Source organism: Larus michahellis, chromosome 1, assembly GCF_964199755.1.
Source record: "Larus michahellis chromosome 1, bLarMic1.1, whole genome shotgun sequence".
Classification (NCBI taxonomy): Eukaryota; Metazoa; Chordata; class Aves; order Charadriiformes; family Laridae; genus Larus; species Larus michahellis.
This window is the reverse complement of record NC_133896.1, coordinates 139,304,997-139,592,292: the sequence shown is the minus strand read 5'-3', so window position 1 is coordinate 139,592,292 and position 287,296 is coordinate 139,304,997. Positions and strand designations below refer to the sequence as shown.

The 287,296-nt window shown below is 46.1% G+C and overlaps 5 protein-coding genes across 12 annotated transcripts; 1 reads left to right on the top strand and 4 right to left on the bottom strand.

The window, feature by feature from the left end:
• Nucleotides 1–91,049: 91,049 nt before the first annotated feature.
• ASB9 (ankyrin repeat and SOCS box containing 9) lies at nucleotides 91,050–109,868 on the bottom strand. Its single transcript, XM_074606001.1, has 8 exons — nucleotides 109,419–109,868; nucleotides 102,096–102,175; nucleotides 100,816–100,923; nucleotides 99,746–99,896; nucleotides 99,051–99,185; nucleotides 97,481–97,672; nucleotides 93,888–94,053; nucleotides 91,050–92,646 (listed from the first exon to the last, which is right to left on the bottom strand). Exons 1-7 carry the CDS (start codon nucleotides 109,510–109,512, stop codon nucleotides 93,929–93,931), a joined length of 885 nt encoding a protein of 294 aa, XP_074462102.1. The 5' UTR covers nucleotides 109,513–109,868; the 3' UTR covers nucleotides 91,050–92,646; nucleotides 93,888–93,928.
• Nucleotides 109,869–112,319: 2,451 nt separating this feature from the next.
• Nucleotides 112,320–140,708, bottom strand: ASB11 (ankyrin repeat and SOCS box containing 11). Of its 5 annotated transcripts, none has more exons than XM_074605957.1 (7): nucleotides 140,485–140,696; nucleotides 137,353–137,432; nucleotides 134,237–134,344; nucleotides 131,109–131,259; nucleotides 130,774–130,908; nucleotides 129,671–129,862; nucleotides 112,320–113,848 (listed from the first exon to the last, which is right to left on the bottom strand). In XM_074605957.1, exons 1-7 carry the CDS (start codon nucleotides 140,660–140,662, stop codon nucleotides 113,739–113,741), a joined length of 954 nt encoding a protein of 317 aa, XP_074462058.1. In that variant the 5' UTR covers nucleotides 140,663–140,696; the 3' UTR covers nucleotides 112,320–113,738. The 5 variants fall into 5 exon arrangements, with proteins under 5 accessions (XP_074462058.1, XP_074462086.1, XP_074462047.1 ...); XM_074605985.1 differs by lacking the exon at nucleotides 140,485–140,696 and adding an exon at nucleotides 139,081–139,232; XM_074605946.1 differs by lacking the exon at nucleotides 112,320–113,848 and adding an exon at nucleotides 123,137–126,644 and having other exon boundaries at nucleotides 140,485–140,708.
• Nucleotides 140,709–144,970: 4,262 nt separating this feature from the next.
• PIGA (phosphatidylinositol glycan anchor biosynthesis class A) lies at nucleotides 144,971–154,581 on the bottom strand. Of its 3 annotated transcripts, none has more exons than XM_074605928.1 (6): nucleotides 154,515–154,581; nucleotides 153,551–154,215; nucleotides 152,722–152,854; nucleotides 151,432–151,564; nucleotides 149,820–150,026; nucleotides 144,971–148,182 (listed from the first exon to the last, which is right to left on the bottom strand). In XM_074605928.1, exons 2-6 carry the CDS (start codon nucleotides 154,200–154,202, stop codon nucleotides 147,919–147,921), a joined length of 1,389 nt encoding a protein of 462 aa, XP_074462029.1. In that variant the 5' UTR covers nucleotides 154,203–154,215; nucleotides 154,515–154,581; the 3' UTR covers nucleotides 144,971–147,918. The 3 variants fall into 3 exon arrangements, with proteins under 3 accessions (XP_074462029.1, XP_074462035.1, XP_074462021.1); XM_074605934.1 differs by having other exon boundaries at nucleotides 153,551–153,983; nucleotides 154,515–154,541; XM_074605920.1 differs by lacking the exon at nucleotides 154,515–154,581 and having other exon boundaries at nucleotides 153,551–154,500.
• A 10,660-nt stretch (nucleotides 154,582–165,241) lies between these two features.
• VEGFD (vascular endothelial growth factor D) lies at nucleotides 165,242–197,429 on the bottom strand. Of its 2 annotated transcripts, none has more exons than XM_074605907.1 (8): nucleotides 197,249–197,429; nucleotides 196,868–197,014; nucleotides 178,606–178,816; nucleotides 174,464–174,654; nucleotides 172,002–172,150; nucleotides 170,614–170,711; nucleotides 168,016–168,211; nucleotides 165,242–165,909 (listed from the first exon to the last, which is right to left on the bottom strand). In XM_074605907.1, the coding sequence occupies exons 2-8, from the start codon at nucleotides 196,955–196,957 to the stop codon at nucleotides 165,783–165,785; spliced, it is 1,062 nt and encodes a 353-aa protein (XP_074462008.1). In that variant the 5' UTR covers nucleotides 196,958–197,014; nucleotides 197,249–197,429; the 3' UTR covers nucleotides 165,242–165,782. The 2 variants fall into 2 exon arrangements, with proteins under 2 accessions (XP_074462008.1, XP_074461998.1); XM_074605897.1 differs by having other exon boundaries at nucleotides 196,868–197,034; nucleotides 197,249–197,411.
• Nucleotides 197,430–256,930: 59,501 nt separating this feature from the next.
• Nucleotides 256,931–286,510, top strand: BMX (BMX non-receptor tyrosine kinase). The gene is made up of 17 exons (XM_074572563.1): nucleotides 256,931–257,068; nucleotides 258,061–258,165; nucleotides 262,526–262,607; nucleotides 263,185–263,304; nucleotides 265,105–265,166; nucleotides 269,861–270,039; nucleotides 273,090–273,149; nucleotides 273,882–273,936; nucleotides 275,518–275,597; nucleotides 276,677–276,804; nucleotides 277,216–277,290; nucleotides 278,034–278,205; nucleotides 279,127–279,343; nucleotides 282,176–282,240; nucleotides 283,188–283,306; nucleotides 285,277–285,434; nucleotides 286,436–286,510. The coding sequence occupies exons 1-17, from the start codon at nucleotides 256,931–256,933 to the stop codon at nucleotides 286,508–286,510; spliced, it is 1,890 nt and encodes a 629-aa protein (XP_074428664.1).
• The last annotated feature ends 786 nt before the right edge of the window (nucleotides 286,511–287,296 follow it).

Below are 287,296 nucleotides of genomic sequence, written 5' to 3'. Positions count from 1 at the left end.
TGACCAGCCTCAAGCTTGGCTTCATGCTGCTGATCACAACCCTTCGAGCCTGGCAGTTCAGCTAGTTTTCAGTCCACATCACTGCCCATTTATCTGCCCTTTCTACATCTTGTCTATGAGGATGCCATGGAAGACAGTGTCAAAAGCCTTGCTAAAGTTGAGATAAACAACACCTGCAGCTCTCCTGTCATCCACCAAGTCAGTAATCTTGTTACAAAAGGTTATCAGGTTGGTCAGGCAAGGCTTCCCCTTCATAAATCTGTGGGGACTATTCCCAATCATCTTTTTGTCCTTAAATTCTGCGTTGGTCTGCAGATAGCTGCTAGCAGCTGGAAATTAAAGGCTAGAAGTGAGGGCGAGGGCTTTATTAACCTCAATCCCACTTTTGGGTGAAGATGAATTTCTTTTCAGTTGCTTTTCCTAAACATTGGTGCCCATGGTGTGCTGGCCATTGGAGTAGGGAGCAGCAAGCACCATTCCTTTGTGCTCACTCTGCTGGCTCCCAAGTATGGTACAACAGAAAGCCACCCTTTTTAAATGAGGACAAGACTTGTGAGGTAGAGGAGTGAGAATGACTGCAGAACGAGATTAGAGGAGGAAAAATCAATCAGAGAATGGTTGGAGGGAAATCCAGGCTGAAGCTGGGAGCTTGGAGGTGCCAGAGAGAGATGGAAAATCTACGGAGAGAAAGATTGGGTCTGTATGGAGATGGAAGCTGAACACAGGAAAGGTGTGGGTGGACAGGTGGGAGACTACTGACGGAGGGAGGGAGGGAGGAAGAATAAGAGGTGAGTTTGTTGATGGGGTCAAAGAGAGAAGGATTTGAGGACATGCTGGACTGCCAGGGAGGAACCCTTGATCCACGTCAATTATGAAGACATGGTGTGGCCTGAAACAGAGGCCAAACTAATAAAGTCTGCCGGGATTCTTGGTTTGCATTTCACAACGGGTTTGCATTTCTCTGGTCACTCCCAATTGCAGGGGGAAGGGAGAAACAGAGGGAGGAACAAGGGAAGAGGAGAGAGAAGGAAGAAAGGGAAAAGAGAGGTGGCAGAAGAAGATAGGAAGAAGCAGTGGTGGGAAAGGATGGGGGAAAGCCCAAAGAAGGGGGAACCTTGTTGTAAAGCAAGAGTGGGGCCAGGGCGTGCTGAGGGATGAGCTGTCCTGCAGGCAGGGGCAGAGGCCGGGAATGATGCTGTCGGCCCAGCATGTTCAGGGTGCTTCCCTGCAGGAAGAAGAGCACGGGACTGGGCTGTTGGTTCAAGCTTTATTCACCCACAGCCATTTACCCCAGGAGACATTCACCTCCCCCTGTCTCTACAGAGCCCACAGCACAATGTTCGTAGGGACTATCCTGATGTTGGCTGCTTCCTCAGAGTTCTCAGGATCAGCAAGGTCTGAGCTGCCAGGGACGAGAGTGAGGGTTCAGCATCCTTCACCAAGGGCTGGAGGGCTGCGACGGAAAGAAACAGAGCAGTGGTGAAACCCCGCAGTCTGCAGAGACCCTCCCATGCCAGCCCCGTCCATCTCTTTCTCTGGCCAGGAGGAGCAAGTGAGACCCAAGGGATCCGCTGGAAGCTGCTGCTGAGGAGTGCCCCGAACGCCCCTGACGCATTCCTCTGCCCCAAAGCCCTTCCCTGGAGCGGGGCAAGGCGTGGCAATAGCCTGCCCCTGCCCCACCAGCCCCAGCCAGCACACGGCCTCCCCTACTCACCGTTGCAGATACCCTGCAGGTTCTTCTCCTCTGGGTCCCTCAGGTGCCGCGCAACGAGCCCTAGGCACAGAGCTCCTGTCAGACCTCCCGCTCCCCAGTGCGCACCAGCAGCACAGCCCCCGGCCCCGCCAGCTCGGCCGCACGCCTTCTTGCCCCTCAGTAGGGCTGGCCCCAGGGAAGGACAGTCCCCGAGGGCGGTGGCACTGAGCAAGGCGGCCACCAAGCCCACCTGCGTGGGCAGGGGTAAGAGAGGAAGGCACAGAGCCCTCGTGTGCCCAGGCCCTGCGTGGGGCAGCTGGGGCTCTGTCAGCCACAGGGCTGATCCTTGCTGCCAGTCCAGTGGCAGGGACGGGGGACAGGCTCCGGACCGCGGAGGGACCGTGGGGGCGGTGGCTCACCGATGAACCTGATGGCCTCCTCTCTCAAGGTGGCCTGAGCATGCTTCAGGTATGGCAAGCTGTGCTGCAGGGATTCTTCAACCTTCCTCCTGTCCTGCACCAGCTGGAGAGAGAACAAGCTCTGGGAAACTGTGCAGTTCCCAGCACAAGAAAAGGAAAGGGAAGGGAAGGCACAAGAAAAGGAAAGGGAAGGGAAGGGAAGGGAAGGGAAGGGAAGGGAAGGGAAGGGAAGGGAAGGGAAGGGAAGGGAAGGGAAGGGAAGGGAAGGCGGATGCAGGCTCCAGGCTGGAGCAGGGATGGAAAGCAACAGCAGCACAGTCCACACTCCAGGCACATGGGGCATCCCTTGTCAAGCCTGGGCCCTGGGGCTTGGGGGTTGTCCTCACCAAGGCCTCTCCAATTCTCCATGTCTGTCTGGTCTGGACCAGTTGCTCGAGCTTTTTCCTCTTCAGGAATCTGGCACAGGTGAGGAGGGTTTCCTCAGAGGCCTGCAAAGTAGCAGAAGCTGGGAGATGGCACCCGAGCTCGGAGAAGGAGACCTCTCAGTCCCCTGCTATGGCAAGGCTGCGAGCTGTTGCCAGCTTGTTATGCGAAAAGGCAGCTGGGGACAGAGTCTCCAGTTTCAGCTGGGTTTAATGCCCAAAGCGCGGGCACGGGGCATCCACCATCTTGGGGATCGCACTCCACCAGCCAGCAGAATAGAGATCCGCAAGAGGCACTGAGCTGCTCCTGGGGCTGGGGGCAGAAGGATGGGTGAAGGAGGTGTGGGCCCACGGCTGCTGGTGGTGAGAGCAGCAGTGGCAGAGACACCAAGGCAGGAGGGAGCCAACAGCACCTCCCATGGGAATCCCCAAGCAGAATGCTTGGCTCCCCAGCTCCTTTACGCTGAAGCTCCGGGGGGGCAGAGCGTTGATCCTGGGCTGCGTGACCAGGATTCCTCTGACTGCATCTCTCTTCCCACCGCTCTCCCCAGCCCGGGTTGGGGAACAAGCCGGCTCTCCATTCCTTGCACCCCTCTGCCCAGAGCAAATTCACTGGCCTGGTGCAGGATGATCTTGGTGAGCAGGGCTTTCATCCCATCCTGCTTTTAGCAAGCTTCCCAAAAGACCCGGGGGGCTCTTGGGCACAGACCCTGGGGGGACAGGGTTGGGACTGGAAACCCTGGCCTCTGACACCTGCAGGGACGGCTGGGAAGCCTCTAGGGACTTCCCTGTTTGGTGGCCGTGGGCTGCTGCCCAGCCCTGCTGGGTCACGCCAGGCAGGTCTGGAAAATGGCAGTGCCGCTTCTCTGCCCCTGCTCGTGCGCGGGGTGCAGGGACCTTTCCTCTGGGCTGAATGGGGGGAGCGGGGCTGGGAGGGGACCCCAGAACCCCCTCCACCTCTGCAGCAGGAGGCTTGGGAGGAGGAGGCAGGCAGTGACGGGAGTGGGGCAGGGAAGGAGGGCAGCTCTGCCCTGTCTTCAGTGACTCGGGCCCTGAGGTTACAATGATTCCCAGAGTGCGACTGCCAGCAGCCCTCATCCCTGATGTCCAGGCCACTGCCGTGGCATCGGCACACCCTTCCGCACAGCTCTGTTCAGCTTTGAACTCTGTACCTTGGCCACACTCTCAGTCTGGTCCTTCATATGGAAGAATAGCGGCACCAGAACCCTCTGGATTTCCTCCTTCATCTGACTCTTGTCTGATCTCACCACAGTCTCCATCATTTCTCTGAAGAGGCAGATGATGAGCTCTCGCACTTGGCTGGACTTCTGGAAGGAAGGAAGGAAGGAAGGAAGGAAGGAAGGAAGGAAGGAAGGAAGGAAGGAAGGAAGGAAGGAAGGAAGGAAGGAAGGAAGGAAGGAAGGAAGGAAGGAAGGAAGGAAGGAAGGAAGGAAGGAAGGAAGGAAGGAAGATGGGGGGACTTCAGCAAGAGCCTCTCCCTGCCCAGGGTGATGGAGGACGTTCACGTGGTCGATGGGAGGGGAGATGCTGCAAGGTCGGCTTCTGCACAGAGGCGTCGGGGGCCAGATCTGCATCTGTGGCTGAAGGCCCTGGGCAATGGCTCTGGGCCATGGTCCCCATCAAAGGCCTCACGAGAGGTTTGCATTGGGCAGTGCTGTGCCTCCGAGTGCTCTCCCAGCCCTCCGGCGCTCACCACCAGCTCTGTCAGAGCGGCGGTCTCCGGGGATGGGCTGAGGCACGCGCTGCCAGCTCAGACTCGGCATCCCCGCCGCGGCGCATGGGGAGAACGTCTGGTCTTCCCTGAGAGTGCGGCTGGGGCAGCCCTGGGGGCTCAGAGCAGCTCTTGGGCTGCTGGTGCTTCGCACAGGGGTCCCAGCACCAGGGGGCTCGGGTCACCCAGAGGCGTCGAGCTGTCAAGGAGAAGCCGCGCTGGGCTGCAGAGCCCAGAGGCTGTCCCACAAGAGCCCAGGGGCATGAGGAGGGCAGCGGCTGGGCTGAAGGGCGGCTGTTCCTGCAGAGTGCCCATCCGCGGGGCTGGGGCTTCCACAGCAGCCGTACCTCGTCAGCGAGTGGCGGGAGCTTCCCCGCCAGAAGCAGAGCGAAGCTGCTGGCCTCTCTCCTCTCCATATGACGCATCAGGTTCCTGAGGACAAGCAGGGCCTGGATCTTCAAGTCTGCCTTGTGATTTTGCAGGGTGCTCAGCATGTCTTCCTGCAGGAACTGCATTTCTCTTGCCTGTGTGAAGCACGGGATTTCTTTTATGGCGAAGCGGTGGAAAACCTCCCCAGCCAAAATGCTGCGTCCACCGAGAACCAGCCTCCCGTCCGGCTTCCTGGCAGGCGCTACGGGAATGGCTGCAGCAGCCTCCTGTCTGGCGGCAGCCACGCGCGCATGGATGGGGACGAGGGAGAATGGGGGCAGGGAAGGGAGGGCAGGACAGCAAAGGCTCTGTCTCCCCTGAGCAGCCACCCCCTTTTCTGACACCCACCTCCTTACTCTCAGCCAGGCCCAAGCCACCGCATTACCCACAGCCCCAGACTGCCCACGTGGCTCCACTTGACTCTGCCTTGCTCACCATCTCGGCTTTTTCCGACAGCGTGACGATGGCTCTCAGTGCCAGCTCTTGGATCACGGGGTACGTATACCGCGAAAGAGATTGGAGGCGGAACGCGTGTTTCAGTTCCTTTGGAAGGTCATCGCAGGCCAGCAGCTGAAACGACGAGGGCAGTGAGAGGCTGGCAGAGCCTGCGGGACTCCCCGCGCTGCTCAGGGCACGGGGGCCTGACCCGGCCCATCCTGCGGCCAGCCCTGCCTCTGGATGTGCGGGTGGTTATGAGTGCTACCCCCAGCAGAAATGGGTCGGGGCCGGAGGTCCTGAAAACGGACCCCTGCTGTCCCAGCTCTGGCGACTGTCATCCCACCCTGCAGCCACGTGTGCAAAAGGGCTGGGTTCAGAAGCGTCTCAGAGAGGCACTGCTTGCCACCAGGCCTACCTCAACGTAGAATATCATGGCGACATTTATCCCGCATTCCCCCACATGGGATTGAAGAATCTCGTGCGTGTACCACAAGATCCAGGATCGATGATCAACTGGGCCCTTCCGCATCTCTCTGGCAGGGGAAAGAAAAACACCGCTGGGACTGAGCAGGGCAGGCAAAGCCTTGCTGGGATTGCACTGCCAGCCTAACCACGATACTCCAGGCCAGACACGTGTTTGTGCTCAGCCACAGCTTCTCCACAGCTTGTTCACAGCGATCTGGTCTTTCCCCAGGCAAAGAGGGCCCCTTTCCACTCTGGCTGTGCCACCACGAGCGTTGCGGCTGCAGCCTTGTGCCCTGGGGCGCTGGGGACCCTCCCTCAGCCACGAGGGATGGGGTTGCGGAGGCACTGCTGGCTGAAAGGGGCTCTCACCTGGCCAGCACACTGATTCCTTGGAGGTGGGTCTCAGTGCTGAGAAGCATGTCCCAGCCACCCTCCTCCTGGATCCTGACAACATGCTCTTGGTAGCCAGCAGCACAGAGCAGAACTTTAATGGCCTTCGCTGCAAACCTGCGTGCAGAGCAAAGCCCAGTCACACACCGGGCACGCGCCCGAGTGTAGGAATGGCAGGGGAAGGGGATGGAGCACTTGAAAGGGCTGGGTTGCTTGGCCTGATGCTGTCTGCCGGATTTCCAGAAAGCCTCCAGGGGTCTTGGGAACTCTGCAGTGTATGCGATCTGGAAGACCAGTGCCATGAGGAGCTTGGGGAAGTCTGCTGCTCCCAGTTTCTGCTGGCAGACGGGGTGCTGGGCGAACCTGCACAGGACCTTGGTTGCCTGTGGAAAACACACAGCGACAGGTCTGACGGCAAAGACACGGCTCTTGCACTGCCAAAGCCCTTGGGTTGCCCATGGGTTGTGCTCAAGCGCTGGCCCCAGCCACAGAGACTCCGATGGAGACGGCAACCCAGCTGCCAGGCCAAGGCCAAGGCCCAGCAGCCCTGGGGGCTCCGCTCCTGCTTCTGACGTGGCCATGAGGAGCCCTGAAGATGAGGAAGATCTGGGCTGGTCACTCACAGCTATGGAAGGCTCGTACATGGCCTCTGACACGATCAGGAATCCTGGTAAATGCTCCTGGATCACACTGAGCAGCTCCTCGAAGATGGTCTCGGAAGTGCTGGGCAGGGAGACCATCACCTCCCACATGGCCAGGGCAGCACTGCAAGCCAGAGCGCTCTGTTAGCAGGGCTGCCTCAGCCTGTGCGCAGGCTGTCAAACAAGGCCTCGGGGCTGCCAGGGCTGAGACCTGTCACAAGAAGGAGAGATCCACAACAGGCTCATGACCATATCCCTGGGGCACTTCTTGGTCAGCAGGAAAAGGAGTGATTCCAGGCTGTTCCGGGCTGCCTCCGTGCAGATGGCCTCCATGTTTTTGTGGATGCACTCCACGATCTTTAGTGTCTGGAATAAGTAAAGGTGAGGATGGTGCTACTACTGGAGTGCAACCATCTTCTCAGCTGCCGCTGAAAGTGGTGCCCCATCCTTCTCTGCTGGCTTGAAATAGCTTCAGGTGCCCAAGACACCAGCATTTGGGAGGGAGGGAGGGAGGGAGGGAAAATGCCAGGCTGCTTACATCCATCAGCCAGGAGGTAGGGTCTGTCATGGCCATGAAGAGCATGCTGCAGGCCACCTCCTTGTCACAGCTGCTGGAGCCTCTCATGGCCAATGCAGCCCAGGCATCTGTTGACCTTCTTTGCTGTAAGAACACATTCATTGCTGGCTGATGTTTAACTTGGTGTTAAATGACGCCCTGAGCCTTCTCCTGCAAGAGTTTTGTGTCACTTGCAAACTTGCTGAGCGTGCACTTTGCCCTGTCATCCAGATCACACTGGTATCAATCCCTGGTATACACCATTAGTGACCAGCCTCAAGCTTGGCTTCATGCTGCTGATCACAACCCTTCGAGCCTGGCAGTTCAGCTAGTTTTCAGTCCACATCACTGCCCATTTATCTGCCCTTTCTACATCTTGTCTATGAGGATGCCATGGAAGACAGTGTCAAAAGCCTTGCTAAAGTTGAGATAAACAACACCTGCAGCTCTCCTGTCATCCACCAAGTCAGTAATCTTGTTACAAAAGGTTATCAGGTTGGTCAGGCAAGGCTTCCCCTTCATAAATCTGTGGGGACTATTCCCAATCATCTTTTTGTCCTTAAATTCTGCGTTGGTCTGCAGATAGCTGCTAGCAGCTGGAAATTAAAGGCTAGAAGTGAGGGCGAGGGCTTTATTAACCTCAATCCCACTTTTGGGTGAAGATGAATTTCTTTTCAGTTGCTTTTCCTAAACATTGGTGCCCATGGTGTGCTGGCCATTGGAGTAGGGAGCAGCAAGCACCATTCCTTTGCGCTCACTCTGCTGGCTCCCAAGTATGGTACAACAGAAAGCCACCCTTTTTAAATGAGGACAAGACTTGTGAGGTAGAGGAGTGAGAATGACTGCAGAACGAGATTAGAGGAGGAAAAATCAATCAGAGAATGGTTGGAGGGAAATCCAGGCTGAAGCTGGGAGCTTGGAGGTGCCAGAGAGAGATGGAAAATCTACGGAGAGAAAGATTGGGTCTGTATGGAGATGGAAGCTGAACACAGGAAAGGTGTGGGTGGACAGGTGGGAGACTACTGACGGAGGGAGGGAGGGAGGAAGAATAAGAGATGAGTTTGTTGATGGGGTCAAAGAGAGAAGGATTTGAGGACATGCTGGACTGCCAGGGAGGAACCCTTGATCCACGTCAACTATGAAGACATGGTGTGGCCTGAAACAGAGGCCAAACTAGTAAAGTCTGCCGGGATTCTTGGTTTGCATTTCACAACGGGTTTGCATTTCTCTGGTCACTCCCAATTGCAGGGGGAAGGGAGAAACAGAGGGAGGAACAAGGGAAGAGGAGAGAGAAGGAAGAAAGGGAAAAGAGAGGTGGCAGAAGAAGATAGGAAGAAGCAGTGGTGGGGAAGGATGGGGGAAAGCCCAAAGAAGGGGGAACCTTGTTGTAAAGCAAGAGTGGGGCCAGGGCATGCTGAGGGATGAGCTGTCCTGCAGGCAGGGGCAGAGGCCGGGAATGATGCTGTCGGCCCAGCATGTTCAGGGTGCTTCCCTGCAGGAAGAAGAGCACGGGACTGGGCTGTTGGTTCAAGCTTTATTCACCCACAACCATTTACCCCAGGAGACATTCACCTCCCCCTGTCTCTACAGAGCCCACAGCACAATGTTCGTAGGGACCATCCTGATGTTGGCTGCTTCCTCAGAGTTCTCAGGATCAGCAAGGTCTGAGCTGCCAGGGACGAGAGTGAGGGTTCAGCATCCTTCACCAAGGGCTGGAGGGCTGCGACGGAAAGAAACAGAGCAGTGGTGAAACCCCGCAGCCTGCAGAGACCCTCCCATGCCAGCCCCGTCCATCTCTTTCTCTGGCCAGGAGGAGCAAGTGAGACCCAAGGGATCCACTGGAAGCTGCTGCTGAGGAGTGCCCCGAACACCCCTGACACATTCCTCTGCCCCAAAGCCCTTCCCTGGAGCGGGGCAAGGCATGGCAATAGCCTGCCCCTGCCCCACCAGCCCCAGCCAGCACACGGCCTCCCCTACTCACCGTTGCAGATACCCTGCAGGTTCTTCTCCTCTGGGTCCCTCAGGTGCCGCGCAACGAGCCCTAGGCACAGAGCTCCTGTCAGACCTCCCGCTCCCCAGTGCGCACCAGCAGCACAGCCCCCGGCCCCGCCAGCTCGGCCGCACGCCTTCTTGCCCCTCAGTAGCGCTGGCCCCGGGAAGGACAGTCCCCGAGGGCGGTGGCACTGAGCAAGGCGGCCACCAAGCCCACCTGCGTGGGCAGGGGTAAGAGAGGAAGGCACAGAGCCCTCGTGTGCCCAGGCCCTGCGTGGGGCAGCTGGGGCTCTGTCAGCCACAGGGCTGATCCTTGCTGCCAGTCCAGTGGCAGGGACGGGGGACAGGCTCCGGACCGCGGAGGGACCGTGGGGGCGGTGGCTCACCGATGAACCTGATGGCCTCCTCTCTCAAGGTGGCCTGAGCATGCTTCAGGTATGGCAAGCTGTGCTGCAGGGATTCTTCAACCTTCCTCCTGTCCTGCACCAGCTGGAGAGAGAACAAGCTCTGGGAAACTGTGCAGTTCCCAGCACAAGAAAAGGAAAGGGAAGGGAAGGCACAAGAAAAGGAAAGGGAAGGGAAGGGAAGGCGGATGCAGGCTCCAGGCTGGAGCAGGGATGGAAAGCAACAGCAGCACAGTCCACACTCCAGGCACATGGGGCATCCCTTGTCAAGCCTGGGCCCTGGGGCTTGGGGGTTGTCCTCACCAAGGCCTCTCCAATTCTCCATGTCTGTCTGGTCTGGACCAGTTGCTCGAGCTTTTTCCTCTTCAGGAATCTGGCACAGGTGAGGAGGGTTTCCTCAGAGGCCTGCAAAGTAGCAGAAGCTGGGAGATGGCACCCCAGCTCGGAGAAGGAGACCTCTCAGTCCCCTGCTATGGCAAGGCTGCGAGCTGTTGCCAGCTTGTTATGCGAAAAGGCAGCTGGGGACAGAGTCTCCAGTTTCAGCTGGGTTTAATGCCCAAAGCGCGGGCACGGGGCATCCACCATCTTGGGGATCGCACTCCACCAGCCAGCAGAATAGAGATCCGCAAGAGGCACTGAGCTGCTCCTGGGGCTGGGGGCAGAAGGATGGGTGAAGGAGGTGTGGGCCCACGGCTGCTGGTGGTGAGAGCAGCAGTGGCAGAGACACCAAGGCAGGAGGGAGCCAACAGCACCTCCCATGGGAATCCCCAAGCAGAATGCTTGGCTCCCCAGCTCCTTTACGCTGAAGCTCCGGGGGGGCAGAGCGTTGATCCTGGGCTGCGTGACCAGGATTCCTCTGACTGCATCTCTCTTCCCACCGCTCTCCCCAGCCCGGGTTGGGGAACAAGCCGGCTCTCCATTCCTTGCACCCCTCTGCCCAGAGCAAATTCACTGGCCTGGTGCAGGATGATCTTGGTGAGCAGGGCTTTCATCCCATCCTGCTTTTAGCAAGCTTCCCAAAAGACCCGGGGGGCTCTTGGGCACAGACCCTGGGGGGACAGGGTTGGGACTGGAAACCCTGGCCTCTGACACCTGCAGGGACGGCTGGGAAGCCTCTAGGGACTTGCCTGTTTGGTAGCCGTGGGCTGCTGCCCAGCCCTGCTGGGTCACGCCAGGCAGGTCTGGAAAATGGCCGTGCCGCTTCTCTGCCCCTGCTCGTGCGCGGGGTGCAGGGACCTTTCCTCTGGGCTGAATGGGGGGAGCGGGGCTGGGAGGGGACCCCAGAACCCCCTCCACCTCTACAGCAGGAGGCTTGGGAGGAGGAGGCAGGCAGTGACGGGAGTGGGGCAGGGAAGGAGGGCAGCTCTGCCCTGTCTTCAGTGACTCGGGCCCTGAGGTTACAATGATTCCCAGAGTGCGACTGCCAGCAGCCCTCATCCCTGATGTCCAGGCCACTGCCGTGGCATCGGCACACCCTTCCGCACAGCTCTGTTCAGCTTTGAACTCTGTACCTTGGCCACACTCTCAGTCTGGTCCTTCATATGGAAGAATAGCGGCACCAGAACCCTCTGGATTTCCTCCTTCATCTGACTCTTGTCTGATCTCACCACAGTCTCCATCATGTCTCTGAAGAGGCAGATGATGAGCTCTCGCACTTGGCTGGACTTCTGGAAGGAAGGAAGGAAGGAAGGAAGGAAGGAAGGAAGGAAGGAAGGAAGGAAGGAAGGAAGGAAGGAAGGAAGGAAGGAAGGAAGGAAGGAAGGAAGGAAGGAAGGAAGGAAGATGGGGGGACTTCAGCAAGAGCCTCTCCCTGCCCAGGGTGATGGAGGACGTTCACGTGGTCGATGGGAGGGGAGATGCTGCAAGGTCGGCTTCTGCACAGAGGCGTCGGGGGCCAGATCTGCATCTGTGGCTGAAGGCCCTGGGCAATGGCTCTGGGCCATGGTCCCCATCAAAGGCCTCACGAGAGGTTTGCATTGGGCAGTGCTGTGCCTCCGAGTGCTCTCCCAGCCCTCCGGCGCTCACCACCAGCTCTGTCAGAGCGGCGGTCTCCGGGGATGGGCTGAGGCACGCGCTGCCAGCTCAGACTCGGCATCCCCGCCGCGGCGCATGGGGAGAACGTCTGGTCTTCCCTGAGAGTGCGGCTGGGGCAGCCCTGGGGGCTCAGAGCAGCTCTTGGGCTGCTGGTGCTTCGCACAGGGGTCCCAGCACCAGGGGGCTCGGGTCACCCAGAGGCGTTGAGCTGTCAAGGAGAAGCCGCGCTGGGCTGCAGAGCCCAGAGGCTGTCCCACAAGAGCCCAGGGGCATGAGGAGGGCAGCGGCTGGGCTGAAGGGCGGCTGTTCCTGCAGAGTGCCCATCCGCGGGGCTGGGGCTTCCACAGCAGCCGTACCTCGTCAGCGAGTGGCGGGAGCTTCCCCGCCAGAAGCAGAGCGAAGCTGCTGGCCTCTCTCCTCTCCATATGACGCATCAGGTTCCTGAGGACAAGCAGGGCCTGGATCTTCAAGTCTGCCTTGTGATTTTGCAGGGTGCTCAGCATGTCTTCCTGCAGGAACTGCATTTCTCTTGCCTGTGTGAAGCACGGGATTTCTTTTATGGCGAAGCGGTGGAAAACCTCCCCAGCCAAAATGCTGCGTCCACCGAGAACCAGCCTCCCGTCCGGCTTCCTGGCAGGCGCTACGGGAATGGCTGCAGCAGCCTCCTGTCTGGCGGCAGCCACGCGCGCATGGATGGGGACGAGGGAGAATGGGGGCAGGGAAGGGAGGGCAGGACAGCAAAGGCTCTGTCTCCCCTGAGCAGCCACCCCCTTTTCTGACACCCACCTCCTTACTCTCAGCCAGGCCCAAGCCACCGCATTACCCACAGCCCCAGACTGCCCACGTGGCTCCACTTGACTCTGCCTTGCTCACCATCTCGGCTTTTTCCGACAGCGTGACGATGGCTCTCAGTGCCAGCTCTTGGATCACGGGGTACGTATACCGCGAAAGAGATTGGAGGCGGAACGCGTGTTTCAGTTCCTTTGGAAGGTCATCGCAGGCCAGCAGCTGAAACGACGAGGGCAGTGAGAGGCTGGCAGAGCCTGCGGGACTCCCCGCGCTGCTCAGGGCACGGGGGCCTGACCCGGCCCGTCCTGCGGCCAGCCCTGCCTCTGGATGTGCGGGTGGTTATGAGTGCTACCCCCAGCAGAAATGGGTCGGGGCCGGAGGTCCTGAAAACGGACCCCTGCTGTCCCAGCTCTGGCGACTGTCATCCCACCCTGCAGCCACGTGTGCAAAAGGGCTGGGTTCAGAAGCGTCTCAGAGAGGCACTGCTTGCCACCAGGCCTACCTCAACGTAGAATATCATGGCGACATTTATCCCGCATTCCCCCACATGGGATTGAAGAATCTCGTGCGTGTACCACAAGATCCAGGATCGATGATCAACTGGGCCCTTCCGCATCTCTCTGGCAGGGGAAAGAAAAACACCGCTGGGACTGAGCAGGGCAGGCAAAGCCTTGCTGGGATTGCACTGCCAGCCTAACCACGATACCCCAGGCCAGACACGTGTTTGTGCTCAGCCACAGCTTCTCCACAGCTTGTTCACAGCGACCTGGTCTTTGCCCAGGCAAAGAGGGCCCCTTTCCACTCTGGCTGTGCCACCACGAGCGTTGCGGCTGCAGCCTTGTGCCCTGGGGCGCTGGGGACCCTCCCTCAGCCACGAGGGATGGGGTTGCGGAGGCACTGCTGGCTGAAAGGGGCTCTCACCTGGCCAGCACACTGATTCCTTGGAGGTGGGTCTCAGTGCTGAGAAGCATGTCCCAGCCACCCTCCTCCTGGATCCTGACAACATGCTCTTGGTAGCCAGCAGCACAGAGCAGAACTTTAATGGCCTTCGCTGCAAACCTGCGTGCAGAGCAAAGCCCAGTCACACACCGGGCACGCGCCCGAGTGTAGGAATGGCAGGGGAAGGGGATGGAGCACTTGAAAGGGCTGGGTTGCTTGGCCTGATGCTGTCTGCCGGATTTCCAGAAAGCCTCCAGGGGTCTTGGGAACTCTGCAGTGTATGCGATCTGGAAGACCAGTGCCATGAGGAGCTTGGGGAAGTCTGCTGCTCCCAGTTTCTGCTGGCAGACGGGGTGCTGGGCGAACCTGCACAGGACCTTGGTTGCCTGTGGAAAACACACAGCGACAGGTCTGACGGCAAAGACACGGCTCTTGCACTGCCAAAGCCCTTGGGTTGCCCATGGGTTGTGCTCAAGCGCTGGCCCCAGCCACAGAGACTCCGATGGAGACGGCAACCCAGCTGCCAGGCCAAGGCCAAGGCCCAGCAGCCCTGGGGGCTCCGCTCCTGCTTCTGACGTGGCCATGAGGAGCCCTGAAGATGAGGAAGATCTGGGCTGGTCACTCACAGCTATGGAAGGCTCGTACATGGCCTCTGACACGATCAGGAATCCTGGTAAATGCTCCTGGATCACACTGAGCAGCTCCTCGAAGATGGTCTCGGAAGTGCTGGGCAGGGAGACCATCACCTCCCACATGGCCAGGGCAGCACTGCAAGCCAGAGCGCTCTGTTAGCAGGGCTGCCTCAGCCTGTGCGCAGGCTGTCAAACAAGGCCTCGGGGCTGCCAGGGCTGAGACCTGTCACAAGAAGGAGAGATCCACAACAGGCTCATGACCATATCCCTGGGGCACTTCTTGGTCAGCAGGAAAAGGAGTGATTCCAGGCTGTTCCGGGCTGCCTCCGTGCAGATGGCCTCCATGTTTTTGTGGATGCACTCCACGATCTTTAGTGTCTGGAATAAGTAAAGGTGAGGATGGTGCTACTACTGGAGTGCAACCATCTTCTCAGCTGCCGCTGAAAGTGGTGCCCCATCCTTCTCTGCTGGCTTGAAATAGCTTCAGGTGCCCAAGACACCAGCATTTGGGAGGGAGGGAGGGAGGGAGGGAAAATGCCAGGCTGCTTACATCCATCAGCCAGGAGGTAGGGTCTGTCATGGCCATGAAGAGCATGCTGCAGGCCACCTCCTTGTCACAGCTGCTGGAGCCTCTCATGGCCAATGCAGCCCAGGCATCTGTTGACCTTCTTTGCTGTAAGAACACATTCATTGCTGGCTGATGTTTAACTTGGTGTTAAATGACGCCCTGAGCCTTCTCCTGCAAGAGTTTTGTGTCACTTGCAAACTTGCTGAGCGTGCACTTTGCCCTGTCATCCAGATCACACTGGTATCAATCCCTGGTATACACCATTAGTGACCAGCCTCAAGCTTGGCTTCATGCTGCTGATCACAACCCTTCGAGCCTGGCAGTTCAGCTAGTTTTCAGTCCACATCACTGCCCATTTATCTGCCCTTTCTACATCTTGTCTATGAGGATGCCATGGAAGACAGTGTCAAAAGCCTTGCTAAAGTTGAGATAAACAACACCTGCAGCTCTCCTGTCATCCACCAAGTCAGTAATCTTGTTACAAAAGGTTATCAGGTTGGTCAGGCAAGGCTTCCCCTTCATAAATCTGTGGGGACTATTCCCAATCATCTTTTTGTCCTTAAATTCTGCGTTGGTCTGCAGATAGCTGCTAGCAGCTGGAAATTAAAGGCTAGAAGTGAGGGTGAGGGCTTTATTAACCTCAATCCCACTTTTGGGTGAAGATGAATTTCTTTTCAGTTGCTTTTCCTAAACATTGGTGCCCATGGTGTGCTGGCCATTGGAGTAGGGAGCAGCAAGCACCATTCCTTTGCGCTCACTCTGCTGGCTCCCAAGTATGGTACAACAGAAAGCCACCCTTTTTAAATGAGGACAAGACTTGTGAGGTAGAGGAGTGAGAATGACTGCAGAACGAGATTAGAGGAGGAAAAATCAATCAGAGAATGGTTGGAGGGAAATCCAGGCTGAAGCTGGGAGCTTGGAGGTGCCAGAGAGAGATGGAAAATCTACGGAGAGAAAGATTGGGTCTGTATGGAGATGGAAGCTGAACACAGGAAAGGTGTGGGTGGACAGGTGGGAGACTACTGACGGAGGGAGGGAGGGAGGAAGAATAAGAGATGAGTTTGTTGATGGGGTCAAAGAGAGAAGGATTTGAGGACATGCTGGACTGCCAGGGAGGAACCCTTGATCCACGTCAACTATGAAGACATGGTGTGGCCTGAAACAGAGGCCAAACTAGTAAAGTCTGCCGGGATTCTTGGTTTGCATTTCACAACGGGTTTGCATTTCTCTGGTCACTCCCAATTGCAGGGGGAAGGGAGAAACAGAGGGAGGAACAAGGGAAGAGGAGAGAGAAGGAAGAAAGGGAAAAGAGAGGTGGCAGAAGAAGATAGGAAGAAGCAGTGGTGGGGAAGGATGGGGGAAAGCCCAAAGAAGGGGGAACCTTGTTGTAAAGCAAGAGTGGGGCCAGGGCATGCTGAGGGATGAGCTGTCCTGCAGGCAGGGGCAGAGGCCGGGAATGATGCTGTCGGCCCAGCATGTTCAGGGTGCTTCCCTGCAGGAAGAAGAGCACGGGACTGGGCTGTTGGTTCAAGCTTTATTCACCCACAACCATTTACCCCAGGAGACATTCACCTCCCCCTGTCTCTACAGAGCCCACAGCACAATGTTCGTAGGGACCATCCTGATGTTGGCTGCTTCCTCAGAGTTCTCAGGATCAGCAAGGTCTGAGCTGCCAGGGACGAGAGTGAGGGTTCAGCATCCTTCACCAAGGGCTGGAGGGCTGCGACGGAAAGAAACAGAGCAGTGGTGAAACCCCGCAGCCTGCAGAGACCCTCCCATGCCAGCCCCGTCCATCTCTTTCTCTGGCCAGGAGGAGCAAGTGAGACCCAAGGGATCCACTGGAAGCTGCTGCTGAGGAGTGCCCCGAACACCCCTGACACATTCCTCTGCCCCAAAGCCCTTCCCTGGAGCGGGGCAAGGCATGGCAATAGCCTGCCCCTGCCCCACCAGCCCCAGCCAGCACACGGCCTCCCCTACTCACCGTTGCAGATACCCTGCAGGTTCTTCTCCTCTGGGTCCCTCAGGTGCCGCGCAACGAGCCCTAGGCACAGAGCTCCTGTCAGACCTCCCGCTCCCCAGTGCGCACCAGCAGCACAGCCCCCGGCCCCGCCAGCTCGGCCGCACGCCTTCTTGCCCCTCAGTAGCGCTGGCCCCGGGAAGGACAGTCCCCGAGGGCGGTGGCACTGAGCAAGGCGGCCACCAAGCCCACCTGCGTGAGCAGGGGTAAGAGAGGAAGGCACAGAGCCCTCGTGTGCCCAGGCCCTGCGTGGGGCAGCTGGGGCTCTGTCAGCCACAGGGCTGATCCTTGCTGCCAGTCCAGTGGCAGGGACGGGGGACAGGCTCCGGACCGCGGAGGGACCGTGGGGGCGGTGGCTCACCGATGAACCTGATGGCCTCCTCTCTCAAGGTGGCCTGAGCATGCTTCAGGTATGGCAAGCTGTGCTGCAGGGATTCTTCAACCTTCCTCCTGTCCTGCACCAGCTGGAGAGAGAACAAGCTCTGGGAAACTGTGCAGTTCCCAGCACAAGAAAAGGAAAGGGAAGGGAAGGCACAAGAAAAGGAAAGGGAAGGGAAGGGAAGGCGGATGCAGGCTCCAGGCTGGAGCAGGGATGGAAAGCAACAGCAGCACAGTCCACACTCCAGGCACATGGGGCATCCCTTGTCAAGCCTGGGCCCTGGGGCTTGGGGGTTGTCCTCACCAAGGCCTCTCCAATTCTCCATGTCTGTCTGGTCTGGACCAGTTGCTCGAGCTTTTTCCTCTTCAGGAATCTGGCACAGGTGAGGAGGGTTTCCTCAGAGGCCTGCAAAGTAGCAGAAGCTGGGAGATGGCACCCCAGCTCGGAGAAGGAGACCTCTCAGTCCCCTGCTATGGCAAGGCTGCGAGCTGTTGCCAGCTTGTTATGCGAAAAGGCAGCTGGGGACAGAGTCTCCAGTTTCAGCTGGGTTTAATGCCCAAAGCGCGGGCACGGGGCATCCACCATCTTGGGGATCGCACTCCACCAGCCAGCAGAATAGAGATCCGCAAGAGGCACTGAGCTGCTCCTGGGGCTGGGGGCAGAAGGATGGGTGAAGGAGGTGTGGGCCCACGGCTGCTGGTGGTGAGAGCAGCAGTGGCAGAGACACCAAGGCAGGAGGGAGCCAACAGCACCTCCCATGGGAATCCCCAAGCAGAATGCTTGGCTCCCCAGCTCCTTTATGCTGAAGCTCCGGGGGGGCAGAGCGTTGATCCTGGGCTGCGTGACCAGGATTCCTCTGACTGCATCTCTCTTCCCACCGCTCTCCCCAGCCCAGGTTGGGGAACAAGCCGGCTCTCCATTCCTTGCACCCCTCTGCCCAGAGCAAATTCACTGGCCTGGTGCAGGATGATCTTGGTGAGCAGGGCTTTCATCCCATCCTGCTTTTAGCAAGCTTCCCAAAAGACCCGGGGGGCTCTTGGGCACAGACCCTGGGGGGACAGGGTTGGGACTGGAAACCCTGGCCTCTGACACCTGCAGGGACGGCTGGGAAGCCTCTAGGGACTTGCCTGTTTGGTAGCCGTGGGCTGCTGCCCAGCCCTGCTGGGTCACGCCAGGCAGGTCTGGAAAATGGCCGTGCCGCTTCTCTGCCCCTGCTCGTGCGCGGGGTGCAGGGACCTTTCCTCTGGGCTGAATGGGGGGAGCGGGGCTGGGAGGGGACCCCAGAACCCCCTCCACCTCTACAGCAGGAGGCTTGGGAGGAGGAGGCAGGCAGTGACGGGAGTGGGGCAGGGAAGGAGGGCAGCTCTGCCCTGTCTTCAGTGACTCGGGCCCTGAGGTTACAATGATTCCCAGAGTGCGACTGCCAGCAGCCCTCATCCCTGATGTCCAGGCCACTGCCGTGGCATCGGCACACCCTTCCGCACAGCTCTGTTCAGCTTTGAACTCTGTACCTTGGCCACACTCTCAGTCTGGTCCTTCATATGGAAGAATAGCGGCACCAGAACCCTCTGGATTTCCTCCTTCATCTGACTCTTGTCTGATCTCACCACAGTCTCCATCATGTCTCTGAAGAGGCAGATGATGAGCTCTCGCACTTGGCTGGACTTCTGGAAGGAAGGAAGGAAGGAAGGAAGGAAGGAAGGAAGGAAGGAAGGAAGGAAGGAAGGAAGGAAGGAAGGAAGGAAGGAAGGAAGGAAGGAAGGAAGGAAGGAAGGAAGGAAGGAAGGAAGATGGGGGGACTTCAGCAAGAGCCTCTCCCTGCCCAGGGTGATGGAGGACGTTCACGTGGTCGATGGGAGGGGAGATGCTGCAAGGTCGGCTTCTGCACAGAGGCGTCGGGGGCCAGATCTGCATCTGTGGCTGAAGGCCCTGGGCAATGGCTCTGGGCCATGGTCCCCATCAAAGGCCTCACGAGAGGTTTGCATTGGGCAGTGCTGTGCCTCCGAGTGCTCTCCCAGCCCTCCGGCGCTCACCACCAGCTCTGTCAGAGCGGCGGTCTCCGGGGATGGGCTGAGGCACGCGCTGCCAGCTCAGACTCGGCATCCCCGCCGCGGCGCATGGGGAGAACGTCTGGTCTTCCCTGAGAGTGCGGCTGGGGCAGCCCTGGGGGCTCAGAGCAGCTCTTGGGCTGCTGGTGCTTCGCACAGGGGTCCCAGCACCAGGGGGCTCGGGTCACCCAGAGGCGTCGAGCTGTCAAGGAGAAGCCGCGCTGGGCTGCAGAGCCCAGAGGCTGTCCCACAAGAGCCCAGGGGCATGAGGAGGGCAGCGGCTGGGCTGAAGGGCGGCTGTTCCTGCAGAGTGCCCATCCGCGGGGCTGGGGCTTCCACAGCAGCCGTACCTCGTCAGCGAGTGGCGGGAGCTTCCCCGCCAGAAGCAGAGCGAAGCTGCTGGCCTCTCTCCTCTCCATATGACGCATCAGGTTCCTGAGGACAAGCAGGGCCTGGATCTTCAAGTCTGCCTTGTGATTTTGCAGGGTGCTCAGCATGTCTTCCTGCAGGAACTGCATTTCTCTTGCCTGTGTGAAGCACGGGATTTCTTTTATGGCGAAGCGGTGGAAAACCTCCCCAGCCAAAATGCTGCGTCCACCGAGAACCAGCCTCCCGTCCGGCTTCCTGGCAGGCGCTACGGGAATGGCTGCAGCAGCCTCCTGTCTGGCGGCAGCCACGCGCGCATGGATGGGGACGAGGGAGAATGGGGGCAGGGAAGGGAGGGCAGGACAGCAAAGGCTCTGTCTCCCCTGAGCAGCCACCCCCTTTTCTGACACCCACCTCCTTACTCTCAGCCAGGCCCAAGCCACCGCATTACCCACAGCCCCAGACTGCCCACGTGGCTCCACTTGACTCTGCCTTGCTCACCATCTCGGCTTTTTCCGACAGCGTGACGATGGCTCTCAGTGCCAGCTCTTGGATCACGGGGTACGTATACCGCGAAAGAGATTGGAGGCGGAACGCGTGTTTCAGTTCCTTTGGAAGGTCATCGCAGGCCAGCAGCTGAAACGACGAGGGCAGTGAGAGGCTGGCAGAGCCTGCGGGACTCCCCGCGCTGCTCAGGGCACGGGGGCCTGACCCGGCCCGTCCTGCGGCCAGCCCTGCCTCTGGATGTGCGGGTGGTTATGAGTGCTACCCCCAGCAGAAATGGGTCGGGGCCGGAGGTCCTGAAAACGGACCCCTGCTGTCCCAGCTCTGGCGACTGTCATCCCACCCTGCAGCCACGTGTGCAAAAGGGCTGGGTTCAGAAGCGTCTCAGAGAGGCACTGCTTGCCACCAGGCCTACCTCAACGTAGAATATCATGGCGACATTTATCCCGCATTCCCCCACATGGGATTGAAGAATCTCGTGCGTGTACCACAAGATCCAGGATCGATGATCAACTGGGCCCTTCCGCATCTCTCTGGCAGGGGAAAGAAAAACACCGCTGGGACTGAGCAGGGCAGGCAAAGCCTTGCTGGGATTGCACTGCCAGCCTAACCACGATACCCCAGGCCAGACACGTGTTTGTGCTCAGCCACAGCTTCTCCACAGCTTGTTCACAGCGACCTGGTCTTTCCCCAGGCAAAGAGGGCCCCTTTCCACTCTGGCTGTGCCACCACGAGCGTTGCGGCTGCAGCCTTGTGCCCTGGGGCGCTGGGGACCCTCCCTCAGCCACGAGGGATGGGGTTGCGGAGGCACTGCTGGCTGAAAGGGGCTCTCACCTGGCCAGCACACTGATTCCTTGGAGGTGGGTCTCAGTGCTGAGAAGCATGTCCCAGCCACCCTCCTCCTGGATCCTGACAACATGCTCTTGGTAGCCAGCAGCACAGAGCAGAACTTTAATGGCCTTCGCTGCAAACCTGCGTGCAGAGCAAAGCCCAGTCACACACCGGGCACGCGCCCGAGTGTAGGAATGGCAGGGGAAGGGGATGGAGCACTTGAAAGGGCTGGGTTGCTTGGCCTGATGCTGTCTGCCGGATTTCCAGAAAGCCTCCAGGGGTCTTGGGAACTCTGCAGTGTATGCGATCTGGAAGACCAGTGCCATGAGGAGCTTGGGGAAGTCTGCTGCTCCCAGTTTCTGCTGGCAGACGGGGTGCTGGGCGAACCTGCACAGGACCTTGGTTGCCTGTGGAAAACACACAGCGACAGGTCTGACGGCAAAGACACGGCTCTTGCACTGCCAAAGCCCTTGGGTTGCCCATGGGTTGTGCTCAAGCGCTGGCCCCAGCCACAGAGACTCCGATGGAGACGGCAACCCAGCTGCCAGGCCAAGGCCAAGGCCCAGCAGCCCTGGGGGCTCCGCTCCTGCTTCTGACGTGGCCATGAGGAGCCCTGAAGATGAGGAAGATCTGGGCTGGTCACTCACAGCTATGGAAGGCTCGTACATGGCCTCTGACACGATCAGGAATCCTGGTAAATGCTCCTGGATCACACTGAGCAGCTCCTCGAAGATGGTCTCGGAAGTGCTGGGCAGGGAGACCATCACCTCCCACATGGCCAGGGCAGCACTGCAAGCCAGAGCGCTCTGTTAGCAGGGCTGCCTCAGCCTGTGCGCAGGCTGTCAAACAAGGCCTCGGGGCTGCCAGGGCTGAGACCTGTCACAAGAAGGAGAGATCCACAACAGGCTCATGACCATATCCCTGGGGCACTTCTTGGTCAGCAGGAAAAGGAGTGATTCCAGGCTGTTCCGGGCTGCCTCCGTGCAGATGGCCTCCATGTTTTTGTGGATGCACTCCACGATCTTTAGTGTCTGGAATAAGTAAAGGTGAGGATGGTGCTACTACTGGAGTGCAACCATCTTCTCAGCTGCCGCTGAAAGTGGTGCCCCATCCTTCTCTGCTGGCTTGAAATAGCTTCAGGTGCCCAAGACACCAGCATTTGGGAGGGAGGGAGGGAGGGAGGGAAAATGCCAGGCTGCTTACATCCATCAGCCAGGAGGTAGGGTCTGTCATGGCCATGAAGAGCATGCTGCAGGCCACCTCCTTGTCACAGCTGCTGGAGCCTCTCATGGCCAATGCAGCCCAGGCATCTGTTGACCTTCTTTGCTGTAAGAACACATTCATTGCTGGCTGATGTTTAACTTGGTGTTAAATGACGCCCTGAGCCTTCTCCTGCAAGAGTTTTGTGTCACTTGCAAACTTGCTGAGCGTGCACTTTGCCCTGTCATCCAGATCACACTGGTATCAATCCCTGGTATACACCATTAGTGACCAGCCTCAAGCTTGGCTTCATGCTGCTGATCACAACCCTTCGAGCCTGGCAGTTCAGCTAGTTTTCAGTCCACATCACTGCCCATTTATCTGCCCTTTCTACATCTTGTCTATGAGGATGCCATGGAAGACAGTGTCAAAAGCCTTGCTAAAGTTGAGATAAACAACACCTGCAGCTCTCCTGTCATCCACCAAGTCAGTAATCTTGTTACAAAAGGTTATCAGGTTGGTCAGGCAAGGCTTCCCCTTCATAAATCTGTGGGGACTATTCCCAATCATCTTTTTGTCCTTAAATTCTGCGTTGGTCTGCAGATAGCTGCTAGCAGCTGGAAATTAAAGGCTAGAAGTGAGGGCGAGGGCTTTATTAACCTCAATCCCACTTTTGGGTGAAGATGAATTTCTTTTCAGTTGCTTTTCCTAAACATTGGTGCCCATGGTGTGCTGGCCATTGGAGTAGGGAGCAGCAAGCACCATTCCTTTGCGCTCACTCTGCTGGCTCCCAAGTATGGTACAACAGAAAGCCACCCTTTTTAAATGAGGACAAGACTTGTGAGGTAGAGGAGTGAGAATGACTGCAGAACGAGATTAGAGGAGGAAAAATCAATCAGAGAATGGTTGGAGGGAAATCCAGGCTGAAGCTGGGAGCTTGGAGGTGCCAGAGAGAGATGGAAAATCTACGGAGAGAAAGATTGGGTCTGTATGGAGATGGAAGCTGAACACAGGAAAGGTGTGGGTGGACAGGTGGGAGACTACTGACGGAGGGAGGGAGGGAGGAAGAATAAGAGATGAGTTTGTTGATGGGGTCAAAGAGAGAAGGATTTGAGGACATGCTGGACTGCCAGGGAGGAACCCTTGATCCACGTCAACTATGAAGACATGGTGTGGCCTGAAACAGAGGCCAAACTAGTAAAGTCTGCCGGGATTCTTGGTTTGCATTTCACAACGGGTTTGCATTTCTCTGGTCACTCCCAATTGCAGGGGGAAGGGAGAAACAGAGGGAGGAACAAGGGAAGAGGAGAGAGAAGGAAGAAAGGGAAAAGAGAGGTGGCAGAAGAAGATAGGAAGAAGCAGTGGTGGGGAAGGATGGGGGAAAGCCCAAAGAAGGGGGAACCTTGTTGTAAAGCAAGAGTGGGGCCAGGGCATGCTGAGGGATGAGCTGTCCTGCAGGCAGGGGCAGAGGCCGGGAATGACGCTGTCGGCCCAGCATGTTCAGGGTGCTTCCCTGCAGGAAGAAGAGCACGGGACTGGGCTGTTGGTTCAAGCTTTATTCACCCACAACCATTTACCCCAGGAGACATTCACCTCCCCCTGTCTCTACAGAGCCCACAGCACAATGTTCGTAGGGACCATCCTGATGTTGGCTGCTTCCTCAGAGTTCTCAGGATCAGCAAGGTCTGAGCTGCCAGGGACGAGAGTGAGGGTTCAGCATCCTTCACCAAGGGCTGGAGGGCTGCGACGGAAAGAAACAGAGCAGTGGTGAAACCCCGCAGCCTGCAGAGACCCTCCCATGCCAGCCCCGTCCATCTCTTTCTCTGGCCAGGAGGAGCAAGTGAGACCCAAGGGATCCACTGGAAGCTGCTGCTGAGGAGTGCCCCGAACACCCCTGACACATTCCTCTGCCCCAAAGCCCTTCCCTGGAGCGGGGCAAGGCATGGCAATAGCCTGCCCCTGCCCCACCAGCCCCAGCCAGCACACGGCCTCCCCTACTCACCGTTGCAGATACCCTGCAGGTTCTTCTCCTCTGGGTCCCTCAGGTGCCGCGCAACGAGCCCTAGGCACAGAGCTCCTGTCAGACCTCCCGCTCCCCAGTGCGCACCAGCAGCACAGCCCCCGGCCCCGCCAGCTCGGCCGCACGCCTTCTTGCCCCTCAGTAGCGCTGGCCCCGGGAAGGACAGTCCCCGAGGGCGGTGGCACTGAGCAAGGCGGCCACCAAGCCCACCTGCGTGGGCAGGGGTAAGAGAGGAAGGCACAGAGCCCTCGTGTGCCCAGGCCCTGCGTGGGGCAGCTGGGGCTCTGTCAGCCACAGGGCTGATCCTTGCTGCCAGTCCAGTGGCAGGGACGGGGGACAGGCTCCGGACCGCGGAGGGACCGTGGGGGCGGTGGCTCACCGATGAACCTGATGGCCTCCTCTCTCAAGGTGGCCTGAGCATGCTTCAGGTATGGCAAGCTGTGCTGCAGGGATTCTTCAACCTTCCTCCTGTCCTGCACCAGCTGGAGAGAGAACAAGCTCTGGGAAACTGTGCAGTTCCCAGCACAAGAAAAGGAAAGGGAAGGGAAGGCACAAGAAAAGGAAAGGGAAGGGAAGGGAAGGCGGATGCAGGCTCCAGGCTGGAGCAGGGATGGAAAGCAACAGCAGCACAGTCCACACTCCAGGCACATGGGGCATCCCTTGTCAAGCCTGGGCCCTGGGGCTTGGGGGTTGTCCTCACCAAGGCCTCTCCAATTCTCCATGTCTGTCTGGTCTGGACCAGTTGCTCGAGCTTTTTCCTCTTCAGGAATCTGGCACAGGTGAGGAGGGTTTCCTCAGAGGCCTGCAAAGTAGCAGAAGCTGGGAGATGGCACCCCAGCTCGGAGAAGGAGACCTCTCAGTCCCCTGCTATGGCAAGGCTGCGAGCTGTTGCCAGCTTGTTATGCGAAAAGGCAGCTGGGGACAGAGTCTCCAGTTTCAGCTGGGTTTAATGCCCAAAGCGCGGGCACGGGGCATCCACCATCTTGGGGATCGCACTCCACCAGCCAGCAGAATAGAGATCCGCAAGAGGCACTGAGCTGCTCCTGGGGCTGGGGGCAGAAGGATGGGTGAAGGAGGTGTGGGCCCACGGCTGCTGGTGGTGAGAGCAGCAGTGGCAGAGACACCAAGGCAGGAGGGAGCCAACAGCACCTCCCATGGGAATCCCCAAGCAGAATGCTTGGCTCCCCAGCTCCTTTACGCTGAAGCTCCGGGGGGGCAGAGCGTTGATCCTGGGCTGCGTGACCAGGATTCCTCTGACTGCATCTCTCTTCCCACCGCTCTCCCCAGCCCAGGTTGGGGAACAAGCCGGCTCTCCATTCCTTGCACCCCTCTGCCCAGAGCAAATTCACTGGCCTGGTGCAGGATGATCTTGGTGAGCAGGGCTTTCATCCCATCCTGCTTTTAGCAAGCTTCCCAAAAGACCCGGGGGGCTCTTGGGCACAGACCCTGGGGGGACAGGGTTGGGACTGGAAACCCTGGCCTCTGACACCTGCAGGGACGGCTGGGAAGCCTCTAGGGACTTGCCTGTTTGGTAGCCGTGGGCTGCTGCCCAGCCCTGCTGGGTCACGCCAGGCAGGTCTGGAAAATGGCCGTGCCGCTTCTCTGCCCCTGCTCGTGCGCGGGGTGCAGGGACCTTTCCTCTGGGCTGAATGGGGGGAGCGGGGCTGGGAGGGGACCCCAGAACCCCCTCCACCTCTACAGCAGGAGGCTTGGGAGGAGGAGGCAGGCAGTGACGGGAGTGGGGCAGGGAAGGAGGGCAGCTCTGCCCTGTCTTCAGTGACTCGGGCCCTGAGGTTACAATGATTCCCAGAGTGCGACTGCCAGCAGCCCTCATCCCTGATGTCCAGGCCACTGCCGTGGCATCGGCACACCCTTCCGCACAGCTCTGTTCAGCTTTGAACTCTGTACCTTGGCCACACTCTCAGTCTGGTCCTTCATATGGAAGAATAGCGGCACCAGAACCCTCTGGATTTCCTCCTTCATCTGACTCTTGTCTGATCTCACCACAGTCTCCATCATGTCTCTGAAGAGGCAGATGATGAGCTCTCGCACTTGGCTGGACTTCTGGAAGGAAGGAAGGAAGGAAGGAAGGAAGGAAGGAAGGAAGGAAGGAAGGAAGGAAGGAAGGAAGGAAGGAAGGAAGGAAGGAAGGAAGGAAGGAAGGAAGGAAGGAAGGAAGATGGGGGGACTTCAGCAAGAGCCTCTCCCTGCCCAGGGTGATGGAGGACGTTCACGTGGTCGATGGGAGGGGAGATGCTGCAAGGTCGGCTTCTGCACAGAGGCGTCGGGGGCCAGATCTGCATCTGTGGCTGAAGGCCCTGGGCAATGGCTCTGGGCCATGGTCCCCATCAAAGGCCTCACGAGAGGTTTGCATTGGGCAGTGCTGTGCCTCCGAGTGCTCTCCCAGCCCTCCGGCGCTCACCACCAGCTCTGTCAGAGCGGCGGTCTCCGGGGATGGGCTGAGGCACGCGCTGCCAGCTCAGACTCGGCATCCCCGCCGCGGCGCATGGGGAGAACGTCTGGTCTTCCCTGAGAGTGCGGCTGGGGCAGCCCTGGGGGCTCAGAGCAGCTCTTGGGCTGCTGGTGCTTCGCACAGGGGTCCCAGCACCAGGGGGCTCGGGTCACCCAGAGGCGTCGAGCTGTCAAGGAGAAGCCGCGCTGGGCTGCAGAGCCCAGAGGCTGTCCCACAAGAGCCCAGGGGCATGAGGAGGGCAGCGGCTGGGCTGAAGGGCGGCTGTTCCTGCAGAGTGCCCATCCGCGGGGCTGGGGCTTCCACAGCAGCCGTACCTCGTCAGCGAGTGGCGGGAGCTTCCCCGCCAGAAGCAGAGCGAAGCTGCTGGCCTCTCTCCTCTCCATATGACGCATCAGGTTCCTGAGGACAAGCAGGGCCTGGATCTTCAAGTCTGCCTTGTGATTTTGCAGGGTGCTCAGCATGTCTTCCTGCAGGAACTGCATTTCTCTTGCCTGTGTGAAGCACGGGATTTCTTTTATGGCGAAGCGGTGGAAAACCTCCCCAGCCAAAATGCTGCGTCCACCGAGAACCAGCCTCCCGTCCGGCTTCCTGGCAGGCGCTACGGGAATGGCTGCAGCAGCCTCCTGTCTGGCGGCAGCCACGCGCGCATGGATGGGGACGAGGGAGAATGGGGGCAGGGAAGGGAGGGCAGGACAGCAAAGGCTCTGTCTCCCCTGAGCAGCCACCCCCTTTTCTGACACCCACCTCCTTACTCTCAGCCAGGCCCAAGCCACCGCATTACCCACAGCCCCAGACTGCCCACGTGGCTCCACTTGACTCTGCCTTGCTCACCATCTCGGCTTTTTCCGACAGCGTGACGATGGCTCTCAGTGCCAGCTCTTGGATCACGGGGTACGTATACCGCGAAAGAGATTGGAGGCGGAACGCGTGTTTCAGTTCCTTTGGAAGGTCATCGCAGGCCAGCAGCTGAAACGACGAGGGCAGTGAGAGGCTGGCAGAGCCTGCGGGACTCCCCGCGCTGCTCAGGGCACGGGGGCCTGACCCGGCCCGTCCTGCGGCCAGCCCTGCCTCTGGATGTGCGGGTGGTTATGAGTGCTACCCCCAGCAGAAATGGGTCGGGGCCGGAGGTCCTGAAAACGGACCCCTGCTGTCCCAGCTCTGGCGACTGTCATCCCACCCTGCAGCCACGTGTGCAAAAGGGCTGGGTTCAGAAGCGTCTCAGAGAGGCACTGCTTGCCACCAGGCCTACCTCAACGTAGAATATCATGGCGACATTTATCCCGCATTCCCCCACATGGGATTGAAGAATCTCGTGCGTGTACCACAAGATCCAGGATCGATGATCAACTGGGCCCTTCCGCATCTCTCTGGCAGGGGAAAGAAAAACACCGCTGGGACTGAGCAGGGCAGGCAAAGCCTTGCTGGGATTGCACTGCCAGCCTAACCACGATACCCCAGGCCAGACACGTGTTTGTGCTCAGCCACAGCTTCTCCACAGCTTGTTCACAGCGACCTGGTCTTTCCCCAGGCAAAGAGGGCCCCTTTCCACTCTGGCTGTGCCACCACGAGCGTTGCGGCTGCAGCCTTGTGCCCTGGGGCGCTGGGGACCCTCCCTCAGCCACGAGGGATGGGGTTGCGGAGGCACTGCTGGCTGAAAGGGGCTCTCACCTGGCCAGCACACTGATTCCTTGGAGGTGGGTCTCAGTGCTGAGAAGCATGTCCCAGCCACCCTCCTCCTGGATCCTGACAACATGCTCTTGGTAGCCAGCAGCACAGAGCAGAACTTTAATGGCCTTCGCTGCAAACCTGCGTGCAGAGCAAAGCCCAGTCACACACCGGGCACGCGCCCGAGTGTAGGAATGGCAGGGGAAGGGGATGGAGCACTTGAAAGGGCTGGGTTGCTTGGCCTGATGCTGTCTGCCGGATTTCCAGAAAGCCTCCAGGGGTCTTGGGAACTCTGCAGTGTATGCGATCTGGAAGACCAGTGCCATGAGGAGCTTGGGGAAGTCTGCTGCTCCCAGTTTCTGCTGGCAGACGGGGTGCTGGGCGAACCTGCACAGGACCTTGGTTGCCTGTGGAAAACACACAGCGACAGGTCTGACGGCAAAGACACGGCTCTTGCACTGCCAAAGCCCTTGGGTTGCCCATGGGTTGTGCTCAAGCGCTGGCCCCAGCCACAGAGACTCCGATGGAGACGGCAACCCAGCTGCCAGGCCAAGGCCAAGGCCCAGCAGCCCTGGGGGCTCCGCTCCTGCTTCTGACGTGGCCATGAGGAGCCCTGAAGATGAGGAAGATCTGGGCTGGTCACTCACAGCTATGGAAGGCTCGTACATGGCCTCTGACACGATCAGGAATCCTGGTAAATGCTCCTGGATCACACTGAGCAGCTCCTCGAAGATGGTCTCGGAAGTGCTGGGCAGGGAGACCATCACCTCCCACATGGCCAGGGCAGCACTGCAAGCCAGAGCGCTCTGTTAGCAGGGCTGCCTCAGCCTGTGCGCAGGCTGTCAAACAAGGCCTCGGGGCTGCCAGGGCTGAGACCTGTCACAAGAAGGAGAGATCCACAACAGGCTCATGACCATATCCCTGGGGCACTTCTTGGTCAGCAGGAAAAGGAGTGATTCCAGGCTGTTCCGGGCTGCCTCCGTGCAGATGGCCTCCATGTTTTTGTGGATGCACTCCACGATCTTTAGTGTCTGGAATAAGTAAAGGTGAGGATGGTGCTACTACTGGAGTGCAACCATCTTCTCAGCTGCCGCTGAAAGTGGTGCCCCATCCTTCTCTGCTGGCTTGAAATAGCTTCAGGTGCCCAAGACACCAGCATTTGGGAGGGAGGGAGGGAGGGAGGGAAAATGCCAGGCTGCTTACATCCATCAGCCAGGAGGTAGGGTCTGTCATGGCCATGAAGAGCATGCTGCAGGCCACCTCCTTGTCACAGCTGCTGGAGCCTCTCATGGCCAATGCAGCCCAGGCATCTGTTGACCTTCTTTGCTGTAAGAACACATTCATTGCTGGCTGATGTTTAACTTGGTGTTAAATGACGCCCTGAGCCTTCTCCTGCAAGAGTTTTGTGTCACTTGCAAACTTGCTGAGCGTGCACTTTGCCCTGTCATCCAGATCACACTGGTATCAATCCCTGGTATACACCATTAGTGACCAGCCTCAAGCTTGGCTTCATGCTGCTGATCACAACCCTTCGAGCCTGGCAGTTCAGCTAGTTTTCAGTCCACATCACTGCCCATTTATCTGCCCTTTCTACATCTTGTCTATGAGGATGCCATGGAAGACAGTGTCAAAAGCCTTGCTAAAGTTGAGATAAACAACACCTGCAGCTCTCCTGTCATCCACCAAGTCAGTAATCTTGTTACAAAAGGTTATCAGGTTGGTCAGGCAAGGCTTCCCCTTCATAAATCTGTGGGGACTATTCCCAATCATCTTTTTGTCCTTAAATTCTGCGTTGGTCTGCAGATAGCTGCTAGCAGCTGGAAATTAAAGGCTAGAAGTGAGGGCGAGGGCTTTATTAACCTCAATCCCACTTTTGGGTGAAGATGAATTTCTTTTCAGTTGCTTTTCCTAAACATTGGTGCCCATGGTGTGCTGGCCATTGGAGTAGGGAGCAGCAAGCACCATTCCTTTGCGCTCACTCTGCTGGCTCCCAAGTATGGTACAACAGAAAGCCACCCTTTTTAAATGAGGACAAGACTTGTGAGGTAGAGGAGTGAGAATGACTGCAGAACGAGATTAGAGGAGGAAAAATCAATCAGAGAATGGTTGGAGGGAAATCCAGGCTGAAGCTGGGAGCTTGGAGGTGCCAGAGAGAGATGGAAAATCTACGGAGAGAAAGATTGGGTCTGTATGGAGATGGAAGCTGAACACAGGAAAGGTGTGGGTGGACAGGTGGGAGACTACTGACGGAGGGAGGGAGGGAGGAAGAATAAGAGATGAGTTTGTTGATGGGGTCAAAGAGAGAAGGATTTGAGGACATGCTGGACTGCCAGGGAGGAACCCTTGATCCACGTCAACTATGAAGACATGGTGTGGCCTGAAACAGAGGCCAAACTAGTAAAGTCTGCCGGGATTCTTGGTTTGCATTTCACAACGGGTTTGCATTTCTCTGGTCACTCCCAATTGCAGGGGGAAGGGAGAAACAGAGGGAGGAACAAGGGAAGAGGAGAGAGAAGGAAGAAAGGGAAAAGAGAGGTGGCAGAAGAAGATAGGAAGAAGCAGTGGTGGGGAAGGATGGGGGAAAGCCCAAAGAAGGGGGAACCTTGTTGTAAAGCAAGAGTGGGGCCAGGGCATGCTGAGGGATGAGCTGTCCTGCAGGCAGGGGCAGAGGCCGGGAATGACGCTGTCGGCCCAGCATGTTCAGGGTGCTTCCCTGCAGGAAGAAGAGCACGGGACTGGGCTGTTGGTTCAAGCTTTATTCACCCACAACCATTTACCCCAGGAGACATTCACCTCCCCCTGTCTCTACAGAGCCCACAGCACAATGTTCGTAGGGACCATCCTGATGTTGGCTGCTTCCTCAGAGTTCTCAGGATCAGCAAGGTCTGAGCTGCCAGGGACGAGAGTGAGGGTTCAGCATCCTTCACCAAGGGCTGGAGGGCTGCGACGGAAAGAAACAGAGCAGTGGTGAAACCCCGCAGCCTGCAGAGACCCTCCCATGCCAGCCCCGTCCATCTCTTTCTCTGGCCAGGAGGAGCAAGTGAGACCCAAGGGATCCACTGGAAGCTGCTGCTGAGGAGTGCCCCGAACACCCCTGACACATTCCTCTGCCCCAAAGCCCTTCCCTGGAGCGGGGCAAGGCATGGCAATAGCCTGCCCCTGCCCCACCAGCCCCAGCCAGCACACGGCCTCCCCTACTCACCGTTGCAGATACCCTGCAGGTTCTTCTCCTCTGGGTCCCTCAGGTGCCGCGCAACGAGCCCTAGGCACAGAGCTCCTGTCAGACCTCCCGCTCCCCAGTGCGCACCAGCAGCACAGCCCCCGGCCCCGCCAGCTCGGCCGCACGCCTTCTTGCCCCTCAGTAGCGCTGGCCCCGGGAAGGACAGTCCCCGAGGGCGGTGGCACTGAGCAAGGCGGCCACCAAGCCCACCTGCGTGGGCAGGGGTAAGAGAGGAAGGCACAGAGCCCTCGTGTGCCCAGGCCCTGCGTGGGGCAGCTGGGGCTCTGTCAGCCACAGGGCTGATCCTTGCTGCCAGTCCAGTGGCAGGGACGGGGGACAGGCTCCGGACCGCGGAGGGACCGTGGGGGCGGTGGCTCACCGATGAACCTGATGGCCTCCTCTCTCAAGGTGGCCTGAGCATGCTTCAGGTATGGCAAGCTGTGCTGCAGGGATTCTTCAACCTTCCTCCTGTCCTGCACCAGCTGGAGAGAGAACAAGCTCTGGGAAACTGTGCAGTTCCCAGCACAAGAAAAGGAAAGGGAAGGGAAGGCACAAGAAAAGGAAAGGGAAGGGAAGGGAAGGCGGATGCAGGCTCCAGGCTGGAGCAGGGATGGAAAGCAACAGCAGCACAGTCCACACTCCAGGCACATGGGGCATCCCTTGTCAAGCCTGGGCCCTGGGGCTTGGGGGTTGTCCTCACCAAGGCCTCTCCAATTCTCCATGTCTGTCTGGTCTGGACCAGTTGCTCGAGCTTTTTCCTCTTCAGGAATCTGGCACAGGTGAGGAGGGTTTCCTCAGAGGCCTGCAAAGTAGCAGAAGCTGGGAGATGGCACCCCAGCTCGGAGAAGGAGACCTCTCAGTCCCCTGCTATGGCAAGGCTGCGAGCTGTTGCCAGCTTGTTATGCGAAAAGGCAGCTGGGGACAGAGTCTCCAGTTTCAGCTGGGTTTAATGCCCAAAGCGCGGGCACGGGGCATCCACCATCTTGGGGATCGCACTCCACCAGCCAGCAGAATAGAGATCCGCAAGAGGCACTGAGCTGCTCCTGGGGCTGGGGGCAGAAGGATGGGTGAAGGAGGTGTGGGCCCACGGCTGCTGGTGGTGAGAGCAGCAGTGGCAGAGACACCAAGGCAGGAGGGAGCCAACAGCACCTCCCATGGGAATCCCCAAGCAGAATGCTTGGCTCCCCAGCTCCTTTACGCTGAAGCTCCGGGGGGGCAGAGCGTTGATCCTGGGCTGCGTGACCAGGATTCCTCTGACTGCATCTCTCTTCCCACCGCTCTCCCCAGCCCGGGTTGGGGAACAAGCCGGCTCTCCATTCCTTGCACCCCTCTGCCCAGAGCAAATTCACTGGCCTGGTGCAGGATGATCTTGGTGAGCAGGGCTTTCATCCCATCCTGCTTTTAGCAAGCTTCCCAAAAGACCCGGGGGGCTCTTGGGCACAGACCCTGGGGGGACAGGGTTGGGACTGGAAACCCTGGCCTCTGACACCTGCAGGGACGGCTGGGAAGCCTCTAGGGACTTGCCTGTTTGGTAGCCGTGGGCTGCTGCCCAGCCCTGCTGGGTCACGCCAGGCAGGTCTGGAAAATGGCCGTGCCGCTTCTCTGCCCCTGCTCGTGCGCGGGGTGCAGGGACCTTTCCTCTGGGCTGAATGGGGGGAGCGGGGCTGGGAGGGGACCCCAGAACCCCCTCCACCTCTGCAGCAGGAGGCTTGGGAGGAGGAGGCAGGCAGTGACGGCAGTGGGGCAGGGAAGGAGGGCAGCTCTGCCCTGTCTTCAGTGACTCGGGCCCTGAGGTTACAATGATTCCCAGAGTGCGACTGCCAGCAGCCCTCATCCCTGATGTCCAGGCCACTGCCGTGGCATCGGCACACCCTTCCGCACAGCTCTGTTCAGCTTTGAACTCTGTACCTTGGCCACACTCTCAGTCTGGTCCTTCATATGGAAGAATAGCGGCACCAGAACCCTCTGGATTTCCTCCTTCATCTGACTCTTGTCTGATCTCACCACAGTCTCCATCATGTCTCTGAAGAGGCAGATGATGAGCTCTCGCACTTGGCTGGACTTCTGGAAGGAAGGAAGGAAGGAAGGAAGGAAGGAAGGAAGGAAGGAAGGAAGGAAGGAAGGAAGGAAGGAAGGAAGGAAGGAAGGAAGGAAGGAAGGAAGGAAGGAAGGAAGGAAGGAAGGAAGATGGGGGGACTTCAGCAAGAGCCTCTCCCTGCCCAGGGTGATGGAGGACGTTCACGTGGTCGATGGGAGGGGAGATGCTGCAAGGTCGGCTTCTGCACAGAGGCGTCGGGGGCCAGATCTGCATCTGTGGCTGAAGGCCCTGGGCAATGGCTCTGGGCCATGGTCCCCATCAAAGGCCTCACGAGAGGTTTGCATTGGGCAGTGCTGTGCCTCCGAGTGCTCTCCCAGCCCTCCGGCGCTCACCACCAGCTCTGTCAGAGCGGCGGTCTCCGGGGATGGGCTGAGGCACGCGCTGCCAGCTCAGACTCGGCATCCCCGCCGCGGCGCATGGGGAGAACGTCTGGTCTTCCCTGAGAGTGCGGCTGGGGCAGCCCTGGGGGCTCAGAGCAGCTCTTGGGCTGCTGGTGCTTCGCACAGGGGTCCCAGCACCAGGGGGCTCGGGTCACCCAGAGGCGTCGAGCTGTCAAGGAGAAGCCGCGCTGGGCTGCAGAGCCCAGAGGCTGTCCCACAAGAGCCCAGGGGCATGAGGAGGGCAGCGGCTGGGCTGAAGGGCGGCTGTTCCTGCAGAGTGCCCATCCGCGGGGCTGGGGCTTCCACAGCAGCCGTACCTCGTCAGCGAGTGGCGGGAGCTTCCCCGCCAGAAGCAGAGCGAAGCTGCTGGCCTCTCTCCTCTCCATATGACGCATCAGGTTCCTGAGGACAAGCAGGGCCTGGATCTTCAAGTCTGCCTTGTGATTTTGCAGGGTGCTCAGCATGTCTTCCTGCAGGAACTGCATTTCTCTTGCCTGTGTGAAGCACGGGATTTCTTTTATGGCGAAGCGGTGGAAAACCTCCCCAGCCAAAATGCTGCGTCCACCGAGAACCAGCCTCCCGTCCGGCTTCCTGGCAGGCGCTACGGGAATGGCTGCAGCAGCCTCCTGTCTGGCGGCAGCCACGCGCGCATGGATGGGGACGAGGGAGAATGGGGGCAGGGAAGGGAGGGCAGGACAGCAAAGGCTCTGTCTCCCCTGAGCAGCCACCCCCTTTTCTGACACCCACCTCCTTACTCTCAGCCAGGCCCAAGCCACCGCATTACCCACAGCCCCAGACTGCCCACGTGGCTCCACTTGACTCTGCCTTGCTCACCATCTCGGCTTTTTCCGACAGCGTGACGATGGCTCTCAGTGCCAGCTCTTGGATCACGGGGTACGTATACCGCGAAAGAGATTGGAGGCGGAACGCGTGTTTCAGTTCCTTTGGAAGGTCATCGCAGGCCAGCAGCTGAAACGACGAGGGCAGTGAGAGGCTGGCAGAGCCTGCGGGACTCCCCGCGCTGCTCAGGGCACGGGGGCCTGACCCGGCCCGTCCTGCGGCCAGCCCTGCCTCTGGATGTGCGGGTGGTTATGAGTGCTACCCCCAGCAGAAATGGGTCGGGGCCGGAGGTCCTGAAAACGGACCCCTGCTGTCCCAGCTCTGGCGACTGTCATCCCACCCTGCAGCCACGTGTGCAAAAGGGCTGGGTTCAGAAGCGTCTCAGAGAGGCACTGCTTGCCACCAGGCCTACCTCAACGTAGAATATCATGGCGACATTTATCCCGCATTCCCCCACATGGGATTGAAGAATCTCGTGCGTGTACCACAAGATCCAGGATCGATGATCAACTGGGCCCTTCCGCATCTCTCTGGCAGGGGAAAGAAAAACACCGCTGGGACTGAGCAGGGCAGGCAAAGCCTTGCTGGGATTGCACTGCCAGCCTAACCACGATACTCCAGGCCAGACACGTGTTTGTGCTCAGCCACAGCTTCTCCACACCTTGTTCACAGCGACCTGGTCTTTCCCCAGGCAAAGAGGGCCCCTTTCCACTCTGGCTGTGCCACCACGAGCGTTGCGGCTGCAGCCTTGTGCCCTGGGGCGCTGGGGACCCTCCCTCAGCCACGAGGGATGGGGTTGCGGAGGCACTGCTGGCTGAAAGGGGCTCTCACCTGGCCAGCACACTGATTCCTTGGAGGTGGGTCTCAGTGCTGAGAAGCATGTCCCAGCCACCCTCCTCCTGGATCCTGACAACATGCTCTTGGTAGCCAGCAGCACAGAGCAGAACTTTAATGGCCTTCGCTGCAAACCTGCGTGCAGAGCAAAGCCCAGTCACACACCGGGCACGCGCCCGAGTGTAGGAATGGCAGGGGAAGGGGATGGAGCACTTGAAAGGGCTGGGTTGCTTGGCCTGATGCTGTCTGCCGGATTTCCAGAAAGCCTCCAGGGGTCTTGGGAACTCTGCAGTGTATGCGATCTGGAAGACCAGTGCCATGAGGAGCTTGGGGAAGTCTGCTGCTCCCAGTTTCTGCTGGCAGACGGGGTGCTGGGCGAACCTGCACAGGACCTTGGTTGCCTGTGGAAAACACACAGCGACAGGTCTGACGGCAAAGACACGGCTCTTGCACTGCCAAAGCCCTTGGGTTGCCCATGGGTTGTGCTCAAGCGCTGGCCCCAGCCACAGAGACTCCGATGGAGACGGCAACCCAGCTGCCAGGCCAAGGCCAAGGCCCAGCAGCCCTGGGGGCTCCGCTCCTGCTTCTGACGTGGCCATGAGGAGCCCTGAAGATGAGGAAGATCTGGGCTGGTCACTCACAGCTATGGAAGGCTCGTACATGGCCTCTGACACGATCAGGAATCCTGGTAAATGCTCCTGGATCACACTGAGCAGCTCCTCGAAGATGGTCTCGGAAGTGCTGGGCAGGGAGACCATCACCTCCCACATGGCCAGGGCAGCACTGCAAGCCAGAGCGCTCTGTTAGCAGGGCTGCCTCAGCCTGTGCGCAGGCTGTCAAACAAGGCCTCGGGGCTGCCAGGGCTGAGACCTGTCACAAGAAGGAGAGATCCACAACAGGCTCATGACCATATCCCTGGGGCACTTCTTGGTCAGCAGGAAAAGGAGTGATTCCAGGCTGTTCCGGGCTGCCTCCATGCAGATGGCCTCCATGTTTTTGTGGATGCACTCCATGATCTTTAGTGTCTGGAATAAGTAAAGGTGAGGATGGTGCTACTACTGGAGTGCAACCACCTTCTCAGCTGCCGCTGAAAGTGGTGCCCCATCCTTCTCTGCTGGCTTGAAATAGCTTCAGGTGACCAAGACACCAGCATTTGGGAGGGAGGGAGGGAGGGAGGGAAAATGCCAGGCTGCTTACATCCATCAGCCAGGAGGTAGGGTCTGTCATGGCCATGAAGAGCATGCTGCAGGCCACCTCCTTGTCACAGCTGCTGGAGCCTCTCATGGCCAATGCAGCCCAGGCATCTGTTGACCTTCTTTGCTGTAAGAACACATTCATTGCTGGCTGATGTTTAACTTGGTGTTAAATGACGCCCTGAGCCTTCTCCTGCAAGAGTTTTGTGTCACTTGCAAACTTGCTGAGCGTGCACTTTGCCCTGTCATCCAGATCACACTGGTATCAATCCCTGGTATACACCATTAGTGACCAGCCTCAAGCTTGGCTTCATGCTGCTGATCACAACCCTTCGAGCCTGGCAGTTCAGCTAGTTTTCAGTCCACATCACTGCCCATTTATCTGCCCTTTCTACATCTTGTCTATGAGGATGCCATGGAAGACAGTGTCAAAAGCCTTGCTAAAGTTGAGATAAACAACACCTGCAGCTCTCCTGTCATCCACCAAGTCAGTAATCTTGTTACAAAAGGTTATCAGGTTGGTCAGGCAAGGCTTCCCCTTCATAAATCTGTGGGGACTATTCCCAATCATCTTTTTGTCCTTAAATTCTGCGTTGGTCTGCAGATAGCTGCTAGCAGCTGGAAATTAAAGGCTAGAAGTGAGGGCGAGGGCTTTATTAACCTCAATCCCACTTTTGGGTGAAGATGAATTTCTTTTCAGTTGCTTTTCCTAAACATTGGTGCCCATGGTGTGCTGGCCATTGGAGTAGGGAGCAGCAAGCACCATTCCTTTGTGCTCACTCTGCTGGCTCCCAAGTATGGTACAACAGAAAGCCACCCTTTTTAAATGAGGACAAGACTTGTGAGGTAGAGGAGTGAGAATGACTGCAGAACGAGATTAGAGGAGGAAAAATCAATCAGAGAATGGTTGGAGGGAAATCCGGGCTGAAGCTGGGAGCTTGGAGGTGCCAGAGAGAGATGGAAAATCTACGGAGAGAAAGATTGGGTCTGTATGGAGATGGAAGTTGAACACAGGAAAGGTGTGGGTGGACAGGTGGGAGACTACTGACGGAGGGAGGGAGGGAGGAAGAATAAGAGATGAGTTTGTTGATGGGGTCAAAGAGAGAAGGATTTGAGGACATGCTGGACTGCCAGGGAGGAACCCTTGATCCACGTCAACTATGAAGACATGGTGTGGCCTGAAACAGAGGCCAAACTAGTAAAGTCTGCCGGGATTCTTGGTTTGCATTTCACAACGGGTTTGCATTTCTCTGGTCACTCCCAATTGCAGGGGGAAGGGAGAAACAGAGGGAGGAACAAGGGAAGAGGAGAGAGAAGGAAGAAAGGGAAAAGAGAGGTGGCAGAAGAAGATAGGAAGAAGCAGTGGTGGGGAAGGATGGGGGAAAGCCCAAAGAAGGGGGAACCTTGTTGTAAAGCAAGAGTGGGGCCAGGGCGTGCTGAGGGATGAGCTGTCCTGCAGGCAGGGGCAGAGGCCGGGAATGATGCTGTCGGCCCAGCATGTTCAGGGTGCTTCCCTGCAGGAAGAAGAGCACGGGACTGGGCTGTTGGTTCAAGCTTTATTCACCCACAACCATTTACCCCAGGAGACATTCACCTCCCCCTGTCTCTACAGAGCCCACAGCACAATGTTCGTAGGGACCATCCTGATGTTGGCTGCTTCCTCAGAGTTCTCAGGATCAGCAAGGTCTGAGCTGCCAGGGACGAGAGTGAGGGTTCAGCATCCTTCACCAAGGGCTGGAGGGCTGCGACGGAAAGAAACAGAGCAGTGGTGAAACCCCGCAGTCTGCAGAGACCCTCCCATGCCAGCCCTGTCCATCTCTTTCTCTGGCTAGGAGGAGCAAGTGAGACCCAAGGGATCCACTGGAAGCTGCTGCTGAGGAGTGCCCCGAACACCCCTGACACATTCCTCTGCCCCAAAGCCCTTCCCTGGAGCGGGGCAAGGCATGGCAATAGCCTGCCCCTGCCCCACCAGCCCCAGCCAGCACACGGCCTCCCCTACTCACCGTTGCAGATACCCTGCAGGTTCTTCTCCTCTGGGTCCCTCAGGTGCCGCGCAACGAGCCCTAGGCACAGAGCTCCTGTCAGACCTCCCGCTCCCCAGTGCGCACCAGCAGCACAGCCCCCGGCCCCGCCAGCTCGGCCGCACGCCTTCTTGCCCCTCAGTAGGGCTGGCCCCAGGGAAGGACAGTCCCCGAGGGCGGTGGCACTGAGCAAGGCGGCCACCAAGCCCACCTGCGTGGGCAGGGGTAAGAGAGGAAGGCACAGAGCCCTCGTGTGCCCAGGCCCTGCGTGGGGCAGCTGGGGCTCTGTCAGCCACAGGGCTGATCCTTGCTGCCAGTCCAGTGGCAGGGACGGGGGACAGGCTCCGGACCGCAGAGGGACTGTGGGGGCGGTGGCTCACCGATGAACCTGATGGCCTCCTCTCTCAAGGTGGCCTGAGCATGCTTCAGGTATGGCAAGCTGTGCTGCAGGGATTCTTCAACCTTCCTCCTGTCCTGCACCAGCTGGAGAGAGAACAAGCTCTGGGAAACTGTGCAGTTCCCAGCACAAGAAAAGGAAAGGGAAGGGAAGGCACAAGAAAAGGAAAGGGAAGGGAAGGGAAGGCGGATGCAGGCTCCAGGCTGGAGCAGGGATGGAAAGCAACAGCAGCACAGTCCACACTCCAGGCACATGGGGCATCCCTTGTCAAGCCTGGGCCCTGGGGCTTGGGGGTTGTCCTCACCAAGGCCTCTCCAATTCTCCATGTCTGTCTGGTCTGGACCAGTTGCTCGAGCTTTTTCCTCTTCAGGAATCTGGCACAGGTGAGGAGGGTTTCCTCAGAGGCCTGCAAAGTAGCAGAAGCTGGGAGATGGCACCCCAGCTTGGAGAAGGAGACCTCTCAGTCCCCTGCTATGGCAAGGCTGCGAGCTGTTGCCAGCTTGTTATGCGAAAAGGCAGCTGGGGACAGAGTCTCCAGTTTCAGCTGGGTTTAATGCCCAAAGCGCGGGCACGGGGCATCCACCATCTTGGGGATCGCACTCCACCAGCCAGCAGAATAGAGATCCGCAAGAGGCACTGAGCTGCTCCTGGGGCTGGGGGCAGAAGGATGGGTGAAGGAGGTGTGGGCCCACGGCTGCTGGTGGTGAGAGCAGCAGTGGCAGAGACACCAAGGCAGGAGGGAGCCAACAGCACCTCCCATGGGAATCCCCAAGCAGAATGCTTGGCTCCCCAGCTCCTTTACGCTGAAGCTCCGGGGGGGCAGAGCGTTGATCCTGGTCTGCGTGACCAGGATTCCTCTGACTGCATCTCTCTTCCCACCGCTCTCCCCAGCCCAGGTTGGGGAACAAGCCGGCTCTCCATTCCTTGCACCCCTCTGCCCAGAGCAAATTCACTGGCCTGGTGCAGGATGATCTTGGTGAGCAGGGCTTTCATCCCATCCTGCTTTTAGCAAGCTTCCCAAAAGACCCGGGGGGCTCTTGGGCACAGACCCTGGAGGGACAGGGTTGGGACTGGAAACCCTGGCCTCTGACACCTGCAGGGACGGCTGGGAAGCCTCTAGGGACTTCCCTGTTTGGTGGCCGTGGGCTGCTGCCCAGCCCTGCTGGGTCACGCCAGGCAGGTCTGGAAAATGTCCGTGCCGCTTCTCTGCCCCTGCTCGTGCGCGGGGTGCAGGGACCTTTCCTCTGGGCTGAATGGGGGGAGCGGGGCTGGGAGGGGACCCCAGAACCCCCTCCACCTCTGCAGCAGGAGGCTTGGGAGGAGGAGGCAGGCAGTGACGGCAGTGGGGCAGGGAAGGAGGGCAGCTCTGCCCTGTCTTCAGTGACTCGGGCCCTGAGGTTACAACCATTCCCAGAGTGCGACTGCCAGCAGCCCTCATCCCTGATGTCCAGGCCACTGCCGTGGCATCGGCACACCCTTCCGCACAGCTCTGTTCAGCTTTGAACTCTGTACCTTGGCCACACTCTCAGTCTGGTCCTTCATATGGAAGAATAGCGGCACCAGAACCCTCTGGATTTCCTCCTTCATCTGACTCTTGTCTGATCTCACCACAGTCTCCATCATGTCTCTGAAGAGGCAGATGATGAGCTCTCACACTTGGCTGGACTTCTGGAAGGAAGGAAGGAAGGAAGGAAGGAAGGAAGGAAGGAAGGAAGGAAGAGGAAGGAAGGAAGGAAGGAAGGAAGGAAGGAAGGAAGGAAGGAAGGAAGGAAGGAAGGAAGGAAGGAAGGAAGGAAGGAAGGAAGGAAGGAAGGAAGGAAGGAAAGAAGGAAGATGGGGGGACTTCAGCAAGAGCCTCTCCCTGCCCAGGGTGATGGAGGACGTTCACGTGGTCGATGGGAGGGGAGATGCTGCAAGGTCGGCTTCTGCACAGAGGCGTCGGGGGCCAGATCTGCATCTGTGGCTGAAGGCCCTGGGCAATGGCTCTGGGCCATGGTCCCCATCAAAGGCCTCACGAGAGGTTTGCATTGGGCAGTGCTGTGCCTCCGAGTGCTCTCCCAGCCCTCCGGCGCTCACCACCAGCTCTGTCAGAGCGGCGGTCTCCGGGGATGGGCTGAGGCACGCGCTGCCAGCTCAGACTCGGCATCCCCGCCGCGGCGCATGGGGAGAACGTCTGGTCTTCCCTGAGAGTGCGGCTGGGGCAGCCCTGGGGGCTCAGAGCAGCTCTTGGGCTGCTGGTGCTTCGCACAGGGGTCCCAGCACCAGGGGGCTCGGGTCACCCAGAGGCGTCGAGCTGTCAAGGAGAAGCCGCGCTGGGCTGCAGAGCCCAGAGGCTGTCCCACAAGAGCCCAGGGGCATGAGGAGGGCAGCGGCTGGGCTGAAGGGCGGCTGTTCCTGCAGAGTGCCCATCCGCGGGGCTGGGGCTTCCACAGCAGCCGTACCTCGTCAGCGCGTGGCGGGAGCTTCCCCGCCAGAAGCAGAGCGAAGCTGCTGGCCTCTCTCCTCTCCATATGACGCATCAGGTTCCTGAGGACAAGCAGGGCCTGGATCTTCAAGTCTGCCTTGTGATTTTGCAGGGTGCTCAGCATGTCTTCCTGCAGGAACTGCATTTCTCTTGCCTGTGTGAAGCACGGGATTTCTTTTATGGCGAAGCGGTGGAAAACCTCCCCAGCCAAAATGCTGCGTCCACCGAGAACCAGCCTCCCGTCCGGCTTCCTGGCAGGCGCTACGGGAATGGCTGCAGCAGCCTCCTGTCTGGCGGCAGCCACGCGCGCATGGATGGGGACGAGGGAGAATGGGGGCAGGGAAGGGAGGGCAGGACAGCAAAGGCTCTGTCTCCCCTGAGCAGCCACCCCCTTTTCTGACACCCACCTCCTTACTCTCAGCCAGGCCCAAGCCACCGCATTACCCACAGCCCCAGACTGCCCACGTGGCTCCACTTGACTCTGCCTTGCTCACCATCTCGGCTTTTTCCGACAGCGTGACGATGGCTCTCAGTGCCAGCTCTTGGATCACGGGGTACGTATACCGCGAAAGAGATTGGAGGCGGAACGCGTGTTTCAGTTCCTTTGGAAGGTCATCGCAGGCCAGCAGCTGAAACGACGAGGGCAGTGAGAGGCTGGCAGAGCCTGCGGGACTCCCCGCGCTGCTCAGGGCACGGGGGCCTGACCCGGCCCATCCTGCGGCCAGCCCTGCCTCTGGATGTGCGGGTGGTTATGAGTGCTACCCCCAGCAGAAATGGGTCGGGGCCGGAGGTCCTGAAAACGGACCCCTGCTGTCCCAGCTCTGGCGACTGTCATCCCACCCTGCAGCCACGTGTGCAAAAGGGCTGGGTTCAGAAGCGTCTCAGAGAGGCACTGCTTGCCACCAGGCCTACCTCAACGTAGAATATCATGGCGACATTTATCCCGCATTCCCCCACATGGGATTGAAGAATCTCGTGCGTGTACCACAAGATCCAGGATCGATGATCAACTGGGCCCTTCCGCATCTCTCTGGCAGGGGAAAGAAAAACACCGCTGGGACTGAGCAGGGCAGGCAAAGCCTTGCTGGGATTGCACTGCCAGCCTAACCACGATACCCCAGGCCAGACACGTGTTTGTGCTCAGCCACAGCTTCTCCACAGCTTGTTCACAGCGACCTGGTCTTTCCCCAGGCAAAGAGGGCCCCTTTCCACTCTGGCTGTGCCACCACGAGCGTTGCGGCTGCAGCCTTGTGCCCTGGGGCGCTGGGGACCCTCCCTCAGCCACGAGGGATGGGGTTGCGGAGGCACTGCTGGCTGAAAGGGGCTCTCACCTGGCCAGCACACTGATTCCTTGGAGGTGGGTCTCAGTGCTGAGAAGCATGTCCCAGCCACCCTCCTCCTGGATCCTGACAACATGCTCTTGGTAGCCAGCAGCACAGAGCAGAACTTTAATGGCCTTCGCTGCAAACCTGCGTGCAGAGCAAAGCCCAGTCACACACCGGGCACGCGCCCGAGTGTAGGAATGGCAGGGGAAGGGGATGGAGCACTTGAAAGGGCTGGGTTGCTTGGCCTGATGCTGTCTGCCGGATTTCCAGAAAGCCTCCAGGGGTCTTGGGAACTCTGCAGTGTATGCGATCTGGAAGACCAGTGCCATGAGGAGCTTGGGGAAGTCTGCTGCTCCCAGTTTCTGCTGGCAGACGGGGTGCTGGGCGAACCTGCACAGGACCTTGGTTGCCTGTGGAAAACACACAGCGACAGGTCTGACGGCAAAGACACGGCTCTTGCACTGCCAAAGCCCTTGGGTTGCCCATGGGTTGTGCTCAAGCGCTGGCCCCAGCCACAGAGACTCCGATGGAGACGGCAACCCAGCTGCCAGGCCAAGGCCAAGGCCCAGCAGCCCTGGGGGCTCCGCTCCTGCTTCTGACGTGGCCATGAGGAGCCCTGAAGATGAGGAAGATCTGGGCTGGTCACTCACAGCTATGGAAGGCTCGTACATGGCCTCTGACACGATCAGGAATCCTGGTAAATGCTCCTGGATCACACTGAGCAGCTCCTCGAAGATGGTCTCGGAAGTGCTGGGCAGGGAGACCATCACCTCCCACATGGCCAGGGCAGCACTGCAAGCCAGAGCGCTCTGTTAGCAGGGCTGCCTCAGCCTGTGCGCAGGCTGTCAAACAAGGCCTCGGGGCTGCCAGGGCTGAGACCTGTCACAAGAAGGAGAGATCCACAACAGGCTCATGACCATATCCCTGGGGCACTTCTTGGTCAGCAGGAAAAGGAGTGATTCCAGGCTGTTCCGGGCTGCCTCCGTGCAGATGGCCTCCATGTTTTTGTGGATGCACTCCACGATCTTTAGTGTCTGGAATAAGTAAAGGTGAGGATGGTGCTACTACTGGAGTGCAACCATCTTCTCAGCTGCCGCTGAAAGTGGTGCCCCATCCTTCTCTGCTGGCTTGAAATGGCTTCAGGTGCCCAAGACACCAGCATTTGGGAGGGAGGGAGGGAGGGAGGGAAAATGCCAGGCTGCTTACATCCATCAGCCAGGAGGTAGGGTCTGTCATGGCCATGAAGAGCATGCTGCAGGCCACCTCCTTGTCACAGCTGCTGGAGCCTCTCATGGCGTCAACAGCTGTGAGGACCACGTCTGTCCTCTCTGAAGGCTGGAGGTATTTTCCAAACACCTATGGGAAGAAGAAAGGGAGGGAAGACACGTCACGCCGAGTGCCCTCATTGTGCTGCTTTGCCGAGCTGTGACAGCAGCTCCGGAGAGAGATGCCTGGCAGTGCTGGCAGCATTGCCCATGGGAAAGCTGGAAGTGGGCTGCAGTCACTACAGGGCAGAGGACGAGAGCAGAGGGAGCTCAGGGGGAGGGAGGAGGCTTGGGCTGACGGGCACAGCGTGCTGGCCCTACAGAGAACCAGGGCTCGCTGGTGGCCAGGAGGACTGGAGCTGCTGCGGGGATGCTGGAGTGCAACCCTAGGATAGTCCCTTCCTGGGGACAGCAGGTGCCCTCTGTCACTAGGGAGAGCCAGGCCATGCCAGTCCTGCTGCTTCTGCGTCCCTCTGCTCACTTGAGTCCCCTGCTGATGCCGCGCACAAGAGTCCCAGCAAGGGAGGAGCTCATTACCATCGCAATGTCAATGGTGTCGCAGTGCAAAGAAAGCCAGGAGGCGCTCTCAGCTTCCCATTCCCTTTGGAGCTCGGGATGCTCTGGACTTCCTTCTGATAGCGTCCTGCCTAAAATGGGGGGAAGGAAACACAGAACAGTTGGTAGGACAGAGGATCTTTGCCAACAAGCTTACCAGCTGGGGAAAAGAGCTTTTGGCTAAGGAGGGAGTTTACAACCTACAGTCAAGGGTAGAAGTGGACAGGGGTGTAAAGCAAAGGGTGATGGGAGATGGGAATGAGAGGGACCTCAGGAATGATGGAGAAGGATTAGATGCACCTGCCTAAAAGCGTAGGTATACAAATCACAGAATCGTAGAATGGTTTGGATTGGAAGGGACCTTAAAGCCCATCTCATTCCCCTCCCTGCCTTGGGGAGGGACACCTTCCGCCAGACCAGGTTGTTCCAAGCCCCATCCAACCTGGCCTTGAACCCCTCCAGGGACGGGACAGCCACAGCTTCTCTGGGCAACCTGGGCCAGGGGCTCACCGCCCTCACAGCAAAGAACCTGGCCTTTTGCTTTGGCCTTTCTGCCCGGAAGGACCCAACTTGTTGTTGTTTCTCTTACATTTTCGCCGCAGGGTGAACTTGTAGAGGTATCGAAGAGCATCCGCAGCCTCAAAGCGGATCTTCTGGTTGTTGGTAGCACAGCACAGGAGGAGTTGTCCCACCAGTCTGCCCAGGTCCTGGAAATACTCCTCCTCTTCACCAAGGTCAGGGTTGTCAGAGACGCAGAGCTGAGGGAGGGAGGAAGCACTGCGAGCTACAGTGTGAGCGCCGGGCCAAACCCTGGGGGTTGTTACCAAAGCCTATCCCTGAGATATTATTAGGAACTGCTGTTGAAAGGCCCTACGTGTCTTCTCATGAATAGCGAGGATTCTATCCTTGACTTTGTCAGGCACGGGCTAATGAAAGAACTCCTAATCAAGGGAGGTGAGTATTGCATCATTCTCGAGGAAGTGCATCGAGCACGGGGACATTGCGGATGTCCTAATCTACACTTTTGGAGAAGTTTGGCCAACTTGGCAGGAAAGTGAAAGTTCTTAGTGTCTGAAGCTGAACTACCTTCATTATAATAGTACAAATCACGCCCGTAGGTCAAAAAGCCCCTTGCCCAGACAAAGACCCTTCCCTTGAGCGCGCGTGGGAGCTATAACTTGATGGTGTAATCGTATGGAAATTACTAACCTACCAAATATAGGTAGGAGGTACTTATATTATAATGACGTTGTAAAATGTGTATAAAAATGGTGTGGAGAGATCTGATGGGTGTGCATGAACGGGGGAGAGATCCCCCATGCAGCTGGCACTGCCAATAAACTGATGTCGGCTTTTCTAAGCTACAAACCTGGTTTGGCGCGTGAGAGTTTCGTTAGGGATTTTGGTAATGGGGTGAGCAGAGGCTGTCTGGGCCTGAGGCCCCTTACCCCTGCAGAGGAGGAGTTGACAAAAGATGCCGTCAGCCAGGCGATGGCGTTCACAGCCTCCTGACGTTCCTCTGGTCTCTGGGAGCCTGTGAAGGGCAGCAGGAGCTGCGAGAAGAAAAAGCTGATGCTGTGCCCCAGGCTCTGGCGGCTGTTCCAGGAGTGGCAGCTCTGCTCAGTGCCTGGCAGGGGTCAGAGCGTTTGCCAAGGCTTCCTGGGAACAGCAGCAAAGCCTGTCACTGGTTTGGTGTCCCTAGAGGCCCTCCAGCCTCAGGGAAGAGTCCCCGCACCAATCTGCCACCTCCAGGGAGGTCAGCAGAGCCCAGTCCCACTGCAGCCTCTGCTCCTTTCTCTGCCAGCCTCCAAAAGGGGCCTTCTGTTCCCCTCAAGGTGGAGAGGACATCAGGGCAGAAACCTCCCTGGGGGTAGTCACTGGGGAAGCTGGGATCTGATCTGGAAATGCCAGACCTGCAAGAGATTCCGCCGGTGCGAAAGGCTGAAGGACGAAATGTTGACTAGCAAATCCTTCAGCAGGTTGTCCAGAACGCTCCGGTCCTGCAAGGAAAAGAGAAGGTCACAGGGCAACTTTATGGACCCCTCTTACCCACAAGACACTGGTGTCTTTTTCTTGTTGTTGTTTTCGCCAGCTTTGCACACAGGACAGCCCTTCAGGAGGATGGGGGGAGCTGGAGGGAGAGGCGGGCACAAGACAGACGGCAGTCCCTTAGGTTTTCTGGGCTCCCCAGTTCAAGGAGGACAGGGAACTGCTGCAGAGGGTACAGCAGAGGGCTACCAAGATGACGAGGGGACTGGAACACCTCTCTTATGAAGAAAGGCTGAAGGATTTGGGTCTTTAGTCTGGAAAAAAGATGACTGAGGGGGGATCTTCTCAATGCTTCTAAATACTTAAAGGGTGGGAGTCAGGAGGATGGGGACAGGCTCTTTTCAGTGGTGCCAGTGACAGGACAAGGGGTAATGGGCACAAACTTGACCATAGGAGGGTGGCAGAGCACTGTCACAGGCTGCCCAGAGAGGTGGTGGAGTCTCCGTCTCTGGAGACATTCCAAACCCGCCTGGACGCGTTCCTGTGCAACCTGCTGTGGGTGACCTTGCACTGGCAGGGGGGTTAGACCAGATGATCTCCAGAGGTCCCTGCCAACCCCTACCGGTCTGTGATTGTGTGATTCTGTGTACCTCTCCTGAGTCTTTGAGAGAGTCCTTGCTGCTCGCCTGGATGTCCTTCTCCTCGCTTGGTGGCAGATCCAGAAGGCTGCAGGAATCAGAAGACTCGGGATCTAATAAAGCAAGGGGGGAGGGTGAGCTGAGGGAGAGGGAACAGCGATACCCTGCATCCAGCCACGCACCAGCTCCCCAGGACAAAGCCAGCCCTGGGCGCGTGGACCAAAAGAGGGGACGCACATGGCGTTTCCCCCACACTGGTCAGGCCTGGGATGTGCCCAGCAACCCACGGCCATGCAGGAGCATGGCCAGGCAGCAAAGCGCCCATCACTCACCACTCTGCAGCAACTGGACCACGCGCACCGCGTCATGGGTCGGTGGAGGGCTGTCTTCATCTTCCTTTCCTGCCCAGGCCAGCCAGGGCTGCCTGGGGGTTCTCTGCTCGGTCCTGGAGAAGGAGGAGAGGCCGTGTGGGGTGGGCATGGGGGGAGACCACGCTGCCTGGCCCCAACTCGGCACTGCCTGCGGGGAGAGCCTGTGGGGCCAACGGGGCTGTGAGGGAGCAGGGAGATGTGTGTGTGGGACAGGCTTTTCAAGGAGCAGCAAATCTCCTGGGGACGGAGGTTTGTGGGCAGCCAGTGAATATTCACGGCCCCACGGCGGGGCTGGGCAGAAGCTCCCACTGGAGAAATCCCAAAGGGCTTTCGTGATGCGGCACGTTTCCCCCCAGGGCACCCATTCAGCCCCTGCCTCTTACCCATGCTGGGGACTGGGCAATCTCTGGGAATTGCCTTGCTCCCGTGGGGACACCAGGGGGTGGCGGGGAAAAAAGTGACATCGCTCAGGGCTCCTGGTCAGCCCTGTGCTCCTGCCCTTTCCCGTTGCCGTCCTCTCGGACACCGAGGGGCTGCGGCCCACCAGCGCCAGGAATTCTTCGGCCATGTTCACCCAACCAAGCGTTCATAGAATCATAGATAGAACCGTCGAGGTTGGAAAGGACCTTTCAGATCACCAAGTCCAACTGCTGTCCCAAAGCGGGGTCATTTACCTGGTGTGCAGATGCCAATATACACACAGGGTAGGAATATTATCTATTTATTTAATTTCTGCAGAGATGGGTGCTAGGTGGTAGTCCACAAAGCTAGCACACCAGACTAAAAACTCTTCAGAATATTGATATGGTCCAAAATACAGAAATACAAGATTATAACTATTGGTTAGGACCTTAACAATTTCCATTGCTTAGTACAGTCTCTCGCTTTCCTTTAATTATGTCCTTTAATTGATGTGCGCATACTCCGGCACCGTGGCGGGGGGGGTAAATCCAATTCAATCTTCAACTGAGTTGGTGGTCGCCATCTCCCACTCCCATTTACCTTTCCCCAAATACTGCTAGTTTTTGTTGACTTCATGCCTTACCTTACACTACATCTCCAATTCTCCATCCTGCAAAACGTTATTCTGTACTAGTTTTAATGCTGGGAAAAGAAAGAAAAGTGTGGAGGAGTTGAATGGTGTTGCCTGTTCTGGGAAGAGTTTGTGCATCCCTACTCAAAAAAACCCCAACAGCATTCCCTTCAATCTCCGTGAGAAAGCTTTTCAGGGCCAGAAACGGAGGTCATAAATGCACTCATAAATCTGCTTCCAATTAGTGCAGGTGTGAAATGAAGGTGACATGCGGGTAACTGAATGTTGTGGTTGTATGGAGAAATGGAAGCAACCTGTGGACTGTGAACCAAGCTCGTTCCCCTCTGGAAGCTACCTGTACTAGCAGAATAAATCACAGAATAATTGAGGCTGGAGGGCACCCCTGGCGATCGTCAGGCCCAAACCCATGCTCAGAGCAGGGTCAACTAGAGCAGGTTGCTCAGGACTCCATCCAGTTGAGTTTTTAATGTCTCCGGGGGTGGAGACTCCACAGCTTCTCTGGGCAACCTGTGCCAGTGCCCAGTCACACCAACAGTAAGAAGCTTTTCTTATGTTGAAGTGCAGCCTCCTGTGTTTCAGTTTGTGCCCACTGCCTCTTGTCCTGTTACTGGGCACCCCTGAGAAGAGCCAGGCTCTGTCTTCTTTATTACTGCTCCATCAGGTATTTATATACATGGATAGGATCCCCCGAGCCTTCTCCTCTCCAGGTTAAGCAGACTCAGCTCTCTCAGCCTCTCCTCGTACGAGACGTATTCCAGTCCCTTAATTATCTTTGTGGTCCTGTGCTTGACTCACTGTGCTAGTGCTGGGGAGCCCAGAGCTGGACCCAGCACTCCAGGTGTGGCCTCACCAGCACTGAGCAGAGGGGAAGGGTCACCTCCCTCGACCTGCTGGCAACACTCTGCCTAATGCAGCCCAGGCATCTGTTGACCTTCTTTGCTGTAAGAACACATTCATTGCTGGCTGATGTTTAACTTGGTGTTAAATGACGCCCTGAGCCTTCTCCTGCAAGAGTTTTGTGTCACTTGCAAACTTGCTGAGCGTGCACTTTGCCCTGTCATCCAGATCACACTGGTATCAATCCCTGGTATACACCATTAGTGACCAGCCTCAAGCTTGGCTTCATGCTGCTGATCACAACCCTTCGAGCCTGGCAGTTCAGCTAGTTTTCAGTCCACATCACTGCCCATTTATCTGCCCTTTCTACATCTTGTCTATGAGGATGCCATGGAAGACAGTGTCAAAAGCCTTGCTAAAGTTGAGATAAACAACACCTGCAGCTCTCCTGTCATCCACCAAGTCAGTAATCTTGTTACAAAAGGTTATCAGGTTGGTCAGGCAAGGCTTCCCCTTCATAAATCTGTGGGGACTATTCCCAATCATCTTTTTGTCCTTAAATTCTGCGTTGGTCTGCAGATAGCTGCTAGCAGCTGGAAATTAAAGGCTAGAAGTGAGGGCGAGGGCTTTATTAACCTCAATCCCACTTTTGGGTGAAGATGAATTTCTTTTCAGTTGCTTTTCCTAAACATTGGTGCCCATGGTGTGCTGGCCATTGGAGTAGGGAGCAGCAAGCACCATTCCTTTGCGCTCACTCTGCTGGCTCCCAAGTATGGTACAACAGAAAGCCACCCTTTTTAAATGAGGACAAGACTTGTGAGGTAGAGGAGTGAGAATGACTGCAGAACGAGATTAGAGGAGGAAAAATCAATCAGAGAATGGTTGGAGGGAAATCCAGGCTGAAGCTGGGAGCTTGGAGGTGCCAGAGAGAGATGGAAAATCTACGGAGAGAAAGATTGGGTCTGTATGGAGATGGAAGCTGAACACAGGAAAGGTGTGGGTGGACAGGTGGGAGACTACTGACGGAGGGAGGGAGGGAGGAAGAATAAGAGATGAGTTTGTTGATGGGGTCAAAGAGAGAAGGATTTGAGGACATGCTGGACTGCCAGGGAGGAACCCTTGATCCACGTCAACTATGAAGACATGGTGTGGCCTGAAACAGAGGCCAAACTAGTAAAGTCTGCCGGGATTCTTGGTTTGCATTTCACAACGGGTTTGCATTTCTCTGGTCACTCCCAATTGCAGGGGGAAGGGAGAAACAGAGGGAGGAACAAGGGAAGAGGAGAGAGAAGGGAGAAAGGGAAAAGAGAGGTGGCAGAAGAAGATAGGAAGAAGCAGTGGTGGGGAAGGATGGGGGAAAGCCCAAAGAAGGGGGAACCTTGTTGTAAAGCAAGAGTGGGGCCAGGGCGTGCTGAGGGATGAGCTGTCCTGCAGGCAGGGGCAGAGGCCGGGAATGACGCTGTCGGCCCAGCATGTTCAGGGTGCTTCCCTGCAGGAAGAAGAGCACGGGACTGGGCTGTTGGTTCAAGCTTTATTCACCCACAACCATTTACCCCAGGAGACATTCACCTCCCCCTGTCTCTACAGAGCCCACAGCACAATGTTCGTAGGGACCATCCTGATGTTGGCTGCTTCCTCAGAGTTCTCAGGATCAGCAAGGTCTGAGCTGCCAGGGACGAGAGTGAGGGTTCAGCATCCTTCACCAAGGGCTGGAGGGCTGCGACGGAAAGAAACAGAGCAGTGGTGAAACCCCGCAGTCTGCAGAGACCCTCCCATGCCAGCCCCGTCCATCTCTTTCTCTGGCCAGGAGGAGCAAGTGAGACCCAAGGGATCCACTGGAAGCTGCTGCTGAGCAGTGCCCCGAACGCCCCTGACACATTCCTCTGCCCCAAAGCCCTTCCCTGGAGCGGGGCAAGGCGTGGCAATAGCCTGCCCCTGCCCCACCAGCCCCAGCCAGCACACGGCCTCCCCTACTCACCGTTGCAGATACCCTGCAGGTTCTTCTCCTCTGGGTCCCTCAGGTGCCGCGCAACGAGCCCTAGGCACAGAGCTCCTGTCAGACCTCCCGCTCCCCAGTGCGCACCAGCAGCACAGCCCCCGGCCCCGCCAGCTCGGCCGCACGCCTTCTTGCCCCTCAGTAGGGCTGGCCCCAGGGAAGGACAGTCCCCGAGGGCGGTGGCACTGAGCAAGGCGGCCACCAAGCCCACCTGCGTGGGCAGGGGTAAGAGAGGAAGGCACAGAGCCCTCGTGTGCCCAGGCCCTGCGTGGGGCAGCTGGGGCTCTGTCAGCCACAGGGCAGATCCTTGCTGCCAGTCCAGTGGCAGGGGCGGGGGACAGGCTCCGGACCGCGGAGGGACCGTGGGGGCGGTGGCTCACCGATGAACCTGATGGCCTCCTCTCTCAAGGTGGCCTGAGCATGCTTCAGGTATGGCAAGCTGTGCTGCAGGGATTCTTCAACCTTCCTCCTGTCCTGCACCAGCTGGAGAGAGAACAAGCTCTGGGAAACTGTGCAGTTCCCAGCACAAGAAAAGGAAAGGGAAGGGAAGGCACAAGAAAAGGAAAGGGAAGGGAAGGGAAGGCGGATGCAGGCTCCAGGCTGGAGCAGGGATGGAAAGCAACAGCAGCACAGTCCACACTCCAGGCACATGGGGCATCCCTTGTCAAGCCTGGGCCCTGGGGCTTGGGGGTTGTCCTCACCAAGGCCTCTCCAATTCTCCATGTCTGTCTGGTCTGGACCAGTTGCTCGAGCTTTTTCCTCTTCAGGAATCTGGCACAGGTGAGGAGGGTTTCCTCAGAGGCCTGCAAAGTAGCAGAAGCTGGGAGATGGCACCCCAGCTCGGAGAAGGAGACCTCTCAGTCCCCTGCTATGGCAAGGCTGCGAGCTGTTGCCAGCTTGTTATGCGAAAAGGCAGCTGGGGACAGAGTCTCCAGTTTCAGCTGGGTTTAATGCCCAAAGCGCGGGCACGGGGCATCCACCATCTTGGGGATCGCACTCCACCAGCCAGCAGAATAGAGATCCGCAAGAGGCACTGAGCTGCTCCTGGGGCTGGGGGCAGAAGGATGGGTGAAGGAGGTGTGGGCCCACGGCTGCTGGTGGTGAGAGCAGCAGTGGCAGAGACACCAAGGCAGGAGGGAGCCAACAGCACCTCCCATGGGAATCCCCAAGCAGAATGCTTGGCTCCCCAGCTCCTTTACGCTGAAGCTCCGGGGGGGCAGAGCGTTGATCCTGGGCTGCGTGACCAGGATTCCTCTGACTGCATCTCTCTTCCCACCGCTCTCCCCAGCCCGGGTTGGGGAACAAGCCGGCTCTCCATTCCTTGCACCCCTCTGCCCAGAGCAAATTCACTGGCCTGGTGCAGGATGATCTTGGTGAGCAGGGCTTTCATCCCATCCTGCTTTTAGCAAGCTTCCCAAAAGACCCGGGGGGCTCTTGGGCACAGACCCTGGGGGGACAGGGTTGGGACTGGAAACCCTGGCCTCTGACACCTGCAGGGACGGCTGGGAAGCCTCTAGGGACTTCCCTGTTTGGTAGCCGTGGGCTGCTGCCCAGCCCTGCTGGGTCACGCCAGGCAGGTCTGGAAAATGGCCGTGCCGCTTCTCTGCCCCTGCTCGTGCGCGGGGTGCAGGGACCTTTCCTCTGGGCTGAATGGGGGGAGCGGGGCTGGGAGGGGACCCCAGAACCCCCTCCACCTCTGCAGCAGGAGGCTTGGGAGGAGGAGGCAGGCAGTGACGGCAGTGGGGCAGGGAAGGAGGGCAGCTCTGCCCTGTCTTCAGTGACTCGGGCCCTGAGGTTACAATGATTCCCAGAGTGCGACTGCCAGCAGCCCTCATCCCTGATGTCCAGGCCACTGCCGTGGCATCGGCACACCCTTCCGCACAGCTCTGTTCAGCTTTGAACTCTGTACCTTGGCCACACTCTCAGTCTGGTCCTTCATATGGAAGAATAGCGGCACCAGAACCCTCTGGATTTCCTCCTTCATCTGACTCTTGTCTGATCTCACCACAGTCTCCATCATGTCTCTGAAGAGGCAGATGATGAGCTCTCGCACTTGGCTGGACTTCTGGAAGGAAGGAAGGAAGGAAGGAAGGAAGGAAGGAAGGAAGGAAGGAAGGAAGGAAGGAAGGAAGGAAGGAAGGAAGGAAGGAAGGAAGGAAGGAAGGAAGGAAGGAAGGAAGGAAGGAAGGAAGGAAGGAAGGAAGGAAGGAAGATGGGGGGACTTCAGCAAGAGCCTCTCCCTGCCCAGGGTGATGGAGGACGTTCACGTGGTCGATGGGAGGGGAGATGCTGCAAGGTCGGCTTCTGCACAGAGGCGTCGGGGGCCAGATCTGCATCTGTGGCTGAAGGCCCTGGGCAATGGCTCTGGGCCATGGTCCCCATCAAAGGCCTCACGAGAGGTTTGCATTGGGCAGTGCTGTGCCTCCGAGTGCTCTCCCAGCCCTCCGGCGCTCACCACCAGCTCTGTCAGAGCGGCGGTCTCCGGGGATGGGCTGAGGCACGCGCTGCCAGCTCAGACTCGGCATCCCCGCCGCGGCGCATGGGGAGAACGTCTGGTCTTCCCTGAGAGTGCGGCTGGGGCAGCCCTGGGGGCTCAGAGCAGCTCTTGGGCTGCTGGTGCTTCGCACAGGGGTCCCAGCACCAGGGGGCTCGGGTCACCCAGAGGCGTCGAGCTGTCAAGGAGAAGCCGCGCTGGGCTGCAGAGCCCAGAGGCTGTCCCACAAGAGCCCAGGGGCATGAGGAGGGCAGCGGCTGGGCTGAAGGGCGGCTGTTCCTGCAGAGTGCCCATCCGCGGGGCTGGGGCTTCCACAGCAGCCGTACCTCGTCAGCGAGTGGCGGGAGCTTCCCCGCCAGAAGCAGAGCGAAGCTGCTGGCCTCTCTCCTCTCCATATGACGCATCAGGTTCCTGAGGACAAGCAGGGCCTGGATCTTCAAGTCTGCCTTGTGATTTTGCAGGGTGCTCAGCATGTCTTCCTGCAGGAACTGCATTTCTCTTGCCTGTGTGAAGCACGGGATTTCTTTTATGGCAAAGCGGTGGAAAACCTCCCCAGCCAAAATGCTGCGTCCACCGAGAACCAGCCTCCCGTCCGGCTTCCTGGCAGGCGCTACGGGAATGGCTGCAGCAGCCTCCTGTCTGGCGGCAGCCACGCGCGCATGGATGGGGACGAGGGAGAATGGGGGCAGGGAAGGGAGGGCAGGACAGCAAAGGCTCTGTCTCCCCTGAGCAGCCACCCCCTTTTCTGACACCCACCTCCTTACTCTCAGCCAGGCCCAAGCCACCGCATTACCCACAGCCCCAGACTGCCCACGTGGCTCCACTTGACTCTGCCTTGCTCACCATCTCGGCTTTTTCCGACAGCGTGACGATGGCTCTCAGTGCCAGCTCTTGGATCACGGGGTACGTATACCGCGAAAGAGATTGGAGGCGGAACGCGTGTTTCAGTTCCTTTGGAAGGTCATCGCAGGCCAGCAGCTGAAACGACGAGGGCAGTGAGAGGCTGGCAGAGCCTGCGGGACTCCCCGCGCTGCTCAGGGCACGGGGGCCTGACCCGGCCCGTCCTGCGGCCAGCCCTGCCTCTGGATGTGCGGGTGGTTATGAGTGCTACCCCCAGCAGAAATGGGTCGGGGCCGGAGGTCCTGAAAACGGACCCCTGCTGTCCCAGCTCTGGCGACTGTCATCCCACCCTGCAGCCACGTGTGCAAAAGGGCTGGGTTCAGAAGCGTCTCAGAGAGGCACTGCTTGCCACCAGGCCTACCTCAACGTAGAATATCATGGCGACATTTATCCCGCATTCCCCCACATGGGATTGAAGAATCTCGTGCGTGTACCACAAGATCCAGGATCGATGATCAACTGGGCCCTTCCGCATCTCTCTGGCAGGGGAAAGAAAAACACCGCTGGGACTGAGCAGGGCAGGCAAAGCCTTGCTGGGATTGCACTGCCAGCCTAACCACGATACCCCAGGCCAGACACGTGTTTGTGCTCAGCCACAGCTTCTCCACAGCTTGTTCACAGCGACCTGGTCTTTGCCCAGGCAAAGAGGGCCCCTTTCCACTCTGGCTGTGCCACCACGAGCGTTGCGGCTGCAGCCTTGTGCCCTGGGGCGCTGGGGACCCTCCCTCAGCCACGAGGGATGGGGTTGCGGAGGCACTGCTGGCTGAAAGGGGCTCTCACCTGGCCAGCACACTGATTCCTTGGAGGTGGGTCTCAGTGCTGAGAAGCATGTCCCAGCCACCCTCCTCCTGGATCCTGACAACATGCTCTTGGTAGCCAGCAGCACAGAGCAGAACTTTAATGGCCTTCGCTGCAAACCTGCGTGCAGAGCAAAGCCCAGTCACACACCGGGCACGCGCCCGAGTGTAGGAATGGCAGGGGAAGGGGATGGAGCACTTGAAAGGGCTGGGTTGCTTGGCCTGATGCTGTCTGCCGGATTTCCAGAAAGCCTCCAGGGGTCTTGGGAACTCTGCAGTGTATGCGATCTGGAAGACCAGTGCCATGAGGAGCTTGGGGAAGTCTGCTGCTCCCAGTTTCTGCTGGCAGACGGGGTGCTGGGCGAACCTGCACAGGACCTTGGTTGCCTGTGGAAAACACACAGTGACAGGTCTGACGGCAAAGACACGGCTCTTGCACTGCCAAAGCCCTTGGGTTGCCCATGGGTTGTGCTCAAGCGCTGGCCCCAGCCACAGAGACTCCGATGGAGACGGCAACCCAGCTGCCAGGCCAAGGCCAAGGCCCAGCAGCCCTGGGGGCTCCGCTCCTGCTTCTGACGTGGCCATGAGGAGCCCTGAAGATGAGGAAGATCTGGGCTGGTCACTCACAGCTATGGAAGGCTCGTACATGGCCTCTGACACGATCAGGAATCCTGGTAAATGCTCCTGGATCACACTGAGCAGCTCCTCGAAGATGGTCTCGGAAGTGCTGGGCAGGGAGACCATCACCTCCCACATGGCCAGGGCAGCACTGCAAGCCAGAGCGCTCTGTTAGCAGGGCTGCCTCAGCCTGTGCGCAGGCTGTCAAACAAGGCCTCGGGGCTGCCAGGGCTGAGACCTGTCACAAGAAGGAGAGATCCACAACAGGCTCATGACCATATCCCTGGGGCACTTCTTGGTCAGCAGGAAAAGGAGTGATTCCAGGCTGTTCCGGGCTGCCTCCGTGCAGATGGCCTCCATGTTTTTGTGGATGCACTCCACGATCTTTAGTGTCTGGAATAAGTAAAGGTGAGGATGGTGCTACTACTGGAGTGCAACCATCTTCTCAGCTGCCGCTGAAAGTGGTGCCCCATCCTTCTCTGCTGGCTTGAAATGGCTTCAGGTGCCCAAGACACCAGCATTTGGGAGGGAGGGAGGGAGGGAGGGAAAATGCCAGGCTGCTTACATCCATCAGCCAGGAGGTAGGGTCTGTCATGGCCATGAAGAGCATGCTGCAGGCCACCTCCTTGTCACAGCTGCTGGAGCCTCTCATGGCGTCAACAGCTGTGAGGACCACGTCTGTCCTCTCTGAAGGCTGGAGGTATTTTCCAAACACCTATGGGAAGAAGAAAGGGAGGGAAGACACGTCATGCCGAGTGCCCTCATTGTGCTGCTTTGCCGAGCTGTGACAGCAGCTCCGGAGAGAGATGCCTGGCAGTGCTGGCAGCATTGCCCATGGGAAAGCTGGAAGTGGGCTGCAGTCACTACAGGGCAGAGGACGAGAGCAGAGGGAGCTCAGGGGGAGGGAGGAGGCTTGGGCTGACGGGCACAGCGTGCTGGCCCTACCGAGAACCAGGGCTCGCTGGTGGCCAGGAGGACTGGAGCTGCTGCGGGGATGCTGGAGTGCAACCCTAGGATAGTCCCTTCCTGGGGACAGCAGGTGCCCTCTGTCACTAGGGAGAGCCAGGCCATGCCAGTCCTGCTGCTTCTGCGTCCCTCTGCTCACTTGAGTCCCCTGCTGATGCCGCGCACAAGAGTCCCAGCAAGGGAGGAGCTCATTACCATCGCAATGTCAATGGTGTCGCAGTGCAAAGAAAGCCAGGAGGCGCTCTCAGCTTCCCATTCCCTTTGGAGCTCGGGATGCTCTGGACTTCCTTCTGATAGCGTCCTGCCTAAAGTGGGGGGAAGGAAACACAGAACAGTTGGTAGGACAGAGGATCTTTGCCAACAAGCTAACCAGCTGGGGAAAAGAGCTTTTGGCTAAGGAGGGAGTTTACAACCTACAGTCAAGGGTAGAAGTGGACAGGGGTGTAAAGCAAAGGGTGATGGGAGATGGGAATGAGAGGGACCTCAGGAATGATGGAGAAGGATTAGATGCACCTGCCTAAAAGCGTAGGTATACAAATCACAGAATCGTAGAATGGTTTGGATTGGAAGGGACCTTAAAGCCCATCTCATTCCCCTCCCTGCCTTGGGGAGGGACACCTTCCGCCAGACCAGGTTGTTCCAAGCCCCATCCAACCTGGCCTTGAACCCCTCCAGGGACGGGACAGCCACAGCTTCTCTGGGCAACCTGGGCCAGGGGCTCACCGCCCTCACAGCAAAGAACCTGGCCTTTTGCTTTGGCCTTTCTGCCCGGAAGGACCCAACTTGTTGTTGTTTCTCTTACATTTTCGCCGCAGGGTGAACTTGTAGAGGTATCGAAGAGCATCCGCAGCCTCAAAGCGGATCTTCTGGTTGTTGGTAGCACAGCACAGGAGGAGTTGTCCCACCAGTCTGCCCAGGTCCTGGAAATACTCCTCCTCTTCACCAAGGTCAGGGTTGTCAGAGACGCAGAGCTGAGGGAGGGAGGAAGCACTGCGAGCTACAGTGTGAGCGCCGGGCCAAACCCTGGGGGTTGTTACCAAAGCCTATCCCTGAGATATTATTAGGAACTGCTGTTGAAAGGCCCTACGTGTCTTCTCATGAATAGCGAGGATTCTATCCTTGACTTTGTCAGGCACGGGCTAATGAAAGAACTCCTAATCAAGGGAGGTGAGTATTGCATCATTCTCGAGGAAGTGCATCGAGCACGGGGACATTGAGGATGTCCTAATCTACACTTTTGGAGAAGTTTGGCCAACTTGGCAGGAAAGTGAAAGTTCTTAGTGTCTGAAGCTGAACTACCTTCATTATAATAGTACAAATCACACTCGTAGGTCAAAAAGCCCCTTGCCCAGACAAAGACCCTTCCCTTGAGCGCGCGTGGGAGCTATAACTTGATGGTGTAATCGTATGGAAATTACTAACCTACCAAATATAGGTAGGAGGTACTTATATTATAATGACGTTGTAAAATGTGTATAAAAATGGTGTGGAGAGATCTGATGGGTGTGCACGAACGGGGGAGAGATCCCCCATGCAGCTGGCACTGCCAATAAACTGATGTCGGCTTTTCTAAGCTACAAACCTGGTTTGGCGCGTGAAAGTTTCGTTAGGGATTTTGGTAATGGGGTGAGCAGAGGCTGTCTGGGCCTGAGGCCCCTTACCCCTGCAGAGGAGGAATTGACAAAAGATGCCGTCAGCCAGGTGATGGCGTTCACAGCCTCCTGACGTTCCTCTGGTCTCTGGGAGCCTGTGAAGGGCAGCAGGAGCTGCGAGAAGAAAAAGCTGATGCTGTGCCCCAGGCTCTGGCGGCTGTTCCAGGAGTGGCAGCTCTGCTCAGTGCCTGGCAGGGGTCAAAGCATTTGCCAAGGCTTCCTGGGAACAGCAGCAAAGCCTGTCACTGGTTTGGTGTCCCTAGAGGCCCTCCAGCCTCAGGGAAGAGTCCCCGCACCAATCTGCCACCTCCAGGGAGGTCAGCAGAGCCCAGTCCCACTGCAGCCTCTGCTCCTTTCTCTGCCAGCCTCCAAAAGGGGCCTTCTGTTCCCCTCAAGGTGGAGAGGACATCAGGGCAGAAACCTCCCTGGGGGTAGTCACTGGGGAAGCTGGGATCTGATCTGGAAATGCCAGACCTGCAAGAGATTCCGCCGGTGCGAAAGGCTGAAGGACGAAATGTTGACTAGCAAATCCTTCAGCAGGTTGTCCAGAACGCTCCGGTCCTGCAAGGAAAAGAGAAGGTCACAGGGCAACTTTATGGACCCCTCTTACCCACAAGACACTGGTGTCTTTTTCTTGTTGTTGTTTTCGCCAGCTTTGCACACAGGACAGCCCTTCAGGAGGATGGGGGGAGCTGGAGGGAGAGGCGGGCACAAGACAGACGGCAGTCCCTTAGGTTTTCTGGGCTCCCCAGTTCAAGGAGGACAGGGAACTGCTGCAGAGGGTACAGCAGAGGGCTACCAAGATGACGAGGGGACTGGAACACCTCTCTTATGAAGAAAGGCTGAAGGATTTGGGTCTTTAGTCTGGAAAAAAGATGACTGAGGGGGGATCTTCTCAATGCTTCTAAATACTTAAAGGGTGGGAGTCAGGAGGATGGGGACAGGCTCTTTTCAGTGGTGCCAGTGACAGGACAAGGGGTAATGGGCACAAACTTGACCATAGGAAGTTCCACCTCAACATGAGGAGGAACTTCTTTCCTTTGAGGGTGGCAGAGCACTGGCACAGGCTGCCCAGAGAGGTGGTGGAGTCTCCGTCTCTGGAGACATTCCAAACCCGCCTGGACGCGTTCCTGTGTAACCTGCTGTGGGTGACCCTGCTCTGGCAGGGGGGTTGGACCAGATGATCTCCAGAGGTCCCTGCCAACCCCTACCGGTCTGTGATTGCGTGATTCTGTGTACCTCTCCTGAGTCTTTGAGAGAGTCCTTGCTGCTCGCCTGGATGTCCTTCTCCTCACTTGGTGGCAGATCCAGAAGGCTGCAGGAATCAGAAGACTCGGGATCTAACAAAGCAAGGAGGGGGTGTGAGCTGAGGGAGAGGGAACAGCGATACCCTGCATCCAGCCACGCACCAGCTCCCCAGGACAAAGCCAGCCCTGGGCGCGTGGACCAAAAGAGGGGACGCACATGGCGTTTCCCCCACACTGGTCAGGCCTGGGATGTGCCCAGCAACCCACGGCCATGCAGGAGCATGGCCAGGCAGCAAAGCGCCCATCACTCACCACTCTGCAGCAACTGGACCACGCGCACCGCGTCATGGGTCGGTGGAGGGCTGTCTTCATCTTCCTTTCCTGCCCAGGCCAGCCAGGGCTGCCTGGGGGGTCTCTGCTCGGTCCTGGAGAAGGAGGAGAGGCCATGTGGGGTGGGCATGGGGGGAGACCACGCTGCCTGGCCCCAACTCGGCACTGCCTGCGGGGAGAGCCTGTGGGGCTAACGGGGCTGTGAGGGAGCAGGGAGATGTGTGTGTGGGACAGGCTTTTCAAGGAGCAGCAAGTCTCCTGGGGACGGAGGTTTGTGGGCAGCCAGTGAATATTCACGGCCCCACGGCGGGGCTGGGCAGAAGCTCCCGCTGGAGAAATCCCAAAGGGCTTTCGTGATGCGGCACGTTTCCCCCCAGGGCACCCATTCAGCCCCTGCCTCTTACCCATGCTGGGGACTGGGCAATCTCTGGGAATTGCCTTGCTCCCGTGGGGACACCAGGGGTGGCGGGGAAAAAAGTGACATCGCTCAGGGCTCCTGGTCAGCCCTGTGCTCCTGCCCTTTACCGTTGCCGTCCTCTCGGACACTGAAGGGCTGCAGCCCACCAGCGCCAGGCAGCACCCGGCATGTCACGGAGAAGGTCACAAAGGGCTGCATTGTCAGCTGCCACCCGGGCTGGCTGTGTCCAGGCAGTCAGTGGCACATCCACACTGTGGCACACAGCGGGCACAGGCACCCGCGGTGCTGCAGGCATGTGTTTCTAGGCTGGAATGTCTTGGAAGAGGAATCCTTGCTTTGGGAGGAGATGGCTCAAAGGAGGGCACGTGGTCCCCACAGCCCATTCCCTGAGGCAGCAGCTCCTGGTTCCACAGCCACCTACATCAGCCTCAAGCTCAGCCTTCCTGACAGGGTTATCTTATGGACAAGATACCGTCCGTAGAAGGGGCCTCTCGGGGCACAGGAATTCTTCTTCAGCCGTGTTCACCCAACCAAGCGTTCATAGAATCAGAGATAGAACCGTCGAGGTTGGAAAGGACCTTTCAGATCACCAAGTCCAACTGCTGTCCCAAAGCGGGGTCATTTACCTGGTGTGCAGATGCCAATATACACACAGGGTAGGAATATTATCTATTTATTTAATTTCTGCAGAGATGGGTGCTAGGTGGTAGTCCACAAAGCTAGCACACCAGACTAAAAACTCTTCAGAATATTGATATGGTCCAAAATACAGAAATACAAGATTATAACTATTGGTTAGGACCTTAACAATTTCCATTGCTTAGTACAGTCTCTCGCTTTCCTTTAATTATGTCCTTTAATTGATGTGCGCATACTCCGGCACCGTGGCGGGGGGGTAAATCCAATTCAATCTTCAACTGAGTTGGTGGTCGCCATCTCCCACTCCCATTTACCTTTCCCCAATTACTGCTAATTTTTGTTGACTTCATGCCTTACCTTACACTACATCTCCAATTCTCCATCCTGCAAAACGTTATTCTGTACTAGTTTTAATGCTGGGAAAAGAAAGAAAAGTGTGGAGGAGTTGAATGGTGTTGCCTGTTCTGGGAAGAGTTTGTGCATCCCTACTCAAAAAAACCCCAACAGCATTCCCTTCAATCTCCGTGAGAAAGCTTTTCAGGGCCAGAAACGGAGGTCATAAATGCACTCATAAATCTGCTTCCAATTAGTGCAGGTGTGAAATGAAGGTGACATGCGGGTAACTGAATGTTGTGGTTGTATGGAGAAATGGAAGCAACCTGTGGACTGTGAACCAAGCTCGTTCCCCTCTGGAAGCTACCTGTACTAGCAGAATAAATCACAGAATAATTGAGGCTGGAGGGCACCCCTGGCGATCGTCTGGCCCAAACCCATGCTCAGAGCAGGGTCAACTAGAGCAGGTTGCTCAGGACTCCATCCAGTTGAGTTTTTAATGTCTCCGGGGGTGGAGACTCCACAGCTTCTCTGGGCAACCTGTGCCAGTGCCCAGTCACACCAACAGTAAGAAGCTTTTCTTATGTTGAAGTGCAGCCTCCTGTGTTTCAGTTTGTGCCCACTGCCTCTTGTCCTGTTACCGGGCACCCCTGAGAAGAGCCAGGCTCTGTCTTCTTTATTACCGCTCCATCAGGTATTTATATACATGGATAGGATCCCCCGAGCCTTCTCCTCTCCAGGTTAAGCAGACTCAGCTCTCTCAGCCTCTCCTCGTACGAGACGTATTCCAGTCCCTTAATTATCTTTGTGGTCCTGTGCTTGACTCACTGTGCTAGTGCTGGGGAGCCCAGAGCTGGACCCAGCACTCCAGGTGTGGCCTCACCAGCACTGAGCAGAGGGGAAGGGTCACCTCCCTCGACCTGCTGGCAACACTCTGCCTAATGCAGCCCAGGCATCTGTTGACCTTCTTTGCTGTAAGAACACATTCATTGCTGGCTGATGTTTAACTTGGTGTTAAATGACGCCCTGAGCCTTCTCCTGCAAGAGTTTTGTGTCACTTGCAAACTTGCTGAGCGTGCACTTTGCCCTGTCATCCAGATCACACTGGTATCAATCCCTGGTATACACCATTAGTGACCAGCCTCAAGCTTGGCTTCATGCTGCTGATCACAACCCTTCGAGCCTGGCAGTTCAGCTAGTTTTCAGTCCACATCACTGCCCATTTATCTGCCCTTTCTACATCTTGTCTATGAGGATGCCATGGAAGACAGTGTCAAAAGCCTTGCTAAAGTTGAGATAAACAACACCTGCAGCTCTCCTGTCATCCACCAAGTCAGTAATCTTGTTACAAAAGGTTATCAGGTTGGTCAGGCAAGGCTTCCCCTTCATAAATCTGTGGGGACTATTCCCAATCATCTTTTTGTCCTTAAATTCTGCGTTGGTCTGCAGATAGCTGCTAGCAGCTGGAAATTAAAGGCTAGAAGTGAGGGCGAGGGCTTTATTAACCTCAATCCCACTTTTGGGTGAAGATGAATTTCTTTTCAGTTGCTTTTCCTAAACATTGGTGCCCATGGTGTGCTGGCCATTGGAGTAGGGAGCAGCAAGCACCATTCCTTTGCGCTCACTCTGCTGGCTCCCAAGTATGGTACAACAGAAAGCCACCCTTTTTAAATGAGGACAAGACTTGTGAGGTAGAGGAGTGAGAATGACTGCAGAACGAGATTAGAGGAGGAAAAATCAATCAGAGAATGGTTGGAGGGAAATCCGGGCTGAAGCTGGGAGCTTGGAGGTGCCAGAGAGAGATGGAAAATCTACGGAGAGAAAGATTGTGTCTGTATGGAGATGGAAGCTGAACACAGGAAAGGTGTGGGTGGACAGGTGGGAGACTACTGACGGAGGGAGGGAGGGAGGAAGAATAAGAGGTGAGTTTGTTGATGGGGTCAAAGAGAGAAGGATTTGAGGACATGCTGGACTGCCAGGGAGGAACCCTTGATCCACGTCAACTATGAAGACATGGTGTGGCCTGAAACAGAGGCCAAACTAGTAAAGTCTGCCGGGATTCTTGGTTTGCATTTCACAACGGGTTTGCATTTCTCTGGTCACTCCCAATTGCAGGGGGAAGGGAGAAACAGAGGGAGGAACAAGGGAAGAGGAGAGAGAAGGAAGAAAGGGAAAAGAGAGGTGGCAGAAGAAGATAGGAAGAAGCAGTGGTGGGGAAGGATGAGAACGAGGAAAAGAAAGTAGCACCAGTAATGCCGGTCTACTGAGACCCCAGGGGCTGTGGTGAGAATAGCCCTTGCAGGGCTGGGAGTGGAGCTCACTGTCTCTTGCTATCAGAAATAGCAGCTCCATCTCCAGCATTCACTCCTCATCCCTCCGGTTCTCTGGACTTCAGAGATGCTGTTAGTCCTGTAAGATTTATTTCTCATGGGACCTGGAAGCTACATTTCCTGAGGGAAGGATGAGATCCTGGTGTTGTAGGCTGTCCTGTAGATGTGGGTTTTGCTTTGCTCTTGTCAACTTCTCCGTACGTACTGCCAGGCCAGATACATAAACATGGCATTAAAAAAGAAGCATTCATGCTGCATGCATTTTCTCTACATCTAGCTTGATTATCAATAACTTTCTGACAATTTCCACAGAAATGAAAACCAGCTGTGTCTTAAGTATCTACAGGGTTACATAATACTGAGCAGCTGGGGAAAAAAAGAAGATGCCAGATACCTCAAATGGGCATCCAAAATTAGGATCTGGCTGTGACTCTTCTCCCTGATTGAACAGAGTGGACTCCTTGCTGGGGAACTGTAACAATGCATTGACTAATGCATTGTCTGCTTGTGACTGCTTGTCTAGGAGACAGTCACGGTAGTGATCAGCCCCAGAGAAAAGCACTGGAGGAAATTAATAGCCTTATCATCAGGGCATGGTTTGAATAGTCTGCAATGAATAAGGCAGGGCACCAACATGCTGAACAATGAGAAAGAGACACGTTATTTCACATGTCTGCAGTGAGGGTGCAGGGTCTAGGGAAGAACAGCTGTCATACAGTTAGCAGGATTCACAGGCCCAAGGAACTTGACGTGGGGTTGAAGGGACAGCATTATTCCTAGCACTGCCCAGCTTTTTTGGGATTCATCCTGAAGCCTTCATTCTTGTGATTATGATTAGTTGGTAGGGATTAGTAAGAAATGCACTAGAAAGGAGAAAAAAGGAGAAGAAATAATTTCAAATTATTTATTTTGCTTCATGCACGTTAAAAAACTATAGATTCAAAGAAAAGAATGAGGGTCATGAAACATTGGTGCTGCTTTCCCAGTAGTATTCAGGTTAAGTCCAGCAGACTTCCCACCACTAACATCCAAAACTCTCATCCAGCTATGTCTTCTAGAGCTCAGTCCACTCCTGATGAAGGCCAACCCTGAGGGCCATAGTCCCAGTGCCTGCCTGCCTGGCTGGGTGGGTTAACCTGAGTGCTTGCCACAGCCCCTCACAGAGGAGGGCAGGAGGACACCAACACACCTGTTTAATGGCCCACAGTCTTTGGCCCATCTCTTGCCTTCCCTTATTTTGGTACCTGAGAAATCCCAAGGATGTGCATAGTCCATGTAGTGTATGACTTCTGAAAGAGATGCAAGCATGGGGCACATATGTCCCATCCCTCTCACCCATTAAATTTTGAACCCATCATGTTTAACGTATCATGAAAACAGCTGTCCAGCAGAGCAGAGAAGCTCTATAGCTATGTCTTTACCGGTGTATTATAGAGAGAACTTCCCAGAATCACAAACTCAAAATCTCTTCCTGTACTGTTACACTCTTTGAAACGCAGAGTTCCTCAAAGGGGTTGGTATGGGAGTTAACGCAGGCCGGGAGGGACTAGTCTTAATTGCTGATGCAGTCACTTTCTTTTGGAGGCAGAGAGGTTAATGGTAGGGGTCTGGCAGTTTTCTTTGCTATTGGCCTCAGACCCAGCAAACAGCCTCAGCATATGCATTAGCACATCTGTAGCTTATCTGTGTCAGAACAAGGCTGCTGCCTAGCCATTATTAGACATCAGAGAATCCACATAGGAGAAGTTAGTACCTATATTTTAGAGAAGTGACAAGAAACTCCAGCTGGGGTCTCCGCTCTCTGAGATCTTTGGGTTAAAGACTTGTGTGCTGAAACGGAGAGAGTTTATACTCTAGGTTTGTATAATATTCCTCATTAAACAGGTACCCCATTAAAGGTTCACCATCCAGGCAGAAGAACAGCCTTAAATCACACTCTTTTTATTGTATTACTGTGGTTTGCCCCCAGTAATGCACTTGTGTGACAAAGCCCTGCGGCTTCAGCTCTGCAGGAACATGCTTCACAGCATTCTCGGTGGCCAAGAAGTAGTGCTAGTGGAAACAGTCATGCCGAGCAAACTTTGCACCTGGGGCCTCAGCACCTAAGGATTTAAACATCAAAGGCAGTGTCCTGAACTGCAGCTGGAGATCAGGTGAAGACAGTTGCCATGGTTTAACCCCAGCTGACTACTAGAATCCCTCAGCCGCTTGCTCACCCCACACACACACTTTTTACCCCCCTAGAAGGGTGGGGAGAGAGGAAAAAAAAGGAGGGGAAAGGCAGAAAAAACCCAACTCATGAGTTGAGATAAAGACAGTCTAATAGAAACAATAACAGAAAAGGAACAATAAAAATGATAATAATAATAATAATGACAGGGGTCACTCTCATCGCCTGGTGAGTTGGCACCATCCTGAGCAGTGATTGCGAATTCCCACCCCCCAGGTTACCCCTGTTTATATACTGAGCATGATGTCTATGGTATGGAATATTTAATTGACCATTCCATCATTCTGTTTATGTTTCTATGGGAAGCTGCAAAAAGTCCTTGAATAGTGTAAACATCAATTAGTAACAGCTAAAAACAATAGGCATTATTGACATTCCTTTCACAGCAATCACTAGAAAAAAAAATTAACTCTTTCCCAGCTGAAACCAGGACACCAGCCCTGTCTCAAAAGTAATGCCACTGTGTTCTCCCAGTGTCTATTTTTTTGCTGAGGAATTGGACAATTTGAATTTGCAGCAGCTGTAGCTTAAGCAGTCTCCAAACACAGCTAACTGTACATTAGTGCATTAATCCAAACCCCAGTCTTGAAGTCTAGATATCTTGGGTAAACATATGTGTTTTGGAGAAATAACTAAAGCTCTTGTGCAAAGCACCAATGACCAGAAAAGCCTTCAGGGTTTCCCTTTATAAGCAGGGGGGAGAACAAGGGACAGGTGAGAGGACTCATTACATTGTGCTTATTATCCCGTTGACATTCTTCCTCCTGAACAAAGCTGCAGGACAAATGTGTTTTTTTTCTTTTTCATTTCTCTACCAATATTTTTTGTCATGTTTTAATTTCTTTTCTCTGGCAGAAGCATGACACCCAATACTTGATGAAACAAGCCAGCCAGATTGTTCTGATTCCTTTAATGACAACTTGGCATCCTTTCCTTGCTCAGCCACCTATTTCCAGTTTTGCCATGTACCGCATTTGCATATGGATGAAATGCCACAGTGCAAGTGAATCTATGTGAACCTGAATCCTCAGGTCATCCACATGTCAGGCGAAAGAGGGCCCCTGTAGTCACAGAAGCTGGTTTTAAGGGATCCAGCAACTCCTGGCTGCCCACAGAGATGGTGGAGTCTCCATCTCTGGAGACATTCAAAACCTGCCTGGATGCGTTCCTGTGCAACCTGCTCTAAGACGACCCTGCTCTGGCAGGGGGGTGGGACTAGATGATCTCCAGAGGTCCCTTCCAACCCTATGATTCTGTGATTCTGTAGTTCTATGAGAGGAAGGGCACATGTGCACAGCTCACACTGTGGAGTAACAGGAATTTGGGGATTTCCTTGCAGTCAGTTCCTGAGATATGTTTGAAAGTGCAGCAGGACTGCACAAGGTAATGAACATGCCACTAGACTAAGGGCTGGCCACCCGTCAGTCCATAGGGCCTCTCATTCATAATCTGGTCCAAGCAAAATTTGCATACCATGGCATCTAAATAGCTTTGGGGATCTGGATGTCAAGGGAAGTTGTGTGACTATGTCATCTGAAGCATGAACGATAGTTACCAGAAATTACAGGTATCTATCTTGTTGGGATTTTTTTTGCCTGGATTTGGATACAGAAGTGGCTTTGAGACAAAGTGTAATTCTCAGCTTTTTTTTTTTTTTAACCTGTCTTTTGGACCCTTTCAAAAGTGCTTTCCAAATCCCTCAATAATGTTCACATTGATGCCTCATACATGTGGCACTTTAGAAATACTAATGCAAACAGTCACCTTTCATGAGGTTAAGGGAAGAGAAATGCCTCTTAAGTAACTACGAAATGCTGCAAACAAAGAGCTGCAAGTTTTTCCCCAATGAATGTTTCTTTGGAGATTCAGCAGCTCATATTCTACTGAACTTGTTCTGCCTGTGGGCAATCATAATAGCTCTCAAAAAAGTAATCCACACCAAAGCTTTGAGCTATAAAGCAGAAAGCTGCAGGAAATTAAGTTTATTTTGCTGTTAATGGAAAGAGACAAAATCCTTCAGTAACTTAACTGGGGTTTTTTCATTTTTAAATGATTGAAAGAGATTAATAAAATTTAAGAGACAGGATGAACTTGCACTTGCTATGAGCATGAAAGGGCACTGTCTACTAACAGTAAGTTTCTGGGATAACCATAAAATGGAACTTGATGAAATTGCTTCAGAGAAATGCAGCAATAAATACATGTCATGAGCCAGCAAAAGGAGCCAGGAGGCAAGGTGCTTCCATAGATATGAGTCAATAAGTGCATTAGTGAAAGGAAGAATGGGATCTTAGAGAGAAAATTGTTTAAAGTGATCAGAAAAGAGAACAGAAGTCATTTGTACAAAATTCTACCAAGATATCCTTTTTTTTTTTTGTTTTCCTCTCCTGGTTATATAAGAATATCTGTTCTTTAATAGAAGTCTGAGGTGGCTGAAAATGGTAGTTCAACCACTGTGCTTTTACTGTCAGCCAAAGCAGTTTCAAAGGCTGACGTGTGTTATGAAATGAGGTTGTTCCTCCCAGCCCACATGCACCATATTACCAACCAGCACACAAAATACAGCGCTGCTGAGGGAAGAGCTGCCGCAAGACGCCCATAGCTGGAGTTTAGTGTTAAAGTATGTATCGCTTGAGATGAGGTCCCTACTAAATGAACCAGAAACCCTCCATCTCTGTGGTGCATGGTTTCCACCCAGCCAGTTACAGCAGTCCCCCTCTCATGGGCTCGGGCTGCAAGGGTGATGTCTAATAGCGTGAGCCCAGAGACACGCAGGGGATAGAGAGCAAAACAGAGCTCCCATCACCTTTCCTTTATGGCTTTTGTGGAGCCAAAAGAAACTGGTGGAGGACCTGGGCACCCGATATATGCCAGCCAGCTGCAATTTTCTGCACAGAAGTAGCACAAACACATTCGGTTTGTGATGCCTTTCCTGCCCCCTAAGTATTTTTCTCGCTGATATTTGCAATATTCTAGGCAGCTCCTATATAAGATTCAGAGAAATGAGAGCACTATAAAAGTAACTGCCTCCATCTGCACAAGGCAAATGCACATCTTCAGGCAGTCACTTGTATGTCTTACTAAATTGCCTTATCTAGAAGGATATGTGAAAATCTGCTATAATAATTCACAATATATATAGCATTTAAAAGGCCCAGCTTACACCTAGGCAGTATGTGAAGGCATTTATTTCTAAGACATGAAGTAGATCGTCATATGCAATGCATACATCTGCTGTACTGTAGACCATGGAAAGCAGTATAAACATAACACTGTAGAGAAGACGAAGAAATAAGACATTTGCCAGGAATCAGAGTCACTGCACAGCATGGAGCACAGATGTGACAAGCCCTGGCTGTGACACCAAATGGCTTTGTAAAGTCCCATGCAGCATGTTTTTTTAGGAGTAGGCTCCGAGGAGCTCCGAGAAACACTCTCGCTCAAAATAATTTACGGGAAGGACTCTTGCCTAAAGCTGCTGTCTAGAAAGCAGTAACAGCCATCCTGTGAAATTAGGAAGCCGGCAATAGTAATTATTTCCTTAGAAGAGAGAAGGGGTTCTGAAGGGTATTATATTCCAGTAAGTATTTTTTCTGAATACCAAGGCAGATTTCAGTGTCTAATTGGTTAATTACTGTTGGGGGATACGGCGGGCCCGTAGACCCTTTGACAGAAGAGATAGAGATTGCAGTGTATCCATAAGAAGGCCGCGAGTTGCGTCATATAAGGACAACGTAACAAAAAGGAGAAAGAAGAAGATTGCTTTGGAGAACAAGGAGAGTTAGGCTGTGAGAAAGCCAGATTTTGAGCAATGCGAACAGGATTTCAATAACCAATCGTATTGTAGCTACGAGCGCGTGTGCTATGTAACCTAACCAATTGAAAGCGTAGAAAGAACGTGTGAACGGAGCGTGAACAAAAGATTAGATATATAAGAAAGCCAAGTTTGTAATAAAGAGAGAGCTTAACTTAACTCTTCAAGGAGAGTCTTGTTGTTTGTCATAACAACAAATTACGTTTTATGTTTATCAAAAAATTTGAAATGACAAATTACATGTAATTTCAGGAGGTATGGATGTTCCATTTTCTGGAACTGACATTTTTTCTGTCAGGTGTTAATGGATGTTGGGGGAAAATATCTTAAGCAAACTGCTATGTAAAAAACTAAGTCAATGAGCAGACCTTTCTAGGACTGAGAGTGCTGCAGGACACCTCTAATTACCAGGTCATTGACAACCAGTGACCAAGGAACAGAGTTTGTGTTCATTTTTTCCGGAGTTACCCACTGCTTTCTTCACAGCATCTATGAATGGTAAAAATATTAGCCTTTACCATAAAAGGAAGGTAAATATAAAGCACAGTTAAGCCATCAGGTAAGAGAAACACTGAGCATTGTATGCATACTGCTGATTACCACTTTTGGACAATTGATGCAGACAGGTTGGGCAATAATAGGACAGTAAAAAGCACAAGTTGCATGGCTTTTGTATGGAAGTGGCAATGACGGGCAATTCCCTGGTCCATGTGAGCCTGAGGGTGTGTTTGCTCCTAGCATTGTGACTCTCCTAGCTTGTCTTTTCCCCTGATTATTCCTCTCTTAAAACTTTTCTGCAGAGGCATACGCCAGCAATACCATCTGCTGGCTAAACCTAGCACTGTCCAGAGGAGAAGGCAAAGGAGCAGGCAAAGGCAGTGGGCTGACCGTCCCCATTTCGGCCTCTTTTCTACCACTCATCCTCCTGCCCCAGGAGAGCTCCTATGCCTGGGGCAGCAGGCAGCCAGCACTGGGGAACCGCCGTGGGAAGGGAAAGGCAGCAAATCCCCATTTTAGCCTCCCAAGCCAGAAATTTATTCAGTTACTCCTATCCCACTTTTCCTACAATGTTCTGACTTTCACTTCATAGGAGTTGGGGGTCTGGGGGCTTTTAGTCATCACTCTTAACAGGATCCCTTTTCCATATCTCAGGAAAAGACCTCTCTGTGCTTTGCCCTTTGCCAGAGCTTTGCACGTAGCAGTCACCCTTTAATCCAGGATAAGCATGCAAAACAATTAAGATCATTTTTATGGAATGAGATAACTGAATGCAGAGAGCATGTGCAAAACCCCCTCAGGAACAGAGCAAAGAGTGTTTTCACTAGGTATTTCTTTTGGATTAAGCTGTCTGGTTATATGAGCCAGGAACAGAAAAGAGAAACACTACAGAGCACACAAAGAAAGCAGCCGGGAAGCATTAAATAGCTCTGGCCATTTTTTTCTTGTTTAGGGGCAGAGGATGTGTTATTTGCTAATAAAATCATATTTTGGTCACCCAGCTTCTGTCCAAGGAGTGGCTAAAGAAGCAGGGAGTCTTTGGCCTGAGGAAAAAAGAGGCTATGAGGGAGGGATGACATAGAGGATTATCAAGGGAGTACCAAGGAGAGAGTAAGGAAGGATTGTTCATTTTCTTAGATAAAATTACCTGGAAACTCTTGCAGAACAAATAGGGGTAATTAGCCGTACACAAAATACATGGTGGAGTTATACATCTCCTCTTTGTAGGATGCCATGGATGTTGAAAATTTACATGGCTACACAGCTGTCAAAGCCCTGAGGGCATCACCAGCCCTTACTGCCCCTTGACAGTCCCCCAGGGCTCACCCCACCCTGCCCATGGCCCAGGACCCTATTTCAGCCCCCTGAGGCTGACAGTCCCTCCCCAGGGATGCCCTAATCCAAGGACCCAGTGTTATGCTTTTACATACCAAGTGAGAAACTATTACTGAATTCAAGTCAGACAGTCTTGCCGGATAAATTGAGTGAGAGAGGGGCTTAGATTCACCAAAAATGAGGAGTATCTATCTCCAAAGCATCAGAGACAGCAAAGATAGAGATTCAATCTTATCTTATGAGGAGCGATTGAAGGAGCTGGGACTGTTTAGTTTGAGGAAGAGGAGGCTAAGGGGAGACCTCATCACTCTCTACAACTATTTGAAAGGACACTGTAGAGAGGTTGGTGCTGGTCTCTTCTCACAGGTAATTAGCGATAGAACAAGAGGGAATGGGTTCAAGCTGCAGCAGGGTAGGTTTAGGCTGGACATTAGGAAAAAATTCTTCACAGAAAGAGTGGTCAGACACTGGAATAGGCTGCCCAGGGAGGTGGTGGAGTCACCATCCCTGAATGTGTTTAAGACTCGTTTAGATGTGATGTTAGGGGGTATGGTGTAAGGGAGAACTTTGTAGAGTGGAGCTGATGGTTGGACTCGATGATCCCAAGGGTCTTTTCCAACCTAAATGATTCTATGATTCTATGAATTCTTCTTCATTCTAAGAGGGGGTTTGAATTTGCTTCCATCACCTCTAAAGAACATGTCCCAGCAGATCAACTAGTTGATACTATTTTTCATAAGTTTTGTTCCGTTCCTATGCTTCATTTGGATTGAACTGGTTAGGGCTGGTTTTGTTTATTTTCTAGACTCAGAAATAATAAAAACAATTATAGCTTGAAAGACAGTAAAAGCTAGTTCTTTACCTTTGCTGCATGAGGAAGAGGTTTTGGGTAGAGTGGCTAAAAATGAAATTTTTAGTCTGGCTAAAAAATGACTGGGAGGAGTGAGCAAAGTCATCCCCCTCCAGTGGTCAGCAAGCAAAGAGAGTAAGTTGGTACTCCCAGGGCCGAAGGAGTGCTTTACCTTTCATGTGGGATGAATTAATAGACTGAACTCCAAGGATCTCAGGGTATTCTCCCACCTTGCACCCACTGAAGTCTGTAGTAGAAATATCGTTATCACTTCTTCTGAAACCATGAATATGAGTGCAGCTATTATGGAAAGAAAGGTCTATAGTTCTCATCAAAGAGACTTGGAAAGGCGGAGGTGCCATCTACCAGCTTATAGGAAAAATAGAATCATAGAATCATAGAATTGCCTAGGTTGGAAGGGACCTTTCAGATCATCTAGTCCAACCATCAACCTAACACTGGCAAAGACCATCACTAAACTATATCTCTAAGCAGTATGTCTACCCGCCTTTTAAATACCTCCAGGGCTGGTGACTCAACCACTTCTCTGGGCAGCCTGTTCCAACACTTAATAAACGTTTCAGTGTAAAAATTTTTCCTAATATCCAGTCTAAACCTCCCCTGGCGCAACTTGAGGACATTTCCTCTTGTCCTATCGCCTGTTACTTGGGAGAAGAGACCGACCCCCACCTCTCTACAGCCTCCTTTCAGGTAGTTGTGGAGAGCGATAAGGTCTCCCCTCAGCCTCCTCTTCTCCAGACTAAATAACCCCAGCTCCCTCAGCTGCTCCTCACAAGACTTGTTCTCCAGACCCCTCACCAGCTTCGTTGCCCTTCTCTGGACCCGCTCCAGCACCTCAATGTCTTTTTTTGTGGTGAGGGGCCCAAAACCGGACAGAGTACTCGAGGTGGGGCCTCACCAGTGCCGAGTAGAGGGGGACAATCACTTCCCTAGTTTTACTCATCACACTGTTCCTCACACGGGCCAGGATTCTATTGGCATTCTTGGCCACCTGGGCACACTGCTAGCTCATATAAACAGTTGGATAAAGTTTGTCAACCTCAGCCCTGGCGCTCACCAGAAGGGGGCAAAAGGGGAGTTGTGTACAGGGGTGATGCACCTTTGGGAAGGACTGGGGAGAGCAAGGCACTTGCTGGGAGCTTTGGTCCACACAGAAGCTTTCAACACCAATGGTTCCTGTTTCTGGGACAATCAGAGACAAAACCAACACTATTCCCATTACCCAAAATAATTTAATAAAAAGTGCTGTTTCAGTGACAACGAGACAACACTGTACTTGCCATATTCATAACATCTTTTCAGCATCTATATGAACGTTCAGGATTCAGAGTCAGCGTGATTTCACGAGACAAAGAGCTGCTTTAACCGCTACTGCTGTATTTTTCAGACCACAGAAAGAAAAGCTCTAGGGATTTCAAAAGCCCCAGACTCAGCAGAAACTCCACAGTTTAATTTGTGAAGTGAGACAGCTGACAGATTACAAACTCAATTTTACTTCACAGGCACTAAAGCCATGAATCTAGTCCCGTGTCTCTTGAATCGGTGATGATTAATGAGTTTCAAGCCCTTTTAAAAATGCAAAGGGCAGTAGTTCAGAAAGGAAAGGCTTCACCTGGCATAGAAAAGAAACAGTACTTTGTTTCATGGTGACACCAGCCCAGGTATTGTCCAGGTGTGCTACACCAGCACTCAGGTGGAGCTGGAATAAGGGCTACTGTGTTGAATGGGGATATAAGAATTTGAAACATTTTCCTTCCCGGCAATAGTTCACTGCTGTCATTTTAAAGAAAAGTGGACTCCCTGAGGCACCTGAGAGAGCACTTTTGCATCAAATGTGTGCATGAAAGTCAGTATCTCTTGGAGTAGTGCGCTGAGCAATGTATCAAGGAATGACAAATTATCACTTGATATGCAGAGAAATAATTCTCAGGAATTTTTATCCGAAGCCAGCGGGGTTCTGGCTGGGACTGTAGGGCAAGGCAGTCTCCGTTTTGACAGATACAGTGCATGTGTTAAGCAAGAAAAATTGGCTTTAAGAGCATCAAGTCTTAGACCTGTGGCTCTCAAAAACATGAGTCTGAGGGGAACTGAGTTTATCGCATGTTTAGGGGTACAAACATTCTTTTTTCTCTCTTCTAGCACCACTATCTGCTATTTTGCAGCTGGTCTGTCCCATTTTGCTAAGCTAGTAAAGTAAAATTTATTTATTTTTTAGTCATCTTGAAATTAATTTGTGTCAGTGGAGAGGCAAGAGGACAGTCTCTGCATATGCATCAAAGCTGTATATAACATTTACCAGGCTAGGATGTCTGTGGTTTCCAGTTAAGAGAAAAAAATGTAATGGCAAGAAATGGGCAGGGCAGCTGCAGATCTTTGCACACGACTGCAGAATGAAGAACCAAGTCCTGGCACGTGACCGATCCCACCGAACTAGTGCAGAAGAGCCAAAAGAATTTTGCAATGATTTAGTGGATCAGACATCTTTCAATAAATCAAAAGAGAATTTTCTTGCTTAAATCAGTTGTCGTCTTTTTCTTGAGGTGTTGATTGTTTAATTTCCAGAGTTTTCATAAGCCACTCTGTATCCAGAAGAAATAACATCCTGCAAAGAAGTTTTCTCGCGTTGCGCTCTCTCTTTCAGCTCGTCTCTGCCAGCAGCGACACCCAGAGATGAAGCTAATGGAGAGGGAATTACTGCCTTCCCACACCTCTTCAGCAGACCTGCTGGATGCTGGCGGACACCCCTTGCAGTTCTGACCATACGGGGATCTCTGCAGGCCCACTGCCAGTATAGAGTTCCTGTTGTGTTGGCACACACAGAAGCACCCAGATCATTACGTGTGCTTGTTGCTGAGGAGACAAGAGAAACAAACTGGTGCAAATCAGTAAAAAGAAAACAACTATTTCATTTACATCTTTTCCTACTTTGTGAAATCACAACCCGATGAAAACCAGACACCTGATGGGTAAGGCACGAAGTCAACAAAAATTAGCAGTAATTGGGGAAAGGTAAATGGGAGTGGGAGATGGCGACCACCAACTCAGTTGAAGATTGAATTGGATTTACCCCCCCGCCACGGTGCCGGAGTATGCGCACATCAATTAAAGGACATAATTAAATGAAAGCGAGAGACTGTACTAAGCAATGGAAATTGTTAAGGTCCTAACCAATAGTTATAATCTTGTATTTCTGTATTTTGGACCATATCAATATTCTGAAGAGCTTTTAGTCTGGTGTGCTAGCTTTGTGGATTACCACCTAGCACCCATCTCTGCAGAAATTAAATAAATAGATAATATTCCTACCCTGCGTGTATATTGGCATCTGCACACCAGGTAAATGACCCCGCTTTGGGACAGCAGTTGGACTTGATGATCTGAAAGGTCCTTTCCAACCTCAACGGTTCTATCTCTGATTCTATGAACGCTTGGTTGGGTGAACATGGCTGAAGAAGAATTCCTGTGCCCCGAGAGGCCCCTTCTACAGACGGTATCTTGTCCATAAGATAACCCTGTCAGGAGGGCCGAGCTTGAGGCTGATGTAGGTGGCTGTGGAATCAGGAGCTGCTGCCTCAGGGAATGGGCTGTGGGGACCACGTGCCCTCCTTTGAGCCATCTCCTCCCAAAGCAAGGATTCCTCTTCCAAGACATTCCAGCCTAGAAACACATGCCTGCAGCACCGCGGGTGCCTGTGCCCGCTGTGTGCCACAGTGTGGATGTGCCACTGGCTGCCTGGACACAGCCAGCCCAGGTGGCAGGTGACAATGCAGCCCTTTGTGACCTTCTCCGTGACATGCCGGGTGCTGCCTGGCGCTGGTGGGCCGCAGCCCTTCAGTGTCCGAGAGGACGGCAACGGGAAAGGGCAGGAGCACAGGGCTGGCCAGGAGCCCTGAGCGATGTCACTTTTTTCCCCACCACCCCTGGTGTCCCCACGGGAGCAAGGCAATTCCCAGAGATTGCCCAGTCCCCAGCATGGGTAAGAGGCAGGGGCTGAATGGGTGCCCTGGGGGGAAACGTGCCGCATCACGAAAGCCCTTTGGGATTTCTCCAGCGGGAGCTTCTGCCCAGCCCCGCCGTGGGGCCGTGAATATTCACTGGCTGCCCACAAACCTCCGTCCCCAGGAGATTTGCTGCTCCTTGAAAAGCCTGTCCCACACACACATCTCCCTGCTCCCTCACAGCCCCGTTGGCCCCACAGGCTCTCCCCGCAGGCAGTGCCGAGTTGGGGCCAGGCAGCGTGGTCTCCCCCCATGCCCACCCCACATGGCCTCTCCTCCTTCTCCAGGACCGAGCAGAGACCCCCCAGGCAGCCCTGGCTGGCCTGGGCAGGAAAGGAAGATGAAGACAGCCCTCCACCGACCCATGACGCGGTGCGCGTGGTCCAGTTGCTGCAGAGTGGTGAGTGATGGGCGCTTTGCCGCCTGGCCATGCTCCTGCATGGCCGTGGGTTGCTGGGCACATCCCAGGCCTGACCAGTGTGGGGGAAACGCCATGTCCGTCCCCTCTTTCGGTCCACGCGCCCAGGGCTGGCTTTGTCCTGGGGAGCTGGTGCGTGGCTGGATGCAGGGTATCGCTGTTCCCTCTCCCTCAGCTCACCCTCCCCCCTTGCTTTATTAGATCCCGAGTCTTCTGATTCCTGCAGCCTTCTGGATCTGCCACCAAGCGAGGAGAAGGACATCCAGGCGAGCAGCAAGGACTCTCTCAAAGACTCAGGAGAGGTACACAGAATCACACAATCACAGACCGGTAGGGGTTGGCAGGGACCTCTGGAGATCATCTGGTCCAACCCCCCTGCCAGAGCAGGGTCACCCACAGCAGGTTACACAGGAACGCGTCCAGGCGGGTTTGGAATGTCTCCAGAGACGGAGACTCCACCACCTCTCTGGGCAGCCTGTGCCAGTGCTCTGCCACCCTCAAAGGAAAGAAGTTCCTCCTCATGTTGAGGTGGAACTTCCTATGGTCAAGTTTGTGCCCATTACCCCTTGTCCTGTCACTGGCACCACTGAAAAGAGCCTGTCCCCATCCTCCTGACTCCCACCCTTTAAGTATTTAGAAGCATTGAGAAGATCCCCCCTCAGTCATCTTTTTTCCAGACTAAAGACCCAAATCCTTCAGCCTTTCTTCATAAGAGAGGTGTTCCAGTCCCCTCGTCATCTTGGTAGCCCTCTGCTGTACCCTCTGCAGCAGTTCCCTGTCCTCCTTGAACTGGGGAGCCCAGAAAACCTAAGGGACTGCCGTCTGTCTTGTGCCCGCCTCTCCCTCCAGCTCCCCCCATCCTCCTGAAGGGCTGTCCTGTGTGCAAAGCTGGTGAAAACAACAACAAGAAAAAGACACCAGTGTCTTGTGGGTAAGAGGGGTCCATAAAGTTGCCCTGTGACCTTCTCTTTTCCTTGCAGGACCGGAGCGTTCTGGACAACCTGCTGAAGGATTTGCTAGTCAACATTTCGTCCTTCAGCCTTTCGCACCGGCGGAATCTCTTGCAGGTCTGGCATTTCCAGATCAGATCCCAGCTTCCCCAGTGACTACCCCCAGGGAGGTTTCTGCCCTGATGTCCTCTCCACCTTGAGGGGAACAGAAGGCCCCTTTTGGAGGCTGGCAGAGAAAGGAGCAGAGGCTGCAGTGGGACTGGGCTCTGCTGACCTCCCTGGAGGTGGCAGATTGGTGCGGGGACTCTTCCCTGAGGCTGGAGGGCCTCTAGGGACACCAAACCAGTGACAGGCTTTGCTGCTGTTCCCAGGAAGCCTTGGCAAACGCTCTGACCCCTGCCAGGCACTGAGCAGAGCTGCCACTCCTGGAACAGCCGCCAGAGCCTGGGGCACAGCATCAGCTTTTTCTTCTCGCAGCTCCTGCTGCCCTTCACAGGCTCCCAGAGACCAGAGGAACGTCAGGAGGCTGTGAACGCCATCGCCTGGCTGACGGCATCTTTTGTCAACTCCTCCTCTGCAGGGGTAAGGGGCCTCAGGCCCAGACAGCCTCTGCTCACCCCATTACCAAAATCCCTAACGAAACTCTCACGCGCCAAACCAGGTTTGTAGCTTAGAAAAGCCGACATCAGTTTATTGGCAGTGCCGGCTGCGTGGGGGATCTCTCCTCCGTTCATGCACACCCATCAGATCTCTCCACACCATTTTTATACACATTTTACAACGTCATTATAATATAAGTACCTCCTACCTATATTTGGTAGGTTAGTAATTTCCATACGATTACAACATCAAGTTATAGCTCCCACGCGCGCTCAAGGGAAGGGTCTTTGTCTGGGCAAGGGGCTTTTTGACCTACGAGTGTGATTTGTACTATTATAATGAAGGTAGTTCAGCTTCAGACACTAAGAACTTTCACTTTCCTGCCAAGTTGGCCAAACTTCTCCAAAAGTGTAGATTAGGACCATCCGCAATGTCCCCGTGCTCGATGCACTTCCTCGAGAATGATGCAATACTCACCTCCCTTGATTAGGAGTTCTTTCATTAGCCCGTGCCTGACAAAGTCAAGGATAGAATCCTCGCTATTCATGAGAAGACACGTAGGGCCTTTCAACAGCAGTTCCTAATAATATCTCAGGGATAGGCTTTGGTAACAACCCCCAGGGTTTGGCCCGGCGCTCACACTGTAACTCGCAGTGCTTCCTCCCTCCCTCAGCTCTGCGTCTCTGACAACCCTGACCTTGGTGAAGAGGAGGAGTATTTCCAGGACCTGGGCAGACTGGTGGGACAACTCCTCCTGTGCTGTGCTACCAACAACCAGAAGATCCGCTTTGAGGCTGCGGATGCTCTTCGATACCTCTACAAGTTCACCCTGCGGCGAAAATGTAAGAGAAACAACAACAAGTTGGGTCCTTCCGGGCAGAAAGGCCAAAGCAAAAGGCCAGGTTCTTTGCTGTGAGGGCGGTGAGCCCCTGGCCCAGGTTGCCCAGAGAAGCTGTGGCTGTCCCGTCCCTGGAGGGGTTCAAGGCCAGGTTGGATGGGGCTTGGAACAACCTGGTCTGGCGGAAGGTGTCCCTCCCCAAGGCAGGGAGGGGAATGAGATGGGCTTTAAGGTCCCTTCCAATCCAAACCATTCTACGATTCTGTGATTTGTATACCTACGCTTTTAGGCAGGTGCATCTAATCCTTCTCCATCATTCCTGAGGTCCCTCTCATTCCCATCTCCCATCACCCTTTGCTTTACACCCCTGTCCACTTCTACCCTTGACTGTAGGTTGCAAACTCCCTCCTTAGCCAAAAGCTCTTTTCCCCAGCTGGTAAGCTTGTTGGCAAAGATCCTCTGTCCTACCAACTGTTCTGTGTTTCCTTCCCCCCACTTTAGGCAGGACGCTATCAGAAGGAAGTCCAGAGCATCCCGAGCTCCAAAGGGAATGGGAAGCTGAGAGCGCCTCCTGGCTTTCTTTGCACTGCGACACCATTGACATTGCGATGGTAATGAGCTCCTCCCTTGCTGGGACTCTTGTGCGTGGCATCAGCAGGGGACTCAAGTGAGCAGAGGGACGCAGAAGCAGCAGGACTGGCATGGCCTGGCTCTCCCTAGTGACAGAGGGCACCTGCTGTCCCCAGGAAGGGACTATCCTAGGGTTGCACTCCAGCATCCCCGCAGCAGCTCCAGTCCTCCTGGCCACCAGCGAGCCCTGGTTCTCGGTAGGGCCAGCACGCTGTGCCCGTCAGCCCAAGCCTCCTCCCTCCCCCTGAGCTCCCTCTGCTCTCGTCCTCTGCCCTGTAGTGACTGCAGCCCACTTCCAGCTTTCCCATGGGCAATGCTGCCAGCACTGCCAGGCATCTCTCTCCGGAGCTGCTGTCACAGCTCGGCAAAGCAGCACAATGAGGGCACTCGGCGTGACGTGTCTTCCCTCCCTTTCTTCTTCCCATAGGTGTTTGGAAAATACCTCCAGCCTTCAGAGAGGACAGACGTGGTCCTCACAGCTGTTGACGCCATGAGAGGCTCCAGCAGCTGTGACAAGGAGGTGGCCTGCAGCATGCTCTTCATGGCCATGACAGACCCTACCTCCTGGCTGATGGATGTAAGCAGCCTGGCATTTTCCCTCCCTCCCTCCCTCCCTCCCAAATGCTGGTGTCTTGGGCACCTGAAGCCATTTCAAGCCAGCAGAGAAGGATGGGGCACCACTTTCAGCGGCAGCTGAGAAGATGGTTGCACTCCAGTAGTAGCACCATCCTCACCCTTACTTATTCCAGACACTAAAGATCGTGGAGTGCATCCACAAAAACATGGAGGCCATCTGCACGGAGGCAGCCCGGAACAGCCTGGAATCACTCCTTTTCCTGCTGACCAAGAAGTGCCCCAGGGATATGGTCATGAGCCTGTTGTGGATCTCTCCTTCTTGTGACAGGTCTCAGCCCTGGCAGCCCCGAGGCCTTGTTTGACAGCCTGCGCACAGGCTGAGGCAGCCCTGCTAACAGAGCGCTCTGGCTTGCAGTGCTGCCCTGGCCATGTGGGAGGTGATGGTCTCCCTGCCCAGCACTTCCGAGACCATCTTCGAGGAGCTGCTCAGTGTGATCCAGGAGCATTTACCAGGATTCCTGATCGTGTCAGAGGCCATGTACGAGCCTTCCATAGCTGTGAGTGACCAGCCCAGATCTTCCTCATCTTCAGGGCTCCTCATGGCCACGTCAGAAGCAGGAGCGGAGCCCCCAGGGCTGCTGGGCCTGGGCCTTGGCCTGGCAGCTGGGTTGCCGTCTCCATCGGAGTCTCTGTGGCTGGGGCCAGCGCTTGAGCACAACCCATGGGCAACCCAAGGGCTTTGGCAGTGCAAGAGCCGTGTCTTTGCCGTCAGACCTGTCGCTGTGTGTTTTCCACAGGCAACCAAGGTCCTGTGCAGGTTCGCCCAGCACCCCGTCTGCCAGCAGAAACTGGGAGCAGCAGACTTCCCCAAGCTCCTCATGGCACTGGTCTTCCAGATCGCATACACTGCAGAGTTCCCAAGACCCCTGGAGGCTTTCTGGAAATCCGGCAGACAGCATCAGGCCAAGCAACCCAGCCCTTTCAAGTGCTCCATCCCCTTCCCCTGCCATTCCTACACTCGGGCGCGTGCCCGGTGTGTGACTGGGCTTTGCTCTGCACGCAGGTTTGCAGCGAAGGCCATTAAAGTTCTGCTCTGTGCTGCTGGCTACCAAGAGCATGTTGTCAGGATCCAGGAGGAGGGTGGCTGGGACATGCTTCTCAGCACTGAGACCCACCTCCAAGGAATCAGTGTGCTGGCCAGGTGAGAGCCCCTTTCAGCCAGCAGTGCCTCCGCAACCCCATCCCTCGTGGCTGAGGGAGGGTCCCCAGCGCCCCAGGGCACAAGGCTGCAGCCGCAACGCTCGTGGTGGCACAGCCAGAGTGGAAAGGGGCCCTCTTTGCCTGGGCAAAGACCAGGTCGCTGTGAACAAGCTGTGGAGAAGCTGTGGCTGAGCACAAACACGTGTCTGGCCTGGGGTATCGTGGTTAGGCTGGCAGTGCAATCCCAGCAAGGCTTTGCCTGCCCTGCTCAGTCCCAGCGGTGTTTTTCTTTCCCCTGCCAGAGAGATGCGGAAGGGCCCAGTTGATCATCGATCCTGGATCTTGTGGTACACGCACGAGATTCTTCAATCCCATGTGGGGGAATGCGGGATAAATGTCGCCATGATATTCTACGTTGAGGTAGGCCTGGTGGCAAGCAGTGCCTCTCTGAGACGCTTCTGAACCCAGCCCTTTTGCACACGTGGCTGCAGGGTGGGATGACAGTCGCCAGAGCTGGGACAGCAGGGGTCCGTTTTCAGGACCTCCGGCCCCGACCCATTTCTGCTGGGGGTAGCACTCATAACCACCCGCACATCCAGAGGCAGGGCTGGCCGCAGGACGGGCCGGGTCAGGCCCCCGTGCCCTGAGCAGCGCGGGGAGTCCCGCAGGCTCTGCCAGCCTCTCACTGCCCTCGTCGTTTCAGCTGCTGGCCTGCGATGACCTTCCAAAGGAACTGAAACACGCGTTCCGCCTCCAATCTCTTTCGCGGTATACGTACCCCGTGATCCAAGAGCTGGCACTGAGAGCCATCGTCACGCTGTCGGAAAAAGCCGAGATGGTGAGCAAGGCAGAGTCAAGTGGAGCCACGTGGGCAGTCTGGGGCTGTGGGTAATGCGGTGGCTTGGGCCTGGCTGAGAGTAAGGAGGTGGGTGTCAGAAAAGGGGGTGGCTGCTCAGGGGAGACAGAGCCTTTGCTGTCCTGCCCTCCCTTCCCTGCCCCCATTCTCCCTCGTCCCCATCCATGCGCGCGTGGCTGCCGCCAGACAGGAGGCTGCTGCAGCCATTCCCGTAGCGCCTGCCAGGAAGCCGGACGGGAGGCTGGTTCTCGGTGGACGCAGCATTTTGGCTGGGGAGGTTTTCCACCGCTTCGTCATAAAAGAAATCCCGTGCTTCACACAGGCAAGAGAAATGCAGTTCCTGCAGGAAGACATGCTGAGCACCCTGCAAAATCACAAGGCAGACTTGAAGATCCAGGCCCTGCTTGTCCTCAGGAACCTGATGCGTCATATGGAGAGGAGAGAGGCCAGCAGCTTCGCTCTGCTTCTGGCGGGGAAGCTCCCGCCACTCGCTGACGAGGTACGGCTGCTGTGGAAGCCCCAGCCCCGCGGATGGGCACTCTGCAGGAACAGCCGCCCTTCAGCCCAGCCGCTGCCCTCCTCATGCCCCTGGGCTCTTGTGGGACAGCCTCTGGGCTCTGCAGCCCAGCGCGGCTTCTCCTTGACAGCTCGACGCCTCTGGGTGACCCGAGCCCCCTGGTGCTGGGACCCCTGTGCGAAGCACCAGCAGCCCAAGAGCTGCTCTGAGCCCCCAGGGCTGCCCCAGCCGCACTCTCAGGGAAGACCAGACGTTCTCCCCATGCGCCGCGGCGGGGATGCCGAGTCTGAGCTGGCAGCGCGTGCCTCAGCCCATCCCCGGAGACCGCCGCTCTGACAGAGCTGGTGGTGAGCGCCGGAGGGCTGGGAGAGCACTCGGAGGCACAGCACTGCCCAATGCAAACCTCTCGTGAGGCCTTTGATGGGGACCATGGCCCAGAGCCATTGCCCAGGGCCTTCAGCCACAGATGCAGATCTGGCCCCCGACGCCTCTGTGCAGAAGCCGACCTTGCAGCATCTCCCCTCCCATCGACCACGTGAACGTCCTCCATCACCCTGGGCAGGGAGAGGCTCTTGCTGAAGTCCCCCCATCTTCCTTCCTTCCTTCCTTCCTTCCTTCCTTCCTTCCTTCCTTCCTTCCTTCCTTCCTTCCTTCCTTCCTTCCTTCCTTCCTTCCTTCCTTCCTTCCTTCCTTCCTTCCTTCCTTCCTTCCTTCCTTCCTTCCTTCCTTCCTTCCAGAAGTCCAGCCAAGTGCGAGAGCTCATCATCTGCCTCTTCAGAGACATGATGGAGACTGTGGTGAGATCAGACAAGAGTCAGATGAAGGAGGAAATCCAGAGGGTTCTGGTGCCGCTATTCTTCCATATGAAGGACCAGACTGAGAGTGTGGCCAAGGTACAGAGTTCAAAGCTGAACAGAGCTGTGCGGAAGGGTGTGCCGATGCCACGGCAGTGGCCTGGACATCAGGGATGAGGGCTGCTGGCAGTCGCACTCTGGGAATCATTGTAACCTCAGGGCCCGAGTCACTGAAGACAGGGCAGAGCTGCCCTCCTTCCCTGCCCCACTGCCGTCACTGCCTGCCTCCTCCTCCCAAGCCTCCTGCTGCAGAGGTGGAGGGGGTTCTGGGGTCCCCTCCCAGCCCCGCTCCCCCCATTCAGCCCAGAGGAAAGGTCCCTGCACCCCGCGCACGAGCAGGGGCAGAGAAGCGGCACGGCCATTTTCCAGACCTGCCTGGCGTGACCCAGCAGGGCTGGGCAGCAGCCCACGGCTACCAAACAGGCAAGTCCCTAGAGGCTTCCCAGCCGTCCCTGCAGGTGTCAGAGGCCAGGGTTTCCAGTCCCAACCCTGTCCCCCCAGGGTCTGTGCCCAAGAGCCCCCCGGGTCTTTTGGGAAGCTTGCTAAAAGCAGGATGGGATGAAAGCCCTGCTCACCAAGATCATCCTGCACCAGGCCAGTGAATTTGCTCTGGGCAGAGGGGTGCAAGGAATGGAGAGCCGGCTTGTTCCCCAACCCGGGCTGGGGAGAGCGGTGGGAAGAGAGATGCAGTCAGAGGAATCCTGGTCACGCAGACCAGGATCAACGCTCTGCCCCCCCGGAGCTTCAGCGTAAAGGAGCTGGGGAGCCAAGCATTCTGCTTGGGGATTCCCATGGGAGGTGCTGTTGGCTCCCTCCTGCCTTGGTGTCTCTGCCACTGCTGCTCTCACCACCAGCAGCCGTGGGCCCACACCTCCTTCACCCATCCTTCTGCCCCCAGCCCCAGGAGCAGCTCAGTGCCTCTTGCGGATCTCTATTCTGCTGGCTGGTGGAGTGCGATCCCCAAGATGGTGGATGCCCCGTGCCCGCGCTTTGGGCATTAAACCCAGCTGAAACTGGAGACTCTGTCCCCAGCTGCCTTTTCGCATAACAAGCTGGCAACAGCTCGCAGCCTTGCCATAGCAGGGGACTGAGAGGTCTCCTTCTCCGAGCTGGGGTGCCATCTCCCAGCTTCTGCTACTTTGCAGGCCTCTGAGGAAACCCTCCTCACCTGTGCCAGATTCCTGAAGAGGAAAAAGCTCGAGCAACTGGTCCAGACCAGACAGACATGGAGAATTGGAGAGGCCTTGGTGAGGACAACCCCCAAGCCCCAGGGCCCAGGCTTGACAAGGGATGCCCCATGTGCCTGGAGTGTGGACTGTGCTGCTGTTGCTTTCCATCCCTGCTCCAGCCTGGAGCCTGCATCCGCCTTCCCTTCCCTTCCCTTTCCTTTTCTTGTGCCTTCCCTTCCCTTTCCTTTTCTTGTGCTGGGAACTGCACAGTTTCCCAGAGCTTGTTCTCTCTCCAGCTGGTGCAGGACAGGAGGAAGGTTGAAGAATCCCTGCAGCACAGCTTGCCATACCTGAAGCATGCTCAGGCCACCTTGAGAGAGGAGGCCATCAGGTTCATCGGTGAGCCACCGCCCCCACGGTCCCTCCGCGGTCCGGAGCCTGTCCCCCGCCCCTGCCACTGGACTGGCAGCAAGGATCAGCCCTGTGGCTGACAGAGCCCCAGCTGCCCCACGCAGGGCCTGGGCACACGAGGGCTCTGTGCCTTCCTCTCTTACCCCTGCCCACGCAGGTGGGCTTGGTGGCCGCCTTGCTCAGTGCCACCGCCCTCGGGGACTGTCCTTCCCTGGGGCCAGCCCTACTGAGGGGCAAGAAGGCGTGCGGCCGAGCTGGCGGGGCCGGGGGCTGTGCTGCTGGTGCGCACTGGGGAGCGGGAGGTCTGACAGGAGCTCTGTGCCTAGGGCTCGTTGCGCGGCACCTGAGGGACCCAGAGGAGAAGAACCTGCAGGGTATCTGCAACGGTGAGTAGGGGAGGCCGTGTGCTGGCTGGGGCTGGTGGGGCAGGGGCAGGCTATTGCCACGCCTTGCCCCGCTCCAGGGAAGGGCTTTGGGGCAGAGGAATGTGTCAGGGGTGTTTGGGGCACTCCTCAGCAGCAGCTTCCAGTGGATCCCTTGGGTCTCACTTGCTCCTCCTGGCCAGAGAAAGAGATGGACGGGGCTGGCATGGGAGGGTCTCTGCAGACTGCGGGGTTTCACCACTGCTCTGTTTCTTTCCGTCGCAGCCCTCCAGCCCTTGGTGAAGGATGCTGAACCCTCACTCTCGTCCCTGGCAGCTCAGACCTTGCTGATCCTGAGAACTCTGAGGAAGCAGCCAACATCAGGATGGTCCCTACGAACATTGTGCTGTGGGCTCTGTAGAGACAGGGGGAGGTGAATGTCTCTTGGGGTAAATGGCTGCGGGTGAGTAAAGCTTGAACCAACAGCCCAGTCCCGTGCTCTTCTTCCTGCAGGGAAGCACCCTGAACATGCTGGGCCGACAGCGTCATTCCCGGCCTCTGCCCCTGCCTGCAGGACAGCTCATCCCTCAGCACGCCCTGGCCCCACTCTTGCTTTACAACAAGTTTCCCCCTTCTTTGGGCTTTCCCCCATCCTTCCCCACCACTGCTTCTTCCTATCTTCTTCTGCCACCTCTCTTTTCCCTTTCTTCCTTCTCTCTCCTCTTCCCTTGTTCCTCCCTCTGTTTCTCCCTTCCCCCTGCAATTGGGAGTGACCAGAGAAATGCAAACCCGTTGTGAAATGCAAACCAAGAATCCCGGCAGACTTTACTAGTTTGGCCTCTGTTTCAGGCCACACCATGTCTTCATAGTTGACGTGGATCAAGGGTTCCTCCCTGGCAGTCCAGCATGTCCTCAAATCCTTCTCTCTTTGACCCCATCAACAAACTCATCTCTTATTCTTCCTCCCTCCCTCCCTCCGTCAGTAGTCTCCCACCTGTCCACCCACACCTTTCCTGTGTTCAGCTTCCATCTCCATACAGACCCAGTCTTTCTCTCCGTAGATTTTCCATCTCTCTCTGGCACCTCCAAGCTCCCAGCTTCAGCCCGGATTTCCCTCCAACCATTCTCTGATTGATTTTTCCTCCTCTAATCTCGTTCTGCAGTCATTCTCACTCCTCTACCTCACAAGTCTTGTCCTCATTTAAAAAGGGTGGCTTTCTGTTGTACCATGGTTAACCTGGAGAGGAGAAGGCTCAGGGGGATCCTATCCATGTATATAAATACCTGATGGAGCGGTAATAAAGAAGACAGAGCCTGGCTCTTCTCAGGGGTGCCCGGTAACAGGACAAGATGCAGTGGGCACAAACTGAAACACAGGAGGCTGCACTTCAACATAAGAAAAGCTTCTTACTGTTGGTGTGACTGGGCACTGGCACAGGTCGCCCAGAGAAGCTGTGGAGTCTCTACCCCCGGAGACATTAAAAACTCAACTGGATGGAGTCCTGAGCAACCTGCTCTAGTTGACCCTGCTCTGAGCATGGGTTTGGGCCAGACGATCTCCAGGGGTGCCCTCCAGCCTCAATTATTCTGTGATTTATTCTGCTAGTACAGGTAGCTTCCAGAGGGGAACGAGCTTGGTTCACAGTCCACAGGTTGCTTCCATTTCTCCATACAACCACAACATTCAGTTACCTGCAAGTCACCTTCATTTCACACCTGCACTAATTGGAAGCAGATTTATGAGTGCATTTATGACCTCTGTTTCTGGCCCTGAAAAGCTTTCTCACGGAAATTGAAGGGAATGCCGTTGGGGTTTTTTTTTGAGTAGGGATGCACAAACTCTTCCCAGAACAGGCAACACCATTCAACTCCTCCACATTTTTCTTTCTTTTCCCAGCATTAAAACTAGTACAGAATAACATTTTGCAGGATGGAGAGTTGGAGATGTAGTGTGCAAGGCAACAGATTTTCAGGAAACTCTTCTACCTACCTGAGAGATTTCTAGTGACAAGCAGACCTCTTGTAGCAACAGCAGAGGTAAACTGTTCATCATTGAAGGTTTCATTTCAAAAATATGTTTATATGAGTTTTGTTAGTTTGTAAGCATGTAATATGGTATTGTGACTGCTAGTAATAGGCCACACGCTTTGTACTGAGTTTGCAAGGCCTCAGGACTGCAGCTTTTCAGGCTTGCTCTTTTTGAATATTTTGTGACCTGTCTTCTGCAGCTTTGTTTGACTTGGTTTAGTTGTAATAGCAATTTTTCTAATTGACAGGGTGTCTGTGACTAAAGAGTAAAGGTGTAAAATCATGCTAGCAAATACTGAAATGCCCCCAGGTGGATCCTGGGATGAAGAAGAAGAAACCGTCAATGTCAACATCATGTTCTTCCCAGAAAAAGCCTTCAAATGATGATGACTTGCTGTAACAACCTCCTGCCATCACCAGCATGAAACCACCTACACTGGGGCCCAGAGGAGCAGGGAGAGGGTCAGCACCCTCAAAAAGGGTGGAAAATAAGAACTATGTGTATCGGTTATGCTTGTATTGTTATTCTTTACCTGTAATAATTAAATCTCAACTAATAATGATTATCCTGTTAACATTTCAATTATACTGAGAATAAATTCTTTGCTTTATATGTAAAGTGTGTTTCCTCTTTGTCTGTAAGCAAAATTTTGAGCATAACAATTAATGGTTTTTAAGATCCATATATTGTAGCATGTCACTTGATAATGACCAAGAAATCCACAGACAGTGGATGATCTTACAACTATCATGATTTCCATGACTCCAACCAACTGTAACCCAGGCCATGGTATTTCTGTGAAGTGCTCCACCGATGCAGCTTCTATAGGTCTACTGCAAATGTTGTAAGAACATAACTGTGAGACGGCCTTCTTGATTCAAACTGAGTCCAGTTTACATCTCAGAGGCTATTTCATCTAGCAGTTAACATTTAAGTCATTCACAATAAAGGATGTTTTGATGATTGCTGGAAAGGTTAACTCATTTTCTAAATCTTCAAAAGCATTACTTATGTTTCTGTACCATTCTGTCACTTTGCTGAGCTGTCAGAAAGGAGCAAGAGATGGTCTGTAAACCCAGCAAGGCTGTTTTACGCTAAGACTTCACAAGCAGGCAGGCTTTGAAAGAGTTTAATGCAGAAACCTTTTTCTTTTCCTTTTGTTTTTCCTTTTGTTTTTTCTCCTGGAATGACAAGGAAGAAAACTGGGGCTAAGGTGGAACAACTAATAGAACAAAAACATAGAAATCAAAATTGCCATCTCTGCATTGACCTGAACACTCCAAGAGAATAATGCCCTCATGTCAAGGGGGCACATCACCTCTGCCGTAATAGACTGAAAGACTCACTGTAGGAAGTTGCAAGACTTCTATCAAGGACTTTATCACATTCAAGTCATTTAACTGGAGAATTGCTGACACTGCATCTATCTTCAAAAAGCAGAAAAATACGATCTGGACAACAGCAGAATTGGTATGTCCTTCTTCCCCCAAATTACTGTCCTTGATGTTACCTGAAATTGCATGGGGAGGTTCTTTAGTGGCTGAGGAGGTAGAACACAAAAATATATTGATTGTCGTAGTAGACCGGCTACCATCCCTTCCTGTCCTTGGCAATAGGGTGACTTCATTACTGCTGGGAGGTTTGGGATCTGTAAGCAGTTTGAGATCTGAGTCATTCAATGGGATGAAGACCTTGCTGAGTAATGCCTTCTCTGAGGGGCATCCTTTCTAAGAAAAGGACTGTGATTGTGTACAAAGATGTCCATTCATGCAAGAGAATCTTGCAGAAAGCCTCCCCAAAGACAGATTGTGAGCCACATTTGTTCCTCTGCTAAGATAAGAAGCTTTGCAGATGCGATCTGTTGTTTAGGCAAGTGAGATGCACGGAGGTTTTTCAAAAAGGTGGGATGACTTCTTTTCTTTCTTTTCCTGGGGGACATAGATAATGCCCACTAAGTCAAAGGCAGAAGGGAGTTTGTCTCCAAAATTTGCACTTGTTAATAGCACTCCTCAAAGAATCCCTTTGTAATTCATTAGGAATGAATTACCTATTAGGCCTATAAGAAAGCTGTGGAGGGGCTGTTTGCAAGGGCATGTAGCGATAGGACGAGGGGCAATGGTTTTAAACTAGAGCAGGGTAGGTTTAGATTAGACATTAGGAAGAAGTTCTTTACAATGAGGGTGGTGAGACACTGGAACAGGTTGCCCAGAGAGGTGGTGGAGGCCCCATCCCTGGAGACATTCAAGGCCAGGCTCGATGAGGCTCTGAGCAACCTGATCTAGTTGAAGATGTCCCTGCTTACTGCAGGGGAGTTGGACTAGATGGCCTTTAAATGTCCCTTCTATCCCAGCACATTCTATGATTCTATGATTCCATGATTCCATGATTTTCACTAACCTTCAAGTGAGTAGAAAAATAATTACAAGAGTCCAACTCTACCTTAAAACATAAGCAAAAGGCAAGGTTTGCACAATACTTGCAGTTTAGTCTTATCTTTACTATGGGTCTATTTAAAGCCATTATTCTGTACACTACTCACCTGTAGTCAGCATCACAAACAATTAGAGTTCAGTCCAAAACTCTATAGTATCAGACAACCCACAAAATTAGTGTTATCATTAAAAAAATTAATGAAAATCAAAAAAAAAGAGTATAAACCATTTATTTTTGAGCAATTGTCCTATACAATTGTGGCTTGACTACCATTAAACTGCTAACAAAATAGTAGCAAAGAATCTGACAGAATATATTCCTGAAAAACTTTCAAGTCCTGCATTACATTTGGAATGGTTTCAAATATAGAAAAAGGTCCAAACCTCACCTATAATGAGCTTATTCAGTTGCATCTTGTACAGCCTTTACAGTTTATAACTGGATGAGTGTTGATGCATAAAGCTGTAATTTACCAGTGTTGATCACATTTTATATTAAAATAAATAAACAAATATACTGAAATAGTACAAGCTGAGCATACAGAATTCATCCTAATTACACTTGATCAGAGGGATTCAAGTAAACAGTCACACTATGAAATTTCCAGAAGAAATGCAATCTAGAAGCAACACTCTCACCACTTTATCTGAGCAATTTTCTTCTGGTATTAGCCAAATTCCTATAAACCCATTGGCTGAAGTTACAAAACAAGATGTTTAAATAATAAAACTAGTAGATAAAAAAAATGTTTCTTCATTATCTAAAATATAAAAAGCTGGATCTTCAGCTTTCAGACGTGTCACCAAAGCTGTGATTCTTCATACTTTAATCTTTAAAAGTTAAGAACTAGTGTAGTTGTCTGTTCCCTGCCTGTTCAATGCAGATTCAGCTTAACCAAGATACTGATATTAGAAGGATCCACCTAACCAAGATGTCTGTTTCTATTCCATGTGTAAAGACAGGTGTCTATTTTTCTTGCCCATCAGGAAGGAAACAATATAGAAGGCCATCTAAAACCAGCCAGTGAATTTTTACATGTCTCAAATTATGTGTGATGGATTGAGTCAGATCAGTGAAGATCTCTAGGTGTCTCCATCATAAGGGCAGTTATGTCTCTAACTCTGTTTGTCATTTTGTCCTGTTAGGGTACAATTAATGTCCCACAAAACCAGCAGAACTTGAACTTCTCTTGCTTTGTTTGGTCAGCACAAAAAAATCACGCCATCATACTGGATATCCATAGCCATCAGTCATGTTGTTCAGCTGAGGATTTGAATTGTAATTTACATCAAATGTGAGCATCCAGGTAGCATTTGATTCATCCTCTTTAACTTCCTGTATGAGAAAGGAAGGCTTGGACTGTGCACACTGGCACACTAGTAAACATCAAAACAAGTTTGTGATTTGAAGGCTGCTGGTCTCTCCGCTTACAAGATGAGGACTTGGCATATCTCATTGCTGGTGTTAATGATATTGTCACAGTTTTCACACACTAAGCCCACTCTTGCAGGAGTTTTCACAGTGAATTCAAGAAGAAAAGTATCTCCAAAAGTACTGAAGTGCTTGGTCTGCCCCTCCGACACAGGAATGATGTGGTGGTAGCCCTATAGGGGAGATGGCTGCTGCTCCCAGGTGATGCAGATGCACCGTGGTTCAGAGGTGGAGAGAGGACAGGGCGGCGGGCAGAGGAGCCAGAGCTTCAGCATCCTTGCTGCCACACGTATCGGGCAGCGATATTCCCAGGGGAAGCTCCCAGGAGAGCACAGAGTGGTCATAGCCAAACTTTAGTTTGTGGCAGCAGGATGTGTTTCTGGGAGGGAAAGAAAAACACCAGTGTTGAAGTTTAGTTAGAGGAAATATTTGTTCTTATGACCTCGGTGGAATAAGAACCACACATGTCATGTTTGTTTTAGAGACACACATGCTGAGCCAGCAGCTCACAACCGAGTTGGGGGCAGAAATTATCCATTATCTTTTCAATTTGGAATGGACCTTAATTTCAGTATTTTCATTGTTTATTTTATGACCCCACATTAGAGGTGTTATTATTACCACTCCCATGGAAAATCCTATGAATGAGGTAACACCTCTCCATGAAAAAAAATTATCTCAGTCTTAAGATGATCTCTTTTCTTGGGTGGGGAAAGGGGATGGAAGCTCTTGTTTTTCCGATGCATGCTGAGAAATGCTTAGGAAATATCACTTAATTTTCAGGCCAGAAAGGGGGAGCACTCAATGCCTACAACTGATAGCCTGTTAGCCTGTGTCCTGGAAAAATAATATGCTACAAGGAGAAAATGTGTAGTTGTGAAGTGTGCCTCCCTTATGTCTCAAAGCATCAGGAATGAGTGATTTTAATGGATGATTAAAAACTTTCCCCCCACTATTATTGCACTGTAGGGAGCTGCCATCAGCAGTGACGTATTTGCTGTCATGGCACAAACGCATGTTTCAGATGCTGGCCTAAAGGCAGATGATTGTTGGTTGGTGCTCACCTATCTGAAGCGTGATATACTTAGAAAATAAATAACATCTTCCAGAGGGCCTCATTTGCTTCGCAAGTAGGATCAGTTGGGTTCCCTTTCCTTATCCGTACAGTGATGTGGGTACAGTCCTCACAGGTGACAGCCACATGAGCGCTGCTTGCAGAGAAAGTGTAGCTATCCTTAGTATCCTTAATATATACATGAAGTGCTGTAAGTGCTGGGCTGGGATATGTGTTTTCTCTGTAAGGGGCTGTCAACCTTGAGTCCTCTAAACCCGTACCAGAATGCAGAGAATCAAGAGATCTATTTGAAAATGCTATGCTCATTTTCTACACTTTCTACGGGGCTCTCAAGTCATACTTCCAAGCTTCACCATGCAACTGTGCAGAACTGTTCCTTTCCAAATGACGAGTTTTCTGGGGGTGGTGGCAGCAAGGACTGAGCTAGCTGTTCAGTCCTGTGCTTCTTGGACCCAGGGCTTTACTAGAAACCAACAACTATCATAAATTAACATTGCAGGCATTGGCAACACGACTGATGAGAAAAGAGTCTTTTCTCAACAAACCTTGCTGTGTTATTAAAGGCATCATTTTGAAAACGAAAGCCTTAAACGTGAAGAAGGAAATGTTTCAGTTCATCCGGGAGGAGAAGTCCAGCTATTTTTTGATGTTGCTTGTGTCCAAAGCACTTCCGGATGCACAGGCGGCACAACTGCATCAAGGACAGTGGTCCTGGAGAAAGAGCCAGGGAAGAGGTTATGCATGTGCCTTTATCATCCCAAGAGAGTCAAGCTGAAATGGCAGCTGAGCATCATGGCACCTCTCAGCTGTGCGTGGCCCCCGACTCTTGCTCTTATCTGACTTTAACCTCTAGCAGAGCACACATCTTCCCACCTCCTGCAACCCATCTCAGGCGTGCAGCCACCCCAAGACGCTCAGCAGTGAAAAGCCAGACCTGCGCCCACCAAAGAACATCAGCCTGCCCGCGTTTCAATTCAAGGCTAGTCACTCTCTGTCATTACACAGCCACATCGTTCTTCCCCTTCTAAGCTGCACAGGTAGGCGTGAAGCAGTTTTTGTTGTCTGAGAAGAGATGATCGATGCTTCCTTCAAAATCCTTTCCCCCACACACACTCCCCTAGTGAGATTCAAGTTTGCCATCCATTGCTTTCTTGAGATGTATTTCATAATAGTGACAAACACATAGCAAAAGCAATGCTATATAATTCCTTATTTAAACCTTACAGATTAATTGGTCCCAAGCCCTGATGAAGAATCCGTGGTGCCTTTTTTTCTTATTTAAGTATAATGGCATTATACACTTATATGTGGGGCTTATCCTTTTCCCAGAGAGGTAGATCTTGTGTGATGCTTTTAACTGTGGTGCCTTCCAACATTCAGCCCCACAACATGTCATTTGTGCCCCGGTGTGCAGGGCGCAGGGGTGACAAGTGTGGAGGGTTGTGGGGGGGCTGTGGGAGGGCAGATAAGAAGGCGGGGCAGCAGCAAGCATGGACATGGGAGTTGGGTTCTGGAAGCGGGTAGGAGATAAGAAGAGACACTGTAGAAAGCCAGAGGGAGGTAAGTGAGCTGGGAGGGGACAGTTTGGGTGCCACCTGCCATGGCTGCCTGCTGGGCGGGTGAGATAGTAGTCAGCAGAGAGCTGAAATGTTAGTGCTGGTGGAGGAGGACAAGAGGTAACAGGCACAAACTTGACCATAGGAAGTTCCACCTCAACATGAGGAGGAACTTCTTTCCTTTGAGGGTGGCAGAGCACTGGCACAGGCTGCCCAGAGAGGTGGTGGAGATTCCGTCTCTGGAGACATTCCAAACCCGCCTGGACGCGTTCCTGTGCAACCTGCTCTGGGTGACCCTGCTCTGGCAGGGGGGTTGGACTAGATGATCTCCAGAGGTCCCTGCCAACCCCTACCATCCTGTGATTCTGTGATTCTGTGAGTGCAGCGCTGTGGGAAGGAACAGGGTTTGCAGCAAAACGCAGTGAGGTGACAGCTTTAACAAACTTTTGAGCCTTTCCTCGTGCAGGACACCACGTTTCCAGCAGCTCTGCAGGGCTGAACACCGCTGCACTATTCAAAGGGCTGTGCAAAGGGCTGTCCCCTCCTGCTAGGAGTCAGCGGATGAGTTACTCTATGATTGGGTACCAGAAGACAAAGCAGGCTGATACGGGGCAAGTGAGACTGGCTATTGCAGTGTCACACTGCAGGTGCATTTGGCCATTCTGATCCCACAGATAAATGCCCTGCTGGTAAACACATAATCTAAAAACACTTCCATCCAAAAAGAAAAAGAAAAACTAAAGACTTATCAAAACACAAGCAGTGTCACTACACTTCGAATATTTAGCAAGGGCAAGCAAACTCTTCAAAAACACAGTGCATTTCTGGATCATCAGCTAATTCTCCCACCCGCACATAGGACTCTCCTTGCAATGCAAGCAGGGTATGCAGTGGTCCATCAGCACGGTGAAGTTCTGGGAAGGGAGACCACCATACGCAGCATACCTGCTCTGGGCTAGTCTTGGGGCAACTCTGGGTCAGCATGCCCACCAACTCATCTCTGGTAGAAAAACACGTTCCCTCCAGCCTGCCCTGGCCGTGGCTGCTGCCCCCCAGTATTTGTGGTGTTGGGGGAGAGGAGCCGCGCGTGGGAACGGGGCAGGAGAGCAGTGGGTCAGCCATACTGATGCTGAGGTGCCATGGGCTTAGTGGGGTGACTCTGATCTCTGCAGTACATTGCCAAACCTCTGCATGAAACCAGAGGGGTGATGTTTGCACCGCTCTCCCAGGTTGCAACCATTCAGCTGGCCAACAAAGTTAGACATCAGCTGCCCATCAGGCATGATCTTACTTGGAGAAGGGCATGCTAGAGAACATGGGACAAACACTATTCAGCCACAAAATGCCCTTCAGGCATTTACCCCTTCTGATTTTAATTGCTGAATTTTACTTAGAGAAAAGTTCCTTACTGCCTGATCTGTCAGCTGAGCCCAAGCAGCGCTTCTTGGGCCAGCTCCATAGGGTGTGCCTGAAATGTTGGGGTTTTTTTATCTCAAACAAACAGGACACACGCAATGCCACAGGATTCAGGAATCTAACGCAGCAGGGATTGGAGCTCAAAAAGATCACCGTTCTGTGCAGCATAGATTAGGCTAGGAAACCAAATATCTGTCCTTCATACATAACATGCACAGCACAGATGTTTTCATGCTATTATTCTTGTGTTACTATTTCAAGCAGGGCCTGATTCATCACTTTATTATTCCAGCTTTACGTTGGTATAAATCTGTTTGTGACAGCAATAACATCAACATGTAACTGGAATAATAAGAGTCATGGACCACATCATCAGCAACTTGTTTAAAATAATGAAAATCCAGATTATTTAGTAATGTGTATAGTTTACTGACTGAACGAGAATATCTAAAGAACACAAGTACACCAATGATTAGACACGAGAGACCTTACTCTAATTTTCCTGAACATGGGTAAGTAAGATTTCTCTCTGTGATTCATTAAAGTATTAATAAAAAATAAGATAAAAGAGATCCAGAACTATTTCATTTACAGGTACAAAATAAGCACTTCCTAAAGTTAAGCCTACAATTTGATACCGCTTGATTTTTCAGCACATAATGTTGGCCTTTAAAAAAAGCCTAATTTATAAATGTGTATACATATATGTATATATTTATTTATTATATGTATATATTTATTCATTGCATCATTCTTGTGCAATTTTCCTTAATCCCCACAAAACCCCTAATACAGAGTCTTTCATTTTAAAGATACTTTTTCACCTACATAAAAATTTGGCCCAACAATAAATGTAAAGGGCAAAGAACTAGAAGAAGAGCCTTTCAGTATACCTTTTTTTTTTTTTTTTCAGTATCACATGCATTAAAAAATTTTTGGTTGCAATTTTGCATTTATGCTGAGACCAGTATCTGGCATGTACCTGACCTTCAGCACAGTGTATAACCAAAGATCCAGTCCTAATGCTCACCAAATGGAGGCAAGCTTAGTTATCCTCAGTTTTGTAGTGCTTGTAGCATGGAAAAGCGTAGTCTTTTGCAGCAGTTCCTATGGTTTTTTCCCTAACAAATCCCGAGTGAATGAATAAAACAAGTGCTAAGAGGCACCTTCTTTCTGCAGGAAGAGTCGGCCCACAGGGCTGCTGGGTGAGACCAGCTCCATTGGCCTCTTGTTTTCGGCGTTCTTCACCCAAATGTCTGCTCCAAAGTCAATCAGCAGCGTCACCAGCTCCGCACTGCGATTCCTGGCAGCCGCGTGCAGAGGGGAGTCCAGGCCCTTGCCACTGTTCACATTTGCTCCTGAACACCAAGAGATGACAAAGAATAATGACTACAGAGTAGCCTATTTCCATTTCCTGCGCTATCTGCTATTTCTCCGAGATACCCGTAAATGCTGTAGCAGCCACCAAGAGGTGGATTTCCTTATGCTGGGGCTTGGTACTACAATTTGCACCTGCACAACTCACACTGGTTGAGGAGGAGTGGGGTTGTGACTAAGAAAATGATCCCAGAGGAAAGGTGCATGAGGAAGTCCATCCACAGCCCAGCCCACGGATATCTTGAAGCAGGACAAAGATGTAGTTCCACCTATGGCCCACCTTTGCTCCCCATCCCAGTGCCCATTCCCTTAAAATACATCAGGGTTTCAACCTGCTCTGTACCAGAGGCTTAAGCCAGTGGGATTTCCAAATGTCAAAGTATCTGTTGGGGAAAAAAAAAATGTGAGGATGGAAAAGTTCTAGAGGCTGTTGGTAGAGGAGGATATGAGTGTTCCCTCATCCGTTGTGCTCGGGTAATGGCTCCTAAAACACCCTGAGAAAGGTGAACTGCAGAACTAATTCAAAGCTATTTGCATAGCTTTCAAAACTATTTGAACTACTATCATGTTCTTATAGTATACATTCTCATACGTAGAAGGCAGCACAAAAAGAAAGTGGCAGAAAACAGAAAATAATACTCACATTTAATATTTAGATTAATTTGTATTTGAATTCTTCCAAGAAAAGATCACTGTGCTAAATAGTGCATAAGGTGATCTACATGAAGTTTGTTTGTTTTTTCCAAACTGGCTTTGTTAGTCCATAATTTTCGTGCTAGCTATGTGGCTACTTTAGGTTGTATGGCCCCTTTGGTTAGAAGAGATGCACTGCCATAGATAACAAGAAATGGTCTTATGTAATTATCCAAGTGCTTAAACTTGGAGCTAGGTTTGATTGATGCAAAGTATATAGTGCTGAATGCTTTTCTGTGTTGGAAATGTTTCAAACTTTTTATGAACTCGGTGGGAAGTAAAACATGTTTACAGAAATATTATGTAAAAATTATTGAGGCAATTGTTTTGGCTAAAAAGGGAGAAAAAGTAAAGAAGGATTTTTTTTAATTTCAGATAAATGCAGCATCACACACACAGACACTGGAAAGGATGATGTTTGTTCCAGGCGCCACCAGCCGTGTGAAATCCAGGACCACCCGTCATTTTGTTGGGAGCTGTGAAGCTGGGTTCTTGGGTCAGGAAGACGCTGGTTACCCTGCTACCCCATTTAACCCAGGGCTGCCATTAAGAGTGAAACACCTCCAGGTCCCAGAGCGGGAGCTCCTCTAAATCTTTGATGCAAAGAGAATCCAAAGATAGATGTTGCAGGAAATGAAAGTACACCATCCATTATTTTTCTTTTACCTGATTCAAGCAGCTTCTTGGCACAGTTCACTTGCTGGTTCTCACAAGCTACATAAAGCGGAGTACCCAGATGCTTGATGTTGTGATCTATATTTACCCCACGGGATGCAAGGAATTCGACACATTGCACATGACCTTAAAAGGGATAAAGGAAGAGTCAACTCACAGAGATCAGGCATTTTTTCAGCAGACTCTCTATTGCAGTGGTGTAATTTGGCAAAGATTCAATGTTTTGTCAAGAGATGGTAGTGTAATATTTTCATCCACTCCAGTGTTTCCGACCTGGAAAACAGGAGCTGCAAAGCCATGGTTAGCAAAACAGGCTAAAGCCCTCGCATTTTATCTGACTCATTTGAGATGTCTACCAAAGATGAGACACATCGCACTGTGTTTCTCTCCACTGCTTTTGAAGATAGCCAGATGACTCCCTCAGATGTCAGCATTGTAGGCAACTGACTCAGACAACGCAGCCCCTTCCAGGTGTCGCCACATGAACTCAAAGGCCCCGAGAGCCCAGCCAAGCTGCTCTCAGTGAGCGCCAGAGGTGGAAGGAACTGCACCACTCGTGATGAGACCAACTAGGAAGGTATTTCACATGACCCAAATCAAGAAAACTATCATCTTCTTCATCTCTCTTCTCTACCTCAACATGTTGCTAGTGACATGGAAAGGGGTGCTGATGCCCATGGGGTTACCTCTCTTAGCAGCTTCATGGATGGGGGATGCCAAGTCACAGGGCGGGTGTAAGCTGGCTCCGTGCTGCAGCAATAAATTCAAGCAAGCCACACTGCCACTGACACAAGCGCTGAACAAGGGAGTGTGCCAGTCCACAGTAACTCCGTTCACCTGGGGGAAAAAAAAAACAATCAGGCTTTCTGTTTGCCTTCTCGGTATTTCAAAGTAGATTAAAATTATCCTGTTTCTCAACAGAAAATAATATTTTCAATACTTTTTATTTAATTCCTTGCAAAAGCTGCCTACTGCTTCTGAGGATTACAAGTTTTTTATTAAAAAGATCAATAAAAAAATCTTTTCAAAAATTGCCCCCAAGTCTCTCCTCCTGCAAATGAATGTCTAACCAGTGCCACTTTGGGGTCTCTTGGGAGTTATCAAGTTACCGAGTTAAATGTGTGCCCATTTTTGGTTATTTCAGCTGAAACACACCTGCCCATTGCCCTGTTCTGAAATGATCCATTTTTAGCTGAAAGCATGCAGCCCCCTCTTTTTTAAAAAAAATTAAACTGAAAGGCAATATACGTATAATGAGTTAATTTTCTTATTCACTATAACCTCAACATTATCTCATAAAGTAGAGGCCATGAGATAGGCCCATTTCACCATCATATTTGCACGTTGTTTCCATTTTCTTCCCATTTTATTGTCAGTTGATGCTACCAGTCCTACACCTCTACTTAAGACTCTGCATGTTGACACCAACAGGATTGGTAAATCCAGAAAATAAAATGCACCATTAACCATTGCAGGATTACAAACCCTTTGCAAGAGGAACTTCCATTTATTCTTTCAGTAAATGACAAAAGCACTGCACCTTCATCTAAAGAACAATAGTAACTGGTTTTTATATCTGTGCTTTTTGGATTACTTTATTAAGTGCATTTTATAACCTATGTACTTTAAGCAGAGCTGAGTACAGAGTGTATGTCATGGCGATATGCTGTTCTGAAATAGTACATCCCCTAGCATTAAAATGTGATAATACAACATAGAAACACTGGAGACACTGGTCTGTCCATCATGCACTCACCTGAGCACCATGTTTTAACAGGACACTAGCACAAGCAGCATGACCCCCTAGGCAGGCTTCATGGAGAGGAGACACGTGGTCTGCTGTAACAAGATTCACATCACTCCCCTAATAAATTAATAGAACATATCATTACAACCAATTACCAAAACCCCCGTACAAACAAAAAACCCCTGACCCTTTCTATTACGACCTCTAAAGCTTTATGTAACCACACCTTCCACAACTGTCAGGAGTTGCTCGTCTCACTAGGTAAGCAGAGAAAGAGTCTGCGGTGCTTTGGCTGGAGTGGATACTGGCACAGCATACCAGAAGTCATGCCTTCTACACACTGCTAATTGGTGCTGTAGGCAGCGATCTGCCCAAAGGGACAATACAGACATCCTTTTAAAAATTGAGCATAATTTTATTTCTACTACACGATGAATAACAAACTCTGAAATAAAAAAAAAAAAAAGATTAAAAATTGCTATTAGAGTTCTTGGCAAGGCCGTGACTGCCGCCTTTTCACATCATCGCTCAAGCATTCTGACCTCCTGCCTGCTGAGTCTGCGGTCATTTGACTGGATCGAATCCTGAAATGCTTTTGAGGTGTTTTCTGGCCTCTAGTCAGAGCATGGCATGCTCTGAAGGAAAGCCAGCCCCTGCATTAGGAACCACTGGTTTGATTCTACAGGATCTTTTGTTTCTAGCGATCTTGGTGCTCCACAAGGTTAAGCTGGAAGAGTCTCTGTCTTTCCAATAACCCTTCCCTTTCTGTAAACTCGTCCATAGGCTAAATCCAAGCATTTTTAAGAAATGGAGCAGTGAGGTTCAGAAATTGCCTCTCCCTAGCCATGCCTTCTGCAGCAGGAGCAGGGGCCCCGGATACCCTCAGGCACTTCAGAAACAGATGCGCGAGTGGCTAATTGAACCCTCAACTGGAGCCTTGCCTGGGTCCGGAGCTGCCCCCCACCCACCGCACCAAACACTGCTCGCAGGGGCAGGAGCTGCAGAAGGAATCCCCCAGACGCACAGAGATCCCAAAGACCAGGGTCCCATTACCTGTGCCAGAATTAAAGTATGACCCATATCTTTTGATACATCACCAGCTTAGTGCACAGAGCTTGCGCTAGTCAAGGAACTGCTTGTAGAAAAAGAAAAATTATGTGTTACATGCAGATTTCACTGCATTCTGGGCAACACCATTTTCTCACCCTGAGGTTTCACAGTAGAGCAGAGACAGCATTCAACAAATGAACAAACCCAGCAGAGACCTTCTCAACCCAGCCCAGGGGTACCTGTTTGATGAGTTTCTTCAGAGTAAGCAGACGCCCATGGATGGAGGCATCGTGTAAAGGAGACCAGTCTGAAACAAAGTCTGTAGAAAGACAGGAAAAAGGTTAACAACTCCATGGACTGTTTCATCAGTGTTTTTTACTTCAGCTATATGACCCCAGTAAACCTCTCTAATTTATTACATGAGCTGCCAAGCTTTCCTTGGAGCAGCTGCCGGGAGGGAGTGAAACAAGAGGATGGTTTCTCTCTGGGTGTGTTTTTAACTCATACCGCATTGGCGCTGAGCAGCTGCACTCCCCTCCAGAAGATGAGAGAAGGATTTGCAGAACATTACCTTGCTCTGACTGAGCTTGTCCCTTCCTTTGAATTATTTCCAGTGCTTCTGTTTTCACAAGCTCATTACACTTTACCAATTAGCACGAAAGGACTATGTTTTGAAGAAGGAATGGCTGCTCAGTCATTTACCCCTGCGCAGAGATGGGCTGCAGCCAACAATATCTAATGAAAGAAGGTACCAAAGTACAAGGAGATAAGTTGTGTTAACTGTTGATTTTGCCTCTCAGTTTTCAGTGTTTGGTGTTAGCCTGTGCAGCGGTGCATTTTAAGTAATAGCTATGTTCTTTGTGTTGTTGAAACCACCAAGTGAAATACAGCCCATATGGAGGGAAACTCAAAGGAAGAATCTGCCTCAGCTTGTAGGGACAGCCGAAGGGATGGGACGGGGTGCATGCTGCATGGCAGTAAGGACACAGGCCCAGCGTGTGAGGGGTGAATTAGGTCATAAAGAAACTGCTCTTACTACTGTGATAAACGCACTGATATTTTAAGTGTCCATATAAAGCAAACAGATTCATATTTGCTCTTATAAGGTCTTATGTGAAAGACTGACTTCAGGCCACCTTGCCAGACAACTGAGGAGGCACGAAAAGTCCATGTCAGAAACTGAATTTTAACTAGTGTTCCCAAATAATCTTGGTACATAAAGCCTTATGTTCAGAATAATACCACATGCCAAATGGCACGGAAATGAGTCACCATAGTTCAGGCTGGTTCAAGGAGGTATGAGAGGGAATTCTGAGGGTTAAAGTTGGTATCAAACTGTCAAGTCATGTAGAGTGCTTTTCTGAAAGATCTTTTTGCCAAGCACAAGCATTATTTGATGCACTTTACAAGACAAGCCTATTTTTCCTCAGTTACGCTGCGTAACATAAAGGTCTGAGGAAATACTTACTGCTAATGACTTTTATGTTTCACTTCTGTAGTTGCTGTATCTGTTCTTTATTTTAATATAGGGAAACAAATCACCTTTATGCTGAGAACCATACAAATATTAATAGAAGGGGATCTTCAGTATTACAGATTTTATGGCTCAGAGCCAGCTAATCCCTCTGGGAGACGTTTACTGCCTTCAGTATTCATTGCCTCAAAACCCAACGTCTGGTGTATGTCAATGGCCCAGGTTCCCCCTGGAAAGGAAGAAAAGCATTTCCAGAGCGTATTTCACCCAGCTTCTTTTGGAAATACTTTTTGCTGCTCTCTGGAGATGTCCCACTCTCCTTCCACTAACTACAAGAAAACCCCAATGACCAATTGGACGAGTTGCCGAGGTTCTCAGGGACTATATTAGATCACGTGCGTAGAATGGGATGCTTAACAGTGAGAAGTCCTCCTTCAGCAACAAAACCTAATAAGCCACCATCATTTTTTAAAATAATGTTTACAGATTAGCTGATGATGTCAGTGCTTATGCAAGATCCACAGATCTTTTCTCAAGTATGGCACATGTGCATGGGAGAGCTGAACCCCTCACGGCCGATGTCCTATCCTGTCTGGGTATGCCACGGTGTGCTGGAATAGGATGATAACCGTGTCAGCCATCTCCCAGCCTGTTGGACTATCGCTGTCTCACCTTCAAGCATGCTCTGTAATGGACATAAAATTTAAACAAGATAAGATCTAGTATAGCAAGACTTATAATAGTTTTGCGATTGAAAAATTCTGCACTGAGAAAATTGTGACCTGAAGATGGTGATATCTGAAATGTGTTGTCTATCACATACAAAAGATCTTTGCCTGCATAGCTGTTTTGGGCAGGGGTGTGACTTTTTGCTGGCATAGTGTCTGCAAAAGGTCTGCTATAGATTTATAGTCATTCTTGCAATGCTTTTAGTCGTGCTTTTATGACTCTGCAACACATTTTTCTAGAGTTGTTCATATAGGCAAAAGGATATTTCTGTTACTACAACACACCATTTTTTAAGCAACTTCATGTCCATCACAACTTGGAAATATGTACATATTGCATGTTACTGTCTCTGAATAATGGCTCATTGATGGACTAAGCTAGGGTGAATTTTTTTGTTTCCTTTCTTGGACACCAAAAATGTGAGTCTCTGTAACAAGCAGCTAGTCAAATTAGTAGTAGTCACACACACGTCACAGGAGGGAAATCAAGTGGTCCCTGTGATAGTTCTTGTTTGAATGAAGTAATTAAAAAAAATCTAGTGGAATAATCAAGACTTAACCTTCTCTTGTGAGAATCCTTCCCTAACAGTGTTCCAGCATGCTTCTGTCTCACAGGACAATCCTAGTGACATCCTGGAAATAACCTCAGGGTGGGTTTGGAGGAGGGTGAGCTGTGGGTGGAACAAGGCCCTTGGGAACAGGGATCTCATCAGGGATGGCTGGACAAGCAGCTGATTCAGGATTTTCACAATTTCTCCTCATTTCCCTGTCTCTGGTTATGACTGCTACCTTGTTAGGGGAAGGGAAAGGTGGAGGACTTGTATAAAATAGTAGATAATTTGTTAGTTTATGCTAGGTTTATATTTACTAGATCTAAGCTATCACTGGGCACCCCTTGGGGCCAGAAATAAGGTTTATTTTGTGTCCACCGGAGACTGACCATAACTAGAGATAGGACGCAGACCTGGTGGCTGGACCTTCTGTTACCTGGTTGGTATATCCTGACCATAGGTGCAGTTAAAATGACTATCAGCTTTGAAAGCTGAAGGAGAGATGCTTTGGAGAGCAGGCTGGGAGGGACCATCAGCCCAGGGGCTGTGCTTCCTCTGAGCACTGGGCACGGTCTCCTTCCTGCACTCTCCCCAGGAGAAAGCTTGGTGCCTTCTCGTCCTCTTGGCATGTATTTGTTATAGCTGTGGGTTTGTGTCTTTTCCTTCAGATCATAAATTTGTTGCCAGGGAACTAGGAAGGTGTTAGGTGATTTATTGACCATGGCCTACAGACTAGGTGTTTGGTGGACACTTTGAAACCTGCCATCTATTCTGCTGCTGCCTGTGACTACGAGACTGTCAGAGACTGTGCAGACTTGGTAGGTAAATCTGCACTGCCGAGTAAAAAAAGGCAGGAGGATAATTCAGCATTGAATTTTAAGCAGGTGAAGATGTGAAGGCAAGTCAGTCTGCACCATTAGGTCTCAAAGACAGAAATGGTCCCAATCATCTTTTATATTTAGCAGAATAGAAACAGCTAACAAGACAAGAGACTTCATGAGTCAAGTGATCTTTTCCAGTCTTGTATTATTTACACTATGAAAGTCACAGGGGAAAAAATGAGAAACTGAGGAACAACTCAAACTTCACAGGCACAGATAGATTCATCAACTCAGATGTGATTCAAATTTGGGAGAAGCTTCAAAATTAGAAGGCCCAAGCATGGAAGAGATTTAACCCCAATATAGCTTTTTGGGTGGTACCGAGTACATGAAGTGAAAAGAGGAATGAAGTCAGGAAAACTGGGTAATGTACATCATTTAGTTTTTAAAGAAAATTGTATTCTTCGTTATTGGCATCACTTGAGTTCTGCCTGCCTCCTTCTATGTTCCATGGGCCATATTGCACAACAAACACGTAGTTCCAGTAAGTTCACAAATATCCTTTAGATTTAGCAAATAGACAGCCATTTCCCAAAGCTATGGTTCTGGTCTCATAAGGATAACCAAACTATGCTATAATTATTAAAGCACTGTATTGTTAATTGACCAAAATAGCTTCACTTTAAGTGATGCGTATCAAATGATTTTTATCTGACCATGCTGTTGTTCTTGCTGATCCTGCCTGTGTTACCATTGGTTGTGTATCCAGGCACTGTAAAAAGCTTTTGATTTTCCCATTTAGAAATCAATGCCATTGCCCAATCTACATGAGTTGCAAGAGAAACATGTTTATAGAAATTCTAAAAATCTAGACAGAAGAACAAGTTTTCTGAGCTGCTGCTTGATCTTTTTTTAGCTACACAAATACAGGCGGGGTTTTGTACAAACTACCAAGTTGTTATATCACCGTGTCAGTATTCCGGTGACAAAAAGGGAGGTGTACAGTCATGCCATCACATCCATGTGCAGAATTTATCCCTTCAGTGCTTGCTTGAGAAAAGGCAGGCTTCTACTGAGACTCTAAAAAAGAGCCAGGCCAGACCACAGTCACCTATGGACTGGCCATTAGCTAGCAATTTTGCCAAGTCTTAGCAGCGAATTAAAGGATTGTCCACATAAGCATCAAAAATAAAAGTCAGTGGAAAATAAAAAGAGGTATGTGCCAACATGTCATAATCCAGCTGGGAATTCTGTACTGAGATGACCCAAGACTTTTGTCCTAAATGGAAGTGGAGGCCTACAGTAGCTTCACACAAGCCTTGGATACATTGGGAAGAGGAGGTTTAAAGGCCTGTCTGATGACTTACTTCCATGGTGTACTTCCAAATCTGCTGCCGCGAAAAGCATGGCCCCAAGCTGCCACCTCTCCTGCCCTAGCTCCGACTGCAGCAAACACCTCTACCCTGAAGCAATGCTGGGCAGATTTCCCCAGTTTCTGCACCCAGGGCATCACCCTCCAGCAGACCACAAAGTTTCTCTTTTCTGCCTGCTCCAGAACAGAGTTTGTGTTTCTCACCTGGACAAGGAGGGAGTCCGCACTGGGTGTTGGGGTCTAAATCCCCCCTTCTGTACAGCGCAGGAGGCACACTGTCAGTAATATAAATGGTCAGTATTTATACCATACACAGGCTTTTGATTAAAGCCTAAGCAAAGGTCAGTGCTAACTGGCCATGGACTTTTAAAATCCCAGAACAGTGGCTTTCAGGAAAGTCCTCAAAACACTTTGCCCACCAGAGCTGCCCGTGAAGGAGCAAGGCTGGTGTACGTGGGTGGCACAGCTGTGTTCACTGTATGTACCGCCACAGCGACAAGGTTTTCTGATTGCCAAAATTATGTACAACTGCCTTCTCACAGAGGAACAAGACTGTTTGTCCAAATTTGAAATTTACCCACACTTTAGTCCACAGGCAAGCTGAGACAGGCCTCAGGACCTTCAACATCTAGACATCCAAAACCACACTGGCTTTCAGTGGCATTGGATCACCTAGCTCCACTTTCACCGCTGAAAATCCCAGCAAGCCCAGGGGTTACATTAAACCTCTGGTCATATTTGATTGCGGTGCCGTCACTTGGGCACATAAATTCTGGCAGGGTGGTGTATACAGAGGGAACCTTATAGCAATAACCACACAAACAGGCAAACCCTGACTGCTGCCTGTGGACAACAGAGCATTCACAGGACCTTTCTAGAAGAGCACTCGTTTTTGTGGTGATGGCTGAGAGTATCTTTTTCCAGCCTCTGGCCACGTGGAGGGTGTTGCACACTCCGTGCCTGTCCCCAGGCTGGTTTCCTGCCATGGTGGTCACGCACAGTGCAGCTCGCAAGGGGCTTTGAAATCCTCTCGGCAGAAGTATGCTCTTGCATACATATTGCATACACATATGCCTATGGCATTATGTATAATAGTATTACAAATGGTATTTTTCATATTCTAAGGCTGCTTTTCCCTAAAGTTTGTGATATATGTAGCCTGAGACAAATGCGTTCCTGCTGTAAGTTGCCAGCAGAACTTATCAACTGTACTAAGGGGTAGGCAGACACAAGAGGAAGGGACTGAATTCTGATATTCAAAGGACCAAATGATCTGTGTGCAGCAGTGCGGCGTGTGGCCTCCCCTCCTTCCAGCCATCTTGCTGGAGCTCATCTCCAGTGCGGACCTGGTTCCATTCATACTGTTGATAACATTGCCGTCCCTTCCCTCCCACCCCAGCCTCAGGACGTACATACGTGGCATGTGTGAGGAGAGACAGACAACACAGCAGATATACTGATCTTTGCATTGTGGCTTAAGGGTCTTAATTTTCTATTATTTGGTATGAAAGGAAGCACCCTGAAAAGCCCAAAAAAGGTGTGAGGACAGTGTAAAGTCATATTATCTTAATTTACCTCATTCTCTCTGCACTCACCATAAGCTGAAGGAGTAGCTTCTCAGAAAACAGAGCTACAGGGAACATGTCCAGCTAAACAGTTATGTGAAGTTAAATACTTGTCTTTTGTCACCATGTCATATTTTCAGTGGCTCTGGGCCAGACAACAGAGCAATGATCACAGTGAGGCCGTTTGTCTAAATAACTGTTCACCAGTGACCATAACAGCATTGGTCTGGACTGACAACAACTCCCTGGGCGTTGCAGAAGAACCTGCTAGGGCTGGTGGCTCAGCCTGGGCGACAGCACTTGGGTCTGCTCATCTGAAAGAAAAAAGAAAAGGAAAAGGAAAAGGAAAAAGGAAAAGAAAAAAGGAAAAGAAAAAAGGAAAAAGGAAAAGAAAAAAGGAAAAGGAAAAGAAAAAGAAAAAGAAAAAGAAAAAGAAAAAGAAAAAGAAAAAGAAAAAGAAAAAAAAGAAAAAGAAAAAGAAAAAGAAAAAGAAAAAGAAAAAGAAAAAGAAAAAGAAAAAGAAAAAGAAAAAGAAAAAGAAAAAGAAAAAGAAAAAGAAAAAGAAAAAGAAAAAGATGGGAGAAGAAAAAGATGGGAGAAGAAAAAGACAAGAGAAAAAAAGATGGGGAAAAAAGGAGGAAAGGAAGGAGGAAGGGGAGGAAAAGAAAGAAAAGAGGAACTGAGCCAGTGCCGAGTTTCCAGCTGGCACTAATCTAAGTCAAACATGCCACATTGCAACTTCTTTTTCAGCATGCTGTGGTTCAAGTACTGCATTTGCTTCTGCTTGTACAAACTGCAGCACAGAATCAGACACTCTTTTCTGTGATACACCAAAAAAAAAAAAAAAAAAACCTAAAAATTCCACATTAAATAAGAATAGCTTATTAAAACCCCTTCTGAAGTGTGAGGACATGGGGACGTTGCGTGGGGCTGACTGCAGACCTGCCCTGGGAGCAGGACCTCAGGAGGAGCACACCACCGCAGCCTGACCCTGCCCCTTGCCGCTGCTGGCAGAGGCAAGGGCTTGCGGCAGAGCAGGAGTGTTACTTACCCCTCATCAGCGGGTTTGATAGAGATGTTGCAGACGCCTGGCCCCCGGCTCCTTGCAATTTGCTGGCATTTTGATTTGTTCCCTCATCATCCATCTCAGCCCCGTCTGCCCAATTTCTGTTTTTTCACTTGGCGGTCGGTCTCGAGAGTTCAAATTCCATCGTCCCCGTCGAGCCCCCGGCGGTGGGAGTAATTTATTAAGCAGACTCTGCGCGCACGAGTCAGACAGACCTTGCAGCAGACCGGGATGCGGTGTCGGGAGCACTTTGTGCAGAAACTCGAGTACCTGGGTTGGGATTTAACGAAGCAGCTCCCCGGCTGCCCTGGGAGGCAGCCAGCGATCCAGCGAAGCGAGAGATGTGCCTGATGTCACATCCTCTCCAACACGGCGCCCAATCGGGGCGCCCGCCATCCGTTTTTATCAGGAAGGAAATTCTTAGTTTGCCAAAAAAAAAAGCAAAAACAAACCGAGACAGAAAGAGCCAGTTCAACCCGTTGAGCAAACTCTGCCTGCAGGGGATTTGCAAAGAAAACCCACAGAGATAGGAGTGGGCGCGGAGCTGCACCGCTCCCCAGCAAGTTGTTTGCCGGCAACTTTGCCGCGCGCCTCCCTTGGATGTTGGACGCTGTGCAAAACCACCCCTCTTATCTGCCAAGCCCCGGCGGTATGCAAGGAACGGAGAGCCCAACGCCTGCTGCGCAGCAATGGTCGCCGCACACCCTATGGATATTGAAACCACATGTCCGGGGAGCTGCGCTTCCCGCTGGAGGCCCTGCGTTGTCCGCGTGGCGTGGAAATCACAGCACCCAACGGGCTTATTTCCTTCCCCCCCGGCTCAGTTGATTTCACTGAGCCACAGTCACACCAGGAGTTTCATATCTGAGCAGCACCCTTTTATTTTTAAGCAATTTCTCCGTCTAAAACAAACGTCATGAACGTACCAGTGAACAAATGGCAATGTCTTTTCTGGAGGACCTCCGTCTCATTTCTCTGGAGTTGTTTGCGAAAGTTCTGTTCTCACAGATCACGCCATTTGCACTGGTTTTTTTACCCAAATTAGTATAATTTACAAGCGCAAGACCTTTTTCTGTCCCTGAATATTTGCTCATTTGTCTACAAGTGCAAGTAAGCAGAACTCCCATGCAAAAGTCTAAACTGTGTAAATAAAAATTAAGTTGGGGTTGTTTTCAATTTGTCTACTAGAGCAGAATTTGCATTTGGGTATTTGGAGATACAAAGTTGCTAACCCTGGGCTAATTCTGATCCTAACTGAGCTGAGCCTAAGCAACTGGATTTTACTTGTGTTCCTACCTACAACACATCCAAGAGATCCGGAATCATATTTAGGGTTCCTTTGTCCATGTCATTCAAAATAATCAGTTACATTAAAAAACACAAACAGCAGCTGAAAGTCATCCACGAACCCCACCAGCAGGGAATCTGTGAAGGCAACTGTGGGCACACACGGGTGCACAACTGCTGACGAAACACGGACGAGGACAGGGTCTGCCCCTTCCAGGGCTCTCCCCGCTGGATGCCGTCTGGCTCTTGGGTTTGGCCCTGCATGCTGGATGCAAGCTGACACTTTGGTCTGACTGGAAATTACATTTGTGTCTTAGCCATTGAAATTTCCACATTAAAAATGTTGTGGGAAAAAATGTGTAAATGGAGAAAGTGGTATAAATACTGGTTTTGATGATTAACACGTAAAATGAGGAACGGAAAAACAGTATTTCCCCTTCAGTATTGCTTGAGTTTAGTGGCTAGGTTGCCACATCTTATGTATAATCATATCTTTAACAGTATTAGCAAACATGTCAGCAGTTCCACCACTAAAAGGAACCAGTGTATGCATCCAAATAGGCAATGATAGGGGTTATAAGCAATGAAGCATGAGCTAAGAAAGAGCTTTAAATTCAACCATAGTAAAAAGGAGCCTGCAAGAGAGAAATCCCTTAGTCCCTAGACACTCACGGACAGGGAGACTTTGGCCATTTGATCTTTTGACCAGAAGACATGCTGACTGATAGAGTAATCATTTAAATAGTTTAAATAGCTATTAGTTATATATATTTTGGTCATGTTGCGTTACGTAAAGCTCTGCCTGGACAGATGAGCTGTAGCCTGGTCCTCCTGGAGGCTGGTAAGTTTGCACAGAGCACCTATCAGAACCAATAAGCCTGCAGCCCTCCCCATGGGGGTGGACATCCCTGTTCTCCACCACCCTTTCTGAAAGGGAGGCCTCTGAGATGCCCACAGCAGGTTGGTAGCCCACCGGCATCCTTTATCCTGGGTTGTTGGTGTCCTAGTCCACATGTATTTGTATCTCATGGAGTCAATAGACACAGGATTCACAAAAGGAGTTTCTGGTTTGATCACACTTGTCTTCTGCCAGCACCGGGGAGGCAGAGACCACGGCAACACCACAGCAAGCACAGGATCCAGTTGCCACATCCATTCCTCAGAACTGGGGTTCCTTTCAGGGCTACAGGACCACACTCTATAATTTCACTCTTTGGGCACGATTTCTTCTTTGGATCGTGATATCTTCCCAAATAACTGTCCCCTGGGCTGGTCCTGAAGTCTTTGCTTAGTCAGAGTTCCTGCAATGATTCCCCCATCTTTGTTCCAGCTTGGAAATGTCTTACATTCCAAAATCCTACCTGTCTGCTAACACACTGGAGAAAAGTGACCCTTACCCGGGATGTAGCCATCCCATTTTTTGGTGCAAGCAGAATTTCTTCAGGTGTTAATAGTCTTAGCAATAATTCTACCCAAAATTAAGCATTCAGCTGGCTCTGGCTCTTTCTGGTAAGAATACGAGGTTAGAAGACAGCACAGTAAATTACTTCAAATCTACAAAAAGTTCATAAGATTAAACAAATTTTCACACAAAATCTTCACATGAGGATACTGCTTTTATTTCAAAATACATTTTATCCTGTCTTTGCATCCTAAAGGGCCTGCAGGCATAGGCTGTGTTGAGCCCTTTGGTGGGGAAATCAGGGAATCGGTAAGTGACAAGACGACATTATTACCTCTATGCACACAGTGGGGTAAAGCCTCCATTTGATAGAATTGCTGGAATCCCTGGAACCACGTGGTTCAGTCTCCCCCAAGCCCTGTTGACCCATCTACATCGCTATCTTGCACGCCAATGTTTGCAGGGTTAGGACTGTGCAGAGGGAGGCCAGCACAGGTCCCTTTGTCCATTAGGATTTAGGTGGGGCATGGAGATCTGCCCAGATTTGGGATTATTTTCATACTATAAATATGCGTGTGTGTATATTTGTATATGTATATGTGTGTGTGTTTGTGTACATACATATATACAGACAGATATATATGTATATTTGTGTGTGTGTATCTAGGTCTGTCTACACATGTATAACCAAATTACATCTTCTACTCATTTTATTTAAAACCAAGTTTCTCCCATCACATGGTGGGAGAGCAGGAAAAGTACCTGCTCAGGGACCTATTAGAAGTGAATGCCTTAGCCAACATCCAGAACAGTGCAGTTTCCTCTGGAGTTATTAAGAGACACGATGGTCTACTTGGATTTACAATCTGACCCCAAAGAACTGAAGGAAACATTGGCTCATGCTCTCTCTCTTCAACTGGCAGTTGCGGTGGCAGTTTCCAGGTTTTGCCACTTCTGAAAATGCTTTTGTGGTCCTCATCCATGATGAATGAGACTTTATTTTTAAATCATAGGTCCATAAATATTTTTCATTCAGTTTGTGAAAATGCAGGTTCCTGGGTTTACCCACCCTTTTCATTTGTCCCATGTGGTGTCCACTACAGCCTCTCTCCAGCACAGGCACACCTTCTCCTCAAACAATTATTTTCTATTTGGCCAGATTTCACCTTCCAACAATTTTCTGTCACATACATTAACAAGGTTGGTACTTTTTACAGTTGTAAGTCTAGTTTTAAATTCTGCTGAGTTTGTAGTAGAGGCACAATAAGTAAAAAGACTGAATTAGCAACACAAAGAACAGAGTGAGAAAGAAAGAAACACCACTCTTCATCCCAACTGCAAAATTGCATTCCTTTCTCTTTGCTGTGATTTTCCCAACAACAGTATGGACAGCCAGGAAATCAGCATGTGGGGTTCCTAAAACCCCTATTATAAGACATGTGCCATTATCTCCCAAGATTAAATAGCCTTATTGGTTATACCTGCATTGGCCGTGAAGTGCGAGTCCCTGGAGCAGTGAGCTCTAGGGAGCTTCAGAGGGAAGGTTCAAGCCCTGAAATATTGCTTCAGTGTGAGCACAAGCACTCCTTCGCCTCATTTGCAAGTGTGGGGCGTGCTCAGAGCTGAGAATGTAGACGCCTTCTCTGCTGACCAAGAGTTGTGCTCCTCTGAATTACACTGTAGATGCTCTTGTGCTGATATGCAGCCTGATTACAGCAGGGAGTAGCTAGAAAACACAAAGGTCAAGAGATTGAGGGACACTAATTGTCTCTTGAGCTCTTGCTTCAGCTAGTAATTCAGACAGAACTACAGAGGCAGTGTGCTAGCTTTGGTCTGGTGTGGCAAATAGTATTATTTACCATAATATTATTTTACAATCTAAAGCTATTTGTTTCTTAAGCATCATTTCATTATGAATGGCATCATCGAGCTAAATGGAACTCCTCAAATAAAACATCCCAAAGTCAGGGATGTATAGAGTATATACAGCCTTGCTGACTGCCAGGAATACACAATAAAGCTTTGATCCATTTAAATTCCAAATCTTTTTTGGAAGCAAGCAGAAAATTCTCCAGTAACAAGGGAACATGTTTTAACACCAACCTGGATCTCAAGATAAACAGCGCACAACTTCAAGTACAGATCAGAAACAGCTTACACAACACAGAGACACACCAGAGCTTTTAGTCATTACAATACTGTTTTCCATTTAAATAGCATCTACATCCCTAAGTTCTACATAAAGAGCTAGCTACAGAAATCATTTCATTGTTATTCAAATGCAACCACCCTCAGTAGATAAAAATGCATGGTAAAGTTGAGCCTACAACACTCAATATTACTTTTTCTGTTTACAGCGTATCTTCTAAATGGAATCGCATTTTTTTCTCCTTCAAAAAAATAAACTTTTGTAAGTAATTCAATGAAATGTTCTACTATCTTGATTTTTTCTCGCACTCGTTAATCATTTTTTAAAGAGTGCATATCAATTATTCATCACAGAAAATACTTCATTATTTTGGACAAGTATAACACTTTTTTAATATTATAAGCACAAATATTGCTACAAACAGTAAAAACTCACTGCTGGTAAATCTATCTTGGCATGCAAATTTAGCATTGGTTTCTGAAGATACAAACCACAGAATTACAGAAAATGATTGGAAAATTGGACACAAAACATGGGATTTGTTCAATTTAACTTCAGAATCAGAGCCAGAAATCCTAGCTTTCCTTTAGAGCTAATGAAAAGAAACAGGCATTTTAAGACCATGATTCATCTGACCTATTTTAGATGTCTGCTCTGAGAGGACATGCTTTGGGCCTTTAGAGTCAGCCTTCACAGACTCTAAAAGGGAGCCCTAAATGATGAGCAGAGATGTAGGTGTGTACATTTAATCAGCTGAAACACACCTTAAAAATATGGTTAAAATCACAGCCAAGTGACCCGGGTCTGACCACCCGTCGGCACTGTTATGCACTTTGTGCTGCCCGGCCTCTGGTTACAACAGCTCGGGGTGAGAGGTCTTCACTCCAGCAGAAGGCCAGCATTCTCCAATGCCTGAACCACAAAACCTTGACTTTGGGGCACCTACACCTCAGAAAAGAGGATTCTGACAGACAGCTCAGGTAGATTTAGCTGCAGTGGTCTAAGCCATTGCCCTCTGCCCCATTCCCCACACCCTTACTTGGGTTGGCAGCACAACCTGGTGCCGCGACTGTCTTAGTCCATTGTGTTAGCTCAAAACACCATAAAGGAAGTTTTCTTCTCCAGCCTGTAAACTTTTGCCCAGAGACACTAGCACATGTCACAGTCTCCTCTAAGGCAGTAATTTCCAGCTGACAAGCAAGGCAAACATCTGGCATAGCCACATTTTAAATCACAGCAGTTAAATCTGCCAGAGCTTCTCCACAGGAGTACTAAATCACTGGCGCCATTTCCGGAGGTACCTGGGTTTTCTTTGGAAAGCTGCTGTGAAATCTCTGAGCAGACACAGAGTGAAAAAGTTCTCCCTTGGAGAAATCTGTAATATTGTCCAGTTCTTGTATCCTTAACTTCCTTTCCTCAAATCGAGTCTGTCCTCCAGAGGCTTTCCTTCTCTTACAGTTGTTCTGAGCGTGCCAATGTTTTCATTTTCCCTTCCTCTCACCCTCACAGCAACTTCCCTTTGCAAACATCCCGTCAGTCCCTAGTTGGAGGCCAGACAGATTTCGGCAAGTAACTGTTGTTCCCTTATACAGGCTGGCAGTTTTGCTTAACAAGAGAGTCTCTAAATCAAAGCCAACAAACCTTGAAGGAAGTAGCAAACACATCTTGGTGTCAGTAGCACCTGGATCTGTGCTTTAACTCATTACAGACCTAGAGAAGCCCCAAGATTTCCCAGGAAGCAGGACAAACGTAGGATGAAAGCTTGCACACAAGTTTCTTGTATTTTCTACGGGGCAAAGAGGGGATTAGGGGAATCCTCCCCACAGCGAGAAAAGCAGCAACACTCCGTTTTTCACCATCTGGTGCCAAATGTCTCTCGGTGAACACCTGCATAAGTGTCTTCATATACTACAAAATAAATCTTGACATTGCTTTCAGAGCTGTCTTTAAAACTTGTACATCACCAATCACCATCCATGCAAAAACAATCCAAACCTTGAAAGCTTTTTTTTTTTTTCTTTCAAATCATCATGATTCCAACCCTTTCTTGGGATTTTTTTGCCCTGTCTCGTGGGTTGTATTCATGGTTTGTCAACACTGCCAGGTTACTAGTGTGGTGAAATGCTCTCATGTGACAAGTACGTACCAGTAAGCAGACAGTAGGCGTAATGATAGCTAAAATCTCAACCTAGTACTTGAGAGTTGTGGTGTTTTTTTACTACAGTCTCCTAGAATCTGGCTAACTGTAAGGTAGTCTTGTCCAATACCAAATTTAAGTGGAATCCAAATCCAGGCATAGAGCACATTTCAATTTCTCTCTCCTCCTCTTTTCTAACTTCTCATTATTAATTTTGCAAAACAGTGGGAATTCTTTGGCTTGCTAGCAAATCTTTTTGGTTCCCAAACTTTCCAGTGTAAAATAGCCATTTCTGAAGAAAGCAAAATAATTTCCATGAAGACATTAATTTTATCAGAAAAACAATTTCTATTTAAAAAAAAAAAAAGTTACGATCATTTTCCACCAATCCCAGTGATTAGACCAGTGTGAAGAAAACCCAAATGTATCACAAGCAAGCTCAGCACCACAGAGGTATCTAATTAAGAGGCTCCTCTTCTCTGGTGCCCCTCTTCCATGGTTTCACTGGGGCTAGGTGTTCACTGCTCATCTAGCACATTGCATTGCAATAAGCTCTTCCACCCATGCTCATGGGCTGCTTTCCAGACTTTGTTGGAGCTTACCTCTAGAAATTTCCCTCACGTGATGTACCTTTTCACACTTCTGCCTGTGATGGGAAGAGCCAGCATGCTCCAGCTGTTCTCACAACTGTGGCCTCCCAGGACTTCCCCACGGGGAATGTTACCAACACCTTGTCACTACTACAAAATGCAATTTGTAGGCTTGCACAAAAATTAGCCTGTGATCCCTTAAACACTTGTCCTGAACTGGGGCTTCTGTTGGCTTCCAAATATGGCCTGCAGAAAGCTACACTGCCAGCTCAACTGCTTGGGCTATAAGGCCAGGGAGAAAAAATGTACCTGGACCTTCATCTGGTTCTGTTCCCTCCAGAATCCCGCTGGCATAGTAGGTGCTCTCATTTTCTTTTGCAAAGATTATTAGCAAATTAGTAAGGTGGGGAAAATTACCAGAATCTCCTGAACAACATACTTGTCTCCCTGCCCCGCTCCTAGAAGATGGCTTATGCTGCTGTGGAGAAGAGGGCTTGTGGAATCACCTAAGTCAAGCCCATAGCATGTGAACTGTTGCAAAAGTTATCTTCAGTTCTAAGAAATCCACACACCTGTTATCAGACAGATTAGCTGCTCAGATCAGGAGCTATCCATATTTTCTGTCTCAAAAATGCACACCAGGTCCTGGGGTTGTCCCCCATGTCCCAGATGAGGAACAACAGAGCCTCCTCAGGACCCTGACTGCTCTTTGGCTGGTGGCGGGCGTGAAAAGGGCTGCACCCAGCCCTTGCCCTGGCAGTGGTGCAGGGAGACGGTGGGAACTGGACCCACATGCTCCAGTGTCCTCCCAGCCTTAGTACCCACTCAGACTACTTGGAGGGGCCAGTTCTCCACACACCCACCCTCTTCAGGGCACACCTGGAAGTCGCCTGCAGCTGCAGACCCCAAAATGAGAGTTCTCTAAATCATTCTCCATCTTGAAAAGGTGAGCGGGTTGCACCCAGATATTATTTTCTCATCACCTCTCTTGACACTGTTGGGGCAGGCATCTGAAGATCTGGAGCAATCTCCTCACTCAGCTGTGAGTTTCTTCTGTTTCTTCTGACAACTAAGTTTGCTAAAGATTTGTATTGATAAAGACAATTGTCTGTTAAACCCTTTTAGTTGCTACACCGAAGACACATGAAGACACAAGAAAAAAAAAAATTGCTAACAAGCGATTTCATGGTCAGTGGCAAAAACATATTTCTTCCCAAGCTGCTGCAAGCGTGACAAGCCTAGGTATTTCTCATCCATTTACAATGGCTGAGTAGCAGGCAGGGAAATTTTCTGCACAGAATGAGTCATTCCAGCTCAAAGACTTTAATAGATGTCAAACGAGCTGCTGTCCCCCCAGACACCCAGCAGAGCAGCTGTGGTACTTTGCCACCACGTCTGCCTGCAGTGGGTGGGAGGGGAGAGCTTCAGGGGCAGAACTGGAAAGCAGTTCTGCAAAAAAGCAGTGTCAGGCTTAGAGTGAAATTTCTTGCCCTATCTGCACCAACAGCCTGTGGGAACCTGCTTGTGGAAACAAGCTGGCGTTACTTCTTGGCATCGTTTTAGAGGAAACTTTTCACTGAAGTCTCGGAAAACCCCGACCCAAAAATCTGTTCCTCAGTCGCTCTAGTTATTCAGGATGCCATGTTTCATATATATGTCTTGCTCTTAATCTGTAGTCACACTGAAAGCAAAAGTCGCAAACCAAAATTACCTCGCTCATTAATTGGGAGCCATTCTGGGATGTTTGAGGATGAGTGGTCTTTGACAGGTACTCAGTGATGAAAGGCACAAAGTTCCTGGGACAGAGCCAAAGTATCTTTATACACATCTCAGGCCAAAGGCGGCAGAAACTCACCTTCTGAAAGTGTTAAAAGTAAGCATCTCTCTGCAGGATAATGAGATACAGATCATAAGCAAAGGAAAGGTTGGATCCTTGAGGTGCCTTCCAACCTGGTATTCTATGATTCTGTGATTCTAGGATGTGCCTCTGTGCCAGTGTCCTTAAAAATATTTCAGCGTACATTATGATGGAGACATCACGATAAGAGAACAGTGTTGGCTCAGAGTTTGAGGATGATCTTTAAGCAGTTGGGAATTCACAAAGGTCCATCTGAAAAGTGGGCATATTCTTTGAACCATATTTGGGGATAGCTATACCCCGATTTAATATTTGAAAATGCAGTAAAATTCTGAACTTTTTAATCACTGCATGTTCTGTGCCCCCATCATCTCCCCTGTCCTCAGCCAGTGTTGCACTACTATTAATATTCTTCATTTAATACTTCTGTACTGACTAGTTGTCATAACTAGTCAGTATCCTTTTTTTCTTTTGTTAATGCATAAAATGTGAAAAAATATGCCTTGTTTCCACTGTCAATAAACCCCATCACCCTCATGGGGTATTGCTACATCAGCCTTCAGAGAAACACAGGGCCATTTTCACTACCTATAATTATTTTCTCATTGTGACTAGAGTTAAATAGGTATTTAGTCAGCATCTAGTGCAAGAAAAGTGCAGGGAACAAAGGTTGTTAACCTCCTAGCTCTAAACGAACTTCCTTCAGGATTCATAAGTTCGTAAGTTCATACATCTCCCTTCTCCAAATACAAAGTATAATGCATGCTCCTCACCACCACAGAAAAAAAAGAAGTTGGGATTAATGTTTGTGAAGTTGTTGGAGCACTACACAGGCATCGCAAAATGAGTAAGTCATAAGGTCTGGGGAGTCTTTAATTCTTTTCTTCCTAAGAGAAAAAAAGCACATTTTACTCATAAGCACTCCTAGAATAGAAAATAAATGTTAGAACAAGTTTTCTCTGGAAATCTCTATATCTCCTTCCCTTCCCATCTTGTCTAATTTCTACACTGTTACGGCATGTTAACCTCTATAGCCAGCAGGTAGACCTGGCAGAAAATGAGCCATCCACCAGAAAAACATACTGCTAGCGAGTCTCTGGTAACATACAGCTAAAAATATGGCAGGATGTTGCAAAATTCACCTACCACCTGCCAAAGAACCACGGAACATAGTCAATATAGCAATTTGTGTCCTTAGTGACCTTATTTTTTATCTTATTTTCTCTAAGTTTAGGCTACCAGAATGGCAGGCACTAACTCAGCAGGCTTTGGCCAGGCACCACCCTCTGGCACAGCACATCGTCTTGCTGGCAGCGGCAGCAGCTCCTGGCTCTGGGCAAGAACAGATGTTTGCAAAGGACAAGACAACCCTCATCTCACCACCTCCCCAGGGCGGCGGAGCCTGCTTGACCTACACATTTTGTAAAACACATCGTAGCCCAAGGCACAATCTTGGTTAGCACAATTACTGGGTGAGGTCCTGTGGGTTGCATTACGGTGGAGATCAGATGAAGTAGCCTCAGCCTCCAGGCCTGAAAAGATATTAAAGGGCAGGATATTTCTTCTCTCACCATCTTCAGATCTCTTCCACTGAATCTCTAGTTTGAGGGAAAGGCCAAAACTAGAAAGCCGTGTATATTAGTCAATTACGCTATTTCAAGAAAAGACAGGTTTAAACCCAAACCCTCCCTTCCCCACAAAGACTGGTTTGGGAGTTTCATTTTTTCCCCCGTTTCTAGTCACCACAGAGTTTGGTACATCTTCTAGCTGAAAGCATTAAATACCTCGTTACCATAAATACCAAAATCACTTAATTTTTTTACATAGCTGGAACACAATTGTATTTCTCAGACCTCATGTTTGCACTTGAACGAAAGTGAGGCAAGTGTTTGTGATTCTCGTAACCCAAATTTTTAAAAGATAATACTACAGACTAGGAGCATAATGACAAAAATTGCTATATTGACTGTGTGCCGGCTTTTGCCATTTACAATGGTTTTGTTCTGATTGCTGTGAATGAAAATTCTGGTTATATGTTTAATTCACTGAAAAATAAGTTCAAAATCTTTCATCCATGTGAAACTTCATCCATTGATAGTAAGTATATATATTAGATTTCATGATTAATGGTTTGCTGACTAATGTGTTGCTTCGGCTGACTTGTTAAACAAAATGCTAGAATGGCATGCTTTGCTGATTCATCTCTCTCCACCCTTCCAGATGTTATTCTCAACTGAATATGTAAATTGTGCTTTCTTCCACAATTCCCGGTACCTTTTGTTGAAGATTTTTTCACTTCCAAACCTCAAAAAGTTTTCTGTTTGCTTGCAATATGCGTCGTGACTTCCTACAAATGGTATAAAATTTAAGGACAAAGGAATTTTCAAGAAATAGAAATCAACTTAGACAGAAGGTCTGTGTGGAATAATCTGTATTTGACATTAACATATTATACATCTTTCGTGGAACATTACAAAAAACACAGTGAGGAGCAATTGGTGTGTGAAAAAAGTTAATTTCTGGAAAAAAAAATACACAAAGGCATCATGAACTGTCAGTCCAGCATATAGGTCAGCCAGATTTTTAAACTAAGAGTCAGTGAATGTGTTTCATTTTTGTTAGTATCAGACTTGCCCTGACACCCTGCTGGGACACACCACCAGAGTTTTCAATCCAATGACTGGAAGGTTGTTAAATGCCAATAGCAGAGTTGTGCTGCAGAAGACGGAGGTCAGGTTTGGGATAGAAAGGTGTCAGGCAGCCCTTGTACCTCCTGCCCTGTCCTGAGCAGACAGCAAGTGGAGGAGAGAGTGGCACAGAGGGGACACTGACCCCCTTCGCATGGGTTTGCGCACGGGCAGCACAGCACTAATTTCTAGCACGGGTGGCAAGAAGTCGTCTAAATGCCATGAGATGGATGTTGAACAGGCTTGAGTTCCCTGGGGGAAGACAGAGTCAGGAGGAGATGAGCCTCTGGTCCCGATGTCCAAAGTGGCACGGGCATGTCCTGTCACAAGAAGAGGGAGCGGAGCGCACAAGTGGATGGGTGGGCAGACTCCCTCAGAGCCTGCATCTGCCCGGGAAGGTAGGATGTCAGCACCTCAAGGCAGATGTGGGGAATTTCAGCCTCTACACTATGACCACAAGTTTCAGCAGCTTAGCATTTTCCCCCTTTTTTTAATTTCATTCTGTGAATGGGAGATTCAGACAGACAGAGAGAAAATGAGGGACTAGGACATCTGCTATGAAAAGTTGAGTCCTAGAGAGCATGGAGGGTTGTTAAATGACAACAGCAGAGTTGCGCCGTAGGAGACAGAGGTCACCTTGAACCCAAAAGGTTGTTCAGGAGGTCAAAACAGAGATCTTCTAGAGGACAAATAAGAACGTAACTTTTCTTTTCCTACCTACCATGAGAAACATTTTTTAAACCCTTTCAAAACATGCTGGTCTATTAATTTTCACTGTTGTCTGTCCCTGAGGAGGTGGTCCATTAGCCAGACTGCTTGCACATAAGAGTCTGGGAAAAAGTGATCTCAAGCTACGAGGAAACCTGTGGAGCCAGGTTTTGGGCCAGGGTGCTGAGACAGCAACAAGGGGGGAGCAAGAAGAGTATCATCATGTCTCTCTTTACAAATTAGTGCAAACTGTGAACAACAGCGGCATGTCTCCTGCTGTGATCAGACACAGAAAAAAGTGACTATCTCCAGCCATCCAGCAAGTAGAGTTGCCATGCCTGGAGATAGCCCAGACAGCACCCGGCATGTCAAAATGACTTGCTCCAGCTCGGCGTGAACACAGTGCCCCGTACAGTCCTGCTCCCACAAGGATGAAGCCAGCTGAGAAGCCTATGAGCAGGACACGTGCCACTGGGTGACAGCTCTCTGAACACCAGTGCCCTCCCTGGGGCTTGGCGGAGCTGAGATGTGCAAATTCAGAGGGGGGACATCCCAACACAGCAGCCTGGTGAGCAAGAGAAATAACACAGACAACAAGGAGACAGGTTGACCTTGGCTAAAAGGCCTGCTATTGAAGAGATAGGCTCCTCAAAGAGGAAACTAAAAACTATTTTCTTAGTCACAGAGGAGAAATATGTGAATGCAGGACAAAGATGATCAGGAAAGACATGCCTATGAACAGGACCTTAGTGGTGTGAGAAAAGATACAGTGGGGGCAATAAAAAAGGATTGCAAAGATGTTTTGAGACATGGGAATGCATCTACTGGTAAAAGGAATGTAGATATGAAGACTGCTTATTTTAGAGTAAAGATAAAGACAGAGCTGACACGAAGCCCATTTAATTTTGTTTCACTTTGGATCATGAGCAATGATAGAGATATACTAAGTAATGAATGATGCCTTGAAGTCAACATTTCATTAGGCTGAGATCTGTGAAGTCCTCATCACTGGCATTTCTGAGTCCACACTGGATCTCTCATAATAGATGGAAAAGAAAAATGAAAAGTGAATCGACAGATTGAGAATGATAAAAGGAAGTATTTTAGTTTTATACTGTACATCAGTAACCCATATAAGTCACTCCTGCAAAATATACCCAGGACGAAGGACTTTATGGCTAGCGGGTGGTCAGAGCCCAAGCTCACACTTCATGCTGCAAGTCAGTGTCTGTACCCAGAATCCGTAAGTGTTTGTGGTTCAGAAAAACTTTTCCAATAGCCAGGATATTGTGTAATTATTCCTGTTGAGACTTGCAGCACTTCTCACTGAAGCAGATAGTACCGGCAGTTGGTGGGAGTAAACTCATACAAATGTGGTATAGCAATGGACATTGCAGCACACAAAAATGTCTTTGTTCCCAGGAAAACCATTTTTTACCCAAATAACTGCTTTCTGTCCATGATCATAGAACAACAGAGAAGATGCCACCTATTTGAAGGAAAGAGACCTTCAGAGCTTAGTCAGGCCTTCTCCTGCCTAGGGAAAAGCTGTTGTATCCACATCTGAGAGATGATTTTCAAACTCATCCTGAAAAATCACCGACAAGATTCAGTAGTCTCCTAGAAAATTGTCCCAGTCTTTCCCTATCGTCACATGAGACAGCATATTTGCAAAAAAAATAAAAGAAATAACTCCTCCAGTTATTTCCTCAGTAATATTTCCGTGCATTGTTAGAACACAAAGCACCGTCAATGAAAATTAAATGGGTAGCTTAATCTTTTGAGATAAGAGCAAGAAAATTTCTAATGAAATTTCTTACCATCAGGACTTCTGAGCTTCTCTTCTGATTTATTAAGGCTCTGTTCCCTACAGACTCTCTGATATACAGAATTTCAGGAAGAATGATGTCTCCAGGAGGAAGCAAAGGTGAAGTGATTTTTTGATGGGAAGCTAATATCAGCAATAAATATAGGGCAACTTCTGCTGCTTCTTAACATAAACCTTTCTAAGAGGCTGCACAGACTCTGCTTTTCCTTAATGGAGATACATTTTTTCAATTTAAAGTCCTATGCAAGTGAAATACTGCTTTCATTCATGATCGCAGTAGGAAATCAATTCAGTGTTACACATTCTGAAATAGATCCCATAAATTGCCTTAGCTGCTTGATTGCAATGCAAGTTCTGACAACCCCCACAGCTGAGGCTCTGTCTCTCTGTTTAGATAGTGGATGGTATTCTGACTGCCACCTTATAAACAGAGCAGGTGAGCTGGCAGAAAAGATAAGACTGAGACAGATCTCCTGACATCAGATTGATATAGACATTTCTTTCTTGCTAGTATTTGATTTTCAGAGGCTCTTGGGAATATGGAGTTCAAATCTCTGAGATTCATGATGTACCGTACTATACAAGGTCATTCATGTCACTAACGACTTTATGGGCAATAGCTCTTGCCGTCAGATAGCATTCAATATGTGCAAACACAGGCTGACAGCTACATTAATTTTTGGCTGTAACATTGCAGGTCCAGTCTCATGAAGTGCTGGGAGCACAATTTATCTTACTTGTACTGAATAAATCTTAAGAAAGTGCGGGAAATGTTAGACCTCTGTCTCCGAGAGGGAAGCTGTCATGCTGAAATTAAGGGATTAGCATTGAACCAGAGAGGCTGCTGCTGCTGGAGCAGGAACAGGAGCTCAAAGGCTGCTGGAAGCCAGTCCCATATTCAGGCTCCAGCAGGTCAGTTACCCCGACTTAAGATGTGTGAGCAGTGAAAATAGGTACCAGCATGCATAGCTCATGAGGAAACCACTACACCTCATAGCCTGAAATTGCGTCATCAGCCTCTTGGACCTGTGAAGTTGAGATAAATGGAGACAGACTCCCCCTTTTAACTCTGCTTCCCATTTCTCTACAACTAGTGAAACACCATTGCCTGTCTCACGGCAGAAGTTTACCAAAACTCAGCTCTGAAGAAACATTTCTTGCCTCAGAACAAACGCCACAGGAAAAATAAACAAGCCTTTACAGAGCCACGCAGGCATGGCACTAGCCACTGTGTCCCACATTTCTCAGCAAAAAGAGGTGCATATTTTTTAGGTCTTCTGTGTCCAAGCGAATAACCCTGATGATATTTAAACTAATACCACAACGGGCAAAGTCATATCATTCTAAAAATCCCTTCTCCCAGGGAGGTAATGAAAGCCTCTAGAGTAGGGGACGAGGGAGCCGACCAGCCTGCAAACTTCTCCCGGTGAGAAATATCCGACCAGGAGAACATTTGGGTGATGCACAGCCATCCTTAGGGGCCCTGCTTCTCTCCAGCTCTACAGTGCGAGGACTTACCTCGAGAAATATCAAAGCATGCAAAGCCCAAAAAAGCAGCAACTCCTTCCTTTGCTTTTCTTTAAACCTTGCAAAGGACAGACATTGAAAGCTGACCTCCTGTGCCCATCAAAACATTCGCAGTTCTGTCCTGGAATTAAGCTAAGAAAAATTATTCATGTAATGAACACAGCCAGACCTCAGGTGATATAGCTTAGGTGGGATTTTTTTTTTAGAAGAGATGAAGATTTTTTTAAGACTTTCACACATTTTTGTAGGCTTACTCCAAACTCCTGCACCTGCGTTGGTAACATCACTTGCACTTCAGAGGACAAGATTTGCTAGCGCTGGGGGCAGCGGGGCTGAGGGGACATAGAGTGGCTGGACAGCCAGAGACTGATGGAAGTTGCTATGACTCCACTAGGCTATAGGAAAGAGATGGCAGGGTGCAAAGTCAAAGCTGACAAAAGACGTGCAATATACTATACAGGACCGATGCTGGGCACTGAAGGCTTTCATTCTCACACCAGTGGAAGAATAACAGCCGCTGCCTTGACTTTGACAGTGAGATCGGACAGACAAGAGGAAGAAGCTGCACAGATACTACACCAACAAATACAACACTAAATGCAGGGGAAATCTCTGTGTATCTGTGTGGGGGTGGATGTTGCTTGTGCACCTGCAAACACAAGTGTGCTGTTCACGTACTACAGCTTCTCAAGATGGCGTAAGTGGATTTGGAAATAGACTGAAGGAACTGCATCCATAATATCATTCACAATGAAAAGGTGTTTTGAATTTGCACTGTCACGTAGCAGCTAATGTTTGTTATCCACAGTAGACAGTAAATGATGTCTTTGATTTTTTTTATGTGATATAATAATTTTGGAGTAAAAAAACCATTTGTTCCTCTTTCTTTTCCGGTGTAAAGATAGTCACAGACTTATCGATAAAGAAGAAAGTTCTCAAGTGGCTCAGGCAGGTGCAGCTTGTGGACTGCATATAGGCACGACCGACCCAGATGCTTTCTGATGCACAACCGGCACAGCTGGGCAAGGCTAGCAGGACCTGGGGGGAAAAAAAGGCAAGAACAAGCACCCCCAACCCCACCACTGGTGTAAGTCAGAAAGCAGCAAACACCACGCAAGATTTGCAAATCAGATCAAGCACTACACAATGACTTGCTGCAGTCAGGGAGAGCTACATACATTATTGTTCGTATTTCATTTACTTTGTCAAAGTTGGTTCGGTGATTTGAAAACTATGAGCACTAAAAACCTTTTTCTGCATGCACAGTTAGACTTTTCTACATCTTTTCTTGAGCATATACTTAAAATACTATAAAGGTGTCTTCACTGGAGAGAGAGCGTCGGGACATATAGTCCTTGCTCGGGATATAAGACAGCTCCCAGAGGTGTTGCGAGGATAAAGACAAAAGGGATTACGGGGAGCTGCGGAGATGCTCAGTGTAGACCAGCCATAATTGGGTGGATATGGCAAATACAGTCAGCTGTTCCGCTGGTGTCTCAGCAGGTACCTGCACAGGCACCTACCACACTGTCTCTGGATATTTACATATGTCAGTCAGTCTATCAGTGCTCCTCAAAAGAATTTCTTAATGTGTGTCATCCAATTTTAATTAAGTCTGACTGAAAGGAAAACATCTCAAAGATAGAAAGTCTCCAAAAGTTTTGCACGAAAAGGCATCGAGGTTAAAAAATAAAATAAAATAAAAAAAATTAAAAAGAATAAAAAGATGAGCGGCCTTCTTGCCCTTCTCTTGCCTTGGGGGAAAGGTTGCTGCATGTAAAAAATTCTCGTTAAATATCACAGAGTCCACTGATAGGAAAGCTGTTGGAGGACTCACTGGGAAAATAGTGAGGCCGGCTTGGGCAGTGGCTTGCAGGGGAACGCACAGGGTGATGCTGCCCCAATGGTTTCCCCACAGGGTGACCATCCAGATGCCCCCAGCCCACCCCACCACGGGTCAGGTGAAGGGCACACCAGGCACAAAACCACTGGAAATGAGGCTCCATAGCCTCTGCAACCGCATCCTTGCACATGCAAAAGCAGCTTGCTAGTGAACGTGCCCCTGCCTCCCCTTCGCTCTCCTCTTGCTGGAGCTGCTCCAGGTTGAACCTTCACACCTGCTCAGAGGCGCTCAGTTTTTGAGCCCTGTCTCAGCCCTGCCCCTGGCCAGGAGCAGTTCCCAGCCAAACTGTAACGATGAGTAGCAACGTTTGGCAAGCAATGGGTAGAGATGTGTGCTTAAAAGCCCATCCTTATATCTTCCAGGTAAGCTTCATAAACTGTGCTTTTACTAGATGAAAATTTAGGAGCCTAAACAGCCTGATAATGTCCCCTCTGAGACGAAATTAATAGAAAAATATGGGATATATAGAAAAGAGCACTTGTACTACTGTCACTGGAAGTGAAGAAAGACGCTCCCATCTCCCCATACAGTTAGGAAAACAGAAATATTTTATATTTCACATGACTTAAGAGCTAGGAAAAGGAGCAATTAAAGGGAGACATCTAAGTAACCACAGCAGAAATGTCAGGGAGTATAAAGAAAACTCGTTAGGATAGTTCCCTGGGGTGCTTATTTCAAACAGAAGGACCTCAGAAAACACAGAAGAAGTAGGTGAAAAGGGCAGTTGTAGATTTTAAATACAGCAAAATATCTGAAAGTGGGACTAAATGGAAAGGTGAGGAAACTGAGGAAACTTCATTTCTTAAAAGCAAAGAGCCAGCAGGAGCTGAAGTGCCCCTATAGTCCCTCTGACTGTAAGGGAGGAGACGGTGACAAGCCAAAAGTGGAAATTAAAAAGAAAGTTCAGGAAGAAAAAATTATTAATATTGGGATATTTCTTTATGTATGCAAACTCTTATTCATACAGGGCTACTGGAGCAGGACAACTGCGAGCAGTGCCTTTGCTCACACAGCCTGCTGCTGCTGAGCCCTGAACTTCTCAGATGCGGGGACAGAAGTCACAAGAGGTGAGAAGCATTCAAGCAAACATCCTCCCAGAAGGTTTTAGACATGACAAATTAAAGCTCTGCATGAAAAGCCATGGAGAAAAGAAGCAGGACAGAAGGATATTAAGCCAATGTTTCATTTCCTCCATAAAACTCACCTCTGTGCAGAGGGCCAGCACAAAGCCTGTGTGCAGCATTGACAATATTAATTTACCATCCAAGAGCTATTTTGCAGCTGGGAGCGGGCTCTCTGCGCGCATCATGCTTTGCTCCTTGGTAAGGAGCGAGCAGACTTGGGAAGGGGGCAGGCTGCCTGCATGGAGGACCACCATTCACCCTCTGTCTCAGCACGGCCCCGGGGAGTATAGGCCGACTAACAGGGTACCAGTGAGCTGAGAACACACTGGTTAGAGGATAGGGAGGACTTAATTCAGCCTGTCCATATGCCAGCGATATTGTTGCTGGATGCATCGAGTTTTGGCTGTATGTATTGCAGGTGAAAATGGCACAAGAGGATCTAGGTTCATTTCTGGTCAGTAGTTTCTTCCAGTCAACTGGAAAGATAATTAATTGTAGGAAGGCTGAAAGTAAACTGCAAAGGACACTGCTGGTCTGTGCTGGGATCGCAGCCCCATGAACCACATGGAAGAGCTGCGTGCCATGGAGCTGAATAGCCACCCGGCAAATAGCTCTGCTTTCTCCTGGGGACCAAGGGCACAGACACTGGTGTTGCTTTTTCTGCAGGAAGCGGGACATTGAGCCATGGTGCTACCTTGAACACAAACTATTATTTATTATTTATGAATAAACTCACACACCAGTTTTTAATCCTTAGCGTCGTGATAAGTAAATATGTATAGTTTTCCTTCACTAGACAGGAAAAGAAAGCACAACAACTGACCAATTTACCCACTAAAACCTTATCACTTGGTGGCATATCTAGCAAAAAAACAGAGACCTCTCACTCATTTCTGTGTCATGTGCTGCAGGCTTGAAATCAGTAGAGAAGCCAAGGGAATTTATATCGAGCATTACTTATAAAAGCAGTTAAGAAAACGTACTTAGCTAAGGGAAACAAATACTTAAAAAAAGAGAAGAAGAAAGGAATCCATTACCTTCCCGAAGCAGAAGCGCCTGCTCCACTTTGCTTTTGGGTACGGCGAGATCCAGGGGACATTTGAGTTCAGCATTTCTGCATTTTGTGTTAGCACCATAGTCTGTCAGCAAGACGACTACCTCCACGCTGGATTTCCTTGCTGCCGCATGGAGCGGGGTGTCTAATCGTTTCCCTATGTTAACGTTGGCTCCTTGAGTGAACAAGAGTGCACGGTTAGATCTGGGGGGCAGCAGGAACGGGCTGAACCCATACCACATAGGCTGGTTTCCACCAGTAGCCTCAATAAATGAAGGGGATGGATAGCACGCAGGCCTCCCTCATTTCTCTCAATAGCAGCAGCGTGAAACTCAGCAGGTCAAATACCTCCTGTGTCAATGTCCTCTGAGCCACCGAACCCTGTCTGCGATGGGCAGAACTGAGCTGCTTGACCTTCAGCCCAATAAACGTTCAAAGCCTACCATATGCTCTGTAAATGTCTTAATAACGTAGAATCTGACCTAGATTATGTTAATTCAATTACCGGCGTGAAAAAATAAACCCTTCAGGTATCTCATTGTAATAACTCTGGGAGCACCGCAAGCCAAAGGCTTGCCCTGGGCTCACCAGGCACAGCAGGGCCACACTTCGAGCAGGTGTAAGTCAGCTAATATACACTGACAGCAAAAATTTATGCTAGCCCTGCAGTGATTATTCTTACAAGCAGCTTTACTGCTGTCTTCATCATCCACTGAGAAGCAGCTGAAGTTAATGCTTAGTATGGCAGTTTATCATAATCAAGAGTTGATTTCGGTCACCAATATTAGCCGGCATTGTCTGCGCTTCCTGTCATCATTCTAGAAAACTAAAAATATTTTATTTTCACACTCAGACTGTCTCAGGGAGGTCTCTGTCATTAGGTCTTTTTTTTTTACTGAGGAAATCATAAGTTCTTCATGAATGCAGGTGAAATTTTTAATAGTCTGAAACGAATGTCACAGACTCGGTGTGCCCAAACACCTCTTGTGGAAATAACCCATGATTTTTGGAGTGGAGAGGTAGCCCAAACAGACCAGCTGGCTCACACCACCACAGCTCTCCCCCGGCCCCCTTCTCCAGGTGTACCTAGCTCCAAAAGCTTTTTGACACAGTCTGTCCTCTGGTACATGCAAGCCACGTAGAGCGGGGTCCCGTGCTGCAGGTCTTCTTGGTCAATGTCAACCTCATGGGCTAGAAGGATCTCCATGCACTCCCTGTGACCTGTGAAGAGAAGAAAAGCTGTCACCGAAGTGCTGCAGAGCAGAATACACCCAGGTACGACCAAAGAGGCAGAAGAGCTGGGAATAAGCTATTTATCCGTACCAGTACAGACAAGTTTGGGGTTTTTTTTAACTATTTTAACTTCAATAGAAGATGTATTCCTCAGTTATTGTTAGCTTCACTCACAGCCTGAATGTTACCTCTCTTGACCGCTTCATGAATGGGCGAAGCAAGGTGGTTCCTGAGCTGCGGTTTGGCTCCAAATTCGAGCAGCATGTTGACACAGGCCACACTGCCGCTGCAGCAGGCGTTAAATAGAGGAGTGATCCCATCGATGGTGACTGCATTGACCTGGAACAGCAAGACATGCTCAGCATAATCAGATTTAAGAGGAACGCCCTTGCAGCATGCCTCATGTGCACACCAGAAATGCACCAGAAAAAGACGGTTGTCTTGTTTAATTTCAGAATTGATTTTAACAATTTTCAGAGTTATATGTTGTGGCACAGCATATATAACATTCTCCTTTGAGGTGTGCCCTCTTTCCCAGATAGCTAGTGCCATAAGGCAGTGACGCTGCCTGCTATGAATGCTCCTCCTAGAGTTGCTCAGAAAATGCAGATTTTATTTATTCTTTTTATGGGGAGAACTTGAGTGTCTTCATGACCGCCTAGTTTGCACCAACCCAAAGCCACAATACACACAGATGAAAACAGCTTTGCTTTTAAAAAAACATTTACTTCATGTTTAATACTTTCACATGAAAACACATTTCCAGCAAAAGAAATTTTCATGGAAATACAGTCTTAATCCCAAACAGAAAAGGAGCTTGAAAGAGTTTGTGTTCATATGCATGTGTGCGTATGTGTATAAGATAGAGTTTCCTTCCTCCATCTCCAATGTAAAGACCTGGCAAGAACCCCCGTCCATCATTCTCCACGGGGACAGCACAGCCCCTGGCTTGTGTTGTGCACAGCGCCGGAGCTGCTACATTTAACTACACAGCAAACACTCAGAGGCAATTTATGCAGCAGATCTGCATGTCTTTAGTTCTGTGGCACACTGGAGAAGAGTAATGGATTATGCAAGCACATGGTAACTTGTGTGATTTCCAAATCATCGAGAAGAGGAAAGAGATGGGAGGGGAAGGGCTGGAGAAGTCCCAGGACACTGGGGAAGTTGGAGGACAGCCACCAGTTCAAGCACAGGAACTGCATCGCCAAGGGTCGGAGCACCAGGATAGAAATGCCTTAGCTCACACAATTTAAGCTGCAAGATATTTTGCCTTTAAAGTGGAGAAAGGCAGTGATGTTTAAGAACCTATTGATTTATTCTGGGTAATTCAGCAGCAGATCATCTGCAGTTGATACCTTCCGAGATATCATTTGTTCTTGTTCAGTGTTCAAGGCCAGGCTGGATGGGGCTTTGAGCAGCCTGGTCTAGTGGGAGGTGTCCCTGCCCATGGCAGGGGGGTTGCAACTAGGTGATCTTTAAGATCCCTTCCAATTCTAACCATTCTTTGATTCTATGATTTGACTTGTTTACGATGCTGTATGAGTTAAATCCTTTTCTCACAAGGTGCTTTTCCCACCGTTACAAGCCAGTCCTTGTCATTTCCAGTGTTTCAGTCCTTGCAGCCTTCAGCAGGCTCCAACCGTGCAGCAGCCAGTGCAAGGCCACGCTCCCCCACGTGAAGCCACACTCGCAGATTAGGCAGGTACACTGGAGGAGGCAGCCCCTGCTGCTTGGTGCCTCCTCTGCTTGCTCACCTTTGTGGAAAACCAGTGAGGGGAACCGAGCTGGATGGAAAATAATCATGACAGGGCCAGAAGGTGGGCAAGCCAGCATGGTACGGGGACGTACCAGGTACCACAGCATGGGGGACATCTGTGTGCTCAGATTTTGGAGCCCAAAATGCAGCTTGATCTTCCTGAAATTGCAAGGCTCCAACTAAGACTCTGTTTCAACAGTAGTATCACTACAGATCCCAGCCTCTTCCTCAGTCTGCCTCCCCTCCTGCTTAATTGCTGAGCTAAATTATCCTTCATCCTGCACAGCTTCCAAAACAGCAAAAGGAAAGAAATAGAGATACTTTGGAGGTATCTGTATTTCAGACAGAGCACATGGTGCAGCCCTGCAGCCCGGCGCTTGCCCTCCGCCCCTCCCCAGTCTCATCGGGCAGAGGTGGCTGGAGCTGCTGGAGGCACTGGGGGTCTATCAATCCGCATAATTTCACAACAGGGCCAGCGATTCAGGCAAGCTGATAAACAAGGGTAAGCAAGGAGATAAGCGAAGAAGAAAAATGACTTAGTTGGTTTCCCTCTCCACTGGGCATTGGTTTAACTGGTAAAAGAGGAAAGAATTCTAAAACAGCTGTTGTGGAGTAAATGGTTTGGTAAAAAAAGGAAATAAAGAAGAGCACAGTAATAAAAGAGGGCAGCAGAGTGACACTTTTTCTCCCAGAAGTTAGACAACAGTCTATTGAGTTTGAGAAAGTGGGGGGAAAGAAAAAAACAGAAAACATCGGAGCTATATAGTATACCTATAGGTTGATTTCTTAGGAAAGCAACAGGTAGTTCAGCGATGATTCTCTGAGTTATAAAAGGCAATGCCATTAATAGAGCAAAATCAAGTAAAACTGAGCAGAAAGGGGTTTTCTTTTCATCTTTCTAAGGGATTTAAGTTTGGCATACAGTTTAGGAAGTTAACAAAAGCTTTTTCTTCTGCAGACAATAGCCTGAATTCCTGTTTTGATGTTTCTCAGCTTCTTGCCATATAAATTGTACTTGAAAACCCAGCTGAATTAAATACATTCTTATACGTTTAATCCATTCCTGTATTTCCATTTTTAACATGTATTCTACCTTAGGTCCGACTGGGGAAAATGCTATTTTATTAGGATATAAAATGTTTCATTGCTTCAAGCACATCTATTTTTACTTATGTGAGACTCACAAACTATGCCATGGAAAACCAGGGGCAATTCCAGTGATCATTGTGGTGGTGGGGGAAAGGGATAAATCATTTTCTTCAAGGTCACTTTCACCTAGCGTCTCTCATTCCTTTTCCATCAATCATGACTACATTACACATCCAGAGGGAAAACAAAACAGAATAATGGGGTGACCCAACCAGCCCCTGGGGGAAGGCAAATCCATCACCCACGGAAACAAAGCACCATTTTATTTCTCCCCATTTCTGCCTGAGATGCTCCTGTCCATCCGCAGCCTGGCCATGCCACAAGAGCAGCCCATCCAACATCCCCGCTGATGCAGGGACCACCCATGCTCCAGGCGCCCACGTCCCCGCCGGCGTCCCCAGGACTCACCTGAGCACCGTTCTCCAGCAGCACCTTCGCGCAGGCGACGTGGCCGCCCAGGCAGGCCTCGTGGAGAGCCGACACACGGTCCGTCGTCACCAGGTTCACGTTGAAACCCTGAAACACAGGGTGACAGGCATGAGGGAAAAGCCCTGCCCGAACAACGCGTCTCCCCCAGGACCGTGGTGGGGGAGAGCCGTGCCGCTGGGTGCGTGTCCAGCGGAGGTCACAGGCTGGACTAATGCTCGTCCCCAAAGACGGCAGCTGGTCATGGCATTAAAGAGGAAGCAAGGACAAGTTGTGCCTTCTGTTTCTAGTTCTTGACAATGTATGGTCAATTGCAGGAAAGACAGCATGTTTCTTTAACTTTAAGGGTGATGTTGACTTCCCTATTAATGCCTGCACCAGGAGCTACAGCTGGTGGGATTCACCCCCCTGAATGGGGACGCCTCTGACACAGGTATCAGCAGCTTGGCTGGAGCCATCGACTCCTTCAGTGAGGAGAAACAGGCACCCTTAGGATATGATTCATCTCATGCTAAAGCAGCTGTTTCTAGTTTGTCAAGTGGATTGTGTCCTAAAAATACTTCCACTGAGTATATGGGGCGATCAGCGTGTTTCATCCAGAAGTGGTTAAGTACCTGGTAGACCGATAAAATAGGTGAGACAAATCCCACCCATGAATCTGTTCCTCTTATTTGACCACCCAGGAAACGTTTTACACTGGAAGCAAGAACTGTGGTTTACAAACACCTCATTACAGGTATTTCTCCAAATGACAATTCCTACATCTATTCCTGTGCAAACAGAACCCCACACATTCACAAAGGGGAAAGCAATTTTCATATGCGTTTTCTCCAGAATGCAGCTAAATCTCCTAGTAAATACAATTTCACAACCATGCATGAGAACAGGCCTGGAAGCAGCTCCATTTTCCGCTTGGTGTCTTGTATTTTGTAACACGGCTGGTCTGCACCTGATGTGCTATAAAGTCGGCAGCTCACAAGATGGCAGCAATGCACTTTTTGGTAGGCAGTAGCAAATGAGATGGGGCAGAAGTAATCTGTGAGCAATATAACACTGTAAAAGTCACCAGTCCCCATGCAGTGAGAGTTAAAAGCAATCACTGTAAGACAGAAATTCTATGATAGAAAAACAATTGTTTTTCAACTACGTGAAAACATTATTAATGTAAAAGCTGTCACAAAAATTTTCCCATAAATTACCTCAGTGCCAGGGGAATAGATAAAACTGTGAAAAAATGTTGAGATTATTCCATTTTCGAATTGTGTAGGTGTTTTATACGTAATGATCAGCATATTCCTTCAAGAGGAATATCTTCTAGATAGTCCAAATAAGAAGAGGAGAGCTATTCTCAATCATTATTCTCATATATATATATATATTTAAAAACTGAAATTCAGTCGTTGCAAGTGAAAGAGTAACTATTGATACCTTGGGCAAAACAGCAATCTCTTACATTATGAAATGGAGATCAAGTTATGGATTTTACTATAGCCATTTGCCAAACACTATTCATGTTAAACCTTGTTTTCAGATGGCTATACACTTTTCCCATTGTATCAGAAAAACTAAACTCTTTTTACTTTTCTTTCAGTGGTGGAGAAGGCATTGGTGAGTTCCTGAGCTTTTTTAAAACTCCAGTGCTCCATTGTCCCTTTATGTCCAGGCGTCCTCTGGGGACCAGAAGCCTCACTGGCTTTCTTGAAAGCTACGGTCCTACGGCAGACACTTCTGAGTGTCCCACTTATACTCTAAAGTATAGCTCCATTTTTAATTTTCGGCTACTAGTTTAAGTATATTAGAAGCAATGAGCAATGATTATGCTGCCCCATGAACAGCTTCGTCCCTACATTTATCAAGCTGTGGTGAATCAGCTCCAACTCACTCTCTGCAGGCATTGCTGCCTTGATCTGTTTTCATCAGCAAGGACTCATCCTTCACTCCCAAAATTAAATGTCTTTGAGAGAAGGAGAAAAAGTGGATTAATTAAATGCTGTACAACCACAACACCGGGTGCTTCTCCAGTGTGTAACCCTGAGGAGTGTATAACCGGGGCATCTGGTGTATAACAACCACAACACTGTGTGCCCCTCGCTAATAAGATGGTGTAAGGTCAGCATAAACAGAGCTAGAGAGGGTCAGAAAACCAGCAAAGCCCTGACTGAATGATCACGCTTCCTTATTTTCTCTAGCCTCCATCACTTCGTTTTCCATAAAATCATTTGATATCAGTGGTCGAAGGAAAGAGGGATCAGGAAATGGGAAGAGGGAAGCTGTCTGTAAACAGCAACCTCTCTTAGCTGCCGCCATGCCTCGATAGACGCCTGGAATGGAGGCTTTTATACCAGCAGCTCCGCTCCTTGAGGACGTTTTCCATTTGAGCTGTGGCCTCACTGGTAAAAATTATTTACCTTGAATATAAAAAGTCTGAATGGCAAGTCGCAGAGGTCACACTCAGGGAATTAGTTTCCCTGCAGTTGTCTTGACTGGGGGGAGTGAGGGGGGGACAGTTGCTCATTCGTGCCACATGAGGGCACTGGGTTTAAGCAAAGGTGGTAAGGAAGATGGCTGGCAACGCATGAGGAACCGTAACCTGTCCCTTTGCAGCTGCCCACTTTCGTATCCCGCTTCTTGTCCTTTCTAGTATATTCTTTCCTCCTCTTTTTCTTTTGCCTGAACTCTGGGTTTCATTTGGAGCAGAGGGTTCCAGGCTGACAGCTCTCTCTTTAGGAAGATTACGCTTGCTGGTTTATAAAGCAAGATGTACTTCTACTACTGATATTTTAAATAGCTGATTGGTGTGTGTGTATATATATATAGAGAGAGAGAGAGAGAGTGAGAGAGTCCCTGTTCTCAAGCCCAGTTTGCATGGTTTATCATTGAGAAAGAGCCCAAGGATCATTATTTATCATTCAGCAAGCTACAAGCTCTAACAGTCTTTGTCCTGGGCTTGTCCCCAAACGCGTGTATGTGGAGATATTATTTACACAACTGTATTTCTTATGGCCTGCCGAAGCCTATTACCAGCTCACCAACTCACAGATGCAATTCAAGAGAAACTATGCTGCTTCCCAACCTTTTCTTTACCTGTGGGCTTTTACCTGGGCAATCAAGGTTTTCAAAGACAGGAGGCGTCCTTGGAAGGCAGCGTCGTGAAGAGGGGACCGGTCTGCCCAGCTGCCTGAAACAGCAAACGCATGGAAGTTAATTGAGGTAAGCAACAAAAGCAGATCCTGGGAGGACAGGGAAGAAACAGCTGCATGTAAAGGCAGATCAGGACTGAAATCAATGCGGGAGCAGCAGTGAAACTGTTTGATAAATTAGTTTCAGCTGAGCAGCTGAGGGCTCAGCACTCCTGAGAAACCCGGCCACTCGCTAAGGGACCTAAACAAAAGCTTCTTGACAGAACTTTTAAAAACAGCTAAAAACATGCTTCAGCAAAGACCACAAGTTTAGTGCTGCTGGGATTCACACAGGGACTTCAGAGCCCTGCAATTCTCCTGTTCAAAACCGTATCAGCCTCCGTCTTTCCTAGGGAACTTTTGTCACAAATTGTATTCCAGCTTCTTTTGCACTTCGTTAAGAGACTCATAGCAGGGAGATGTGGGGATGACTTGTCCATCAACTGAATTCTGGCATGTACCTGGCAGTTTTATCTCCTGAACCGACAATTTCATAAATAACATCTTCCAGCTCAGACTACCAGGTAACAGGTTTCATCCTCCTCCTCCCTAGAAGGTTTCAGAAAATACACGGAAAAATAAATTCTGCTCGAGGCTTTACTTTTCTTCCTTAATCATTTTGACTTGTTGAACTGTTCCGACTCCTTCATGTATGCCAGCTTGCCCTTTTTCTTATCTTGATCTACTCATGTGCTGAGAAAAAAAAATCCTTAGCTTAGCTACCACATACAAGCATAGTCTGTCAGCCCGGGTTAAATCCCTGCAACTCAAGTGTAGAGCAAATTTACTCGTCCTATATTAAAATTTATAACCATAGCGCAATACAGTGTGTAGTAAGTATTTCTCTGAAGGCCGGCTGCATTCAAAGCGCCACAGGACAGACGCAATACCAGTGTTTGCACTCATGCTCTGTTGTACAGCAACCCCGTGAGCACTGTATTTGAAACCCGTGTCCTGTTTAATTTTTTCAGCTATGCTGCGCACCAGAGAGAATGGAAAGGGTGATTTATCTCCATTTCAGGTATTACTCGAGGCAAAGAGAAATCAATGAGAGGCACAGACACATCCCTGAGGACTACAGGCCAAAGACGTGGCAGAGGTTTCAGCCTTGGTCAAGGGAGTCTCCTTTTGTTACTGGAGAACCAGGATGCACTTCAGCTCATGGGGTAATGGTTTTAACTGTAGTTATTACTTTTTTTCCCATTTATTTAAGGACACGTTACTGGGCTCCTAAGGCAAAAAGCTGTCATGGGAAGACCAGCCGTCACAATACCTGACCAGGCTTCTAAGGACCAAGTAGGAAGCAAGCACCAGCCAAAATGATGGAAATGGGAACCAAGGAGGGACCAAGAAACATTTTCCTGAAAACACCCAAAAACCCCACACCCTTCATCATGCTGGTGACTGAAATAGGCAAGATCAGTTCAAAAGTTAGAAGGTATTGCAAGTGACAAAACCCAGGGCCCTTATAGAGCAGGAAGGTCCAGAAGCAACTCAGACAACAGAGCTAGAGTGCCTTCTTTGACCTTTTATGCATCTAGTATATAGCATGTGCAAGCAGACGTGACATGCATGTGTATGCACAGGCGCGCCTCACCATGAAAACACGCACTGCTGCGTATTTCCATGCTAGCCACAGCAACCTACCTCCCTGAAACGTGTGGCAAATATAGTTCCCATACAGGACACATCTTCCCTTCAGAGTTGTGAGTGACATGCCTGCAAACACTCTGTCTTTTTAAATTCCTACAGATAAATTAAGCAGCCAAGCTGCTGCTGCTGCGGCGCTACTTCACTGCAAAGAGGAAAGGCTGTGAAGCTCCGTCTGTAATTCAATATAGTGCCCCAGCAACAGCATCACATGACCTTATGTTTTGAAAGATTATCCTTAATGGCTTTTTGCAAAGGGCAACTTGCAGATAAAAATATGTTGTACTCTGCTAAACTTCAAGGCAATTCAACAAGAACTTCCATGAAGGAAGAACTGCTGTTTGCTGTGTGCCTGACTACAATTGCACGAAGGCACCAAAAAAATGACAGTAACAAATGATTGGAATTATATTCCGGAGAATAACAAATAAATTAATAAACCCGAGAGAGACATGCCTGTATATAAATGCTTTGTAAGAAATGCCTTGCAGGGGGGTTGGAACTAGATGATCTTTAAGGTCCCTTCCAACCCTAACGATTCTATGATTCTCTTGGCCCGATCTTAATAACTCAGCTTTGGGTGGCCATCTCGCCGCCACGCGTGTTCCACTCTTGTTCATGTGCCTCGTCATGGCGGCACTATTCATCATGAAACAAGTGCCCAACAAATGAGTCACGTAAAAATCTCTGATGTCACAAGGTTGATATGAATCTTCAAGTAGGAAAAGGTGTTCTCATTAGTAGTAAATTTAAAATGCTATGTCATTTTAATGAGTGGAATTACCGGGCATGCAAGCGCTTGTCTATTCATTATTATGGCAGTGATATGAAGGAGTAAAATCACTTAGGGAAAAAAAAGAACCCAAAAAATAAATTGCCTACTAAGTGGCCTACTAAATACAATATATTCCCATGCTGTATATTTTTCAGAGTAACTTTAGCTGCGTTCATTTTTATCATCTGATTTAACAAAACAGGGATTCTTGGCTTGGATTCCTAAAGTCGTTAGTTATATCCTCCTTGTGTCTCCTTTCAGAAAATCAACGTGCAAAAAATGTTCTCTAAATACTCTCTGGCAGAAAAGCTAGCTGTTTAGTAAAACCATCTGCAACACCCTGCTAAAGAATGCCTTGCTTCCGAGAACAACCTTTTTGTTTACAGTAGCGCCTTGAGCAAATGTTGTCCCCGTTCTAGAGGAGCTGGAGTCTCATATTTTGCACACCTCAATCATGCCAACACATACTGACGCCGCAAAGACCCAGAAGTGGAAGACACTTCAGGTTAAAACATTCTCCCATGCATTTAGCAGCAGATTCCTCATTTCATGGCAACTCAGTGATTTAAATCCTCAAGTTACAAAATACACATTTGAATGTTAGAGTGTCCATATTTGTACTTTACCTGGGACTATTCCATAGATCTCTTCTGCTATCCTGGCAGCCTCTTTCCTGTTGCCTTTAACAATATAGAAATGGGTCAGCAGAGCCAAGGAAATCTTAATTAAAAGCTTGAAGCAAAACAGAGCAAAAATGGCAAAATAAATGTTAGTGAAAGCATGGAGTATAGAACCGCCCTCCATTTTGGTTTGCTCTTTGAATAGTTTCTCAGGTCGGCTAAGTTGCAGCGGGTTATTCTTGGTATCATATGTCATCTATTTTAAACCCTCCAGAACCTCCTGTTCCTCAGTTACCAAAAATACATCCTGGTTTTATTTGGTATGGGCTATTTGATACTAAATAACAATACCAAGGATAAGATAGTTTGAACATCCTGTGCCATACAGGAAACGTACAGAATCCTTTCCAAACTCATATGAATATGGATATTAGAATAAATTTTCAGACAGAAGCTCTCCATACCACCTGAAAGCCTATGCATCCACAGTATATTTATTCTTTGAAGTAGCAGTTTCATTTACAAAGGCTGCATAGGTAAATTTGTAGAAATTGTTCAGAGATACTGCAGAAAGAATACTTTTCTGGTAACAGACCTCGGTGTTACTCAGATACAGAACAAAGGCAGGCATATCAAAGAAAAGCATTATCATGAAAGAATCTGAAATAAAACCACATATTTTCAAAGCCAGGGCTAAGAAGTCAAAGTTATTCTATGAGGGGAAAAAAATATACTGAAAGTGTGTAATCAGAAACACATGATAACATACTGGTATATTCCATCACTCGGGGATAAAGAATGGTGTCCATTAATATCCCTTGCTAACAGCATCTTACTGTTTTAAAAGACTGGAAATATTTTTACATTACCCATCATCGATTCAAAGGTGTCATATTTGAAATGAAAGAAGATGCACCCTTTCTTTAACTGCCCTTTTTTCTTTCTGAAGGCACATGCCATAGAGAAGAGAGTATTTTGTCTACATGTAATTAAGTGAATCTATGTAGAATACCCCATTTCCTTTTCATTTAGAATTTTTTCAATGCCTATTTTCCTAAATGCACAGCAGGAGAGAGATTTATTTCTTTCTTTGAATCCCCTCCTTGCCCCGGTTCTCTTACCTTTCAATTTACACACCTGTCAAGGGAAAGAGAAGGATGACTCCCCTCTCTTAAGAGACCACAAGGAGATGGTAGATACGCAGAAGGAAATTTTACAGCAAATTATTTCCCTGGACATTTTAGATGCAATTTGTCTTGTTTTGTAGCAATACAGCTGGTTTAGTGCCTTGCTGTTTTCAGCGTTCTGCCCTCCCAAGTGCACTACAATGCTATATAAAGTATGTGCGGACAGACTGAAAAAACCACCCCAAGCTATTTTTTTAATTTTTCACAGGAACCAATTTTTCTAAAATTCTGATTTAAACCAATATATTACATTTTTACCAATAACTTAACACCTTACATAAATATTACATATACCTTTCCTTCCACGGTAATACAATATACCTGTAGAAACTATAACACCTCTGAATCCAAATGAGGAAAATTGCCTATTTTCAGTTAGTTTAATACTGTTTGCCACAGGTCAAGACGGCTGAAGACATGGATTATATGGCAAAAGAAGCTCAGTTAAGGAATTAAAGAAAAACAGTAAAGTTCAACTGGGAAAAAAAAAGGAGAAATTAGCAAACAAAGGTGGACCCTGGAAAAATATGAGGTAGTGAAAACACTAATCCTGAAGCCAGGGGAACCGCAAAAGGTGTAAAGAACAGAATACAGGGTGCGGAGGAAAAAAAAAAACAACAAAAAAACCCCAGAAAAAAATTAAGATTGTCACAAAGAAAAGGTCAGCCTAAATGATGGAGAAATCTTTCTCATGTAGGATCCACAAAACTGGCGCTCAATAGGAATTAAGCAAGAAGGAACAGCACCTTTTAAGAGACTTTTGCTTACAAAGGAGATCCGTCGATCTTTCACAATCAGCCTGCCAGGTAAGTAGGTAGAACTGGACAAGACCACAGCCCTCAGAAGAATACAAGAAACTAGAGATCAGATGATTTCCACTGAAATTCTCTTATCCCCAAAGGTGGGTGAAATGCTAATAATAATGAAAACTTTCCAGGTAGTCTAAAACGCCATGGGGAAGTTTGAGCACTTGGAAGCAATCACGGGACAGAACAGGCTCCATTTGTGTACAAGCAAAATCACCCTCCTGGCTTCAGAGCAAGACAACTAAAGATTGTCAGTGAAACGGTGGAGTCATTTGAGAAAAACTCATGTAATCTCTTAATCTGCTTTTAATGTACAAGAACACTAGGAAAGTTACTGCGTTGGATTAAAAAAAGAAGTCATCAGTAGGAAGACAGCTGAAGAGCATGGTGGAAAGTATTAATACTGGTGAAGGTGGTAGTCAGGTAAGCCGTGGCAAGATCTGGTGTGATCCCTCAGAAACGTCTGGTATTTCTGAAACTAAAGAGAGATGAGCAACATAACATCGGCATGAGAACAGATATGACACAACAGAACACAGAAACAAGAATCTCGTCTTTCCTCCCTTGCTGTTTTGGGCAGCATCGTTGTGAGTTGAACGAGATGGATTATGCAATTCCATTGATAGACAAGAGGGAACAGTTCATCCCTCCGTAGAAAAACATGCCTCATTGAGAACTTCTGCAGGATGCCCAGACTACTCCATGAATCACTCTGTTCATCTATCACTAAATTGTCAAATCAAAACATCCAGAAAATATATTAATCCTTCAATAAAATTGTCATGAGCTGGTGAATGAATAGAAGTAGTTTACAACTATAGAATGTGTTGGGTTGGAAGGGACCTTTAAAGGCCATCTAGTCCAACCCCCCTGCAGTAAGCAGGGACATCTTCAACTAGATCAGATTGCTCAGAGCCTCATCAAGCCTGGCCTTGAATGTCTCCAGGGACGGGGCCTCCACCACCTCTCTGGGCAACCTGTGCCAGTGTCTCACCACCCTCATTGTAAAGAACTTCTTCCTAATGTCTAATCTAAACCTACCCTGCTCTAGTTTAAAACCATTGCCCCTCGTCCTATCGCTACATGCCCTTGCAAACAGCCCCTCCCCAGCTTTCCTGTAGGCCCCCTTCAGGTACTGGAAGGCCGCTATAAGGTTTCCCCAGAGCCTTCTCTTCTCCAGGCTGAAGGAGTTTAGTTCCTTTAGTTTAGCTAGATCCTCCAAAGAACTGGAAAGCTACTATTTAGGTATCCTTAGTCTACAAACATGCAAGGAATAAGCACACAAAAAAATGCAGTCCAGCTTAGAAAACAACTCATTTTCACTATGGTTCACCTTAACTTTAGCCAACAGTAAGAAATGTCAGATATGACCTCAAGAATTTGGCAAGGAATTAAAGATTAGAGGAATCCCCTTCTCAAAGAAATTAAAAGAGGTATTGGTCTATTCTTATGCAAGACACTCTTTGAATTGCAGCAGTTTATTTCTAATGTACATAGTTGAGAGTATCAAAGATATTCAATCAAAGCAAGACAACTGGGGAAAAAAAGGAGACAGAAACCCTCTATCCCGAAGAGATCAGAATAAAGACATATGGAGAGCCTAGCTATTTCTTTTCTATCAGTTTGATCTAATAAATGACATACTACTTTCTGTACAAGCCTTGCCTTGTCTGCGTCCCTAGGCCAGCACACTTACAACACTTGCTTTTAAAAAGGGACATATACGTTGACTCACCGCCTGCTCTCACACGAGCAGCCTGTGGGATTCATCTCACCTATCTACCGCCCATCGCGCCTCTGAACGTCTGGTTATCTAAACTCCTGCTGCTGCCTGGGCAGGAGGACGGCAAATTCCAGCAGGCAATTAATTTCCCTCTGTCTGCCTCCAAGGCGTGTGCCAGCAGGGGACGGTTCCTTCTCCAGGTGCGTGCCACCACTTGCTCCTGATGAAACAACCAGCTTGAAGAACTAGCCTGTACTATTCAACCAGCTTACGCACCATGAAAGTTCAGTGAATCCCACACAAATATCATCTCCGGAAGCTATGCCAGCATTGAAGCAAACCATCACCTGAAAACAATCCAATCTACGTGTTAAGTTTACAAGAAAAACACTGTACAATTTCAGTACAACAGTAAATTCAGATGTATGACTGCATCTTGCCTTTTTCTTCCCTTAACAAAAAACATCCACCTTTTATCCGACTATGTCAGTGCTAAAGTGATAAGGAAAAACCATGGAAGTCAATGTACTACTGAATGTCATAAAAGATGTACAGCAAATATGAGGAGAGTAGTTTAATGATAGCAAATCATATTAAAAATACTTAAATGTTTTTCAGTGTTAAAAGTTTGTAAAACCATTTTCTTTTGAGATTGATTGTTCTTCTATCTATTTACATAAAGTCTGTATTTACTGGAGCATCCAAAAGATGCAATTTTATAAATATTTTTTTATACGCCTAAGCACATGTGAAAAAAGGACTGGCGAAGAGAAATATCAAAAGGGGGGAAAGTAAGTTTATTTTAAAAAGATGCAGAAAAACTCGAGCACAAAAATAAGGACATTACAGTGTATTTACCTTCTTACAGATCTATCCACATCCCCTAAATACAATCTGAAAGACGAGTCTTACATTCATACTTTATTCGATACTTGTTCTGGTTTAACACTCAACTTTCAATCATCAACATACTGTCTATACCTTAATTCACAGTGTCTGCATATAATGTATTGGAAACACAATTTCTCCTTGGGCCCGTGGGATGGAATTTCATTGCAGATCAATGGTCCCTTCTATGAAAGGGGGTGACCTTCTATTTAGAAGGTTTTTGGGCGTTCCCTCCTCCTCCGCACACTCCTCCTTGCTCTACTCAAGGCATTACTCAATATCACTCTCTACTGGGTAACATGTCCCTAGTATTTCACAATGATCAGATGTTACCTACAAGCACAACTGAAACATTTTAGATTTTTTTTTTAATAGTTATTTTATTAATTTCTAAATACATATTCCTAAAATACACTCATTGCCTCTGCTTGTTTTTTTAATTATCATGATTATTTTATTTAAACTTTTCCATTTCACCCACGGTTGCTTTTTAAAGCAGTGAACGATTCGGTGACATCACCCCTTACTCCACTGCACGAGGCAGGTAAGTGAATCAGTGCTGCAGAGAGTTACGCGCAATACAAGTTGCATTCCTCGAGAAACAGCATATTTGCACTTAAACCACTTATGGATTAAATTTTTGTGGCAGCTTGAACAGAATGTTTTTAATCGTCATCTTTCTCATAAGAAGCCCAACCACCAGTGATGGGAAGCAGAGGCATGGAGTGTATTTCTATACTTTCTAATTGCACGTTCCCCCCTACTAATGAAAAATACCCATTCCTTATGGAAAAGTAAATAAAATTTTAGATAAACTGTAAACTTGTCTTGTAAAATTATAACAAAGTTTAATTATGTTATTCATAAGTACACAATGTTCCACAAAAGAAGAGAAAGAAGTATTTTGAATAGTTTCTCACAATCCTGTTGAAAATTTGATCTGTGTTTGTAGACATTGGAAGAAACCAAAAAGAAATAAACCAGAATCAACCAAATACTATTAAAAATATACATATATATATATATAAATAACATTTCCCTGGAATGATAATCAGTATTTTTAAAAAGTTGTAACAAATTTGAATGTTATTTAAAAAAAAATAAAATTAACTTTGAAAAGTAAAATGTTACTGTAATTCCACCCACTTATCCATCATCTGTGTGGCACCATTTTAGCTGACCTCCACTTTTAATGTAGTTTGAAAAATTCAAATTGTAATACAATGCATATTTTATGTTACATATCAAAAGCTAAAAATTCTAGTAAAAGAAAATAGACTTTGTATATGGCATTTATTTCAGATTACGTTTCTGTGTGTCATGAAAATATGTTCAATGAAATTATAAAATGCCATTGTTAGGGAAACTACATATCTACACAACCAAGATGATGTTGACAGAAATTGTCTTTTAAATACTGCCTTTCAAGGGTTTGAAAACAGTATTTTCATATTGCACAGTTTTAATATTAATACAGTATCCAACACTATATAATACTCAGAGTCATAACATCATAAGATTTTTAGTCTTCAGTGATGCTTGAAAAAGAAATTAACCCAGTGCATTAGGCAGGGGGGACTGTTAGAGGTGGATGACATAAATGAGAGAAATGCCTCCACTCCCACATCCGTATGTTGTGCCGCCTGTTGTCTCAGGTATGCATTACCTAGGACTGCTAAAAGAAAGCAAGGAGACACTTTTTTTTTTTTTTCCTTCTCCATGAAAGGCATACCCATTGTTTATTTTCCATTTAAGGTATACCTTCCCAAGATTTCATTTGCAGAACCTGTCTGACAGTGGTCTAGGTAAAATCACACACGCTAAACACTGTCCCTCCCAGAGATGGACATAGATGCCATTTTGGTCATAAGGGGAAGGAAAAAGGAAAAAAAAAAGAAAAAGAAGAGGGTGGGTGGGGAGGGGGGAAGAGAGAGAAAGAAAAAGAGAGCGAGTGAGCACAATGGTGCTTGTTAAGCCCTTCACAGATTTCTCTCCCTCACACGCACGCATACACACAGGTGTTACTCCACACTTTGGCATAGTCTGCTGGAGGAGTTTTCAGGCCTGAGCTGTTTCTGAAGGCTATATTATCTCTAAATAATATAATTTCTTCACCTATGTACTTTAAAAAAAACACCATAAGCTTTACATCACTTCCACACATGTAAGTGAACAGGACAAATTTAGCACCTCTGAAAATATCAAAAATTCATTATGGAGTTTTGATTTAGCAACAGGATGATCCAATTTTGACTATGGAAGAACTTCAAAATAATACGGCTGTACAGGCAAAACACTCACTGGGACTCAACTGCTAGAACTAAGTTTCTGAAGTTTCCATGTTAATGGACTTCATGACTAATTTCAAGTGCCATTTTCATCTTAGGAGAGAAAAGGCGTGTTTTCCTGTGTTTTTAATTAAATATTTTTAAATAGGTCTCAAAATAAAAATCACAGTAAATTATCAGGAATTAGTTGGGACTAGTGTAAGCTAATATTTTTTGTGGTTTGCTTTCCCAAATACCACTTAAGTTCACAGTCACTTTCTGTAATATTCAAGTTGTTGAGAAAAATGTTTGATTTTTGTCTCCAAGGCTTTTGACACATATAAAACACCATGTTCTCCTCCCAGCTTTAAGTGCAAAAGAGATGCCCGTAAATTTTCATGAATCCAAAACTAAATTAAAACATCATCCTAAATTGAGGTAGCACATTTAACCAAGTTTCTTTCCAAGAACTTTAGAAAGAAACTGAAGAATTTTATGAGCAATGTCTCTATCAGCAAGCATTAAAACCTTTTATGACTGATGCGTTCTTTTCTCTCCATTTGAGCATTTTAGGAGCTTGGGAGTTCTTCTTTAACTCTTCCTTTTTTCCCAAAAAAATACTGTTTAGTCCATGCACTTTTAGGTCCTGTAGCATCTATTGCAACATCGATAATGGAATCTGGAGTCATCCACCTCAGAAACGCCAGGAAAAGGAAGTTCAAAACAGCAAAAAGAGCAAAAATACACCCAGTCACTGGGCCACAGTGAGACATTAGTCTGTCAAGTCGCTCATCCATCGGTAAAACCACTTCGTCTGCAACCCTGTCATACACCTAAATGGAGAAGAGACAGAAAGTAAGAAACAACATCGTTTTAAGATCTACCTCAAAAAATCAGGCAGTACTTTGTTGTCAGCGTGCAAAATAAATTATCTATTCCTAACTACTAGAAAGGATGAATATTACCCCAAAAAATGAGTACTGTTTTGGACATTTAATTAATTTATTTAAGGAGAGAAAGGAAAATAAAAGTTTTGGTTTTCTGACAGACCTCAAGAGTATTTCATTGAATAAGAAGGCTGCATAATTTGTCTCTCATGTAATATTATATAGTGAGGGTTGGGTTTTTTTAATTAATTGAACGGTTTCTGATCTCCTATTCACACCAGTCATAGGAAGAGAGTCTGAACATGCAATTACTAGACTTTCAACACAAAGATGGATGAACTCATAGATGAGTTGGCAATCGTCCAAATCTCAGTCCTTGAACAATCAAGCAAATCATAATAGGATACTGATTTTTATTTCAAGAAACATTAGTAATTCTTAGTAAAACTCTTAAGACTCAATGAATGTGAAAATACATGCTACTAGTGACTTAATATGCATACTAACCACAACCACTAAAAACAAAATAAATAAATAAATATAGTCCTGTGTTTCATAGAACAGAAACATAAATACCCACTACACACAACTCAAAAAAGGCTTAAAGGATACAAAGATTTTTCTTTGAGAATATTACAGACTTCATCCTATGGGTATCTTAACAATGAGCTAACAAACAACTGTCTTTTGTACAACGTAAGTTCCATGCATACTTCTTCCAGTTATACTAACATTTTCCTTCACATAAGTTTTCTTATAAAGGAAACTGAAATCTAGACTAACTTCTATAAAAACTTTGCAATTGAAATATTGCTTGCAGTTACAAAATCATAAAATGAATTGTACTGACAGTACTTGAAAATGATGAAATAAACTGGTTGTACATGATACTTCAAGGAGACTTATAAGAGATATATATCTGAGTACACAACAATGTATTTAAAAGGCATGTGATTCAGCTACTCTCTTGCCTAAAACATAGGGGCTGAAGTCAGACGAGACAGATCTCCACAGGCATTTATAATACCATTGCAATTAACATTCTTCACTAACAGCAGAGTTTTTATGCAGAAGCACACTTATAATTCTGAAATATGATTTCAGAAGTGTGATAATTTATTTTCATTACATCCATAGCTTAAGTAATTTCAGCTACATTCAGCCTACTGTCTGGCTCTCATAATTTTAAACCACTTGTTAGCATGTGGCAGACAAAACTTTGTCATGAACTCTCTTTTCCTCCGTCTTCCACAGAATGTTCTCCAGTTAATGCGAAGACTGGAAAAAATATATGAGTAGAAATGTAACTAAAGATCTAGGCTGTTCTTCATAATCTTTATCAGCAGTTATGGCAGAGGAAAAAACGCATAGAAAAAAAGACATATCTAGGGACGTACTGCGTTAAAGAAAAAAAAAAGAAAAGAGTATTTTCTGAACCTTTTTAAGCCACATATTTTTGACAGGAAACAGACTGAAAAATTACACAGAAAGATTACATAGAGAACGTACATAGTAATGTTTCAAAGAAGTAGCTGTTTAAGAAATGTACTTTCAGAGGATTTAAAAGAAGTGGTTATACATACTTTCTCAGTCCTCTCTGCTACATTCCTCCATGTATAAAATGTCTTTACTTTATTATGAACAGCTTCTGGAGATGGTAGTGTTCCTGATCTGAGCTGGGCAATAGCTTTTTCTAATCCATCACACAAAGATTTCACAGAGGGTTCACATAAAATAATGAGATTTTCTGGAAGCACCTCAGGAATCCCGCCGACTCTTGTACTCACCACCTTTGAAAGAAACAAAGAAATAGCACATATGCTGCATAACAAAATTGAGTGATGACATTGCTATTACACTGTTTAGATGCAGCACTTCAGAAGAATAGGGAAAAAAAAATACAATGAGCGGTTGCCATGAAGGCAAAGACCAGCATCACACTTTGGGAATTTTACCTGTGTGCAAACGAAGGGTCTAAGCCCTAGAAAAGATCTAGCATAGCAGATTACCTTTAAGGATGTCCAGAATGTTTCTTTGGTAGTATGATAAAACAGAAGACTTGGTCTAATGAGTGGTTTGAGACTTCTTCCCTAAAGGTGTTTGTCACGGTATACAACTTAATCTGTGTAACCAGATTTTGGACTTTCTCTTCATAGCCCCTCATGAAAACTGTTACCTCTACTTGGAGAGAACAGTTTTACCACATCCGCCTTCAGTTTACGCTTTCTAGGCTACTGAACAAGAATTTCTTTAGAATTTCAATAAATTTTAATCTGAATTATTATTTTTAAAGGGAAATCAGAAACTACTAAGACCCACATTATGCAATCTTCTATAAACAGCGGGCAACAATAAGCAAACCGCAGAACTTCCTCACCTCCAGAGACGAAAACAAATGACAGGGGAATAATTACCACTACTAGGTAGGAACTACTGTCAAAGGCCATTGGAGTAAAAAAAAAAAAAAAACCCTGATCTTCGCACTTTCTATACTTCTTGTATTCTAGATACTCTTATTAATCAGTCTTTTAAAGTTTCTTTATATTTTAATGTGAGGATTTAAGTTCTTTATGGCTGTTGATTTAACTTTTTTTGAGTTGTCAATCTGAGTTGTAAATTAGCCAGAAAGGGCTTTTACTGTTTTCTCTCTCTCCAACTCTTATCTCGAATCTTTACACAGTAAGGCAAATACATCCTCAATTAATACAAAAAAAAAAATCCGAATGTCAGTTCTTGGTGCAGGAAGAAAACAGTTCTTATACAATGGTTTAGTCTGGTAATTCAATATGCCTGACTGACCAGTCCCCCATGCTCATGAGCAATTTTTCTGCAGCTCCTCTTGAAGTAATGTCAAAGTAAACCTTCATGAACATCAACTATCCCGAAACTCTGTAAAGGAGTACATACAAAACAGTATTTTGGAGAGGCAGTCTGGTTAGTTCAGGAAATTGAGAGTTAGCAGATCTACATGTTATTCCCAAGTCTGCACAAGTTTCTTCTGTGAGCTTAAGCAATTTCGGTTAACCCTTCTGTTTCAGCTTCCAGGTGATAAACGGGGATATTTTCACACCCTTGTGAAGACAGAGCCTCAGATGAATCCAATGTAACAAGCACATATTATTTAATCATGAACTTTGTTTAAAATGGATACATGTGTTCTAGATAGTTGAGATCTTTTTAATTTATTTTTTTTACCTGTAAACCACAGCTTGCTGCTTCCACAATTGCCATACAAAAGGCCTCAGTGAGAGAAGTGTTGAGAAAAATGTGCCCCTGGACTAGAACATTTCTAACATCCTGGTGTTCCAAGGCTCCTAGGAGACGTACCCTGCATATGGGAAGGGGGAGGAAAAAAAAAAAAAAAAGGCAAAAAAAAAAGCAAAATAAACATAAACACTAGGTTTGGACTGCAATAATGCTGTATAGTGTTACACACATTATGAAAAATGTACCAATGGTTCACACTTATATAGCAAGAGAAGGAACACAGATAACTTTGTTCCGCTTTCTTAAAATTTTTCCTGCAATGAAGAAATAGAAGACTGTTTCGTATTTTCACATTAAAAGAAACTTCTGAAAATAAAGTTGAGAGGAGAAGGTGCCGTTTGTTTCAATGGCAACTGCCTTCAAAACATTGCTACTGAGCTTTCTAATTCTGCAAGAGAACATGGCTTCATGCAATTAATAGTTAAGAATTGTCATGCTTTCTTTGTTTACATGTATTTTCTGAATTTTCAGTGTGAGGTCTGATCAACCTTAAAGTCTGAGGGGGTGGGGGGGAAAGTATTTAGGATACAATGCTCAGGACCTATTATTTTGAAGAGATACTGGGAAACAGTAAAGGACAAAATAAGAATGATACTAACAGTTTTATCAAAGGAATCCCTGACTGAAGTACAGAATGACCAACAGAAAACAGAGAATAGGAAATGGAAAAATAATAACCTTGTCCTTGCCACATAAAACTGTCCTTGAACAACACAAAAACCCCAAAGAAATACAGAAATGCATATGCATCACAGAAACATTTTGGTAACACAGTAGCACCAGGGAACATATTTGTAGTACCACAAGAACACATACTAAATAAGCACTACCCTGAAGAGTTTCATACTCTTCAGATCCTCACAAGCAGCACTGACATGAACTAGCTGTTTAACACCTTATGCTGTATGGTAATATGTGATCCAGGCATCACACTTCCAGAGAGGAATATGATAAATTTATGTCTTAGACAGCTTTTCTCTGACTCAAGTGAAGGTTCATACAGGGTCTATTTCTATCAGTTAACTTGCAGGATCACAGTCCAGCTCTAAGTCTTCAGTTAGCATCTGGTCTATCTGCCTTGCCTTCAATAGTTTTCATCTTCTCCAGCCTCAAGATTTTGGGGTTTTTTTGGGGAGGGGGGCAGGCAGAAAGGGTGTTGCTGTTGTCTTCCCCACCCCTAAAGTACACTGAAAGATCATAGACATGCACAGAACAAACCTGTCATGTAGCTGGTATCTTTCCCGGACTTCCTCCAGTATGATTCGTTTTGGTCCTTCTCCTCCAACTATGAAATGTAGCTCTGGATATTTCTGACAGAGCTCAGGAATTATACCACTAAGCAAATCTATACCTAAGAGTAGAAAATTTAGGGCAAGCCATTATTGTATTTGATTTTAGAACTTATCATGATACAGCCTACCGCTATAACTCTATTCAAGAGAAGAAAAAAAAAAAAAGTCTCTTGAAGACAGCTACACTGCTGAAAACAAAATTCTGAAAAAAAAGTCAACTTTTGATCTATTAGAAGATAAATATGGAAGAAAAAATCACTTAAGATGTTGCTTGATTAAATAAAAAAAAAGTTAAAACATTTTTAACAGGATATATAGATTAGGGCCTAAATCATACCATAGAATCATAGAATGATTTGGATTGGAAGGGACCTTAGAGATCATGTAGTTCCAATCCTCCTGCCATGGGCAGGGACATCTTCCACTACACCAGGCTGCTCAAAGCCCCATGCAGCCTGGTCTTGAACGCTTCTAGGGATGGGGCATATCTCCATTTAAGTACAATATATGCCAAACCTTCCATTTTACACATTTTAATTTTCAATATTACAAAAGAAATACACCTCTGAACCCAATATGCGCAAACGGGAATGTACATTTCTTCTTGAATGCATAGACCGTCACCTTACAACTCCCGTTTAAAATCCAATCCATGCCACAGATACAGTATAAGTGGTACCTAACCAAGATCTTCCTTACCATACCCTAAAAAAAAAATAATAACCAAAATAAACTTACATTTTAGCCCCCATTACCTTTTCTGTAAACAAGTCTGCTGACAACAACAATTGTTACTGTACTGTCATCCCTCCTTGACGGGTCTGGAGTGAAGTCAGTGGGATCAACAGCGTTGGGGATGACGGAGACTATCCGAGGGTCTAATGCCGCTCGCAGCACCGTGTTTTCCTTACTTGTGTAGGAGACACAGATGATGTGGTTCGTATCACACAAGGACACCGTCAGAAGTTTGTTGGTAAGCACCGAGCTGACATCCGCAAACCCAAAGAGGGAGTGGTCCGTGAACACCGTCCGCAGCCCCATGGTCTTGGCGTGGAAGAGGGCATCATGGGCCATGGCAGAGAAGGAGCTGTGGGCATGGACGACGGTGACCCTCTCCCGCACAAAGATGTACCTGAGCAGGGGCAGGCTGTGGAAGAGCGTCGTTGCCGTGGACTGGTTGTACATTACCTTCAGGGGCAAGTAGTAGACTTTCAGCCCGTTGGTGAGGTAGCGGACGCCCTTCCGGCGGCCGTAGGCATGGGTGACCACCAGGACCTTGTGGCCCCGCTCGATGAGGCACTGCGACAGCTGGTACACGTGGCTCTCCACGCCCCCCATGTTGGGGTAGAAGAAGTCCGACACCATACAGACGCTGTGCGACCCCCCCGCCGGGACCCCGGCCGCCATCCCGGGCCCGCTCCTGCCGGGGGAACCACAAGGCGCCATCACTCGCCGCCGGCCGCCCGCGAGGACCCGCACGACTCTCACCGCCCCCGGACCCCTCACCGCCGCCGGCGGACCCGGCCATACATCCCGCCTAGGCCGCGCCGCGGCCCTCACCAGCGCCGGGAAGGCGGATGGAGGGGAGGAGGCCGCGGGCCCTTTAAGAGGACGACCGCCCCGGCAACCCGCGGCCGCCTCGAGGGACAGGGGGTGGCGGTGGCGAAGGGGGGAGGCGGGGGCTGGCGGGGGCGCGTGCGCCCGCGCGCGTGCACGTACCTGCCGGCCGCCGGCCCTCCCGGGGCCCTTCCCGGCGCCCGCCCATTTCCGGGCACGGCCGCCCGGTCACCACGGCAACCGCACGGCTTAGCACCCGCCCCCCGCCGCCGCCGCCGAGGAGCGCTCCCGCCTCCAGCCCCGTCGCAGCGCCGCGGCCCAATCGCTGCTCGGCGCCGCGTCACGCGGGGAAAGAAGCGGCCAATGGGGAGCGCCCGCGGGCCGCCGGGCGTGCAGTGGGCCGTTGGGCGCGGCGGGTCTCGCCACCGGCCTCGGCTGGGCCCTCCGGCCGTGCTACCGGGGCCCCGGGCGGCAGGGGGTCCCCTCATCTGCGACAGCGTTGGCCTTGCTTTGGTGGGAAGCCTGCCTCGGACGGTTGCTGTCAAAAAAAGTTTAAAAAAAGGCTTATACACAAAAAAAGCGTAGTCCAAAGTGATGAAAAAAGTGAGGTGCGCCCTGTAAAGGGATAGAATTGCCTTAAAACTCCAAAGGCTTCGCCCTGCCTTCAGAGGAGGGGCTCCTCTGGTTGACTCTTTGGCTCAGTTGCAGGTGGAACTCCCGAAATGATGTCTTTTGCCATAGGTGCTGGAAACTTGCTGCCTCTGAATGAAAATATAAACACCCTGATTTCTACAGACAGTCCAGGAGCTTGGACCTTGAGAAACACATCTTGTCTCAGCCCATGGCCGGGGTTTTGGAACTAGATGATCTTTAAGGTCCTTTCCAACCTCAACCATTCTATGATTGTATGATCTGTGTTGTGCGAGTTGTGCTGTGGGACTGTGGGCTGGCAGCACTTGGCTGTGGGTTTCTGGTCTTCTGGAGGAGCTTTGCAGTCAGCTGTTGGCAGCTCCAGCACCCGCCCAACTGCTGCTGGCTGCCAAGGAGGATGTTACCTCACCAGGCTAGGGTTGTTCTTGCCTTTCCTATATGTTCCCAAAATTATGTTTCGCAGCTACTTCTCCTTGCCAAGATTTCTGATAAGAATTTTGTCAGATTTGATTCTGTCATCACTCCTATGCAAATATGTGGCTTGTGAGTGACAGTACAAGCTGACCTAGGCTGCAGTGCTGGCTGGATTCCTGGTTAAGTTGAAGCTTGGAAGAAGGACCAAGGAGGAAATCAGACACTTCTTTCTGGGGACTGAAAGATGTGAAAGATGTTACTGTGCTGAACAAGAAAAACATTGCTCGTTGTTTGAATTTTTCTCATGTGTTCAGAAAGGCGAGACTGGTGTTGGCACATCTGAATTCATCATCAGGTGCTTCTCCCAACTGGCAAGAACCTGAATTTCAGGATGAGAAGCTGAGTATGAGGCCAGAAGGGGGGAGGCTTCTCACCTGCCACAGCCGGTATCTTTGCTGTGAAAGAGGAAGAACATGGGAACCAAGGTGCCATAGGAATCAGAAGAAACTGCAGCCTGGATGTAAAGCAATTGCCTTAAATTACATCTAGGGAAAAAAAACAACAACAAAGTAGTGCCAGCAGAAGGAGTAAAGCACTTGGAGGTTCTGAGCTGCAGCACCCCATGATGTGATCCCTGGTAAACGATGGTAGTGACCTCCCTCGGTGTAAGGCTGCCCTGAAGAATTGAGCTGTACTAGTCACACAGAAAAACAATGATTACGGTTTTAACTATTTGGAAAACTATATTTTTTTTTTTAGTCTACTCTTCTTCTTGTAGAGAGGTTGTAATATTTGGTATGCAAGCTTAAAAAATCCAAAGAGAAATCATAACTGGCATACAACATAGCAGCCCCTGTCTTCATCAAAAGAAGTGGGATTCAACATGTTCCATAAGCGGATGCTGACTGACCACTGTGCAAATCCAGAATACGGGCGCTGAAGTACAAAACCTTTCCACAAGACAAATCCCCTTAATCTCAGAAACCTCCTTTTATACCACAGCAGCTGTGATTCTTTGTACCTCTATATCTGAACTTTGAAGAGGAGCTGACTCTTTCTCAGCAGCAGGCCATGGACTCTGAACATCTTTCTGAAGGATGTCAGGAAAAGTATTGTGGACAAGCCTTCCTGCGTTTGGCCCAGCATGTTAGCTTTGGTGGTCTGACATACACGTTCTTCATTAAAAGTGTCTAGTTGTGCTTAATGTCATACCTGTCAGTGGTCCAATACAATTCTCTCTATATCAGCAGCCGCCTCCCCTTGTCATGCTCTAACGACTGAAAAATTTGTCTTCCAAGGAGCCTAGGAAATACCTTAATGCAAAGGAAAGGAATCTTTGCTACTGTGAAGTTGACAAAGGTACTGTTAAATTTTCTATCCATGCTGTTTCATGAGGACGGGGTACCACACACTTTGCACTGGCTGTGTTGTTGTGTTGTTTATTCATAAAATTGTTGCTGATCCTGGGCAGATCCAGTCTGTCCTGTTGTGATCTGAGGTGAAGCCATTGTGAAGGCTTCACAATGAAGGCTTCACAACATCTGAGAGATTCACATTTTCTTCCTTTCTACGTGCCTGAACTTAGTGCTCTCACTCCCTCATTTAAAGCACGTACAAGGTCAGAGTGACACTATGGGATATGTAAAGTAGAGAGTAAAGACGTTAAACCAGTGACAGCAGAGTAATTACTGCTTCCAAGTCTGGTCCTCAAATGCTCCCTAAAGTACCCTCATAAATTGAGTTAATGGAGAGAGAAGATGGAAGAGACTTAAAGGGACTCCAGTGGCTTTGTTCTGGTAGCAGATGCTGCCTCGCCTCAAGGAGACCACTTCAGTGTTCTTGAAAAGGCAGGAAAACTTTCTGCCAGGTGCTCTGTTGTATCATCTCCCTCTCGGCCTCCTCTCATGCTGAGTTTGCTACTGTGTCCCCAGCCTGGTGGATGATGTTGCTTCTATTGCATGTCTGTCTTGAGCAAAAACTTCAGTTTGGTGAAGTGGCTTTGCTGAGTGTAATAAGCTGGTGTATTAAATTAATGCATTTGTGTACACTTACTATGCCTAAAGCATGCACATTTATTATTTCAAAACATTAGTAATTGACAAAAACAGGCGATCAGTTGTTCACAAAGTAGTTCACAACAGAGCTGCGAAGCAGTGCTGCTCCAGAGCCTGATGCCATGGCGAGGGAGTCACAGCGCTCCTGGAAAAGAAATCCCATGATGTGGAATAGTGGTGTCAAGAGTGCAGAACCAAATCACAGTGAAGGACATTTTCTCTACTAGGATTCAGGAAAGCAGAAACTGTTGGAAGCCCCAAATGGAGAACATTTGTGAAAAATACTACTGCTGGATGGAGAATCGTGGCCTATAGATGCAAGCATAGAGCGAGACTGATTACTGAAACTGAGCAGGAAAGAGCAAAAGACAACCCAACACCCTGTTTGAAAAACCGCAGTGTTTTCAGTTTCTGATCCTGCTGAAATTAATTATGCTCCAAAATGAGAAGGAAAGCAATATTTGGAATCTTTGTCCTGAAGGAGAGAACAAACTGTCCTTCCATTTGGTTTGCTTTTATATGGTAAGGCTGGAGAGCCTATCGCTTCTAACACTCCTGCAAAGAGAGAGTGAGGGCCCAACTGTCTACTTCAGCGGTTATTTTTTGTGGTAGGAATTGAAAAAGGATCTAAGAGGTTTCTAACATACCTTAAAAAGGTTGGTTTTGCCTGGTTTCTGCTGGGTACAGCCAACCATGTATCTGTCTGTAATACCACCCAGAAAGCAGCCAAGAAAAATCATGGGTTTCTCATTTAAGCACCTGAGTTTTCTTATGGTCTTTCTCCCATATTCATGAAATCCCACAGAAGCTGGATGAAATGACATGTTAGTGTACTCTTAAAATACAGGTTTCAAGTTGAAAGGTTAACAAACTGCAGTGTAGTCCCTGAAGGAAATGACCATTAAATACAAACTATAAAAAGGGTTTATTTTCTTTAAGCCAGATTTCTCTCTTAAATGCCAGAAAATAAGTTGGTTTTTCATTTTACAGGCACATCTCCCTTCCAAGCAGGTTGGAAGTCGCCTGTGGCAGATGAATTTGCTAACAGAAGTGAGAAGTTGATTGGCAAGGCTATGTGTGTTAGGTCTCACATCGGTATGTAACCTGTGCCCCTCACGCACACCCTGAGGTCTCAATCACTCAGTCACCCCCTGTGTATTACAGTGCTCTCCCATCCCACAGCCCAGCTTCCCTTCTCTCTCAAATCAGGACAGCGAAGGTGGGGAGGAACGTGAGGGCTTGGGAGCAGTCAGAGGGTCTATACCAGGAAGGGCTTCTCTGGGCTTACACACAGGTCACATCTCTGTCCTTACCAGGATGGGACAGCTGCTTGCAGTGAATTGACAGTTGCTGCAAATAATCCTCTTTTACACCACCTAGGCATAAGTTGTTCACCACTTTCATGCAGGGACCATTTCAGCACCTGAGTACAGGGTGTCAGAGTCCTTCCTGGTCCCTAAGAGAAGTAGGTGTCACAAACAGGTGCTGGCTGTCTTCTGCCTTCTCCGTCAAGTCAGTGATCCAGCGTAAGAGCCCCCTGAATGGGGCAGAAAAAATTCCTGGGCACACAATGCAAAGCGATGCCTGTGCTCTCCCTGACATTTGAAATCCATCAGGACTGGTTACTTTTATACTGACAGACCTAAGGGATCTGTGTCCAGCAGCCAGCGTACAACCAGCATCAACTCTCTAGCAAGTCATCTGACTAATTTGACAGAAGTGCAATTGTGTGCCTGTATCAGGATCAAATGAGATACAGTAACACGCAGATCTGGTATCAGTTATTATAAAGCCACAACCTGTTGACCAGACTAGACTTGGTTTTACTTTTTTTCTCAGCTTTACTAGATTTTAGTGTCTATTTAGCTACAGATCTAAATTTCCATTTCTGAAGCCTTGAGGCCGCATCAAAGTGTTTTAGCATTTGTGATTCAGCTGCATTAGAAGAGAAGGCCTGTCTTAGAGGTTTTCTGTTTGTACCTGTAAGACTATACTTGATGAACTCTTTTAAAAAATCCTGGTAATTTATGTCGTAGAGTCAATAAAAACTGAAGTGCCAGAACTCTCAGATGGGTTTCAATATTAAAATGATAACAAAATGGATTTAACTAAAAGCTAAACAAGTGTAAGGACCTCTTGGTGGGGGAAAAAAAGGTGCAGTGACAACAGCAGATGGAGCTGTTGGAAACTTCAGTTGTGTTGTTCCTGCTGGGACCTTACCAAAATATTCTCAGTGCAAAGGTGGAGAACCTGTATCTCATATGTTTTATTTCCTACCTCTAATGCTTCTGCCACATGTATGCTCTGGAACATTATTGGCAGTGTTCTTTCTGCTCATGATAGCCATTAGTGTAGTACTTGACTGCTTTCTATAATCTGAATCAAAAGAAAACAGAGTTTCTTCCAAAAGCTAAACATGAACTATCCAATATTTTGATAGTTTATATCCAGATTTAAACTGTAAAGGAAGAATAATTACACTTTAAAATCCAGGAAATGAAACAAGGGTTTCTTTAAGTTGATAGTGTTATTGTAGCCTTGAATACCTAAAGATAAAAAAAAGGTAACGTCCGTGGAGGAAACAGTAGTTTTTATTTGACTGTTAGAATTGGCAAGACTCAGAGAGGCTTCCAGGCACACAAACCCTTCCTGAGGTTTGAAACGGAAGCTGCGGATTTCAAGCTTTGTGCAGGTTGGAAACGAGTGCTCTGAGTTTAATTTAATTAATGTGGAGCAGAGTGATAAGACCTCAGGGGACAAGTAGAGAGGCATAGGTATTACTAGCTATGAAAACTTTAGGAGTGAGCTGTGGGTGGTTTTAAAAGGAGATGCACAGGGAAATGGTGGATCAGAGAAAGACCGGATGACTTTAAGGGGATTTTCATTATATGCCTTTGTAACTGAGCTATAGGAAAATATTGCAGTTCATTATGGAGACAATATTGATAAGAGGTGTTGCATAGTTCTTGTGAATATGTTCAGCATTTCCTTGTGTTTCATCACTTGTATTGGTTATTTTATTCTGACGAGTGAAGCTGAATAACCACTATGCAACCGTATTCGAGTGTTCAAACATAGTCTTGAGCAGTTAGCCCATCATTGGGAGCAAGAAATGCTTTCCCAAGAAAGAAAGAGGAGCAAAGGAAGCACATGAGTGTGCTTAGACAGAGGTATCCAGGGTCAAGGGAAGGTTTCGCACTTCGTTCACTCACACCAATGAGTCACCTAGCAGAAACTGATGGGTTAGTCTGGGTATCTTGCATCACCATTTCGGCTGGACCTGGGATACTAAGCCACACGATAGAGATACAGTCTTCACCAATTAAAAATACCACTTAGCAAAATAAGTGGGGCAGAAGATCATGTGGAATGCTTCCTATTTTTTTACCTTCTTTTCTTGATGGTTAATTTGTAATCGCGCTCAATAACTGTTTTTTTTTATATAATCACTGTTATATTTTTAAATACGTACTATATACTAATGCAGAGTAGAATCAAATCGTTGATTATTCAACCATAAACATTTTAAAGGTAGCTTTTGATTTCTAAGAAATGAAGCAATTCATGCTAAGTCATGGATTCCCAATGCTCTCGACCTGGGAGGACCTTTCACATTGAGTAGTATTGTAAAGTGTGATAAAAGTGGAAACAAGGAAGGGTGTTAATGGCATAGAAGTCAAAATAGAGACCGAGCCCTGACAGCAGCATTTTATGTACTCTTTTTGCTTTATTGGCTAAAGGAACAGTTTCCTTTTAACTTAATTTAAAACAGACCTTCTCCCCCCGAGTGAAAAATTTTTATTGAAGTTTTTGGATAACTGCTGATATAGGAGTCTGACAGAAATAAAACAAACAGCAGTACATCATTTGTAACCCCTGACTTGTTTGGTTTTTAATGTAGACTGTAATAAATGAGAACATAGATTCATTTGTCCTAGTAACCACCTTGTAGTTCCAGAGAGACTAATTCACTCCCTGAGTCCAAAATTAGAAGGTGGAACGTTCTTTGATATTTTAAAGTTGAAACGCATTTATCAGTTATTTAGAAAACACAAAGGAAACTGGCAGCTGAAGGAGCTTTCACAAACTTTGGTTTGGGTTTTCAATGTTTCCCTCTCCTTTTTTTACACTGCTGAAAGCAAAATAACTCTTGATTTAAATAGCATAAATCCTGGCTTACAGTGGTACAAGAAAACAAAACAAAAAGAAAAACCCAAGCAGGTTCACTTCTTTTTTTTGGCTGGAAAACAGGAAGGGACCTTAAGAGTAAGCTGGAGTTGATGCCCAAAAGATACATATAGGTTTATATATTTGCAATGTATATGAGTATGACAGGATTTATATGTGGTCTGTCAACCTTCCTATGAATAATGCTTGCTATAATCAATGAAACAGTACATGACATAGGATGGCTTTCAAAGTAAACAACAGTACTTTCAAGATTTGCTTGAATTTCTTCATTGTTACCGGCATTTTGTAAGATGATTTTTTGCAAGTAGATAAAGATTTCCTGACTCTTTCAAACGCGGTGTGCATATTTTGCTATTATTCAGTCTTTCCCCCTGCCCCCTCCCTGCAAAAAGCACATGGAAGTGAAAGCTAGCTACTCATAAAAATGGGTATTTTTGGAAACTTCATGTGTGTTTATTTAGAATTGGCAATTATTATTTAAGTATTCTTATTCCTATTATACACATGAATATGTAGAGATAGTAATCCAAGTATCACATTAAAGACCCCTCTCACTATATAAAAATTGACACACCGTAACAGGAAGTTTTAGCATTATTATTCTGGCTATGAAATCTGTAAATCATGTCCATATGCTTAAAAAGCAAGTCATGCTGAACACAGTAATAAAAGGCATTTCAAACTTCAAAGACAATGTTCCTCTGCTCAATAACCTTCGCTCTGAGAAGGTCATTTAGTCATAGGTTAAGAGCTAATGACATCAGTCAAAAAACAGGTCTGCTATGAATTTTACATACCTCAGTTAAGTCTTCTGCATTGTTATATTAAATCTCTGTTATTAAATTCTGATGTATAGATATGAAAGATAACACAAAGCATTTCTATTTTAAAGTTTGTTGAATATTTTTTACTGGACTGAAAAATCCAGAATTTCTCGAATAAAATAACATTATGAGGCTTTATAAATCTTCATCAGATTCTGATTATCTGCTTGTGTTTCCATCTCCACCCAGAGCCTCCTTTTAGTCATGGTTTTCCATGTAAAGGATTTATGGCTGTGTCACGGCATTAGTGACATCTGGATCTTCTTGGGGCTGTGGCAATGAAGACTATCACGCAGCACTGGCATTTACAGTGTTCTGCTTAAACTCTTGAGCTTTTCCACGTAGTATTTTAGTGAATGTTACAAATATGCAGTACGTGCTCTAGCTTTGGATTTTCTAATCATACAGGAGAGCGGGGTGGAAAAGAGCAGCACCCTGCAATGTGGGAACTGGCACAGGGTGTCCTGTCATTCATTTAGTGGCCAGCCCAGCCTAAACCATGACACAGGGCCTTAGGAGAATGATCTGCTATGAGGAGAATTTATTGTAAAGAAAAGAAGCTGTAAGATCCCTGTGCTGCAAACGCAGTAGTGCACAAGTGCAGCCCAAACTGCAGGTGGGTCAAAGCTTCAGAAGGTAGAAGTGCCTTTCTTCTACAGGGGAAGGATGGCCAATGCTCATACTCAATTAATTGTATGGATAGGGAAAGATATTTTCATGTTCCTGTGTCAACAAGTGTGAATCTGGTCAATTCAGAGCTCTTAGGTGTCTCTCCTTTTGTGCCCAGGACAGTGTCACATCTTAGGTGAAGTGAGGGGGGATGGATCCATCACACTGAGTTTCAGGGGAAGGCTGCAGAATGGCAGCACTGTCCTCGTGTGTGTGGTGTCTTTGTACCTTAGACTTCCAGGTACAGGTCTGTTTTTCAGTGGTCTAGGAAGGTGTGAAAACCTCAGAGCAGGGTTCACAGTGGTGGTCAGCGATGGTACTTTTCTAGCCTGGGTATCCTAATGGCTATCGCACTCTCCTGGGGGTTTGGTGGTTTGTGTTCAAATCCCTCTCAGCCTCAATGAGAAAAGCTTTTGAACATGGTTTTCAGCCTCTCGGGGGCTGCTTTATCTAAGACCCTTCTGGAGTTGAGGCAGACTTATTTGTCTCTCAGGTTGGAGCAATTCTGTTTTGTAAAAATAAGTTAATATATTCACTGGTCAGGACAGAAATCTGAGGAAGCCTCTACCGATCATCATTGACGGGAGTCGGGCATAAATAATACAGGGTTCCAGTTGCTAAACTTCAATTTAAGAAAAGCTAGGAAATGCAAAAACTTAAACTCTTTCCATAGAATTTAGCTGTACAAATACTGTTGTATAGTTTCACACAAAGGTGTGTTTTCACTCCATACGCCTCTGGTGCCACCAGTTAAGCGTCTGGTTTGCCTCTGCAGTTCCCCGGCTTTCTGAGGAACAGGCTAATGGCGTAGCCTATCAGCGATCCAACCATGAGGTTGGGGTGCCCCAGACTGAGCTAGGCGAGAAATGGTGGGGCACATCATTCCTTTTATGGACCCTTATAGAGCTCAGGGATTTCACCCACCATGTTCATGTGTCAGAATTTAGAGCCTCTTGGAGGAGCGAGGGAAAGGTAAGGGTGTACTTCTGTTGCCAAGCTGGTTTACCTGGTTTCACACTGGGGTCATGTTCCCCTTCTTGTCCATGCAGAGTGCGTGTTGGTTGCATCTGGCCTTTGCTCTGGAGGAGAACCCTCAGCAGGGGAGCCCAGTGCAGACCAGTAGGTAACCCTGCTGCAGAGGCTCCACCCAGTATGCTCATAGGTCCAACTGTGTTGCTTGGTCACAGGATCCCAGGCCAGTTCCCAGCACAGATAACAAGAACAGCCTGCCGGTATGTTTGCACGGACCTAGACCACAGACGGCTTAGGAAGCACTCAGAGCAGTCCTCCAGGGTTGAATTCTAAATGCTTTACTCAGACAAAAGACACATTAAATTGTTTGGTCCTTCATCCAACAATTCAATCAATCTTACAGGATTTGGCTGTAATTTTATTTCAAAACAATCTATTTTTTCCCCTATATAAATGTAAAAAAATCTCAGATGCACATCAAAAAGCCATTTTCTATTCCCTGTGTTGTGTCAAGCTTTCCACCTCTGTAGCAGTTGTTTCATTTGCTCTATTCCCTTCCTATAGAATCGGAGAATTCAGCAAAGGGGAAAAAAATGTATCAGTCGTCAAGACTATCACTTCCAGTTCAGGATTATTGCTCACAGTATTTGCTCTGGACTGGCTCAATCCAGACTTCAGTGGCTCAGAAAACAATGCTGTCCTTGTACTCGATTTGGTTAAAACACTTTTACTCAGGCCTCACACTGGTGAAAGGAATTTCTGTGCAAAGGAGATATTTTCAAAGCATGGTAAGCTAAAAGGAAAACCTTCTTTTAGTGAACCGTGCCTTTCCCAAAATCACTGAAGAGTAAGTGCTAGTGTGGCTGTTATCCCTTTACTGAGATTAACACACTACACTAGGAAAAAATAAATAAATCACAGAGACGTGGGAAAAAATGATTCTTCTTTACTGAAACTATTGGATCAAGTGACCTTGTTTCGACCTGCTTTTGGGCAAGAAGCCAGTTCCAGTGAGACAAACATAAGGGGACTGTACTTGAGATTGCTTTGGGTTTTTGCTTATTTTCTTTTTGTTGGGCAGAGTTTTACAATAACAGAGAAAAATCAAAACCACTTGAATAACTGATGTATTTATTTTCTTATATACACTTAAATATGGCACATCTGACAGTAGTTGTACAATAAACTCAAAATGATAATCAAAGCTGGACAGTAGATCAAATAACTCAGTGCTGAACCTATTAGAAGCCAAATCCTGTACACTGAATTTCTGAAGAAAGTTTCACCCAGGAGCTGCATTAGCTAAGGATTCAGAGGCTAAGATTATCTAGTCTCAATTTCTGAAAGACTGGCTGGTGACAGTGACTCTATTACCAATATACCAGCTTCATCTTCCGTAATGTAACATTGAACTGGCGCTTTCCCCTCTTTCTTCCACGCAGCCAGCAATTCATCGGTTATTGTTACCTCTTGGAGAACAATTACCAATGTCCCAGAGGATTCACCTGCAGCTAGTGATTACTCTGATAAATAAATGCAGACTGGATTCATTCTTCTGCTATTAATGTGGAAGATGTTCACGTTTACTATTGTTTGAAAGTCAGTGACAGCTACTTTGCAAAGCAGTGGGTTTTCAGTGAATAGGGGAAGCTCAGTCAAGGAGTTTCTCTGCTTTGGGACCCATGGGAACCTCTCTTCTCCTTCGGACAACGACAATGCCTGGAACACATTGGTTTTGCAGTCGGGCATGTTCTGGGTTGGGATGGACATTTGTCCTCACAGCTGTTTGATAAAGGAGAAAAAAGCAAAAAGAGAGAAGCATTGTAACACGGCAGTTCCTTACTGTTGCAGTCCTCAACTTTTTCATCACCAAACACTGCAATGCTCTCTAGACAATGACTTGGAAAGTGTCAACACCCTACAACACAGGGAGATAAGACTTTGCTGCCTGACAGTTCTTGTCTACAACAACATGTCTTGCTGTTGTCCATTTGTCCACAGTCATGACCTAAGTAATGCTTTCATTTCTTGTGAGCAGTGAAGTCCAGAGTGTCAGCATTGGATGGTGCTGCTCTCAGATTCTGCGAAGTACCTTAGCTCACCTGACACTTCAGTTTTGGTCCTTCAAGAATACCGGGCATAAAATTCTGGCATAAAAATCCAGTGTCCAAATTATAGAAATTTCTATAAAACCAACTCATAAACAAATAATTGCATTGATCCCCTCCCACATGTCTGAAACATGTAAATGACCAAGTCTCTCATGCTCACTTCCAGCTCTGTTGATTCTTTTAGCTATTTTTAAGCTTGTTGTCAACCATTTAATCTTGTCCATATTAACAAAGCTGAAGATGCAAAGGTAATTTCTTCGTGAGCAATGTGCCCTTGTGGCCAAGAAGGCCAATGGTCCCCAGGGGTGCATTAAAAGAGCATAGCCAGCAGGTCAAGGCAGGTCATCCTCCCCCTCTACTCTGCCCTGGTGAGGCCACATCTGGAGGACTCTGTCCAGTTCTGGGCCCCCCAGTCCAAGACTACTGGAGAGAGTCCAGCGGACGGCTACAGAGATGATCAAAGGACTGGAGCACCTCTCTTATGAGGAAAGGCTGAGAGACCTGGGTCTGTTTAGCCTGGAGAAGGGAAGACTGAGACGGGATCTCATCAATGCTTATAAATATCTAAAGGGTGGGCATCAAGAGGATGGGGCCAGACTCTTTCCAGTGGTGCCCGGTGACAGGACAAGGGACAATGGGCACAAACTGGAACACAGGAAATTCCATCTCAACATGAGGAAAAACTTTTTTACTCTGAGAGTGACAGAGCACTGGAACAGGCTGCCCAGAGAGGTGATGGAGTCTCTTTCTCTGAAGATCTTCAAAACCCACCTGGATGCATTTCTGTCCATCCTCCTTTAGGTGAACCTGCTCTGGCAGGGGGGTTGGACTGGATGATCTCCAAAGGTCCCTTCCAACACCTACCATTCTGTGGTTCTGTGATTCTTACACAGCTTCTTGTCCATGAATGAACCTATGAAGTCCTTGAGAATGGCCCCTGTGGCTGACCGTTCGGTGAACTGCAGCTCTGCTAAGGTGCCCAGGGAAACTGGATGCTGACTGTCCTTACATAAGCTTTCAGACAGAGCTCCTGCATGCTCTTGGGTCTCTAAATGTAGCCAAGGCTTTCTGAGAAGGAAATTTTGAAAATAAACTAACACATGAAAAAGGACTATTTTAAAAGGGTGTTTTCTATTAAAGTTTTGCCAGAGAAACCTTAAAACTAGTTACCCAAAAGGATTAGGGAAATGCATGGAGCAGCCCCAGAACAATTTCCAGCTTCTCAGTGGAATCAGAGCTGATTGAGTGGCTTTGTATGTGTAAAAATTGCATTAACTCTAGAAAATTACTTGTTCTGAGGACAAACTGAATAAGGAGTGAGCTTTATGGTGTGGGTGCCGACTTAGGGAGCTTTTGTCCCCAGACATCTGTGAGTCTGCATTCAGCTGTGACAGAGAACACAGGACGGGTTCTACATACCGACAAATGCAAGACTCGGTATCTCACTGTAAATCCCCTCTGTCACACAGTAATTTCAGTTGTAGCACGGTTTTACCCATCATTCCCTTAAGATTAGGGGGGGAAAAATAATAAATATTGGTAGTTTAATAGCATCTATGTCCAGATTTCTTTAAAACATGTTAATTAAATAAACCTTAGGCTCCTGCTATGAAGTAAGTATTGTGACTATCATCTCTGTTATGATTATCTCCCTAGGTGCAGCAAGGTATTGAATCCTGGGTGGACCTCCCAGCTAATTCAACACTTGCACCTCCAGCATTTACTCAAGCTAATTCAGATCTTGCAGCGTGGACACTGAACGACAGGGAACACTTACCTGCAGGTTTCAGCATGAAATATCTTGTGTTTTAGAGCACAGCTCTCCTGGCTCTCCCTACACAAATAGCAGCTGCAGTTCTCTTTACTTTGAAAGAAATCTGTGGGACACTTCTGTCTACAGATGCATTCACAATTTTCTTCATCAAATTCCATATGCTGTCCACACATAGCCAGCTCAGCAAGAGGAGGGAGCCCTGCAATAGCACATACATCTTTTAGCGGTAAGCTTTACATAGCTGAATCCTGCTTTTGAAGAGACCAAGTCTTTCTTTGCAGTCACTAGGGCTTACGCGTGTTCTCTCCCATCGATTCTAGTCTTCAGAATTTCTGTTGTAACTTACAGTGCAGAAAAGGAGTTGAGAGGATTGGGCTGATTATTTCACTTACTCTAATACTGCTATTTCTTGTGGGTTGAACCCTGCATAAAAATACTTTATTTGGGGGCTGTGTATTAAAAGAGCCTAGTGTTAGGTTTTGGAATGCACAAATCTTTACTGGACAGCAGGTTTTGAAATCAAAATCTCAAAAAGGATTTAGTCTATACCCATGACAAAAATGCATGTTCATGCAAACTGTCACACTCACCACTCAATGTACTTCATTATCCATATACTTTGGAAATTTTTGCAAAGGTAATACTAAGTGCATTAGGGTGCAAGCTGGTCTAGCACTTTGATAAGGCTCATATGCACACTTGTCGGTTAAAGAAAGGAAATACTTTGCTTCAGAAACAAAACCCCAGCCAAGTGAATGCACTGTCTAATACCTCATCTATCTTCCCTCAAAATACACATCTGGAGTACAATATGAGGCTAATCCTAGCAAAAAGGGAACACATTTTGGGAAAGCTTTATTGAAATGCTAGCAGCACATCCCCGGTTAAAGGTCACAGCATATAATTTGTCATTGGGAAGGTAATTTCCTGTAGTTTTACAATTAGCTCTTGGATTTAACCTACGGAATGTGGAATGTAACCTGCATCCATGACCTCTGCAACCTCAGCTCTGATCTCAGTGGCCAGAAAAGGCTTGCATATTACTTGAAAGAAACCTTCATTATTATTTACTTCATGCTGGAAAACCAATATCCAGACAGAATAAAACCCAAGTCCTTTTGGAAGGAAGGAAGGAATCTGCCCCAAATTCTTGGAAGACAAACTGCTTCCTTGGGGTGATAAAGCCTGGCGTGTGTAAAGTAGTGCAGAACGTTTCCGTCTCACTTTGTTTCAACCTCAAAGACGGATTTTAAGTTATTTTGCCCCAGCCACTGCCAAACACAATGTACTTCAGAGAATGATATTTAATCTGAGGAAGTATTGAGTCTGTATCAATAAAAGCTATAATTCAACAAGCCACAGTTTTTAGTGCTCCAAGCTGACCTTACGAAAGGCTAAGAGTTAGGAGGACTCTGGCTATTCACAGTCCTTGGACATACTCTGAAATATAGAGTACTAATCCTTTCTTGAGTGAAAAGTCTAATTTGAGCTTAACTACCTAACCTGATGGTCAAATAATCTGATCTGGAATGAGAACAAATCCTACAGAAGCCTCTACACAACTTATCTCTTGCTTATTAAAATTAGGAGATTGTAATCAACAGACCAGTTGATTAGGTTATTTAGTTTTATTTTAGCTTGCTAGTCTAGGAATTGCTTGCCAGCTTACTTTTACTGTTGCCTTGGATGTTTTATTCTTTTGCTTGCTGCATGTAGGCTAAACCACAAAGGCAGGGCTTCCTTCTGTGTCTGTCTGCTCTACTGCTATGATAATTTTATTTTGACCAGGACAATTTCCTGCAAAAAATAATTAAAAAAAAAATCTTATACAGGGCTTGGAGAAATTTTAACTTCCTTAAATGTTTACTGCTGGTATCTTTAGTTCCCCCAGAACACAGTTCCCCCCCCAGAATATTTCCTGCAAATTTCTTTGATGGATTAAAGTTTTCCGGGAAAAACAGAAGGAGAAGGGAAGAACTGTAAACTTATACTAATTTTACCCTCTTCCGTTTCCTTCCACAGACCTGAAAGGATATACTTGTATACTCCTGAGTATGTAGGGCATATCAGTTTGAAAGCTCTCTAAATACCTCAGTATTATCATAAAAAAATAGTAAAATATTTTGAAAGGTCGTATAATCTTTTGCACTGACTACAGCTAATAATCTTATTCCTGATATGTCTGTTCTTAAGAATTTCCCACAATGAAGATACAGCACCTTCCCCAAGCAAGATATTCCAGGGCATATTTTTTTCTGCAGTTAAAAAGTTTTCCCTAATGCCCATCATACATTTTAAGGCCCATGTAAAATAAAAATTCATCCGGAGTGTCTACTTCACTAACTCTTTTTAATACTTTACTTTTTCCTTTTCAGTTTGCCAATATAGAGGGCGTAAAATGTCCAAGCAAAAAAAAAAATCATGAAGTGGGGATAAGAGTGTTTATTTTCAGGTGAATTTCTGCATCATAAGCCAAGTCTGTCTAGGGATGTGGAATCAAAACTATAACTTTCTCAATGAAAAAATGGGACAAAACCAAAATGAAACACAAGCACCCTGGAGATGGCAAGCGAAAGTGTCCATTTGAAATTTCGTCTTTACCTTCTCGTCTGTTGGGGTGCTGTACGTCTACAACACATTCACATTTGTCACTATCCCAGATCCATCCATTATGGCAAAGTTTGTTGGTAAAGGGGCATCTAGAATAAAAAAAAAAAAAAAAGGTTGGAATTAAAAAAGAAAAGGCACATCAGTGTAGCCATTTGGCAAAATGAGCCTGCTAGTATGCTGGGTCTGCCACTTTTACTATATGAAGGTACGGCACCTGTGTGCATTACTGCTGCATGCAGAAGACCTTGGGGCTGGATGGTTTTGCTGATAGGGCTGAGCTGTCTGGCTCCCAGCAACTAGATGGAGCAGGCACAGCACGCATTTCAGATTACATCCCTAGGAAACGGCTACATTTTCGCAACTCCACTTTTCCATAAACCTGGCTCTACCCCACCCAGGGTATTCTTAGACTTACAGTTTTCATGCCACGTAACTGTATTAGATTTTTCCATGCTGCCAGAAAGTGCAGCTCCAGTTTAAATTTGCCTGTTCTTAAGGATGTACTGTGGACTGTTTTCAGGGTCAGAGGGGCCGGTTTGACTTTTAGGCACTTGGCTCTGGGAGGGGAACTCACAAACTGGAAGAAGGCTGAGGTTCTTCTGTATTTGTGCAGGAGGAGGGTTCAGAGTGGCCAGCAGGCTGAGCGAGGGCTGGAGGGGCGTTGCTGAATTGCCACCTCGCCCCCAGCCCAGATGTCTAACTGAAGGGCTGTTACAAGGGCAAGCCTACGTGCAGGGCTAGACAGAGACATCTGAGCTCACTTCCAATGAGTCACTCAAGCGATCTGTGTTTCTAGACTCCTCGTTAAATTAATGTAGCCTGTTCTTACTAGGACTACAGGTATTTTATACGGTCTTTCGAAGTCAGATATGAGATTACCTTTTCCAGCCAACCAGCCTGACAGATGCAAACCAGGACTGGACCAGAAAGTGCAAAGCCATGGTTCACACTGATTGTGACCCAACGTGCTGTGAAGTATGGCAGAGGGCTTTAGCTTGACCACAGCATTCTGTGTGCCCTGTGCGAGCAGAGTTGCCCGTGTCAGGTTGAATAAGTCTATGCACACCTACCCAAATAGCTCCAGTGGAGCGTAGTGCTAATATGTGCACTTCGAGTCCACTCTCAGGTACCTAAGTGTCTTAATGACTCCAGACCCTGCTGAACGAGCCTACTGTTTGTTGCATTATGGTGTCCTTTCACTTATAATTCACCAGGTTTAGTTGAAGCTTTCTAACTCTGAGTGATAATCAAGATATTTGGAAAAACTGTTAGGATAACAGAAAGTGAAGGGACCACTGTAAGGACCAAATCAGAACAAAATAATTTTCCTACTTTGGACTGTGCAACGTGTGTATCAGTTTGTAAAAGAGGGAACTTACCCATCCTCTTCCGGATACTGGACAGATCTTCGTATGATGGTGTACTGGTGGCGCTGCGTATTCGATAGACACTTACAGCCTGTGTGATTGGCAATTTTGATTGGCACGGGCTCAGGAACACTTGTCAAGGGAACCGAGATCTCAAAGAGCTAGGTGGGTGAAATTACATTTATTATTCAGTTTCCATTACACAGTTAATATTTGGAGTTTTAAACCAAAACCTCCCACCATTTGCCCCACCCGTGCTCTTTTCAAGAGGTAGTTACCATAGGTATAAATAAGCAGGTGAGCACTTAGAGTTTTGAAGAAAAAAATAAGCAATGTCCACCAAGGTAGGAACTTGCCAAAACAGTGGTCCCAGTGCTGTATTATCAGTTCTTAAACACCTAAGATCATTCAAAATTATTTGCAAACACACTGAAAAGCCTCTTCTGGATGCTAGGGCCAAATGGAAAAGATATAGATGTTGGGAACTTTGTTCTTAGTTATACCATTTTTTGAATCTCAACCATTTATGAAGACAGCTATTTAACTGTCCTAGGGTATAATCACAGCATACATCTTTAGGGGCCAACTTCACCCCCCACAGCCTCCTCCGAGAGGGAAGAAAGAGGTGTAAACAGAGGAGAGTTCATTCTGCTTTAGTTGGGTTCCTGCAGGGAACCATCCTGGAATCGTCCCTCTTGATTATAGCAGGAGCCTAAGGAACCAAGCAGCCTACCTTCAGCACATCCAAATTGTTTAGGGTGATCTCTGGGTGGCCTTGGGGAAACTCTGGTTTCTTGGGCAGCTACGTGTGAGAGCTGTGGAAGTGACCCACACCCGCTCCGCCCCCTCAAGCCAGCTTCCTTCCCATGGAAGCCAAGCATAGGGTCACACCTTCTCATGCCAGCATGTCTTGGCTTAGTGCTCATCCACATTCAGGGGCTGAGAAATATCCCTAAAATTGACTGTTTAAACATTTAAATTTAGGTGTTGCAGCATTTAACTTTAGGTGGCGTGAATATCCTTCAGTGGATATTTTATACCAGGGGGAAAAAAAGGTTGTCACTAATATGGGAGTAATTCCGTTCATTTTAGAAGAGTAAATCTGGATGACAGTGCTGTATCCAGGAGTGGAACTTAGTTGGGGGCTTTTGAGGGAATGGTTATTTTGAAGGACGCTGAAGGAATATTACAGTTTGCAGAACAGCAGTTTTTCAACAAACTTATGAAATGTTGCTCCAAAAACACATAAATAAATAAATACTTTTTAGCCTGACCTAGCTCCCTGAGCTGATCAGATGTCTTTTGTGTGGGGCCAACAGCTCATAACAGCTTTCTCCTTCTGGTGGGGAATGAAAGCAATTAATGAACATTGACGCAAGAAGGACAGGCCCTGATTTATTTTACTCCAACTGTATTCCAGTACAACCAGACACAGTGGAATTACATTCCAACAAACCTGAAACAAACACAGAAGTGAATTGGACCTGCTCCCCAGGAGGATTCAATTTTCTTTTTAAAACAACTGCCCTCAATCTTTGCTCTGATTTAAAGAAAAGTCTTTTTAATAACTGAATTTAATACATTATTCTAGGTCAAAAGGTTTTATCTTTTTAGTAGGGAAGCAGAGGGTGAAGGTTAATCTAGGAGGACCAGCCTCCTGTGCTCCTTCTGTAGGTATTAACACAAATGGTTTCATATGTAGAACTGATTTAAAGTACCAAATTTGGAGATCTGCTCAGTCACCGACTGGAGAAACATATCTCTCTACATAGACACTAGAGGGAGTCTACAGAAAGAAGCTCTTTGGCTGCTCTATGCTCACCTTTTGGAATTGGTCATTAAAACTCAGGTATTTGCTGCCTGTTGCACCTAAGCAGTAATTTACTATTGGCTTAAGCCTTTCTTTTCCAAAGTGACTTGTGATTTGGAACATTCAGGCCCTGAGGCATTCAAATTGAGAGCATCTGTCCTCTCATGTTGAAAATGTCCCTATTTTAGGCTTGCAAAACTGCACATCCAAAATTATTAGCCAGCCAAAAAGGCACTGGTGGCAGTTTTGGAAATGCAGCTTTCAGACTCCTGGCCTCACACACCAAAATTTCCCGGAGTCTCTCTTAATCCTTTGGTGCAGAGGTTTCCCATGAGCCAATACTCTCAAGAGGTCCTAGGTCCAAGTAACAATACGTTAAAGAAGGATAAAACTCCTTAAGATCATGTGAGCCTGCAGTCACTTTCTCAGGGCCTGATTTTCTGTCTTTACACATGTATATCCATTTTTAATAATGAAACATGAATGTAGAATGCTGTTGCACGTGCCTGCATTCACCCCACATGGATAAAAAATTAATTCTGCTGTTTGTTATGATAGTGGAGACAGATCTCTCATAACAGGATCTAAGAAACCAAACATCCTCTTTCCCCTCCCTTCTTGGAGAGCCAGGGTAAAAAGAAAGCAGATGAATAGCCTCATTTACCGTTTTCGACACATAAGTTGTACTTGTATTCATGCAGCTCAGACTCTCCTCGTTGCAGCAGCCTCCGCATCTGAACACGTTCACACAGGGAGGCTTGAAGAATTTGTTGGTTGTTGTACCCAGCTCCTTGGCCACTTCCACACAGGTTTCCCTTGGCACACATTGAGTCTTTTGCCATTCCTCATCTATGACTGGAGAAAACACCATTTTTATGAGCAATCATGGCAAAGTTAAACCTCTGATTCGTGAGGCAGAAGCATTATATAAATAAAAATGAAGTGCTGGCAGGCCATTTGCACTTACTTGGACTGATTTGCACTTACTTGGATTGATCGAAGGACCAGAGAGAGCCTGAGTGCAAAATTATCCCAGTAACTTACACCAGCTGCACTGGCAGAGAGGTCAGTGCATTTATTCGCCTTTAGTTTTCAACGCAGATGACCAAAATCTCCATTAATTACAGTGGGTTAAGTAGAACTGCATCGATTTCCCCTAGCCAAGAGTCAGCTCCAAGGCCTCTGTCTGACAAAGCTGGCCCCCACCCTGTTCTCCTTTTCTCCAGGGTAGACCTCCTTATTGTCATTTTATCCTCTCTTCACATGTACCCCACTGCGGACCCAGCAGAGCCTGGGCCTGACTGCAAAAGCACATTAATGATTAACAGATTCTGGTCAGAGGGTATTAATACTCCTACTGGATGTCAGCCAGCGAGCACCGTTTCCAAAATGTCTGATGAAATCCAAGACAAACACTCTCACACCTCAGTACCCTCAGGGGTTCGAGTTTGAATAACAGGAATATGAATTCAAGCATGATTTATCTATTCAAAACACTGTGACATCTTTCAAATACTGAATTGTTGTCAACTAGTAATTTATTTTAAACTGATCTGTCAAATTCTGACTGTGAGGAGGAATAATGCATTAACTGACTGAACCAGAGGGAGAAAGTAGTGACATTTTACATAGTATTATCTCAAGTCTTGTTAAGAGATGGCCTTGCTTTTTTTGGCTTTTGCTTATCTGATTCAAGTTATGGAATTACTCAAGAGTCATCAATGCTTATGCATTACATCCTCCTTAAAATTATGAAAAACCTTTTTCCTGTCTGCCCCCCTCCATCAGGCTTCTGAAAGATCAAAAGCAGCTTCTATACTATTAAGAAAATTGCTCTCTCTTCCAATGTAGTCCACCTCCCTACTATTGTGCAAGCAGTGCGCACATTTACAGGGAAATTCTGAAAAAAAAATACAAAAATTCTGGAAGACTTTTAATCTAAATGCTATACTTTGTATTTGGGTAGGTATTTACTTCTTTCTTTCCTTCCTGACTTTCCTTTTATTATTTATAACTTTTTGTTCAGCTGACTGTGTATATTTAAATCAGTTTGTTTATTGCCGCAAAGTCCTTCCCCAGCGTTGTTTCACTCCACTTTCCAGTCTCGCAAAAAGTACAAGAAATGAGAGCTTGAGGCCCAGTTTCTGATTTTACAGCATAAATTAAGCAAAGAATCACTAAAATCAGTAGAATTTTCTAGAGTAGTGTTAGTCTATCAAAAAAGCAATCCAATCCTCGGCCTTAAAATAGAAAAGAAAGTGTTTGCCAAACTTATTAAGGTATGTGCGTGTAATCACTTCAGATGTCACTTCAATGAGTGTTAGCGGTGATGACCTTTTCGACTGCCCATTTCCTCACTTCATTAACCACTTCTTTAGCAGAAGGGTTGTTATAAGGAGGGATAGTCATAGAATCATAGAATTGTTAGGGTTGGAAGGGACATTAAAGATCATCTAGTCCCAACCCCCCTGCCATGGACAGGGACACCTCCCACTAGCTCAGGTTGCCCAGAGCCCCATCCAGCCTGGCCTTGAACACTTCCAGGGATGGGGCTTCCACCACCTCTCTGGGCAACCTGTTCCAGTGTCTCACCACCCTCATGGTGAAGAACTTCTTCCTAACATCCAGTCTGAATCGTCCCATCTCTAGTTTTAATCCATTCCCTCTAGTCCTACCATTACCCAACATCCTAAAAGTCCCTCACCATCTTTCTTGTAGGCCCCCTGAAGATACTGGTAGGCCACTATAAGGTCTCCTTGGAGCCTTCTTTTCTGTCAAAGCAGTAGGTGTCACATTTTGCTCAGAAGCACCGTGGTCACCCTGATCTCTTCCATCAGCAGGCACAGGGCATCTGCTGAGAAATTTGGCTCCGATACAGACTCAAGTTTGAAAGCGCTGCAGTCCTAGGTGAGCTGAGCTGCTCAGGGGAGGCTGTGGTTAGACAGGGCGACACGAGCTTTCAGTGAATTCATCATTAAAGCTCTAGAGAGGAGGAACAAAGTCCTGAATTGGACCTACTGGATTTTGGGGTGCTGTGGAAGATGGTCTAGCAGTGAAACAACGAGGAGCCTTGACCCAGGCTTCTCGTCAAAACAGTTTACTAAAAGAAAACAGATGCCCTTGGCAAAAAGGTCAATGCTTAATGACTGGAAAGGGTGTGGGAAAGAAATCCATGTTTATAGGCTCGGTTTTTTAAAAGGACCTTTAGTACCTTGAACATATTAAGATATTAGAACAGAAGTAGTTTCTGTCCTGGGGTAATTCTACTTTGGATGGAAGAATGGAGAAGATGACCCAATAGGTTCTTTTTAACTTAAATTTCAGTGGCTTACTTTGAATGAGAAAGCTGACATCTCATGTCTAGAATTAGACTTTTAAAGGGAAAGTAGGAAGCGACCTAACAGCTGTTCTGAGAAGAAAAATCACACCTATATGACTATAGTTAAAGCGACCTAACAGCTGTTCTGAGAAGAAAAATTACACCTATATGACTATAGTTATCAGACTTCATTACCCAAACAGTTACATTATGCACTGCCTCAGTAACACTTGAGAACATCCTCTGTTGTCTTGCTGTTTTGACAAAAGGAATATTTTAATTTGTCAGAAATGCTGGTGGTCACTGAATGAGCAGTAGTGAGTAGAGAGTTACAGCATTTGACACTGGGTGTGACTTCTAATAACAGCTCTGTGGATTGTTGATGTTGCTGTGTAGACTTGTAAAGGTGTGTAAACAAAATGTTTATCATTAATTGAAGCCCTCTTAATTGTTCTTCCAGTGTGTATTGGATTTAACTTTTTTTCTGTACAAAATTTCTATGAGAAGCTTAAAACCATGCCTGTTGTATGAAAACCCTTTTCAGACTAGCATTCGTGTCTGCACTTCTGTGCTGTAGCTCAGAGATGCAAATTTAGGCCTTTGCTCAGCCATAATTTAGCTGAGTAATGGTGTGCGAAGTGGCTGTGGCTGTTGTAAAAGTGGTACTGGAACAGGGTCAGCAATATCTGATTTCCCAAAAGGAAAGTGATGTGATCATATCACTTCAGGGTAAAGACTGAACAAAAAAAGAATAGCTCAGTCTGTCCTTCATTAGGCTACAGTGTAGCTTTGCCGTAGGATATACATTTCCTCGGCCAAAGTATGGTAACTGATGCTTTATTTTACATCAGTAAACACATAATGCCTCTCAAGTCTCTCACCTACAGGGAACAATATTCATTTTTGCTCCAGGTGAGGGAATAGATGGTGATTCCCCGCATTCAAGTGTTGGTTGGTCTTTTCAAGATATACTTCTCTCCAGAGAGACTTCCTCCAATCGATTGAAATTAGGGCAATATCTCCTTCCTGTAGAAATCCCACCCAGACACTGCTGCTGATGCAGTGCCTTATATCAGAGCACACCTAATAAAAACAGGGATTTCCATGCCTGCAGGAAATCTCATTCGTTTCTGCCTGCAAGCAAATTCTGAGAATTAGCACAATGCTGCTTGCCAGCCCCTCGGCCAGTCATTCCAACCTGTTCTTTGCACGTTGACTTCCGCTCCTTTCTCTGGACTGACAAATCCATGCATAATACATCTTCCCTTTGGAGAGTATACAGAGAACAATAAGCCTGATTTGGCAACAAAACAGGGAGGCGTACTGGGGCTGTTGCCTGACATTTTTTCATACAAAGTAATTTTCCATGAATGCCCTGTTGTTTCTAGTATGGGTGTATTCTAGGAAACCCCTGGTACTTAACCCTTCACTGCTTAACAATCTGTGGCCCTGAAGCTGAGGTCATTCAGCTGCCAACCTGCACCTACCTTTCAGTGTATCGATATCATAGAAAGCAGCAGCAAATCTGGTGGAGCGATGTGATGCAGAGCGGGAGTCTAAATTGGCCAGACTTTTGAGTTTTAGCCTGCATTTCCACAGCTTCCAGTCCTCAGAGTGAGTGATGCGAAGCAGCTCTTCCAGGCTGGATGCTCTCCTGATCTGCTGTTCTGACCGCTCCAATGCTGACAGAGACGTCCTCTGGAAGAGAAGGGGGAAGTCAGAAAGCCAGTACCTTTGCAGCCTGTCCCCAGTGCAGCACATGGAGCACTTGTACAAAACGGCAGCACGTTACTGAGGACAGCCAAGAATACCTGGGAAAACAGGAGCACACAGAGATGTCGCGGGCTTTGACAGTGCCCGGTACCAGACAGATCTGCAGGATTTGTGCCCATATAATTCGGGAAGGGGAGATGCCCACTTCCTCACCCTTACCATCACAGCACTACAGCTGCTTGACAAATGCAGGCTGTATTCCCTGTATCCCAGCTATCCCAGCTCCCCAGGGAACCTGGCAGACGCAAGGTTGACATCACTGTTTCACATCGTTCACATCACATTGTTGCTGTGCCTGAGCTGGCCAGTTGTGCCAGCGTGAATCCCAGGTCACCCCCCTTGACAATCCTGAGTGAGTTCAAGTGGTGGCTTGCTGCCAAGGCAAGCCACCTCTAGTGCCTAAACTCTGGTGCCAGCCGTGAGACATCACTGCATAGGCAGGTGATACAGCTGGAAGCTGCCCTAAGTACAAGGGCCTATCCACATGGTGGGCAAACACAACGTTCAACGTGCTGCAAAGTGCAGGATCCATCCTCCATTTCCCATCCTGGCTACCCTTTGGGTCCTGCTCAAGTCAGCCAAAGGGGCCTCCATCCAGCCTCAGTGCTGTGGCTGCACAGCCACGTCAGTGCAGTCATTGCATTTTCCACCTGCGTGATGTACGAGACCATTCTGCACTTCCACGGGAGAATGCTCCCTAGAAAGACCTACCCCATCAGTTTAAAGGTGTTATTCACTTAAAAAATACCTGTTCAACAGAAACTTAATATTGCACAGCACCCCATAACAATACTGGTTTCCTTGGCTGCTGCTTTCCGACATCTGTGTTTGTGCCTTTATCAAGGCATTGAGTATTTATTTCCACTGACTCACCAGATCTGCTGAAAACTATTGCCTCCAACCCGAGTGAAAGGTTATCTTTGTAAATGGCTGTGTTGCGCTGGGCTGGTGCTCTCAGCTGTGCTCTCTGGTCATGCAGTTGACTGTACTTTTTGACTTGCAAATAACGGGCTGCAGTGCCAGCTCTCATAAATAAAACACCAGTTCTTAAAAGCCAAGCTGAAGCGTAGGAAGCTGGCGATACGAGGTGTGCAGTAGCCTGAAGTCTGAACCGGTAGCAAGCCAGTCCTCTGTATAGGACTGGGGAAGTGGAGGGGGGGAAGGGTCACCTATAAGAAGAACATTTTTAGATGAGATCTGAAACCCAAGCACTGAGTGCATCTGTTATTTGTTATTAAAACATCTGTGGCATTTATTTTGCAACAATACAGATGTTAGCCTGTACGTGCAGGCCAAGTTCGTTTTTGGGTAATTACCTTCCACTGAGCTAAAATTCCCTACGTAGTTAACTCAGAAGAAGTTATTTGCTCTTCTTTTATGCCCATACAGAACATTATATTGTGCTCTAGCAAGCTGCCATGTTTCATTATAGAGATGGCTGTTTTTCATCAGTGAATGATTTCTCATACATTTCGTATGTGTGTGGTGAAAACTGGAAAGCCCATCTCAATACTTATGGACAGAGAGCTCAGAAGGAATGTGAATACTTAGCGCTAGTAACTGAATTTCAGGACAGTTTCACAAACAAGCTACCCAGACTTTTGCTGATGTAGGAAAGCTGAAATTCAGCTTGAGGTCAGTGCGTCAAGACTTGTTTGTTCTAAGAACTGCAGCTTATATTCATTCCCATTCACAAACTGTCTCCTTGACCTTGCAAAACATGCAAGTATGGGACCAGTGCTGGCATAGTAATGAGACCAAGGATTAAAACTGAATTGTATTAACCATTAATAATATTTTCTTTCCTCTTTGCAGTAAAAGGATGTTCTGGCTGAATCAGCATACAAGATTTCTAAACTAGACTGAATTTACAGACAACCTGTAAAATGAGAGGATGGTATTCTGTAAATTAGAAGACTGCACTGCTTGTAAGAGTCCCAAAGAGTACTTTGGGACTAGATTTTCCATTTCTTTTACTGAAATATCAAGAATTTTTACTAATTATTATTATATGAGCAAAATAAGGTTTAAACCTAAGATGAAAGAGTACAAAAAAAGTATACATGCCTCCTCATGCTAAGCAAAGACCTCTGGGTTTATCTAAAGCAAGAATTTGTACTGTTTTAAGGATTTTTGTATTGTTTTAAGGATTTTTGTATTTTTAAAGCTATACAAGTTCCTTAATGTGGACTGAATACACTGAAATTAACTACCTTTATGCTTTCACATGTACTATTGTATAGAAAGAGAGATAAGTTATATTGGTAGAAGTCATTTTTATACCAAAAAATACATGTCCAATAGGATTTGAATTCTGGTAATTAAAAATATGTACATCTGATATTGATGCATCATAGCGTTATTGACAAAGACCGCCTATGTGTGCCGGTTGTTCCTTCTCTCACTGGTTTTCATATATTGGAAATTGGAGAAGCAGCCCTGCTCAGCATTGCCTGGGCTATTCAGCCCTGAAGTAAATCTGTTGCCTCTACTCTCTTCATGTTTCCTAACACCTATCCAAGCTCTGCAGTTTGAGGGGGTTGCCAGTTGCCTACCATCGCAATGCCAGAATAATTGTCTTCCTTCTTCTTATGTTTGACTCCTTCCTGGAGGGAACAGATTTTACAGCTGACTTTATAACTCTTCATGGGAATCCCTATCCAATACAGAATTTCCTGATGCCCTGTCCCGTAACAACAGCAGCACTGAGATAAATTACAGTCTCTCCCTATGAGCACTGCTGACACTAGGCAAGATGGTGGGGCGATGGCACTGCCAGCTCTTAAGGGAGGGATGAATCCCAAATAGTTGTCGTTTTTTACAGTGTGGATATCTGTTTTGCCTGTGAGCTAGTCACTCTCAGCTCCCTCTATAGCCAAGACAGAGAAATATAGACACTTTTAGAGCATGATTCATTTGAAATCATATTGAAAATCTTTCTGCTGGCTGCCCAGCAAGGCCAGGCTCACCAGATCACAAGAGGTATCAGTGCGGTGGATCTTTGGTCAAACAAATCTCACCGCAGCCATCTGGGATATAAAACTTCTGAAGAGAAGCACCTCATTTTGTTCCAATCTACCTAAAAGTGCCAAAACAGGAACAGTGAATACCACATTATGGGTTGGGTTTGACTCCTTTGAGACTGTTACGATACGCTGACCTAAAATGTTCTTCTAAACACTTGCTAGAGCACAGACAGACTGTTCAGCATCAAGAAGGACATCCCTCATCCTTCTACACTTTGACCTTAGAGGCAGCTATCCACAACTTAAAAGCATTCAAGCCTAGAAGCCTAAAAAGCAAAAAGAGTGTGGAAGGTGCATCAGCCCCACCAGCAGGCCACAGCCCTACGGCCTCAGACACCGCAGACTGAACTGCTTCCGTCAGGCACCCTCTTGCTATGGCACAGCAGCACCGAATAGCGTGTTGTCATGAAATCCTTCCAAAGCATTCATTTCTGCTCCTCCTCTTTTGAAAAGGACAGCATCAAATGAAAACACAGAACCTCTTATGGTCTCAGACAATACCATAGGTGAAATGCCATAGGGCTGCTAGCATGGCATCGATGTGGAGACTTCTTTCATATGCTGCAGTTTAAATTCAAGCCCTGTTTAGATGTAGACAAATGTACTCTGCCTGACTTGAAAGCCCCGTTTAGAAGGGTGCAGCTTTGCCCAGAAAGGTGAATAAATGTTTCAAAATGTGAAATTGGAAGAAGGTGTTAGATTCAACAGCATCCCAAACCTACCACTCATGTGGTGATCAAGGACTTTATCCCCTCTTACAGTAATATCAAGTGGACAGTGGTTAAAATCAGCATTTGATCAGTAGGGGAGCTCCACACTCAGCCACTAAGCAGGGGGAAGCATGCAGAGAGGTCAAACCTCCACTGACATTTTTGGGAGAACCAGCTCCTCACAAAAAGGAAGAGGAACAAAGCTGCCATCTGTTTGTTTATCCTGACTGTAATCATCTTCACATGCTATTTCCCACGTCAGATACCCCTTCCTCCCTTTTTTAGGCTTTCTCTGATAATTAATAATCTCTGATAATTCCTTCCAGGTTCCGCTTACATTCTCAACTCTCCTCTCATCAACTTGTACTGCTTGGATCCCACTGTGCTTTTATGTTTATTTTTACTCCTTTCCCCATATTCTGCCAGGTGGGATTCTAATGAGACCTACCTCAGGCTGAGCTGTTCAGCCTCCTGGTGCAGAGTAACATCCATTTTTCTCCCTTCCATGCCCTCACTCCACTTCCCTTACGTTGACCCAGATTTTAGTAGTCAGCTGGGTTGAACCATCACCACTGTGTAGTTGTTGGTTGTAAAGGCTGAAACCTATGTGGAGCAGGACTTCACTGCACTTGCTGTGGTTCACAGAGGCAGCAAAATTATGATTCATGGCTTAAAATGTGCATTAAGGCTTGAGAGAGAAAGAAAGTATAGAAGGAGCTATTGGCAAAGGGCCAAGGAAATGGCCTTTACACACACCCAAAATGAACAAATTACCTGTGGAGCCCTATCACTGGAAAGCTCCAAATGTCCTAAACTTTCAGTACCCGTCAATGTATACCCTGTAGTCAACTTAATACATATTGCTATTGCCTACGAGAAGTTTTTGCATAGAACTCATCAATAACAAATATCAAAGTAGTAGGTTTAAGTAGCTCATTATCTCTTCAGCTTACTTCTGCTCTTATTGTCATTTTTCTAAGTATCTTCTCTTAAGAATGGATCCCATACACAGCGATAAAAATCAGATTCATATTTAAATGAAGTTGTGTGTTTTTCATGACATTGACCTCTCATATGTTCCAAAACTATTCTTCAACTCAAAAAAGAATATCTGTTTTCCTCTATTTGGGCTATGAGCAAAATCACTGACATCAGGAAATGATAACGTGGGTTAGCATTGTGATTTTTGGATAATTACAACTTTTGTCCTTCCAAAAGAAACCATAATGGGCTATCTATCTTCTTCCTAGCAATCTCAGATGCCAAAAAACCCCTAAAAGTAGTTAGCATTGGAAAAGAACAAGAGAAAAAGCAGTGGTACATTCAGTGGCCTTTCCCACTTAAATCAGACACTGAGTTCATTACCCTGTTGATTTACGCTAGTCAAATATTTGGCTTATGCATCTTGTCATACAGATGCACAATCCCACACATAGTCGGCACTGTTCAAACCAGGCCCCTTGTTGAGAATTACTATCATCGACAATCTCCCATCAAGTGCTGCAGCTCAGCAGTTTGCACCTTTTCTCCATACTTGACAAGCTCCTAGGTGTCTTGCCTAAGAAAAAAAACCCTACCCTTTTCAAACTGATGTCTGAGTAAGCTGACAAAACTCATGCTTGCAGAACTCCTGGTTTTTTCACATGTGCCACTCTTTTCAGCCTGACACAGATGGTCTTTGTACTAATGCTGTGTTTCAAGATCTCCTGGAGGTATTTTGAACAACAGAGGAAAGATGTGTAGAATACGATAGTAAAAGGAAAGCCCGCTAAAGTCATAAATTTATTTGAGAATCTACAGCACAAACACGTCTACAACCCAAAATTAATTCTTTTAAAGGCCATCAGTATCTATTAGTATTTTTATTTAAGAAAACAGATGCACGGTGAATAATATTTTGTGTGCATGAGAAGGCAAAAATAAAGGTTGATCGCAATCCATATTTTGCTCAGTCTGAAGAAACTCCTGCTTGCATTTCACTCTGTACTTCACTCTGTACTACTTCACACCCACAGAACCAAGGAGGACATCCTGAAAGCTTACACAGATGACTACCGTTCTTAAGCCTCAGCGTCACAGTCCTTATCCACAGTGGGACACAAGCCTCTGCTTAAAGCTTAACACGTGCGCTCTTCTGCAAAGGAATGTTTTTCTGAGTTAGGGTCACGGATACTATTGTGGCAAGTGTTGCATGAATACCAATGGAAATCTTCAACATTATCACTGTGTCTGGGGCCAGGACAAATGATTAAGGAACCTCTCAGTAACCTTGCACTGGTTTATGATCCATCCTCTCAGCAGTTAAGCAATAACAAGAAGGTAATGGCTTTATCTTGCCAGGGAAAGCAGACGAGCAGATTGTAGATGCATAACAGAGTGATGACTCTCTTAATGCCATTGTATCACAAATACGGCCAAACAGGTTTAAGCTAAGTTCAAACTAAATCTTTCAAAATTAACCTCTCTGGGGAGGAGATTTCATCACAAAGTGAGGGCACTTGGGCATGGACAAAGAGTACTGGCAGCACGTGAGGACGTTTTGAACCTTTATGTGGGTGCTGTGTGCTTCATGCAGCAGTAGCAGCTGCATTCAGTTCAAGAGGAGTCATGTAGAAGACAAAGACTTGATGCAACCAGAAGCTGAACTGCCCCCATTCCAGTGCTGCCCGAAGGCTATTCTCAGAACTAGACTCAAACCAGTTTAAATACTCAGTATATGATTCATCACCACATGAAAATACCAAGGAATTTTGCTGCTATGTATGCTACACCTGAAAATAACCTTTTCTTCCATGATGCATTCCCCAAGGTGTTTTTACAACAATGTTTGAGCTGATGGGCTCATCTTGCAGAGACAGAGTACCTACAGCTCCCTGCTACCCCATGATCATTTAAAAAAAAATAAGCTAATCCTATAGGTATCATTTACCTGACTGAATATGAACTAGTTATCTGAGACACCTATTATAGTTAATAGGGAAAAATAAGTCCATTGGCTGCACATTCATTTCATTGCAAAGTCTGTTGGATAAACTGTGCCTCCAAACTGCCTCTTTCTCTCCATTGACACTAAAGGAGCAGTCAGCAGCTCTGGCCCCAGACAGCTTAAAATGTACATTAAGGCTTGAGTTGAGAGAGAAAGCCTTCACTAGCTCAGCTGTAGTTCGCTGACCCACTCAACTGAGAGCAGTGAAATGAGATGAAATCATCCCTTCTCCTTATCCAAAGCAAAGGCAATATCTGAGGAACAGCAGTCAATTTTTCTCAGGTACACAAATATAAACATCCAGGAGGAGCAACTGCACCAAGGCCTGAAGGACCTGGGACCGGCTGAAGGCCAGCACTGGCAGCTGCCTTGACAGAGGGAAGCACTTCATTCCCTGCCTCAAAGCCATGGGGTAGTTGCCCAGCTGTCCTGTGGCTTGCGCCACACAGACTGCGAGCTGATGTGGCCAGGCAACTGCAAGGGAGCTCCTGTGGAAAAATCTTGTTCTGTCTTGGCTTGAGAACAGGGCAGCTCCTGCCATTGTGAGGCCAATACAAAGATCTACATGGTGTCTGAAGGTCCCTTGTTTGACCATTTTCCTGGTGAGGATGACAAGCTTGTGTGGAGTCATTGCAGTAAGTGGAACTCCTTTTGAGGGTTTTCATCATTATTAGTAGTATTTTTATCATTATTGTGGCTCCTAGGATTATGGGGTCAGGTGCAAACACAAAATAAAGAGATGATCCCTAAGCTGGTATCTACAACCAAAGCAAAAGACCTGAAAAAACAGAGGAAGGCATTCATCCAAAGGCAGTACCAAGGAAACACAGAAAATATTGCTCAGACTGATGGGCCATGATTTTGAGATATCAGGGGCTCAACCATTGCCAAATTTTATCATAACAAATAGTGTCTATAATACAGCATCTTGTATGCTTGGGGTGTTGCATAACGGTTAATAAAATAGTGAGAGAATCTTCTGCAGCTTGAAAACATCAGGCTTGCAGGAGTGACTTACTGCCTTATCAACAAGCAACTGCATCATCCTATAAACATCTAGCATGAGACGTCTAACTCTACCACATGTCTGACACATGCTAGTTTGCACTAATTTTATCATCACCATTGTATTTCATTTTTGAGGAGAGCAAGAACATCTACTTTTCAACAGCTGCAATAAAATCAGAATTTTGTTTCTCTGTCTGCTATGAACTTTTGATAGATGAAGTCGCATCTCTGACTGTATCCCCTCTGGAACTGTCTGTGCATTATTAGTGCACAAATAAGTTGGTTTGAATTATAGTGAACATGACCACAGAGAGTCAAAACAATGAGATATTTTGATTTCCTACTAATATTGTTCTCTGAAGCAGGTGGGCTTGTCATGGGATTTTTCAGTGACTATCAAAGGCTTTGCCATCATTATCAGGAGCACAGGGGAAGTTTCAGGGGCATGCAGTAATTCATTCCACCTTCAAATGGTGACTAAACAAATACTCAAATCTCTTCGGATACTTAGAAAAAAGTTTAGTCTCTCTCAGTGCACTGCCTTATCCAGACTGAACGTTCACTTGGTCATCACAGATACAGCATTAATAACCTGGAGGGACACGTTGCTTATGGTGGGGACAAGTTTAGGTCCTGTGAGGCAGATTTCCAGCTGTCACTTTTTTAAAAGGGTGCTTTCTCCAGTGGGAACTGTATACTAGCATACAGCTAGATTGACCAAGTATACAGCAAAAAATATGCAATTGGGCTGAATTTCTTCTTTAAGAGGTTGAAAATGGCCTCAACATTCTTTCCCTGAATATAAAATTAATAAGGACTGTATTACAGTTGAGAAACCCTAGGGTTGCATCAGACATATGATAGTCAAAGAAGTTGGGGTTTTGGGGCTCAGAGGCAAAGTACCAGGGCAGCACGTTTTGTTTTCCAAAACTTCCTCACAAAATTGATGCCTTGATCTGCCTGCTAATATTTTCAGCTGTGCCCGCTACTACAGCATTTTCTGCAACTGCATCGAAGGGAGACTCCATCTAAGTCTCACCAGCAAAAAACATGCACGTGTCAGACATGCATCGCCTGGCTGTAAGGCCCAGACAGCTCCTCCTGCTGTGCCTGCAGAGGAAGAAATGGTACTCTGAGTGGAAAGCCTGAAGGTCACCTCTCTACCCTCATCAGTGCCTGCTTGCCCAGAAAAAACTCAAGGACTGAAAAGCAGACACAGGAAAAAAACTTTTACTTCCCCCACCCACAGCCTAGGCAAAAACTCTCCCCTGTCTGCCTCCAGAGCTAAAGTGTTGGCCTTGGCCATGCATCCTCTCAGGAAAGGGTGACTGTATGATCTCACTACTTCATCCTGAAGTCCTGTGTGTCATGGCTGCTGAAAGAGAAAACTGCATAGAGCCCTGCCCTGTCTGGAGAATTGGCAGAGCACAGAAAGACAGACTGACAGAATCACACAATGGTAGGGGTTGGCAGGGACCTCTGGAGATCATCTAGTCCAAACCCCCTGACAGAGCAGGGTCACCCACAGCAGGTTGCACAGGAATGCGTCCAGGCGGGTTTGGAATGTCTCCAGAGACGGAGACTCCACCACCTCTCTGGGCAGCCTGTGCCAGGGCTCTGCCACCCTCAAAGGAAAGAAGTTCCTCCTCATGTTCAGGTGGGACTTCCTATGGTCAAGTTTGTGCCCATTACCTCTTGTCCTGATGTGACAGATATGATATTTGTGGGTTTGGGAGCGATATGAAATGGTAAAACTAATAGTTTGACCAGGTGTTGTATGAGGGGGCAGGGGGCTGACAGGGAGACATTTATCGGAGACTGTCACATTTCTCACTGATACAGATGTGATGTTTGAGGGCCTCTTTTTCTAAAACCTTGTCAGTACATCATCTGACCAAGACCGAAAACTGGAGGAGAAGCAACTCCTAGACTGCTCCACCTCAGACACTCAGTGTTCAGACTCCCCTCCTTGGGAGTCTGTCTCCTTGGGCTCCAGCCTTACTTCCAGTGAAGACAGGAGACTTACTTATCCATTTCCTAAAATTAGTGGTCAAGTTGATGATAAAACAGCTTCTACTTTAGCTGAAAATTATATGTTTTCACAAGTAAATCATATCAGCTACCCTATGGCTTCAAAATAACAGCTGTTTTATATTTTGAATGGCCTTTTGAACTAGAATACATCTTTTGTGGTGCTACTGCAAACAAATTAGACTTCTAGCACTTTAGTAGCATGCTTACATTATCAAAATCCTCAGAGATGAGATATTTTGGTTGCTGTATCCGTGGTTGGAATGAACCAAAATATTCAAAGCAAAGAACAGAAAACATCAAAATCGTACATGATTTTGTGAAAGCTTAAATCTCAGAATATTTATTCTTTTTCACGTTCAAAGCAATCAGAGACTGAGAATATTTTATGAAAATACCTCTCACAACTATATACTTTTAGGCAGCTAGATCTTTATACCTAGAATGAGGCAGGTTTTTTTCCAGCCAGCAAATATTTTGAAGATCAACTACAACTCTCATTAAACAAATACTTCTTCCCACAGTCAGGTTTTTCGACTCTCATGGGAAACCTCCTCACAGCAGCTGAAGTGTGATTTTGAAGGTAACAATATTCACTGCGCATCATTTTGTTGGCAGCGATGGAAAAGCTGGACAAGCAGATGGAAGAAAAGAGTAGGTCTGCTATGGTATGGAGTTTCTTCCGGTTCAAGCCTAGTCATCTACATTGAGAGTTTACCTTTAGGTCCCTCCTATGGTGATCACACAAAGCATATTTGCTTGGTCAGTGAAAGGACACAGAGGGATTGTCATAAAAGTCCAGGGTGGTAAATCAATATCCCAGGTGTTACTGGCAGCTTTGGGGGTCTTACAGTACATTTTCTGAGCCTCTACTTGTATGCTTTTTCCTATTGCCTTGCATTGCTGCAACCCGTTCAGTCAGCTGTGATGCTCAGTTTAGAGCATGGCTAGGAACATTACATAGCACTTCATCATACACAATGTTAGGCGTAGTCTAACACTGTGACAGGGTACACATGTCAAAAATAGCATATTGTATCTGTTTACAAAGAGTATGTCCAGACTGTAGCTACTTTCTTTTGATATTTGTCCATTCGTTGGAAGTCACTGGGGTTTGGAAAGTAATTTTGGAATGGCTCAGTAACAGACACCTGAATGAAATCAGATGACTATGTATTCTTTTAATACTTCAAAATATGTTTTAATGTGATGGAGGTTCCTTCAGTTAGTGCTTTCATTGGTTTCTGGGTTTGCCCCAAGACACTTTAAGAAATGTTTTGGAAGTGTGACTAGCCAATCGGACGGCCAGGTTTCAAAATGTCACTTCACAAAGCAAAGCCATTGCCAATACCAAATGAACTTATGTTACCCCAATCACATGCACACATTTTCCTGGAACTGTAATTTTTCTTAAGTAATATTTCCCTAGCAGTGCAGGAAAATATCTTAATGTGGTTTCTGAGTCACATTGCTAATTAAAGTGAAAAGTTTTGCCTGTTTGTATGGCACATTCTCTACGTGCAACATGACATATGAGAGAGTAACACGATGCGGCTCTTTTGCAATTTAACCGGACTCAAATAGAATTCCCTCCCCAACGGCACACAAATAGTGACAACGCTGCAGTCGGTGACAGTGAATTCTCAGAACTAACCCAGCATGCTTCCCACCTGAAAGCATGGCTCAGACAAAGCCATCCTGACATCCTGATAATGAGAGTGGTCACCCCTTTCCAAACCTATGTGGCACCCACATTGGATTGCCAAATCCCGTGTGCTCAACTGCACGTCCCTGGCACTCAGTATGACTCTGCCAAAGCAGCAAGGACCCTAGATGGCGTTCTACCACTAGCGGAGTGGTCACACATTTTAAATCCCATTTGGGGGAAAATAGAAAAAATATCCAACATCCTCCAGGAAGCTGAATTTTTCTTAATGCCAGCAAACAAAAATACCCCACTCAATTGTTCTGCTATTCACTGATCCAGAAGCCCATATATAGCTCCTTCACAAGGACATCAAAAAAAGGGCAAATTCTGCTTGGTCTTCCCGTGGGCACATGGGATCTCTGCAGCTGTACTGGGGGCACATAGCATATTGTCCACGTTCCCCAAATCCCAACAAGGATTATGAAGATTTCCAAAATGTGCTGGGGAGGTAGGGAGCAGGGGCAGAAGTTGATAAGGGACTGGCACATAGTGGGAGGAATGAGGAATTCCTAAGGAATAAGGGTTTATTTAGGAAAGGTATCATATCGAGTTACTTCCCTGCAGCAAAATGTCTTGGGTCATTTTCTGCCCCCCTCCCCAGCAAAGCCTGGGACTACATCTCAAAGCCAAGCCCAAGAAACAGCAATGGGCAGTTTTGCAACTGGACTTACTTGCGCTGAGAGAAAGGTCTAAAAGGAACACAGATCTCAGTCAGGTAGTGATAACTCTAAAAACTACTGTACAAAGTTTCTAATGAGAATAAGAACAAAAGAGTTATCACCTACAACTTTACCTTATTTATTTTTCCCAAATAATGATATAGTGTCCATAGGAGATAAGACACAAGCAAACCTTACTAGTCTGGAGTAGGGACAGCAGGGATCAGAACAAAATTTGCAGCCACAACAGCAGCGTTTGCACCAGTTTTGGTTTTTTTTTTCCATTTTCAAGCAGGCTATTTATCTGTTTGCCTCCTGTGGGAGCTTCCATCTGTACCACCACAGGTAAATGCCTGGGAGGGAGAAAGCACAAGTAGGCTACATAAGGCAGAAACAAGCAATGCTCACGGAGCCTGAGCTGATTGCTTGTTTTGGTTGCCTTGTGACCGCAAATTAGCAGAAAGTTGCTCCACTGCCCTCTGAGCCTGCCTTCCTGCCTTTGGTTTCACAGCGTTTCAGATGTGAGCCATGACTGATGTCAAAGTTTAATTAGCGCTGTGTTCATTTCAAACAGTTGACTAATAGAATGAATTTCTCAAACGCTGCATCTTATTAATCTGAACAGCTTGATGTAATTTTCAGAGCTCTGCTCTGTACTCAGACATTAGAGTCCTAGCTGGGATGGACTGGACTGGAACAGCAGCTGGGAGAGATCTTTTTGCTATTTCTCATGAGCAAGAACTGCTCTTGATAAAGTAGCAGTGTGTTAGTAGTTTCCTTTCCAAATGATAAGAGCCAAGGACAGATGCCGTGTGGCATAGCAACAATACAGGATTGTTCTCTTATCCTTCACTGTACCTTGTCAAGGCAATAGCAGATAAGTCAGAACAAATTGGCTTTCCTCACAACCTCCCTGATAGCTTCCCACCCCTGAAGGAGAAGCACAGACATTCGTTTCTGCAGGAATGCAGCAAGTACATTTTCACACGTTTTTGGCTCATTGAGCCTATCAGAGATGGTAATCACAGAGAATCAAAAGCAGCAGTGACAAAACTGGGATAATAAAACACTTCTGAAAAACCACTATTTCATAATATTTATTTAAAATAGTTTGCTAACTTTGAAAGGAAGCTGGATGTGAGGATGAAAAGCCTGTTTTAAACAGAGGAATTGTTTCCAACAGCCTTTAGAGTTGCTTTTTCTAACTGTTGAGCAGTTTGCTGTACTTCCAGGAGTTGCCTTTGAGGAAGATAACCCAGGAGGTAGAAGATTTGTTAGAATCTCTATTTTCTAGAAAGTGAGCAACATTTGCAAGCAGTTATTAGAGAGCTGTGTCGATCTATCTCAAAAACAGTGTCAGTCGTAATTTCAGAGACAAAAGCTTATGTCCAGCTCTGCTGCTTAGGTTTCTTTGCAGAGCCCTGTCTGTTTTGGTTGTACAGACAGACAGAGTGCAGCTGGCTCTAGGAAAGGAGAGATGCAAAGAGCTTCCCTATTCCTTCTGCTCACGGTGTGATGGCTCTCTGGTATTTCCAAAGATACCAAATTCCAAAGTATTATCCACCTAGGTGGTCCAGGGACCGAGGATGGTGGCGAAGTGCTGTTTCACACTCACCAGCAGACAGGGACTATGCACCAGCTGTTTTTGGAAAGTGGCTTCCACCTCTGTCCAGCTCACAGTGGCAATACGAGACTGTTGAATCTAAGACCTGTTACAGCAAAAATGCCCACTCAAGGCTGTGTCGATGTTTAGTGCAGAAGTAAAAAAGGTTTAGCTGTGGTAAAGGAGTGCACATAACAGAGAGCAGCCATGTTTACCTCCAGGGCTAAGCATGACTAATCCCTCGGTCTTCTGATCAGAAAGCAGATTTCTACTTCAATGATACTCCTCAGGCCTATCAGCTGTGTATTTCTCTCTAATGAACCAGAGGAGGGATCACCGCGGGGAGAAGACCTCTGCAAAAAAGAAAAGGCTGTGATTCTGTTATAATGTGGGCATTACCAGTTGTCCTTTTCTCTTGCCTTCCCCCTAGCATTTTATTAATAACGTAAGGGGCAGAATAGGGCAGGGAGCAATGAGACTCAAATTCTCAGAGATCAAGACCTTGCAGCCTCATTAGAGAGGTGGTTTTAGTGTTGGAAGGCAGGAGCAGCTCTGACAGATCATTGGCTTTTCTTGGCAAAAAATTCGCCTCGGCTCTGATGAATATAGGACATAGCTTTTTGCATCTAATTTTAAAATTCTGGAAAAAGTAGCCTATGTCTGTCATTGCTCTAGGAGAGGAAAAATGTGTGGGGGAGAGACAGGAAAAGAGACGGCAAAGTTTGCGGTTCCCTAGTTGAGGGGTTCCAAAATGTAAGAGACTGTCAGGACAAAACTTCAGCGAGAATTTTTAAAGCATTTCCTGATGAAAAAGAAATTAAAAATAATAATGCTCAGCCTTCAGAATACCCATGCAGAAATCTAATTGTTCAATGAGGACCTCATATGCCAGGCTGGCATCCTGAACCAAGCAACTGGTGTGCGAGGCAGAGGGCTTGCTGCCAGCCCTGACGTGGGTTCAGCTGAGGAGCCCAGCCTGACACCTGCATGGCTGCGCTGTCCCAGTTCGGGGCTGCCCACCGCTTCCCATCATGAGACTGTTTTCCAGTTGTTTATAACACTGCCAGACGTTAGATATTCAGGCTGAAACTTTCCACGCCAGATGTCTGCCTCAAAACGATTTTAATAATTTTTTGCTTTCTCTGTCAAAATGGCTTGACCACAGTTGAGGATGAAGCTCCTTCTTTATCTGTGCAAAAACATTTTCTGGCAATCTCATTTTTGTAAATGTTTGGCGTTTCCCTACTATGAATCACAGATGTGAAGTTTTGACACCTGAGGAACCTTGGTTGTCCCGGATGTGTCTACTGCTGTCTCTGCAAAAATCCACCCAAAATTCAAAACCTCCTAGAGCAACAGCAGAGACCTGCCAGGGTTTAGCAGCTAGATGCTCAGCAGATGGGGCTTGTGTGCACCCCACTCTATTCGGGAGTGCAGCAGGACATGGGTGCAGGACACCACAGGTTCAGTCCATGGGGCTGTGAGCAGGCCACAGGGGTCGGGCAAGCAGGGAAGGGTAGCTGCCAGATCTGCCTGTGGAAGGGGAAGGAGATGAACACTGATGAACTGTGGAAAGGGAAGGAGATGAACACAAAACACCTGTTTGAGGAGGCTGAGAACATCCGGGGAGACCAGAACTAGAAACTGGGGTCAGGAAAAGGAAAGCCAGGAAGTCCTTACCACAGGGACAAAACAAGAAGCTAGGGATGGAAGGGGGGATCATGGTCAGACATGATTGGAAAGCAAAACAGTCCGGTAGTGCTGTCTCTGAGAAACTGGGACAGACCTTCTGAGGGTCTGAGAGAGAAGCAGGACATCACCACCCAGCAGGAAGGAAGTGGGAAGGAGGGTGACGTATGGAGAGCATGAACAGGAGCCCAGCAGGGAAACTGAGACCCTGAGTCCTGGAGGTGAGGGAACACCGGTCAAATGCTGGGAATGGAACAAGGCAGGAATGGAGAGAGGTAGGAGGAGCTGGGCCTGACGGGCACTGGACAACCTGCCTTGGTGTGCACATGGTGGTAAAAGGGACTCCTGTAGCCGGCACAGGTGGTGTATTTAAGGGTTGGGAAAAGCCAAACACAACGGAGATACTTGCTGAATCACAGCAACTTGTACATAGGCTTTTTAATATTCACGGCATTAATTAGGATATTTGTGGAAGGGGGATAAGAGAATATTTAAGTCCTTAGTCCCCCAAAACCCTATCGAATGATACCACACTGACACCACTTGATGGTTTAAACCATCAATGGGTTTAAAACTTCAGGTGTCCTGGGCAGAGCTCAGTTACTTGAACTCATATAAAGGGGCAAGAGCAGGTTGCAGGTGGTTGACCCTTCTTGGGTCTCGCTAATTGCACATTACCTGCATCCTGACCTTGCGGGTTTTATCCAATGTCAATACTGCCATTGATCTTAAAGAATTTTAAAAAAATAAGGCATGATAGGTGAATGCAATACATCATTTCTGCAAATTCAATTTGAGGCGCAATCGGTAAGAATAGGCATAACCCTGTGTACCATTAAACACTGTCATATGAACAACTTTTTGTGGGGTATATCACATGCACACACACACACAAAAGCCCACATGTCATACATACTAAAACAACCCAGAAATCTAATATAACATGTAAAACATTAAAGGAAAAGTAATCCACAGCTTAGCCAAAAATCTCTGTCTACACAGAAAGAGCCAGAACAAGTGGAAAACCAGTCTTTTCCTTGTGGCAATCAGTAGCCAATGCATGTGAAACACAGACCTTTTTAATGTGATTTACACGATACCTTCAGGATAGTCTTGGAAACTAGCAGCGATTTGTTATTATATACATACTCTGTGGCTAGGCTGGCTTCTTGAGAGTGGTAGCCAAATTACAATTAAAACAATTACAGACGTACATATGTTGAGTGGACAAAGCTATCACAGTGAATAATCTATAAACCAGTTTAAATTAGCAAGAAGAGCTCTTGCATTTATTCTAGGCAAAGTGGATAATATGGTTTCAAAATTTGATTAAAAGACTAACTAGCGGTTTACTACTATGCTGAATAAACTGGTGTCCCATGTGAGGACAGAATTATCATCACTGCCAATTATACAATGGTTAGTATTCTGTATTAGAAAGCACTTTCTGATTTAAAGTGATTCCTACATGTAAGAAACCAGTGATTTGTCATGCAGATCATAAAGGGAATGCATACAAGACTGATTACTCCGGTCCTAATGCCTTCAAAGCACTGATTGCTGAGATTGTAAATTGAAAGGCTTGTGAATGGTGAGCAGGCAAAGGGGTAAGTCATTAGTCATCCTGAGGCAGACATCGCTCACCGCTGCTAACTTCTTGTGCTGGCAACAGCAGGCTGCAATTAAGCACAGAACTTAGCATTTCTTTTCTAAAACACGGGTCAACATGCAGTGCAGTTCACAGACTAGTGTGTGGTCATCTCTTGCAAGCGGGAGGTTTTCTGAACTGAAAACAAAAGTATTAGCTTGTTTTGCTCTGTTGGTGAAAAACAAATAGTTTGTTCTGGACCACACACCGAATTAATCATTTTTGGACACACTGCACATATAGAAACTTGTTCCAGTTTTTGTTCTGATTTTTCAAAATGATTGTCCTGGATGTTCTCACATTGTCGCAGAAAGTCAGCTCTGAAAAATCCTCCTCTCAAGGTGAGGTTTCAGCTTAAATTTTGTTGCATGTATTGTATTCAGAAGAAAGGTTAGTTCCCAGGCAATGTGCTCTATTATTACTAGTTGCTGCTTATTTTAAAGTCCTGGATAACATCTCCTAATAAAACAAAAGAAAAACATTTCCCTGATTTCTGGCAAACAAGTGAACACGTGTTTTTAGGGGAAAATTTTCAGTACCAGGATACTAATTCCTGCAATTCTAAATACCTGAAATTAAAAAGCGTATTGAAAAGTATTCCAAACGCTCTGGCTTGCATTTTTGTTTAGATTTTCCTTTTATTTTGTATGACTGACACTAAAAGTTTAAGTTTAACAGGTACTTAATAATAACTAGTAAAAAGACATAAAATATTAAATAGCAAATATGGATTTAACTTCTTTATAGATTGTCCTTTCCTCTATGGCTGCTAAACATCTGTGCAACTAAACCATCACAAAATAAACCCAAACACCAAAACAGCAAAAAGATCTCCACCTTGCACATTAAATTTATGTAATTCTGGCAATTCGAACCATTAAGAATGACAGTAAATAAAGATCACCTACCTTCACAGACCCATTCTCATAGTCAGATCCTTGCAGCAGATGTAGAAAAGAAACTATGAAAATATTCACAGTTGCCCACGGTTTGTACATTCTGATGTTTAAAATCCTCAGGTTACTACGCAGTCGTTGTCATACAGCTAGAGGTGTCTGTTTCGAAATGCATTTCTCTATCAGCAATACAGAAAAGAAAAGCTTCCAGAATTTCTCTTATAAACTCACAAAGGATTCCAACATATGAGAGTAAATATCTGGCTCTTTACTGCTCAAAACAATTGTAAGTTCATCTAGAGAGTGTAATTTCTTAGAGCAGATTTTAGATACACTTGAAAGAAAATCATGATAGTGATTTAAATAGATATGTATCTGTATATATACACATACACGCTCACAAATGATCAGGTATGGATTCCAGTTAATGTAGTTAATATATCTTCCATCAAGACACAAAGAGGCATTCAAAATCCATCTGTGGTCCAGAAAATGTAAGAAATCTGCTCTAGTCTGTGCTCCGTGTTACAGCAGCCTTTTAAGATGGTAGTGTAGTGGCCAATGTTTTGAGCTCGAGAGCTGTAATCCAACTCTGTATTAAAACTTTTTTCACAACCTTCATGGAAGCTTGCAGAAGCATGTGTCTTAAATCTGATACAGACTTTGGCAGTAACACAGTCAAATTTTGGCTCTAATCCCATTTTGTCCCTACCAATAGCATAGCAGTTTTTAAACTAACTGATGCAATCTAGACTCCCATTATTTTGAAGAAGATTACCTGAAACATGAAACTTCAGCACACGTTCTTACACAGCACACATATTTTAAGTTACTTCTTTAAAAAAAAAAAAAAAAAGAGAGAGGGAGGGAAAGGAAACAAGAAAGACTGACTTTCTTTAATGTGCTCTATCTTCTGTGGCATAGGATTTTATGTATAGATTTTAAAAAGGAAAGTTAAAAATGATGTTTGACAACAGACACAATTTTGATTTTTTTTAATGAAAACTCATGAAGCTACAGATATAAAAGGAAAAATCTATTTTTATTGCAGCAAAACACAACCATTATTTCTGCCCCAAGATATGCATGCATTCTCACTGTATATTTCCACTGTTTAAAACTGAAATTAAGATCTAACATTTAAAATTTAAACATAGACAAAGGCTCTGACAATTATGCATGTTAAATCGATATTTCTGTACTCATATAATAGATTGTGTTCAGGAGAGTAGTTCCACTCTCACATGGCTTAGGGTTTGCAGAATCAGACTCTACAGTTGTTAAAATAAAACAGTCACATACCTAATATTTCAGGGCACTGGTTTCCTACCTCTGACGTCCAAGCTTTAGCTCTCTTAAATACAAGTCACGCTTCTGTAACTATCATTAGCTTGCATAATTTCTTCTTAAGTATTCATCACAAACGGACATTGGAGAGAAAATTATTAGAATCCATTCTTTCCAGCTGTTGTCAGTTAACTGAGTCATTATGTTTTAAAAGCATATATGTAACTGTATTATTTTTTAGCTTTGTCTTTTGCCACTTGTTTTGTGAAAGCAATCTATTTCCCATTTTTTTGGCTTTGTCTCCCACCCAGCCCACACTGGATTGTAGAGCAGCAGGAATTTCACCTCTTTGAATTGGGTGTGAAAAAGCTTCTCTCTCCGTGTACCTGCTTCCCCCCCCGAACCCAGGCTGCCAGCGATATTCACACAGTTTCACAGGCCCCACGCTACAAGGGACATTCTGTGTCCGTACTGTAGTTTACCATTAAAATACTCTAAGTATTTCATTCATCATTTTAAATTAACATATTATCTAACGCTTATGTGCAGTTACCTTGACCTCATTTAATATCTCCATTTCCCTCCTGATACTAATATCCATCTCCTTGCAGAAGCTGAAAGCCTGCTAAAATAAATGAATATGCCTTAGCCTCGGGTGCACTGCTTCAGCACAAGGGATCAAACAAAAAATAACCACTATATTCTCAGGACTGGACGGTAATGACTTTCTATTGACCTGTAGTTAACTGGAGGGAGTACCCGGCCATCCACATCTCTCATTTATGGAATTATTATTTGAAACACAGACCCAAATTCACAAAACAGGCAAGAAGCAATACGTGCCCTTCATGCCCTAAAGCCTGGTGAGCGGGACACTTGTACAGCCTGTCTCCAGCACAGTTCAGGGATGAGCTGCTCTGCTCCCCTGGCAGGGCTGGTGCAGAATTTCACCAGCCAGGGCAGGCACCTGGAGCAAGCCTTCCCTCCGGCCGTCAGCCAGACGTCTTCTGTCCTTCTCACAGGCATCACCTCTCCACTTCATAAGTTGGCAGAAGCAAGGAAGGGAAAGCCCAGGAGCAGTACTGAGGTTTTTAAATACCAGCTATGGAATTTCTCCCGTCAGGCCAGCGAGTGTTTAACTGCTTACACAAAGCAAAACAGCTTCAGCGGGGAGAGTGAAAAGCACCTGCGGTGGTATGTTCTGCAAATCAGCAAAGAATGTTTCTGAGAACAAGAGCATACCTCAGGTTTCTGCTCTAAATCAAGAAGGAAAGAGATTCACACCCAAGGGGTCTCACATCCTCAGCCTGACAGTGAGGGTGGTGGTTGCCTTTCTGCCCTTGCAAGACCCGCAAACTGTACTTAAAGGACTCTTAGCAATCCAGCACTAGAAAATCAAGAAAGCTGGTTGTTTTGGAAATGTTGGAGGGAAGCACCTCAGTTAGTTAATATTTTGTGTGTGTTTTAGTTCATCACTGTTACTTACCAAATTCAACTCTGAATTACAAATACATTTGGAAAGACCAAACTTGCATGTTTCTCAAAACAAACTGTTCATCAGAAACATCTACCCATCTCTGGCTTCAGTGGGCTTTTTGGCAGGAAGACTGAACTGACCCTCAGGCACCGAATCAAACTCCTGTACAAGACCAAGTTAGATGCTGCAGGCAGAAGACAAAAAATACCTAGTCTCTCCCTTAGGACTCAGACACAGAGACTAACAAAGAAGGAAAAAAACCGTTCTGGTAACTGCAGAGGACTTTAAATTTAGCTCAAAGTTGTTAGTGAAAGCAAAGGCAAAGCAAGAGAAATCAGTTGATAGGACAGCACACCAACTCTGATGATGGATTTTTGGGAAACAGTTTTTTCACCACCTGCACCACTGTCCCCATCCCTTTCCCTATTGCTCTTGTCTCTCTCCTCCAATTCAGGATACGAATCAGTGCTCCCTCTAGCAGCATCTCAGCCCTGCTTCTCACACAGCTTTGTTACCATTTTTCCTGCCTACTTCTGCACGGACAACAATTTAAATACTTTTGCATTGGAGCTCAAAACTCAGAAGTATGTTGAGATTATATTGCAGGCTGCCTGCAACAGCAGTGAACAGACTTGTTCTCTGACCAGATACCTCCTAGGTCTATGCCCTATGTTTTCACTTAATATGTGAACACAAGTTAACAATACTAACATTCTAGTTTATTGTTTTATCTCAGTTTGCTATTGTACAACCACCTGCTCAGTTCTGTGCATGGCTCGGATTGGTATTTCATTTAAAATCTAGCACTGTATAAAAAAGTACTTATAATAAAATTAATGTCACTATTTACATGACTCTACTTTTGTAACTGAATAAGCAGCTCCACTGACATCAACTAGACTAAATATTGTGTAATTAACTGAGAATTCAAATATTTGTATCACCTTTGGGTGAGCAGCTAATAGATTAATACTGTGGCAATGAGTCAGCTCTTGGCAAGAAAAGCTTAAAAATTTAATTTTGTTAAGTCTATTTCAAATATTGGTCAACACTGATGTCTCAAATGGGTGAACAATACAGATGGAAAGAAGTTTAAATCTGTTTATCTGCAAACAGTATGTATAATTTATCAAACAATATTTTAAGCACGCGAGTCTTTATTCCGAAGTAACAGTCTCACATACATTGCACAGAAACCCTGATTCACCGATTCCCATACTCTGTTTTTGTGATGGAAGAGAACATATAAAAGACCCAGAACTTGGCAGATATTCCAACGAACAGATTAATCGTACTTTCTTGGTATCTTCCGCTAATGTTTAAGACACAGAATATGAAGACCAAGTGCAGTTTATTTACCAGAACTGCTTACCATGGCACATTGCAGGTTCTGTACTTGGGCTTCATGGCAACCAAAGAGAATAAAGGCCAGTCCAGATGACTAGAACTCAAAAAATAGCACCATATGAAGCTTAGGCATTTCTTGCATGCGTACACACCCAGGGAACAGAAGAATTTCTTGACAGTGCTGAACAACTCATATTCTTCAAGCAGAAATTCTTTCAGGTGAGGCAGTAAATTCCTTCAGCTATCTGAAAATAACTTAGACCCGCAGATAGGTCCACACTAGCGTCCCTATTTGCCAGACAAAACTGAAAGGGAAACACCTCAAACAAAATCCATCTTCATTTGGAGAAATGTAACAAAACACACAAGGAAGATATTTCAGGCCTTTTAACACAAAGGCGAGCCATAAATCAATAGGACTACTCAGATCACGGAAGGTTTGTGAGGATGTGTCCTAAATAAACTCCAATTAAATTAGTCGGTCTCAGATTGCAAAGTTAAAATTGGAGATCAATAAAGGCAGTTCATTGCCTTTACTTCAAATAAAGTATTATTTTACCAGATACTTTGCACTTGAGAACTCGGCACAATTTCAAGTTTCAGCGCGGCACAATGTTCAGGGAAATAACATAATTCCCAATGAAGGTCATTAAGTAAGTATTTGTAAGATGATTCTATGAGCAGATCTGTGCATTCCCTCTAAGTAATCCACGCACAGAGGAACCTCTGTTTTCTTGAAAATTACATAGAAAAAGAAAAATTGGGTCACTTATCTCAAATATTGCAAACAAGAATCTAACTTAGATTTAGTAAGACACTCATGACACAGCAGTTATATGGCAATTAGAGGTCACTCAGTACATATTATTAAATTAATTATCAATTAATTATTAAATTAAAGTATTTTTTGTAAAATAAAGCAATGTTTAGTATCATGGCTACTGGCATCAGAAATTTCTGCGGAATAGAATAGCAGCATGCTTGCAACATCACACTAAGTGCTAAGCTGGATTGGTAAAATTCAGAAAAAAATGCAAAATCCAACCTGCAGAGTCTGAGATTCAGGGCACGAGGAGACTCTGCCGAAGCTGTGCAAGGGAGTGACGGGGGCAGCACTGACCCGCCACCTCCACAGCCAGCCCTCGTGCTAGGCAGGCTGCTGCTTTGTCTCATAAGATTAGACTTTAGCCACCCTGCCATTAGATAGCCTAATTGTCTACTTGCTGCAGCAAACCTGGAGCTCAGTGCGGGCTGAAAAACCTGGCTGAGAAGCGGGCCTACCCGAGTGGGTGCTGTGCCCCTGCTGCGCTCCTCCAGGCTGCAGTGGCTAAACTGCTATCCATACCCAATCTAGCTAGCTGAAAGTTCACTCGGGAATGTCTACACAAGCTACAAACACACCCTTGGCTGAAGGGCAGGCATACTCTCAGCTCGAGCAAATACCAACCACAACATCCACCAGTTCCAGTTCTCAGCCACACCACGCTGCGGCCCAGCGCGGGGGAGGGACCCTGGTGTTAATGGCACGCAGCGGGAGGAGCGCCGTCAGCAAAAGGCAGATAAAAATCACAAACAAACATTTTTTGGTTGAACTTTCGAGCTATGAACACACCTCTGAATTGCTCTGTCTTTGAAAGGCTCTGCCCCAACCTCGTGAACAGCACAGCTGCCTTGCCACCCTTCTCTAGTTCACATTTGTAATACCCAACGCCTGGAAAGATGGAGAGTCACTGTGGGGATGGCTGCTGTGCTGAGGGACAGCTTTAGCAAGCCCAAGTATGAAGAAATTGGTGTTTCTTTGGTTTCCGTGCTTCGATTGTGTCTGTGTAACTCCACCTTCTAAGGAGCCTAACCTACACGGCCCCTGATCCAGAGAGCAAGACCTCTCTCTGGATTCCTGTAATTCATATTTATCTGCAACAATGGGAGCTCTGTGTCTGCTTGTCTTCACATCCATCTGTGTTTACATAACCGTTAATGAGGGCACAACTGGAACGATAATCAAACTTTAATTACAGAGGCATGTAATAGCATTCACAAGCCTTTATTTCGCTTGTGACTTTTATAAGTCCTCGCTGCTTCTTACAGAGAAGTGAGGCAAGCTAAACAGAAGGATAAAAGAGGTCTCAAGGTTAAGGAGAAGAAAGGGCAAGAAAAAAGCAGGGAGGGAGGGGAGACGAGAAGAAGGAGAGGGGAGGAAGGAGCAAGGGAGCTCTGACCAGGGAGCAGATGCCATCCTCCACACCTATTATTGTAGCGAGGGACCTGCCTCCAGACTGTGAAACACTGGCTGGCTGGTGTTCAGGTATGTCTGAGGACTACTACCTTTTCAAGTCAGATATCTGAAACGGCTCACAAAGCCAAGGAAGGAAGCAGTTACCAAGAGGATGGATTCAACGTCAACAGTTCAATGTCTAATTCTATCTGACACCATCCTCTCATACTCTACAGTAAGACAGGGAGGTATAACTGCAAAGCACAGTGAGTATCCAAACAGCCAAATCCTGAATGGGTTGCGAGTGAAACAGATGAACTCGTGGGTGCTTATGAAGAAGAAAATGATAATAGGTTCTCATTTTCTCCTGTACACGTGGCACTGTTGCTAAATCACCCTGGGACTTAAGGGTATGCACAGCTTGCACCAACTTGCATAACTGAATAGACATTTGTTGTATTATGCACATCAAGCCTAGAAGTTCTCAAGAGAAAGATGTGACTGCAGATGACATCAACATCCATAACCTTGCAGTCTCTGGGTGATGTCTTAAGCAAGTTAAAGAGCCTTCTCTGCTCCTGCTGTACACACTCCTGTGCTCCTTCTGCAATGGACGAGTAGCACCAGCTCGCAATTACTCTTTGGTCAGAACAAGATGTTAGATATTTCCATGTGGAAGAGCAACAACACAGTTTGTACTTTAAACATTTCCTTTTTTTCTCATCCAGTACTGTAGAGTCCTACAGCAATATAATTCAAGTGGCTGTAGGGTGGATGGTGGCAGCAGAGCAGCTACAAGACATCAGGGAGATCTGACACAGCCTCAAAATGATGAAAATAGCATCACAAAACATCTGTTAGATGAGAAAATACTCATTTAGTCCAGTCACTGTTGCATTCTCAGAGGTCAAAGAGCAAATATATGTTACAAGGCTGGTCAGTTAAAGCTGAATTCATGCAAGGATATTTTCTGAAGCAGTCCTTACCACAGGATCACCTTCAAGTGCTCCCGGAGAGCTTCACCCAACTCATCATGACTTTTCTTTGAGGTAGGCAGGCTTTGTGATAGAAGTGAAAAATGCAAGATTAGTTTCATCTTTGCACTTCAGGCACCAGGCTAGACTTCATCAATGTAAACAGTCGGTGGAACCGTAGGCATGACTTAGTCTATCATAGCAGGACCACAGAAAAAAAATTAGTCTCACAACCAAATGTATTTACCTAAAATGTAAATTAGCCTTTGGCATTTTTCTGGACATTTTAATCATATCCAGCCTACTCAAAAAATTCATTAGTTAAAAGTAATACAGAATACCTCAAGTTCAAGCACCTGGCCAAGTTCCAGGGCTCAGATGTTTCTTGCTTCCTAGTTCTGATGTCCTGTCAGGGAGATGAGGCCTTGAAATAAGCAGAAACAAACCCTTGGGAACACTTTCTGTGCCCAAGTCCCAGACTCTTGACCCAGTGGGTATGGGCAGAGTATACTGTGAAAACATCCTGCCCCTCAAGGCTAGCCAGGAACTCCAAGGCCAAGCCAGAAACACAAGGTAGCTTAAAGAAACCTGTATTTACCCTCCCTGCCTCTCCCTCTCTTCATTGAAAACAAAACATCATTTTTCAGGAACTTTCAGCAGTAAAAATTCCTTGGAACAACTGCCTTCACCCAGCATTTCTCCTGAACTGAATCCCCCCACTCCCCGTACAGACGTTTTCACAAATAAAGGCAATGAGCAGATCAGAGAAAACAGGCAGAGAAATAGAAGCAAATAGGTCCAGAGGGAGCAAATTTTGATACAAGTCCTAGGCAAACTGGTGGGAGGTATGCCAGCAAGAGAGTGACAATAGAAGGGTTTATACATTTATTTTCTACAGGTGATTTCCTTGCTTCCTTCTGTAGCACACTGAAGCAACATCCTTGGAGCAATATATGCATATATAACAGATGGTCTGAGAACAAGTACAAGGTCCAGCATAATTGACCAGGCAGCGAACACCCTGAGAGTATGCACGCAGTGGTTTGCAATGACAGCAAAGCCCCCAAAGTCAATTTCAGGACTTATACCTATTTGAGGACACTTCAGAGTAACAACTGAGTAATCTGAAAATAAAACCCATCTGGTGAATCTTAAAGTTTGGGGATGAAATGTTTATTATTTACATTTGGTTTCACTGGTTTAACATTCACAAACACTAGGCTGATAAAAGGGTAAATCATTTCCCTGACATCAGCAGGGGAGAATTAATGATCTTTCTCTTGAGGATGTTTAGAGAAGTAAATGTATACTGTAAAGTACGTATATCACAAAGTTCATCTCTAGCTCTAATAGGATGATTTTTTTCACACTTAAAACACCACAGCACTTCTGTGCTTTTCCAAGAAATCCATGTTTCCTGTCTCTATTACATCCTATTGCAATCAATAATGTATAAACATAAACACAGTCTGTCAACCTCACCCTGCACTTCCTATTGAAAACAAAATAAAAGATGGCCTGGCCAACTGATTTTTGTAAAGAGTTTTCGTCCCCAAGTTGATACTGCTACTCCAGCTCTGTCTCCCTGCATACCAAGAACAAACGAACACTTCGGATCCATCATCATCAGGTCAGTCACATAATTGAAACGATCTACTTATCTCTAATGCCCATCCACTGCAGACATCAGGGTTCAGAAGACCAGGTGCCACCAAGGCTTCTCAAAGGACAGAAGGAGTCCTGAAGCAGCTCAGAGAGTGCCCTGGCATTCATTCATATCTGAGCCTACTGGTCTCACACCAGCTGGTCTCACACCATAACCTATTGTTTTATGCCTGCTGTTCCCCACATCTGCTCACAAGCGTAAGATTCTTCAACTGTGTTCAAATAACACAGAAAGCCTGATGGATCACCCACCAGTCACAGTGATGTAGAGCGCTTGGCCGTATAAACCACAAGGTCTTACACAGAGTATTTTGTAATGTCACAACAGCTCTGAGAGACCTTTTCATCCATCTGGGAATTAGTCTGTTGGTGGTATTTGATGAATACACCGTTAACTTACGCCTCTAGCACTGCCTTTTGGCTGGGCTAGTCATAAAAAAATCCTCTAGGCTAAGGAGGGCAGTCAGGGAATGGCAAGCAAATCTGTGTCATTTAAAAGAAAAGAGAAATGACAAGAACCAAGTAAAATAATGACATAATCCTTAAGTTCATATCAACTGCTAGGTTAACCTTTAAATGAAGTGGAGAAACTTGATAGAAGAATTTCTAATATACAAAGCAAACAATATTTCTATTCTGAAATAGCATATACCGATTAAAAGTAAGAAATTAAAAAAGAGCAAAGAAAACAGGCAGACATGAGTACAAAGGAAATTACACCTTAATTAACAAAAAAAATTCTGGGAATGTATCACAGCTGTGACAGGTTAGAAAACAGTAGTTAACTTAATATCCAATTTTCAACCAGTTTTAAAACCCTGTGAAAAATACATGATCTCTACCTAAATCTTCAACTCTTGCTCTTTTGATGGCGTCACTTTGACAGAAAGCTCTTCAGGAATAAGATCAGTCCTTATCTGACGGATACTAAATCTTAAAGAACTGGAGATGTAGTAAAATATTTTCAGGTTTTCAAAAAATATTTATCAATGCTCCATAAAAGACACAAAGAAGCAAGTTTTAACCCAATAAGCAGTTTTTAATCAATGCCTTTCAGTATTGACGGGGAACTGAGGATACCTCTAGATTGTTAAATATAAAAGAGACAGTCAGAGAGTTTTGAGTATTGGATGTCTGCTACTTCCACCCTAATTCATAGTTACCTTGCTCCCTGGCCCTGTTTTGAACCACTCAGGTTAGCTCACTCCAAGGCAACACCCAGGTGTGGTTCTGGCGAGAGTTCATTCCAGAGATCTCTTTATCAATGAACAAGACTGTAGCAAGGGGATTCCCTGATTCCCCTCACACAGAGCCATACGGTAGTCTTCAAGCAGGCTTTGCATCTTCCAACATGCACAAGTGTTTTCCTGTCATGCTCTGAGGCATGGTAGGTACATAATTATGATCTAATAATTAAGTCATTAAGGCTAATGATGTTTAAAAAGTCATAAAAAGGGACAATTATGACTTAAAGCCACAGGAACATCACATGGAGCTTAGAGACGTCTGGCCAAATACTGGCATATTCAGCCAACCTGCTCATAAATACAAGCCTGGCAGGTTGACCTGAAGCAATCTGGACTTAAGTGTCTTGACCACAGGGAGAGAGCCTGGCCTTCTTTTATTCAACATTATAATCCAGTGGACTGCCTGAGGCTTAGAAAATGTATTCTATTGGGAAAGTTTTGTACAGATCTGCATCTTCTATGACCTTTGATGCAAGGAACACTGACTTCCCTGGTTTTAATTGTCTTCTGCTTATGAGGGACCAAAGCAAATACAGCAAACACATAATTACTTATGAATCTTTCTGCCAAGCTGGACTCCACGTTAAGAATATTTCTCCGGCATGCATGCCACCCCAGCCACCATTGTTCTAAATACAATAAAGAGCACTCAGCAGGAGAGGAAGCAGAACACAGCAAAAGAGCAGATGAGACAGACAGAGGATGAGAGGATCCCAACATGATGTAGGTTCATCAGGACTCATAGTGACTTAGGATGTCTACGTTACTTCCCCAAAGACACAATCTGTCTTCCTATTAGAGTCTCACCAGACGATCCCCAAGGCTGGAAAGGTAGGCAGTACACAAGACAAATTCATCTGGAGAATAGTTATCATATTAAGTGAAACTACAGGTCTACTATTGTTGTCCTGTTTTCCTATTTTGGGGAAAAGAAGAACTTTATTCTGGGCTACTTAAATTTTCAGAATTGCAAAAGAGATTTAAAAGGAACAATCAGCCCAGGTGAAACTGTTCCTGCTGACATCAATGGAAAGGTCCTCTTTCCAATTTCAACTTAAAAATTAATGCAGAAGTTGAGGGGTTGATGTGTATCATAAAACTAAGAAAATATTGAGCAATTAGTAAAAGCACAAGCATTATAGAATATTTAGGAACTTTCTGATCTAAAAGTTTTGAGAGAATCTTTGTAAATTTGTACTTTGAAGGCTGCAGGGAGGTGCAAGGAAGGTGACAAGCCCACAGTTCCCGTTTATGGCAACTATGTCGATAACTCTCATCTTAATTCGTATCAAGAATTGTCCTTCAGGCTGCAATTATTAGGGCAGAGCTACCTTGTTCTCAAACTGAACAGCCACCATCAGTCAATACACTATGTGGCAAAGTTCTACGTATTGTTTAGCGTCATCAAGATCTTTGAATAATACAGTCATTTAATTATGAAAATAAATTATAGGGAGTTGTATATTCTGAAATATGTTAAACACCTTGACAGTGTTTTGAAAGTGAAAATTATTTTGCTTAGAAATATTTATGATTCTCTTAAAAATCAAAAAAATTCAAGGATTCTTTTTCTTTAATACCTTCAGATTCAGTCTTTCTCAGTGTTGACAGACAATGTTTCCACCGTGGAAGAAGGTCGTTTTCCCTCCACTTTTAAGCTAGATCTGGCCCATGTTGTTGCATGGACTATAGATAAGAAATGTCTGAAATACTCTAGTACATGTTTTAAAATGCAGGAGAAGATGATACAAAGGAGAGGAGTCCTTAAAAAGTGGATAGTCCCATTTAAATAAGACCTTACATTCTTATGACATTTCATTGTCAGCAGAGAACTGTCCCACAAGGTCCTCACTCTCACTCTGTATTCATTTAAGCCTTGAATACCATTTTCCAAAGCGACATATAGGATTTTATATGAAGTAATCTGCAATTTGGACATATCAACAATGCCCTTTTAATAAAGGACAAGTATGCTTCCTGGAGAATTTCTTTTCTGAGAATTCTGATTTATACATCACTAGTATCAGTTTGCCAAATTATTGAACTTCTGGTTTATATGAGATCATTTTTCCTCTCCTCACTTTTCTAAGGGATGGCTGGAAACAGGAACGTTGTGATATAAAAGATCATTTCAAATTCCATATAAATATGAATGTAGCTCCTATGGCCTGTTGCTGGTCAGTCAATTTCTGGCTTTATGGTTGAATATCGGAGCTTTGACTATATCCCCAGACACTGAAGTCTGTTTATAATACTGGAGAAAAGTAGCTATATAAACCTAGATTACATATGTAAAATATGTTGCTATTTAAAAATAAAATGCTTACAAAAGACTTGCAAAGTAGCATCACAGACAATTACATAAATGCTCACAGGCAATTTTTTAGTTACATTACGAACCCTGTTATTTTTTGTAAATCAAAAAAGTTTCAAAAGACAAAATACATTTTACTTGTCTTTCACTTAGAAATACAGCCAAATCAGATAAGAAATATTTTCCATTGCTAACCTGGGCCAAGAATGCTAACTAACAGTACAGTTCATAAGGGTCTCACTGAAAATAGCAGTTCTAAAAATGTGGTTAGATTAGGCTGTCTAAACATTTGTAAAAGCACAAGGAAAGCTATCTGGCAAGGCTGTCTTTCATTTATTATTGTAATATTTTCATAGAGTATGACTTTTATTGGCTACTGCATTTAATCCCCATTGGGTCTGCTTCCCTTCTTCCAGTGATGCGGATTAAGCAATAATTCCCAGTATCTTGAGACATACAGACCAGACCAATTAAACTACAGCACACGTATTAAACTGCTGATTACCGCTTCTTCTTTCAGTTGGAAGTACTGAGCAGACTTATAGATTGTCCTAAATCTCTTACCAAGGGGATTAGGACTGCAGACATGAACATGAAAAAACTGTGTCCCTGTGTTCTGATCATCCTAATCATCCGTTTACTACATAGAGAGTATAGGAGAGGTAAGCTGTCAGATGCTGCAGTACAACCTCTAGGCTGGAAAGCGTATTGTCGGGGGCATGGCTTTTCCTCACCGGTTGCTCCCCATGGGTGGCCCTTGCAGTGTGCAGCCCCACTGAGATAAAAGGGTGGAGAGCATTGGGTCCTAAATCAGTTCCAGCAGGTGGCAAAACAGATCTGATGGGTGACATTGAGCATGTAAATAATAATCTCGTAATATAAACCTGTTCTGTGGGCATTTTTCTTTAAAGCACGGCAGCATCAGCAGTACCGGGAGGCTGAAGAGGAAATGAAAGCAGCAAGCTGTCAATCACCGGCACCTTGTTCTGCTCAACCACGGCCTTTGGTTGTTTTGATTAAGAGCAGCTTCTCACATATTTGCAAATCTTGTCATCTTGTCGTTTGCCAGAATGCCACTTTCCGAAAGCTGAACGGAAGCTTTAAGAAGAGTTGAATACAGAGATTTACCAACATATACACTGCCAGGCTTGGTGTGAATAAGGGGTGTCAGCACTGAAACAGAGAGACACAAATGTCGAGGTTAGTGAACAGTGTTTTAAAAATCGTATAGAGAGAACTGCACTGAACTGGGCTGAGGGGTTTCACAGACTTGGACAGTGAGTGGTTCAGGCACAGATGCCTCTTTGGTTAGTGTCTGTAAGCCTTAGGTACAGTTGCCACCTGAGTGATGGATAATAAGGACAGATTTACAGACGTGTCTTCTCATTTCCAACCTCACAGACACAAACGGGTCAGCGTAACAGACTCAGGGTATTCTTAATGCTGCTTTACAACTCCCTTGCAGTCAGCAAAGTAACTTCGACCATGACCAACTTCCCCGGGAGAGCCTAGCACCTCTTTCAAAGGCCACGTTAAGGGTACATTTATGCGTGTGTGTAAGCCCTATCAGAGAACTCCAGCTCTGTATATATACTTTTCATTTTTTTGCATATATGTCCATGTGCACATGTATGCATGGGCTCTGAAGAAGCATTCTGGAATAAATATCAAAGCAGTATTTCCAGTTTTGGCTGTGGGGAACACAGCAGCCTCGTGCAGTGAAAATCTGAAGTCTAACTTAACCTCTAAAACTCCTTGCGCTGAGCCAAATCACACAGTATCAAAAGGAATTACTGGTTCCTACGACTGGATTCGTTTCCTCTAACTTTAGACTGCCTCCACTAGCTCTACAGTGAGTCTTGGGTGACCAATTCAGGTGCGGATGGATTCTGTCTTCAGGGTTGTAAATAACTCCTTCAGATGTCCTTCAGCCTACTGAAGCCACTACTGCTGGGAGAAGTAATTACATTCAATAGAAGATGTGGTTTGCTATCATCTGAGGTGTATAGTAGTCTCTCTGGAGATGCTATACTGAATATTACACACACATCTGTTAAATTCCAACATTCCACAAACAGTATATGTTTTCTAATGTTAGAAGGCTTTAGAAGGACTTTGTTTTACCATTATTAATAAAATTCTTAAGTGTTTCCCTTTGCATTGTTCTATGCTTTACTCTTCAATGCAGCCAAGTTAATATTGCTATCAAATTATAACTTTGCACTAAAAGGATTTTTGGTGTCTCAAGTTTTCGATGGGTACCACAGGGAGAAACAGTCATATGCTAATAACATACACACACTCGCTAACTACTAACAAGCTAACAAACATCACATTTCCTTTTGGGGAGCTGCTACTGTATCAGGGATATATCTGCAGTAAATCAGCTAATAGGAATCCTGCTAAATTACGCTGACAACTTTTTCTACATTCCCTTCACTTACTGTGTGCAAGGAATCGTTTGGTTCTTGGTGATGACTTCCGACAGCGAGGAGAGAGGTGAAGTACTTAAGTTCTGAAATTCTCAAAAATGTGATCTCTTTTATCCTGTACCTTCCAAATCCTTATTTTTTCCCCTCCCATACATTCTTTTATGCTTCCACTTAATAATTTAGAAAAATGAAGGGTATACCTCAGTAATTTCCTTTTATGTTTTTTTTCTTTTTCCCAGCTCCCATACTTTTATGGTTAGAAACACATAAATAGGGAAGCTTCCATGACCCTTCAAAATAACTTATCTCCATCTGAAGTTAGCTCCTAAATCAAGGCCTGCTTCCTAAATAACACTACAGACTCTAAATCCCTCACCGAGTCCCTCATGTATGAACATCTGTTTACACCAGGTCTAGCCCACTTCTTTCATGCTTACCTTACAAATTAATTTTGGATGCCACACAATGTTCTCCTCAAGCCAAACTGCAGACTGTTGGTTTTGGCTTGGTGTAGTTGGCTGATACCGTTCTCCAAGAGTGACTGAAGAGTGTTAAATCAACTTAGATCTCAAAGGATGATATTACCCTAGAGAACAGTACGGCATCCTCCCAAAGGATTTGTTCTTGGAAAGGTACTTCAGGTTAAAGAAACATCTTCCAATGTCCCTATCAGATGAACAGCAGTGTTGATTATGAAAACTGAAAGGACTTGACATATTTATTTTGCATGGGATTGCTTAATGATTTTGCATTTGTCTCACCTTGAGCAATGACAATAAATCACCCTTATCTGTTTTTGCTTACATGTGTGTTTTTGTTATCTGCAATTTTATATCATCATAAGTTAACTGCAAACTATGATGTTTTGACTGCAAAGAGGTAGGAAAGTCTTCTCTCCACAATTTATAAAATTTATGGGAGCATGTTCAGTGCTTTTAGGTATTTAAAGAAATGATTTTTAAAATATCTCAAATCCTGGAACTAGACTTTACAGAACATTGTTCACTGAAGAGTCCCTGTGGCAAATGGAAAGCCAAATGCTTCTCCCCTTCAGTAGGCCAGGTCTGCTATCAAAAGTAACAAACATGCCAATAGTACTGCAAGAGTGACAAAACACACAGGGAAAACTTAGACAAAATGTGAAAAAAGAAAGATCACCATGTTGCGGAGTTGCAATACAAAGCACAATTGGGATGCAATTTCTTTTTAAGACATTGCAGCCAAAATAACAATAGTTTTAGCTAGAATATGCAAAAGAATCTCATAAGAAACTATCAACAAAATCAAACCTTATGTATATTTTAGGTTTTGCTACGGTAAGACATTGCACCAATTCTCTGATATGGTAGTGTGCAGAGACAGAAGCACAGTATGACTAGTTTAAAAGATGAGGTGTATCTACCTGTTATTAAATTCAAAATCACCATGACATTGAACTTACCTCAAAAACAACAGGTCAAAAGTGGCTTGTTTTATGGCAACTAGAATACGACTCAGATACCTCCACTTACTGCATGTGTGCATTCACAGAGGGCTGGGTTAGAAACTCCAGTTCTACGTACCAATGTACATGGAAACTTCATTATGCAAGAAGAGATAAGCAAGTGTATTTGTGATCAAAGTGATCTGCTAAATCAGAGCCACCATCTCCTAACTCATTCATGACCACAAGGTCATTCATGGATACCCACGTTACTCTGACCCTTTGCTAAATTTAACGTATTTGCTCAATAGGTTCCTGTTACTCCATGTGCTATGACCACCTCCAGTCATTCTCCTAGCAATGCAAAGCCAAGATCTGGTACGCTGATTACAGCAACTGAATACAGTCCTGACCACTCAACTACAGGTCTATTCATGCACACCCATGTGATGCGTATAGTGTGTAATTTGGAGTGATTCACTAGGCCCAGCTTCCCATCTTCATTTTTCTTCTAATATGTAAGTAATTTGTAACCTATGCCCGTAAAGACAAAAGAGTTCATTGGTGGTGTTACATGCTTGTAATGCTTGATATTATCTTCTCCCTCATCTGCCCTTTTTACATGAAAGCGGCTAACAACTATGTCTTGTATGGCAAATAAGATCAATTTCTTACGCAAATCAAACCCCTTGCAGGAGGTAACAGTGAATTCCCTTTTATACAGCTAGCAGGGAGTACTGTGCTACAGAACTGAAAGAACTAGGCAGTGCCGAGATTCTGCTAATCCTGAGGGCAACCCTTGACTGCTGTGACTAGTGCATGGTGCGTGGAGAACTGTTGCCAAGCGGAGGGCTGATCAGATGGGTGAGGGTTGCAGGATGTGGCCCTCAGTTCTCTCCAAGCCAGGTGGAATGCACTGCCTTCAAACCCCCAGACTGCCTTCCGCTGCTCTCACACTGTGCAAAACCAGCTGCTTTCTGTGAGAGAAAAATCACTGACCAGCTGCTTAACGCATAGATATGCCTAGCTTAAAGGAATCACACAGGCAATTAAAACAACTAGTTCCCTGAAAACTCATCTCTACCGGATGTGTGTTGCTCTTTATTTATTGTTTCCATTCGCTCCTGTGTGAACAGCCCGACACTGATAAAGTGCAAATTCTGAGTGATGTTTTCCCTCTGGTTTTAAGGCACCTGCAAGGCCCTCCCTTGCGGGGACAGTAAGAGTGGAGTTCATATTGTAGTCTTCCTCAGTAGAGAGCTCTTAATGGAGTCTCCACTCCCGCCTGTTTGTAGGACGTTTGCATTATCGTTTGCATAACTGTTTGCGAGCAACGTCCTCCAGTCCCTCTGTTTGAAACCGGCCAGTGGGTAGGCTGCTGTGAACTGACTGACACCAAAGGCATGTTCCACGTAGTAAAGGTCTTTCCTTACTACCTAAAAGAAATGCAAACAAGATATTGTTTGCAATACGCTGTTTGCATATGTTATTAGGTACTTCAGACTGAAGTAAGCATACATTGCAATCCTACGCTGTTTCGCTTTCCAAGTCTGTCTGTAGTAGATTTATGCATAAAAACATCTGATTGCCATTAGCATCTGTAATTAATCTTCCAATTGCAGTCTGAAAATTAACGAATCTATAGAAGCCAAATAAAACAGGAACAATGAAACACCACATTTGAAATACCACATGAAAAACGGTACTGTTTGAGCTGTGTTTAATTCTTTCTCCCAAATACCCACTCATTCATCCGCCCTCGCATTAATACAGCTTGTATGTATGAAAGCATTTGGAATGCCTCCTCACTTACAAGTTTATATAGTAGACAACCTCACTTCTGCCTCTTTTTTTAACTCCCACCAAGTGGAACTGTGCTTAATTAGCAGTAATTAGGCAGCCTTCATTCGTAAAGCCATCAAAGGCCCAAACTCTCACTTGAGGGTTTTTTGAATCATCAGAGAATGCAAATGTTATTCCTAGAAATAAAAAGGCATGCTTTTCTATAAAGAAGACAAAGTTTCTTCTCTCACCAAGTCCATCACCAGTTAAGACAAACAAGTTCAGTCCTCTTGCTGGTATACTTTGACCTTTCATTATCCAAAAAGCAATTAAAACCTTACAAAATCAGCTCCAGTGTTAATCCATGGTTACCCTTCTGAGAGACCAAGTTCTTTCCAAACAAGTCACCTCTAGATGCTAACCAGTATCTTCCCATTCTCCAGTACAACACCTCAAAATCACACGTAAACAGGCTGGGATTACATCTTCCAGTTCCTGTTAATTTTTAGTCAGTGGAATTTGATCTGATCTTGGGTGATGTTTTAGATCAGTAGAGATACACTGCTTCGATATACAGGAACCCAGCTCCCATCAAGCACTGTGCTGCTCTGTCCTGGAAGCAGAATTTGGGAAAAGGTAACTGCCTTTTTTTGCTGTGTTTTCGTCCCTCAAAAAATAGTAAGCTTCCTACCTTTAAGAAAGCAGCATGTGCTTGACTTCTTTGTCCGTCTTGAAGTCCAGGTACACATCTTGTACTTGCATGTGGCTAAGGAATAATCAGGGAAGGAATATATTGTTTACGTATTTGGAAGCTAGTTTGTAAGATGTATAGGACCGCAAAACCAGTTTGCTTTCCTGTGTTCCTCGGAAGTTAGCCGTAACATCCTAGATAAATGGAGTAGTAGTTGAGGAAGATTTCTACACTAGTAACATTATGACTGTACTAATAGAAGCTACAATGGCAGCTGTATACAAATAATGTGGAAACACAGAAAAAGACAAGTTCATTGTAAAAGCCAAAGTATCAAGCAGAAAAAAACACACATGGGAAATCTGGCTGAGGTAGAGCAGTTTGAGGTTAATATTTAAAACACTTTCTCGGGTACACTGAGCAGAAGTATGTAACGTCCGTCACAAAGGAAGTAGGTCATGGACAGTAGTTGTATTTCCTTTCTGCTTGACAGCTCCAGTACAACATCATTTTTCTCTGTATTCTCCAAGTATTTATGTACCTATGAACTCTTCAGAAGACAACAGGGAATTTGAAAAAGGAAATAAACTAATAGCGTTTATGGACACGTGACTTGTTGCTATCACCATTCACGTAGTGAAGCAAATTAAGGGAAACTTAGAAGAATTAAGAGTTTTAAGCAATATTACCCTTCACTGGAAACGCTTGTCTTCAGAGATTACAGGTGAAGCAGAGAAATTGCCACCCTTGGACTGATACTGACTGGCAAATGCTGGTTTTCAAAGGGTTACATCACACTGATTTATATTTAAAAAAAATCTTTATAGAAATCAATAGCAATTATGAAATCTTATCCATGCAAGTGATGTGACTAGAACTTGAATAAATAAAACTGATGAAAATATCCACTAGGAACAGCAACACAGTAAAATAATTTTTCCAGTGGGTGTTTACTTGGCTTACCCTATTTGGAAATATTTCTAGTTAAGAGGCAATTCCAGATGTACATAAGAAAAGCCTTTCGCTTCCCTCCCTCCGCCAAATAAAAAGACAGTGTAAGTGCCATTTAAGTTAGACATTTAAGTTTTCCAAAATATACATCAGTCCTGCCTAAAAGAAAAGCAGTGAGGATTCTTTGGAACTTCCTGCAGGATTGTATAACAGCCCCGAGGCGCTTCGGCCTTCATCTCTCTGCAGCTGAATACAAGAAGCCCAGATAGTCACTGGGAGGGACCGTTGTATTATTAAGCCATTCAGCAGTAATGAAGAGGGTGAGGAGGTCAGCAGAAAACAGCCTAGGTTGAAATGCTGACAGACATTTTTCTATCACCTTTTCCTCAGTGGAATGCCGCTGCTGGGTTTGATCACCTGGCAATTCTGGCACAGCTTTTTTCTTTTCAAAGTCAACAATTTAGGGATTATTCCTGGGAAAGTTGCTGCTGAGCTCATGTCCTTTTGTTGAAAACAGACAAAGAAAAGAAAAAGAAAATCCTCGAGTCAAATTTAACTATCTAAATAGAGAATTATATTTCTTCTTAAGAATTCTAAAAAAGTCTGAAAGCTATTCAAAGCTCATGCAACTTTTCGGGGGGCCCTCAAGGCATTATTGTTTCATCCCCATGCTATCCCGCGATGTATTTTGACAGAATTCCTCGCAGACCACAGGAGGCTTCACAAGGCGAAACTCTCCATACACAGCAACGAGGAAAAACTGATACTGAACTGGCCACAAATGCCCAGACGATAGCGAAGAGGGAACACTGTCATCCTCTGTGCTCAGGGACACTATTCACATATATCACATGATCATAGACATGATCTTTCCAGATCTCTGCTGATTGATTTCAGCTACTTACACTTCTGTTTGACAAGAAAGTTAACTATCCGTAAACAGACCAAATGGAGGTCCACGGGTGCCAGGCTGCACAGCAGTTACTGGACATGTGCGAGAAATCATCTTTCAGCAGAGACTCTGCGTTCTGCCTGGGCAGGACAGCTTGGACTCTCTAACCAGACAGTGACAATTTCCTGAATTAAGTTATGCACTTGATCACATGGCAGTAGCTTTGAGTTGACTTTTTAATCAAATATTTCATTAAAATAGTGCAGCCATAATTTTACTGAAATCACAAAACCAAAATAACAGACCACTTCTTGTAAATAACTTCTTGCAGTACACTATTTCTATGCATCATATAAAAATTAAGTAAATTGAATTTAAAATTCACAGCTGCAATGCTCTGTGAAACTTAGACTTAATCTAGCACTGCAAACATACAATAAATGTATGCAATGCATTCCAGTGCTATTAGGTAGGGTTTGTTATTTCTAAAATATGTAAACAACTTACTGTATTATGCCTGTCTACTTTTATGTGAAAAAAAAAAAAGAGTGCCCATGAAAATAGAGATTTCATAGAATCATAGAACTGTTAGGGTTGGAAGGGACATTAAAGATCATCTAGTCCCAAGCCCCCTGCCATGAGCAGGGACACCTCCCACTAGATCAGGCTGCTCAGAGCCTCATCCAGCCTGGCCTTAAACACTTCCAGGGATGGGGCTTCCACCACCTCTCTGGGCAACCTGTTCCAGTGTCTCACCACCCTCATGGTGAAGAACTTCTTCCTAACATCCAGTCTGAATCGTCCCATCTCTAGTTTTAATCCATTCCCTCTAGTCCTACCATTACCCAACATCCTAAAAAGTCCCTCACCAGCTTTCTTGTAGGCCCCCTGAAGATACTGGTAGGCCACTATAAGGTCTCCTTGGAGCCTTCCTTTCTCCAGACTGAACAACCCCAACTCTCTCAGTCTGTCCTCATAGGAGAGGTGCTCCAGCCCTCTGATCATCCTCGTGGCCCTTCTCTGCACACGTTCCAGCATGTCCATATCTCTCTTGTAGTAGGGGCTCCAGAATTGGACGCAGTACTGCAGGTGGGGTCTCACGAGAGTGGCGTAGAGGGGGAGAATCACCTCCCTCTACCTGCTGGCCACTCTTCTCCTGATGCAGCCCAGGATACGATTGGCTTTCTGGGCTGCTAGTGCACACTGATGGCTCATGTTGAGCCTCTTGTCCATCAGCACCCCCAAGTCCTTTTCTTCAGGGCTGCTCTCAAGCCATTCACTGCCCAGCCTATATCGGTGCTTGGGATTGCCCCGACCCAGATGGAGGACCTTGCACTTGGTCTTGATGAACTTCATGAGGTTGGCATGGGCCCACCTCTCCATCCTGTCCAGGTCCCTCTGGATGGCATCCCTTCCCTCCAGCGTGTCAGCCACCCCACACAGCTTGGTGTCGTCGGCAAACTTGCTGAGAACCATTTCAGCATGATTCTGGGTGTCAAAGCCTCAAAAGATGAGAATTTACTAAAAAATGACACAGTGCTGTTTCATTATTCTAATAATAAAATGGTGTATCCCATTCACATGGCTTTTTCAGTGGGTGAAGTTCAGACACTAACAGTGAGCAGAAATGATAGTTGAAACTTTGGAAAAAGACACTGGAAAAAACTCTGTGAAACAATCCAAAACATACCAATAGCTTGAATTATCTGAAGTCATAGCTTTCGGATGGACTTATAGCTGATGAGAGAAGCAGACACTTCACAAGGTTATTCATCTTCTCTTAAAATTAACAACAAAAATACACCTGTGAACATAACCCTAAAAATCTGTCCACATACTGTAAGGAGTATCTAGGGCAACCAACTATGCAGCAGATGCCTCTGCTATGGACTTCTGAAGTTAGGGGACATAAATACCATCCTATAGAGTTTTACTGGGTGTTTTACATCTGAGCCTGGTCCACACACATTTAAAGGGAAGTTTCACAATGGAAAACAATAAAGAAACCAGGAAAAAAAAATTGGGAGGAATTAGATTGAACATCTGCTCTACAGCACAGAACAGATCACAGAATCACAGTCTCTGGGGTCACAAGGGACCTCTGGGGACTTCCTAAGCAGAAGTACCTACTGCAGTGCTCAGGAACACGTGCTGTCAGGTTTCGAGTATCTCCAAGGATGGAGGCTCCAGCACATCACTGGGAAACCTGTCCCAGTTCATACAATCGTCATTTACATCAGGGTGTCTAAATAAGACAAGATAGGGCACAGAACCGTTCCTCACCCTGCAGAGAAAGGAGTCAGAGATTACCCAAATACACTGAGTATGGAAAAATGTCAGAAGTTGGCTGACAAAATCATTCTTTTTAACTGAGAATTTCTAGGGTTTGTCACATAATTAATCTCTGTTTTCTGCCACACATGCAACAGTCATGAAATCAGAATATCCTCATCATTCATATTTAAAATAGAAATGGCCTGTTCTGACATTATTTAATGCACATGCAGCCCAGGCAGCTCTAGAATGCTTGCTGTTTAACACATTTTATTACAGACTCTAAGACTTAATTTTACGCACAGACCAAGGAAAGGCAGACTTGTATTTTTTAAGAGTGAAAACTTCTATAATGAAAACACCAGAAGATTAGGCTGTAGTCTTACAGATCCCCCTTCATACAAAGAGGTATGGTCGCTTCTCCTGTGGCTCATACAGATTTCCCAGAGCATTTATTTTGGGATGAGGATGATTGACAGGCTTTTCATTGCTGACAAAAGCCTTGGTCTGCTTTGTCTTGGAGTGCCACTCCAAACTGGAGAGTCTGCCAAGGAACAGAGAGAGGCCACAGGGCACCCTGGCTCCAGGCAGATAATGAATGGGGGAGCAGCCGATCTCCTAAGCACGTATTAAATAAGGTTAAAAACTTATGATCTTTGATGTTCTTTTTCTTTTTGTAATTTTATCAATACAATCTCTGCCACCACCACTAGACAGTTCCCTAATTAAGGTCTGAACCAGTTGAGGAACTGGTCCTTAGCAAGCAGCCTCACACTGTAACCAAATGCACAGTCTCAAAACACACAAAAAACACAGATCAGAACTAAAATAAACTTAAAAATTCCCTTTCTGAAATGAAGAATTACCTATACTGTATGCCCTTCAAAGAGTTTCCATTCAGAAGCCTTTAATTTTATCACCCCTAACATTCTTTCCTTCCTTTCCTGGGTTTTATTTGTAAATGTGTTCTTAATTACAAGAAAAAAACATTGCCACACATAAGCCGCGCAGCCTATTGAAATCACAGCTGCTCCAACAGGGAGACACTGGAGTTTCTAGCACGAGTATGAGATGCAAGAATATATATGTCCACACTAAATTCCCCTTTTACACATTAGAACTGATTTACCAACCTTTTTTAATACGCCCGTTTTATTGCCAAACTGAACCAAAATATAAAAAAAGTGAAATAAAGAAGAGACACTGAAACAGAGTGGGGTCTGCATGCCAGAGCAGTCATAAATTTTTTGACATGTGGCTTCAAATGTATCCATAACTATTTTACAATCATATTTTAAAAGACATTTTTATTTAATGTTTTTCTTCAATCTTGCTCCATTTTTTAATTTCTACAGTGTATTGTTTAATTTCCTGACCCAATTATAATTTGCACCTAAAGTATGAAACACCATGTCTTAAGACATTATAAAAAATGAATTAGTCTTCCTCACTGTTTTTTTTTTCTTTTTGTAATAGTTGTTTCCTGACAGAATAAAGAAACCAAATAGTTTGCATCCAGATACTGTATTAGGTACAGTTATTCATAATTCCAGGAACACTATAAGCTGTGTGATCAAAGAGATTTTTGGATGGGGATCAGCCAAGATTTTGTCCAGTTTTGCTTGTTTAAGTGCTCTGTATTGGACAGACCCACTCTTCTAACAGCTGCTTCTATGGGTTTCACTCAGATCCAGTCAATGCATCTTCTAGAATAATTGCAGTGTTTTAAGTAAACTAGAGATTGACAATCATCTGTGCTTTTGGTTTGATTCACATATTACAGCACTAACTTCATTTTTCCTGACATGTTACTTCACCTGCCTTTCTTCTTCTGTTGTACATATCATTCTTCCAGTCTTTCCCTTTCTCCCCTTTTCTTCCCTCAGCCTTAATGAATTGTAACCCAAAGATGCCATTCCACAACCATCCTGTCTTTTTAATTCCACTCTGCTCTCAGCATAAATCCTTTAAGTCTCAGGCCCAACTTTTCTCAAGCAGCTCTGCAGTAACGTAACATCTAGGTCTTCAGGCATCGTCCACAAGCAAATCTGCCACATCCTGTACAAATGCAAAATAAAAAGACTGCAAGTCCTAGAGAACTTATAGTATGGCTTCATCTTACTTCAGGATAAAGATCAGCACAGGCAAATAGGGCAGTAAAGGAACCAATAAGACAATCTGGTGATGACAGGCTCAGCACAACCTCAAGTTATTATCAAGCTTGCTGTAGACAACCTGGCAAAGCAAGTTCTTATGGAGAGATGTAGAAATGCAGATTCCCCTAAATAACTATTATAATAAAGATGAATTTTAAAAGGGTGCACTAGAATGTATCTAAACATATAGCAGATAAAGAAAGAAATGTGGGATGAAGGCAAAGATGGCCAAGGTAACTCTTAGTTTTATCCGTGTTAATTTTTTTTTTCTTAAATAAGGTCATTGTAACGATTTCCATTGACTATCCTTCTCCTGTTGTTTTCTACTCTCAGCTCTTGCAACAGATATCCTTTCTGCCGAGATGACAGCCTACCAGTCGCATCTGAAAGACCAAAATCTCTCTTTGCACATAGAACTCCCTTCAGTTAAACATAATTTCATGCCAGTTCATGATTTTTCTGATGTAGATACAAACGCAAAATTGTAGCCTCAGATTATAGACTATTTTAGGCAGGGATCACATCTGTGTGATTCTATGAAGTGCAGAAAACACTTTGGACAGTTAAAAAACCTTCTGCAATCAAGAAGAAATTTCACATTGGAGACAGTATTTAAGGACTGCAAGCCAGTGGCATAATGGTGAGGAGAGCAAGAAGGAAAAAAATCTATTTCATTTTTAAGACCAACAGCAACCTACAAGTCAATCATTTCCTGGCAATTAATGACCAGATGGATTAAGATCTCCTCCAGATGGCCAGTAACTGCCAGGAAATAGCCAACTCATTGGCCATTAGTGCTTAAAACACCATTAGGATACTGCTCTTCATTAGTCACATTCACATGAAGTTACTATGCACTGAGGATATGAATGCAGCAGGAAACCTTAGTTTGAAAAGACAACAGAACAGAACAAAAATAGCACTGAAATAGATGCATAGTTTCACTTATGCAGGGCTGTATTGCTGCTAGAACCCTAAGAATGTTGTGCTTATGGAAATCACTGTCAGCGACGTAAACCTCCACACACTAATCCACTTAATGTGCCTTCTCTTATGTCCTGAAGGGACCACCCCAAGGGGTGAAAGGTTAGTCTCCATGCCAAATCAACTGATGGTTTCCCTGCTAAGATGTCCAAAAAAGTATGTGACTGTTGAGATTAAGTTACTTGACCAGCCTTAACAGGACTAAGACAAAAATTCCAAAGCATGACCATTTAGTTTTAGGGTACATACACACACACACATATGTTAGCATATTCAAGGAGAGACTAAACTTTCTTCCAAACAGTCTGTAAACACTACTCTTTACCATAGTTTACTATATATGCTATACTATAGTTTATATGTATTATATTATAGTTTATATATAGTTTACTACAGAAGTTTTTTGAATCATGTGCTGTATATACATATACCTATTCCTAAATATTGATTTTAAAAAAATGTGTAGCAAGACTAACTGGTGAACCCATAATTAATTTGAGCCTTATTTATCATAAAATCTCCAAAGTTAAAGATAGATCAGTAATCTATCTTTGAAAATATTTTTCTGATTCGTTTTATGTATGTGAAGAAACATATGAACATCTATGAACTGAAAAGGGAACAATTAGTGAAGATATCAGTAAAACAATTGTGAAAAAATAGCCTGTTAATATCACCAAGGCAAGATGACTAAAGGGTACCAGAATTAAGGAGAACTGTCTTCAGAAGAACAGTGAGTGCACCTAGAGCTGTATTCGTTTTACTATTTTTAACAAAAGGTACAAATACTCCTGCTTAAAGTCATCGGCCACTCCTTTTCTGAAAGAGATAGGAAGGACAGTCTCATTGTATCTTTGCCAACTTTGGATAGCATTTTACACAAAGGGCATATTAAACCTTACTTTGGAAACATAAAGCTCGTGAAGCACTCACAAGTTTAAGTTTTTCTGCGAAATTAAACATTGCTGATTGTTCACTTGGTGATGATGCTTCAAGGCTTTCCCACGGCAACCTACAGGACCAGTGCCATGTACTTCATTTCCTGTTAGCTTTGTGTCCTAAATATGCTAAAACTCGTTTCCATCACATGCTGCAGATGTGTTAAATATTTGGAGAGGGCTTGTTCCACTGGGGCAAAGCTGTCTTCTTGAAAAAAAGAGGACGTTTTTATTACTTTCTTCCTTTTTCTGCATTGTTTCACTACAGTAGATTATGTCTTTACTATGTTTGCTGAGTTCTGCAATACAAAATAAGGCAATACATTTAAAAAAAATAAAAATTAAAGGTGGTGAAATGTGTAACTCTCAAAACACCAAGGATTTTCAGGTGCTTTCTGAAACACAGAAAAAAACCATGAAAGAAATCCACCCCCCCAATAAATCGTTCTGAAAATCCCTGAAAACAGATGGTTCATAAAGGAGACGTGAAAGAATCTTTAGTAATGTGAACGTGTGTAAATTAGTAATTCGGGATACGATTATTGTGAGCTCTTAAACTAATCCATCAATGAATGAGAAAGACTATTGAAAGTGTACACGAACCACTGGGGCTGGCAAGCAGGCAGGTAGTCACTGCATGTAATCTTAACACCTTAATTCAAGCTTCTGTCAAGCTGCCTGTCTTCACAGACATCCTGAAAAGATGTAGTGCAGCCACAGCATGCTATCGTAGCCCAACAGTCTATTCATTTAACACAGCATTTGGCCAACACTTCCTAGTCCACAGTGAACAGTGGAATCCAGGTTGCCTCTTCTATGCACATAGGGAGCTCCCCCTTCAGCACATGAGATAAAGTCCTGGATGACATGCTTAGGGCAAAATGGGACAGTTGGAGAGGGCAGGATTTCTTTTACTCCATGCGCTCTGCATTGGTATGCTAATATCAAAATAATGTCAAACAACAAGCTCAGAACGGGCTTCTGAATGCCCTACATAGCAATGACTTACCATACCCAGATGTACTACACAATTTTTCATCTAGTTACTTGTTTCAGTGATTTATATGCTTTTCTTCTGTATGTGCCCTTCTAGGCCTGTTCTGGTGAGCAATCAACTGGTTTACTCCCTGCTTGATTACCTCATCCCTTTTTTAGCAAACAAGAGTCCCTGCCAATTACAGGGTACAGATGTCTTACGGAGTTTAATGCCAAAGAAGTAGAAAATGCTCCTCTGTGCACAGGCAAGAGCAACGCCAGAAACTTTATTTTTATAATGAGGAATCATGACTTAAGTTCCAGCTTTGAACAAGTTAGACATAACACAATCAAGTTGTATCTGAACGTCACCTGGCTCAGGCAGGAAGCATACACAGAATATTCTCTTCATCTGTTGATGGTAAAATATCTGATGACTTCAGGAGTGCCAGAATTTCACTCCAAAATTTTTCAGGTAAAGTAATTTGTATCATTAGGAATGCTAATATGGGGAAAACCTGACAATGATATATTTCCAATTGATTATATTGACAATAATGTAAAATATTGATTTGTGTACATTCCCACTGTGTGACTGAGTATCCCTTCAAGGAAGCTTATGTGAGGATATTTTACAAAATAGCAAGCTGCAATAAAAGGGTGGTTCTGAAAAGAGCACTGTGGACAGCAAGTTCAGGAGATCAGACTTTATATCCAACCCTTCTGCCAATTGTCTGGCTGGGTAGATACCTCCTTATCTATCAGTGGACCTAATAATTGGTGTATTGTCCCTCATTTTCCCCCTATTTTGTCATGTTTTCCAAACATTTTTCCCATTGCTGGCTGAAGATATGTGAAAGACAAGCAAATGGTAAAATAAAAAGAGAAGGTTTCCTCCCTTTTTTATTAGGGAGGGAGGAAAGAAAAAAAAAAAAAAAACAGAAAAAACACCCTTACCACATGGACCCACTACGTTCTTGCCAGAGGGCCGTAAATGTCAACACTGTAGTATATTTCCTGCTTTGAAAATGAACCAGTTTAATTCGGGACTATTAAACTTCACAGCAGTGGTAACCCCTTCCTGTGTGTTGTCTCTCTGTTGGGCCAGTGTCTTAAATCATTCAACGCTGCTGCCTGCTAGAGACTGAATCCTCAACAAACGAAACTACCCCTGCAGTCAGATTTCTGCAATAAGGCTATGCTTTGATTGGAGCCTTCCTTCTTTCCCCAAGGATGAGTTAACCTCATAAAAATGCGTATCCTGCCCAAATGTTTGTTTGCTCTCATTTATTCCTTCCTTAATACTAATAGCAAGATCAGTGAACAAACAAACTACTGAGCCTGGGTATAAATACCCACCCTTCAATGGCCATTTGTCAAAAGTGATCAAGGCCATCCCACAATTCATGCTCTGCTTGTAGGCTGGGCAGCTGCTGTTTTTCTTGCGTTGGTTCAAAGACACCCATTGAGAACAAGCATCTGGTCTTGGAGAGGGAGCAGGGACATGAAATCTGAACAGTATGAGCAGACACAAGTCTGAGGGTTTTTTAAATATGCCTACAAATTCTTCTGTGCTCTGCCCCGGTATAGACAGTAATATCCTTTTTGGGAATGTAGCTATCTATGTAACCACAACTGCCTACCACTGAAGGCTTTGTTCAACACCACCTGAATTTAGATCTGGTGGTGCAGACTCCTGCCCTTATCTGTACTCCACTCATCAACATCCAGGGGATTGTGGAGCAAGACAGAAAAGGGACATCTATAAAAGAGCTTGGTGCAAAATCATGGTCATAGTCTCTAGTTCATAATAAAATGCTATAGATGAAGTTGCATGGACCACGACCATCTGAGAGGTAGGCAGACAAAGTGCTTTTCCTCAAAGTTAAAGCAAATAATCTAGTAGATGGTACAGGAGACAGCCACTAAGTGTTCAACATACTGTAGGTACACACAGGCATGTCCCCTGATGAAAGACTAAGACATAATCAACCTTTTCACTTCCTTGGAAAAGACAGGACTATAAAAGCAAAGATACAAGGTGCATGTAATGCATCCAAATTCATGTTACCTTTTCAGCCTTGTCCATGTTATTTTCTCACTACTTTTATGCCTAAAGGATCTCTAACACAGAGTTCATGCTTTCTTTGGTATTTAGGGATTTAGATTTGCACTGGCTCTGTCGGTGACGCTGTTTTTTGAGGGTTTTTTTTGAGGGGTAAACAGAAGTCTCCGTCACAGCAGGAAAGATACCAACACCATCCAGCCACCATCACAACTGGAAATGTGCTGCCAGCTTGAACAAAAAGATCAAGAGGACTGAGCTATTCCCACACCCCATATGCCTTTCCCTTGGGTAAGGGGAAGTCTCACAGCTGCAGAACAATGAGAAGCCTGTGCTTAAACACCACACTTAAGAGAACCCATGAAAAACTGAACGGCATCTGATTACAATGTTAGTAGTAGATATAGAAATGTTATTTAAATATGCATTTATCTTCTCTTTCTCCCATAAAGGTTATTCTTAATAAAGATAATAAAACCACAGAGACGTATATCTCTGCAAAACAGATAAAGAGGGGTAAAAATGAAGGAGCTGTATATGACTGCCTTACATCATGCAGCAAGGGTGCCTGGAATGAGCTTATGTCAGAGGTAATGAGATGTTCAATTTTAGGGAGTTATTAGCCAATGATGATTAGTTAATAAACATTAATTCAGTCATTCCACTGAGACGACAGTCTAAATTGCAATGCCCTTATCAAGTATGAAAAATGCAAAAGGCCATGCGCACTTTTATAAACTGAGTGAAAGCAACGATTATCTTCTGGCAAAAAAAGTCTCCCATGGCACTTGTACTGAAAAAACTGGCTCCATTCTGTTGGTATCAAATAGTTGACTCTTATCTTGATATGCTGAATTGGTTATAAGCTCCAGGACACATCTCTGTGGCCTCCAAAATACTGGCACAGAGTCAGAAAGCAGTAAGATTTTGTTTTGGATGGACAAAACAGCATCAAAATTTTTGGCATTAAAAGAAAAATCAAGTAGTCTACACCCTCACGTTAAGTCTACAAGGCCCAGCAATATTGTCTGCAGAAGGGAAGAAGCTGGAGAAAACAACATTCTTCTCCTTGGCGATGAGGCTTTCTTTAACTCATTTTTGGTGGCATCCAGCAAATCCAGGAAGAACGGGATTTCTCGAGTTTCACCTGCTTCTGTGTCATCCTCGTGAGAAATATTTTCAAATATCTTCATAGTGGTGGCAACAGTAGCTCCAGTTCTGTGTCTGGGGCCTGTGAAAGTGTGTGGGGAAACGGGTTTCCAGCCCTACTTCACACTCACATGAGAAGGAGGAGGTGACAGAGTCTGCAACAACCCCTCCAGACCACGCACCATTCGCTAGCACAGGAAGAGGCATTTGGGTAGCACTTTGAAGGGACGCCTGTAATGCCACCAACAGCTATACCTAATGTGGAAAGTGACCTGGAGAAAGGTATGCCTTGGGCATAAGAAAAGAGAGCCTTCCTGTTCTCTCTGTTCTGTCACAGCACGGGGTAAAGCAGGCAACTAAAGCTCCTCCTCTCTCATAACATGAGGAAGCAGTCTCATTTGATCAAAAGTGGGTGGTATAGAATGCAGACATCTGCATCTAAGGTACTTCCTGAGGTCAATGGGACTGAATTTAGCTTCAGCTAAAGTGGAAATCTAAGTTAAAAATAAAATCCTTATCTTCTCCAGTGACAGCTGAGAGCTTTAAAATCAGGTGAAATAATTCCACTCTCTGTGTTTCCAGAAAACCGTCACACAGCATCAAGCCCAGAGTTCTCCTGTTCAACATCCACCTCTGACATTTGAAACTTCAGTTACATTGTTTTATTCCCCTTTCTGGAAACATATACTTGCTCCATCTGGCAAGGGGAACCATAAATCTCCCCCAGCTCTACTTGCTATTTTGGCATATTTGCAGTAGTTCACCCAGAGAGAGTGTAGTTAGAAGGAAAACACTTCTGCATGCATATAAGTGGAAGCCCCAGCTATGAACAGTGTTTCTACTGTATTACTCTGTGAATTCCTGATTTTTCACATCTTGAACTCAGCTGCACCTTCTGTCTTTCAGCACTACGTCCATTTGTTTCTTCATGACTGCTTTCTGTCAGAAATACAAGATTAGTGGATTAAAAGAATGCGGCAAATACCACCCTTGAATTATAGCGATCTGCATTACAAAATCTCACTTGCAAAATTAATGTGAGCCAGCTAGCGTGAAAACAGTCATGTGGACTGAAAAACTCCATGTACGTAAGTAAAGAGTAATAATAAATAGCTAAGTACAGAGGTCAGGGGAGACAGCTAATGGAAGATTTAGGGATCATTATAAATCTGGTTTTGTTTAAAGTATGCATTTAGGATCAGGAAAAGTAAGGGGATACCACGTAATCGTAGTTTTTAGATGTTACTAAACCGGGACAAATGTCAACCAGCAGTCAGAAGGGAGAGATCATGCAAAAAGTCTTTGATCAAAAGCAGAGGGTGGGAGCTTGGTGAAACCACGTCTGGGAGAAATATACCTCTGGGGGAATGGAATTCATCTGAAAAAACTGATGCATACAATACGAAGGAGGAGATACAGCGTTGCTGAATGGCACAAACAGGTAATAGGAATAGTGAAGTAGAGAGACCTTCATATTGCAGCGTGGTACCCAAGATGACCCAAGATGCAATTTGGAGTTCCCTGTGCAGAGAGGTCCCCAGCGCGGACGACACACACACACCGAATACACTTACAGGGACACTGCTGGGGCAGCAAGGGGCTGGGAGAGGGAGGCAGGCCATGGAGATTGTGGTTTCCCCAGGTTCCTTTGCCTCCACATCCATCAGCACCAACAGCATCGTGGATGCTCTGTCTCTGGATGGGGCAGCAGCCACGAGGATTTATGGCCTGGCTGTAAGTGTACAGCTTCCACTGCCACAGACTGTCCTCACTTCTGGGCCTCAGCTTTCTAGTGAATCAGAGCATTCAGGGGGTAAAAAAAAAGGTCTCTGAAAAAGAAGATTTGTGGAATGAAAGCAGTCTGTACTGGGAGAAAGAGCAGGGTCCTAAAACTGTTAAGGATTTGTGTATGTAACATAGGAGAAAACACTAGTATTTGCTAGCAGGCCATACACTATTTCAGTGGTGTTAAGTCTCATGGTATTTACTGCTTTTTAATGCTCCAGGTCCTGAAATATAGTTATACAGCAGTCTCTGACTATTATTTTTTATGTAAACCATAACATTTATTAGCTTTTTTTTTTAATCTGCCTGAAGACCTGTTCCAGATTTCAATTGATAATACTCTCATATAAGTTTTTAGAACAGTTATAGGTACTGGGACTAACAGAATGAGATCACAAAAGAAAAGAAATTGTAAGGGTGTTTGGGAAGGTGCCAAATAAGGTTATGCGCCATTCAGGTTACCTGATCAAGGACCTTGTCAATGCCAAAGGGGCATATGCATTAGGGAGAAAGCAATGAACAAGAACACACAGACACGAACCTGGTAGACAAGGACTGGCAGAAGGAATGCCAAAGACCAAAAGTCCCCAGTCACTAATTGATGAGCCATTGAAAAATTACAGGCCTAGGTTTGGAAAAGGCCAATCTGGGCTTTGTAACTGATAAGAAGATAGAAGCAAGAGGAACATAAGTATTTGGGATATTCCAAGGGGGTCAGTGAGATTATGCTGAATTTAAGGAATTCAGCAAGGGAAGGGGACTGGGGAGGAACAGAGAGGGACTAGGCAGAAAAGCATATAAAAGGGGCTAGTTGCATGTAAAATATCGCTGGTCAGTATGCTTGTATGACTGAGCCCTCTGCCTGATCACCACAGTCTGTCCTATCTGCTTATTAAATCCTTTCTTAACTATCTCTCTGTGCAATCTCACCCTCAGTCCTGTTCAAGCGCTGTAGGGACGAGGTGCCCACAACCAGTGTGGCAGGCGTGAGTGAACATGGGGCCAGCTCCCAGATTCCATCCAGGTGGGAGTCTCGGCTGCCACACACTGGGTGGGAACGGTGCATATCCTGACAACAGCTGCTCGGGCGGACCGGAGCGAGTGAGGAGCTCAGCTCTGGTGGCCCCAGTGCTGGAAACAGGAAAGCAGCTGCATCTGTTGGCCTGGGATGGAGACCCCCAGGTCTCCGGGCAGGGCTCTGTGGCTGGGCAGGAGGAATCCCCCAGCCTCAAACATGCTGGAGGTGCGACTGCTTTTAATATCCCTTAACAGAAACCATGCAAAAATATTAGAATTACAGAATATTAGAAATTCCTTGACACATAAGGCATGCAAACAGAAGTGGCATATCCTATAACACTTGCGCTCATCAGCCTCGTGAATCAAAATATTTTTTCATCTCTGACCTCCTGTTATAGGACACTGGTCATGTAGACACTGACTGGTCTTGCACAGCCTTTCAAGACTTGCTCTTGTAGGAGATACAGATCAAGAGCCATTAACGGTTCATGACTGAAATGTAAGGCCAGAGAACACCCCTAAAACATTCCTTAGCACACGCTCCATGCTAGGATTTTGACTCTGACATGGCTGCACTTTAAGGGAAGCATGGGACACCCAATTTATCCCTTGCTATACCTGGCATCCAGGTTCTCTGCCCCATGTAGGTGCTCCGGTGTTGAACCAATAGCTGAGAGGACAGATGGCAGCAAAAGCAAGCTGAACACATCCTACAAGAAAAGGCAATATGGGAATAGTGACAAGCTGCTGTGGATTGCTTCAATGACTTGCAGAAAACCAGAAATGTAAGAAAAAGCAACAATGAGGTCTCCACAGTAGTGGCGGGAGGGTACTAAAAAAAACAACCAAAAGCCATACCTGTGCAATTCCCTTTGCAAAAAATAAAGTGACAGTTAGTTAAAAATCATAATAAATTAAGTTATAATTTAAACACAGTGGGGTTTTGTGTTCCAAACTGCTGCCCTAAACATAGATCATTCAGGAACATGAAATTGCATTTTCTCTTTTGTCGAAGAGAGGTTTTGGCAAGCACTCACTCATCTGTCCAGCATTCTGGATGTCGCAATAGATCCCGATCCTGCAATTTGTCCTTTCAGCTACCATTTGTCTATTCCCACAACTAATGAGGTGATCATTACATATTCACTGCATCCTAGACAAAATTTAACTACCTTGGAATTTTAAGTCTGGCTAGTTGGCTTTGCTCCTTTAAGAGAGGAAAGGTCATAAAAAAAACTTGTTTATATTTCTGGAAACTGTAAATGAAGCCCAGTGCTTATGATCATTAATGCTATCAATCCTCTGATTCACAACCTTCTACAAGACAACAGCTGCAGACTGCAGGACTTATTGTTTGGTACAATGATTGCACGGTTAAAACAGCCAAAGCCCCAATCTCTACCAAAATGTTCTTCTGTTTTTACAGTTTCCCTTGCCTTATTCAGCTCTACCTTTTTTTCCTAAAGCATATGAAGGAATCAAAATCCTTAGATTCTCTTTTGTGGTCATTACATTGGTCTCTTTACCTTTTCTCACCATGAACCTTGCTTTAGCACTTAAAAACACTTTTACAGATTCCATTAGTTAAAAAAGAGGGCCACGGGGTTGAGCCGTTTTGCTTCGCACCATCTCTTTGTGCCACATGATTGGTCCAGTCGATTCAATACCCCTTCTCTCTACCGAAATTGTTTTTCAGAAAGGCTGCCATCAGATGTGTGTTTTTAAGCATGAAGCCAGCAATGGTAAAACTTTTCTTGCTGAAAAAAGTATAGACATGGTTTGGCAGTGTTTCCCGGGGGAATGTCCATCCATAAAATCCTGGTTCTTTCTGCATGTTTTAGTCTCTCTGTGGTTGAGTCTTCTGTGGCTAAAGGAATCCTACCTAATTATCTACCAGTAACACAGAAGACATGAAATACTTTCTCTAGCCTAGCCAGCTTGCTTATTTCAGAAGATACTGTTTTTGCAAAAAATTCAATCACAGCATTTCATGTGACCTGCATATGCGCAAGCCTGAGACTTGTTACACTCCCAGCTGAGGTTTTAAAGTTAAGAGTATTGTAACTCCAACCACCCTACCTAGATAAAAGAAGAGGCACTTCTCAGCATAATCAAGGCTGCACAGCATCTTGGAGGTGCCTCTCTTAATTGAGAAAGGCTATGATAAGTATAGGCATTGCTTAATAGAGGTGGTAAGGAACTAAAATTGGAATGGATCCAGGCCTATCTTTTATTTTATTACATTTTCAGAGAAACTCTCAAACTCTTTCACTTAGAATTAATCCAGCATCCACTCCTACACTGCATCTCTTAAGAGCAGTTCTGGCTCCAGCTGTTTTGGTGGCATGACCTTACTTCAAATTCATATTTGTTGTAGCATCAGATACAAAGGTCTCCAGACTTGCAGCAGAGATACGTCTATTTTCATTACCCCTAGTATTTCTAAATATGCTGCAATCAGGTAAATACTCTGTTTGGGATACAAGAGAAAAATATATTTGGTGCAATTCTGCTAAACCAGGATATAATTCCCAAATGAAAGGTAAATACCTTCATATCTAGCAACTCTTTTGTACACAGAGGAATTCCTAGCTGCAGTGCCTTCTACTTGAAGAATGCTGTGTATCAGTCTTCCAAGTACTTTTCTTTGGTAAATTCATTGAATGGCATGGACTCTGTGCTATGAAGCAATGCTCTATAATTTTGAGTTTCTCTTTTCAGTCATGGACCTTACATATTGTTGAGCTGGTATGAAACAACTGGACTTCAGGGTAAAGGTGTGTGTTGGGACAGCATCCACTAACAATAGAAAGAGGTCTACAGAACAAATAGAAAAATACAGTAACACTTTGTGAAAGACGGCCCAGGAGACACCTCATTCATAAGATGAACGCCTCTGGCGGGATTCCTAGCACTTCCTTTAAAGCTACTCTACAAAAAAATCCCCTCTATCATCCATAACACTCTTGATACCCAGTGAAAGCCTGGCCTTTTTTTCGTTGTTTTTTTTTTCCCCCTCTGTGTACACTCTTGCTATGCTTCATGGACTGCTTGGAGAGGAAGAATTTTCCTGTGCCAAGCTACAGTTTGCAACAGAAAAATTGGATCCCTTCTGATCCACAGTCCCCAGTACACTAGTTCATATCTGCCTATCAGAAACATTTTAGAACAGCCAAAAAAAGCTAAACATTCCTGAAACTGTTGATGCTTTTTCTTCTCTTCATTTATCTGTCTGCAACTACAGATGGAACCCATTACCACCCACTTCCTCAGTTCGGAAATGGTTCCTCTGTACACTTTGTACTGCTCCTCAGATGCTCTGGATACATTTATCCAGACACTTATGACTGAATTCTGTGCCCACTGCAAGCAAGTCAAATGTAAGCCAGCTATGGAGCAGATATCCTACGGATAAATTCATGGATACCTGCAGATAAGCCTAGCGAAAAATAGATTACCTGAGCCTGAGCATGGCACCAAGCTGCGTAGTGCAGCTCCCCTGCCCAAACCTGACCTGGTTCACATGTCCCATGGACAGAGAAGCCTACATCTGCCTGCAGACACTGTGTAGGTAGATATGCCCCTCTATATCATGCGCTTGTAAGCGGAGACGTGCTCGATAAGATGGTCATGGTGCGCTGTTACTTACATTTATACTTTCTTTCAAGACTACATTGTTTACATGCAGCCTAACATTAGCCTCCTAAAAACTATGCATCAGGCCTATATTTTTACATAAAAGTTTTTGCTGCCTAACTCTCTGTAAAGGCACTGGAGCAAGAGAAGCGCTTGGACAGTTAGTTTATCTGATCTGAAGAACACGTGTAAAATAGAGGGAGATGATTCTTTTCCACCAGTTACACACGATCTTCAGATGTTCAGGTGACTTCTGTAGAGCTCTACATGCTTTACAGGAAAAGTACAAAATTGACAAGCTTTCAGAATGAAAAAAGTTACAGCCTGGAGATATCATTTATCTGACTAATACCTCTTATTCATCCTCACTGAACCGCAGGCAAAACAGTAAGATGCAGGCAGTTATTTGGGGCACTGAAAGTTATCACAGAAAGTTTCATCTTGGTGCAATGGCAAGGAAGAAAGCACTCGGATTCGCTAGAGGGTGTAACGCAATGGGTACATTTCCTTACACATGCTGTTTATTTTGCACAGATCCTCTTCTAATCCTGCAGGCTCTGTCCTCTGAAGCCATTCCTTGAATGGGCACCTGGACCAAACTCCCCTGGGGCTGGGGACTGCCAAAAAGACGCGTGCTCCTGACAGAGACACTTGCACGCTCTTGACTTGCTACGGAGCTGGCTGTCAGGTTAAAAGGAGGGGGTGAATGCAGGAGCCAAGGTCGGGGTTGAAGCTGGGAGCAGGAGGGTGAGCTCACCAGTTCCCTGAGTGGGCACCAGGAAGCTGCCCTGCAAGCTTTGTTTTTCTTTCCCAGCCTTCTCTGATGAAAACATCCTGCTGGTTCACAGCAAAGACAAAAACTCCGTTTTCTTTCACAAGACACATTCCTGCAGATCACAATGGCATTCTTTTTTACCTAAACCTTGCGTCTGAAGAAACTGATTCTCTCTTCCATCTGCTTCTAGACCTGTGTGAAATCCAACCCTAATAACACATTTCATTCTAATATCAAAATTAGGAGTGAAAATAAGCAGCTTGACTCGTAACTGTCCAAAACCTCTTGTCCCAACGACAGGAAAGATTGAATTATTTTTTCTAATCATTCAGAAACAGGAAGTAAAACATGAACAAAGGCACTTTTCATTGTGCTTTTATTCTTTCAACACAAGGCCCATTTTGCTACTAGGAAATTATTAGGATAGGAAATTACATAAGCAGGTGAGCTTAAAAATTATTATTTTTTTGCCATTATTTAAATGTTTCCATTTCATACTACACTAGTACTCCACAGAAATTTTCCAAGACAAGTTCCTATTTGACCAGACATTTGGAAAAAAATGTGGGGCTTTTTTTCTATTTTTAACGAGAAACAAATAAGATCACTGTCTTTCTGATGCACGTATCTCTCATTACTATGAACTACAAGTAGTAAGAAAGAAAATCTCTCCTGAGGCTCAGTGAAAGGGAATTTATACTTCTGAAATACATTTAATTTATATATCTTAAGTATACTGAAGAGCTTCTAATCTGGACACTAATATGAATCTTTACATTGTCTATAAGCAGCCTTTGTAATTTTTAAGGGAAGTAAAACCATGTAAAGAAACATGAAAGAGTCTTTGACACCAGATGATTGTGCCACCATCCAGAGGGATGTTGACAGGCAGGAGAAATGAGCTGGCAGGAACTTCATGAAATTCAACAAGAAGTGCAAAGTCCTGCACCTGGGGAGGAATAAGACCAGATACCAATACATGCTGGGGGTCTTCCAGCTGGAAAGCAGCTTTGCATAAAAGGACCTGGAGTCCTGGTGGAAAACAATGAGCCAGGGATGTGTCCTTATGGCAATAAAAGCCAACGGTCTCCTGGGCTGCATTAAGAGGAGCATTGCCACAGGTTGAGGGTGGTGATCCTTCCCCTCTACTCACCACTGGTGAGACACATCTGGAAAGCTGGGTCCACTTCTGTTCTCCCCAGTACAAGAGACACAGACATACTGGAGTGAGTGCAGCAAGAAGTGACAGAGATGATCAAGGGATTGGGGTGTCAGACATAGGAGAAGAGGCTGGCAGAGCTGGGATTGTTTAACCTGGAGAAGAAAAGGCTCAAGAGGGATCTCATCAATGCGTACAAATGCCTGATGAAAGCACACCACAAAGAGCCAAACTCTTTTTACCAGTATCCAGTGATGGGACAAGAGGCAACAGGAACAAATTGAAATGCAAGAAATTTTGTTTAAGCATAAGAAAAAAACCCTGTTTTATTGCAAGAGTGATAGCATATTAGAACAGGTCTCCATCATTGGAGCTATTCAAAACTTGACTGGACACAAGCCTAGTAGCCTGCTCTGCATGACCCTGCTTTGAGCAGGGGAGTTGGTCTAAAACATCTCCATTGGTGCCTTCCAACCTTAACCATTCCGTGATTCCATGTTCCTGTAAGGAGTAGAGTACTACCCTAATCTTTATGCCGAAATTATAGTCAAACACATCTGGATTTTAGTTAGTGTAAAAGCTATGGTCAACAGTTTTATCTTTACAAGCTGCAGGAATAGCTTGCTTACCAAAGGGAAAAAATGCATGTCAAATTGAAGGGATTAACGTCAGCAGGCCTTAAAGTAGACAAATTGTAATGCTTCTCTTTACACAGCTATGCCAATAGGCCAAAACTTTGTTGTGGTACCAGCAGGAGACCACCTTCCTCTGGGCTTCCTAATGGTCAGTACCATCAGTTCTCACAGGTGGGAAAGGACTGAAAGGATGTCATTCCGCCCACTTTTACTTGGATGTAAGTGACAACATAAAGGATAACATCATGCAGAACCATCATGCTCAGTATAAGAGCTGAGGAATCAAAGAATCAGCCCTCTTTGTTCAATGGCCAGTGTCTGAGGAGGAATCTGGTCATCTGCCCTTTGATCCCAATCTATGCGTTCCTGAATCCAGATCCAGAATCTTGTTCCCATCAGTCGCTGAGTCCAGTCTGGGACTTTCCCAGTGCCTGTTGGTGACATGATCATCATCCTGGGAACTCAATACAGTTTTGTATATATTGTATGTATTTCATTATTGTTGTTGTTTTTGTTGTTGTTATTATTATTATATTTTTATTATTTTATTATTAATATTTCATTAAAGTAGCTATGTTTCTTTTCAATGCATAAGTCTCTCTCTCTCTCTTATTTTGTCTCTCTCCTTCTCTGAAGGGAGAGAGGTTTAAGAGAGCAACTGTCCTTCACTCAGTGGTCAGTCCAGCCCAAACCATGACATCAGACCACCCACCCTGACTTGGTGGTTCCTACTACTCTTCCCCTGAACTGTTAAGCCCATCCCATAAAAAGCTACATTGACAGAACCCTTTGTCAGCAAGACTGGACCCCCCCAGCAGGATGAGTTGTTTCAAGGAAACACTGCTATCCTTTTAAAAATATTATTTTTTAAGTATCTGCAATCTGACGTTAACTAGCCCCTCTCAGACAAGTACTCAGAGTGGATTCAAACTATTCCTGCAAGTCAGAGTTGTACAGACAAGCCCTTTGCAAAGAAAAAGTGATGATATTCTTCCCCTAACAACCTATATACATAAGACTTTTTTTCATTCTGAGTGGAGGACCATGCCATAAATATGATTTATAGTATATCATATGAAGAAATGATTGTAATAAAATGAGGCATTGCAAGAAATATATCTCGCTAATTAGAAATGACAAGATGGAACATTTACTGCATAACTGCAACCCTCAAAATTTATTCATAAAATCCAGAGAATCTTTAGTCTTAAAGTATAAGGAAACTGACAAAAGAGTTATGTTTAAACTTGTCTACAGATGTATGACAAATAAAGCTCTACCTCACGCAAATCCCTTGCACGTACCTACCAGCTGTCCCAGTGTTCTAACGAATTTACCTTTGCCCCCAGCATCTTTCTTGCAATGATGGATGGGATTATGCCATGTTTGCAGAGTTTTGGCATTGCTTCATTTTCGCTTCATGATAGTGAGGCCTTACTATTTTCTCAGATCTGCTCAAGGTGATTCAGATTTGCAGGCCATGACAATTTTCTCTGAGAAAGAAACGTCTGCATGAAGACTTGTCTGTAAAGAAGAAAAGGATAACCCATGACACACAAAAAAACAGATATCAGCCACTGAATTTTAGAACACAGGACCACAGCAGCGGAGCAGTGCCACAAAACATTTTCCAGCGTAAGAAATACCCACAGCAAAATACAAAAAGACAAAGCACAGTGTGGTGACATAGATGGAAAACACACAGTATTAAAGACATCATAAACATCCTATGTTCCTTCAATAGGAGAGACCATGCTAGAGGAAGAATGGATGGAGAAAAATAAATACTAGGGTTGCATTTTATGGGACAAACGGATATGGCTGAGGCCATCACCTGATTTGAAGGTAAGTTAGGTCAACAACCACTTCATATCAAGTATCAAATCTGTTGATTTTTCCATGTTGAAATGTTGCACGGAAAAATACCACTAAAATGTTAAGCAGCTTTAGCAGATCAAGAAAGCATGACAATTCACTGCTGGTGGAGATTTGAGCAGCTCAAATCTAAAGATTGTCAGCAAAGCATGGCATGTTGAGAATTCATCTGGAATGTAAGCATGCTACATTTCTGAGGGCAAAGTACGATACTTTGCCTGACTTCAACAGCTGGTTGCAGCATACCAGAGAGATGCAGTAACAAAGACGTGCAATAATTTTAGGCTGCAAAGTCTTCATCAGTTCACATAAGAAGGCAGATGAAGCCTCTTAAATATCAAGTACTCTTTTCTGTCAAGATTCCCTTAACTGTAAATAGTTTGTCTTCAGTTTAGTCGCATGTCCACAGAAAGCATCATAAGCTGTAAAACCACTAATGGTTAAGTTACCTTGAAGAACAAGGGATACAGATTAATGCAGCAAGTGCTAGCTACATTCAAAATAATCACGAACCCAAATACTTTACACTGAAAATAAAAATACACACTAATAGAATAGGCAGTGGTATAACAGAAATAGTTTATTCCACTGCAGCAAGCAGCTGAAGTCAATTTGTGTGGTTTCCATACCTGATGTGAAAATCACACTTTTTGGTTTTGCTCTCTCCATCCCTCAACTTCCTTCATGTCTTTTCATTAAGCTTTTCCACCTTTTCTGCCATCTCCATTCTTACACCTTTGAACTTTCGTCTTTTTTTTTGCTTTTGTTTCTAGGACAGGAGAAAGAGGAGAAGAAATAAGCTAAGACCTGCACACCGCAGGTTTTGTTACAAAGGTAACGCAAAAAAACCCACATTTTGCTAAGACTGCATTCAACAAGGAAATCAGGAGGAGGAGCGCCGCAACACAAGCCATGGTCAGTTTTTCCTGCAACAACATCTTGACAAAAGCTCTGCCAGGACGTCTGCAGAGGAGTGTGAAGGTCTGGCTGTTCCTACAGGCACATAATGCTCACTTTGAGGTTTTCAAAGAACTGCAAATTAAATCTGGGTGAACCAGCAGCTGAATTCCCTGGTTAGCTGGACTGTAACTGCCGAGGCGAGAAGGAATACCTTCCACTGGCCAAGTATCTCTGGGGCTCAGCTGGTTTCAGCTGCCAGATGGGTGCAGGCTCACGCATTTGTCCACCTGCTTTTGCTCACCTCAGGTGAGCCCCAACATCTAAAGCTACAAAATGGTGCTGTGTTGTCTCCTCTCTGGCTCAGCTTCACAAAAAAGAAATTGTAGTTTGAGCAGAACTTAGGTCAAACCAGTTACAGATCTGGGACAATAAAGCCAAGAACTGAGAAAGTCCAGGAGTATAATTACATGGGAGGGAAGAGGATCGTAAGTCAAATACAAAAGACTATATGTGGGCACCTAGAATAAACAGCCACTTTTAAACCAAATATAATCTCCCATGCAGGGACTGACACAGACACCAATTATCAAAAAGCCTCTGTCCTCCTGCTCCAAGCGAAAGCCTCAGTACAGCCCATCCTAAGCATTTATAAGCCGTAAGTCAAGCCTCCAGAAATCATGCTGCTCTAATAAATATATATGCATTTTTAGACATTGCCTATTGTGCCTGTTTATTTTTCCAGGAAGCCTCCTAACTTCAGTATGTAAGTAAACAATTAGACTTCAATAGTTACTACAAAAGTGAAGCTGCAAATAGCAGTCCTCTAGTCTCCGTATGAGGGAAGCTCCATCCATCTATCATAACAAAATCCCTAGCCCCAGGCAAGTGGGTATATCTCCTGTGCCCTCTAGTCTCATCTCTACTCTCTATTTCTCATGCCTCCTCCCAGGTCATCTCCTTCGCCTCCTCAGTTTTCTGTCTATGTGTTTGCATTGCCCCATCTCTCTCCCACTGCATCCCACCCATCCAGACCCATCAATGACATCTGCAGAATGAAGATTTTTTCTTTTCTTTTTTTTTTTCTTTTTAACAACTTGCAAGTGTCTTTAAATGAGTAAATTATGAAAATGACAGCCATTCTGCTCCACTTGGACTCCACTGAAAGTGATGGGGATCTGCAGTTGTTTTGAATGAGGAAATAAAATCCCAGGAGATGGAAGGCAGGAATATGGAAATTACATGTAAATTAGGAACACGTCTCAGTATCACAAGACTAAACTCGCAGCTGCATGTCACAGACAAGAATAGTGATATGCTCAGTTATGCCATGGGCGAATTTGGTCCAGAACACTTTTTTTTTTTATATTTATAAAGACGAAGAAAGTTTTTTCAAAATATTAAGAAGCAGTTTTTGCAGGATGTCTGCACAAATTGTCACCACCTCAACAAAATCATCTGTATCATTTTGCAGCCATGAATTTCTTTTTGTGCTACAGTGAGGCAGTATTTTATACAGTTATGACTTTGTTTCACCATTTGCATAAAAAGGTTGCTGAAAATCAAATTTCAAGGACAGCTAATCCATCTCCAGAACTTCACCCACATTAATATTCTTACTCAACTCATGTATGAGGTTATAGTAAAACCCCCTCCCCTTTTCATCAAAGAGCTTCAACCTGAATTATTTCTATCATTTATCCTGGATATATAACAAGTTACTTCAATGTATACTCAATTACAGGGGTATGGCTAACATTTCTAGCTGTCTAAAGTTAGATTTTTGTGTTTTATGATGTTTTAGTACACCATGAATCAAATGAAATGCAATCTTTGCAGGTTATTTATTATTTTACATACACTCTGGTAATTTCCATCTAATTATTCTGCTGTTTTCAATACACACGTCTTTTATCTTGAACTTCTGGAATTATATAGTAAGACCTAACAATGTTTCAAACCAAAAACCTGTGGTTGCCATTTCCCAGTTAAAACAATGATTTTCAATATGAATTACAATCTCTACTGTTACATCTTTTTTCAGTGCTCCACTGATATTCCACCTCTTCATTCACTAAACTTCGGATGCCTTGTGTTCTCCCCTGTGTAAAAACTTGCCTTAAAAAAAAAAAAAAATTGCCTTAAAATTTACTGAGGCATTTGGTTAATATATGTTTCCTGTTATGTTTGTACGGTTTAATCGCCAGTCGTCAACTAAAACCTACATTTTATTATTTCCCCCAAGGATAATGAGACCTATTCTTTTAAAAAGAAGAGTTAATTTACTACTACCACACTTAGTTTTATGCCACTGAAACTTTGCAGCGAGAAAAAGTCAGCAGTCCTACACCACTACAAAACGGATGTTGCATCAGGCCCTTGAATGGAGAACTACAAGAGAAAAGTTGTATGGATAAATTTGTGCGGAGTACTTTTGTACAGAATATTTCACCCTCTCATTCTGTTATAGTATTAAAAGGTCCAGAAAAGTTAAAGATGCTTTAGACTTTGTAACAACACCTTTACGCAGCTTTTTCTTTAAAAGACCTAGCTTGATTTTTTACTAAACCTAACAATCAATCATCTAGAGATAATGTGCGTAAATGTGCACAAATTCAAAAGAAAGAACTGCCAGGTGTCTGAGCTATGGGAACAGGTAATACAGTTACCCTTGGATCACCCCTTTAAGGTGAGTTTCAGAGAGCTGCCACTGTCAGAGAGGCTGCTCATCCAAGTGTGAATGCTACCAGAAACCCAGAAAAAAAGAAGTCTCATGCCTCTGTACAAGTGACCGCACATCTCTTGCTTAAATGAAATACTGCTGAGGCAAAACAGTGGAGAAACAACAGTAAGAGGCAAACATTACCTCTGCTTTGCAGAGACCCTCAAACCTTTGTTTTCTGAGGAGGAAGACATCAAGCACCCATTGCTCCTCCACAATTATGAACTTTGAACAGGTTTACCACTGACTGGGCTCAGGCAATTTAAAATGCAACACACAGCTAGAACAATTTACAGATGCATTAATCACCACTTACTGTTATTAGCAAAGGACATGTGAAGCATCTTCCAACTTTAAGCCGTGCCATATAAAGTTCATCAGATAGAGCCAATTCTTTATCCTGAAGCAGTACTTGATTTTAGTCAGAGCATTCACTGCAACAAATGAGAGTTCAGTCTCCAAAGAGAGACTACCAACCATTCATGAAATAGTTGAAGAAAGTTTTACGCACAAATTCTGTTTATTAATAGCCAAATGAGACACACACATAGGATAACAGTGTCCCAGCAACTCAGAATGCTCTGCCCACAGCAACATTTGTAGACTTAATCAGATCATAATCTTCTGTCTAGGAGATTCTGCCAGATTAAAAAAAGGGGAGAAGAAGGAATAAAACCCACTTTAATAGTGACTAAAGAACAAAGAGTGTTTTTGCCAATGGAAAATATTTATTTGGTCCAGTGTCAAGAAAAAAATAAACCCTAAGTCTTTTAACATAATTTGAAACCAGATTCTCTGCAGAGGAATGGAAAAAGAGGAGAAAAAAAAAAAAAGTCAAAAAAAAGCTGTCGTCCCGAGGCTAGGGATGAAGACACACTGCAATATTTCTAACTAAAGGTTGCTGCCTCCACGACCATCCTCCTATGGACATGTACTGCTGCACTGAAACAACACAAGGCTCAGGGTACAAAAGAAGCGAGACTACTTTGTTAGATTTATTTTCACATAGGAGAATCTAGTAAGTGTGTCTAACATGAATACTCCTTTGACAGTTTTTCCTTTTAGAAAACGTGGCTGGGAGGCGGAGGCAATGAGCAGGAGCCAGCAGGATTAGAGAAACTTCTCTGATGGGTAAGAGGAGGAAGGCCCCACCACCTGAAGATGGGGTGTGAGGAGGAGAAAGAGGTAAATGTGAAGCTCAACTAAAAAAGATGCACTAGAATAAATGCTTTCAAGGGAATATTTTAACAATATTACTAATTCAAAATAATAATTTCACCGAGAAGAGTGAGTTGAGTCAGCAACTGAACCAAGGCAATGAAGTTGGCCAGCACCTGGCACGGGTGGTTTCCTATCAGCCAAGCATCTCAGTTTCCATGCTCCCTTTAAGGAATTGGGAAGAATAAGGAAAGCAGGCAGCAGCCAGCTAGAAAGTTACATTTCAGTTCCCTCTGAGACTGTTTTTTCTTGCTCTGAATCTTTGGTGGGTTCAGTTGCATTATTGTCTTTCTTTAGCGGCAATCCTGGCATACGAAGATCCCATCTCATTCCCATCTCCTCCCTTCTCAGTTCCTTATTCCTAACCCTGCAGCACAATTCATCATGAAAATGAAAGTTCTTTTTAGCACATAGAAATGAGTTTATGGCACAGACCACAAACAGTTATGTTAGCACAACTGAGAAGGTTGCAGGAATAGGAAAGAGCAGCCAGGAGACAGGAGAGGGCAAGAACGTCTTGTCTCCAAAGAAAACACACTGCGGAGCACCCTCCTGAGAGCTCAGCCGGCTTCAGCCAGGCTCCTGGCTCTCCAGAACTACTCCCCAGGCCCTGTCCAGCACATTTACTCCCTCTCAGCATCAGCTGCATTTGCTATAGTAATGTGAATTTCACAATACTAGCTGTTTTCCGGTAGCCCTTCTGCTCTGGAACCCAGAAAAATTCATTTACATTAAAAAACAAACAAAAAAAAACATTTGTGGTTTGAAAGGCAAATTTGATAACACGAACCCTGATGATTCAACACATCGAGAAGGCAAAAAGCTGCATGAAATTAGAATTTGTGAAAGGCTTTATTTCATGTCTTCTTGGACTGACTCATGAGCATGAGGCTCAATACCTGCAATGCTCCCATCTGCGTTTGACAAGTTAGGACGCAGTGTTGCTTTCCCTCAGTTTGTCCATGCTTTCTCCCTAAAAAAATCAACCTCCCCATGTCTATATAATGTGAATGCAACTCAAAACAGAGGTGCTTTTCTCTATATACACACACACATGCCTACAATAAAGTAAAAGATCACGAAATCAAGAGAGGGGTCTTTGGCTTTATCCACTCCCAGACGGAATAAACTGATCAACCATACCAATGAAGCTTATCAACCATACCAATGAAGCTTGACAACACCTGCCCTTCCTTGCCATGCTCTGCCACCAGACCTATGGCGGAAGCAGTGTCATGACACGTGGTGAACTACCATAAGAGCTTGCTCTTGCCAGCTGCACGCTCCCTGTTGCCTTGGTTGTGCCAGCTTTGATGTCTTTCATCAGATTTCTCCATGAGCCAGTGTAACTTACGCAATGCACAGAAACAACCTGGCAAAAAATGAAGACACTTCTGCTGTTTTAGTGAGTCAAATCAGTTCAGCGGAAGGTGAGCCACTAACCAACAGACTCCGCCAAGGAGAAAGCAATCTGAGTGACCTTGCATAGGTCATTTTCTCCTTTACCTCAGCTTCCTTTTTGTAAACAAGGCTCATGCAGAAAAAGGCATGCTATTAGAAATGGTGTTTTTCTTCTGAATACTCATGAACTTCATTCAGTAGTTCTGGCCAGACTTGTTTCTGTTTTCCCAAGGTTTGAGTTTCCTGTAGTTAACCAGAAGCCAGTTACTTGGTAATTGGAGGCTAAACAGAAAGAGGTAATCAGTTTCTTCCTAGCAGCGCGCCCACTCTCCGTGACCAGCATGAGCTACTCCAGTATGCAAGGCTCTAACTTGTATTGCCTAGCCATGTGCTCTGGAGGCAGACCAGCCTCTGCACAGCTGGTTGCAATTCTTCCAGCACAGAGCTACTTCTCTGCTGCATAAACCTGCAAAAGGTTTGGGCACAACATCACTTCAGGAGACAGGAGGCTGAGAACCAGCTTAACATCCTAGCCAGATGAAATTCAATGTCTTGATCTGGATTTTGAATGCAAGTCAATTTTGCTTACATGCTGCCAAGGCCTCAGGCAGATGTTCCCTCCAGAATCAGCACTTCTACAAAGACAAATTTAAACCAGAATTCAGATCTTTGGAGATGAGATAGGTACAGGAGAAAAGTGGGAATCCAGCTCCTGGCCATGCACTCAGCATCTTCCTCAAGGTCCCCTGGCTTAAACTGGTAGCCTGATACACCAAGAAAATCCCCCATTTGAAACCACCATTTCCTGAAAAATACGAAACCTTTCAGATTCTAGGAAGTATTATCAAAGTCCTACAAACAAGTCTACTCCCTCCTTCCACTGATGTTATACGTGTTCTCAGGACGTGTGTGCATCAGGAAGTGCTTAGATCACTCAATAACAAAGGCTTCGCTCTCCATAGACTCTTGTTTTCATCTCCAAGTGAAAAATTTCCTTTTAAGTGAAATCCTCAGATGCAGAGGCATCAGACAGCTAGTATTTTTGTTCTGTAAGAATTGCTATTTGAAAACTCATCAATAAGTTATTCTTATGACAAGAGGAGATCGCAAAATCTACTCTAGTTTCTGCTAGTTAAAAATAAACCAAAGCAACCCTTTCTAGATTTTTTTCTCGCTATTAATTATCTCTGAATCTTGAGATTTAACATTTAGCCTTGCTGCAGCCCTTCACATAAAGCAGACATATCTGAATAACAAAGGTTCTCTCAGATAGGAAGAATGCATGGCCTTATACATTTATGATCGGTCCCTTGCTCAATATATTTGCTCACAGTTTCACTACTCTGAGTCATCAAGGCTCAGATTTGACTCAGAATAGGTCATAAAGGTCATTATTATCTGCAGTTCTAACTCTATGTATTTCAGCATTTTGGTTGGAACATCTGCAACGCAGAATATGCCAGGAGTCCCCTCAGAGGATGAGTTTACAAATGCAAACATTTCGGTTTGACAAAGCCGTTATGCAATTTAGTCTCAACTCACTAACACAATTCAACTTCAAATAAACCGGCTAGTGGGATGTTGCACTTTCTTTCAAACCTCATCAACAACAGTGTGCAGCGCTATGTAGTTTTCATTTGCATGAGATTCAGCACATTTTCTTGTCTCGGCTTTATATGGGTTTCTACCTAATGAACTTCAATTAGAGGTTGACCCTAACTGCAGAATTGCTTCCTAAATTTTCTGCACTGGTCATGAAAACTAAACACCATATATTACAGAAACACATAGTGAAGGCCTGGGTGTGAGGAAGACTCATGAAACCATCAACACCAACAAATGGCTGCTAGTGAACAAGAATGCAGAATTAAATCTAGTTCTTTTAAAACATTTATAATCATCTGTGAAATATTTGGCAGCCTTTTAGAGAAAGGACATTGACGTAGTCCAGAAAGAGTCAACAAGAATGATAAAATTTGATTGTTAACATGCACAGAAAGTCTGGAAAAACATGAAGTGAAATCTAAGCTTTTAAACTCTTCAGACGGTGTTTCATAAAGGAATAGAGCAAAACCAGCAGTATCACTCCAGGAACAGGACAGCGCATTTTGCAAAGCAATAATGCAGTTCCTTTCTTGTGGTTTTAGCAGTGTATGCCTCTATGGTTATACACTCCTTAGCACAGAGGAACCCCAAGCCCAACTCTGAGCTCTTTGGGCATTTTTACTTAGAAGTTAGCATTCCCTTGTTTAATACTGATGACACCAGTGTCCTGACCACGCTAAGCTCAGATCCAAAGGTTCAATTCAGTAAATAGGGGGCACATGCAAGCCCTTTCAATTACTTTCTCATTTCACACCTTTTAAAGATCAAAAAAGCACGGGCAAGCGAAAGGACAGATCAAGTTTTCTTCTTCCTCTCGGAAGTGCTGGCGTTGTGCATGTGCATTGCCATCCTTACAGGGGGGTGGAAGGACAGACCCATACGCCACAGGGTGAGGGCATGTATCCACAGTGAATGTATTTCCTGGGCAGCGCATCACATTTCTGAGGATGCATCCTATTTCCACTCCTCCCCCTTTCCTGTCCTCACTCTGGGCCTTATTTGATGGCCTTATTTTTACATTAAAGGGAATTTAGATTGAAAATAACCACATGTTATTCTTCATGACCCTTTTCTATGGCTGGATCCCGGTGTCGGAGCTCTGACATTATCGGGCTAATCACAAACAAACCTCCCGAAATTCCAACACTCCCGGGGCAAAGAGCTCCCTACTTCAGCACATGGTTGTAAGTGACCCGACAGACTCTGCCCGCCTGATGAAGCTGGACTGAAATGTTCTGTCCTTCTCCATTTGGCCTTCATTTCTGGCCGCTAGACAACCTCACTGCTGTAAATTTCCACCAACTCATTTAACTGACTCAATTTTGAAGCCCCACCTTGTCTGTTAAATTCAGTAAGCGCTAAACATTAAGAGGAACAGGGGCAGTAATTTTTTTTCAAAGTGAAAGCGTGAGTGAGGCATAAGGAAGACATTAAGATGACTGAGGGCACCCTTACACTGTGCAGTGGAGTATGGCACAGAGATCCCCAAGCTATCACACAATAAATGAGCTGCAAAACAAGCAGCAATGTAATTACATCAGAACCACGCTGTTTGTGGGCTAATTAGCCCCGCTGAGAAGCACCACATTAATGCTGTTACAGTGTTTACAAGACTGAAGATCCCTGGGTTTGTGGCTAAATCAAAACAAAAATCTATTTGTGTTAACGCAAAACTTGAAAAATGGTGATTTTGGCAAAAATAACATTAAAAAAACCCCAAAACAATCTGTTTAAGATAGTCATTGTGGGCATTTTTTATAATATACAAGGCTAAACTCGTAAGGGCAGAGAAACAGCCCTCAGATCCCTCTAATGTCCTCCATAGCAGTCTTGGCACCTTTGCAGAAAAGTGCAGTTAACGTTTCTTCTCTGCTTCACTGTGAGCAAAAGTTTGAACTAAAGCTTTGTCTCCTACTCTAATCAAAGGTGGAGACCCATTACATTCATGCTTTTTCCACCAGTTCCAGTACCCAGACAACTACTGGCCACAGAGAAAGAGACTTACACTGTGATAGTGATTAACAAATTCTTTGGAGAGATCTTGGTTTCAGCTCTTAATCCAGTACATATTTCAGAGGAGCAGTTTCAAAGACCAGAAGAAACCACCCTGAATCCCCTGCAGCCAACGGCAAAACAAGCTCCACAGGAATGAAAGGATCACGGTTCAAATTCCTCTCCCAAACCTGGCAAAGAAATGACCTAAGGAAAGGTGCTCTTTTCCCTCCCACTCTTCAAAACGAGTACTATGACCACTGTGTTACGAGGGTGGGCTTCCAGGCCTAGCACTAAGTCCTTTGAATATTGTTTCTGAATTTATTTTAAAGACGTTTCATTAAATTCACCCCACTACCACCACTGAGCAGTCAGATGCCACTTCTGACTACTCGGTTTCTCCCCCTCAGACATTTGTACAAATATATTACTACTTCATCATATTAAGCACCTTCAAGTAGCTCAGTTTGGCCCTGCATCTTTGTTGTGTAATTAGGAGCAATGGCATTTCATTACTAAAAAATCCAATACTAGAATGATAAGAAAACTTTTACTCCAGGCACTCAGCTAAAATTTCTAAACTGACAGTAATAACAAAGCCTTCAGGTGCAAGTAGTCATGAGCTTAAAAAAAACATTTGTATTACATGTCTGCTCATTTCTGTGAGCTCCTCATGGAGATTAAGGTGATGCATACATAGAAGCTGACAAGAGCTAGGGAAAGCCTTCCAGCTGCAACATTCACTTGTGCTGGATGTACCTGAACATAGTACATGGTAATTACTCACTTTTCTCATCCATATCTCTTTACCAAGGCAAATATTACTTAACCAGAAGTCTTTTGCATCAGGAGAAATAGTTCATTTTGTTACATTTGCTTTGGTATATTCGTGGCTTGTATCAGAGTACGGTAACACCACCACCATAATAAATCAACAATTAAATTAGACAGAGCCTAATCATCTCTAACAACTGTTTCTGTTGACCTGAAGACAATCACATACTGCCTCTGTGTTTCCCGAGGGCTCCTCAGACGCTCACCAGGAATGAGATACAGGCTAAACTGTGAGCAGCAAGGTCCCAAATGCCTTCTCTCCTTAGAGTCCCATGCCCTGGTCCTGTTGACGACTGTCAATGTGCCTTTCTGGGGACCAACCTGTAATGTCCCTGCTGTGTCGGAGGGTCCATGTCTTTCATTCCCGCAACAAGCTCATATGTGTATTTGAGGTCACAAGACTGCCTACCTATAAGGCACATATAAGATGCTCCTTAAGGGGTGAAACGGCCTTCCTTTCAGAAAGGGAGAGCTGGGGAAGATCACCATTAACCTACGGATCTAGCCCTATGCCAGGAATGCCTACCAGAATAGCGTAGTGTTACCTGGTTCGGACACACAGACACAAAACATACCCTTAAAACAAAATTGATCATAAAAAAAACTTTTTCTTTTTTTTTAAATTGTGCTGAATACCCCGTATTAAGCCCTTTTCCTTAAATCAACACGGGTTTTTTAGTATTTATCCTAGTATCAAACACACCTTACTGCTGCTTGCGGACTTTTACTGCTGTTGCACTGTGCCATCTGCTGGTTCTCCTGTGAAAGACAGACTGGTGAGAGCTCAGAAACCACAGGGTGCTCCCCAGGCTGAAAGGGACCTCCAGAGAGCCTTCTGCCCAAATTCGTGTGGAAAAGGAGGGCCCTGAGTACGTCAGGCTGAGTCTCGACTATTTCCAGCAAAGGAGATTCCACCATAACTCTGGGCAACTTATTTCAATATTTAATTGTTCTTGCAGTGAAGTATTTTTCCCTTCTATCCCTCCTGACAGAATTTCCTGAGGCCACTTGTCTGTTGCCTCTTGCTCCATCATTATGTATCTTTATGAAGAGTGCCTCCATCTTCTCCAGAAATACCTTTTAATATTTGATATTTAATAATTGATTAATTTAATATCTGATTAATTTAATATTTGAAGAACGTAACTAGTTCCCCTCAAGACTTCTGTTCTCTAGGCTCGGCAAACCCAACTCCTTCAGTCCTTCTTTGTACATCCAGTTCTCCAACAGGCTAACCATCCTGATTGCCCTCTCCCAATCATTCAATGTCTTTCTAATAATGTAGAAAACACAACTGGGCATGTATACCAGCTGCAGCCTGACAAGTGCTGTGTAGAGCAGTAAAACCAGATACCGTGCTCTGATGGCTATATTCCTGCTGACACAGCCCAGCATGCTGTAGGGTCCTTTTGCTGCCGAGACCCACTGCTGGTTCACGCTTGTTAATGTCAACCAGGAGCCCCAGGGCCCTGGCCACAGAGTTGTGTCACCACCAGCCAGCTCCCAGGCTGTAGGGATGCTTGGGCTTATTCCAACACACAGGCAGCAGTCTACAGTCCTTGATGGCCCTAAGGTCTGTTGATGTCTCTTCCTTCCTGTGTACCTACCTCTCCTCTTTACAAGTACCTAAAGGGTGGGTTTAAGGAGGACGGAGCCAGGCTCTTTTCAATGGTTCCCAGTGACAGGACAAGGGGTAACGGGCACAAGCTGGAACATAGGAAGTTCCGTTCAAATACATGGAAAAACTTCTTTACGGTGAGGGTGACAGAGCACTGGAACAGGCTGCCCAGGGAGGTTGTGGAGTCCCCTTCTCTGGAGATTTTCAAGACCCGCCTGGATGCAGCCCTGAGGGATGTGCTTTAGGTAATCCTGCTCTAGCAGGGGAGTTGGACTAGATGATCTCTAGAGGTCCCTTCCAACTCTGAAGATTCCGTGATTCTGTGATTCCGTGATTCCTGGTCTGGTGTACTCCAGAAGCCTGGAGAGGGCACATTCAGTCTCACCACCCATGAAGAGCGAGTGACGAGATGTGACTGTCACATACATAAACACAACATGAATAATATCAGACCCCATGTTGACCCCTTTGAATTCCATGTGTTACTCGTTCATTCAGTTCAGCTTTGAGCAGTTAACCATCAACCTTTCAGATCTATTTAGCCAGTTTCCTATGAAATTTGCAGCCCACCTGCCCAGTTCCTATCTTACCGGTTTGTCCACAAGGGCACCAGGGTAGGCTATGTCAAACACCTTGTGAAATATCAAGGTTTGATACCCACAGTTCTCCCTGCACCCACTAAGCCAGTTGCTTGATCTCAGGAGGCAATGCGGTTGGTTATGCACTGTTTACTCTCACCCTCTACATCTACTGTATTTGGAAGAGGGAAGAAAAATTGTATTATTCCAAATCCTGGATTGTTTCAGAGCTACGAATGAACAGCTTAATGAGCTGAAATCATTAACCTGAAATGAAGGAAAGGGTTCCCCCTCAACCTGCAGGAGAGAACGCCATGGAAGATTCAGTATTTCTATGAAATGAAGTGGTGTTTGGCCATCTTTTGTACAGTGGATGCCAACAAAGCCTGCTGTGGTGAGGTGTCCTCACACAAATCAGCATGTCCCTGGGGCAGGGGTGGAAGGAGTTGATGGAGTCTCTCAAAGATAGCCCATGCAGCAGAGTTGGGGTAATCTATCTCTTCAGCAGCTTACCCTGATGGACATGTGCCCACCACCCTGAAGCTGTTGCCTGACACCTCTCCTGCCTACTTTGACCCCATTTTCTGCCCTGCTAGCTGCCCAGACCCTGACCCTATTATTTTCTCCACCAAACGCCCACACCGTAACATATGGCCACACAATGCAGCCTCTGCCTGCTGCCCCTCTAGCTGGCCCTGCTTTGCCATCTAACCACCTACCCCACCAGCTGCCCAGGGCCATGCCTGCTGCCCCCCACCCTACCACCTCAACCAGCTGACAAGACCCCTGTCTGCTGTCCCCAACCAGCTGCTGGGCCACCCTCCCCTGCTTGACACCCTACCATGGCTCTGCTTGCACCCCCAACAAGACCCTGTCTGCCACCACAACAGATGCCTCAGACCCTATATTCTACCCCAGTAGCCACACAGGCCCCTGCCAGCTGCCTCACCTGCTGCCCAGGACCATGTTACTTTCCCCACCAGCTGCCCAAGCCTCTGCTTAGGGCTGCACAAGGTCCTGCCTTTGCCCCCGCCTGCTGCAGGCAGCTGCTCCTGTAGCTAACCTGTTCTTCTGTCCCATCTCCCCAGCTCTACCTGTCTCCCTGCTGTCCTGCCTGCCCCTATGCCTCCTCTCTCCTGGCCAACCCCATACCGCATCATCCTGTCCTGGTCCCTCTACATCCATCCCCACCACCCCCAGTCTACCCCTGCTGGGTCATGTTGTTGAGGGTATGGAGCCAAGCCACAGTGGCAAGTGCGTCCCAAGTTTGCTTCCTTCATCCAGGGGAGGGACATGTTTCTACTTGGTTGGGAGTCAGGAGCTCCACCTTGCCAGCATTTCTGAGCCAGGAGTCATGCTTCCAGCATGGCTGTTTCCCCAGCCACCGTAGGTTAGTCAGGTTCTTCTCCAAGCTTGTCCTGTCAAATCTGCTGTCCCTTTGCTTCTTATTTCCCAGCTGCTCACTCTTCTGAAGATAAGGTTGCCAAGAGGGAAGAAGCCAGAGTACCCTGCAGCTTGAATTCTGCATCACAGCCTACCATTAGAAAATACTTCTCTGTGACCAACATATCCAAACCACTTTGCCAGAGAAGGAAACAGAAAAAATCAGCTCATGCTAGAGAAAGTGCCTCTTGCTTCCTGGATGTCCTTCCGCCCATTCCATGCTGAGTGGAAGCAGTTCTGATAAACTGTCTCACAACAGCCTTCTTTCCGAAAGACAGGGTGGTTTCTAAGCCTTTAAAGATCTGTTGGGGGAACAAACCTTTTATATTTGTCACTGTGTCACAGAAAGCAAAGGAAATGCAAATATCCTCAGTAGACGCACAACTGTTGGGAACCCAAGACACAAATTTCAAGCCATTGAAAAGCAATCAAAGATCCCTAGATCCTTCATGTCTCTTCAAATCATACGGAACCAATGTTTACAGCTAATTCCATACGGCTCTTTATCTTCTTCCAGGGAGAAATTAGATTTCACAGTTGAAGGATTTGCGCTCCATCCAGCAAAGAGGGAGGGTACCCTACCTTGCAATTCTCTAGGTAGGCAGAAATTTGTACACAGCACGGGCCACTCTGTGCACTTTCTGCACCGAAGGATCATCCCTTCAGCACGACTGAACGGTTAGTGCCAGCGTGTCCTGACTCAGCACGAAAGAGTCTGCTCCCAGAGGAAGGGCAGCCCGGGCAGTGAAAAGGCAGCGCAACACAACCCCATTTTATTCCTGGAGCTGCAACTTCATTTTAAAAAAAAAAAAAAAAAAAAAGTAGTTGAATACTTCATTTGGCATAATTTCAGCTGTTGTAATTTCTTTTCCACAAGCAGAAAAAGAAGAGCATTGTGCAGAGGATCTGGACAGGAAGTAGTTTCGCTGTCAAGATTTTTTTTTTAGAGATTGAAATTGTTTTCTATCTCAAATCGTAATGAGAAGTCAAAATCTGGAAAACATTTTTTTAAACTTGAGCCAGAGCAGTCCAGTAATGAAGTGCCTACATATGCTGCAGTGTAAGCAGCTGCTTCCTCAAAGGCTGAATACACAGTGTTCTGCCCCAGAGAAACTAAGGGATTTAATACTTTTTGTAGGCTTTTTTGAGTCTTTTAGGTGTTTCTCTTAACTTGTACCTTTCACCTTCTATTGCACCCTTAGAACTAGGTGATGTTCTTGCTACAGGTCCACAGACAACAGGGCAGAAGGCCTGCTGTTAGATCACAAGGTGATCCCATATGTCAGTCAGCAAGGACATACCCAGAGACACTGAGTTCCTAAATTTAACAGAATATTGTTTTCAGCTAATTACTTTAGAAAGAAGACTATGTGTTTTTTCCCATATCAAGAAACCAAAATTTTAACTATTATAAATATTTATAATTTTGTTTAATAAATGTTTAATGAATCTTGTAGGAGTTTACTATTTATTTCATAATTTGTATTTGATATATTTAATATATTTTACTGTATTTTTAATACTGTTTATTAACAAATAGCTGTTGCAAGGTACAGTTTATAGAACATAAGTTTCTAATATTTAAATGAAACTACATATCATGATAAATCCTTTTGTGCCTACTCAGTTCCTGGTGTGCACTCATGCCACAACTTTGTCAGACCCGGAGGTTGTTTTGTTAGTATTTCTACAAGCAGTAAGGGAAGTACTTGGCCTTTTTTCTAAGCCTACGCTGCAGTCGAGTGACTCTGGCTTCAGCTGATGTTCCCTGGGGTCTCAGTGGTCACAGTTTAAGAGCCGATGTGGATTAGAAACCTGGTCTCACAGGAGCAATGTTATCAGCGCTGGGAGTTCAGGTAATTGTTCAGAAAAATTAAAGCAGCAGTTAGTTAAGAAATTTCGTAAAGATCACACAGCAATAACCCCAGAAAAAGGACCTGCAAATAATGCTTTAAAATAAAGTAGCTGGAATTCCATCTCACCCATCCTTATTTCTGGCCTCCAGAATCCCTGTGAGCTCCATAAACTTCAATGGGTTGGAGCTAAAAACTGGATGTTTCCGAGCGTTAGGAGACAAAAGCACACGCTGCTACAAAAAGCAGGAGTTCTTACTGCTCCGCTGTGGGAAAGATTAGCTTTTTAGATCTTCTATTGAACATCGTATTTTCAATGCAAAGACAACTTCTCTAAGCTACATTGAACTAACTCCTAATTTTGTGCTAGTTATTCCTACGGTCGGTCAGGGCAAGTACCTATCCTGTAACACCTGAACACTCTCCTAAAGTGGGGTGGGCACTCCCTTCCTCCACACGAGAGCAGATATTTCAATGGAAAGATTTCAGCCCCTAATCCTTCTTTACCTACCCCAAGCTCATATCTCCTTCAGATGTCGCATGTCATAGAATCACATAATGGTTCAGGTTGGAAGGCATCTTAAAGATCATGTAGTTCCAACCCCCCTGCCATGGGCAGGGACACCTCCCACCAGACCAGGCTGCTCAAAGCCCCATCCAGCCTGGCCTTGAACATTTACAGGGATGGGGCATCCACAACTTCATCATGGCAAGATTGCCTTTAAACTGACTCACTAGTGGCACTAGCATACACTCATCTGTCCAAAAGGGAGTTGGTGGAAGGTGTAAGTAGGCATCCTGTCCACAGGGAGGGTATCCAAATATCTGTGGTGGAGCAATGCCTAGTAAAGCCCCCCCTTTTCCTCTTCAGACTGTTCCTACTAGATATTGTTGCTTTTTGGTTTCGGATAGGATTCAGTGGATAGAACAAGTGGGTGTGATGAGTGTCATGCAAATATTCTCTTTCTGCTGGGCCCTCTGTAGTGAATAGGGGCATAGCGAAGTGGGTAGCTTAGCACGACACTTCCCTTTGGAGCTCCAGAACGTACAGGGCAAAGGACGTGACGCGCTTTCCTTACGCTTGGGTAAGATAACCTGAAACCACACTAAACCTGTAGAAATATAGTGGGTCCTTCTTAGCATTTTCTACTGTATGATTATCAAGGCAAATTAAAAATACATAATTATAAGTATAGATACGTGTATATATATGGGAGGCAAGAACATTTTTACTTTTTGATCTTTACCATGTGTCATTTTCCCATAAACATGCATTCGTTTCAGTTGAAAGAAAGAAATGGGAAATTTCCAGTAGCGGGAACACACTTGTCAGCACTAGGTGTGTTTTTCTGGCCTGTAAATAGAAGGGTTTTCTTTTTTGTTGCCGTTCTCTTTGCGTCTGTAATGACTTCAGTGTTATGCTGGAGATGTAATACATTTGTGCATAAAGCAGACTGTGCTCTTTGCCAGAAAGCGTGCATGGCTTTAAAAGCAGAGATACTCAGACAATAAAGTAACAGAGACTCCTTGTTTAGAACTACAATATATCTGTAGCTTAATTTTTATATATTATGATTGTTTTTACTGGGTGAATAAGCTAATCAACCTCATTTTTTTTTTAAGCAGTATTAAACTCATGCTTTGTAACCATATATTACTATAAAATTTTAGAAAACATATAGAAGGCAATGACTCTTGGTATACTCATTATTGCAGTTTCTATAGTTGGTGTTGCTATGTTTATTAATAGTAGTAATAAAAGTAACTATAATGTTCATTTAGGGATATATAATGGAGAAGAAAACGATTCTAGAAGAACTTCTTTTAAAGAAGTCACAACAGAAGAAAAAAATATCACCAATTAATTACAAGAAAAGGTTGTTTGTTCTGACGAAAGCAACCCTTTCTTATTATGAGTATGACAAAGGGGTAAGAAATAATTTTTTTAAGTAAACTGTTCTAAGATTTTCCAATGTCACCTTATTCCTCTGTTTTTCTTCTGTGGAACTTGAGTAGACACTATGATTTAGAACAGCAGGTGTACTTTGTTTTGAGTAGAATTATAGGGTATCAAATCGTAGTTTCAGTTCAGGAAAACATTTAACCACAGTCTTAAGGATGTCTCTATTCAGCACAGCTCTTACATTGAGCATCTGTTTATGTCCTTCCAAAGAAAACTTAAGCAAGTAATTAACATTGGCATATGTTTACACATTGTCTTGAATAGTAATGTTTTCCTTGCTCAGGCCTCCCTCTGAACTGATGCAAATAACTGCTTTCAGAAGTTACTTGTATGAGGCATAATTAGTTCATAATCTCATCCCTCAGCTGCACAAAGCAGATGGTTAAACTATCCATTTCCTAAGGAGTGACTGTATATCACGAAAGGGTGGCTTTTCACACAGCACATCTCCCATCGGGAATGCAAATATATGTCCCAGGCAACTTATTTTAAAGTTTTTGCTTCTTTTAATACATTTGGACACCTCCTGTGAGCTACATCCCATTAGGAGATTGCAGGGCTCAGTGAAAACAAGCTCCATTACCTTAACGAAATTATGAATGCCACAGCTAGGCTTCTGGTTTGCACTTAAGGTGTTTTCCTCTTAATTCCTCCTCCTTCTTTTCCTCCTAGTCTCCCCTTCTGCCTTGTACCCCTGCAGTTGCAGCTGATGTTTTCTCAGATATAGGGCTGTGTCCTGTAATTCTTGTACCTGACTGACTTAGAAAGGAACTTGATCAGTATATTAGGTGCAGGTAGGGCACCAAGGAAGTTTTTTACTACCTTTCCTGTAAAGTTTAACAAACTTGAAGCTATGGCTTATCCAGCTTGAAACATGAAATTGCACAAAATAGTCAAACTAAAACATTTCTATTTTGTTAACAGCAGTTTACAGTTTGTTGTGGTTTTTCCCTCTTAGAAAAAAGGAAGCAAAAAGGGGTCAATTGAGATTGAGAAAATCCGATGTGTTGAGACAGTGAATCTTGAGGAATCAACACCTCCAGCGAGACAATATCCTTTTCAGGTTAGCTATGAAATCTCTTTCAGTTACATTTCATGTGAAATTTTCCAGCCATTGCAAGGGTACACTGATCATTCCTAACCTGAGTGGTGATATGTGTTATTGCCGAGTGCTGCAGTTATTTACAGCAAACAGAAAATCAGTCCCTATTACTCAAGTTGTGACTTTGCTGAAATGTTTTTCATTGACTGTGATAGGATTTAGGTCAAGTCTTGTTTCTTTTATGTTGAAAGGTCTATCAGATACTTCCTTTAATAAGTTCTGGAATACATAGATCACAACACTATGTGATTATCACTTATTTTAAGGCAGAATTAAGCACTTAAAATTCTTATTTTAGTTCTCACTGTCTCTTTCCACATTTTTGTTTTTTGCCTCAATACCAAGTGCGTGATTTGCCCCCTGACTGCTTGATTACCATTCAAATGTGCCACAGTCAAGAAATCCAAGACTATCCTTTGTGCATGTATCAGAAGATGCAGCTGCACTAAGCAGTACACATGTTCAATAATTACATGCGATGAGAAAAACATAACTTCAAATTTGCTGCCTTCCATCTGTTTCAGTTGCCCAGCTCAGGTTCCTCTAAAGAGCCTCCATCAATCTCAATTCTATGGGCAGTGGGATATGCAGATGTGAGAAGTGGCCACAGATCTTCTTCTGGAGTGCCTCTGCCAAACCGTACAACCACAAGCAGCAGGCTGCTAGGGGGAATAACAGAGTTGCTGAATAGTGCATTAATTCACGACCTCACAATAATTGACATGCCCAAGGGCAGCCTCATGAGAGATACTTAATATTTCACAGCCTGGTTGATCCTCAGTGTCATTCCAGTCTGTCTTTCCCCTCTCCGTCCCCCAGTTTTGTGGCACCAAATGACGCATTTATGTTAAATTACTGTGTTTATGTCAGGAGTGCATAATTCAGTTAAGTGGGGTAAAGAGAGTCTGCTATAGTTACAGGATGGAGGACTCTGTTCTGGGAAACAGTATCTCCAAAGAGGACTTCAGGATCATGATAGCTGAACATAAATTCCCGGTGTGATACTGTGCCCAAAGGAGCTAATGGCATCCTTAGACGTGGAAACAGGCACATATTGAGTAAAGCATTCAATATGTTTTGACACTACTGTGATCACCAGGAGAGTATTGTGTCTAGTTCTGGTGACTTTAATTGAAGAAAGATGTTGTAAACTGAAGAGAGGTCAAAGGAGAGACTTGACAATGACTAATAGATTGGATGGATAACATGTTAAAGAGAAAAGCTCGCAGGGCTCCACCATTTAACTAAATAAAGAGACAGGAAGCAAATTGATCGGTCGTGTATACTTACCAGTGGGAGTACATGTTTAATAATGAGGGCTCTTCAGTCTAACAAACAAAAGCAATAAAGTGGCATTTGAAATTCAATGCAGATGAAAGAAAGAAAGGTACACAGGGAAATGATAGAAAGAAAGAAAGAAAGAAAGAAAGAAAGAAAGAAAGAAAGAAAGAAAGAAAGAAAGAAAGAAAGAGAAAAGAAAGGAAGAAAGGTACACAGGGAAATGAAACCCTGACTTAACACAGACACACACACACACAGAGTTAGCTTAGTACTAAACATCATCCAAAAAAGCAAAGCAGATGTTAATAATTATTAGGTAGGCATCAAATGAAGCTAGCAGAAGACAGGCTGAAAACAAGCAAAAGCAGCTGACTTCTTATTGTGTAGCTAAGCTGTAGGACTGCTTACTGCGGGATGCTTACTTGTGGATACTAGTAATTTGCTTAAAAAGGCAACTGAACTGATTGACAGAAGAAAAACACATCTCAAAGGGTATTAAGTATGAAGGCATCACCTTTGGATCAGGATTCCTTGATCACTGTACAGCTGTCCTGAGCATGTCCTCTGCCTCAGTATTGTTACTGGATGCCGTCAGAGACAGTTTCCTGGCCTTGGTGAGCATTTGTTCTGGCCTTGTGTAATAACAGCCAAAAGCTGGAAGATAAATCTGGAAAAACTGAAGTGAAAAGAAAGAGTTTACATGTGGGCTCTAAGGTCTTTTTTACATAGAAGATGGGTATATTAGAAATATTCTATGCTGTCCTTTGTTTCTGCAACTGTGCCTTAGGACATAAACCACTTTTGTTAAGGCAGTACATGTTTGTATGAGTCTGCTCAAAACCAAAAGAGAAGAGTACCAGAGATGGAAAAGCAGATGAATGCCCATTGAGAACTACAAGGGTATTGCCAGCGCATGCAGAGATGCAGTTAGAAAAGCAAAAGCTCAGCTCCAATTGAAACTACAAGAAAAAGTTTGCTTGTCAAAAACTACAAGAAAGGGTTCTTCAGGTACATAAACAGCAAGCAGAAACGGAAGGAAAATATTGGCCCACTGTTAAACAGGAGAGGTGAATTAGTCACAAACAATGCTGAAAAGGCAGAAGTTCTCAACACTTTCTTCACTTCTGTCTTTCCCAGCACTGTTGGGTGCCAGGCCTTGGGAACAAAAATCAAGGTTGATGCAAACACAGACCTACCATCAGTGAAGGAAGAGTTGGTATGTGAACTATTGCAGAAGCTTGACCCCTACAAACTGATGGGCCCTGACATTACTCACACAAGGGTGTTAAGAGAGGCAGCTGACGTTGATGTGAGACCACTCTCCATAACCTTTGAGAAGTCATGGAGACTTGGGGGCATCCCAGAAGACTGGAAGATGGGTAATGTCACCCCCATCTACAAAGGAAGGAGGATACAGGAAGTTATAGGCCCATCAATCTTACTTCAGTCCCTGGGAAAGTTATGAAACAAATCCTCCTGGGGGCTATCACAAGTCAAATGAAGCACATGATTGGGAAAACTCATCACGGGCAAACTCCTGCTTTACAAACCTGATTGCCTTCTACGACAAAGTAATTTGCTTGGCTGATGTGGGGCGAGCGGTGGACATTGTCTGCCTGAATTTCTTCAAGGCTTTCGACACAGTTCCTCACAGCCTTGTCCTAGAGAAACCTATGCGGTACGGTCTAGACAAGTGGTCTGTGCGGTGGGTGGGGAACTGGCTGACATGCTGCATCTGGAGGATGGTGGTAAATAGCTCCTTTCAAACTGGCAGCCTGTCATAAGTGGGGTCCCCCAGCAATCAATACTAGGCCCAACGATGTTTAATATCCTCGTAAGTGATCTCTATGATGGGATCAAGTGTACCCTAATGAAATTTGATGATTCCAAACTGAGCGGGGAAGCGGACACTACAGACGGGAGAGCCACTCTGCAGAAAGACCTGTATGGGCTGGAATAGTGGGCTAACAAGAACCTCATGAAGTCAAACAAGGACAACCGTAAGGTCTTGCCCCTGGGAAAACATAATCCAGGAGTGTGGGACAGGCGGGGATCTACCCGGCTGGGGAACAGCTCTGTGGAAAGGAACCTGGGGATCCTGATGGACAACAAGCTCAATGTGAGTGAACAGTGTGCTGCTGCGGCAAAGAAAGACAACAGGATGCTGGGTTGCATCAACAGGGGCATCACCGGCAGAGATCAAGCAGTCATTACCCCACTCTACTCAGCGCTTGTCGGGCCACACCTGGAATGCTGCGTTCAGTTTTGGTCCTCACTATACAAAAAAGATGTGGACAGGCTGGAAAGGGTCCAGAGAAGTGCCACCAAGGTGATCAAAGTACTGGGAAGCCTGCCATATGAGGAAAGGCTGAGAGAACTGGGCTTGTTCAGCCTTGAGAAAAGGTGGCTTAGGGGAGACCTTATCACCATGTTCCAGTATTTAAAGTGTGGCTACAAAGAAGACGGAAACTCCCTTTTTACAAGGAGTCACATGTAAAAGATGAGGGGTGATGGGTAGAAGATACTCCTGGGGAGATTCTGATGGCACTGTCATGGTTTGGGCCCGACTGGCTACTGAAACGAAGAACATTCTCCCTTTTACTTCTCTCCCTTTCGTATTTTCTCCTTTTCACAATGTGAGTAATCAGCCATTGGAACAATCTCCCCAGGGAAGTGACGGATTCCCCAGCATGGGGCACTTTGAAGATTCAGCTGTTCAGGGTGCTGAGCCATCATGTCTAGATCATGCTTTTGCCAAGAAAGGTTGGACCAGATGATCCTTGAGGTCACTTCCAACCTGGTATTCTATGGTTATATGATTCTATGATTGTATTTGTATTTATATGAAATATTAAGTATTTATATGAAATTGCAATAATATACGTGACCTCTGAGAAACATTACTAAGATGTGAGAGTTTGATATGGGTCCACAAAGCCTATTTTTTCAGTTTCCATCTCCTTCTCCTTTCCGCTCCTGCATCGTAACACACTTTCAGGGAGTACACTCTTACCATGCTGGCTTTCCCAACCTCTTCCAGATTGTGTACAAGGGTGGCCTTCTCTATGTCTATGCAGCTAATGAAGAGAGCCGGGAGCGGTGGCTTGAAGCTTTGCATAGAGGTAACACTATTCCCTTGTATACCAAAATATTCAAATAATATGAGGAGAGATAGGAAAATGCTCCTGCTTCATCATTTTGTGTAATACTTTGTCACCTCTTTTTAGTCTCATTCGTTTTTCATCACCAGCTGCTTGACATGAATGGTATTTTCAAGAATGGACTAAAAGCTGAAAGTTTCAGTGAGAAATAAGTGAAAATAAAGCTTATTTTTGTATTTTTCATGGGCATTTTTTAATCTTCATCATATGTTCAGCCTTTACTGATGCAGGTTAATAGAGCACAAACACTGCTGATGTGACTAGTATAGTGCTTACCTGCATGAACACCTTTTTGATAATCAATACTGCTACTGCTTTTTCCTTTTTATATTCCTCTTTTTTTTTCAAGGACGTTTCTATTGTTTTCAATGAAGCTTAGAGGAATATGGTATAGAGATAAAAACGTGGCCAGGTTATGTGTCTAGAGCTAGAAGTCAGTAAGCATTCTGGGGTCTGGTTCAGCAGACTCTATTGATCATAAGGAGCATTTGCATTTTGCAGCCTGTCATGTTCTCTTTGGTTTCTCTGTGCTTTCCAGAAATTAAAGACAATTCTGATTTACTAAACAAGTATCATAAAGGATTCTTCATCAACGGGAAGTTTCTCTGTTGCAGCCAGACCTGTAAAGCAGCCCCTGGATGTACGATTTGGGAGAAACGTAATGTGTTCTTTTCTTTCTTTGATGTTTTTCACAGTATTGCCAAATCACATGGACATTTAAGGCAGTATAATCAATATAAAAGCTAATCTGCTTACACCTTTTCATGTATGTGCTAAGCTCCTTTTAACATCATAGCTGCTATGCACTGTATCTTATAGTATAACTGGGGGAAATAATACACTAAATTATATCTTGTATCTATATATGAGTGTTTGATCAAAAATTTAGTGATATTTTTATGTACAAAATAAACCAGATGGGATTATTTTTCTCCTTATTCTTAAAATCTCTAGCTAAATTGTAGCATTATGCTGTAAGACCCGTCTAGTGATGATGTCCCCTAAGCTGGATGGGTAGGAACAATAGAAATTCAGCACAAGAGTGTGTATGAGGGTAACACAACACAGTTTCATAACTAAATAGAAGTAAAACTCTTATATTAATATATAATTATATTTATACGATTCTTTTTTCTAAACTGTGATTTAACTTGCAGCATTTTTTTTTTATTTTGACGTGCTTTTCTAAAGTGTTATTTTGTAGAACTTAGTTGCAATTATTTAGGCGTTTTAGCTGTTATCTGGAATGACTGAGAGAGAGGAAAATTTGTAAAGTGGCACCCTCCTAGGTTTCACATTTTCAGAAGAGAATTCCTGCATGTCTGTGTACATGCTTAACAGTGAAACTCCATGTTTGGGAGCGGGCAAGGCAGTTTTTGAGTGTTTGGGCTCCAGCCTTCTAAAGCTCGATTATTTGGAATCATAGAGCACTGTTAGATCTACTGATTTCAGTCATGATTGAACCTGGGTCTTAAGCATTTGCACTCCCAATCAAAAAAGTATGAATCCGAAATTAAATGTTAAATTCAAAAATGTAGGTGTGAGCAGTTAGGAACCTGACTTATACCTGTGAGGCTGCCTGTAACAGTATAGCATTTACTTTTGAAATTTGACATTAAAGATATAGGCTTATCTACTATTACTACAGGTTTCATTATTGTAGCACACTAAATAATGTAAAGAGTTGTCAGATGATTTGTAACAGTAATTTGAATAGCTTCATACAGCTGCAAAACCACTTATTACAAAAGCAAACAAGGCCATGAAACCCCCAGTCAGTGGCAAGGACAAGGAAATACCTCATTACCAGTCATGGATGGCTTAGCCAAGAGGCAAATTAGAAAGAGGTTTTTGTGTATTGAATGTTTCGTTTATGTCTGAGATAATAATGCATGCAGGATAATGTGCTGTATCTACTCTAAATTTGTTCCTAAATAAATTCCTGAGGTTGCTAACAGAGATGTGTGGAGCACAGGGAGACTGTCTATGTAGGGATGACTCCAGACAGCCTCAGTCTTGTAATCACTGGGTAATAGAAAGTGGTATTTCTTAATTACTGCTTCACAGATTAAAAATGTCAATGAAACAATTTAAAAAAAAAAAAAAAAACCAGAATAAAAATAAAGCATATATATGTTTCTCTCTGTATGTAATCAAATAAGCTAGCAGAACTGAGAAAACCACAAAGCTAAATACAACCACAAATTTCCATGAATTTGTATTTTGGCATAGATGAGAACAATGGTTAACGGAGTTTTTAAAGATATTGAGGTGGTGCTTCAATTAAGAGGAAGTTGGAAAATACAGAGCTAAAGCCAGTCGATACCTCAGGGAGGTGAAATGCCAGCTGGCCTGATGCTGTTGCTGCCACTGCATAGATCTGCAAGTGATGAAACCTCCAGAGATAAAGCCTTAATTAAATTCAAGGGTTTTTTCTTTGATTCTCCCTCTCTTCTAGATGTGACTCTGTGTTGCACAACTGGGTCTGTGAAACCACTGCCTCCAGTCCCTCAAACACTGGTAGGTGAAAACGTTTGAGTATCTGGCTACAGGGAAAGACCTGGGAGGGGTGTAGGATAGAACGGAGAATGGCAAACCACCACTCACTGGAAGCTGATGTACGCTTCTAATCTGCAGTGCAGCTTCAGCTTCCTTGTGTCCGCCAGCATGTCAGAGGGAAGGACTCATCTCCCTCTTCCATGTGCTGTAAATGGAAAGACTTTCCATTTACTTTTCCAAACTGGGAAAGTCTCAGCCACATTCAGTTCACTTTAATGTGCTGGTGGCAGTACTGCTCACAGCCCTTGTAGTGATGTCTTTTACTTTATACACTTATTTCCTGTGGGATCAGGGAATGCCATCAAAATTAGTGTGTAGGAGGTCCCCATTCCTAGAGATGCAAAAAACTCCCCTCCACCACCCTCCCCAGTGAAAATGGTGCTCAACATTGTAACTGAAGATGTGAACAAATATACCTCCTTTACACGGCTGAGAAATGGCGGATGAACTGAAAATATCCCTGGCAAGTCACAAGATGTGGCCCCAGAGGGTTGGGTCAGAAGTACAGACGGCTGGTTAGGAAGGTCTGTTTAGCCCAACTCTACAGAGGCAGCCTCTAAGTTAATTAATTGGGAAGTGCATCTGAGCTCTTTATGTGCTCTTGCCTGTATCTTGACTTTATATCAGACAGAAACCCAAGAGTGTGGTGTCCCACCAGCATCCACTGGGCCATACTGTCCGTCTGAGAAAGCTAAGCGTTCACAGACCCAAAGAAAAAAAACAGGATGCCAAAAAGCACTGCTCATGCTCGATTCAGCCTGAGTCCTCTAGTACAGCAGTCACTTGATGAAGAAGGGCAACAGTTGGCAGGGTTATAAATAAAAGCAAGACTGGAAGATGCCCTTCTGTGTTTATTTCCTCATCTATCTCCTCCTGTACAAATACAAGGGCAATAGTGGTATCTTTGACCTTAGTTTTACTGCCTAGCCTAATTATTGAGGTTTGTAGGTAGAAAGGAAGTAACTGACAACATAATAGAAGAGAACAAAGTGGTTTAAGTTATGATGTTTTTATCTATTTAAAAAAACCCTGTGTATTCACAGATTGTTACCCCAGCCTCCTCCAAATTAAACCAGATTTGGCTTCAAATCATGCCGTTTTTAAATCTGTATTTTCTGTTTTATTTTAATTTGTCTTCTGTTCTGTATCTTTAGAATACAGTCTGGGTCTATTTCCTAGTTTCTCTGTTAATCAGAAAGTAACTTAAAAAAGAAAAAAAGGTGGAATTTTTGTCTATACAGCTGACATGAACAGACAGGGCTTTAAGAAACACGTAGGTTATCAAGAGATAGAAGATAAAACCACAAAAGCTGTAAAAGGGAGCTTTAAGAAAAATAATAATAAAGCCTTGGAAAGAAGCTATGAACAAAGAACCTTTTGACATTTTTTCTCATAATGAGATCTGAAAGTAATAGCATTGTAAACATGCAGCAGCGTAACTTGTTTTGAATACCGTGGTCTGTTTTGCCTGGCTTCCATCAGGGGATGCTTTGTCTATCTGGAGAGATCATCAGTCATGCAAATCTGCTGCTGAACATGCTGGCTTCTGCTAGGCCTTTATGATTTATTTTTATTGTCTGCTTGAGTTCAGAGAAGATATTTTGAAAGGGAAATTTAAAAAGCAAGCATATGACAGTTTTCAGATGGGTACTTCTAAAACAGATTCAGTAAATGCAGATATAATAGCTACCACATCTGGTTAGAACAACCTGACTTAATTTTCCCAAGCTTAAGGAGGCTAATACTGACTTCTCATGGTGAGGAACAGTCTATATTTAGCCACGGAGCTACTTCTATAAGCTCTCTGCACATTTTTATTTTGCCCTTTTATCTACTCAGTTTGATCGTCGGAGGTACCACCGTAGCCCCAGCCTTCCTTTCGCCTCTCCCAGTTCTTGTCCCTCGCCTCTCCAGCCTCTGCAAGTCTTGCTCCTTTGCTTGCTTCCCAACTGACCAGAGGCATTTGCTTTTGCATGTAGGCAAAACTGACCAGAGGCACTGAATTTTGCATGAGGCATTACTTTTGCCTGCTTACGTCCTGCACCTTTGATGCCTCTGTCCCTGTCACCGGTTCAGCGTTATGCCTCTAGTCTCCCGCAGACGAGCTGGTTCCTAAAGAGTGGTGCCATTACAAAGAATAGTGGGCACAAATGTCCCTTCATGGGAACCAGCGGGCACTTCCCCTGTGCTTTGATAACAGCAGGAAGCAGGAGCTTCCTACCTCAGAAACACTTTGACCTCTGCTGGGGCCTGGCAGCCACCATCTTTGCAATGGCAAATGGTTCATGTAGGTCAGACCAGTACTTCAGTAGATCGGATCACAGAAGTCCACTGAGTGTGCACACATATCTTCTCATGCATATGTATTGAATAAGGTTTATGGAAGCTGAAGTGATCCAGCACATGCTTCCAGCTGTTCGTCAGGGGTGCAGTTCTGCGGATGGTGGCCGTTCCCCATATGCACATGACAGCTGAATCTCAGACTGTCACCTACAGCTCTCTAGATGACAATGGTACAGTCATCAATATGAAAACCACAATGCTATCACTGCCAGCATAAAGGGAATAATAAGATCCACTCAGTTACTATTAGGAAATGCTCTGGGGCTTTTAGCCAGTGCTGGAAATGGAAATCTGTATGTATGGACACAAATCAAGACATTAATCTGTACCAGGTTACAAATGAAGTCCATCCAGAATATTGCAACAGACCAATACACATCCAGCAGTGAAACCCAAAGGGATGCAAATCTGATGTCCTCATCTTTGGCTGGTTCCTTTCCCAGGCAGGCTGGACAAAGCAAAATTCATTTCTGTGATCATAATTCTTTCTGCCATTTACTTTGGCCAATGCTTTGCACTTTCTTTTGTTCACACAAAAAGATGAAAGCTCCATCAAGGGATGACACCTTGATTGTTCTGTAAGCGAAATACAGGAAATTAAGAAAGAACAGTTTGATCTCCAAAAATTACCAAGGACAAAGCTCAGAGGTGTGCATCAGCTCATAAACACGTTTACTGAATATCAGCTTGCTCTAACATCACTAGACGCTTTAAAGATAAAACAGTTTAATCTCTGTATTACAATTTTCTCTGTCTTTCTGACAGCTGAAGGCAACTCTAGTTCTGTCACTATTCCACAAAGCGAACAGGCAGTCAAAGACTCAACTCCAGCCTAACACTGGCCCTCAAGCTATAAAAGCTCCTTTCCACTGAAGTCAGATATGACCAACAGGAACCACCCATATTGGGTTCAAGTAGTAGTACTCACCAAGCAACAGACTTAATTCTAGTCAGTTGAGGAGGACGCTGCTGTGAGTGCTACCTCTTTAAAAATTAGTATCTCCACTGGAGCTTGGTGAGGTTCTTGGTGGAGACTGAGATTTTGTCTGTTTGCAGGAAGAGATCATGTGTGTCTTCTGGCTCAGTGGACTGAATCAAGCATTCACTTGGCTTTTTGGTTTTTCCTTGTTTAAATTAAGTATAGAAATGCCAATAAAAACAAACAAACAAACAAGCAAGCAAACATACAATGTCATGATCACTTGAACTTGATTTAAAGGAATCACAGCCTGCTTCAGGACACTTGGCATTCTTCCCTTGCATTGCATCACAGTGGTTTTCAGTAATAAATAGGTGGCATTTGGAGCCTTTTCTCCTAAGTCTGTCTTATTTTCCCTCGTCCTTTGCTCTGTGTTTCAAGTGTAGTGTCTGGGTTTTCTCAGTTATGACATTTCCCTGATTTCTAAATGCATTTCAGTGCCTTAATTTTAGATGCTCTTTTGCCCATGATTTGATTGATGTCATCTCACTTTAATGTCAGGCTTCTCATCTAAGTTATTTGTGTAGACGTCTTCAACAACCAGTGATGGGAGGTAGGCACTTCTGTAGGATGACATATTTCACGTGAAGACATGGGTCAAAGTTAGGTAAGATGAATCCCATAGTTACATACCTACACTTGTTTAACTCTGCACAGGGAAAGTTAGGCACCAAGGAGTGAGATTCCTTATATCCAACATGCTTAGCAGAGGAACATCAATTAAAGATGGTAATGAAAGGGAATGATTTAGAATTAGCATAGGTTTTTGCTTTCAGTGATTAGTAGTAACAATTGACTAATGCTTGTTGGGCTTCTTGGTAACATTACTATTGATCAAACACCATCCAAAAAAACCCAAAGTTATTTGTGACAGGGTCTTTTGATACAACAGGATGTCATCGCACTTAGTTATAGTAAAGCACAATTTGGTCTTTTGGTGTCCAAAGCATTTGAATTGCAACAGGTCACTTTCAGGTAAGTGGCAGGCTTTTGATACAAATCAAGTCTATCGCATAATTCTGGTAATGAGATCTTCCTATTACAGCAGTGTCATCCTCCACTCAGAGTTAATTGCTCCTGGTGTCATCATGATGGATCTTGGTTCTGTCCTCACTTGTCTCACAAATCTGGACAACAGTATCTGGGTTGTGCTTCTAAATGGATGAGGAAAAACCTGCTTGCCTGTGCCCATCTTCTTAGCTTTGATTAATTTGCCTAATATCATTATACATGTTGAAGATATAAGTGATTGTGTACATGTCATGTGTTATTTCTTACTGTGCCCTGTGCTGCATCTCCTTATTTATCATTCTGTTCCCTCTGTCTTCAAAAGCGGAAGCATAGAAGCCTGCCCCAGGGGCTGTCACCAGACACGTCAGTCCTGAAAATGGCTGTGGCCCAATGCAACTATGACCCCAAAGGAACTTCAGCTTTCCGGCTTGTCAGAAGCAATAAATACTATGTGTTGCAAGAGGAAGATTCCGAATGGTGGAAAGTAAGGGACCTGGAGGGGTAAGTATACACTGCAGCATACTTTTGTTCCATGACTATGGTCTTTCACATATCCCATCTTCATAGACAGCACTGCAGCCAGTCCTGGTACCTTTCAGGATCTATGTTGGGATTACTTTAGTAGATTTTAAACCTTGCTCTAGAATCCTCATTGTCTTCTGTACAACTCCATTTTCACTATCATCCTTAGCTGCCAGGTTGGGTAAGATTTACAACAGTCACTGCCTAGTACACTAAGACAGCACCCAGTGGCCTTAACTTTGATATGTGCTTGAAGAAAGGCTTGTGTATACAGAAGCTGCCCATTTTTTCGAACTATTTAGTTTAAGTGAATAAAAAGATGAAACTTCTCCTCACAAATGCTGCCTCTTTTGTTTGCACTAAACCATTTTTAGACTATCACTGTTACTACCACAATAGCAGTGACAGCAGGGAGACCAGTGAGAACTGCTGAAGCGCGAATCACTTCTTACTTCAGTCTCTCCCCAGCTTTAGCAATACTTTTCCACAGAGACAGAGCATCCCCATCTTGTGCAAAACAAGAAGAGTTTAATTATTTTCTTTGAGGCTTACAAGTGGAGGAATCCCCTTCAGCACCTCAAAATAAGCTATTTTTGGTTAATATCCAGCTGAGGCAGAAGAGTGAGTCTATTCTCGAGTTATTAAACGAGAAACAGCTCTAGGAGTACACTGGAGACAAAGGAAGTGCAACAAACAGGAGCTGCCTGGAAGAGATAAGATTCCTTGTCTGTCTCATGATGGATGCTAGCTGAGTTTGATTTTTTGTACTTGATAGAATTGAGGAAGGGAAGAATTTTTGAGCCAGGGGACGCCCAAACAGGTTTGGAACAGAATGTAATTACTTGATCCACTCATAATTCACTGATTAAGTTTACAACTGCAAGAAAACCAACAAATAAAGCAGCCTTAACTTATTGCACTTTATAACTCACAGTATTGTCATGCTGTTCTGGATGAAGAAAGCAGCACGCAATCCCTGCAACTCAAAGACAATAATAAATTAGTAAACTGAGATACGCTTTTAAATGCCTTCACTGGACTGTTTATGGCTATGTAAAAGCATATGATACAGGCAGCTCTGCTTAGACCCTGAGTGGAGGGCTCTAAGATGAATGGAGCAGAGAGCGATCAAGAGAAAGGGCCGACATTTACAGTTTTTTCTTTGGCTTGAGAAACTGAGACTTTTGCATCACTACAAGTCATATATACATCGTAACAAAACCTTTACATTCTGCTTGAAAAAAAAATGAAGATCTTGTTTTCTCGAATGTAGTAGGAACAAACATCAGGAGTTACCCGTTTCACCTGTTTCCACACACTCTTAGTTTTCTTCTCACTCTACTGAGATCTCATAAAGAAACCTTTCCTTTCTATGTCCACCCATATTCAAATATACAATTTATTCTCTCTATTTATTATTCTGATGGGCACAGTGTACAGCCCACCCCGTTACAACTACAGGTGCCTGTTGGTCCCCCTAACTTAGGTCGAACGTGCCATGCTGCCAGTTGCTTTAAGTGGTAGCTCAACTGTCCATGTTCATTTAGCTTAGCTTCTCAGTTGCATCCGGCATTGTGTTGGGAAGAATGCTGAGCCCACCTATTGACTTTCTGCATTCAATCTTGGATACTCTGCTGGAACCCATTAGTCACTGGCGTCCTTCATCACAGCAACTGAGATGGCATGTAATGATATTGTGGAACAGCTGCTCCAATATTCCATATGATGAAACCAATCACAGAGGAAGAAGCCATTTCAGAGACTAGCAAAAAGAGTACTTCATTGAAATGTAATTTTCTAAAACAAATTACTTCTGTATTTTTCCACATGGTAAGTAACAGCAGAAATGTTTTAACCATGAGCATTTCTGTTAGTGACATTCTGAAAAGTGACTCTCTGATTAATCCCTTTTCCTATTTTAAGTGACCAAATTGAAGATGCAGCCATGTACGATAGCTAAACTGTGAACTGTTTATTTTGCAGGAATGAAGGTTTCGTACCAAGCACTTGCTTGAGAAAGTTATCTCTGAATGATGATGAGCCAAGGTGAATCAATATGCAGCCATCCACTGCTCAAATGTTTTCCTCACCACTCTAGTAAAGATTAGGCAATGTTTCTGGAATATTTTTCTTTTTAAATAACTTTCTGACTACCAAGCATAAAGTTTCCTGAAAGGTATAGAATCAGATACAATTTGTCTTCTTGAGTCATACATTAAGGCAGAAAACATCAGTTGAAAATCCTGGTTTCATTTAAATCAATAGGGTTTTGCCACTGACTTCGATAATGCTAGGATTTCAAACTTTGTGCTCTTATTTCAGCATTAAAGCAGCCTTGCTAGCACTCTCATGCCTTTGTATGTACGTGAGTAGTCCAGTACAGGGCAAAGGGAGCCCAGGTCTGTCAAAGTGATACATCAGACCCATCTTTTCCTTTTTAGTGAGATGACATGACATTGTAAGCGTTAAATGCATGCGTAAGTATTTGAATAAAAATCTCACAGAAACGTAACAGATTGTCTCATAGTAAACCATACTGGACAAGATTCAGAGGTTTCCTTAAAAAAAATACAGCATAAATAGAATCATTATTATTTCTGCACAAGAGGTTATTTTAAAGGCCTCTTTTGTCTGCCACATGAACGCCTTCTGTTGTCTGTCATGCTAAGAACAACTATTTGGAAAGTCTAGGGTTGCGCAGATTTGGAAATCTTCCATGTAAATTTTGAAAAGGTAGATGCAATCTCTTCATAAGGTCACTAAAGGGATGTGTAGTTTCATTGGCTGTAACAGCATGCACAGAGAATATTTGGCTTTCCAACACATTGCATAGTGGAGGGGAAAGGCTGTATAAGTGTTTACCAAGTCATAAAAAAATCCAGACAATTAAATATTTCTCAAGTTTTTTAAATATTCACCTTAGACCATGGCATAACTACTCAAAAAATACATGTAGTATGACTTTTAAACCAAGAAAGGTATTTTTCATAACTAGTTTTTCACAATTTCATCACGTTTTATCTTTTCAGGGAAAACTCCAGTGTCAGTGAACAGACATTGGCAGAAGAGCAGAGTATTGCTAATCATGAGTGAGTACATAGAATACGTCTTTATGAGAACCAAAAGATTCTTTGGGCGGAGATTGTCTTTCCACTTCACAAATCCACTATATCTAGGGCAATGGTATCCTACTTATGGCTGTTATAATAATATAGTAATTATATATATTGTCATCAGCAAGATCACTGCTCAGGGACTTCCAAAGGTGTGAATGTATTTGCTTTCAGACAAAAAAGTCATTTAGACAGATCAATCTTGTACGCTAATAAAAGGGATGCTTCATAAAAGTGAACTGCTATTAAAAAGACTTGATTGGAACTCCCTGAACTGATCTGACAGAGCGTGCTTGGCTTGTTTCCTCCCTTTGGGATCTCTCAGTTTACTTAAATACTATAACAACCAGAAGGTTCAAGGTTAGAGGAGAATTAAGCACGTCCCAGCTTTTAGGGAGACAGCTGTGTTATGGTCTGCAGGAGGCAGAGCAAACTACTTCTGATAGGGCTCCTGCCAGAGCTTTAGGGCAGCAGGATCCTCCTCTAAAGAGATACTGTAAAAAGTCAGAGTCACAGAGTGGGCATGGATGTTTCAGGACAAGGACACCCACTGGGTGAGAGGAAGCAGACGGACAAGTCCCAAGTCTACCCTCTGGCTTTTAAAAGCAGTTTTGAAAATATTTATTATGGCTGGCATTTTTCACGTGTCTGCTGTGCCCTATTCAGAAATCAGCCTGTCAATAATAAGCCCAATATTTCTCTTTGCAGCTGGTATGCTGGTAATATCTCCCGTGCCCAGTGTGAGCAGCTGCTCCGTCAGAAGGTCCTACATATCCTTTATCACTTGTATATGAAGAACCATGGAAACGTTTCTGTGTCTGTTGTCTTTGCTATACTGTGTAGCTAGAGGATGCTGATGCTCTTTAAATAGCTGTAGTATTAGAGAGTGCTAGAAACTCTTGTGCTAACTTAGTGTTGATAAACAGATCTCAAAAAATGTCTGGATGCATAAGTGATACACCTCTAAAATAGGCTTGGAACAAAGCCACACTGAGTGCATTTCCCCTCAAAGCTCTGCTTTTAGATTTTACCTCTGGGCCTGTGTTGTTTGCTCCAGGGTGGCTCTTTCTGCAGGTCAGTCTAGAGGAATTCTCCGTGATGGTTTTACTAGATACAAATGTGGAGTAAAAGAAATTCACCCAGACAAGCAGACCACCCCGACCAAACTCCAAGGCTATGCCCACCGAGCATTGGCTGGGCACAGCTGACTAGGAGCAAGGATGGATACCACCATAGGACTAGTCAGGTGTACAAGTCTTTGCAGGATACGAGCGCAGAAGGGCTTGTCCATGTATCTCTCTGGAGGAGAGGCAGCCTCAGCTGTGCTTCGTGCGTGGGTGTGCTGTGTAAACAAGTTCTCTCCTCATGTTTTGCTGCTTTCTCACAGCCTGTCTCCTTGGCGCTTAACCACTAACTACTTTGACATAACCGGACCCTTTGGGAGCCTTGGCTCAGTGTCCTTTCCCTTAGACCCCCACCATAGGTTTCAGGAATGAAATTAAAGTGTGGCAGATCACTGGAGAAAGACTGAAGAATGTCCCATTCCCAAAAGGTGCTGGATACTCCAGACTCCAGTTAATTTTAAGGGGACATGAAATTTCCTTTGAACTTCACAGCAATGGCCCTTGGCCTGTATGTGAGGTTCCAATGTCTTCTTTCATCCCCACAATAGCCATTCCTAGTACATTAGAGGTGTAGCTGCTAAATGAACTCTGAAAACCAGAATTTCCAGCCCAGTATGGTAAACCATTAACAGAAGTAAAAGCGGATGGTGAAAGTTAGGACTGGAATGCCACATAAAGGCTAAAAATAGTCCAAATATAACAGAGTGCAGCAAAAATCTTTTTACTTATTCAGTAATGCAGAAATACTTTGGCAACAGAAAATACATCAATCTAGTGCATTATGTAAAGGAACTGAGTGTGGTGGATAGAGCTCTAATTCAGATGGGATGCATGTGGCAGTGTTTCGGTACCATGTACTACCTCGGGAGGTGGACATGCAGAAGGAGATGGGGTTAACAACTCCCCATCTCCCCAGCTATAAATCTTTATCTGTGCACCAAAACAAAATTGCAGATTATTTGCTTCATGTCTGGGCTGGGGTAAAACTCACCTGATTTACAGTGGGATACCACAACCAGCTACCTAGACCCCCTTTTTAGTGGAGAGAAAGAAATATTTCTAAGGCATAATTCATCTTATCCTAATGCAGTCCTTAAAGAAGGTCCGATGAATCATGTCTCCTTCTATATGTTGTGGACATTACAGTGTAAAAGCCTAAAGTTCACTGAAATGAATCCCAATATCATTGTTCCTTGTAACTATTTTTTTTTTTAAATTAGGGGAAAGAAGGTGCTTTTATGGTTCGGAAATCTAGCCAAGCAGGAATGTATACTGTGTCTGTATTCAGCAAGGTTTCTGAGTGAGTATCCAAAGAATATGTATAATTTCTATGAGCATGCTGTGGGCATGCTGCTTGGTGTCACTGGTCAACAAAAAATTCTCTACATTGTGTTAAAGGTGAACCTCGGGCACGTTCAGGTCATATGAGTTACCTGAACTCATATATGTCCCTGGGTCCCTGAATGGGAAAAAACTCATGGGTTGAGATAAAGACAGTTTAATAGAACAATAGCAGAAAAGGGAAAATAACAATAACAATAATAATAATGGTAAAATAATATACAAGATAAAGTAATACAGCACAAATCACTCTCACCACCCAATGAATTGGTCGCCCAGCCCATCCCAAACAGTGATTGTGGATTCCGGCCCCCCAGGCAACCCCCATTTATATACTGAGCATGATGTCTATGGTATGGAATATTCTACTGGCCATTCCATTGTTCTGTCTATGCTTCTTCTCAGCTTCTATGGGAAGCTGAAAAAAAGTTGTTGAATAGAATAAACATCACCTAGCAACAACTAAACCAATATGCATTATTGACATTCCTTTCACACCAAATCTGAAACACAGGAACCACTAGAAAGAAAGTTAACCCTATCCCAGCTGAAACCAGATCAGTCTCAAGAGTGAAAGAGAAGGAAGGGAAGGGGAAAGGGAAAGGGAAAGGGAAAGGGAAAGGGAAAGGGAAAGGGAAAGGGAAAGGGAAAGGGAAAGGGAAAGGGAAAGGGAAAGGGAAGGGAAAGGAAATGTGTTCAAAATTCAATGTAGAAATATTGCAAGGGCAGTATATGAAAGTCTTTTGCTCCAGATGTAACTGTTGAGAGACAAGTACTAACCATCAGACTACATTAGAGTATGCAGCAGAAGTCTCCACTGTGCTAGAAGCCTGTACTACACAGCCAGCAGTTGTAAAGGGGGGAAAAACGGGACTGAAGCAAAATTAACCGTCTTCCTGGTGGCACCTACTACATATTTTGTTATTTGGCCAGCTGATGTGTTGCGGTTCATGCAGCAACTGACTAATCTATTAACGGGTGGGCTGGAAGGCCTTTTGCGAAGCTTTGAATTATACAGCACTTTGTGATGTTTTTCAGAAGTAAAAAAGGAACAGTAAAACATTACCATGTGCACAAAACTCCTGACAACAAGTATTACCTCGCTGAAAATTACTGTTTTGAATCAATTCCCAAGCTTATACACTACCATCAGCACAACTCAGCCGGTAATCCTATATGTTCTTTCTACTTGATTGACTTTGGCCTAGGCTTCTGGACTTTTCAGAGTCATGGTGAATCTCTTCCGATACTGAATGCTCTACATACTGAAACATCTTTTGGGAGAATTTGGGTGGAACTTAATCTAACATATTCACAATCAATATAGTTGCTTTCCTTTGCCGTACAATGCTTTTTGGTATTGTACTACCTCCTCTTGCAATACCTTTGCTGGACTAGCCCTTAAGCACAGAAAATTTTCAATTTTGTGTCATGATGCAGCAGATGCTGAATATTGAATATTGAATATCTGTCATTATCTGGATGCTTGTAATATGACAGGTTGAGGGAGCTATTAGTTTCCCTGTATTTTCTTTGATTTCAGAAGACTCGTGACCTTTAACAGGTTTTCTTTGTAGGTATGGTGACAAGACTGCGGCATGCGGTATCTACACAAGTAAATAAAGTCCCAACCACAGCTTCATTAGGAAATGGTATGAAGATAACTTTCCTTTTTGAAACTGATGTCTGTCTTGGTCACCAAGAAAAGAATAACCAGGAAATCATGACTCTTATTGCTTTCAGGCTTGCAGGAGGTTACACAGGATCTTTAAGCTCATTGTTTCATGGCCACTTCCATTTGTCCACAGAGGAGGCAATGTGAGAATTTGGGAAGGATGGTCTTTCAGTCAATAGCTCCTCCTGTGGTTTCTTCTTGTCCACTATAGCATTGAGACTTTATGGTTCTGTGAAATAGGGTATCCCTTCCTACAAGTGCATCTAGTCCACATCCAGGGCAAGGTGAATGCAAAGGCATTTTATATCAACTTTTATGTTGTGCCCTTTTTAAGGCATTTTATGTCAAGTTTTATCAACAGTGCAAGACCTCTCATGCTTCCTTCCCCAGTACATCCGAGTCATGGCCATTCTTTCCCTTTTCCACATTACCTGGCACAGTAATACTTGTTCTTCAATCCCCTACGTGAAAATATATCATTATATATATGCATAAATCTTTCTTAAAAGTATTTATAATGCTTAAAATTTAGGAGTAGCAACCAACACTTGTAGAAGTGTAGTCTCCTTCCATTACTCAAACACAAAGCCAAGAGACAGGTATGTTGCTTCAGTGCTGCACGGTTCTGCAACCCTCTAGAGAAAACAACATCATTGCATGTGTGGGATACCATGTCTGCATTATTTTTTTTTGCTAAAGGAATTTCTTTTGTCCCACTAGGAATCTGGGAGCTGAAACGAGAAGAAATTGTCCTGCTCAGAGAGCTAGGGAGTGGTCAGTTTGGAGTGGTGTACCTGGGAAAGTGGAAGAGACAATACGATGTGGCCATAAAGATGATTAAAGAGGGAGCAATGTCAGAAGACGAATTCATAGAAGAAGCTCAGACCATGATGTAAGCTATGGCATTGCTTAATTATTTGGAAATAATGATCTTTCCAAACATTAATCGGTAATGTATAGCACACACAGGAAAGAGAATTTCCTCTTAAAAATAGCATTAAGTAGTGTTGAGTACCTTAGGCACAAGCTAAATAGGTACCCACACAGGATATGTGAAGTATTACCAAAGGAACTTCAGAAAGGTTGATAGGGTCATCTACAAAGTTTTCAGTTAACATCTCTTCCACAACTTCAGAGGTTCCATCTATGTCACTTAAAACTATGTTTCATTAGCATATATACAGAAACAGCTAAAAAGCTGTTCCTGCCATCCTGCAGGTAGGAATGAGAGACAGATTAATAACTGAGAAATGCCAGAAATGTGAACTAGACTTGAAGTTTAGTGTCTGACTCCAAAGAGGTAAAGATGTTAGACTTTCCAGTGAAATTCCATGACGTGATAATTGAAGCCAGTAATTCAAGAATATTTTGGATATCTCGTATCCTGGAGGAATGGACTACATTCCTGTCAGTTAACTAGCTGATATGATCAGGATTCTCCATCTGAAAATTTTGCAACATGATTTTAGCAGAAAATCTTAAGACCTAAGGTCCCCCACCAACTCAGATCTATTTTCTCCCACCAAGAAAGTTGCACTTTTGTGCTGCTAAATTGCTAAATCCTATTTCAAATTTGACTATAAAATTGTCATTTCATCAATACTGAGTCTTCTTTTGATTGTCAATACTGAGTTTCAAAGTAATAGGCAGAAGGACGCCCACTTCTTCTTGAAAAAGAATATTTAAAGTCTGAGATGGGACTGTATCCAGTCTCTTTTTCAGTACCTTGTATTAATATTTGAAGAACAAAACCTACAGAAATGCACAATCATCTCTATTTATTATTTGATTATTTTATCTTTCTTTATTTCAGGAAACTTAACCATCCCAAACTTGTTAGACTGTATGGTGTATGCTCAAAATTGTATCCCATCTATCTAGTGACGGAATACATGCCTAATGGCTGTCTGCTTAGCTACCTAAGGAGTCATGGGAAGGAACTACAGCCCCTTCAGCTCCTGGAAATATGTTATGATGTTTGTGATGCTATGGCATTTCTGGAGAGCTGTCAGTTCATACATCGAGATTTGGTAAGCTACCCCATGGGAGAAGTGGAACAGGAAAGGTAAAGGGATGACATAAAAGGCCAGGCAGTCCTACCCCTCAGGATCAGCCACAGCCGCACCGGCTCTGTTGGCACTCACCCCAAAAAGCTGTGTGGTCTGCTGAGCAGAGACACCCAGAGACGCTCAATACAAGGCAGCTCTGTACAAGTAAAGCATTAAAGCTCCATGTAAACAGCACTGCCCACAAGCTAATATCACGGAATCACAGAATTTCAGAGTTGGAAGGGACCTCTAGAGATCATCTAGTCCAACTCCCCTGCTGAAGCAGGATTGCCTAGAGCACATCCCTCAGGGCTGCACCCAGGCGGGTCTTGAAAGTCTCCAGAGAAGGGGACTCCACAAGCTCCCTGGGCAGCCTGTTCCAGTGCTCTGTCACCCTCACCGTAAAGAAGTTTTTTCTTATATTTGAACGGAACTTCCTATGTTCCAGCTTGTGCCTGTTACCCCTCGTCCTGTTACTGGGAACCACGGAAAAGAGTCTGGCTCCATCCTCCTTAAACCCACCCTTTAGATACTTGTAAACATTAATAAGGTCCCCCCGCAGCCTTCTCTTCTCCAGGCTAAAGAGTCCCAGCTATCTCAGCCTTTCCTCAGAAGGGAGATGCTCTAAGCCCTCAATCATATTTGTTGCCCTACGCTGGACTCTCTCCAGTAGTTCCCTGTCTCTCTTGAACTGGGGAGCCCAGAACTGGACACAGTATTCCAGTTGTGGCCTCATCAGTGCAGAGTAGAGGGGGAGAATGACCTCCCTTGACCTGCTGGCCACACTCTTCCCTATGCAGTCCAGAATTCCATTGGCCTTCTTGGCCTTGACAAGGGCACATTGCTTGCTCATGGATAATTTACTGTCTACCAAGACCCCCAGATCCTTTTCTTCAGAGCTGCTTTCCAGCAGGTCCACCCCTAACCTATACTGGTGCCTGATATTCTTCCTCCCCGGGTGCAGGACCCTACACTTGTCCTTGTTGAACCTCGTTAGGTTCTTCTCTGCCCAGCTCTCCAGCCTGTCTAGGTCACGCTGGATGGCAGCACGGCCCTCTGGGGTGTCAGCCACCCCTCCCAGTTTGGTATCATCAGCGAACTTGCTGAGGATACACTCTCTCCCCTCGTCCAGGTCATTGACAAATACGTTAAACAATACTGGTCCAAGTATTGACCCCTGGGGGACAGCACTGGTTACAGGCCTCCAACTCGACCCTGCTCCATTAATCACAGCCCTCTGAGTCCTGTCACGCAGCCAGCTCTCAACCCACCTCACTGTCCCCTCGTCTAGTCCACACTTCCGCAGTTTCCTAAGGAGGATGTTATGAGAGACAGCGTCAAAAGCCTAATATGTTCTGCTTTGGAGTTGAACTGACAGACTTACAGCCCTGCATACTGCCCTGCCCACATTTACGGGCTCTAGCCTCAAGGATTGATGCATCACTCAGCGGCACAGACCTCCAGTTGTAAAATTAGTCCACTGAAGTAAAGGGTTCTGTCCAATGGTGCTGTAGTTCTCCAGGAGAAAGAGGTGAAATATTAAAGACTTGGGACACTTAGACTGTTTTTAATGATTTATCCATTTGGGAACTATTTCTTTTATAAAATAAGTGTGAACACTACCAGGATAAACTGGAATTTACTCTGGTGTATTGCAAGCAGGAGCAGAACTTGAAAGTCTGCCGCTGCCTAGCTCTTTTAAACACATTTATCTGCCAGTTTTCAAGCAAGTATTTCAAGTTGCTTTTAATAAGATGATCAGTGCTTTCAAGGACTTAGACCCAAAGTTTATGCAAAACTTAGCTTTCTAGAATACTGGCATAAGTCTTTGGGGAAATAAGCTGTTATTTTATTGGTCTACTAAAAGTGAGCCTATCCAGACTTCTGGTGTATTGCACTTCACAGTCAGTAGCAGTATTTTGCCTTCTAGCTCTAGACGAAAATGTGTTGGAAAATTTGTGACAATTTCTGTTACATATTTGCTTCATTTTCTAATAGGGGTGTGGTCTTCTCAGGTAGCATTTTAAATGTCTTGTTGATGCTTTCAAAGAATTATCTTTATGCATAAATAAAGTTGTTATCTCACCAGTTTTCACACCCCGATTCAGAAATCACAAATATCAGACAGCTTAGGTAGCAGAATTCAAGTTGTAAATATAAAGTCAGTTTCCCAAAACCTGGCTGTACACCATGGGAAAACAGAAGTAAAACTTGAGCTTGATTTCAGGTTGAAGACTGTAGGTGCAAACTCTATCACAGAAATTAATAAACATGCGGGCAGAGTATACAGCCTTAGATAAATGTTATCAAGTGATCATCTGCAGAACTAGGCTTATATTGAACTTTTCATAAATCAGGCTGTTTAAATCACCTTTCATTGCTCCACTCTGTTTATAGTGTATTGCAAATAATCCAATCAATGTTTTTCACTTTTTGATGTCTTGGTAAATTCTGAGACTACTAAAAAAGACCCTGGAGTAGGACACAATTTGAAAGACAGGGTTTAGTTTCTGGATCTGTTGCTATTTTTCTAGGTGAATGTTTGTTTCTCAACTCTGTTTCCTCAATGTCCTTATTCATAAAGCTGGGATAATGGTAAAGAATGTTTTACGATCAATAGTCAGAAAGCGAAATAAGAGAGCTACTTACTGTTCCCTTACAGTTCCAAACTTAATTGCTTCAATCAAAGAATGCCATTATTCACTGAAATGCTAGAGGATATAAATTATTATTAACAAATTACCAAGGCATGACATTATTTGCTTCTTTTTATATTTTTTTCCACTCATCTCTTTTCTCATTTCTCTACTAAAGGCTGCTAGGAACTGTTTGGTTGACAGCAATCTTACTGTGAAAGTATCTGACTTTGGGATGACTAGGTAAGTAAAAGAATTGGGAGCCTTGTGAAGCTATTATGTTAGTGTATTTACAGTTTATTGGCACTGATCAGGTAGCAACTTCCTGTTAGGAAAGTTAAGCCACAGGGAGCGATACAGCTCTTTGTGTCTCCTTTCCATTAATGACCATAAGCTGTTATGGGGTCAGAATAAAGTCATTCTGCTGTCTCAAAAAGTTAAGGCTTAAAGGCCGGAGTTCACTAGTCAGGTCTGTTAAAGAAATCTCAGAGTTTACTTTGTGTACAAGTAATTTGTACACAAATTTGTACATTAGCCCCCCTACTTCTCCCTGCAAATTTGGGGGCCAGCCATCTTAATCAGCAGCCTCAATGGAGAGAAGCATCTGAGGATGAGCAGCATAGAGAACATGTCCCCCGAGAAGAGACTGAGGTAGTCTGGTGAAGAGGAGTCTAAGAGGGGATCTAAAAGCTGCCTACAGCTACTTACAGTTACAAAGCTGATGGGGCCAAATAAGTCTTATCAATGCCAGGTGATATAACAGCAGACGCACTGTAGCTCAGGAAGTTCAAGCTGGACAGTAAGAGAAGTTGACTCCCCAGGAGGATGGTGGAACAGTGAAACATGCCTGTCAGGGAGGCTACGACATTGCAGTCTTTGGAGGCTTTAAAGACTTGGGTACACAGAGCCATGGCTGACGTGACCTACTGTTGGGAGTAATCCTATTTGAGCAGGGGGCTGGGCTAGATGGCCTTACAACAGGCACTTCTATGATTCTGCATTATTTCTCTAATAAGTTGATAGCAGTGATCTGTTCTATAGATTATAGCTAATACCCCTAGCAAGCATCCTTTGGAAATTTGGGATTCTGCCCAGGCTTTTTTTAGGAACCTTGTGATACACAAGGAAGAAGCAGTAAATAGCATTTCACTGTAACTCTGTTAAACCCAAGTTTGGTTCTTGCCTTGTAGGTATGTTCTGGATGACCTGTATATAAGTTCACTAGGAACCAAGTTTCCAGTGAAGTGGTCAGCACCAGAAGTTTTTCATTACACCAAATTTAGCAGCAAGTCAGATGTGTGGGCCTTTGGTATGTATGGAATTTGACATATAAATATGTATATATGCCATTACATTTGGGTTTCCTCCGCTTACTAAGCAGAAATGCTAGACATTAAGACACTGAAGGAATGTACAAAGCAGTTACAGCTTATGTTCTTGTTTAATATTTTTATGCATCCAAGCCCGATCCCCTTTGGATTTTTTTAGCCCCACTGTTTTTCTTTTAGGCCCGTAGAAACTCTGCCTGCTCCCCATTTGCTGTATGCCTGTTTAATATGGTAAAGTGAACTGTTGGCAGCGGAGATCAAACGGTATCTTTGGCGTGTCTAGGCCGTAAATCAGTTCTGCCTGAGTCAAAAGAGCTTTTTTGTTAGTTGCAGAGGTCAGAGTGCGCTCTGTGCCTAAGCCAGCTGCGGAAGAGGGTCTGGGTGAGCTGGGACTCTGTATCTCAGCAAAAATAAGATGCATTTGCAGATCACTTTCTACCCAGGAATCTCAAACATTTGAACTTCTACTTCAGTGGTTTTCAAGCTCTGATTTTCAAATCCCTGGAGTCTATTCAGTGTTTCTAAAAGTCCGCAAAACTTGTCAAAGGAAAGGGAGCCTTTTGTGAACGGGCTTAAATTACACTTACATGGGTTTGGTCCTCCAGTAGGAAAATTTTGGCGGCTGTCAAGCTAATGAAAGATTGGCAACCCACTGTTCTTGACATTGAACAATGATGAATAAAGCAGACCAAAGTGTTTCCAAATGCTGGGCTGCTTCTTATCTTTAACTTCCGCTAGTCTCTGAACTAGAGACTCTGGCAGAGAAACAGCTCGCTCATGCCCTTTACGAGTTGTTTATAATATATACAATTAAATCAGGACTTGGATTTTCTGCTGTTACCTTTTCTTTTTGCTCTTATCAATGAAATCCTGGCTCCAGGCTTTATTGTCGTTAACTTCAATATTGTCATTCACTTCAGTGAGAAACCTTATTTTTCCTTAGAAGGTCATTTCTCATTTTAACACTTTCCATTGATGCAGTGGAAGCAAGGGGAGAGTGGGATCCATCAGTTCTTGTTTGGTTGTTTTAAACTAATGAAACTTCAAAGAGCTAAAGAACTGAACTGATGTATTCATATCCCAAAGCAGGTGTCAGAGAACAAATAATCTTGGTTTTACTAATGTTTTCATTAGGGAAAGCAGGGATTCAGGTACCATTTTATTCTGATCCCACTGTGACACAAGAATGCCCCAGCCTTCAAGCTGGAGGGAAGTCAAAGGTCCAATAAATCTATTTCACAAAAAAAATCTTTACCGCCAGTATTATATACCATTGTGAAATAAATATTTCACAATTATTTTTTTACTTTACAGTTGGCACAATTATCACATATGTTCAGTTGTGCAAAAACTGTTTCTTGCAATGCTATCATTATGAATTAATTATTATGATATTATCCAGTGTTTCTATTGCTTCAGTGTAATCCAGTTCTTATAGGCATGTATAGATAACACTATAAAGCGTTTAGAAATCTTTCTGATACCAAAGGAGTATATGTCCCACTCACTTCACAAAATCAGTAAAAATTTTCTTATGATTTACTCTACAAAAACAAGAGATACCTCTAGCTGTCATTTTGTTTTTCCTTCCCTTTCTCTCCCTCTCTGTTTACAGACACACACAGCTAAGGGGATGTTTGTATGTATTTTGTAAAAACTACAATCTGTGGATTGTTATGTCTTAGGTTTTGTCCTTTATTGCCCACATTAAATATATTTTATAACTAATTGTATAATCTAACTTCACCTTCTACTAGAGTAGAAGTTGTTTTACATTTGGGTACAGAATCGCACTTGTCAGTCATCTCCATACTTTTCTTTGGACAATATTCTCTGTGAAGAGTCTGATTGCTCACATGTTGCATGTGTCTCTTGTTCCAGGAAAAAGGGGTTATCTTGCATTTCTTGACTTTCATTTCTTGTCTTCCATTGTCGTGAATATTTTTTGCAGGTATCTTAATGTGGGAGGTGTTCACTTTGGGAAAGCAGCCCTATGAGCTTTATGACAACATCCAGGTGATTGAGAAAGTGACGCAAGGATACAGACTTTATAGGCCACAACTAGTTTCCGACGTCATCTACCAGATAATGTACAACTGCTGGCATGAGGTATGTATATCTGCACATGCAAACTGGAGAAAACAAAATAATAGGGGTCACTAGGAGCCGCTGTTGATAGACCAACTAATGTTCATAGTGGAAAATATCTCTTATAAAAGCCATTGCTTATGTGTAGTACTTTCTATATAGCAGTCTAGTTCAGGACATTGTTAGTACAGGGAACAGGGCGTAAAGGAAGATTGCCTCCCTTCTTCTCAGAACCATGTGTTTAAGCAAATAACAGCAAAATACCCTTCAACGTCAACATAAGATACAGAGTGAGATTCTTCTCACCCAGTTTTAATGGTTTAAAATTTGGGTGCTGAGCTAAGCTAATTGTCTACATCCTTTCCATAATTACAGGATCATTACTGGTACCTCTCCATGTTCATTTATTCTTTCTGTCTTAGCCACCACAGAATAAAAGGTATCTGCTTTCATGCACAGAGGTCTTAACTAATTTTGTTAGACCTCTACCTTTTTAGATATCTAATGTTGCTTGAAATAATCCCTCTCTTAGAATGGGAAGGATGTGTTACCCCATCTGTGAGTCCCCTAGGAATTGTAAGTCAAATGCTGATCATGCTCATTTTATTTTGAGAGATCAGTGTCTGCGGTGCCAAGAATTACCCTGATTTGTTGTTCTTCTTCGTCTAAATTTTAGTCAGCTGTCTGTGGATGTGATTTGTTTCTCACCAGCAACAAAGAACTGTTTGGCACATTACTGGTGATACCATGAAATGACAGTGATTTGGGATTTTTTTAGAGATAATTGTCAGAAAAATGAGGAAAAAAAACTTATATTTGAGGACATGTTAATGCAAAGAAAGAAGATTACACTATCACAACATAAGAAAGATATTAAAAGTAACTTCAATTTTCTTTGCCTCATAAGCATCACTGTCTCTACGAATTTCTGCATGCTAAAATCAAGAAACACTAATGCAAATTACAGTTCTTGAGTGATTTCAAAATTAAATAACCATACCCATCATCTTTGCTTCATTTAGCTACCAGAAAAGCGCCCTGCCTTTTTTCAGCTCTTGTCATTTTTTGAGGCACTGAGAGAAGACAGCAGAGCTTGAAAAGGAAGATTCATAAACAGATGACTGTTCACGCTGGTTCCATATCACCTGTCTTCTGTACAAGAGCTAAATCTGAAATCTGCCCGACGTTAGCCCCCCCTGTTATTCTGTATATTAGTGTTCTTCTCATTTAATCAGGGAGTTGACCAAGACGTGTATGGAAAAAGCTTTTGTGACACTCTGCGGGTGACAGAATTTGGAAGGATACTGCGGAAGAATATAATTCATTTTGTTAGCATCGTCTCAAAGGATTTCTCAGACACTGAGATATATATACCAACTGCGTACTCTCCTTCAGTGCGTCCAAACTGTCACTATTTGGCCTTAACTGGAAATGTAAACCGGGAAATATATGCTTGTTAGGTTTTCTGATTATCATAACTCATCTGAATGTGTTTTTTCTTTATAATCACTCGAAGCTGACACCTGAAGTCAAATTTAGAATTGCTGCAAGTGGCAGCAACATAAATCGTTATAGTCTCACTTTCAATTATTTAGAAATTACTGATGGTAAAATATTATATCAGTTTGCTTACCAGTACTATTGACTTTAGTTTGGGCCCTCGGGGTGTATGCTTGATTTGGAATTTATTCCAAGCTACCTATCTGAGATATCTGCAACTTAGCAACATATGAGGTGTTTACTAGACTGTTATTGCTTCCTCCTAAAGGTAAAAAGGGAGAAAAAAAAAAATTCAATGCAGAATTCCATAGCCATTGCAATCGTAAATGGTAAATTTGCTGATCTCTATAAAACCTGAAGAGCAAAGATTTTAAGGGAATTGA

Bases quoted from the DNA above. Each gene is read 5' to 3' on its own strand.
- ASB11 (XM_074605946.1), bottom strand. From the start codon at position 140,662: ATGGAGGGCGGTTCTATACTCCATGCTTTCACTAACATTTATTTTGCC. The intron at 130,909-131,108 runs GTAACATTCAGG...TTCTCTTCACAG, and splicing joins TCATGAAGCGGTCAAGAGAG to GTCACAGGGAGTGCATGGAG. The intron at 129,863-130,773 runs GTACACCTGGAG...TGTTCACTCAAG, and splicing joins CAAAAAGCTTTTGGAGCTAG to GAGCCAACGTTAACATAGGG.
- PIGA (XM_074605920.1), bottom strand. From the start codon at position 154,241: ATGGCGCCTTGTGGTTCCCCCGGCAGGAGCGGGCCCGGGATGGCGGCC. The intron at 152,855-153,550 runs GTAATGGGGGCT...TTCTACTCTTAG, and splicing joins CAGACTTGTTTACAGAAAAG to GTATAGATTTGCTTAGTGGT. The intron at 150,027-151,431 runs GTAAAAAAAATA...TTTCTTTCAAAG, and splicing joins CAGCAAGCTGTGGTTTACAG to GTGGTGAGTACAAGAGTCGG.
- BMX (XM_074572563.1), top strand. From the start codon at position 256,931: ATGGAGAAGAAAACGATTCTAGAAGAACTTCTTTTAAAGAAGTCACAA. The intron at 262,608-263,184 runs GTAACACTATTC...TGTGCTTTCCAG, and splicing joins GCTTGAAGCTTTGCATAGAG to AAATTAAAGACAATTCTGAT. The intron at 273,937-275,517 runs GTCCTACATATC...TTTTTAAATTAG, and splicing joins AGCAGCTGCTCCGTCAGAAG to GGGAAAGAAGGTGCTTTTAT.
- ASB9 (XM_074606001.1), bottom strand. From the start codon at position 109,512: ATGGATGATGAGGGAACAAATCAAAATGCCAGCAAATTGCAAGGAGCC. The intron at 99,186-99,745 runs GTAACCCCATGG...ATCCCTTTTAAG, and splicing joins CCATGAAGCTGCTAAGAGAG to GTCATGTGCAATGTGTCGAA. The intron at 94,054-97,480 runs GTGCCTCTTAGC...CTCTTTCTCCAG, and splicing joins ACTCTTCCTGCAGAAAGAAG to GACCACTGTCCTTGATGCAG.
- VEGFD (XM_074605907.1), bottom strand. From the start codon at position 196,957: ATGTACAAACCGTGGGCAACTGTGAATATTTTCATAGTTTCTTTTCTA. The intron at 168,212-170,613 runs GTAAAGACGAAA...GTGCTATTGCAG, and splicing joins GCACCCCAACAGACGAGAAG to GGCTCCCTCCTCTTGCTGAG. The intron at 165,910-168,015 runs GTAAGTGTTCCC...TTTATCAAACAG, and splicing joins TTTCATGCTGAAACCTGCAG to CTGTGAGGACAAATGTCCAT.